Source organism: Eptesicus fuscus, chromosome 2 (assembly GCF_027574615.1).
Source record: "Eptesicus fuscus isolate TK198812 chromosome 2, DD_ASM_mEF_20220401, whole genome shotgun sequence".
In the NCBI taxonomy this organism is placed as follows: Eukaryota; Metazoa; Chordata; class Mammalia; order Chiroptera; family Vespertilionidae; genus Eptesicus; species Eptesicus fuscus.
Genome location: NC_072474.1, coordinates 43,260,611 through 43,548,968, shown reverse-complemented (window position 1 = coordinate 43,548,968; position 288,358 = coordinate 43,260,611). Strand labels below are relative to the sequence as shown.

The following is a 288,358-nucleotide window of genomic DNA, read 5'->3' as shown; positions in this document are numbered from 1 at the left end:
TTCTATTTTTGTCAAAATTTCATGGACATTTTGATAGATATTGTTTGAATCTGTAGCTCACTTTGGGTAGTGTGGACATTTAAAAAATATTAAGTATTCCAATCCATTGATAAGGAATGTCTTTTTGTGTCTTCTTTAATTTTAGCAATATATTTTTAAAACATTTTTTGATATCAGATAGGAAGAGAGAATGATTTTTTTTTATCCATTCAGCCACTCGATGTCTTTTGATTGAGTTAGAAACATCAAAGAGGAGAGAGAATCATTGATCAGCTGCCTCCTGCACACCCCCTACTGAGGATCCAGCCTGCAACCCAGGCATGTGCACTGACCAGGAATTGAACTGTGACCTCCTGGTTCATAGGTTGACACTCAACCACCGAGCCACATGGGCCGGGCATGGCAATATTTTTTAATTTTCAATGTACAGAAACTTCACTTGCTTAGTTAAGTTTATTGATAAGTAGTTTATTCTTTTTTTAAAATTTATTTATTGATTAAGGTGTTACATATGTGTTCATATTCCCCCATTACCCCCCAAAACCCCCCACACTCATGCCCTCACCCCCCTGTTGTCTGTGTCCATTGGTTAGGCTTATATGCATGTATAAAAGTCCTTTGGTTGATCTCTCCCTCTTACCCCAACCCTCCCCTACCTTCCCTCTGAGGTTTGATGGTCTGATCAGTCTTTCTCTGTCTCTGGATCTATTTTTATTCATCAGTTTATGTTGTTCATTATATTCCATAAATAAGTGAGATCATGTGATATTTATCTTTCTCTGACTGGCTTATTTCACTTAGCTTAATGCTCTCCAGTTCCATCTATGCTGTCGCAAATGGTAAGAATTCTTTCTTTTTTACAGCAGTGTAGTATTCCATTGTGTAGATGTACCACAGTTTTTTAATCCACTCATCTGCTGATGGGCACTTAGGCTGTTTCCAAATCTTAGCTATTGTAAATTGTGCTGCTATGAACATAGGGGTGCATATATACTTTCTAATAGGTATTTCTAGTTTCTTGGGATATATTCTTTTTTAATGCTATTGTAAAGTGGATTGTTTTCCTCAATTTATTTTTCAGATAGTTTGTGCAACTGATTGTACACTTTCACTGATTTTGTTTAGTAGTTCAATTGTGTACCGTAGGCTTTAGGGTTTTCTATATATCAGACCATGTCTTTTGCAAACAGGAACAATTGTACTTTTTCCTTTCAAACTTGTATGCCTTTTATTTATTTTTTTTGTTTAGTTGTTCTGGCAAGTGACAGTCATACAATAAAATGATAGAGCTTCCATCTTATAAAATTGTAGCAAGTAAGATAGTTAAGTATGTCTTTACCATCCCACCTAATAAAATGGTAATATGTAAATTACCATCACTCCGCTACTCCCATGATTGGGCCAGCAGGAGGTGCAGGGGGCAGGACTCGGGGTGGCCGGGGTAGCCGATTGGGCCAGCAGGACGCTGAGCTCGCGCCTCCAGTGGTGGCGCGAGCTCAGCGTCTGCGCCATGGCTGTGCTGCAGCACAGAAGGGGCCTCTGAGGCAGCGAGCCCACATCCCACCGCGGACCATCAAAAGCAGGGGAGCTGGGTGCCTGTCTGTTCGGCACCAGGCCTTTCAGAAGCCTCCGCCGAGCTGGAGGCTTCTGAAAGGCCTGGTGCACCAGCGGACAGGCACCCAGCTCCCCCGTGATCGAAAGCAAAAGCGTGTAGGGGACCCTACACGTGCATGATTCAATCATGCACTGGGCCTCTAGTATCATTATAAAGAATAAAATTAACAATGTATTTGCTCATTTATTTACAATGAACTTACTTTCCAGAGTAGTAAAAGCTCTGTTGAGTAGTCTACTGGTAAATATAGTTTGCGCCTGTTGATTTATAATTGATTGTAATGTCCCAGCTAGTTAACCTCTACAAATAACTACAATGAAAATAGTTTTTATATAAGGTTTTTGAAATTTACTTTGGATAAAAAAATAACACGTTTGTTCTTTAACTTTTTAAAAAGGAATATTAAAATTAAGCATATCAGTTACAACCAGTCAAATATTCATTTATAAATACCTTTAGGAATGTATTTCTAAATGAATATTTAGAAGATTTCTTCTCACAGATGTTATGTCCATTTTCCTCATAATCTCTTATTAATACTCTATCTCCAGTATTGGTTTTACACCTTTACAAATATAAGTAATGGGGTTTTTAAGCAGCATAAAAGAGACATGTTAATCCCTCAAAGTGAGACATCAAAATTCTGATATACCTGTTTATTAATCCTGGAACATACAAAATATCCTATATAATAAAAGGTTAATATGCAAATAGGCCGAACAGTGGAACAACGGAACAACCAAACAACTGGTCACTATGACATGCACTGACCACCAGGGGGCATGCGCAGAACATGGGGGTGTCGATAGCAGGAACTGGAGCACAGAACATGGCAGGTATTGGCCATGGCAGGATGGTGGAGCAGGTGAGTGAGGGGCACCATATCAAGGTGGCACGCTGGTCACTGTCATTGGGAAGAGCCTCTGGTGATTACTGAAAATTCTTTGCTACTGCGCACTGTGGTCCCTCCCAGTGCTCACACCTGCTGCTGGTGCCGGCCCCACTTGCAACTGATGCCAGTACCAGAGCTGCCACTCACACCCGCTGCTGGTGCCAGGCATCAGCCCCATCAGTGGGTGAAAGTGGCGGCTGCCGGCCCTGATTGCCCCTCAGGGATTCTCCACCTCCCCCTGCTCCTGGGGGGCAATTGGGGCAGCAACTGCCACTTGCACCAGAGCTGGCACCGGCTGCAATTGCTCCACACTGTCAATAGGTGCAAGCGGGGCTGGCACCATCAGCATGTGGGAGCAGCAGCGGCGGGCTGGGGCAAGGAGGATGGGCTGAGACCTGCCCCTGTGCCCACTGCAGCCTCGCAGACCACGGTTCCTTTCAAGGTGCACGAATTCGTGCACTGGGCCCCTAGTTTCATTATAATATGACTAGAGGTCCAGTGCACAAAATTTGTGCATGCGGGGGTCCCCTCAGCCCAGCCTGCACCCTCTTCAATCTGGGACCCCTCAGGAGATGTCTGACTGCCAGTTGAGACCCGATCCCCAGGATCGGGCCTAAACAGGCAGTCAGACATCCCTCTCACAATCCTGGGCCGTTGGCTCCTAATTGCTCACCTGCCTGCCTGCCTGATCGCCCCTAACTGCCCCCCCTGACAGTCTGGTCGCCCCACGCAGCCTGCTGTTCAGTCATTTCGTCGTCCCTCCTTAACCCCCTGGCAGGCCTGGTCCTAGGCAACCATCTTGAGAGGGTGTGATGGTCAATTTGCATATCACCTCTTTATTATATAGGATACTCCTAAAAATGGTGGTTGCATTTTTTCAGATATATTCTGAATAAAATATGTCATAGTTTGTGAATTCCAATTTCTTTGAATGTCTATGTTAAAGAGATAAAGAGTATTTCTGGAAAAGCAAATCTCTCATTGGGCTAATTAAATATTTGTTTCCTAAATTTGTTTTCTTCCTCTTAGAATCAAATCTCCTATGTCAGTGTCTCAAAAATTAGTAAAATATGACCTCTTTTCCAATGCCTTTTGTTATTAACTGAGTTGTGTCCCCCAAATTTATAGGTTGAAGCTAATTCTCAATATGATTCTGAGGTCTTTAAGGAGATCATTTAAATTAAATGAGGTCAAAAGGGGAGGACCCCAGTCCAATAAGGCTGATATACTTATAAGGAGAGGAAGAGACATCACAGAGTGCTTTCTCTCTCTGCACCCAATAGAGAAGAGGCTGTATGAGAACCCAGTGAGAAGGCAGCTGTTTAAAAACCAGGAAGAAATATCTTACCAAAAACCAACCTTGTGGGCATCTTGATTTTAGATTTTCAGCCTCAAGAAATGTGTTTAAGCCACCTAGTTTGTGATATTTTGTTATGAACGCTCTTGCACATTAAGACATATTATGAAATCAGTATTACTCAGGGTGTCCTAGAGAAATAGAACCAATAGAAGAGAAAGAGAAGAAGAAGAACAACAACAAGATAATTTATTGTAAGGAACTGGTTCACATGACAGATCCTGGGGAATCCACAATCTTCTGTGTGTACCAGGAGGCTGGATACCTAAGAGCAAATAGTGTTAGATAAGGTTTGAAAGCAGTCTGATGGAGAATTCCCTCTTGCTTGGGGATGTCAGTCTTTTTGTTCTATTTAGGCCTTCAACTGATGGATCAGGCCCACCTACATCATGGAGGGCAATCTGCTTACTCAAAGTTTCTGATTTAAATGTTAATCTCATCCAAGGATACCATTCATACTAACACATAAAATTAATCATTACACCTTTCAAATTATACTGAAATTTAGCAATACATTATATAAAATATATCATTGCTTTCTTTTAATTTTATATCTCTTTTGAGTTTGAAGTATAATTTCTATAAAAACCCTGAGACATACAATATAGATTTTGTCGTTGGATAAATTATGTGTATCATCATCATATATAGTTGCCTGTGGGAAATGATACCTTTTCCATGATTGGTTAAGAGTATTCTTTCCATATCTGTTTGAATAGTTTATTATTTTTTCTTTTTCTCTTTTATAAAAAGAAACAATATCTATAAAATAATAGGCATTCATGTAATAGACATACAGTATATGTTATGTGCACTGAGAGTCTCAATATTTAACCTCAATACTGTTTGGAATTGTTACTCTTCAAATAATTTCATTCATTGTGACATGACAGAGTTAAAACACAGTTCAGTGATAATATTACTGTCTAAACAATCAACTCTGATATGTAACTTGATACAATTTTTAAAAAAAGGTAATTTACATTCACCAGAAGCCTTCTGACAAGGAAGAATTTAAGGCAAAACATATGTTTTTATTTTACCTATTTGGTTAGCCATAAAATATCATGTGTGCTTTTTATCTAAACTTAAGTTATGAATAATCAAGCTATTTTATATCTATAATCAATTTTGGCATCATGGATTCTGTTGTCCAGAACTTAGGTAATTTGTAGCCTTAGTTACTTTTTACCTATTTTATTGCTGGTATGTACCAGGTGTACCGGTTAATAATGTAGATTTTGTAGTCAAAGAAAACACAATAATTTCAAGAGAAACATCAAAAGTGCTTTATTCAAAGTAATGTCCATCACTAACTACACATTTCCCCATCTTTCAGGTAATTTGTGGATACCATCCCAATAGAACTTTTCTTGTTTTGAGGCAAACCATTCACAGACCCAATTTTCTACTTCTTTATATGTTTTGAAGTGCTGGTCAGAAAGTGCATGTACCATTGATCAGAACAAGTGGTAATCTGAAGGAGCAAGGTCTGGAGAATACAGCGGGTGGGTTAATACTTGCTAAGCAATATCTTTTAAGGTGTCTTTAACTGGTTTTGAAGTGTGTGATGGTGCATCATCATGAAGCAAAATTACTTTGCTGTGTCTTCTGGAACATTCTGGTTGTTTCATGATCAAAGAGTGATTCAAATTGATTTTTTGTTGTGGTAGCAATCAGAATTAATGGTTTCACCTGGTTTTAGAAGCTATTATACACCACACCTTCCTGATCCCACCAAACGTAGAGCATTGCCTTCTTCCCAAAGTGATTTGGCCTTGCAGTCGATGTTGATGGTTGACCTGGATCAACCCATGATTTTGTGTGTTTGGGATTCTCAAAATAAATTTACTTTTCATTGCCAGTCACAATTCGATGCAAAAAAGACTTTCTTTTGTGCCACTGAAGCAACAATTTATTGATGACTTTTCGGTTTTCCATTTGTCTTTCATTCAGTTGATGTGGCACCCATTTTCTTTCCTTTAAAATCTTTCCCATTGCTTGTAAATGATCAGAAATTGTTTGCTGAGCAACATTTACTCTTTCCACAAGTTGTTTTTGAGTTTGACACTCACCTTCATCCAATAATGCTTGTAATTGTTGGTCTTCAAACTTTTATGGTTGACCTGGATGTTCTTTGTCTTTCACATCAAAATCATCACTTTGCAAGCATTTAAACCAGCATTCACAAGTATCTTGAAATGGAGCATGTTCACCAATAAGCTTCCCGAAGTATTCAGCAGCACTTTTCTTCAAAATAATGAATTATAACTTCCTGCAAATGCTCTTTTTTTGGCATGAAATTCGACATTTTTAAGTGTAAAAATATCTATGATGTTAGCACCTTCAGCAAATTTGACATATGAAGTTTTGAAGCTTGTTGTCAATACAACAAAATAGTGTACATATCAAATCACATATATATCAACAAATGTGTGACTTCATCTATTGAAAAAAAATCCGCCTTATTAACCAGTACACCTAGTATAGGCATGCCCACATTATTTTCTGAGAGATAATATTCTCTCTCTTTATTTAATTAATTTAAGACTTTATTGGGGAGATCTATACCCTTATTTTCTTTACCTTGTGCTCCTTTATCCAACTGAAAGCACTCACTCAGTGCCACTTAATGATTCAAAGATTTTAGTAGAACGTGTTGTCTTAGCTGGGCTGCTGTAACAAATTATAACATGGTCTATCAACAAAAGAAGTTTATTTCTACATTTATGAAAACTACAAGTCTGAGATAATGGTGCCAGTATGATCAGGTCCTTGTGAGAGCCCTTTTCCAGGTTGCAGATGGCTGACTTCTCACTGTATCTTTCTATGGTGTAAAAAATGTGATATAGTGCTCTGTCCCCTTATTATAAGGTCACTAATTCTACTCATGAGGGCTCTATCCTCATGACCAGTTACATCCTACAGGCTCCACCTCCACATACCATCATTGGGGATTATATTTCAACATATGAATCTTGGGGGGAAGTGGGGCAGTCAGGTACAAACATTCAGTCTATTACAAATGTGAATACTAGACTCTTGATGTGATTTTTGCCCCCCAATAGAGTTTTAATTGGCCTTTATTGCTTACAGCATTCTCAGTTTTTATTTTACTTGCCAAAGATGAGAAACACATCTTCTATCCCAGAAAATGTTGGAATATTTGCAATATCTATGTGGTTTTTTAATTCCTGAAAACTGGCCAATTTACTTCTTAGATTATATCATTCTTGTACTACCTTATTTGTGTGTAACCAAGACACACAAATAATATTGCTTCCTAATCTCTTCATCTAAAACCACAGACTAAATCAATACATTGTCTTCCTCTCAAATTATCATAGGTGACACTTTTACTTAATGTTTTACACAGCATAATATGGGTTGAAATCTTTACAGACACCTATGGAAATGCTTTTGGTACCTATTGCCCAGGACTGAAATTAATGACATGACATTTAGAATTTTTGTCATTAGCACCCCATTATTTGGCACAAGTTTTTGTATCAGTATAGATAAGCTATGGTGAGATAACAAATGATCCACATTTTATAATGATAACACCTAACACTTGCTGAGCATTTACTGTGTGCTAATCATTGTTCTGAGTACTTTTTCTGTACTAAGTCAAATAATAGTTATAATACCTTTATGTAGAAAATAGTAATATCCCCATTTTAGAGATGAAGGGATTAAGTCAAGAAGAGTTGAAGGGTTGTTTATGGGAAAAGGCACATGAACTTCCACACTCACACTGAAATGAGGGTATCTAGTGCCAGAGTCTGGACTCAATTATTACAGGATATTGGTGCTCGTTAAGCTGTTCCTATAAGTCATACCTAGGTATATTTTAATACAACTTTATAATAAAAATATATTAGAACTTTCCAAATTCTCTGCCAAGTCTATATTTCTTTATACTATGAATGCTTATGTTTTCACTTGTAGGCCAAAGATGGCTTAACTGACCACAGAACTTGTTTAGAAAAATTCACAAAATTATCATACCATTCATAAATAAGTATGCCCCTTTGACCTGCCAGTAGAGAATTCCAGAATTGTGTTGTAAATCTGTAATAGGTAGTTTTGTTTTATATTTTTGTCATAATAGATAAAAAACTTGATATGAATTGGAAGGAAGAAAGAAAGATTTCAAATATTTTATTAATTCCCAAACCAATTTCTTCATGGCCAGTTTCTATTATATAATTTCCTCAGGAGACATTATGCTATGCTCTTATGACAGTTTCACTGCATGATGTGAAAGGGAAATGGTTAAGCTGCACCTAAATGGAAGCATTTGTGGGATATTTAGAAAAATGTATAGTAGGGAATACAGATGTAACTTATTTTAACATCATCTTTTAAATAGAGTAGGAACATTTTGTTTATTTATTTATTTTTTTACTGAGTGACTTCTGGAAGTCCAAGTCCCTTGACAACTAATTCCTTCTTTGAGATCCAACTACTCAAACCCTTAGTTGTACATGCTGACATGAGTTTCTAGACAGCTGAATACATTTAAATTAAATGGTGTGTGTATGTGTGTGTGTGTGTGTGTGTGTGTGTGTGTGTGTATGTGTGTGTGTGTGTAGGGGAAAGACTGCTGATTTATTCAGAAAATTTCAAGTATTCTTATTCAAAACAGAAATATAGATTGAGTAGTTGCTAAAAAGACATTGCACTAATTTCTAATTCATGAATTACAATTGGTTTACAGAAATCATAGGAATTAAATAAACCAAATATCTTATTGGATGATAATTAAATATTTTATGAAGATATTCACATGTTCTAACATGTATATAGCTCTTTAGGGGTGAAAAACCTCAAGATATATATGGATTATGCCCAAGGTTTAAAGTGGCTGTTTTAAGAGGAACTGATTGATCTAAAAATAAACTATGGCCACCAAGAAAACACATTCTCCTAGGAATTTTTGAGATGAGTATGTTTAATCTGAAATTACACTAAAATTCATCTCTATGTGGCTACATTTTATAAAATGTTGGGAACAAAAATATTACATACTGCCTTAGGAGGTTTTTATCACAAAATTCTAGCTTTATCATGATTTACACATGGATTTTTGCTCATGGCTTTAGCTATTTTAGTTTATAGGAAAATGTTCTTATATTTTTTTTTTAGTGCTATATGTATATTTTTCCTTCTTTTCCTCTCTCCATAGCAAATTATTTTACTATTTTGACTTCTGATATATTTCATCTCACTTTAGACATTTTGTTTATAATTTATCTATTTTTGTTTTCAAGTTATATTTTATTTACTAATAGAACATAGAAAGCATCACAAGATTGATGCTTGAAAGACAAGAAATGTGACAAATAGACCATACATCAAACCACTTTGTAGAGGCTCTTTTAACACTCATACTAGTAAACATCAGAAAATCCAAGTGTTTAGGAGTTATATTCAAGAACCAAATTCACCTATGAGGCATAAAATTTCTGATAAGATACTTAACTTGTAGACTTCTACCTAATTTGGCAGAAAGAGTAAGTGGGAAAATATATATAAGTATGCATAACATGATGTTTAGAGCATATTAGGTTTACAATATGTATTTTATCACAGGAATTACATTTGAAAAGTGATCACAGAAGGATAGAGGGAGTGAGAAGTTTGAGTCAGGGCAGGAAGAAGAGTCAACAGGAGTGTGTTTTCAAGGTCACTGTGGGGACAGTGGGGCTTAATTCTACCAGCATCTCCTGAGAAGCTATTAGAATGCCCTCAGAAATTTTCCATCTGAAGGATGGGATGTTGAAGCCTTTATATACTGTCTCCTGTCTCCCATTATCAAGGGTAGTCCCAGAGGTTTAACTCCTTTACCCTTTCTGCATTTACAAGCAAGGTTAGTGGGCTACTATAGATTTAGAGAAGACTCTAGAGCAGAAACAGAAAAAAGGGTCACTTGTATGGCATCATGGGCCAACATCTGTAGCTGAATCAGAGGCTGGCCAAGGGGCTATGATATGCGATAGTGGAACATTTTCTACCATTCCACTTTGGACATCCTGTATTAAATCTATCCTGCCATTGAGTTTTCAATGTGGTGGCAGCCATAATCTCTATGCACCACTAGCACTGAAGGTAGAGGATAATTGAATGACATCCAGCAAATGAGTCATCCTGCCCACCTGGTTTTTAGTGCTAATGCTGTGGTAGATATTCTCTGATAGGCACTGACATAGACACAACTATCTGCATGATATGTACCCAAATAAATCATAGTAAGTATAAAATCTGGTTTATTTATAAATCATTCAAAGAAGGCTTCATAGAGAAAGTGATAATTAGAATGGTCCAATTAGGGAGGTTTAGAAGAAAGATAATAGATTTGTAGAACATGTATTGAGTTTGAAAAAGGATGAATGGTATGAAAATAGAAGAATAATTTTGAGGCAGAGTAAATAAATTGATCTTGAATAAAGAAGAAGGACAACAACTCTGACAATATCCCAGTTATAGAAATACATGCAAATACCAAATATTAGTTTTATCTTTTTTTTTCATATTCTGAAGAATAATATAATCAAATCTATACTAATAAAAGGGTAATATGCAAATTGGTCATGATGCCCTCACAGTAACAACCAAACAGCAGGCTGCATGAGGTGACCAGACTGGCAGGGGGGGCATTGAGGGATGACCAGGCCAGCAGGGGGGAAAGTTGGGGGCAACCAGGCTGGCATGGGGGGCACTGAGGGGTGATCAGGCCAGAGGGGGCCGGGCAGTTTTGGGCAACCAGGCCAGTGGAGGGGGAAGTTAGTAGCAATCAGGCTGTCAGGCCAAGGTGGTTAGGGGTGATTAGGCTGGTAGGCAGGTGAGCAGTCCCGGATTGTGAGAGGGATGTCCAACTGCTGGTGACATCCGGCAGTCAGACATCCCCCGAGGAGTCCCAAATTGGAGAGGGTCCAGGCTAGGCTAAGGGAACCCGCCCCCCTCATGCATGAATTTTGTGCACCAGGCCTCTAGTATAATTGTTCTTTCACATATGTCCCCAATCTCCCTGGTACTTCTGCCTTTATTAGTAACCAAATCTTTTAGTTTCTGGTATATTCCTCAAGAGTTTTTTGTGTTTTTTTTTCATGTAAATAAAACAAGCACAATATTCTAATTTCCTCTTGCCGTTACTCAAAAGATGAATACTAGACATAATTTTGCACTGACCTATTTTTTACTGGACAGTATCTTGGAGAAACTTTATATTTCTTCCTAAGTCAAGAGTGCTTTATTTCTTAGTATTTACCTTTGTAATATGAAATGTGCTTATACTTCTTTGACATGATTTGACAACTTTAAATGATATCCTTTGATTTAAAGAACTTCAGCAATTTTATTCTACTTACCACCTTTTTATCTCCTCTCTCCCAATTTTTGTTGTTTTTATGTTTTGGGCAGTGTGCTGACATACAATATTTATGATCTATTCTGTCATACTAATCTCTTGGGTCTTAATTCTAATATTAAATTATAATGTAAAGTTAAATATATTAAATGTCCATTCCAGCCCTTTGCTTAATTTTTACAATGATTACTTGGTTAGCTAAAATTCACCCTCATTACATTAACAATATAGAAAAAGAGACCAGGAAAAAATACTTTCTGCATTCTTGTATTTTTAAAACTGTTTATAATCTTTTTCATTAAAAGTCAGGTTGGCAGGGTATGAAATCTTTGGGTCCTAATTTATTTACTTCCTTATTTTGTAGGTGTGTTACGCTAACATATTCTCCATTTTTCTCCACAGTCTGATTTTTTCCCCCCTCTTAGATGATCTTTTTCCTTAAGTGCCTCATGATTTTTACTATTATGCTCTTGGTCTATTTTCTCTGGTACACATTCTACCTTTACAATTTATACATTTAAATTCTTCTTTTATTTAATTAATGTTTTCAAATTTGAACCTCCAAATATGTGTTTTGTTCATGGAATTAGGTAATATACATTCTTAATTTTCTGTGTTTATTTTCTATGTCTATTATTTCCCCTCTTGTCTTCTGTAGCCATTTATTTTCACATTTTAAAATTCACTTTTTTGCATTTCCATTCTCTGTGAACCTCATAATAATAATTTAAACTGTGTCTATTACTCATCACTCTTCTTTGAATAACATCATTATTTCATTATGATTGCATTATCTTCTACTTCTTTCTTAAGTTCTACTGATCATCTCCCATATTTTGACTGATTCTATTAAGTTCACATCTCTTTCTTGGGATCTTTCAATTTTAACTTTCTTTTTAAAGGAAATTGTGTCCTTTTAATTTTACATCTTGAAATGTAATATTTTTATCTCCACCAATGCAATAATTTTATGGTAAGAGTCCCTCATCTATTGGTAAGTTTTGGAGTATAGTAAACTTCTCTGAGTTTCTGCTCTGTACTTCCTCTTGCATATATTTGCCTGACTTCAGCTGCATTGGCAGCAACCCTATGTATTTTGGAGAGTGTAAGAAAATATATATATATGTGTTTGTGTGCATATACACATATACATATCTATGTATGCACATTAGATATACACTTAGTGTTGTTGAAAATGTACTTTGCAGATTTTCCTTAATTTTTTTGTTGTTGATTTTTATAGAATCCAGGAGAAGAAGAAACTGCCTTATTAAGCCATGTTCATGCTTCATGTCCCAAGTTTTGACTTCTCTCTTATTATGTCTAAATTCTGATAAGAAAATGTGGCTGTGTCATTAAGTTCATTAGAATGGTAATTAAATCATAAGTATAAATTCAGTGTCATGTAAAATGACTACTGTCATGAAAAACTATCATTAGTAATTTATTGATTGTGAAGAAAATCTTAGAAAGAAGATTGCCTATGTATAAGAGATATTAAATGCTATTTTTCATATTATAAGTATAGCAGTTCATTATGTTGGGGACAAATGGAACAATGTGCATACTTAGAAGTTCAAATTTTTTGTACATTTTTCTTAATGAGAATGGTAGAAATGATTAATTGCTTACTCTGATTCACAAAGCAGCTCAAAGGCCCAAAATAGCCAATTTCATTATTTTGATGATTGTTTACACTGAGGAAGCCTCTGTATGAATTACAGTTGTTGACCATATGTGCAGTGATTTTTATAAACAAAATACTTTTCTTCACAACTACTTAAAAATATGTACAACATATGCAACCAAGACCTTTTTTGTCAGTGTGAGGGGTTATCAACACCAGTTATCTTCAGTGTTTTTCTTTTAAAAAATCAGATTATGACATTAAGTACAGGACAGGCAAAAGCCATGCAATTTGCTACACCATGGAACTCCTGACTTGTTTGTGCACAATAGTCATCTGCTACATGATTAGAATACCAGTCAACCACAGCGACATTATTTTTTAATTAGTAAGCGATCCAACTACTGGAGTTGGAAAAATATTCAGTGAATCCAAGTGTAAGATTGCTCAAAGTTCAACAAGAAAGAGAAAGGACTCAATAGTTCCATAAATGCTCACTTTCTCCCTTGATTCTGCACTGTCTTGCACCTGCCTTAATGTTAAGGTTCTTCTTACACAAAGTTTTAGTTTAAATTTAAATGAATTAACCAAAGTTGGCAAGAAATTGTATTCTCTTGTTTCCTTAGCCTCTCTCTATTTAGTGAGAAAATAGATGCTAAAAAGAGATAGTAAAAGAGAATTTTTGACAAATAGGATTGCAGATGTCATACATTTTTAAAAGCTGCATCATTTGTTTAGTATATGTGCTGCCGAAGCGAGCACTAAAAGCTGCATCATTTGTTTAAATTGATTTTAATTAATTAACTTTCCCAAGAGAAAGTCTGCTAAATATCCTGAAATTAAGTGAAAACCACATATGGGAAAGAGATAAATTGTGCTAGATGACACTGGAATTGGTTAGAGTGAAAAATTCCCATTTAAAGAGGCTGGGAGATAATAAAAAGAACATGAATAAATTATTGGGAAAAGGGCATGTTTAGGAAGGAGGCTTTCCTGGGGAAAGCATATTAAGTAGTCTTAATCACAGAAGACATGACTATGCTACTTCATGGTTGTCTTTTAATGTACTTCATATTTATGAAGTTGCATGTAGCATATCTGTATTCGTCATGCAGAATTATTTTATTACCATTAAGTTTTGAGGAATAAACATAAAAGACACTTCTACTTCTCAGTCTAACAAATACATCACAGACAAACATCTATCTATTGACATGTTTTAAAGAAATGGTGGTAGGCAGGCAATGGAGGGAGAGAGATATTTTTATATGAGAGGCATGAAGCCAGAAACCTTGCATGTAGTATCTTATTACATTAATAAGATGTAAAGTTTAAAATTATAAAGTTTAGCCCCAGATGTATCATCCCTGCTAAATGCTTATAAAATCATACAAAAAAAGATACAAGTGAAATAAGCCAGACACAGAAAGAAAAATACTCCATGATCTCACTTACATGTGGAATCTAAAAAGTCAAATTAATGGAAGAAGAGTATAGAATGTTGTTTGGTTACCAAGGGTGTGAAGGAAGGGAAAATAGGGAAATGTTAGTCAAATGGTACAAAGTTGCAGTTATGTGTGATGAATAAATTCTAGAGATCTAATGTACAGCATGGTGACTATAGTTAAAGATATTATGTTATATAATGGAAATTTGCTAACGTTAGATCTCAGGTGCTCTTACAACACACACACACACACACACACACACACACACACACACACACACACACACCAAAAACAAACTAATAAACACCACAATGATGAATGCCGGGGCCTGATTAGAAATGCTGCCCACTAGCTATCAGGTAAATAGAATAAGAATAAGAACAATGCATCCTGTTCTCATGGCACGTCTGGATATTTCTGTTTTCAGTAGATACCCACAGAAGATGGGAAGAATCTATATCTCTAACACGACCTGCCACCAACTGAATAAAATACCTAGGAGACCCTTCCTATTACCAGGTAGGTGCTACTTGTTGAGGATACCAGAATCTTTGGTTTCTTCTGTCTGTAATTCCTATCTCTACGCTCTTCTATTTTGTTTCACATACAGAAATAGCAATTCCAGGAAACAAGTGGTCAGAAAAGAGAAGAAATATTAATAGCATTGTATGAACTTGATAGTTTTAAGTGATGAAAGAAGAAAAATATTGGTTGTCATATTGCTAAGAATATTATTTTTGCACTATTACAAAAATTCAGAGTATCAGAAAATCAGGTGTGGGAGAAGAGAAAATATGAGATCTCTATATGGCAGACTTCTCTGATGAAAAATAGAAATTAGATTGAGAACTATGAACATTAACCTCCTCTTTTGCTAATTTGAGAAGAAAGTCACCCTTCAATTATGTCAAAATTGCTACCACTTCTATAGTGGTTAGTATACCTCAGATATTGTTCTTAACCATTTTTATAAATTAAGTTATTTAATTTCCCTAGAAACCTTATGAGAGAGATATTGTCATTATATTACTCGTACTTTACAGATGAGTAACTAAAGCATAGAAAAGTAAAGTTCACAAACTAGTAAGTGATGTAATTTGGCTAAGAACGTAGGCAATGTGAATCCAGTGCTGGACTTCTGGTCATGAGTCCGTACAGAAAGACAGCAAGACCCAAGAGGGTCCTGCATCAGACATACCTCAGAGATCAACTTCAAAATTTGTAAAGAAACAAAACATCACTGGAATCAATGAAAAAACATGACAGACATAAGGAAAGAAATGTTATTCTAAAGAACCAGAGGAAGAGCTACTTCTGAAAAGTATCTCCTATGAAATGCAGAAGAAAATATAAAGTAATCATGTGGTATCTTTAATATTGTGTTAAAGAGAAAAGAAACCCTAAAATCACTAAGTGGAGACAAAAAGAGAAAAGACAAAACAGATAAAGTGAAGAGTGGTGGGAGATTAGAAGGAATTTTAAGAAAATCAAACTCAATGATCGATTTAAAATCCACAATACACTATATACAATTTAACCAGTAATCCTATATAATAAAAAGTTAATATGCAAATTGACCAAATGGCAAAATGACTGGTGGCTATGATGTGCACTGACCACCAGGGGGCAGATGCTCAATGCAGGAGCTGCCCCCTGGTAGTCAGTGTGCTCCCACAGGGGGAGTTCCGCTCCGACAGAAGCCCAGAAGCCAGGCTCATGGCTGGGGAGCGCAGTGGCAGTGTCTGGAGCCTCTCCTGCTTCCATGGCAGTCGGGCATCCTCCGAGGGCTCCCTGACTGTGAAAGGGCTCAGGCCGGGCTGAGGGACCCCCCACCCCCAGTTCACGAATCTCGCGCACTGGGCCTCTAGTGATTAGATAAAAACTTGAGTGAGTTTGCAAAAGACATGAGTTGAAAATTGATACTCCTGGAGAAAATATTAGACCAAATGAAAAGAAGGAATAATCACATATACATAATAAAAATTGTTTTATGAGATGGAAAAAAAATACCTGGTGAATATGAAAAGAGCCCTCCATGTCCCATGCTAAATAAATTAAAAAAAAATCATGCTAGATTTTAAAGTAAAGGTAAAATATGCCTGCCTTTTTTATGAGCTCAAATAGTTTAGTAATAAGGGGAATTATCAACTTCTTATCCGTCTCATAAAACTCATCCCTAAAATCGCATGGGCTTAGCATATACAAGGCTGAGACCATGGCAGTTCCTCAGCAGAATTTTCCATTGCTTTCATGGTTTGGGCATCCTGTTCCTTTCTTATTCAGTGTTGGTCATCTGTATATTGTAGAGAAACATAGAGGCAATCTAAATTTTCAAAGTTTACAGTTTAGTTACATATTTTAAGATATTTAAAAAATATCTCCTCCATATTTGTGGTCATTTTCCCTTTTCATTCCTAATGCTATGCTTGCAGTTCTGTTATTTCATCTGATAGCTTTTCCAGAAACTTGTTTATGTCATAGATCTTTTTCAAAGAACCAGCTTTTAAATACAATTAGCAATTCAACTGTATTTCTGTTTTCTTTTCTTTTAGCATCTGCTCTTATTTTTATTATTTCCTCATGGGTTTCTTAGCTTGTGTGGGCGGGGTGTTTTCACTAATTTCTTGAGTTGAATATTGAATTTGTTTTCATTCTTTCTTGATTAATACTAAGAGCATTTAAGGCTAAAACTTTTTTGTAGTGAAGTTACAATATCTAACCAGTCTGCAACTGAAACTTTTATTTTCTCAATGATACAGGACTTATTTAAGAGACTGCTATTAAATTTCCAAATAGATAAATGTTCTGGATGCTTATTTTTCTTTTAACTTTCCCTATTGTTTCTTAATTTTATTTTACTGTGGATGGAAAATGTTGTTTGTACAATTTCAATTTCTGGGAATTTTGAGAGATATTCTTTCTGTACTAACATGTAATCAATTTTAATGTTTCCATGGGAATTGAGGTAACTGTGCTCTCTGTTAGAAGTCAAAGTGAAAAATTAAATCAATTTTATTTATTGCATTATTAATGTCTCATGCATTCTGTATAATAGATATTGCTGTTTGTAGCTGAGCAAAATTAGTTTCTAATTTTCCATTTTCTGATGTCTAGTATCTTTCCCATTCTGATTCAGACTTATCAAAATAAGTACTCTGAACAGATGCACTCAAAAATCAAACATCAATTTATTGGGATAATATATCTATAACAATAAAAGCTAATTAGACCGGATGTCCTTCCTGATGAAGCTGTGGCAGTGGGGGCCGAGGCAGAGGCCCCAGAGGCGGCAGGCAGGGGCCAAGGCAAAGGCAGCTGCTGCGGCTGTGGAGGCCGAGCCCCTTGCACGAATTTCGTGCATCGGGCCTCTAGTATTATGTACATATGTATGTTTATGTGTGTGTGTGTGTGTGTGTGTGTGTGTGTGTGTGTCTATGTATGTGTATACTTTTAACTGTTTAGGTTACTTCTTTTTAAATGTATCTATTTAAGAGCACATTTAGAAAATTTTTCTTACATATATTTTATTTTTTGCTTAATAAGGGATTTTGTCCCATTTACATTTATTTAGAGAAAATTTCATGTTTCTAAACAGTGTGTTTTATATATCATAACATTAATAGTGATGCCAAATTAAGATATTTTCCATGGATAAATAACCAATTAAATATTGAGCACTATAATAACTTCCTAAAAATTCAAATTTCACATTAGAATATTAAAGGCTCTAATAGTAATTGAATAAAGAAATCAATTTAAATCTTATCAACTCTGCTGTCAATCTAAGTCCCTAGAATGCCCGAGGGAGATATTTTTGCATAGAAAAAGCTATTTATAATTAATTATGCTTTAAATAAACTGTATTTTTAAAAATTCAATACATTTAAAATAATTTTAAAGCAGTCTAGATAGTTGACAAAAAATAACCTTACAATTCTAACATGCTCATAATTTTAAAATAACCATTACAAATTAAATATGTATCAAATTAATTTTTCTTAATTATTCTAATATAACTTGCAGGCAAAATTTTGTATATTTTTAGTTTAGAATTGTAAGTCAACTTGTCAGTTTTTTAAATATTAAAAAAGTGAAGGAACTAAGCAAAAAATAATAATAAAAAAAGAAAACAATTAATAGACACAGACAACAGTATGGTGATTCCCAGAAAGAAAGGGAGGTGAAGAGAGGTAGAAGAGGGTAAAGGGGAGTTAAATGGTGATGAAAGAAGACTTGACTTTGGGTGATGAACACATAATACAATATACAGATGATATATTATAGAATTGTACACCTGAAATCTATATAATTTTATTAACCCACTAGAGGCCCATTGCACGAAATTCGTGCACGGAGAGGGGGGGTGTCCCTCAGCCCAGCCTGTACCCTCTCCAATCTGGGACCCCTCGAGGGATGTCCGACTGCCCTTTTAGGCCCGATCCCACCGGGATTGGGCCTAAACAGGCAGTCGGACATCCCTCTCACAATCCAGTACTGCTGGCTCCCAACTGCTCACCTGCCTGCCTTCCTGATTGCCCCTAACCGCTTCTGCCTGCCAGCCTTATCACTCCCTAACCACTCTGCTGCCAGCCTGATTGATACCTAATTGCTCCCCTGCCAGCCTGTTTGCCCCCAACTTCCCTCCTCTGCTGGTCTAGTCACCCCTAACTGCCCTCCCCTGCAGGGTTGATCACCTCCAACTTCCCTCCCTTGCAGGCCTGGTTCCCTCTCAACTGCCCTCCCTTGCAGGCCTGGTGCCTCAAAACTGCCCTCCCCTGCTGGCCATCTTGTGTCCACATGGGGGCAGGATCTTTGACCACATGGGGGCATCCATATTGTGTGTTGGAGTGATGGTCAATTTGCATATTACTCTTTTATTAGATAGGATAGAGGCCTGGTGCAGGGGTGGGGGCCAGCCGGTTTGCCCTGAAGGGTGTCCTGGGTCAGGATGGGGGTTCCCTTGGGGCATGGGGCGGCCTGAGCAAGGGGCCTGTGGTGGTTTGCAGGCCAGCCATGCCCCCTGGTGACCCAAGAGGAGGCCCTGGTATCTGGGATTTATTTATCTTCTACAATTGAAACTTTGTAGCCTGGAGTGGAGCCAAGCCTCCTGCTTGCTCTGTGGCCCGCAGCCATTTCTGTTGGGGTTAATTCACCTTCTATAATTGAAACTTTGTAGCCTTAAGCAGAGGCCTGGGCCTGGCCAGGGTGTGCGGAAAGCTTTGCTTTCTCCGTTGCCGGAGGCAACCCTGGCCTGCTCTCTCCAGCTCTGTGGCTGCCACCATTTCTGTTAAGATTTGTTTACCTTCTATAATTGAAAGTTTGTAGCTTGAGTGGAGGCTTAGGCCTAGCAAGGGCAGGCGGAAAGCTTGGCTTCCTTCGTTGCCTGGGAAACCTTGCTCTCTGTGGCTGTAGCCATCTTGGTTGGGTTTATTTGCATACTATCCCTGATTGGCTGGTGGGCGTGGCTGGTGGGCGTGGCTTAGGTGTAGCGAAGGTGTGATCAATTTGCATATTACCCTTTTATTAGGTAGGATACCACCCCTATAAATTCAATACTTTTTTAAAAAAGAAAAAAATATAGCTTAGCAAATACACAAAATATTTTTAAAACATATAGCAAAAATAAGACAATTACATAACTTCATCATCTCTATAATTGATACTTTAAAAGTAATTAATAACTGTATATTTTATAGCAGCTTCATGTTTATAGAAAAATTTAGCAGAAAGTAAAGAGAGCTCCCTATAACCCTTCTCCTCCTATTACCCAACCCACATATAGTTTTCCCTATTATTAATATTTTGCATTGGTGTGGTATATGTGCTGTAATTAATTAGTATACATTGGTACATTATTATTTACTAAAGACCATAGTTTACACCAGATTTACTCATTGTTTTGTATAATTATGTATATTGACCATTATTGTATCATATAGAACTATTTCACTGTATTAAAGATCCTTTCTGTTTTACCTATTGATTCCCTCACCCACAGCAATCTCTGACAATTTCTAATCTTCTTACTATCTCAATAATTTTGCCCTATCCAAAATGTTATACAAATTCTCCTTAAATCATAAGTTGAACCATCGTTAAGTCAGAAATTATGATCAGTTGGAATCATAACCAATTGCAAGTTTAAAATAAGTAAAAGATGCATTTAAGCCCTAGCCGGTTTGGCTCTGTGGATAGAGTGTCAGCCTGCAGACTGAAGGGTCTGGGGTCTGATTCTGGCCAAGGGCACATGCCTGGGTTTGTAGGCTCAATCCCCAATGTGGAGCCTGCAAGAAGCAGCCAATGAATGATTCTCTCTCATCATTGATCTCTCTCTCTCTCTCTCTCTCTCTCTCTCTCTCTCTCTCTCTCTCTTTCTCTCCCTTCCACTCTGAAGTCAATAAAAATATATTTTAAAAATGCATTTAATACACCTAACATACCCAACATCATAGGTTAACCTGGCTTACTTTAAATATGCTTATCACACAATATTAAAAAAATGCCTGCTGTACAGTATACTATAGAGTATTGGTTGTTTATCTTTGTGATCACCCACCCACATACCTTTGTGTATGGCTGACTCAAAGCTGCGACTCAGTGCCACTGCCCAGCAGCATCAGAGAGAATCAAACAGCTCAGGAAAAGAGTTTGGGTTTCTCATCATCATAAAGTCAAAAGTGATTAGTTTGAATCATAAAATATACAGCCTTTCCAGGCTGGCTTCATTAACAATATGCATTTTAGGTGCCTTCAGAACTTTTGGTACCTTAACAGCTCATTTCTTTTTAGCACTGTATATTATTCCATTGTATGGATGTACCACAGTTTATCCATTTACCTATTGATAATTTGTTTACACATTCACCTATTCCAAATTTTGACAATTATGAATAAAGCTTCTATAAACATGTATGTGCAAGTTTTTGTGTGGACATAAGTTTCTAACTCCTCTGGGTAAATACCAACAAGTATGATTGCTGGAACATATGGAAAGAGTACGTTTAGCTTTGTAAGAAACTGTCAAACTATCTTCAAAGTGGTGGTATCATTTTGCATTCTCATCAGCAGTGAATGAGAGTTCCTGGTGTTTCACATCCTTGTCTGCGTTTGGTGTTATTGTTCCAGATTTTGGCCATTCTAATAGGTAGTGTAATCTCATTGTTTTAATTTGCCACCTCCCAATGACATAGGATGATGAGCATCTTTTCATAGGCTTATTTGCCATCTGTATAGTATAGCTTCTTTGGTGAGGTATCTATTCAGGTCTTTTTCCAATTTTCAAATGAGTTGTTCATTTTCTTATTGTTGAGTTCTAAGGGTTCTTTGTATGTTTTGGATACAAGTTTTTTATTACCATGTATTTTGCAAATTTTTCTTCCAGTCTGTGGCTTATTTTTTCATTATTTCACATTTAAAAAACAAAATAACAAGATAGCCCACTGCATGGGAGAACATATTTGCCAATGTTACATCCGATAAGGGTTTAATCTCCAAAATCTGTAGGCAACTCATACAACTTAACCAAAGGAAGATAAACAAATGGGCAAAGGACTTTAAAAAAATGGGCAAAGGACTTTAATAGACACTTCTCAAAAGTGGGCATATAGAAGGCAAAGAGACATATGAAAACATGCTCAAAGTCACTAATCATCTGAGAGATGCAAATCAAAATGACAATGAGGTACCATCTCAGACCTGTCAGAATGGCTATCATCAACAAATCAACAAATGACAAGTGCTGGTGAAAAGGTGAAGAAAAGGGAACCCTTATACACTTCTGTTGTACATTGCTGGGAATGCAGACTGATGCAGCCACTGTGGAAAGCAGTATGAAATTTCATCAAAAAATGAGAAATGGAACTCCCATTTGACCCAGTAATCCCACTTCTAGAAATACATCCCAAGAAATCAGAAAGAATATATGCACCCATATGATCATAGCAGTGTAATTTACAATAGCTAAGATTTGGAAACAGCTTAAATGCCCATCAGCAGATGAATGGATTAAATCTGGTGATACATCTACACAATGGAATACTACCCTGCTTAAAAAGAAACAACTCTTACCATTTGCAACAGCATGGATGGAACTGGAGAGCATTATGCTAAGTGAAATAAGCCAGTCAGAGAAGAATAAGTATCACATGATCTCACTCGTTTGTGGAATATAATGAACAACATAAACTGATGAACAAAAATAGAGCCAGAGACATAGAAGCATCAAACAGACAATCAAACTTAAGAGGAAAGTCACGGGAAGGTGGGCGGGGGAAGGAGATCAACTGAAGAACTTGTATGCATGTAAGTGTAACTAATGGATACAGATAAGGGGGTGGGGGGTGGTGAAAGCTTGGCCTGGGAGGTGGGACAGGCTGGGAGGAAGTCAATGGGACATACGTAATACTTTAACAATGAAGAATTTTTTTTAAAAAAGTACAAATGAAAGGAAGGAAGGAAGGAAGGAAGGAAGGAAGGAAGGAAGGAAGGAAGGAAGGAAGGAAGGAGGAAGGAAGGATAATCTTGCCGAACCTGGCATACACTTATCTGCCAAGAGATGCTGATTTATCTTCTCATGTTAGCTGATACTAATGTGTTGAAAAATCAAGACACTCTGTTTTTATCTGTAATGCTAATGGCTGTGGTATTCTATTAATATTAATAACAGAAATAATAATAGTAATGATAATTACTTAAGCAGTTGACTTATTTTGTTGTTGTTCCAGGCACTGAGCTAAATGCTTCATGTGTGTCCTTTCATTTACTCCTCCTAACAACAGTAGTTACTATTGTTATTCTTATTTTAATACTAGAGGCCCGGTGCGCGGATATGTGCACTGGTGGGGTCCCTCAGCCTGGCCTGCGCCCTCTCGCAATCTGGGACCCCTTGGGGAATGTAGAATAGTGGGTTTCGGCCTCATCCCCACAGGCCCGATCCAGACAGGAGGGAGCCCAATCCCCGCGGGCCTGATCCCGATCCGTGCAAACACAATCCAGACACAAGGGAGCCTGATCCTGTGCGTTGAGCATCTGTCCCTTGGTGGTCAGTGCACGTCATAGCGACTGGTCGGCTGGTCATTCGGTTGACCAGTGGACCGGCTTAGACATATAGATAGATATATAGATAGATAGATAGATAGATAGATAGATAGATAGATAGATAGATGTGCCAACATTCCAGCATGCAAAGATTCCATAACTTTCTATTGCACAATGCTTTTCAACTCCATAATATTATGTGGGGAAGAGTTAAGTTACCTAATATCTAATATTGGAACCAATCAAAAGGCTCCAGATAGAGTAGATGAAATTTCCCCCCTTTGTCTGAATTTTGAAAAATCAAGGTGTTTACTTCCTGACAGGTGGGTGCTTAAGTGAGGGTAAAATGGTTTCTAATTGTCCTTTAAAATGTTTTTACAAAGTTTATATACTCATTTAGCTTTGAAATAAAAAGCTTCTCAGTAAATCAAAGATGCTTGGTTTAAGATAAAGTGATGGAATTAAAGGAAAAAAAAATTCCTGCAAGGACTAAAGTATTATCAGAGGTCAGTTCCAAATTACTGAATTTTCAGAAACTCCACATCCAGCTAAAACACTCTTGGCTGATTTCAAAGAGAAGCTATTTAGCTTTGTTTGCTAATTAATTTAATTCAGAAAAAATACATAATTCAGATTGACTTAAAATTATAAAATTAATAGCAAAATGGAAAATCATACCCACAATTGCAACCATAATTAGTTTTAATCATGTGCATAACTGTCAGTGGCCAAAGTGATTCAAAAGAGTGTAAGCTTCTGAATTTGAAGAAGGCTTACCCTCCAAAATTGGTTGTGTAGAAGAAAGTACTTTGTGATTTTATGGATAAACATGTTATTATCATTTAAGAAAAATAACTTGTGTTACTATTTGTTCAGTGGTTAATCGCATGCAGTCTGGGGGAGGACAAGCTTTGGCTTTAATTTTAAGCACTTGTTTTTCCTTTTAGAATCCATGTTGTCGTAGACAAGTCACATACTAGTAGTCATCCTAACCTCTTTCCTGATCACTAAAACGGGAATAAAACTAATATATATTAGCATAATTATAAACACCAACTGGTATAAAATGTAGGAAATATACTTAAAATATGTAGTTCTAAACACAGGACAATTACCTCAAAATAGCAGCTATCATTTGCTACCTGCATCATGGCTTAAGCTTGTGGATCCTATCTTGCTAAGGAAAGTGGTGCATCCTTACAAACTACCAACTAACTAAAATAGGAGGAATACATTGTAATTCTAAAGTTCACACATGCATACTTGACCTTTGGCAGTTTTAAAAACCTACCCTTTTCAACTTCTACTTGGTTTAATAATTGATTCATTTAAAAAATGCATTGGTTGCTTACACTTGAACATTCACCATTCTCTGTAGTGAGGTAACAGATATAAATAAGAGTTTGCCTTTCCACATATCCAAATGTTCTCTGTGACACATATTGCTTGGAGACTTCTACCATTCCTCTTGAGATGATTAGAAAATTTTTGGCAGAGGCAGATAGGTAGCATTGACAGGGACAAGGGTTACAAAATTAAGGAAGATATTTAACTATTTTAGAAATATTATGGTTGCTAATTTCATTTTATTTCCAAAAGTTTTTTCAGGATTTTTTTAGATACAAAATTTGCCCCCAACCTTTTTTTTTTTTTCTAGGCTCTTTGGCTAGTTTAATAATTAAAACAACATAAAACAGATTAATGGGAGAAAAATTAATTTTGTATTATTATTGGAGAAATTGGGGTATCCCCTTCTCCACTAGGTGATGGGGTAGTATCCTTACGATATCTCGAGAAAAAGAATTTTCTGAGACTCCCACATGAGGATGAGTGATTTTTATTTTTTTAAATTTTTATTGATTTCAGAAAGGAGGGAGAGGAAGAGAGAGATAGAAACATCAATGATGAGAGAGAATCATTGATTGGCTGCCTCCTACATGCCCCACACTGGGGACTGAGCCTTCAACCTAGGCATGTGCCCCAAGCGGGATTTGAACCGGGACCTCCTGGTTCATAGGTTGACGATCAACCACTGAGTCATGCCATCCTGGCAGGCTAAGTGATTTTTATTTGCATGGAATTACATCCCTGGGTTTCTAAAGTTCAGTTATAGAAGAAGTGTTGTGGGGGCTTCAGTAGAGCTAGAAACAGCCAGTATCCAGAGTTTTCTTTCCATGTTGGAACCAAGTTCAGTTCAGCATCAGCCTAGCAGTAGTCCATAGTCCGTTGTGGTGGTCCACATGGCTGTGGGCCATGTGGATGAACACAGGAGAGTGTACCATAAACAACAGAGTCCCACAGGCATAAGAGGAACCAAAACCATAACAAGAGGGTGAGTTTCTCTATTTAGGGAACTAAGTATCCCAGGTTTCTGTGTGCTTGCAGTAAGCCACGCCCATTCTGGCCAATGACCTGTTCCCAGGTGTGACTGATAAGTACCTTCCCTATGTCACCTCAGTTTTACTGAGCATGCATCTGTTCTCCTTCCTGTCCAATCCCTTCCCCCAGTGAGCTGAGAGGAATAGATCAGTGGCTCCCTGGGGAGTGCAAAGCTGTAGCTTCCTGGCGGAGCTGCCCAAATGACAGTTCTATAATATTTGGCCTTCCCTTTGTTACTTTCCTGTTATTAACAACTAGTTAATTACAATAGTATCAGTATGTACAGAAACCCCAAAGACAGTCAGGCAATTGAGGCTTATATACCTTTCTGAGCTAAAGGGAAGGGCATAGCGCCTAGGACTTCAAAGTGGAGGAAAACAATTCACAGGAAAATGGGAAAGCAAAGGTTTGGTCAAGAAATGTCTGCAGTCTATGCAGATAAGCCTTTTGAGAGTAAAAAGTTATCTCTAATAATAGTTCTCTTTTAAGTTTAGGCCCCCTACCTAAATAGCTCTGTTGGGCCTTAATTGTTTTCAACTCAAAATAATGTACATGCCAAGGTCACCCATTCTGGGGCAGCCTGCCCCAAACCCCATCGTTACTGATTAGGAAGTAATAACCTAAGATATTAATATTGTGGATGATATTTTTGTAAATGAAAGAATTTCATTCACGCTCTTTACACTTCTGTGCCTTGGTATTCCAGGATGGAGCACTAACTTTCAAAGTATAATTTTTGAGAAATCATTAGGAAGTTCCCTGGCAATCAGATTCTTAAGACTTCTCCCTCTCCTTTTCTCTATTGCCTTTGTCCAAGAATGCAGCAGTTGAGTGAAATGCCAAAGGGGTATGGTCCTTCCTGAGAGAAATACGGCGTCATATTCCTTAATTTTCAGAATAGTACATACGAGGTTTTCATTCCTGTCTGCCCAAATCTGAACTTCTACTTCACTACGGTATTGTGATCTGTTACCAGGAGCCAGAGGCCAGCTTTGAAAACTTAAAAAAAAAAATTATTTTAACTCTGGAACTTGATATTTTAAAAGCTGAAAATGCCATAGAGTTGAAGGTTAATTGTCTCAGTACTTCTGAGTCTTGGTATAAAACTTCACTTACAGAGAATGCTGACTTGCCAAATGACTTTCAAGCTACCTTGGTAATCATTCAATCATCAGGCCTTAAACTCCAGCCATCAAGCATATGTGAAATTGATCCCTCCAACTACTCCATGTTAAAAAGAAAAATAACTTATTTAAAAAAAAAGTATGCCCAAAGTAATTTACTTCTCTGAAGAAATTTGGTCAACACATTTGAGGAGAAAGACATGACTAGAGTGATGATCTGGGAAAGTGACACTAAACATGCCTCCCATTGAATGAATCATGATGGGAAAGGATAACTGGGGAAATAAGACTCAAGAAGCAGCTAGGGAACAGAGTGATGTGGATCCCCAAACATGGCCTGCCTGAGGTTTTTAGCAACCTAAAAGCAACCTGAGGATGGTGAGGATGTTGGAGAGTGAGAGCAGCCTTTAGGTAGATGCAGAATTGGCTTGTTCAACTTTTTCACTCCTATAGGGTTTCCAGAAAGTCTTACCATTCCCTGGTGGTAGTGGGGTGATCAATAAAATTAAGTATTTGAGTATGACTTACAAGAGCTTAAAATCCTATACAAATGTCAATTGCTATTATAAATTCTTCAACAAAAACTAACACATAAATTCATATCATTATTCTTTTTTTCATGTGAATTTGCTGCGATTTCATATATAAGAGTGTTCTTATGAAAAGTGGTAAAATATTTTCAAGTAAATCCCAGTCATCTGGAACTTGATATTTGAAAAAATGATGGGGGTCAATACCCCTGATTTCTGTGACAGTGTTGATCATTTGGGGGCAACAAGGTATCTTTTCTCCTGGCTTTTTATATAACTAAACTAGAGGCCCGGTGCATAACAGTCATGCACTGGGAGGGGGTGCGGGGGAGAACAGTCCCTCAGCCCAGCCTGCACCTTCTTGCAGTCAGACATCCCTCTCGCAGTCTGGGGCTCTCGCAGTGTGGGACCCCTTGCTCCTTACCACCCACCTAAAGTGGAGGTGAGAGAGGCTCCCACCACCGCTGCTGTGCTCACCAGCTGTGAGCCAGCTTCTGGCTGAGTGGTGCTCCCCCTGTGGGAGTGCACTGACCACCAGGAGGCAGCTCCTGCGTTGAGCGTCTGCCCCCTGGTGGTCAGTGCGTGTCATAGTGACCCAACATTCTGCTGTTCGGTCAATTTGCATATTAGGGTTTTATTATATAGGATGTGCTAGAGTGACTATCTGTTTATATAAAAAGAATACGACATTAAACTGGCTCCAAATACTGAGTGAACATCACGCACCACATCTTGCAAAGCTAGACATCTTCTCTGTTATTGACAGATTCTTTGCTCTCAAAGATACATCACAGTGGCAGCTACCTAAAGAGATTACCTGATGGTCACAACATATTTTTTAAAAAGGAGCCTTTTACTAGAGTCCTTGCTTCTTTAATATAAAACCAAGGTTAAGAAATCTTGGGAGTCTTTAGTTATCTTGTTTGCTTTTTTTCAATATCATTTAGGAATCCTATATAGCCAAAATCTTTTCAGCATGAAATTATTATTTAATATACTGCTGTAAAAATTTGAAACATTTTAATATGTTTTTCTCCAGTCTCATATTTTTCATACAGTATGATTTATTTATTTTTATTCATTCAACAATGTGGGTATCATTGGGTGGCCAAAATCTTTCTTTTCAACTTTTTACATTTTAACATGATATCATATCCTATGTTTTGGCTTTATTTTGTAAGACTTCTGATGCCCATTTCTGTTTACAAAAATCTCTTCATATTATTTGATTTTACTTGCATCTGATAAAACTGCTCACTTACCTTTCACATTAAAAATATATTTCAGGCCCTGGCCTATGTGGCTCAATTGTTTGGACCTCATCCTGTCACCAAAAGTCCACCAGTTTGATTCCCCATCACAGCACATGCCCAGGTTATTGGTTCAGTTCCCAGTAGGGGTGCATGTGGGAGGCAATTGATAGATGTTTCTCTCTCACATCTATGTTTCCTTTTCTCTCTCGCACGCTCTTCTCTCTCTCTTCCTCTTTCTCTAAAATTAAAAAACAACAACACATGTTTTAATATATATTTCAGGAAGATTCTTATAGAACTTGTAAGATAGATCAAAAAGCATACAAAGAAAGAATAGCTATATATCTTTTTCATTTCTAAAATTTACTTCTACTCTAATAAAATAAATTCAACAAAATATCTTAGCTAACATAAAGTAACTCAAACATGGAATCAAAAAAGTTAATACATTTCTGACATGTATATTCATGTGATTATATGATATCTTCTTTTTTGTGTACAATGAATTCTATAACAGTCGGGTCCTAGATGGTTTGGCTCAGTGAAAAGAGCATCTGCCTGTGGACTGAGGGGTCTTGGGTTCGATTCCAGTCAAAGACACATGGCCAGGTCACTGACTTGATCCCCAGTAGGGAGCGTGCAGGAGGCAGCCAATCAATGATTCCCTCTCAGTATTGATATTTTTATCTCTCTCTCCCTCTCCCTTCCTCTCTGAAATTAAAATATATATATATATATATATATATATATATATATATATATATATGAAGAATTCTATAAGAGTATGGAATTAAAAAAATACAATCAGTATAGTGCTTTATTATCTAAAAATACATAAAGAAATTTTAATTTATTCTACTTTAATTAATTCCTAATTGTCAGTATTTGTTCATTCTGTTCATTCAATAGCACATGAACACTAAAATCTCTTATTTGGGGGCAAAATATGTAGAACATAATATTTATCATCTGTTTATCCACAAATTTTATACTAGCATATTTTGTGGTTAAATTTCTATGGTCAAATATATCAGTGATTTTCGATCAGTGTGCAAGAAGAGTATTTAGAATATGCACTGACCTCTTTTTCCTTATATTGTCAGATTTTAAAAAATGACAACAGCCAACACAATAGTCCTGAGGTGTGAATGAATCAAAATACTGCCTATTTTGTTTTGTCACATTAGGAAAAATATATTTCTTTGGTGTGCCACAGAATTTTAGTAATTAGTTTATGTATGCCATGAGATGAAATAGATTGAAAATCACTGAAATATGTCATACATATGGTACATAATTAACAATTTTAACTGAACAGAAAATTGCATTTTATTTGCCAGCCCAATTTTTTTTTCCACTAACAGCAGGAAACAATGTTTCTTATTTACTAATGTAAAGTTGATAATTTCATATTCAATTTTAATTTTTTACTTGAATTGTAATTATTTACATGTAGTTTATAAAAGGCTTTATTTTTCTCATGACAACTTTTGGGAAGAAAGATTTTATTTCACTTCAACCAAGATTATACTCAGATTAGACATCTTCTACATCTCATGCAAATATTTTCCTAGTATAAATATAATATTTTAAAACAATTCTGCATACTTATAGGCAATGCCTGCCTTTGTTTTAATTTTTATTCCTTGAGAAATATAGGAAGTAAGTAGAAATCTGTCTAATGGGTTTGAGACTTATACATAAGATATACACTAATGATGTGACAAACTATTCTATAATGTAAAACAATTTTTTTTGGTTAAGATAAACATTTAGATTTAAAAAAGATGAATTTGTTTTATATACATATATATTTTTAATTTTAGGGGATACAATTGAACTATAAGTCAAAAGGAGAAATGAAACTTTGATAGAATAGAGCTACATGTTTATACAAAATAGAAGGGGAAATATTCTGAAGAAAGAAAAGAAATAAATGGATGTCCATAAGAAAAACAGCAAGAGTAGAATTAGGTGATCATAGAAAAGTTAAGACAAGATGAGAGAAAGAGCGCAAACAAGTAATCAAAGGGATGACCAAGAAGTAAGAGTAGCCCAGCCAGTGTGGCTCAGGATCTATGAACCAGGAGGTCACGGTTCAATTCCTGGTCAGGGCGTATACCAAGGTTGTGGGTTGATCCCAGTGTGGGGCGTGCAAGAAGCAGCCAATCAATGGTTTTCTCTCATAACTGATGTTTCTATCTCTCTGTCCCTCTCCCTTCCTCTCTGAAATCAATAAAAATATATTTTTAAAAAAAGAAGTAAGAGACAAATACCATGGAGTGGTGAAGAATTAGGGGCAGGATAAGAGGTCAAGAGCTGAAGAGCTATTGCTGCTACTCTCATTCCATTTACAGATTCAGCTTCTGTTCTGATATCCCTAGAAACTAGGAGTCAGTGAGATCAAAGTTATATTTTCCTAGAGAGAAAGAACTTGAGACCAGAGAAAAAAAGAGCTGCCTAGGGACTGGGCTTCCATGAGACACTGCATACCTGCAGATGAGATTACCCATTGGGATCCCCAGAAACCAAGACCTTGTATTTATAGTGATGCACCTGGAGGCACAAATGCCTTGGGACTGAGCAGGTTTCATGAATGGAAGCTCTTGCTGACAAGTTGGCGTGGAACTGCACTTATCTTACCGCTAATCCAGACTGACACAGACCTATCCTGTTGGAATGGAAATGGCAAAATGCATTGATGTGAGGGAAGACTTGGGGTGTGCTTTAAGCTTTAATTGCTTCATGGCAAAAGTCTTCAACTCCACTAGTGTCTCCATGTGTCCAAAAGCTCCTTTGTGTAGCTCAGAAAGCCAGAAGTTATCAGTTCCACTCGAGCTTTCCTAAATTGAACAGCCAGCAGTGAGCTATTAACTTAGGATCTTAACTAAAATTAATATGGGGTACGGATAAGCAAGACTCTGGGGGAGTCATTATCTGTCTTCCAGATGCAGGGGGCGAAGAAAGTATGGGAGTAACTGTGCATCTGAAAATATTCATATTCTTTTGGCCCCAGTCCAGATCCTGACTAATAATTTTGAAATGCTGAGGACAGAAGTTAAACAGGCATCTAGATCCATGTCCACTAGGGAGTCCTTGATCAGCTCGCAGCAGGCCAGCAGTGAGAAAAGCTCTGAATCTTGAAGCCAGGCCAAGAAAATAAAACCTAGTGAGTTTGGGCCTATTGGAGGTACTAATGGGAGGACAGAGTCCAGATGAGGGTAAAGCCCAAAGTCTAAGAAGCAAAGATTGATTGAAAAGTGAGGCAATTGTGTGAGTGTAAGTTGTGTAAACTTATGGAAGATTCTTCTTTTTAATGGTTCGGAAACTATAAAGAATAGGGACATAAGTAGAGCCTGAAATATGTTTCTGATTCTCCTGCCTAAATGCTGATGAGAGTATAATAGTGAGAAGTAGGAGGACATAAAAGCAATGGACGCAATGTGTCAGGGTAGTAGCTTATTTGGAGTCAACTTTTAAATGCTCAGACATTTGAAAAAGGTATTACATTATCATTTAATGAGCATTCTATTTGCAATGTAAACTAAGGTAAGACTCTTGAGTTTTTTTAAACATTTCCACAATGGTATCTGTAATTATTATTTGTAGTTTATTTTCCCAAAGGATATTTTGTTTTTTAACTTTAATATTCACAAAGGTCATCAGGGAAAATATCAGAATGTGTTGCTTTATCTTAATGCTTCATCAGTTTTTCTATTGCAAGGCCACAAAAAAAGAGCTAACTCTCACATCTAAACTTAGTATTAAGCAAAACTCAATGTGTGTTAATACAGATATATAATATAAATAATAGATAAAAATAATAACTAGCATTCATTGGCAGGTTTACAGCTTGCCCCACATGTCTTAACTGATTCATATATATTAATTCACTTAAATCTCACAACTTTTGAAGTAGATATTACCATCATCCATAGTTTACAAAGAAGAATCTGAAACATGAAGAGATTAAGTAACTTGTCCAGGGTCAGACTGTAACTTTCAAGCCAGAATTCAATTCCAAGCAGTGTGTTCATGGGCCTATCCAATGTTACCCTAATACTATTGAAGGGACACACACACACACACACACACACACACACACACACACACACACATTTGAAAACAATGCTTCATTTGAGGATCACAATGAAATGGAATCAATGAAATAAAATGGTGCAAGGAGGCCTGTTTGAAATGATATCCCTCATTAAAAAAGTTTTAATAGCAACAGACCCTGAAAGCCATTAAATGCCCATCCACCAGCATCTAGGCCACCAAAATAAGGAAATAGATCTGAGTCATAGGATCAAGTAAAAACCTATTAAGTTAACCAGCTGTCATTTACAAACTAGGTCTGTTGTTAATGACATATCTACAAAGATTCCTGCTATAATCTCCGGAATACATGATGTTCCAACATTTTCTCTCTCATTTTGTCCTAAATATCAGACCTTGAAAATATCCCCTTGAATTTATTGTTTATTCGAGGAAGACTTGAAGAAAGGACATTTGCATCTTTAACTATGATGTTCATTGATCCATTTTGTTTTGTCCTCTTCTGGATTCTCAGCTGAACTAACTAGGTCTACTAATATATCTCTTACTATCTGAGATAAGTTGAACCTTAAGAGATAGCTTCAATAAAGCTGGTTTAAGAGTCCTTGTCTCTTAACTCTGAGCCTAACTATGATATATTGCGTATTAGTAATTAAAAAATAATTTGGGCAAACATTTTGCCCATTTACCTGCATTATTATTTTCATCCTCAGCTTCCTGATACCTAAAAAATTGCATCTGAAGTGAAATTTAAATCATGCATCAGAGTCAGCTGAGGATAATAGGCATCCCTGTTGCCAACTCTCTAACAACAAGGAAAATGAAGGTGGCAAAGGAACACTAAGCAGAATGGCTAGGCAGGAAGAGAATAGAGGCTTAAAATGCAGAAATGAAAAGGGGAAATAAGTCTTGGGTGTATGGGAAAGAAAATAAAGGAGGAAGTTGAGAATAATTTAGAAGTTTTAAAATATAGAAGATCGAAGGGAGAGAGGTTGTTTACTTCATAAAGAAATGTCAGGGTTTGGATTTCCAGCCTCTTTAAGATAATTTAAATACATTGAAAAAAATTGAAAGATGTATAATTTGGTGAGAGAAAAAAGGAAAGGGGCAATTCAATGTGTGAATCAGAGAAAATGAAAATTTGAGGCCAATCCATATGAAAAATGGTATGGATATATTTCATGAATGTTTTTACCTATGCTGTCTCAAACTGGATAAATGTTTGAGCAATGTTCCATATTCCTGACCATTTACTGGTATAATAAGATAAAGTGCATTGTAGTTGATTAGAGATTTCATTCCCATCAATTTATTGACATTAATTTTTTGCTGTTTAAATGTTATAACTTTCACTAACTCTAATTTGTTATTCTTTAAAGAATTTATTATTTTTCATTGTCATAGAGGTTGGATTAATGAATCAATTTTAACTAGAGCATTCTTAGAATTTTAAATACTCAAAATTAAACTATATATGTATATAAACATAAGAAAATACATGTAAGGAAAAATAATAAAAATAGAACAAAAGTAAGTGATTTTAATTCCCTAGAATATATATTTTACAATTTGCTATCTATGTATATGGATGTGATATAGATTTTATAAAAATCAAATTCTATTATAAGTATATAGCAACTTTATACACAATATTCTACACACTTGGCTATGCAAATATAAATGCCTCCGTTATATTATTTCCAATGGCTAGATATTACTTCCAACCAATGTAAAAGTTTAGATTTTCCAACTTTTGCCCTTAAATAAAACAGAGAACATTCATCACAGCTACATTTTTGCACATATCTCTAATTGTTGCTTTAATGTGTTTCCCTGAAGAGAAATTAATGCAAAATGGGCCTACAGCCAAATTTCCCTCCAGAAAGATTATAATGATTTATAATTCCACTAATAATGCATGAAAATACCTTTGCATATGGAAGGGAGTGAATCCTTGAGAGTTAGAAGGCAAATGGAGGTGGTAGATTAAACCCTAAACGGACCCCAATATGATATCTTGAATTCACACCACATATGATATCCTTACCTTGAGCATAGGTGGCCCTATGACCTGCTTCCTTCTCATCAAAATGACTGACTCCCGCCTGACTCCCCTCCAGTTATCCCCACCACCCTCTTGCCAGCATGGACATTCTCTTTGCTTAAAATTTGCATCTTCAAGCTAGGCTACTCACTCTCTGCGCTATTTTGAAGCCCTCCTCACCCCAATTGGATTCTTCCTGTCAGCTTCTCCTCTGCCTGTTTTCTTCCATGCTATGCCAGGCAGCTGCTATGCATGGAGCTCCAACAAAGCATGGCAGACCCTCCTGTCTCAATTTTCTCTTCTCTGTCTTCAGTCTCTGATGCCCTGTATTGAAATTTTCCCTGGATTGGTGATTCCCTCACACAGTTTGTGCTCTGACACCAGCTCTGGACAATCCTCTTATCCACATTTAGGTTCTGATACTTCTCATTAGGCAACGCTTTGCAGGGATGCCCTACTCACCCTGCTGGCACTGATAACCCTGCAATGGGATGCTCTAATCCACGGATTTCCCCCTTACCCTTCATGGGCTTCCACATCTAGGCCGGTAGCTCTTCCAAGCAGAAACCTTCTTTACTCTGTTTGGGCACTTACTCCTCAATCTAAACCACCGCGACTCATTCCATCACCCCAGCGAGACACCTACCTCGCTCAGCCTCACCTACTGGCTTTGAACTTATTCGGAGGGAGGAGGGAAAAAATAAAATAAGGAAAGAGAAATAGAATGGAAATAAGAAATGGAAGAGAAATAGCTACAATTAACTTCTTTTTAAAAAAGTTTGGGTCCTCTCTCTTTTTTCTTTTTTTGGAAAAATTGAATTTATTGGAGTGACCCTGCTTAGAAAAATTATACAGGTTTCAGGTACACAGTTCTATAATACATCATCTGTACACTGTATTGTGCATTCACTATCCCGAGTCAAGTTCTCGTCTATCAGTTCATCACAATTCCCTTTCTACCCTCCTGCATCTCCCTCCACTCTACTCCCTACCCCCCGAGTGGTAATCACCACACTGTTATCCATATAACTGATTCTATTTAAATAAAATGTCAGAATAAACATCATATGTCAGTGTGTTTAGTGATGCTACATATTTCCAAGTCTTACAAGCTTGCTGAATTAAACTACATTGATAAAAAAAAATTGTAGTTTAGTTTATTATGGAATTTAATCTTAATAAGTCTTTTTTATTTAAGATGTTTCCTGTCAAATCAGCTATGCCTGGTACATATAAGATACCAAAAAAGTTTCCGTTTTATTGAAAGAAATTTTCATGAATTTGGTATTGAATTTTCCTCAAAAAATATTAACCAATATTTGTTTATTTTCTGTGATATATTTTTGAGCCATGTATATCTTAACCTATTAAAGTATACCAAAATTGAATGTTAATATGGAATATAATTTTTAAAATGTCTTTATTCATTGTTACAAATTTCCATATATAATATAAAATTTAGCCAAAATGATACATTTTATCACTCCCACATGAGAAAATGTTTGTTTTTAATTTTCCCACTTCATCTTTTATTAGTATAGATAGTTGTGTATAAGAACATTTTGTAGTACCTATGTTACACATCTACCATGTGAATTGTTATGATGTATATTAAAATGCAAACTTCATTTAGTCCTCCTAATAAAGGTTGCAAATTTCCTAGAACAGGTTGTTTAATTTACTTCAATATCAATGAAAATATACCATTTTTAGTGCACAAAGTATGATGTGTCTGTTGAAATGTGAAATATGAACTCTCTACCTCTTCAATAAATGGTTTCAAATTAATTCCAATTTGTATTCTCAGTGCAAATTGTATTCAATAAAGTCTATTTAGTAGATGTAAAAGTATAGTATGAACAAACTAATGAATAAACAATAGGGAAATAAACAAATTGTGCAATGGCTGGAGTATAATGAAGTTTTTACTGGAATAAGTGGTGCTGACTGGAAATTACATCTGGGTGGTCAAGCCACAAGGGATGATGCAATCAATGATAAAACTTTATATATTATAACATAATTACTTTTTTTTTTTACCATTCTTTTATCTTCTTTTCTTCTAAGATCTCTGCAACACATATTATACAGTGTAATTTATAGTAATCTTTATAATTATGAAACTTGCAGAAAGATAGCTTGTGGGACTAACTTTTCAGTAAGGATAAATGCTTCCTAACAATATTTCATTTTAAAAATCAGCTTTTATTTCCAGACTGTTTATTACATCTCTAAATTTGTATTAAAGTATAAAATTTGAATGGTAAGATTTGGGTTGATTTTAATTTATTTTAATGTATGTCATGTTTAACTTTCAGAAAAAGTAAGGCTATTACTTGGGGATAATACAATTATTTTATTATTCTCTCTCCTTGGTTATTTTATAAATAGTAAAATTTATCATTCATTCAGCAAATGCTAGGCACTTAAATTACTTTCTTTGTTCATTTAACACTTTTTGAGTTAGATGCCATTGCTATCCTCCACATTTTGCCAAAGAGGAAGATGAGTTTCAGAGAAGAAACAAAATCATGGTGACAGAATTTGAAAGTTCAAAGTCACAATTAAAATCTGATTCCAAGGCCCATGATCAGCTATTACACTATATTTTCATAGAAGAAACTAATTTTTTAAAAATGTACTTGAGATTTCAGCAATGCCAGCGAGGCCTGATCACTGCCTGGTGAGAATGTAGATGTAGCTGCATTAGACGATGGTTCCATAGGGTGAGAATCACAGGGTGCAGCAAAGGTAGAGAACATCCAGAAGTGACGCCTTTCAGTTGACTCACTTCCATTTCTCTTCATGTTGGTTCCATAAATGCATGACTTCATTTGAAGCTACATGCATTCTTTAAATGAGGAGACATGACTGACTTCTAACTTGTTCTTTACCTTTATAATTATTAAGTTTCTTTCCCCAGTGTTAGTAGAATGATACGAAGTAACACTAAATTACTAATTTTCTGGCACATATTTTGACACAAATACCATTCTCAAAGTTGGAAATTATAGTTATATTATGGGTCCAGTTCTCTCACTTTCTCTCTCTCTCTTTCTCTCTTTCTCCCCAAACAATACCCAACCCTATTTCTACAAAAGCTTCTAAGTATATCGCAGAATGGAAATAAGGACTTTGTAAAGTACACATGTAGAAATTTATCTTATATAATCACCTGTATAAACAGCATCAATAAAATGTAGTACAAATTACATCTATAATTTAAAATGGTCTAGTAGCTACATAATAATTTTAAAAGATGGAATTCATTTAATAGCACATTTTATTTAAACTAATATATAAAATATCATTTTAAGATGTAATCATTAAAAGATTAGTAATATATATATTTAGGTTCCATCTTTCATACTAAGTCTTCAAAAGCCAGTGTGCTTTTCACAGTTACAAGACATTTCAATTTTGACTAAGCAAAGTTTAAGTGCTCAATGGCCACATCTAGCCAGTGGCTACTATATTGAAAAGTGTAAGTCTAGATAGTTTTAGCTAGGATTCTGGCTTGTAAGTGACATAGGTTAGCCCAAATAGGAATTTATTGGCTCAGTAATCCCAGGGTAAAGCCCAAGAAACAAAGATGTAGCTGGGAACTCAAGAACCAATAAAGCAAGGCACTTGATTTTTCCAGGAGTTTTTTGCTTTATTTTTTCAAGTTGTCCAGTGGCTCTGTCTACAAGTCTTGTCACATGGCACCCAGCAGCTCCCCAGGTTCATATTCCACAGAAGTTATTTCCATATCTCACATTGGCAGGACCAAATCTCTACAATTTCATCTCAGTGGTCCCAAGGAAGAGCTCTATAGAACACATCTATTGTTCTACCGACCTAGCAAAATGTGGTAATCAGACACACTTGTTTCCCTGGAGAACTGCTGTTTTCCAACTCTAGAATTCTGGTGGTGATGAGAATTTGTGGCTACACTTTATCATTCCAGGGATAGGTATGCAATCCAAACTCACTACATCAGTGTACTACACTCCTCTAAAAACAGTGATTAGTCCTAGTAAATATATAACCCAACCAGTACACATTAGAATCAATTGGGGAAGGATTGATATGGATGGTGGGTGAGAGAAGTTTATGCTATCTCCAACTGGGAATATGAGTTAAACAATATTTTAAACTTGTGGATGCTGTAACTCATCATCACTGCCATTAGCAAAATGACTGCTTGAAAATAATGTCAACATAGAGGAAAAGGTGATCAAGAGATGAAGAGAAGCAGTATCATATGACATTAAGAAAACCCCTGGAGTCAGTCATATCAGACTCCATTTTCACCCTTTGGTAAATGCTCTAAGAAAGGTGGCTCAGAATGTGAGGGGGAGTGGCATGAGACTAAAATTGTTCAGACTTGGATCAGAGTTCCAGGTTCTAATATGGCTATGTATAATCTATAATAATAAAAGTATAATATGCTAATTAGACCGGGCAGCCGAATGACCTTCCGGACGTCATTCTGGACGTTCTTCTGGACAAAGCCGCAGCAGCAGGGGCTGGAGCAGAGGTGCCTAGGGGTGATCAGGCAGGCCCGTGAGTGGTTAGGGGCAATGAGGCAGGCAGGCAGAGGTGGTTAGGGGTGATCAGGCAGGCAGGCAGGTGAGTAGTTATGGGTGATGAGGCAGGGAGGCAGAGGAGTTAGAGGCAATCAGGCAGGCAAACGAGTGGTTAGGGGCAATCAGGCAGGCAGGCGAGTGGTTAGGGGCGATAAGGTAGGTAGGCAGAATGGTTAGGGGTGATCAGGCAGGCAGGCAGGCCAGTGGTTAGGAGCCAGTGGTCCCAGATTGCAAGGGGGATGTTTGTGTGAGACTGGGCCTAAACTGGCAGTCAGACATCTCCCAAGGGATTCTGGATTGCAAGAGGGTGCAGGCCAGGCTGAGGGACCACCCCTCCTGTTCATGAATTTCGTGCACCGGGCCTCTAGTATAAAATAAAATAAAACATGCAGACCAGTTCTAGGAATTATGCAATGACTTATTTTGTGTTTAACTAAACCTTATGCAAATGATCATAATTAATACTAGACAAAATACACAAAGCAACTGTTTGAAGACATTGGAAAGCAACCAACATAGGAGGACTTGAGGGATGGCAACTTTTGAGTAAGGAGAAGCACACAGGTAAGCTCCACATTATCCTCACTTATTCTCTGAATTCACTTCCCGCATTGTGCAGCAGAGGAAAAGAACCCAAGTAGAGGAAGGTCATCTCACTAGTTGAAGAGATAGAAGCTAAAATTTGGTGCAGCCAAAGTGGCTACAACGTGAGAAACAATATTGAGGAGAAGAGGAAACAGCAGAGATGGAGAATAAAAATATTCATAGACATTCTCTTTTGTTGCTTTCTAAGCTTCACACGTCCAAGGCAAAACTTCAAAACATTAAGTAGAAAATAACAATGCGAGTGGGGAGTTAATAAGAGAGTTCACTGGTGTGATACTAGTAAAAATACTGTATTTAAAACACCATTCCCATTTATGAGTGTTATAGACCGTCATATAAATTGCATTTTAATTGAGACATCAGAAATGCTGCACCCTAGAAGTAGGGCCAAAACCTAGGAGTTATACTCATGCTATGTGTCTAAGTGCTATGTTCTAGTGGTACAACAACTAGATACACACCACTAAAATTTAAGGAAAGGAGGCCATTTTAAAAACATTCAAAAAATAAAAGCAGATTACTCAAAAGAAAATAAAAATCAAGGTACTTTGTCCACAGTAATTAGGGACATACTTAAAAAATTAAGTGGAAAATCTAAATAAAATGTTCAAAGCACTAAAGAAAAGGAATACCAAATCTAGACTTTTATAATTAGTTCTTATCTTTTAAATAAGAATTCAATGTAAAAATAATGTAAAAATATTTCCAGGAACGTTAACATGCTAAGACCCACCTGAAAACACACACATACCACACCTTTGTTTAGGTCATTCTCCAGTAAGAAGAAAAATAAATCCAGGAGGTCACTATAACATGTATGAGAAGTAATGGTGAGCATGAGAGAGAGAGAGAGAGAGAGAGAGAGAGAGGCTTCTGAAAGGCCTGGTGCCGGAGCAGACAGGCACCCAGCTCCACCGGGAAAAGCGAAAGCGTGTAGGGGACCCTACATGTGCATGATTCAATCATGCACTGGGCCTCAAGTATTAAAATAACTCACTTTGTGCAGGCAAACTTGGTGTAACTTTGTGGAAATATATCATAATTTTGTCTTACATCTTTGCTTTTTATTTCTCTAAAAATGTTTCAGTAAGGTCCCCATACTCCCTTGCACTGTTTGCTCTAGCTTCAGTGCCGTGGAAGAGTCCATGTTGTATAAAAACTATTAAAGTAAAAAAAAACCAAGAAGTCAAAAACAGTCTTTAAAAAAATTATCTTTATTGTCATATGTATTATAGATGTATTATAGATGTACCCTTCCCGCCCCCTCCCCCATTGATTCCCTACACCCAGTACCCATCCCAGGCCTTCACCACCCTATTGTCTGTGTCCATGGGTTATGCAGATATGCACACAAGTTCTTTGGTTAATCTCTTCCCACCCATCCACCCACCCCAGCCTTCCTTCCGAGTTTTGACAGTCTGTTCCATGCTTCTATGTCTCTGGATCTATTTTCTTCATCGGTTTATTTTGTTTATTAAGTTACACATAAGAGTGAGATCATGTGATACTTGTCTTTCTCTGACTGGCTTATTTCTTCACAAAAGCAGTCTGGAATATTTGGAACACTTCTGCCAGATTATCTGATGTCAACTTGTTTCCTGGCACTGCTTCATCTACATCTTCTTCCTCATCTTCCGGCACTCATGTCCATCAAGTCTTCTGTTAATGCCTCTGGTGCGGTGTCTATTAGCACTTGAATTTCTCCAGGACCCATATCTTGAAACCCTTTACCCATCACCACCACCCTTGTTGCCATATCCACAAGCTTTTTCATGATTTCCTTGATTAACTCTGCTCTGAATACTATGAAGGCGTGTGTGACATTTAGACAACAGAAAAAAAAAACAATAGTTTTCTCCAGGAGGAAGTTATTGCTTGGGGCTTGATGGCTTTCATGCTTTTTCTATAACAACAGCATCTTCAATGATGTAATCCTCTCAGACTTTCATGATGTCTGTCAATCATAGTGTTCACAATTCTTTCCTAGAGTACAGTGTGTAATGAGCCTTCAAGGTTCATATTTAGAGGTTGAATTACAGATATTGTGTCGAGGGGTCAGAAGTCCACATATTGATACCTTTGGTGTTGAACTCATGGGGCTCTGGGTGGCCAAGGACATTGTCCGATGTCAAAATAACTTTAAAAGGCAGTCTCTTCCTGGCAAGATACTTCCTGACTTCAGGAACAAAGTATTAATGAAATTAATCCAGAAAAAAAGCTCTCATTGTCCAGGCCTTCTTGTTGTGCAACCAAAAGTCCAGCAGCTGGTGTTTATCCTTTCCCATTGAGGTTGGAGGGGTGGGGGGACGGTAGAAGCTTTATAGATAAGGTCAGCCTTGATCATAAACCTGAATGCATTTGCAGAGAACAGTAGAGTTAGTCAATCCCTTCCTGTGATACTTGTTTTTCTCTTACTGGCTTATTTTGCAAAAATCCTGGTGCTCTTTTCCTTAATGATAAGTGTCTTTCGTGGCTTTTTTTTTTTTTCCTTCCAGAATAGGGCACTTTCATCTGCACTAAATGCCTATTCAGTCAGGTATCCTTTCTTCAATGATTTTTCAAATGGTGTCTGGGAGTTTGTCTGCTGCTTCTCTTATCATCTTGACATTTTAAAAGCCAAACCTCTTTCTTTAATGCCATTGTTTGCTGGCATTAAATATTCTATCTTTAGACCCTTCACCTTTATTTTGTTGTCATATAATGGCTTCCTTTATTTTTGAATCATATTAAAGTCTATAAATATTCTTGTAACAATCCTGCACCCACATAAAAGCTGAATTTCCAATGCAAGATCAAAAAGGTATTTAGAAAAAAATCAAGATTTTTATGCCTGCTGGCATAGCTGCAGCCATGGCTTCATGAATGTCCTTTTCCTTTTTTATGATGGTCCTTAGATTGACTTCATTTATCTTGAAGTTGTGGGCACCCACAGCTGCAGACCTCAATCTAAAGTATACATCAAGCAACTCAGCTTTTTCTTGCAGCATCATGACTTTTTCCTGCTTCTTGGGAGCACCTCCAGTATCACCAGTGGCACTTCATATGGGTCCCATGGTGTTCCTCTAGGTTTACAGTATTGCACTAAACACAATGAAAAATATGTGAGAACTGTGAGAGTTCACTTTTTACTGCGATGCACAATTTACTGAAGAGATGAACTGCTCACAAGAGGATGACTAGCATGACACAGCAATTTAAATGAACATTCACAACACTTGAGCTCACAGTAATAACAACAGGAGGTGGCTACAAAATTGTTACAGTAGTATGTAATGTACGTTAATCTTATGCAGTTGTAATTTAATAGTGCATCTTTACATTTGTTTACATTTCTCTCTACTGAGAATGTCACCATGTATGGTCTGTGTTTGTGTAAGCTCTGATAATTCTTAACTTTTTAGAATAGATATGTGCATATTTTATGGTAGCAAATGATAAGAAGGACTAGCATCTACATATATTTTATGAATTTGCAAATACCTAATTTTCTCATAATGTTTCCATATTTTTAGGATATGTCATTTCTCTGTGAGGTTTTTCAAACTGTCCCTAATTTAAAAAACTACTTTATGTATTATTTGAAAAAAAAATCTGTGTATGAGTGGAATAATGCAGTTCAAAGTTATATTGTTCAAGGGTCAACTGTTTATGATCTTAAAAATCTCAGAAAACAAGAACTATATCAAAATTTCTTATCAATAAAAATCTGTACAATTTAAACTTCAGGAAAGCATCCTTCTTAATGGAGGAAATTTAGATGAATGGAGATGCATGTGATCAAGAATATGATATCAATGTTCCTCATCACATTTACTTTTTAGAATAATATTTAAGATCCTTACCAACTGCTATGATCTAAAAGTTTTCATCCCCACAAAATTCCTCATTGAAATGCAAATGTCCAAGGTGATGGTATCACCAGTGGGGCCTTTGAGAGTAGGTCATGATGACAGCTCTCCATAAATGCCACTAATTCCTTTATAAAAGAGACCTCAGGGCTTCCAGTCAAGGTGGCAGAGAAGATAAATGCTGCACTCACCTCCTCCCATGACTATATTAAAATTACAATTAAACTACAGAACAGCCATCATTGAGAATCACCTGAATTCTATCTTAAAAGAGAAGTCTTATAACTAAGGATATACAAAAGAAGCCATGTTGAGGCTGGTAGGAGGGGCATAGACATGGAAGTGGCTGGTCCTACATCCACATCTGGTGTTTAAAAATTGAGAGGGATATCTCAGCTGTGGAGGTCTCCCTTTAAAAGTGAGGGTTCCCACCCCCACACCAAGACCCCCAGACCAGGGTTCCAGTACCAGCAAGAGAAGTCCCCATAATTTCTGGCTTGAAAACCATTGGAGATTGTGGCTGAGTTAGAGGGCTGCTGAAGTCCCACGGGTTCCTCTGAAAGAGCCTGCTGACAGACTCACTTGCTCTAAGCTCCAGCACTAAGGCAATAGCTCAGAAACATAGAGGGAGGAAGTGAATTGTCTGGCTTCAGTGTGAAGCCTGGAGGGGGAGCTTTCTCCCAGTCAGAAGTGCTAGCAGAGACATTGTTCCTTTACTGAGCCCTTTCCCTGCAGGTGCAGGTGGGCACCATAGCTAAGTCTTCATCAAGGGCCTAACACTTCACCCTGATGATTCCCTGAGACCACACCTCAAACAACTTTCAGGACTACCCAAGTACTTACAGTGGCTTTACCATAAAAAATGGCCTGTCTCAGCTCATGCTGTGAACTTTCCTAAAATCTTTCAAAGGTTCACGAACCCAAACAAACAGCATCTGGCTTCAGCATGCCTGATACCTCTTGCTAAGTAGCCATGAGCCCAGCTTTAGGTGCAACCAGCTTCCATACACAGCTTACCCTCTCCCAGGCATCTCTAAGACCAGCACAAGTGGCCACCATCTGCAGATCACTTTGTAGCTCATACCAACTGGCCCCAGGCAGGGCACAAGCAGCAGCTGACCATGGCCCACATCAGTGTTCTTCCCACATCAGATGTCCCAGCAACAATATATCCACTGGCCAGCTTCAGACCACATCAGTGAACCACTCAACCACCTCCACAAACAACACATCCAAAGGGCAGACTGAACAGGCACCAGAGCTATGCTAGAGTGAATCTTGCTCTGTAGGGTCCACCCTTGTACAACAGCTCAACCACTGTAGTCCTGGCCAGGCCACAAAACAAATAGCCCTAAGGTCAACTATAATAGGAGGACACAATCCACACAAGAAGAACATCTGGATAACCCAGCTGAAATAACTAAGGGGATTTTGCCACTTGACCCCACAGGACATCTGCTATATACGACCACTCTACCAAGACTGGGAGATGTAGCAGCTCTATCTACGTACCTAATACATAGTAAAGAATATAAGGAGGCAATCAAAAGTAGAAGACACACACACACACACACACACACACACACACACACACACCAAAAAACAAACAAACAAACAAAAATCCCAAATGAAAGAAGAGAACAAAACTTCAGAAAATGAACAAAACAAAATGGAGACATGCAACCTACCAGGTATAGAGTTTAAAACACTGGTTATAAGGAAGCTCAATCATCTCAGTGGTAACTTCGACAAAGAGATAGTAAACATAAAAAAGAAGATTAAAAAACTTAAATAAAAAAACTTAAATAAGAACCAGTCAGAAATGAAGAATACAAAAACTTAAGTAAAGAATATATTAGATGGAATCAATAGTAAATTATATGAAACAGAGGGCTGAATCAATGATTGGGAAGATAAGGTGGCAGAAAACACCCAATCAGAATAGCAAAAAGAAAAAAATAATTCCTCAATAATGAGGACAGTTTTAGGGGCACTTGAGACAACATCAAACACAGCAATATTTTAATTATAGGGGTGCCAGAAGGAGAAGAGAAAGAGAAATAAATTGAAAACCAATTTGAAGAGATTATGATGGCAAACTTTCCTAACCTGGCAAAAAATAAAAAATAAAAAATAAAAAAATAGACATACAAGCCCAGGAAGTACAGAGTCCCAAACTAGATAAACCCAAAGAGGTCCACAACAAAACACATCATAATTAAAATGCCAAAGGTTAAAGACAAAGAGAAAATCTTAAAAATAGCAAGAGGAAAGCAGTCAGTTACTTACAGGGAGCTCCCATAAGGCTATCAGTTGATTTCTCAAAATAAGCTTTTCAGGCCAGAAGGGATTGACATGAAATATTCAAAGTGATGAAAAGCAAGGGCCTACAACCAAGAATACTCTACCCAGCAAGGCTATCATTTAGAATCCAAGGATAGATAGTGTGTGGTCAAGGCTGGGCAGTGTGTGTGTGTGTGTGTGTGTGTGTGTGTGTGTGTGTGTGTGTGGTGATGGGGGTATGGAGAGGGAAGGGGGTCAATGGGGGGAAGAGATTCCCAGACAAGTAAAAGGTAAAGGAGTTCATCACCACCAAATCAGTATTACAAAAAATGTTAAAAGGGCCCTAGCTGGTTTGGCTCAGTGGATAGAGCTTCAGTCTGTGGACTGAAGGGTCCTGAGTTTGATTCTGGTCAAGGGCACATGCTGGGTTGTGGACTTGATCCCCAGTAGGGGGCATGCAGGAGGCATCTGATCAATTATTCTCTATCATCATTGATGTTTCTATGTCTCTTCCTCTCCTTTCCTCTCTGAAATCAATAAAAAAATATTTAAAATACATACACACACACACACACACACACATGTGTGTGTGTATATATATATATATATATATATATATATATATATATAAATGTTAAAGGGAATTTTTTAAGGAGAAGAAAAATTTGAATATGATTAATAAAATGCCAATAACCACATACCTATCAACAATTACACTAAATGCAAATGGGTTAAATATTTCAATCAAAAGACATATGGTGAATGAATGAATAAGAAAACATGAAAGATCATTACATATACTGTCTATAGAGGCTTACTTCATATAGAAAGACACACACAAATCCAAAGTAAAAGAATGAAAACAATATTTTATGAAAATGAAATTTAAAAAATTGATGTAGCAAAACTGAAACCAGACAAAATAGGCATCACAACAAGAGACAAAGAAGGACCCAGCAACTCCACTTCTGGATATTTATCTGAAGAAACCAAAACATTAATTCCAAAAGATACATGCGTTGATATGTTCATTGCAGTATTATTTACAATACCAAAGATATGAAAGCAACCTAAGTGTCCATCAATAAATGAATAGATAAGGAAGTGGTGCATATTTACAATGGGATATGATTCAGCCATAAAAAATAAATGAAATCTTGCCTTCTGCAACAACATGAATGGACCTAGAGAGTATCATGCTGAGTAAAATGAGTCAGAGACAATAAATGCCATATAATTTCACTTACAAGTGAAATTAAAAAAGAAATTGAAGGACAAACAAAACAGAAGAAAATTCATAGATACAGAGATTTTGATGGTTGCCAGGTAGGGGGGGTATTGAGGGGCTGGGTGAAAAGGGAAAGGGGTTAAGATGTACAAGTTGGTAGTTACAAAATAGTTATGGGATGTAAAGTACAGTCAATGATATTGTAATAACTATGGTGTCAGGTAGGTACTAGATTTATTGGTTATCACTTGTAATTTACATGAATGTCTAATCACTATAAAACTAATATAATATTGTATGTTAATTGTAATTGAAAAATTTTAAAAAATTAAAAATTAAATAAAATAGACCACAGAATTCCATTGCTCCTTCTATCATGTGAAGATACAAAAACAAGTCTGCAACCCAGAAGAGGGCCCTATACCTCACTCTAATCTAGGAATCCCAGCCTCCAGAACTGTAAATTATACATTTCTGCTGTTTATATTCACCCTGTCTGTGTTACTTTATTAGAACAGTTCAAACAGGCTAAGATACCAACCATTTAATAAACAGACAGAAGGGTATAAGGTTTATAAAAGAAGAGAAAAAAATCTATACAGACAACTCAACAATAAGCAATTTTAATCTAGATAAAAGTTAAACTTAAGAAAATCAACAACATTATGGGAATAAACAGTTATAAGTTAAAATGTTATTCTATTTATAAGATAAATAAATTATAAAATATACTAGAGGCCCAGTGCACAAAATTCCTGCATGGGAGGGGGGTCCCTCAGTCCGGCCTGCAACCTCTCGCAATCTGGGACCCCTTGGGGGATGTCCTACTGCTGGTTTAGGCCTGATCCCGCACATCCCTCTTGCAATCCAGGACCACTGGCTCCTAACTGCCTGCCTGCCTGATTGCCCCTAACCCCTCTGCCTTCCTGCCTGATCACCCCTAACTACTTGCCTGCCTGCCTGATCACCCCTAACCACTCTGTATGCCTGCCTGATCTCTCCTAACCACTTGCCTGCCTGTCTGATCACCCCTAACTGCCTCTGCCTACCTGCATGATCACCCCTAACCACTCACCTGCCTGCTTGATCCCCTCTAACCCCTCTGCCTGCCTGCCTGATTGCCCCTAACCACTCTGCATGCCTGCCTGATCGCCTCTAACCACTAGCCTGCCTGCCTGATTGCCCTTAACCACTCTGCATGCCTGCCTGATCGCCCCTAATCACTCTGCTTGCCTGCCTGATTGTCCCTAACTGCTCATCTGCCTGCCTGAGCACCCCTAACTGCCTGATTACTCCTAACCACTCTGTCTCGGCCCCTGCTGCTGTGGCTTCATTTGGAAGGTCGTCTGGAAGGAAGTTTGGAATAATGCCCAGAAGGTCATTCAGCTGTCCGGTCTAATTAGCATATTATGCTTTTATTATTATAGACATCTTTTTTTATAAAATTGTAAAGAATCTTAGAAAAAAATCCCATATCACAGAAAAACATTAAAAATTTATTAAAAGGCCTGGCCAATATGGCTCAGTGATTGAGAATCAGGGCAGATGCATGGGTTGCAGGCTCAATCCCCAGTAGGCAGCTGATCAATGATTCTCTCTCAACATTGATGGCACTGGAAGAATTACGTATCCGTATACACAAAAGCAAGACTTGACCTCACAACAGATACAATTAAGTCAGAATAGACCATGGACGTCATTGTAAAACCAAAAACTATAAAATTTTGAGTAGAAAATATATGACAAAAACTTTGTGACTTTAAAATAGGCAAATATTTCTCTTTAAAAATTAATTTCAGAGAGGAAGGGGGAGGGAGAGATAGAAACATCAATGATGAGAGACAATCATTGATTTCTCCTGAGAGACAAATATTTTCCCAGGGCTGAGCAAATATTTCTTACATATCTCTGAAAAAGCACTATCTATAAAACACAAAATTGATTTACTGGACTTCTTCAAAATTAAAATTTTCTGTTCTTCTAAAGACATTGTTAAAATAAATGTCGATACAAACTGACATTTGCAAACACATCTAAAAAACACTGTATGCAGACTATATAAGGAATACTCAAGACTTGTAATTAAAAAAACAATCCAATAAAAAAAAAAACAGAGGCAAACAGTTTTAAGACACTTCACACAAAAAAGATATAAGGAGAGCAAGACATGTGAGAAAATGCACAAGATATCATTAGTCATAATGGAAAAGTAAATTAAAATCACAATCAGGACCAGTACACACCTACTGAAATGACCAAAAAAAAAAAAAAAAAAAGCCTGGCTGGTGTTGCTCAGTTGGTTGAGCAACATCCTATGCAGCAAGAGGTCACCAGTTCAATTCCCAGTCAAGGCACATGTCCAGGTTGCAGACTTGATCCCTAGTTTGATCCCTAGTTGGAGGCATGCAGGAGGCAACCAATGAATGATTCTCTCTCATCGTCGATGTTTCTATCTCTCTCTCCCTCTCCCTTCCTCTCTCTAAAATCAATAAAAACATATTAAAAAAAAAGAATAAAAAGGAAATATGAAAGGAGGGAGGGTAGGGAGAAAGGGAGAGGAAGAGAAGGAAAGAATAGTCTCAGTTGTTGGAGATGGTACAGAGCACCTGGAAATTTCTTATATTGCTAAGAGACTGCACAATGTTATTGCCACTGTGGAAAACAGTTTGGCTCTCTCTCTCTCTCTCTCTCTCTCTCTCTCTCTCTCTCTATATATATATATATATATATATATATATATATATATATATATGTATATATATATATATACAGTGTATATATATGTATATATATATATATGTATATAGTGTATATATATGTATATATAGATAGATAGATTTCAGAGAGGAAGGAAGAGGTAGAGAGAGATAGAAACATCAATGATGAGAGAGAATCATTGATTGGATGCCTCCTGCACGCTCCCTAATGGGGATCGAGCCCACAACCTGGGCAAGTGCCTTTGACCAGGATGGAATCCAGGACCCTTCAGTAAGCAGGCCGAGGTTCTATCCACTGAGCCAAACCAACTAGGGCAGTTTGGCACTTTCTTAAAAGTTTAGGCATATAACCCAGCAATCTTTTTCATGTCAGTATTTATAATAGCTTTATTCATAATCATCAAAAGTGGAAGATAGCCCAATGTTCTTTAACCAGTGGACATATAAACAAGTCATGGTATATGCAAAGGATGGCTTACTACTCAGCTATAAAAAGGAATAAACTACTGATACATAAAACATGGATTGTCTCAAGTAAATTATGCTAAGTGAAAGAAGCCATTCTCAGAAGGCTAAAGGCTGTATGCTTACATTTGTATGACATTCTGGGAAAGAAAAATCTGGAGGAACAAGAAAACAGATCAGTGGTTGCCAGAAGCTGGGTTTGAGGTATGTGTTGACTACAAAGGAGTATAGGGGTATTTTGCAGGGGAGGCATGGAATTCTTTTTTTGTATCTTGGTTATGATGGTAGTTACATTAACTTGTATGTCAAAAACCATAAAACTTTACCTAAAAAACAAATTTCAATGTTTGTAAATGCTACCCTAATACACCTGACAAAATTCCAATAAAGCCATAGTAATAAAGATATTATGAAACTATCATCTATAATAATAAAAGGCCAGGCATCACGACCAGAATGACCAATTGACCAGTTGCTATGAGGTGCATTGACCACCTCTTGGTCCCTCCCTGCAACCCACAGGCTCCCATCACTGGGTGGCCAACGGGGAACCATGGGAACTGGGCTGGTGGCAGTGGAGCGGGACTAGGGACTGGACTCGTGGGGCAGCGTCAGCGTCATGGAGGGTGGCGGGGTGGTAGCAGCATCGTGGAGCATCCCAGGGTGGCGAACATGGCTTTGATTGCAGGCTAGGCCTAGGGACCCTACACACGCACGATTTTGTGTGCTGGGCCTCTAGTAAAAATATAAAATTATACCAGTATAATTTAGAAAGATATGTATGTGAAAGAACTTATTTGATAAATTGTCACTACAAAACAATTGGAAAAATTGTCCATCTTATGGAGAAAAATAAACCTCAATTCTTATTATACTACACCAAAGTGGATTTCATGTAGTTTAACACCTAAATGTGAAAGGTAAAATACCATTGGCTAATAGAAGATAATATTAAATTATATCTTTGTGATCCAAGGTTAGATTCCAAAAAGAAAACTTAAAGCAAAAACTGAATTTAATGACATAAAATTATTTTGGAGTGATACATGGAACATCCAAATAGTCAACAATTTTATTTAGAAAAATGACATATTTAAAGGGTACATATTAGCATATTAATTAATGAGAATGTGGGAAGCCCATAATTCTCTCTGTAACCAGTTGCAGTTACTAGTGAAATTAAGTATTGCTATACTTTAGAACAAATAGTTAGGCATTTTCATAGTCTGGACAGGAGGGATGTTTGAGTGGGTTACTGCAGTAGAATTTGCCATAGTGAGTAGTTGGAGACAATCTATGCCTCTGCAGTACAATAAAATATAAGTAGACTGTGATGTAGGAAACACTCTAAAATACATTTCACTAGTGGGGAGTAATAAGCTAACTGCAAAAATCTTTACTAAAGATTTCTCACATTTAAAAAGAAAATAATAACAATACATATACAGTCTGGTTGGTGTGGCTCAGTTGGTTAGAGTGTCATCCTGAGCTCTGAAGGGTCTTGGGTTTGATTCCTGATCAGGGCACATACCAGGTTATGGATTCCATCCCCAGTCTGGGCACATAGGGGAGGCAACAGATTGATGTTTTTCTCTCACATCGATGTTTCTCTTTCTCTCCTTCCCCTTCCTCTCTCTTTAAAAATCAATAAACACATATTCTCAGGTGAGGATTAAAAAAATAAGAATCTATATATATAAAAGCCTAAGTGACCGTTGCAACCGGAACAACCGAACAGATGACCAAACAGGCTGCGTGGGGCAACCAGGCTGGCAGGGGGTTAGTGAGGGCCGACCAAACGACTGAACAGAGGGCTGCATGGGGTGACCAGGCCAGCAGGGGGGGGGGTAGTGAGGGGCAACCAAACAACTGAACAAGCAGGCTGCATGGGGTGACCAGGCAGCGGGGGGGGGGGGGGCAGTGAGGGGTGACCAGGCCATCAGTGGGGGCAATTAGGAGTGATCAGGCAGGCAGGCAGGTGAGCAGTTAGAAGCCAGTGGTCCCGGATTGTGAGAAGTATGTCCAACTGCTGGTTTAGGCCGAATACCACAGGGATCAGGCTTAAACTGGCAGTCGGACATCCCCCAAGGGGTCCTGGATTGGAGAGGGGGCAGGCTGGGCTGAGGAGACACCCCCCCATGCACGAATTTTGTGCACCGGACCTTTAGTCCTATAAATAAAAGGCTAATATGCAAATTGATCAAACAGTGGAACAACTGGTGGCTATGACGTGCACTGACCACAAGGAGGCAGACGCTCAACATAGGAGCTGACTCCTGGTGGTCAGTGTGCTCCCACAGGGGAAGCTCTACTCAGCCAGAAGCCCTGAGCCTGGCTCATGCCTTGCAAGCACAACGGTGGTGGCTGGAGTCTCTCCTGCCTCGGTGGCAGTGTTAAGGATGTCCGACTGATGGTTTAAGCCTGCTCCCAAGCAGGCCTAAGCCATCAGTCAGACATCCCCCAAGGGCTCCTGTACTGCGAGAGGGCACAGACCGGCTGAGGGACCCTCCTGAGTGCATAAATTTTGTGTACCTGGCCTCTAGTATATATACAATAGAATTACTGAGAAGTTAAATGAATTAATATAGCATCTTAGTCCTTTCAGGCTACTGTAACAAAATACCACATACTAGGTTGCTTATAAATGACATTTATTTCTCACAGTTTTGGAGGGTCCAAGTCCAAGATCAGGTTGCTACTAGCATGGTCAGGTTCTATTGAGGGCCTTCTTTTGGGTTTCAGACTGCCACTTCTCGTATCCTCATGTGAGATGACTGAAAAAGGAAGCACACTCCTTCATGACTCTTGTGAGAGCCCTAATTCCACTGATGGCATCTCTCCCCTCATAATCTCATCTACTCCTAATCTCCTCCCAAAGGCCCACCTCCTATACCATCACTTTGGGGATAGATAGGACTTTAACCTATGAATTTTGGAAGAACATAAACAGTCAGTCATAACATACAGTATGTGTATAGACTTTAAGACAGTACCTGACAAAATGATAAATACACAATAAATATTAGTTACCACTATTTTTTATTGTTGTAAACAATAACATGACAAGGTAATTAAAAAAAAAAAATGAAGTGAGAGGGAGGTGCATAATTCCCACCCCTAAATTGGCTGATTTGAAATAGAGCACTTCAGAAGCTGATTTTCCTCTTTTCTTGGCTTTTTCTACCAAGCTTTCAATAAACCTTAAAGATCAGAAATGCCTTATCTCCCTTTAGTGACCAGCCCTGAAGCTGTTTGTAATAAGTTCTCGCTATCCTGTGCTTTGCCTGTGTGCTGCCCCAGGGGTTCCTCAGCAGCGCTTCTTCCCTTTCCCATTCAGAGATGAACTGTAAACATGCACCACCGCCCTCTGCTGGAGGAACGTTCAGTGTCCTTCAAAGTGGAGCCTCCTTTTCCTCAGCTTTCAATTTTACTTCGTGTGTTATATATAGGTCATAAAATACTGCTGGGGTTACTTTATAAAGAATTTGGGCACTAGGTTATATATTGGCATCCTTTTCTTTCTTTTATTTTAATTCAAAAAATGTTTAAGTATTTCTATGGACTACGTTCAGTTTCTGTCTGTTTCAATTGTCCACGCATATACTTAGGGAATCTCACTTTGTTCCATGACCCCTTGGTATGCTGGTTTTTTCCTTTGATTTAGTAGAAAGGTTGGAGATTGCCCTTTCAAAATAATAAGGCTGCATTGATTCCAACTTTGAAACCTGAATCTTATGCTTCTCATCTTATATGGGTTAATTTGTTAGAGTATTATGCTCTGAATTTATCCTCTTCTTAAGTCAGTTTCTGACATTGAAACTTGTCCAAGGAGGGTAATTGGTCTCCTGAAAACAAGTGAATTCCAGGGAATGATGTCTTCATTACTCTCTGTAACTATTTCAATCTTAAATTTTTTTTGGTTTGTGTCAGCTACTCAGTTACGACAGTCAAATTCTCTCTTAATATAATCACATTGATATCAAACAACAGTTCATAAGCCATTAAAAGATAAAGAACTGCGAGTTTTAAAAGATGAAGATATTTCTCATAAATTTTAAATGTTCTTTTTTATGACAGTGAACATTCTTAATCTTTTTCCTTGAGTAATTTCTGAATTTAACTCCCTAGAAATAGTTAAGTATATAATTTTTCTTGAAGTTATTTGTTAGCTTGTGAACTTATTTTTATTGTAGCTTTAAGAACATGAGCTTTTCTGGTGTCTGCATTGTATTAAAGGCAAGCACTCCTCCCCCATACAACTGAAATTCGTGTGCCAATGACATTTCCCAACATACTTGTTTTAGTTCTATTAAAAATTAATTGTAATTAAAATAAACAGTTCTAAATTTCCAGCCTTGTTGATGAGTCAGAAGATGAGTCATGATCTGCTGTTGGGAAGGTTCCTTCTCCACAGAATCTTCCGCTCTGACTCTTACAATATTAAGTGTCCAGGAAGAAAAATCTTAACAACTAAGGCAGACGCAGAAATGTCAAGAAGGGCCCTGAAAGGGAATGAAATAATAGTAGTTGAGGACATTTATTTACAAGAATAAAGTATGTGCAAAATAAGCACCTCTCTTGGGGGTGAGATGTGAAGGAAATGCTCATGGTAATGAACTGGATAAAACATGAAACGTGAGGCACTGGCTTTGAAAACAAGTAACAAAGGCGGACTTCAAGTCTTTTTGACAGATATATCTCTACGGTAGTTTATATGAAATTTTATCTAGCAAAAGAGGGAAAATCCATATTGAATTCCACTATGGGAATAACATTTGAAGTTTACCATTTACCTGTCTGAGTGTACTGAGACTTCACCTCAATATATCTGAATTTCGTTGACAGATTGCCAGGACACACTGACTGTGCTAGAATGGCCAGAAATTGACTTTGTATAGCTTTAAAGAGGGACAGGAGAAGTTATATTTTATATGATCTTTTTGCTATTGATTTGGTGAGCCTCTTTGCCAACTTGCTTGACATTGCTTGTGTTTTGGGAACAGCATGCAAATGCAAATGCTTCAGGCTGGCATGTTCCATAGTCTATTTGGTAACTGAAAAGGCTGTATCACTGATGAAAGTAACCACCTTTGCAGAGAAAGTATTCTGACATCAATTTTTTTCACAGTACCCTTTGGCAAGAAGCTATAAGGCTAGGGAATGGACTTTTTGGTAGGAGAAACTAAGATCTTATTAGAAATTGGGCAAACAGCTTAAGGAGAAAGGTGGCCACAGAGAATTCCAGAGTCTATCCTCAAATATACAGAGTATATGAGCAATAGAGACACCTAGTACTAAAATTTACAACTCATGTGACACCTTCTATTGGGCATTTAATTTGTTTTGCTTCCCAAGTCCACAAGATAAATACAATGTATTTACATTTTCTAAATGTAATTGAAACCCAGTCAAAACAATTTTGTACTTTATTTCTTGGCAGCATGTTTTCAAAACCATTATAATAAAGACTAGATCTCCTTCTTTCTCTCATATGCCATTAATTTATTTGAGCTTCAAGATTATTTTCCATACATCCTTAGGCTTCTTGACATTTCCACCCATTTTTTACAGTACAGCTGCTCAGTGCAAAGTTGGAGTCTAGGTCAACCTGCTCTACAGGACAACTCAACATCTAAATCTTGACTTTTTCCAGAAACAGATTAGGTGAGAATGTAAAGCCACAAGTGTTTCTAACATTTAAAGAAAGCCTCTAGCATTCAGTGGTGTATGCTGGTTAAATTTGTTAAGCTGGAAAAAATGTTCTCCAGAATCTCCTTCCCTGTTTGGGTTCAGTTTAGAAATTTGAATAAAATCTAGGAAGCAGATATGAAACAGTATTCTTCGCAGTCACGTGTCTTCAAAGACAGATTTAGAGATGCCCATCAGGTCTGGTTTATCCTCTTTGTCCTCTGTTCTAGATATAGGTCTTCCTTACTTCAGGTCTTGCTAACCAACAGTGCCTCAGGACCACCACCAGACACTTGACCGTGACCCCAGAGAGGTGGTAGCTACCCTGAGAGAAGCGCTTCCCAGAGACCTCACTACAAGATCCCACTGCATAGACTTGCTTTAGCAGCTGGACATACTTGGCTTCTATAGTAACTGGCTGGCAACTCCCTCTTTATCCTCTAAATCTAGTTCTAGACCTTCATTTCCCAACTTCTCCCACAATTGAAAAGCATATAATTACTATAATAAATTTTCCATAACACTTATTATGTGTCTGCTACCACCACTGAGCCCTAACCAATAAAATAGGAACTTCCCTATCTTAATTTTTTGAAAAATTGCCTCATGCTGTCATAACTCTTTCCTATTCTCTCTTCTCTTTCTTTAGTGTTTCATATTAGTCTTTGTTACAGTTCTTACATAATAAACTTTTCCAATAGTTAACTCTGTAATACTAAAACAACAACAAAATCTTTTTTAGAAATATATGCCTATAAATTTGTGTGGTGATTAAAATTTTCTTTACAAAAATGTTTAAAGTCACAGTTCTTCCATTCATTGATTCTTATGATACTTTGGCTGACTAGTATGAACCAATTATTGAGAGAGAAAATAGTGGCCAAGACAGACATGGTCATCACTTTCATGACATTTAAAATCAAGTGATTAATTTCTGGCAAATAGTCAATAAAATGCAATGTAAAAAGTGTCATGATAGGGAAGATATAGAGGAAGAGTAGCATCCCAGACCAGTGAAAGGAAGGGTTAAAAATATTTCTTATCTCTGGCTGGCGTGGCTCAGTTGGTTGAGCATCATATCTTGTGCACCAAAAGAAGGTCACCTGTTTCATTCCCAATCAGGGCGTATGCACAGGTTTCTGGTTGGGTCCCAGTCAGGGTGTGTGCGGGAGGCAACCAATGGAAGTTTCCCTCTCTTTCTTCCTCTCTCTCTAAAATAAATAAAAACATATTTTAAAACATATACATTTCCTAAAAGAAATTATATATATATAATATATTAAAAATATATATATATATATTCCCCCCCCCGAGGGAAATGAACAGAATAATCAGTAGCCCAAGATGAGAGGAAAATGGTGAGTTCCTTAGAGGAAATAATGTGCTTAGTGTGCTGAGAATACAGTCTGAGTGGCAGAAAGTAACAAAACAGAAAACTTGAGAGGTAAAAGGGACCTTTAAGCTGTATTATTTAAGAGTAATTTGGACTTAAATAATTTGGACTTATTATTAGTCAAGGACATGCACTTTGTTGTAGCAATATCACTATCTGCAAAATAAAAAAAAATGAATTAGTAGACAGGATGGATTAACTAGGGATGAGAACACAGACAAAGCGATCAATCAGGGAGCTGCCTGAATAATCCTGTGGATGGTGGCCCCGGCTGCTAGATATTTAGAATAAGGAATTTACAGGGCTTCATGATTCACTGAATGCAGGGGAAAGTAGAAATGAATGATGGCTTCCAGGTTCCTTGCTTGGGCAAATAGAGGATGGTGGTAGACTACGTTTAATTCTTTAGTAAATCCTCTTGGCTTTACTTTTGAAATATAGAGAATTCAATTGCCTATTTAAAAAAATATTCTGTGGTGGATCATTGGCCTCCCAGCATACCTTTTGCAACATGATTGTTCTGCTTTTCTCATAACCTGATAGAATTACTTCCCTACCCGTTGGATCTTGACTGACCTTGTGACTTGCTTTGGCCAACAAAATGTGGCAAGGTAACCATGCCAGTTCTGTGGTCAGGTTACAAAGGCTTTGCGTGCTCCTGCTCTGTCTCTTGAAACCCTGCCACCACCACATGAACAAACCCAGGCCAGCCTGCTGGAGGATGAGACAACATGAAGAGGAGATGCCAGACATCCCAGCTGAGAATATCTGAGGCCAGCCTACATTCAGCCAGTCTTTCAAAATGTGGGAGGGCAGAGAGCAACAGAGCTACTCTGCAGCCAACCACAGATGCATGGACACAATGGAGGCCAAAGATAACATCCACACTACCTAAAGATGCATGAGTGAGAAGTAATGCTTACCGTTTTTAACCCCTGAATTTCAGGTGATATATCAACGGTTTTTCCTGACTCCAACTTAACTTGCCTTATTCTCACCACTAGAATAATCTCATCAAAACATAAATTAGATCATAACATTCTCCTCAATATACAGCAGTGGTTCAGATTCCAATCACAGTATAGAGCTAGGGTCCTTAAAAAGGGCTTGTCATGGCCTGCCTCTCTGCTTCCCTCTATGACTATCTCCTCACTCACTTTTCTGGATTTTCCCTGCACTCCTCAGAGTTTGCACAGACCCTCAGCTATGTGCACTTGCTGTTTCTTCTGCCCAGCATGCTCTTTCTCTAGCTATCCACCTGGCTTACTCCTCCAGCTCCTTCAGATCTTGACTCAAATGTTACCTTCTCACTGAGGTTTTCCCTGACTAACTGAAATAGCAGCTCCACTCTACCCCAGGCTCCCTATTGCATGCCTTATCTTTCCTCCCTATCTCTTACCAGCATCGAACGTACAATGCATTTAATGTGTGTGCTTTTAAAATTATTTCTTTCTTTCTTATTTAAACTTCATGGCTTTAGAGATTGTTGTCTATTTAATTCACCCTTCTATCCCTAATCCTTAAATTAAGCTTGGTTTATAGTAAATTTCAATTAAAAATGTTAAATGAATGAATACATTGAGCACCTTTATAATAACTGTGCCTCGATTTTTCAGATTTGTAAGTTAATAAAAACCCTATTTTGAAATTCATTTGATTCCATTTTAATTTCTCTTACCGGCTTCTGAATGAGCCCTGACCAAATGAGGAGTGCGAGAGGACGAAATCTAACGCTACAAAATAAGACAGGATATTGCTGGAGAGTCTATTGAATATGAAGGAAAGAGGATCTAGGTCCCTAAAAAAACGTCCAATTTTCCAGGCAGAAATATACAACAGTAGAAGCCTGAATAGACTTGTATTATGAGAGTCCAGAGAACAGAATGTTTCAAGACAAAGGGCATAAAAAACAGTGTTATATTTTATAAAGAAGCCAAATAAAAGTTGAAAGACATGACTAAATTTTTATCTTGCATCATCTTGCTTAAATTGTTATTTTTTTGTGTGTGTGAATATTGTTTAGGAGTTCTCTGTATTACATAATTAATTTTGTAATTTGTTTTCTGATTGGCTGCATTTTTTTACACTAGGATTGAACTCCAAGGAACTTCTAAACTTTGCATCATTTTCTTGTAGATAACCCAATGTATAGAATAGTACAATTATAGAAACTAGAAATACTTCACCATAAGCTAGTCTGCATATTTTTTTCATATACCTTTGGAGCTTTTTCCATAAACAAGAATCATTTACCTCAGCCACTTAACTTTGGGAAGAGTTTCTTCCCTTAGTAATTTTAGAAGCCATAGGGACCATGTAAGGACTCTATTAGGTGAATACCATGAATTAAAAGTAGATGGACACCATGAATTAAAAGAAAGAGAAAACCAGCACAAAATAAACACTTTATAATGGGGAGTGTTAGTGTTTAAAGATTAGCAGCTGGGATTTCTATATCAGGCAATCAGAGTTAACCCCTGTGTATTAATGCACTAATGGATTCTAAAGATTTTTTAAAAGTGTTTTCAGTGGGGTTGTGCATGTTCTTTCACTCTGTCTGGAAGCCCTCGGGTGCAAAACTTCTAATAAAGACGACCTCTGCTCACTCTTCCTCATCCCCCAGGGAATGGTTTTGTTGAATAACATTTCCCAGATTATTCATCACGTCTCCTTGGGGACTCCGATAGGAAGGCTACACATGAAATCATTATATCTTTTCAAGTGATAAATTTTATGGTCCCTTTTGTTCCCCAAAGATAGCATTAGGCTCTGAGAAGGACTCCTTCAAACCCTGAGTCCACTGCAGTCACAGGTCAGACTAAAAAGAGGGTGTTGACCACTACTTTACCAGAGGTGACCACCAGAGTTCCTTCCACTCATTCAGAGATGAAGCCTGTCAGTAAAGAGGAGAAAATGTGTCCCCATGGTCCATTTCCACCCCGAGTCTTTTTTGACAGAACAAAGACTGCCAGTTGGACCAAAGTTGAGGTCCTTTAGTTATTTGCTGGGAACTTGAGTTCTCTGGGAACAGAGCCAAGACCACCAGACTCATTGAACTCACAACTTTTACCATCACATCATCAGAATGAATTCCAGTCCCTCTGGTCAATATTGGATTCCAACCGATGTGAGGCAGGTGAAAGGTTACTAACTTAAAAATTACTTTGATTTTCCCCCCCCTCTCCCTCTGACCACTTCCCATTGTCCTGATAATTAACCTGTGTTTATCACTTCTTTAGACAAGTTTTTATGTCACCATACTCTGGATTCCAGGCTACTGGCTAACTAATGTCCCCTTATCTCTATATAGTTATAATTATTTAATTGAAAAATTTTAAACCTTATTTAAGTGGAGTTAGTTTATATAAAAAGTTTACAAATAAGAATAAGAAGTCACTTAAAATCTGACTCTTAGGTTGCATGAATATAAAGAAATATTTCTGACTCTTTGGGTATTGCCTTTCTAAAAAAAATAAATAAAACTTAAATGGACATAGTAGCCTCCTTGCCTTGTCTAATTAGAATAATGACAATGAAAAATAATTATGCAGGACCAGAAAGTAAGATCAAGTTTAATTCAACGTATGGCATCTTTGTCTGCATGAGGTTTTGCAGCAGATGTTGTCAAATAAGATTTTAGTATTCATAACCACCCCCCTTCTCTTTCTAAATGAATTTTCCCCCATAAAATGGGTATGGGAAATGGCCATTATCCACAGGCATGGGTTTTGATAAGAATTTTCATTATTATAGTGAACAAATACTTATTGAGAACCTGTTTTGAGCTTCAAATACAGATAAAAACAAATTATGTTGTGCTTTTAACAGGATATTTCCTCCCCAGTGATGGTGGATTGAAGACGTAGGGGCAGTATGTGTATGGGGCGGGGAAGGGAGAGGTAAGGGGAATTGTTGCTCTGAAGCTTTCAGATGCTAAATTCTGAATTTGTTCAAAATTTTCAATTTTTAACAGTACCAAAGTAATTTGCCTAAAATAACTAATTCAATTCAGAGCAACAAGAATTTGTTAATTTCCAAAAAGAAGTGAATATATATTTTAACTTGGTGCTTATAGAGGTTCAGAATGATGTTTTTTTTTGTTGTTGTTGTTCACTTGCTTACTTTGAGTTATTTTGTAAGTCAAGGAATTTGTTGGAGTCTTTCCAGACAAGAGTGGCACTTCTCCTTTAGCCTTTGATACTCTTTTTCTGAAATGAGAAAACTGCCTCCATAATGCTATCAAACATGGAGCTGAATCATCTTTGTGATATTAGAAATAGTTACTCAGCAAAGTCACACCCACGTAAGAACCACTGTGAAAATATCTAGAAGGGTTCAGGCTCAGGGCTGAGGCAGCCCTGACCCATCCTCCTCTTAGCCAGGCCTTCATCCTGCTCAGAGTGTACTTCATTCCCCAAAGAGACAGGATGAGTGCTTTCTAGTTGCAACACTTCACAGGGAGCCAGGACTTCTGGCTTCTATTCCCAGCGGCACCATCAGTTCATGGAGTGACCTTCTCCAATCATATGGAGATGGTTACCCATGTGCAGGGAAGAGGTAGGATGCATGTTTAATGTTAGCTCTGAGCATCTTGCCTGAAAGGTGTTGCATGCTCTCTGAGAGGAAGGTTAGCGCATGATGTCATTGCTTCCAACATATGCTCATATGTTGAGAGAGAGAGACAGAGAAAGAGAAAGGGAGAGAGAGAGAGAGGATAACTAAAGCAATATTTTCTTGGAGGATATTGTCAGAGATTGAAGGAGGGGTGCACAGTTAAGTAGGTGGCAGGTTGTTTTCCTACCATAAAACACAACTTTTGTATCATGTCACTCTGACAAGTGGAATTTAAAAGATATTTCCAGCAAGGTGTAATGTACACTGGAAACGTTTGATGAAAGAACACAGGGAAGTGATTGGGGACCTGGAAATATGGACTTGATTTGAACCCTTGGATGAAAATCCCCGTTTCTGGGTTGTTTCCATGACTTATAATGTTACAGTGATGACATTTGCATTTTCCAGCCCAGGATTAGCTATAGAGGAAGTAAGGGCTCTCAGTTCAGTTTCTTCAGTGAGCACATAAACCATGACATCTTCTGGAAGATAATTCTAATTAAAGGATAGTAAACTCTCTCAACATGGGTAACAGAATTATCCACTCTTGTGACATTTGCCTGAATCAAAAGATGAAAATTTTCTGTATCGTTATCTGCATCCTGGTTTGGGTTGACAAAAGTCATAATTTTCATATGGTGATGTCAGATCCATTTCCACAACAGAGATTAGACAATACCACAAACACAGATTTATGGTTTCATGGGAGACATCTTCTGTTTTCAAACATTTATCTTTAACAATGGGCTACTGGCAGGCAGGGAGAGTCACCGGTTGCATATAGAAGATGTGGTATTTTGCTGTCAATGATGAACACTACACAGACCCAGACACTGGCTGCTTCTGTTGCACCGGCTCCCACTCAGGACCTTCCCTTTTCAGCCACGTTTAACATTAGCTATACACACTGAGTGCACATAAACAGCTCATTTGTGTAAGAAAAGTATGAAATGTTCATCACAGGTAATAAAAGTATGATAAAATACCTTGTATTTCTATCAAGGTAATTTCTATATTCAAGTTTTTTTGTTTTTTAAATCTATATGTAATAAGTTGAGAAAACCGAAGCAAAAAACATGACTTCACTTTTCTTCTCTGAAGAAGAATGAAATTTGAGGACAACACCAACACTTCTTCTAACTTTAAAACTACTCTATTAAACAGTGTCAACTTGCTGAAAGTTACAGATTTTCTTACAGTATCATGACATTGCACTTAGTAATTTCAGAAACAATTACTTTAAAAAACCATTGTCCTCATGTCGTCATTTTATGATTTAGTGTTTTTGTGGGTATGTTTGTTTCTTTAAATAAATATTGCCCGAAAAAGACATATTTGTGAATATGTACACAGTGTAGTAAGGTGAAATAAATTAGGATAAAAGTAAGGCAGAGAGAAAATAAGGGGATCAGAGTGGGGGTAGCATTAACACTTACTCGTACATGACGTTCACTCTGTTTCTGAGAGATGAGTCCCACATTGGGATCTCGTGTTTACAAAAGCCAAAATGAAACGGGAAAACAGAGCCAATGACAAGGTTTTAGTTTCTCTAAAGCAGTAGTTCTCAAAATGCCGTCTTGAATATTCCTGAGGGTCCCTTAGAGCTTTCAAGGGATTGCAAAGTGGAAATTAATTTCATAATGAAACAAACATATTGTTTGCCTTTTCAATCTCTCATGATCTCACGGTGGGATTTCCCAGAGGCTGCGAGGCCGTCACTGAGGCGGTGCTGTCCCTCTGAAGGCTGCCGAATGCGTACCTGCATACAGGGTGGACAAAATAGGCTTACAGGGGTTGATTGTAAAATAATGCCATAATTAATAAATAATAACTCAAGAATGAACTGTGTTTCCTGTACTAACCACTCTAAACCTGCTTTTGTCCCACCCTGTATGCTAGAATTTTAAAACTTTTTATTTCAATGCCTAATACTATAACTATCAATAGATATAGCCCCCATAAACAACAGTACTTTGAGGGGTCCTCAATCATTTTTAAGGCTGTTAAAGTGCCCTGGTAACAGTTGTTCTAAAATAGGAACAACTTTGTTCGCTTTCTCTTTCCTTGTATTAAAACCTGAAAATTTTCTTTCATGGAAGTTTCATATTTATCATTGTATTTGACTGTGGGCAAATGAACAACTTTTAGGTTATTTATGATGTATTATAATCATCAGGAAAGCAGTTGATATTTTCATTATTTTTTTATTTAAATTCTTTATTGTTTAAAATATTACATAAGTCTTCCTTTTCCCCTATTGACCTCTCCCCAGCCACTCCCACCCCCCTACCCCCCCCCAGGAGAGCAGTAGATAGTATTGTTGTTTTATTTTGAGGTTTTTGGTCAAAGCTCCTTTGAGGACTTGATAAAAACTGTGCACCCTCTTAACTAAACATAACAGCAGATGCATAGAATTTTTCAAAGAATTTCGTAATGCTCTTGAACATCCTGAAGTTTGTTTGTTGATACCATGGGGCTCTAAGAACTCCTGCACAAGGACACAAAAAGTGACCCAGATGTCCTAGTCCCTTATAATTGATGAAGTTGCTTTAAAATGCAGTTTTAAGGTAAATTTAGGTAATAAAATAAAGAGAAGTTTAATAAATAGTAGTTCTTTTTTCTTCTCTCTTTCTTGTCATCTGTTTCTTCCCACAGCATAAATTAAGGGGAAGTATAGTTATACTGTAATTCATTCTACATCAGGAAGAAATATTATTTCTGGTCAGGTTGGTGTAGGGGAGGTTTTGCAGTCTCGGCTCTTCTCCCTTAGATCATAAAAATAATAACCTCAGTTACATAGCATAAACCCACTTTCTTAGAATCTTCTGATGATCTCAAAAATAGAAAGTCTAAAGTCTCATTGATTATAAAAACTTGACTACATGCAGCTGGGTGAGCTGATGTAGAACTGTAGAGACTGTTCAGTTCAAACTAAAGTTTCTGAATTCACTACAATGTGTGAATTCCTCCCATAATACAGACCTCGGCATGATAGGGACTGTTACATTCAGTACAGTATGACATTCGGCTGAGACTCAACTAACTTATGGTATAGGACATAATTCATAAATAAATAGACATTACGTATGTGGGAGAGAGTCTAACATGACCAAGCAGAATGATTAAAAAGAATGTTTCATTAGTTACTGGCTGTATGGCTTGGGCCAACATTTTAATGTAGTCTATTGAATTGGCCTAAGGATAGTACCTGATGCATAGGGTTATTGTGAGAATTAGATTTAATAATGCATATAAAATACAGAGAGGAGTGTGTGTTATATAACAAGTGCTTGCTAAATATTATTATAGCCAAGAGCTGTGGGATGTGATGCAATGAAAAATACAATATAAATTTGGAGAGAGAAAAAAAAAAGGATCTCCAGGGCTCAGAAGGGTCTAGGGGAGAGTTCATGAAGGAGGTAAGACTTCAGCTGTGGGCTAGTAAGTGGAGTGGGGAGTTATAAAGTTCTTGGTGCACTGTAAATTTAAAATTTAATGGAGGAGAGAGGATCAGCCCCCATCCATATAAGCACAAGTGTCAGAAACATGGAAAGAATGCTCAGGTCTCTAGAGATCCACAGAGAAGTGCTAAAACACAAGCAAGTGAAAAGGATAAAGAGTGGGTGTGAGTTATTAAAATGACTGGAATGGAGCTAAGTATATTGCACTACTTATGGGACCAGACTTTTCCATTCATCCCTCCCAAATTAAATTTCACTTTTCTCATAGAAATCTTCTGGGTTAATGGTCCCAAAGGGAGGATTTGTCTTTCATTTTATTTATTTCTGAGGAAAACACACCTTATGAATGCAAAAGGTACACACACATACGTACTCACATCTCTAAACTGAAGCACTAAAACTCTGTGTTTACATGCCTTTTATGACACTTATGCTTTTGCCTCTTCATTGTAAGGATTAAAAAAAAAAGGATTATGGAAGAAATTTGGGGAAAGGCTTACAAGTACATGTTAATGGAAACATAGTTCTACAGAAAAATTTCAAGGATATTCTAAAGTAATGGCTTTACAATTCTTCGCTGATTTTTTTTCATGGTCATGATGCTATACCCTGGCATTGTTAGTGCACTTTCTCTGATTAAGAACCCCCATTACTCTAATTAAACTAACACCATCTGGTTTTAATACTGCACAATGACTCTTCCACCCCCTAATCCCAGGGCTGAAGCCGCATTCACAGTCTGGATCGTGCAGAGATCATGTGGTATTAGTTCACTTGCTGCTACAGTTTATGGATTTACAATTTATGGTAGAGGAGGCTGAGAGGTAATGGTGCTGGAGATAAAAAGAAAAATAGGTAGAGGCTCCAGAAGAAAAAAACAAGACACTAGAGTTGCCTGCATACATGCTAGATCTTAAAATGGAGTCCTGCTGATTCTGGAGAGATTTGTTTGAAGTGACAGTCTTGGTGGACCTCTATGAATTAAGGAAACAAGCCCTGTGAAGCTCAGGCAAGGATATGCATATGGAAACTGGACTAGGCAGACAGACTGAAGAAAAGCTGACTTTGATGGGAACAACCTTGGTAAGTTTGAAGAACAGAGAGAAAATAAATTTGGCTGAATTGGAGTGACAGGGGGGAAGGGAAATAGGAGATGAGGTCAAGAAGGTAAGCAGAGGTCAAGGCCAGGTTGTTGCATTTATAGGTTATTCTGAAGATAATGGGAGACTGGGTTATTTGTGTGACATTTCATTTCTTCATAAATGTACAATAAGAAAAAACAACAACAACACCCGATCTTAATTTAAGTGGGGGGGCGGGGGAGGGAGGGCAACTGATACTCAGAGACCTCAGGGCATGGTGGGAACCTAAAAGAGTAGAAAACCCCAACTCTCTTGGCTCTAGCCAATGGATAGTCAGAAAGGAAGATCCAGCAACTTCCAATAGTTCAGGATGTTTTGTTTGTTGTTGTTGTTGCTATTGTTATTTTCTTCAGGAGAATCTAGAAACCCAGATTTTTATGTAAGAATTTTCGATTTTCTAAATGTTAGCAAATAATACAAATTTTCCTAAAATCAGTATACAAGCTAGCACTCTGTCAACACCACTAAACATGCTTGGAAGCCAGAGGAAGCCCTGGTTGTGATAATTTACCATCTTCATTAAGTCACATTTGATTGTGAGGAAGAAGAGTGACAAGGAAAAGCACATTAACATTTATACCTAGGTCAGGTATCAGTCAGGGTCCTGGCAGGAAACAGATGGTAGACAGAGACAGGACATTGAGGAAAGGTTGAGGAAGATTGACATTTATAAGGGTGTAGGCAATGTTAGGAAAAATCAGCATGGGATATTGATGAACTCTGGGATGGGCCTTTGTTGAATAATATAGCCCTTACTAGACTATGCCACGTCAGAACAAGAGCCAAGAGGACATACTCTCTAAGCACTTTAGTCTCCTTGTCTGATCTTCCTCAGGTATCTTTCTTTGGCCAAACCCAGCAAGGAGCTCAAGACTTTGAAAGCCTACTAAAGCAATTGATATCAATCTCCTGGGTACAGGAGGGCAAAGGAAGACCATTCAGGCAAGTCAAATACATTTTTTAAAATTATTTCAAATATATTACAAATTAATAGTTACTATATTAATTCAATAAATAAAGATCTTTCCAAGTTAGGGCATTTTAGTGAAAACCAATTATACACTAAATATTGTGGCTTTTTTTTAAAATCAATAATTTATGTACATTATACAAAATATTTCCCTCCATGATAGTCTTTTGTATTTATTAAAATTTTTAATTAAATTTATTGGGGTGACATTGGTTAATAACATTACATAAGTTTTATGTGTACAATTTTGTAATACATTATCTGTATATTCCATGGTGTGCTCAGAACCCAAAGTCTAGTCTCCTTCCATCACTGTATATTTGACTCCATTTACCATCTTTATCCTTCTCCCTATGTTCATTGCAGCATTATTCACAGGATCCAAGACATGGAAACAACCTAAGTCCTTTAATGATGATTAGATAAAGATGTGGCACGTATATACAATGGAATACTCCTCAGCCGTAAAAAGGTGAAATATTGTCATCTGCAACAACATGGATGGATCTTGAGAGCATCATGCTAAATGAAATAAGACTGAAAACAACAAGAACCATATGATTTCACAAAGCCTTTTCTTACCTGGCTCCGATTCTTTAAGTTGTGGTTTTTCTTCAAGGATAGAAATGCTTTTCAAGAGTGCCTTTCGTAATCTGATGGAAATTACTCACCAAACCCAGGGTTTGTAAGAAAACAAAGTTTGAACTCACAATCAGCCTTTTCTTCTATAAGGAGCCACATAATAGATGGATAGATGGATGGATGGATGAGTGGATGGATTGATGGGTGGACAGATGCCATCAGAGGAGCACTGTTTATAATATAATAAGTTACTATTCTTTTAGAAACTGATAAACTCTTTAGACCACAGAGGACAAATAAACAAGAAATATAGTAATACTTTGATTAACTTACACACGTAAAGCGCTAGTATATTCCTCATAGTTTTGGCAAATTACCTCTACTTCTTCTGGCCCCCAATCCAGTGACATTGGCAAATCATTTTGTTCAGTCTGCATTTCCATTTTCCTGACAGAATGATTGGACATGTTTTTAAATGTATGTAGTCAAAGAAAGATTTACACATTTCCATCATGTTTAATAACTCTGTGTATCATCTAAATGGACACTGATATTTTGGTAAGGGACATTGAACAGAGTACAAGTTCAATGGAATCTTAAACTGACTCTAAAAAATAACAATAATTTTCAAAGAAATGATGATTAATTTTCTGCTCTGAGCTATGTCATCACAGCAGAATGTGAGATGGGGTGGGATGGAAATTCAATTGCTATTTTAGTATGTTAGTCATAGCAAAACTAATTCCAGCCATATACTCCCTAAATCCTGCTTTTTGCCTGCTTTTCATTCTTGTAAAATTTTGAACTTTTACATTACATTTCAATTGTCCCCATAACAGATGATATAGTGCTTATTTGTAAGCTTTATAAACTGTAAAATGTTAAATACCCCAAAGCTGTTCTTGTTAATATTGTCTACTCAGTGGGCAAGATTGTCCCCTGAAAAGAAATCAGCAGGGCGGGAATGATATATTGTTAGCCCTAATTCCAGCACTAACTATTGTAATTTCAGGGGAAATTAGGAAACTGCTTTAGGAAATACTCAGCAAATCTTGGAGTAAAGATATGGTTATGAAAGATAGCCTTTAGCCTCAGCTCTGATACTAATGAGCTCTGCTATTGCAGACTCTCCCATAATCCTAAAGGGGTGGTTCTTTCCAATGGCAGCCACATACCTTAAAGGAGAAGAGGGCAAACTCTGGCCTCAGAGAGTCAGAGTCTCCAATCCTGGCTCCACCCCTTTTGGCTGTAGAGGGGTTGTGTGACCAATGACTTGAGAGACATAGAGACACCACTTAGCCAGCCCCTGGTCCATTCAAAGAGACAAGAGTTTCGAGCATATTGTAAGGAATAAAGTGCAGTAACACACTTGATGGCATTCTGAAGCCAAGTAAATGTGCTGTAGAAATAGTAATGACTATTTTTTTCTTTATTGATTAAGGTATTACATATGTATCCTTATGCCCCATTGCCTCCTCCCCCCATCCCACTCCCATTCATGCCCTCACCCCCCTTTGTGTCTGTGTCCATTGGTTACACTTATATGCATGCATACAAGTCCTTTGGTTGATTACTCTCATGTCTACATCCTGTGAGAGAGTCCTTATGAACAATCTTTGCCAGTTAATCATGAGATAAGATCTGGATTCTCAGTAAGATAACTTGAAGATTCAGAAAATGTTGGACTAGCACAATATTCTGTTTGGTCAGTCCCTAAATCATTGGTTTTTCTGTGAAGCCCCACTTCTAACAGCTAGTTTACACCCAATCAATCCTTTCTTTTAAGTACTCCCTTTGAGTTATTTCAAGATTACCAAAAAAAAAAAAAAACAAAAAAAAACACATTTTTTCCAAGGAAAGTTCACATATTACCTTCTCCCTGAGCATTTTCTTGAATTGCCTCTGCCTGTCCCTTTCTTCCAGATGTCAATCTCTTCAGCCTACCCCACTCTTGACACTGAGTAGATTTTCCTAAAGTGTTTTTCCCTGTTCAATAACAGATAGTTATTCTCTTCAGTAACCTTAACACTTTGTTTTGAGCAAAATTATACTCATTAAAGAAAAGCAAAATCCTAACTGTTTTAAAGTTGTTTTTACCTTTTTTATTGTAAGGAAAGTTTTGCATAGCATCCCACATTTCTCCACAGCTGACATTGATTTTTAACAGCCCCAAACCGAAGCCCAAAGTGTACAGGGGAGAGTACTCCCCATAGAGAATTCAAGATCCCTTGAAACATGTGAAATAGTTTTGCTGTATATTCCTCTCAGGCATTGTAAAAGGTAGCATCACTATATTTGGATCTTGGAAATTTATAAGACATGGACATGTGTTAAATAGCTTAAATGTTACATTAACATTTCTATAGGCAACACTCAGTCTTAATGTTATCTAAATAAGCTTTAAGTCATACAACTGGGCACAGAATAAATGGTTATTGGAACAGACAAGAACACAGCTGTAAAGAGCGATAGGCCAGGTAGGAAAAAAAATGGAAAATTAAATGATCTCAATTTCAAAGTCTCCTTGAAAAGCTTAAGTTGGACTTAGAATATTTTACATGCACTAGCTGATCTGATGTTCTCCATCTGTTAGTAGGCCCTGGAGGCTGACTGGCCATTAAAAACAGAATGATGACTGGGGTAGCAGGTGCAGTGAAGGGGGAAGGTGTGGAGCAAATAAAACAAGTCCATGGCATCTATAAGAAATGTGGACCCCTAGGAAATTTTAAAAGGTTGCGCACCGTGATATTCATGACGTATGTGTTAGAGGTATGGTGGCAAGTGTATTTCTCATGAAATGACTTCAATTACTTGCATATTGTTATTTCTTTAGAATTCCAAATACTGTACTATGCAATTACTTCAGACTGAAAGACTTGCCTTGACAAACTGCCCTTTAATGCAATTCATTGGCCTATTGTCAATGGGAGTGTTGCCTGAGCTACACCCTTTGGTAAAATTATTTTCTAAACCTACCGCTGTGAGTCAACTATTCTCCTCCCATGAGTTTTTCTTGACATCTGTATTAAATTGAAGCATCTTATTAACACCTTTTAGAATTTCCAGCATTCCACTTGATGCATCTCTTTCTTACACCCTCACTTGAATCTCTGCTCTATCTCTGTGTCCTAGACCCTATTTATTTCCTTTTCTATATATTCCTGCCACTGCCATATTCATCCACTTGTCTGCAACTGCTTTTCTTAGTACATTGAACAAGTTCTCTCTTTTGGTTGATGCAAACCCTTTTCATAGATGTTTTTTCTTGAGTCCTCAAGCTGGATGATGAGAAATTTACAAAGGGCAAATTTCTAAAGAATTGTCGAGGTTCTGCTGAAGCCAATTCTTTCTTTAGATATTAAATACAAAGCCACTGTACAGTAAATATTTTTTTAACTTTTTTTAAAATCAACCATTTCTCTTTCTTTGTTCCTGATCCTCATGTTAGGCTAGAGAGATTCTACTTATTCTCCAAACCTCATCCAGTCCAGCAGCAAATCCAGTTGTCTCTATCTCCAATAGATCTCAAATTCAATAATTTCTCATGACTTGCATTTTACCTCGCTAATCTAAGCCACCAGTAGTTCTTGCCTTGGATACACTAGAGTCTCTTCTCCACACAACAGCCTGCGTGATCCTTTGAAAACATATTAGCTCATGTTCCTCCCATGCTCACAAGCTCTTGCCAGTTTAAAATCCTTTTCATAATAGAAGTACTCATGATGGTCAATAACGGTCTACACAATCTGACCCAATGTCTTCTATGATCTCATCTCATACCTCTCCCTCTTTCCCATCCCACTTCACTCCCCACTTCTACTTCTTCAGATTGTCAAATACTTGCCTTGCTCTTCTTCTTCCTATGCCACTGTTTCTCTAGACCTTGTATTGCCAAACCCTCATTCACTCAAGTTCCTGCTTATGTTTTTCTCCTCTAAGAGATATTCCCTGACCAATGTATTAAAAATAGCACTACTCATCTCTCTCTGTTTCTAAAGTGCTCCTCTATGTCTCTTATAGTATTTATCAATTATCTAGTTATTTTATGCCTCCTAGCTATTGCTCTGAAAAGTAACTAGAATGTAAAAACAGTGAGAAAGTAAACTTTATTGGTATGGTCCTCTGCTTTTACTCACTGTGCCTACAAAGCTGCCTAGCACATAGAAGGTGCTCTCAGTGAGTGTGTGTTGAGTGAAGAAAAGTTGGAAGTGTCTTCTGTGCCCCTTTCTTAAAAATAGTTTTTGTAAGTATCAGTAGTAATTTTATTTCAGAAATCCGCCTATGTGCTTCTAGAACAAAAGCAGGGATGAGGGAGTAAGTAATTCTACAGCATGAAGCAGTAGAAGCAGCCACTGTGGCACACCCCTAAAAAAATTAGCTTGCAAGATATTGTGGAGGTCATATCACCAACCATACCTGTTCTCAGTTAAGCACGGGTGTTGCTTTGACTATATTAGGTACATAAGAAAGAAGCCCCAATAAGTCTAATACCATGGTGAATTGCTAAACTTGACCAGTTTTACATGAAGGCATCAATGCCTCAAACACTACATATTCTCTAAAAGTAGATAGAACACACAGGTGGATTCTCCTCCCACCCCACTATTTGGTAAAATTTAGTGCCATAGCTTAAGTCTTGGTGTAACATTTTTCTCAAGTAAATTTAAGTGCATAGGTCATGGTTTTCAGCCGGCTTATTGGGATTGTTTGAAATTTTTAGCATTGCCAAAACAAAGATTTTTTTTCTCCATCTATCTTCTTTCACTCAGATGTCAGGCATCTCTGCTATGGTTTTTGACAACACCATGTCCTAGCACATTTTCTAAGATACCTACTCTAAGAGCTAGAGATTGGCATGTTTTCTAAATGTGGTAAAATCTTTGGCTTATTATTGTGTATGCTAAAAATTCATTGGACATTTTAAAAAAACAAAGTCTGTCATTCCAGTGAGACACTGTCCAGGCCATAGTTGCTGAAGGAGTTTGACTTCTCCCAGATATCAAGAATTCCTCTGGTGAAAACAGAGCAGAATACGGAATAAAAGCAGAAAACTCTAGCCATTAACTTGAGAATTTTGAATTTCATTTTTTGGACACATTCTAAAGAGAAAGATAACAATATAGACTTTAATTTTTTTTATTTCAACTTATTTATCTTTAATATGCAAGTTAAAATTTAAATTTTGTACTTTAATTTCTTCTAGAAATTTTAAAGAGAATTGATATTCAAAATTGGGGCATCTCTGTATTGTTGCAGTTTTATGATTGAAGTGTGTTTATACATTTTATTATCAGATACCCAATGTGTCATTTAATCTCACTGTAGAACCTCTGATAGCCTGTTAGAGAATATGGTAATCACAATTTGGGATGGTAAAAAGAAAGAGGAGTTATTTTCCAGTTCTGCATTTAGTGTGATCTTTGAGTCAATTGAATTAATGAAGTATTTGCATCCAGCTTGCAATTTTGGAGAGATAAAATAATTCTCTACCATTGATCCTGAGAGGATCCATATAGAAAAAGTGATTGGCATTGAGGGAATGACCTTCTTAGGTACTGCCTTAGGAGATAATTGATCAGATTGGGTTAAAACCCATATTTTCACCATAGATAAGTGGTTATGTATAATGGGTTAAAATATATAGATCTGGGAATGATATTGGGGGGTCATTTTTAATTCTTAATGTTAGCTTAATGTAGAGTATATCTTTGTCTTTCTCCATCTCTCACTCCTTATTCTCATGTGGTATAAATTATCCATTTTGTAGAATTTCAAATGAAATTCTTGAATGAGAAATACAGAGTTCCATGCCTTCCCCACCCTTCTTCTTTGGCACTAACTGCCAGAAGAAAGTGTGTCATTCTGCTCTGCATAACCATGTTGTAAATTTTATAGGGACACCTCCCACAGGTAGAACTTATGCTGTCTGGTCTTGCTTGAGGATTGGCACAGAACCTGTCTCCTTTTGGTGTCCTTCTGCCCACAGTTACACCCCACATTCTCCAATATTAATTGTATCAAGGTAATCTGTCATCATCTGCCTTTCTGTCTTAACCTTTTTCTCAAATGGCCTTAATTTGGGGACAGAGAAAGGTGTGATTATTCCCTCAAATCTGAAAGCTATAATAGACATTTCATTTCTTGGTTAAAAAAGAAATTAGAACAATTTGTCACTTCTCAGATCATCTCACTGAGCTCAGTGGAAAAGAAAAAAAAATACACATATATGATTGTTATAGTATAAAATACACTGCATCTGGGAAATATAAGTATTCTGAATTTGAGGAAACAGATTAACTATTTATAAATACACTTAAGTGACTAATTAGTAATGTGGGAATTACTTCAGCAGTGCTTGAGGTATCTTCAACTCTGACCTGTAGCTCTGGGACTGTTTCAGCTTCCTCAAGCTGCCATGGCTATACTTAATCTGTTCCACTATGTCACAGAATGTTTATTTTCCCACATTTTCAGCCCATTACCATCTCCAATATAACGTGGGCTCTTACAACTACTCCTGGTCTCATTTTTGGTGAGTACTGTTTGTCAAACACTCCTGACATCTCTGTGTTCAGGAAGCAGAGGAAAGACCTTCCCAGGAAGTAGGTTGGAGTTCACTCAGGGCCAGGTAACTCAGTGTAGCCATACAGGGACAAATATATTTTGTATCTTCTTTGTACCACAGGAGAATGAGCCAATATCCTAAGCATGTCAACATTTCTACTTGGAAAAAATTTAACCTGGAGAGATGATTATAAGAAATACTAGTGGCCCAATGCACAAATGAAGATTCGTGCAAGAATGGGCCTTCATTCTCCTGGCTGCCATCGCTGCCTTCGCTCTGGCCAGAGCAGCCTTTCCACTCCAGCCCAGAGCCGCCTTTCTGCCTTCCCACACTGCCCAGAGGCCCGGAGCAGCTGGGGTGGTGCGGAATGCCTGCGTCCCGCCCCGTGCTTGGCGCCTGCATGTGCAAATTAACCCACCATCTTTGTTGGATTAATTTGCATACTCACTCCTGATTGGCTGGTGGGCATTGTGAAGGTACGGTCAATTAGCATGTTACTCTTTTATTAGGTAGATACTAGGTGGCTTCAAGAGTTTTGAAGAAGTTTGTAGGGAGTCCTTGTTCTAAGATGTTCCAAAAAGCAAAATAAGAATAAATGGGTGGAAAACATAAGCTGGAATACTTTATGAAAAAAAATAACTCTCTAACAATTACAGCTGTAATGCCATGAAATAAGCTACCTTCAATAACAGCGAACTGTCTCAACCATCTTATGGTGATGCTGCCCAAAGGATTTCTACTCAGACTGAAAAATCAGACCCAGTCCAGTTGAACTTTGAAAATCTATGATTCTATGAAAACTTTTCCCATAAGAAAAACACAAAGAAATTTAAATTCAATTTTTGAAGGAGAAAAATTTAATATATTTTATCTTATTTATACATTCCCCCTAAATTACAAAGTCAATTGCTGCAAATATATTCTGCTACAAAGCTTTCTGTAAGAAAAATCTCTATAAGAACATACATCTCATTAACATTTCCTGTAAATAAATTACTTCAAATAATAATTTTTGAAGGGATGTACAGAAGGGAAATAATGCAGAAACCAGATTGTAAATGTAATTGTTACATAGGAAACATTTGACTGAAATGCTCAATTTTTATGTTGCCAAGCATGTAGAATCCTGTTTGTACAGACTTTGGTTATTGAATAGGTTAGTTGAAAATTTTTGTTTTCGCAGACATATGGAGGAAACGTAAATCTTAATTATTCTAGTAAACATGTGTGAGAAGCTGAAATTTTTAATAGACATGGAGGCTCATGTTCAATTTCTACTGGGAGAACTTGAATTTGAGACTAAAGAGGGTTAAGTGAAAAAAAATAATTAAGGAGTGACTTTAAGTTTATAAAAGAAAAGGTCAAAAGTAACAACTATACATTTTTACCTTATGCTTTAGACATAATGTTTGGAAGTGAGTAAAGTAAAAAAAAAAAATGGTTTCAAAGAATGAAGAACCTGTGGTTTTTATAGGTTAGCAATATGTAGATTCTACAAGTTATTCCATTTATATATTTTTTTTTATCTCAATGGATGCAGAAAACAGAAACTGTATCTTTGGGAGAAAAGAAGTTGTAGGGGAAGGTTGATGCAAAAAAGTCAGATGTTGCTACCAGCCAGTTAGGAGCTTATTGAGGGCAATGGAACCTTACTATGTACTCCCTGTCTTGAGAGTTTATTTTGTGAGAACTCCTCATATTATTTTAGGACCTCAAATATATAAAATATATACTTTGAGGTCAAGTTGTGAACTCACACTGTTCTCATCTGTATGGTGAGTATTTTGAGATCGCAGATCCCATAGAAAACTCCATTTAAGTTGTGCAGCCTTGGATTCAAAGATGAAAAGTCATGTTGTGCTTCAGGCATGTCTATGCATTGCCCAAACCTGGATACTGGGCAGTTTCCCCCATTTCCTTACTGGCTCCAGTGCAGGAGAGACACAGCTCCAGTCTGCACTCTCAGCTGTACCCCGCCGTACTGCAGAGTATGTAAGGAATAAGTGTGCTTACCAGTCTAATGCTATCAACACATGGGGAATGCCAACGCCTTAAAAAGTACTGATCTCTCTATTAGCCTGGTTTCCCATATAGTCTGGCTATCTTATAAAGATTTGTAATCTTTGAAAATTCTTCTCTGTGCTTTACACGACTACTGGGGTTAGGTTGGAAAATAACATGTATTCATGGTAGGAATCACATAAAATCTAGAAAGATGAAACAATATCCCTTGAGAATCTGAATGGACTACTTTTGTCTTGTTATGCTGGTTCTTATTAAGTATAGGTGAAAGTAAATATTGGAAAACACAAATAAGCAGTTTGAGGAAAAACAAGTTGTGTGGTGTTTTTTTTTTCCTTTTATAAAGGCCTTGATGGAAGACCTGCAATTATTTTGAAATTATTTGGAAAATATCAACTGCTTTTTTTTGTGTGTGTCTACCAAGGCCTTTGATGGAACAGTAAAAGCAGTGTTCCAAATTAAAAGGTGATCTGTGTTACAAATTAACTCTGTTCATTTCCTATTTAACAATGTTTTTCATGTTTTACATTCTATGTATACAAAGATACACTGGGAGTGTTTTATTAAACTATAACTTGGAGTAGAAATATGGCTTTTAGGTTATTTTATAGACAATCTCCTATCTGGAGGAAACCGATCCTCCAGCACCGCCTAAACTCCTGAAAAGTCACATGGTCAGTAATTTTCACTGTACTTTCTTTTTCCAGTAATTGCATTTTCACAAGTGTGTACATTATTTACATAAACAAGCTGCATAATGGAAACACACTAGTTGTACTACATTTGTCACCCTTTCCAATAGACTTAGTTCTCTTTTTCTTTCTCTCGGTCTGTGATTCATATTCTTATCACATGCCTTACATTAGCCATTCTTCTGAGATCCAAATCCTCTGTGCTATGATGCACTTAAATGCACAGATTCAGTCTGCTCATGATGCATGTTCTCTGAAGTGATCATATTTTCTGACAGACGTGGAGTCTGGCTTTGGAGGAGTAGGTAGCATCTTTCCATACTTTACAAGACAGGCCCTTTGCGCAGTCACACCGCTGGAAAATTTCCAGCCCGTGAGAGCCCTTCTTGCGCTGTTTGGTACAGACTTCCCCCTGATGGAGCACTGGCTTGCAGATTTTGGTCCAGAAGTGACGAGCACAGCAAAAACCTTCCATGCAGTCTGATGATCGCAGGCAGGGGTCTCCTTCGTGCCCTGCAGGATGATGACCAAAATATATCACCTCAGCACTTCAGAAAAATTCTGCTTTGCAATCAGAGCACATAAAGTATTTTACTTATGCTATCTTCCATGATGTCCTGGATTAACAGCAATGGGCTCTTCCTCTAATCTGACCAATCCGTTATTGTTTATTTTCATGTTTGCTGTCTGAATATCAAATTTAACAAAAAGCTAGACTGTACTTTATCCTCTCTTTATTTTGTCATACTCCACTTCTAGATAGTTCCCTGATCATTATTCTTTCTCTTTTTACTAGTTGAGTAAAAACAAGAAAATAAAAAGAATTGCTTTCAAATGAATTAATTTTATACCTTTCTTGAGAGATGTAAACAAACTCTGATTGAAGGAGGGGGCTGAAATTCTCAGGAACGCCTAAGATCATGTATCAGAGTCTAGCCAGGAAAATGGAAACTGATTCTTCAAACTACAAGGAATTTAATGCAGAGAACTGGTCACATGGGTAGTGGCAGGGCTAAGAAGTACCAGAGGATGCTAAAGCAGCACAGCAGAAAACCACTACCACATTCAGGCTGGAGAATCCAGAGGAGCAAAGGATGGCAGAACAGAGGGCTGGGATCACTAGGTGGGATGAGAACTCACCAGGCCCAGCTGGTGGGACTGAAACCCCAAGGAGATACAGCTCTGCCAGAAGCACTACTGGAGGCAGACAGAACATGTTGGCTTTTTCTTTCCTCTTCCACTCAGTGTCCCACCATAGCAAAACCCATATGGCCAGAGCCACTGACAGGGAGCCTAGGAAATACAGTCTAGAAAGAGTTGTGATACAGAGAAAGGGCAGAAAGCCCCAGGGTCAACCAAGAAGTCATCATCAAAATCATGTGGAGCTCTGGCTGTTATAGCTCAGTTGGCTGGGCATCGCGCTATGCACCAAAAGGTTGCCGGTTTTATTCCTAGTCAAGGCAGATGCCTGGGTTGCAGGCTCAATCCCTGGTAGGGGGTGTGGAGGAAGCAGCTGATCTATGTTTGACTCTCACACATCGATGTTTCTCTCTCTCTCCCTCCTCCTCTCTCTCTAAACACACACACACACACAATATGTGGAAGCACAAATCTGTTTATTTAATACAGAAAAAAATGATTAAGTCAGCAAAGAGCCTCCAAACATCACAGTTGGGTTGATGTGTAACCTGTATAAATAAGGGATCAGCAAACTTTTCTGTTACATACAGATTGGAAATAATGTTGGTTTTTTAGATCATATGTATCACAACTCCTCAATTCTGCTGCTGTCTTACAAAAACAGCCATTGATAATGCCTAAATGAATGAGTAAGTCTGTGATACAATAAAAGGTTATTTACAAAAACAGGCAGCAGGACAGATTTGATTCCTAGGCCATAGTGTGAGAATCCTGGTCAAAAGGGTTTTCTGTCATCCCAAATGTAACAAATCCCACTGTGTAATAGGGACACAACTCACTAGCCATCAGCATAAGATTTCTTCCTTCTACCCATGATAAAATTACATATATAAATACTTAGCAAATTTGAAAGTACACAATTACATAGACATCTTTGAATAAAGAGAAATACTCATGTATTAACAACTGCATGTGAATTTGGTGGAGTAGTAATAGAGGATATGGGTAAAGGATTTAGGCTTTTAGGAGTGTAGACAAAGGATAATTGAAGAATTGTCAATCTCTAGTCCTATCCACATGACCATTGTATTCCAGGTCAGACTAATAGGTCAGTATCCTATATAATACTCTCTCTGCAGAACATGAGAATGTGGGGAAACAGTTTTTGTGTTCAAGCAAGTTGGGGAAATACAGTATTTTAAGAAGTTAATCAGTTTTCCTCATTGCTGGACTTCTCAGAGCCTTCAATAGAGCAATGTTTATTATAAAGTTCCAAAAATGGTGAGATATATTATTAAAAAACTCTTGAACACAGGACACTTTTATTCACAGAATATCTTGAAAGAGTAGTGCTCCACAGAATAGACTTGCAAAAAGTTTCCTTAAAAATTGATGTGTTTCACACTTTCAAAATTTTACTACTGGTAATAAGGTTCATATATTCAAACTTAATTATCAGGGATTAGACTTCTGAAATATTTTTATACAATTAAGAGGATTTATGGCTATACATAATTGCACTAGAAACCAATTAGTCTTGGTAAATTATTTTATAAATAGTACTACAGGCCTGGTGTACAAAATTCATGCATGGAGGGGGGTTCCTCAGCCCAGCCTGCACCCTCTCCAATCTGGGACCCCTCGGGGGATGTCCAACTGCCGATTTAGGCCCAATCCCTGTGGGGTGGGGCCTAAACCGGCAGTCAAACATCCCTCTTGCAATCCAGGATGACTGGCTCCTAACCACTCACCTGCCTGCCTGCCTGATTGCCCCTAACCCTTCTGCCTGCCGGCATGATCACCCCTACCTTGCCCCCCTGCCGGCCTGATTGCCCCTACCTTGCCCCCTGCCTGTCTGATTGCCCCTAACCTCTCTGCCTGCCTGCCTAATGGCCCCAACTGCCCTCCCCTGCCAGCCTGATCTTGCCCCCAACTGCCCTCCCCTGCTGGCCTGATCGCCCCTAACTGCCTCTGCTTTGGCCCCCATCACCATGGCTTTGTCCAGAAGAAAGTCGACATCTAGAAGATGGCCAGTCGACCCAGTCTAATTAGCATATTACCCTTTTATTAGTATAGATAGGTTATACAGAATAGGATTGCTTAAATGGAGGGGAGACTTTTTCAGCAGGAGGAGATGCTCTTGGCAGACAAAAACACATAATCCCTATATCTGGACTGATAGCCAGCCATATGCACTATACTACCAAACCGGTCATTAAAAAATTGAATTACTTTCTTGCACCTTACACCAAACAACTGTTTCCCTTAAAACCCCTCCTCAGCCCCCACCATAGGTTCTGCCTTTGCACTTCACCCAGATTTGGTTCTGATTGGTCGGTTTTTATGCCAGTTAGCATCTCCAGCCCTATCTCCGGGCCTGATCATAGAGGCGTGGCTGATCAGCAGCTACCTCAGGCTGCTGGCCAGCAGGCTGAACTGCTGACCTCTGGGAGAGAGAGAGAGGCTTGGCTGCTGGTGAGGCCGGGAGAGAGAAGCAGGGTCTGATCACCCTGCTTCTCTCTCCCGGCCTCACCAGCAGCCACTGCTGCTGCTGATCAGCCCCACCTCTCTCTCTCCGAGAGGTCAGAAGTTCATCCTGCTCGCCTGCTGCCACTCAGCCTGGTGTTCGGTCCAGGCTGCAGGTGAGCAGGCTCAAATGCTGACCTCTGGGAGGTAGAGAGAGGCTTGGCTGCAGGTGAAGCCCAGAGAGAGAAGCAACATCTGATCACCCTGCTTTTCTCTGGGCCTTGCCAGCAGCTGCTGCCACTGCTGATCAACCCTGCCGCTCTCTCTCTCTCTCCAAGAGGTCAGCAGTTCAACCTGCTCACCTGCTGCACACGCAGCCTGGTGTTTGGTCGATCCTCCAGTCATTGTGGATGTTACAACCCTGGCTCTTTATATATATATAGATGGTAGCTGGTTGTCTAGTGAAATAAAATTTCTGAATCTGCAAAGGTGAGAAAGACTCAAAAATATAGGGATTTAATCATATAGAAGCGAACATTTTCCTATTTATTTTTCAGAATGCTTTATCCTTTGATATGTGACAAATGCTTGCATAGGAAATATCTTCTAAATCCCATGTAAAAAGGCAGGGTTGTTAAGAAAATAACATAGTTGGCCAGGCTTCTGCAATTCTTGTAACACTCATTTTCTAATAATTTAAGATCTCCAAGAAAGCTCTAAGCATCCTCAAAATTAAGAATTAATAAATCCAGTTAAAATCCTGCCTTTAAACTATCTTCCTTGCATATTTCTAAAACCAATGGAATTAATTAACTGTATTTTCTGTACTTTTTATAAAACAATAAATAAAAGTAAACATAGAACTACAGTTATCCCTACCTTTTATGTGTGACATCTTAGTGTGTGGTCTTCCTAGATTCTGCCACCCCAAATCGTGGTTTGAGTAATGGCCATGGTTTCGATCTCTGTGCCGAGTGCCATCCAGAGCTGGGATATGAGGGGTTAAGATGCTCTCAGTGACTGGGATGCAGATACCTGGAGATGGTCAGGTAAGCAGTTAGACTTACTCAATTCTATACAATGTGGTTCTTATCCATGTATTCTCCTGATGTAAGGCATGAAGCCATCTATCTATCTATCTATCTATCTATCTATCTATCTATCTATCTATCTACCTATCTATCCATCCATCCATCCACCTACCTATCATCTATCAATTTATCCATTTGTTCATTTACCAACTTATTGGAACTGAGTATTCAATAGTTTGGCTCTGAGTCCAAACTTGATTGGCATCTTGTTTCTTTCAAGACTTAGTGACCTTGAGCAAAAATAGGAATAAAAACAGAAATTCATTTTACTAAGTTATTGTGAATACATGTGCAGGCTCAGAATAGTGATATAGTGAAGTATTAAATTAATATTACCTATTCATACTTTAAAAATGTCTGTCCAGACATGCATCTTTGGGACTCATGTCCCTTTGTTCAATCACCAGTACAATCCTAATCTATACTATAAACCCCTCTAGGGTATGAGGTCCTCTTCCCTTTACTTCCTGTCCAAGGTATTTCCAGTAGGACCATGCCCAGAGGTGAGGAGCAAGTACAGGAACATGAGCCTGCTTATGTTGTTTGTGTGACTAAGTGTATGTTTCTGATCACCTTCTGCAATTATTTAGTGTTTTCACCACATGTTTGTCTATGGTTTTTCATTTTATTATTGCTGAAGTTGTGCCTATACATTAATTGAGATTGAGTGAAGACATGCTTATGGAATGGCTGGGTAATAGACTCCTGTATCTCCTTTCATAGGAACCAATCACTTCATCACCATCTGAGTGTGCCACCAGGTAAGGCCTTCAAAAGAGGACAATGAGTATAAGAATCAAGATATGAAATGTATGAAATTGGGAGACAGACTCACAGTTGCATTGCTAAATCACAGCATGTTATTTTCTTTAGTTCTGTTGGATATCTTTGCTCATGTGCTTAGTGGAATAGAGCATCTAGCTATTAACAAACAACTCTTCAACAGAGTAAATCCAACTCAGCATAGATTATTAAATACAGAAGGTGATCAAAGCCTAGGAACGCTAAGATTTTATTCTTGCCTATTTGGAAAGATTCTTTACATGTCAGGAATCTAAAGAGAATGTAGCCCATCAACACTGAGCGCTATCTTTACCATTATTGCAGCGGTTACCAGGACAACACATGCCATCTCTATGGCAACGCTTCTTTTTCCTTCGGCACACCATGCAGGCTGAAGATCCTTGGTGGGGACTATGGCAGTATCTCCCAACTTCACATTCCTTATCACTGCTGCAAGGGTAGGCCTGTCGGTAAGTGAAAAAAAACAACAAAAGCAAAGTAGATTATATCTTTTAACACTTATGAAAAGTTATTGTCGCAAATTATGATGAAAAGTAAGTCACAATATTACCATTGTATTTTGTTCTGAGCATAGATTCTACATAGAGACACTTACTTAATTGAGAACCTTAGACATATTGATTATTGATGGTGAAAAACATAAAGTTGACCATTTATTTTCATTGACACAATTTTGGATTAAAATTTAGACTTTGCACCCTGGCCAATGTGGTTCATTTGGTTGGGTATAATCTGGTACACCCAAGAGTTGACAGGTTCAATTCCCATCAGGGCATGTGCCTGGTTTGCAGGCTTGATAACCAGTCTAGGGCATGCAAGGGGCAGCCAGTCAATGTTTCCCTCTCACATTGATGTTTCTCTCTCTCCCTCTCTCCTCTTCTCTCTCTAAAAAAAAAAAAAAATAAATCTTAAAACCACAACTTTGCTTGGAAACAGTTATAATTCTTATATTGCCACTGATTTTAAGTGTGAAAGAAACAGTCAGCTTAGCCACTCCACTTTCATCTGCTAGACTAGGATGAGTGGAGGATTAAATAAAATAACAAAGGGCTATGCTATTACCTAAAACACATCTGCCTAATTATGGAGCACATATTTTAAGAGTGACAGCTCATGCCCTAGCTGGTTTGGCTCAGTGGATAGAGCGTTGGCCTGTGGACTGAAGAGTCCTAGGTTTGATTCTGGTCAAGGGCACATGCCCTGGTTGCAGGCTCAGTCCCCAGTAGGGGACGTGCAAGAGACAGCCAATCAATGATTCTCTTTCATCATTGCTGTTTCTATCTCTTTCTCCCTCTCCCTTCCTCTCTAAAATCAATCCTACCTAATAAAAGAGTAATATGCAAATTAACCATCACTCTGCTACAACCACAAGCCATGCCCACAAGCCAATCAGGAGCAAGTATGCAAATTAACCCAACCAAGATGGCTGCGTACACAGAGAGAGCAGGAGGCTTGGGTTTCCCCAGCAATGGAGGAAGCCAAGCTTTCCGCCTGCCCTAGCCTGCCTTGGCCTCCGCTTAAGACTACAAAGTTTCAATTATAGAAGATAAATAAATCCCAACAAAAATGGCTGTGGCCACGGAGCGAGCAGGAGGCTTGGCTCCGCTCCAGGCTACAAAGTTTCAATTATAGAAGATAAATAAATCCCAGATACCAGGGCCTTCGCTTGGGTTGCCAGGGTGCGTGGCCAGCCTGCAAACCAACACAGGCCCTTTATCTAGGCCACCCCATGCCCCAAGTGAACCCCCACCCTGATCCAGGACACCCTTCAGGGCAAACCATCCAGCCCCCACCCGTGCACCAGGCCTCTATCCTACCTAATCCTCCTATCTAATAAAAGAATAATATGCAAATTGACCATCACTCCAACACAAGATGGCTGCCCCCTTGTGGTCAAAGATGACTGACCCCATGTGGACACAAGATGGCCACCACAAGATGGCCTGCAGGGGAGGGCAGTTAGGGGTGACCAGGCCTACAGGAGAAGGCAGTTAGGGGTGACCAGGCCTGTAGGGGAGGGCAGTTAGGGGCAAATAGGCTGGCAGGGGAGCAGTTAGGCATCAATCAGGCTGGCAGGGGAGTGGTTAGGGAGTGATCAGGCTGGCAGGCAGAAGTGGTTAGGGGCAATCAGGAAGGCAGGCAGGCGAGCAGTTGGGAGTCAGCAGTCCTGGATTATGAGAGGAATGTCCGACTGCCCGTTTAGGCTCAATCCTACCTGGATCAGGCCTAAACAAGCAGTCGGACATCCCTTGAGTGGTCCCAGATTGGAGAGGGTGCAGGCTGGGCTGAGGGACATACCCCGCCCCGTGCACAAATTTCATCCACTGGGCCTCTAGTAAAAATATAAAAAAAGAAAAGAAAAGAGTGACAGCTCACACTCTCTGCCTGTGAGGAGCAAGGAGCTGAAGCACTTCCAGAGAGGAGATGAGCAGCAGCAGCAGTGTCCTGAGTGGTCAGAGAGATGCTAAGCTGCAATCACATCATCATGTTCTCAGGAAACAAACAAGCAGGCTCCTTACACACAATAGCCCTATGGCTACTGCACCTTTAATTTATACAGAAAGGACTTCTATTCCTACTTCCCTAATAGGTTATGTGTTTAGAAGACTACTTAAGCAGTGTAATATTATCTAGAAAAAAAACAACACAAAAAAACAAAAAACATATTATACAGTTATATACTCCTTGCTTCTTGGAAGTTATTGGAAGACTTAAAATGCCTGTTTTCAGAGACTGGGAGTTGATATGTCACACCACACATCAAACTTACTCATATTTTGAGACATGTTGACAGTTGACAGTTGACAGAAAGACTTATTTATTTATTTATTTATTTATTTTTGGTAGTTCATCCCCCCTCCCTTGTATTTCAGATTAATATATATATTTTTAAGCAAGCATAAATGATCTATATATATAAAAGTCTAAGTGACCATCTGACTGTTTGACTGCCTGACCAGTAGCTATGATGCGAACTGACTACCAGGGGGCAGATGCTCAAAAGAGCTGCCAAGCTGCGGTGACTTGGCAGCTGTAGTTCTCAGGTGATGCACCCAGAACCAGAGAGAAGGGTGCTCTATTCTGGGGTGTGTCACCCAAGAACCATCCTCTTATAATTTGGGACCCTTCAGGGGATGTCAGAGAGCCGGTTTCAGCCCGATCCCCACAGGCCAGGCTGAGGGACCCCACCAGTGCACGAATCCATGCATCGTGCCTCTAGTGTGAATATAAAACAGATACCATTATAATAATCTGATTATTATTTAACAGGAAAGGGAAAACTTGATAATATAGGCATGCCATTTATACAGCTTTGCCAGGAAGTTGTAGTTAACATTCTCCAAGTCTGTCCCACAGATTGTTGGAGAGAAGAATGAAAAATCGGTGCATGCCCAGTAAGGTCTGGGCAATGTAGGAAGATGCTTATTTGCCAGTCACACCTGGGAACAAGTCAGTGGCCAGAATCGGCCTGGCCATTGCAAAATCTCAATACTTAACTCATGAACAAAGGAGTCCTATCTCTCTCTCTCTTGCTGCTCCCTCCTGACCCCTGCCTTGCAGGGCTCTCATGAACTAATGGACTTTAGCCTGATGCTACATTGGACCCAGGTCCAACATGGAATGGAAACCTTGGACACTGGCCCTATTTTTGGCTTTGCTGGAGCCCTAGCTACATATTTTCCAGGACTGGTTTAAGGACAATGGATCTTTGCAACTCAAGAAATATAATTCCTCCCTAGCCGGTTTGGCTCAGTGAATAGAGTGTCGGCCTGAAAACTGAAAGGTCGCAGGTTTGATTCTGGTCAAGGGCATATGCTCAGGTTGTGAACTCCATCCCCAGTGTGGAGCATGCAGAAGACAGTCAATTAATGATTCTCTCTCATCATTGATGTTTCTGTCTCTCTCTGCCTCTTCCTCTCTGAAATCAATAAAAATATATTTAAAAAAACACACACAAATGTGTTAAAAAAATAAATATAATTCCATGCCAATGAAAACCATTTAGTCTCCCATGAGAGTCTTAGAAAATTCATTTTCTAAAAATATGGTAAGAGCCACCCCACTCCCACTAGTAGTAGAGGAATTCCACCCACCGATTCCTCTGACAACAAAACTATGGGATACATTTTTTTGTGATTCAAATAATGAGTGTGATCTGAGTGCTTTATGAAATGAGGTTTGATGGCCTAACTCTGAATACATTGTTTATTCCTTTCCCCCTTCTCTGTCCTTCTCATTCTCTCTGTTTCTACCATCATCTTTTCTGCTCTGTACTACTCCTACTCATATGTGTATACACTGTGAGTATACATGAAACCCCCAAGTGTTTTTCATTTAGATTGGATCATCTTCACTTAGAGGAAATAAATATGAAGTTGCTGTGTGAGTCTGAAAACGTTACATGTGGTTCTATGAAAAAACAACGTACTTTTAGCTTCGTTACAATGTACGGTTTATTCTCAAAAGAAAATAAAACATAGAAAAGCCACTAACTTTAAATTGAGAATGCTTTTGAAGAACTGCATAGTGGCAATACCTGATGCCTGTATTATTATAATTGAGCCAGATCAAGCTATAGAATGAATTTGCATATTATTATCCCACTCTGGAACTGCATTAGGCTTAAGGGAGATTCTGAATGAAGTTGAATTTGGAGTACTAGGCCATTTTTCAAGACTCCAAAACTGATGAAAACAAAACAAATGTCACTTCCTAACTTGCTACACTCTTTCCCCCAAGCATTTTACTCCCTTCATATTTAGACCCATTCATTTTAATTGAAATACAAGTCACATGGATCTGATTCATTTACATCTATTTCATCAAATTGTTTTGCAAGAAACATTTAATGTCTTACAAGTTTTTTCCCTTCCTCAAAAATAGGACATGTTCTTTCAACAGAAATAAACACGTGCTACCTAAAACATCATGCGCAATTTACAACTCAAACAACAAATCTTGAAGAGAATCAGGATATAAAATAATACTTGGTTCCAGTCCTAAAAAAATAATCTACATGGTAACAAAAACAAGTTGTTTGCTGAAAGCAGTTACTTATTCAAAAATTGTGTAAAGCACATTATCATCTTCTCATGCTTAGTTGATAAGAAATGAAAATATTGAAATGAAAAACATTTGCTATAGATGATACTACACAAAGTAATATGCAAAGTATTCTTCATTTGAATTAGAGCACAGTATAATTCTCACAATTTTTCAGAAAAAAAGCTCATTTTGTCTGAGACAGTCTTTTAGAGGGTAGGTAGTTTTATTATGCTCCAATATATCTTTTAATCGACTTGAACCAGAAATGATACAGGCAGAAAAAGTATGCAGGGTTTTTTAATGGAAGGTTATTGTTAATGTGAACTTATAATTATAATGAAATCCAGAATGTAATATTGAGAGGAATTCTTTGACAATTAAAAAATAAAATTGAATAATTGAAATGCAAGTCTATGTTACACAACTTCTAGTATATTTATGAAAATCTTGGTTCCAATAAATAGCTTTATTTATGAATAAAATCAAGAAAGGATGAGACAAATTAATTGAAGCAGATTTTTGGAAAAGCAGGTGATATTTGGGGGCCTGCTTGGCCTTCTGAAATCAGTGTTCCCCAGCCCAGATCCACTCAGCTATAGTTTTCCTTTCCCTTGCCATAGTCATTAGCAAGACAATGCAGAACATGAGAAAATACTATGGATCTGACACATTAATAGCAAAGCTTGTGTTTTCAGCCCAATGAATTACCTGTTAGTAAAGAGTCTTAAACAAATAATTTTCAACTCAAGTATGAGGACTATGCAGCCTGCTATTGAATCCCTCCCACCACATTAACCCCTTTAGAATGTCTGAAGATGGTATCATAGTAGGCAAGAGAGGTGGGAGGGAAGGAAAGAGGGAGGGATGGTGAAAGAAGCACTTGGTAAAAGATTTGTGAAGGATCCTGAAGAAGTGATGACTGTGGTGATTAACAGACCACTGAAGGGAATTATATACATTAATAAAAGTGGCATTCAGAAATTTTCTCATGAAAAATAATCTTTATTTTCCATTTACTTTGGCTCCAAAAATCTGTTCCTGGTCTGATTTGATGATGGGTTTATGACTAACGAAAAGTAAATTTGAGTACCTTACTTTAAGTTTCCATTTAACAAACATAATAATATGCTTCCCTGGTATGTGTGTTATAAATGAATAGAAAGACTGATTTATTTTACCTGCTGTGAAGTGTTCATAGTGAAGTTTTATGACTCTTTGAGATAGGCTAGTAAGCTAGGACAAGCAGAAAAGGGAAGCAGACGGATAGTTAAACAGCTGTTTGCAGCTATCTATTAAATCCTACCTTCCCTAAACGAAGGATAATTAAGAGTAAATGATTCGCACTTCTCCTCAACCAAAGGGTAAATAACTTAAGTCACCCTACTCAGAGGGGTAGATAGCAGATATCTAATTAGTGCCATTTGTCAACCGCCCAAGAACAGATGAAGTTAAGAAAATAAATCTCATTTTGATACATCAGCATAAAGCGGATGAATATTTTATTGATCCTCCCCTAAGACCTCCCCTAGATGCCGAGCCTTTAAAACCCCTCAAAACCAAACCTAAGGTCCCAGGACACAGCCTCCCTCCCAGGGACACAGGAACACACCAGCTCCTCTCCCCTCCTCCCTACTTCTTCACCCCACAGGTATGTGTCTTCTAAACATACGGGACCCCAAGAGGCTTGCATCCAGGGCAGCAAGGGGCAGCAGCAGTACATCCCAGACAACCTGTCTCCAAGGCCCCCTTTTTTATGGCTTCTTAGTGAGCCAAAGAAGACCAGCCCAGACTCATGTCCCCAGCACTTCCTTGATTCACTGTCCCCAGCTTTAATAACCGTCCTCTAAAATTCACCTGCACAAAATCAAGAACCCACACACTACCGGCCGGCCCTGGGCAGACTCACCGAGGGGCAGGGCCCCTTCTTGATAACATTTTCATTTACTTGACTTTAGGTGAACAGTCTGAGAAACAGTGACAGTCTGTGTCACTGAAAATCAAGTGATAGAATAAGGGAGAGACTTTAGTACGCTTGTCTTATACTAAAATACCCCAAAACTGAATCAGAAATTGGGCTGTGTGAGCATCCAAGAATCATCACCTTCATGCAGAATCATTCTTGATTTAGGCTTGGTCACAATTAGGAGATGAATTCATTTTAGACACCTAATAATAGCAGATGATGACGGATCATAAATTAAGAATGTCTGAGAGCTGTCCATGATCAGGCCAAAAACAAAGAAAATTTGCCCAATCCACTTTCTAGGGAAAAAAAAAAAAGTGTTTCTCATAAATAGCAGTGCTAGTTATCATTAAACCATGACATGGACTAAAAAAAGAGAGAACACATTGGACACAACTGGAATAAAATCCATCAGAAACGAGCATTTCTTTTTAGTACAAAGGCTTGTTTTCAGCCATTTACTCTGTGCTAATTTGGAATCATTATTTAACATTTTAGCAATGAAGTGAAGAGACTTCTGCAAGGAAGTCATCTGTGTGTGCTCAGCAGCAGGAACCTGGGGATTGCAGGCCTCACTGAGAGGTGTCATGACTAAGCCTTCAGTAGTGATGGTTTAATGCACATGTAGAGAAGGTGTTGGAGTGGTGACCTGTGAGCCGAATGTAGAGATTAGAAAAGTAAACTTGGCCACTTCTCTTTCTAGAAGCTTCCAAATACCAACAGTATGTCCTGCTGCAGCTGTTGGAAAGACAGAATACTGGCAGGAAACACTGATGAGACTGTAAACAACATTTTCTAACTTCCTTTCTTTTTATTTTTTTTTTAAATCCTCACCTTAGGATACGTTTTTATTGATTTTTTAGATAGAAAGACAGTGAGAGACATAAATGTGATAGAGAAAGAGCTATCATTACCTCCCTATGTAGTCTGACTAGGGATTGAACCTGCAACCTAGGTATGTATCCTGATGGAGAATTGAACCTGCAACAATTTTGGTGTATGGGATGATGCTCCAACCACCAGGGCTCATTCTATTTCTTGACTTGACAACAGTTTTTGTCCAGATAAACTCAATGTAATCAGAGTTATAAGCAAAAGCCCTTCATGCAAATAATAACCCTATATAATAAAGAGATGATATGAAAATTGACCATCAGATCCTCACAAGATGGTTGCCTATGACCAGGCTGGCAGGGTGGTTAGTGAGAGACAACCAAATGACTGAACAAGCAGGCTACATGGGCAACCAGGCCGGCAGGGGGGTTAGTGAGGGATGACCAAATGACTAAACAAGCACGCTGCGAGGGGGGCCGTGAGGGGTGACCAGGCCAGCGGGGGGACAGTTGGGAGCAACCAGGCCAGCAAAGGGGGCAGTTGAGGTGACCAGGCTGGCAGGGGGGAGCAGTTGGGGGTGACCAGGCCGGCAGAGGGGGGCAGTTGCTGGTGACCAGGCTGGCAGAGGGAGACAGTTGGGGGCGACCAGGCCAGCAGGGAAGGGGCAGTTGGGGGCAACCTGGCCAGCAGCAGGGGGCAGTTGGGGGCTATGAGGCCGGCAGGGGGGGCAGTTAAGGGCAACTAGGCAGGCAGGCAGGTGAGTGATTAGGAGCCAGCAGTGCAGGATTATGAGAGGGATGTCAGACATCCCCCAAGGTGTCCTGGATTGAAGAGGGTGCAGGCTGGGCTGAGGGGACTCCCTCCAATGCATGAATTTTGTGCACCAGGCCTCTAGTAATTACATAATATTCTAATGAACAAAATAAAATGAAATGTTACTACATCTTATTTGAACTAATTGAGCCTTTTATTTTCAATTAATCTCAAAACTGCAGAGAGAAAAGTCCTATTAATTCCAGACAGATTTAGGGTTGAATTTATTCTTATTTTTCTATTGCTGCCATTCCTTGGAATATTCAAATGCAACAATGAAGTAATCAGTTTGCTAAAAACAATAAAATAAGAAAAAGTGTTTCAGCTATCTCAGCATCACTGGCTGTTGAATAAACATTTGGCCATAACTAAACCTTAGTTTAACTCCCAAGTTTTCAAAATAATGACATTGTTCCTGTTTAATTGTGGGGGCTAGGGTGGGGAAAGGAAGGGAGAAACATCACAAGTTGTTCATGTGGGATGACCACCCATCCGGATTTTTGCAAGACTGTCCTAGTTTTGTTGTTGCTTTAATCGGGACAATCCTTTGTCCCCGCAAGCACTCTTTGTAACTACCTCGGAAGTTCTCTGAAGCCAGAAAAACATCATCAGCTGGGCAGGCAGAAAAAAGCCTGCAAGGGGTGGGGGTGGGGGTGGGGGAGTGGGACTGTGGGGGTGGGGGAGTGGGAGTGTGGGGTGTAGGGACCCAGCTGTGGGAATGAGAAACATTTAGGGTGAGTGTGAAGGTAGCAGCAAAGGGCTGGGGTCCCAAAGAAACAACAGAAGGTTGACAATTAACGATTGGGAAACTAGATCGGACTGGCTTCCCCTAGGTCCTTAGAGAAAAGATGAATTTCCCTTCTCAGACATTTATTAGGAGAGATCTATATTTCAATGAACAAGCAAGGCATGCCTCTCCTTTGGTCATTTCCAAATCAAAGCCAGCAATCCTTATTGCAACTGAGGGAGGTCCAGTGGCATAGAGCTCACCTGGCTCCTGTGCAGTTGAATCCTGCAAGCCACAGGCTGCACAATTGGATCTTTTCCATCATCCACAATTAGTCTAGAGGATAAGGGTGCACTCGATGCATCTTTGTGGATTTCTGAACAGAGAGCCAGAAGGATTGAGCTATATTAAATTCCAGGGGAAAAGCTCAGATATTTCATGATGTTCTGGAGCTGTGCCATAGGTTCATTAAGGCAGCTGCTTGGTATTCATTCAATATTCAATAATTACTTATTCAGTATTTATTTATTGAGCACCAACTATGATCCAGACACAACTGGCTCAGGGATGTACAAATATTTTGCCTGTGTTACCCCTAAAATAACTTTGAAAAACAAATATCTCACATAATTTTATGTTTATTATTAAACATTTTATAAAATTAAGTTTGCAGTAATTTGACATGATTCAATTGATCAATGCATATTGATCCTAAAATATGTCACAAGATATTTATCGATAGATTTGAAAAATTAAATTGTTTTAAAAACATTCAGTTAAGCTTTAAGATATACAAGTCATCACAACTAATTTGAATGTTCTGTATCCAGAATTTTCCAACTGGTGGGGCCAGGTTTTACTTTTTTAAAAAGAATGTTTATTGATTTTGAGAGAGAGAGGAAGGGAGAGGGAGAGAGAGAAACATCGATGTGAGAGCATAACATCCATTGGCTGCCACCTGCACACCCCAGACCGGGGATCGAGCCCACCACCCACGCATCTGATGGAACTAGCAACCTTTCAGTGTGTGGGACAATGCCCAACCAACTGAGCCACCCCAGCCAGGGCCAAGCTTCACTTTTAAAAAATTAATGGTAAAACACAGAAAGAGAGTGCCTTTGTGCAATTAGGATGCCCTGGTCAACCATTAAAAGTATGTTTGTTAAACTGATATTCCAAATTCTACTTTAGTCTGTCATCCAAAAGAGGTTTTTATACCTCTGGCTAATGCAGTATATTAAGATTTGGAATGTGTGATTGTTTGGGGTTTTTTCCCTCCCCTAAAATGGCAAAACTTATTTTAAACACAGGTGTACTCCCAGACAATTTTAAGAAAAGAACAATGGAAGTTGAAAATCTGGAAATTAATTCCCTTAAGATTTGTTAGACCTTTGTTTTTGATATAAAAGTTCAGAACTGATATAATTTCTAATAATACTGCATGGATTATAAATTAGGAATGATGGATTTCTGCCAGTGGTCCATTAACTTCCCCAATATATTCAGAAAACCTCACTTAAACAATAATTCCATGGAATAAAGGCAAGGTCTTTTCTAACTTCAGTTGTTCCACCCTGTTCTCTGCGTGTCATTAAGCAGAAAGGATATTCCAGGGAATTCTCTACTTTGAACACAGACCACCTTCTCAACTGTAACATGCACATTATGTCTATGGATAGCGAGGTAAATGGGAGGGTTAATCCATCGCATATGGTCTCAGTGCCTAGAGCAGCCGTCCTCAAACTACGGCCCACGGGCCACATGCAGGTGTTTTTGCCGTTTTGTATTTTTACTTCAAAATAAGATATGTGCAGTGTGCATAGGAATTTGTTCATAGTTTTTTTTTTAAACTATAGTCCGGCCCTCCAATGGTCTGAGGGACAGTGAACTGGCCCCCTGTTTAAAAAGTTTGAGGACCCCTGGCCTAGAGAAATCTAAACCAGGCAGTTTTCATGGCTAACATTTTTGCCTGTTTTTGACCCATTGCCCCGTCATTTGGCATGGATAGGGCAACCAACAATTATATCCCATACTCAAAAAGCAGCATCTCAAGAGTGCTTTTGCACCCATGGTTGCAGCCCTTTATACACCATATCCTATATAATCAGAGAGGAATATGCTAATTATCCATTATGTCATAATGTCATGACCAATCTACAAGTGGTGGAGAGCTATAGGAGGGCGGGGCAGTGAGCTACTAGCAGCGGAGAGCTACCAGCGGCAGTGGGTGGGTGGCCAGCTGAGGCAAGCGGCAGTGAGCTACTCGTGCACAGATTCGTGTGCCGGGCCACTAGTACAATTATAAAGCCCTTTAGAATCCTGTGATTGGTTGAATGTAATTATTCTAACCAAAACAGAGGAAGAAACTGCACAATTTCAAGTTTCCTTCCAAATCCAAAATTGCATATCTGTAATATAATCTTTCCATTGTAGCCTTGCAAATTTCCCTGACCTCATGGCCTTCAGAAAGGTAATATGGAGGGAAGAATTTTGGAGTTTTACTGCAATTTGAATTATGCCTCCACAATGAATTCATTGTTACAAGTTACTGAACTGAGTCTCAGTTTCCTCCTTGATAAGATGGATATAATTCATACCCTCAGCAATGTTTCCCTACTTATGTAATCATAAAAATCTCATGGGTTTTCTTTAAAAACTATTTGTTCACAGACCCCATAGAGACTCTAGTTTTGTAGGAGTGGATATGGTCTGGGTATCTGTATTTTTAAAAAAATACTGTTCTTGTGACCATATGATCAGATAATATAAGAAAATACTGCTTTATAGAATTGTTGCAAAGATTAAAGATGTCTCTTGTATATATATCAGATAATGTCTAGTCTACATGGACTCAGTTCTATCTCCCAGACAGACATAGGTCTAAGGGAGGGATTGGTTCCGACATCAATGTGAGTCTAAGAGACTCACTGACAACAACTATTTCCAGGCATGTTCATCTTCACTGTTATTATTTACCCATGGTCCTTAGGGGTGGGCTTGAAACTTTCTAAAACTACATGAAAAAAATAAAAGAACACATGACAAACATGTCAGTGCACTTTGGTAGAAACACAGTGTAGACCCAGAGCAGTCAACACACCCAATTTGGCTGGATTGTTTCATATCCTCATGTGGTGTACACGTGTGTATTATGAGCAATGCATAGCTTTGCAAATTTGGGGTGACTTTTTGTTTGTTTTGTGGGTTTTTTTGTGTTTTTTTTGTATCCTGTGGCTGTTTATAAAACAAGTATTCTTCTTCATCATATCAAGTATGATAAGTAGATGATTATGTGTTTTCTTTAATTTTTATTCTTTGTATACCATCAAATTCCCCTTTCCAATGAAAATCACACTTAAAATTCAAATACTGATGTCCAAGGAGATATGAAAACTTGATATACTTAAAACTGCTGTTTAGAAAAGTCCTTTCCATGATTATACTAGAGGCCCAGCACACACAAATCGTGCGCAGTTAGGGTCCCTAGGCCATCTTCTGCCCACTCAGCAGTCCCCACCGCCACCACTTGGTTCTCCGTGGTTCCCCGATGGCAGCATGGCTCTAGTTCCCCAGAGCCTGTGGGCCAGGGGGAGGGACCAAGAGGTTGCTGTTCTGCCCTCTCCCTGCCCTGCTGCCACTCACCTGGGTTCACTGTGGTTCCCCATTCGCCAAGCTGCAATTGGAGCCTGAGGGCTGAGGGAGGGACCAAGAGGTCGACTGTTCTGCCCAGCTCACCAGTCCCACCCCGCTGCACTCACCTCAGTTCCCCATGGTTCCCTAATCACAGCATGGCTCTGGTTTCCTTGAGCCTGTGGTCGGGGGGGAGGGACCAAGAGGTTGCCATTCAGCCCACTCTCCAGTCCCTCCTTGCTGTTCCGTTTGCTGTGGTTCCCCCTTCGCCATGCTGCTATTGGAGACTGTGGGCCGGGGTGGATGGGACAGAGAGGTGCTCAATGCTCCTCATGGTGACTGGTCAAATGGTCATTTTGGTCAGCATGGTCACTGCTTTTTTATATGTAGGATAATAAGTCATTTTCAGTAAATATTTACTTTGAGTCATTTTTCATTTATAAAATTATGGATTTAGAAATGAGGATATAAAAGGATGTATGGTGTGTTTGTGTGGTGTGTGTGTTTAAGTTATCTGAGGAACTATCCTATCTAATAAAAGAGTAATATGCAAATTGACCATCACTCCAACACACAAGATAGCTGCCCCTATGTGGTCAAAGATCCTGCTCCCATGTGGACACAAGATGCCCGCCACAAGATGGCCAGCAGGGGAGGGCAGTTGGGAGGGACCATGCCTGCAAGGGAGGGCAGTTGGTGGCAATCAAGCCTGCAGGGGAAGGCAGTTAGGGGTGACCAGGCCTGCAGGGAAGGGCAGTTGGGGGGAACCAGGCCTGCAGGGCAGGGCAGTTAGGGGTGACCAGGCCTGCAGGGGAGGGCAGTTAGGGGCAATCAGGCTGGCAGGGGAGCAGTTAAGCATCAATCAGGCTGGCAGGGGAGTGGTTAGGGGGTGATCAGGCTGGGCGGCAGAAGTGGTTAGGGGCAATCAGGCTGGCAGGGGAGCAGTTAAGCATCAATCAGGCTGGCAGGGGAGTGGTTAGGGGGTGATCAGGCTGGGCGGCAGAAGTGGTTAGGGGCAATCAGGAAGGCAGGCAGGTGAGCAGTTGGGAGCCAGCAGTCCTGGATTGTGAGAGGGATGTCCGACTGCCCGTTTAGGCCCGATCGGACATAAATGGGCAGTCGGACATCCCTTGAGGGGTCTCAGATTAGAGAGGGTGCAGGCTGAGCTGAGGGACACACACCCCCATGCAAGAATTTTGTGCACTGGGCCTCTAGTACTGAATAAATGTATAATGAAATTTACTCATGACAAGGTGGCAGGGTTATTTACAACTGTGTAAAGAGGAAAATTGAGTTTTTGCGTAAACCCTACCCTTTCAAACATGTTATAATTTCCACTAGCTGCATGTATTATCAAGTAAACTTAATACCATTTTAAAAATAACTAATATTATGAGATTCAAAGTGAAATTTCTTATTCTTTTCTAACTTATGCCTCTTGGTTTTCATATTAGGAAGGCCTATTTACCCATGGTGCTTAGGAGTGGGCTTGAAACTTTCTAAAACTATATGAAAAAAATAAAAGAACTTGATTTTTCTAGAGACAGGGCTTCTTGCAAGAGTATTAAGAATTCAGACAGAAGTTTCTTGAGTAAAAATGTTCTCTCTTATTTCACAAATGTCACATTTTTAGCAGAATCAGATTATCAGTGAAACACTCAAATTATATAGTATATACATAAACAATCCATTTGTCCAACAATTACTTATTTGAGCTAGTGTTTATTGTCTTGGCTAAATTCATTTAGTATAGAAAATGCAAGCTTTACACTTCTCTAATCTTGCTTAATTCTCTTTCATTTCCTCTAGGAATTAGGCTAGACATATTAAAGGCCACTCACTATATTCTATTCTGCTATTCTGATTTTGAGGAAACAGTTGATGGAAGCTGATAAAATTGAAAGATTGCTTTCTTTTATGGTTGGGAAGATGAAAAATAGCACAGCAAAATATAATCCTCAATATTCCTTTGCAATGAAAATATTCTTAATTTCTGTTTAAGAGCTACTCTAAGCCCTGAACTACTTTTAAACCTGTGCTTGAAAATATAAAATTGTTACTGCTCAAATTTAAAGTCATAAGCAAGAAGGCAGGCAGCACTTTATTTCCTCCAAGAGTGCTGGGAAGATTGGCAATTATTTGAGAAGTACCATGGAACATGATTATCTAGATGGTCAGAGCAAGAGGATTACCTAATAGGGATAGCACAAAGATCAAATCAGCTAAGAAACCCTTTGATTAAAAAAGTAGGATGAAGCCCTAGCCTTTGTGGCTCAGTGGTTGAGAGTAGTCCCATGCACCAAGAGATCCGGGTTCAATTCCCAGTCAGTGCACATGCCTGGGTTTCAGGCTAGATCCCTAGTGGATGTGTGGGAGCAGTTGATAGATGTTTATCTCTCATTGATGTTTCTATCTTTCTCTCCCTCTCCCTCTTCTTTCTCTAAAATCAATAAAAACATATTTTAAGAAAATAAAATAGGATGAAGAGGTGGTTCATAGTTCTAACACAGAACTCTGCCTAAGCAAATCATCTATTTTTGCCTCTGCCATTTAGAGGAGAATACTAGTAAACAGTATGTCTGAGAAGAATCTTGGACTGGGATCATTATCCTATATAATAAAAGCCTAATATGCAGGTTGTTCCCTGGGATGGTCGCTCAACTGGGAGTTCGACCAGGAGACTGGGAGTTTGACCGCTCACTATGACATGCACTGACCACCAGGGAGGCAGCACGGAACATGGCGAGCATCAGCGAATTGCTGCGACCTCTCGCCAGCTACCTGGAGCCGGGGGTGACAGGGACAGAAGTGCAGTGAGAATGCGGAGTGTCCACCAAGCTCGCTCTCACTCCCCCTGCTACCCTCCCCTAGGACACCAGGGCTTGCACACTGGGGAAGTCCCCACAGTCAGGTTCTGCGCACGGCAAGGAGCCTGTGCAAAGAGTATGCTCCTCTGTATGCCTCTCACCTCTTCCAGGTGAGCCAGGCTGCAGCCACCTGGACTGCAGGGGCTGGTTGGGCTCCCCATGGTTTTCACAGGAGCTGGTCTGTGAGGCTGGCTGGGAAAGCGCTCTGCCTCCCGGCTTCCCAGAGGCCCATGCTGTGCCCTGGCCCACAGCATCCGGCTGCACTCACTGCATCTCCACGTGGGAACTCAGGTGCTGTGACTCAGGCAGAGGTGGGGCGCGGGGGCCTGGAGGCCCGGTACTGCTCAGAGCCCAGAGGTCAGCTGGGACTTGCCCTTCCACACCAGACGCTCATGCTTCGATCTCAGGCCAGGCCTAAGTACTGCACCTGTGTGCAAATTTTGTGCACCAGGCCTCTAGTGATATTAAATACTTCTAGGAAATGGAGGTACAAAGATGCAAGTTGTAAGTGCATCTCAGGACTTTATCTCCTGAGCTTTGAATAAGCCAGTTTGTCTGTTATCAAGAGAAAGGAGTGGACATTATTTCATGTAAACAGTTATTTTGCCATCCTTTTTTGCCCCATTTCCCAACTTGATTTCTTCTCTGGGTATTTCAAGCCAATATTGTTATAGCCTGTAACAGTTAAGGATCTGTACTTTGTGCCCATGTTTCATTTTTATGTATTTGGAATGTTCAGTTGATAAGGCAGATAGGTCCCACATAAAAATGCATGCAAGGAGCACTCTAAGTACATTTACATCATCATGTATGGGCTGCAAAGATCAGGACCAGCTATGTTTGAGAGAGTTTGAACCAGGCTCAGAGTTTCTAACATAATGACAGGGCTAAAGCATCCAGGTGGAACAGTTGTATTACTTCCTGACAGAGGAAATTACAATAGCCAAGGCCACTCGTTTGTTTCAGAAAGTCACAACATGATTGTGTTGAAAAGCCCCAGCTTGGAGAGTACTTTTATTTTTAGTGTCTAATAATAGCAATTATATGACCACATGTTATTTATTAAAATAAAATACTTTTTCTAAAAATAATCAATATCTCAATGCACACATGGTCTTACTTCTCAGCCTCCTACTCCCAGGAACCAACTTAAATTTTATTGGTGGAAGAAGGGATGGAAGGAAGGGCAGCAAACACAAGGACAAAGAAAATATATGTCTAGTGAAAACATTGCATAGAGAAGGATGTCATTCATTGACTTGTTATCTACTTCTATAAAAAAATCTATTTAAATATTTTGCTAGAGGATTGGAAAGGGAGGAAATTCTGAGCCAAACGACAGACCCTTTGGTTTATGTGACCCTAGAGTTCAAATCTCAGCCTCAGAACACATACTCAATGTGTTAGTAATCACAAAGAAAACACATTGAAGATGTTGATACCCACAGCACCCACATCCCAGTACATCTGCTTGAATGGTGACCAGCACATTCTTAATAGTGCAAGAGTGGCTAGGTGACCTGTTCTTAGATGGGGGAAAAATTAAATCATGTCTCTGGACTTAAGTCACTTCCCCTCCATCCCAATGGCCCTTCCAGCCTGTGCAAAGAGTATGCTCTTTTGTATGCCTACTGCTTCTTTTGTTGGCTCTTGTTCATTAATAAAGATCTCCAGATGTACTGGCATTGGAGTCTTCTTAACACCTCTGTGTCTGCCCTGACATTCCAGCAGACTTTGAAGCAAATATGGGGCTTTAGAATGTGAGATGGGGGAGGGAGAGTAGGAAAGAGAAACAGAGTGCAGCTTAGGTAGCAAGGATCCCCCAGGGACTGGGGTAGATATGTCCTGACTCACACAACTATTTTGGTTAACAGGAAGTCTATGCAAACAAATTGAACAAAATTCCTTAGCCAAAGAGTTAATAGACTTTTTATACAACTTTGCTAGGGCCCATCTGTAATTCTATACATTTTTCAATTTCCTCCCCTCACATCTAGTAGTAAAGTGTTTCTAGTACTCTGTTTGCAATCCTATCTGAAGTCTGTCCTGTTTGTTTTGTTTCTTTCGATCAAAGAAGGCAACTATGTTACAATAAAGATGACCAGAAAACTTTTTTTGTTCTCAGCACTGCATATGATTCCTATGTACCCTTAGCACTTGAATTATACACTCCACATGAGTGTATAATTTCACATGATGGAGTCAGCCACACTCTCTCATGACTATGCATTTGCAAACATTTCCCTCTGCCTAGAACACCTTTTCTCCACATAATTCATCATCGGAATAATTCCAATTCTTCATTCAGAGATTATATCAAGTAACTTCACTTTTGGGAAGCCTTCCAGGCTGGCTCCTCACTTCCAGCCTGATGTGAAGGTCCCTTCTAACCTGTACCCTGCTTATACTGCATGCTCATCTGTACCATGATATAGATCACATTCTGCTGAGTTATTCTTCTGCCTTCTTATACTCTTTGTTTACAGAAATCATCTTTCATCTCTGTATACCTAGTGGTCAGATAAGTTAGAATAAGTTAGGGTAAGATGAAGCTGGAATAAGTTAGCATTCCATGTTTTGTCTAGTAATGCATTAGCAAATGAGATTTTGTTGAAAGAGTGGTTGGGAATTTATACCATTGAATTGACAAAAATGTTCACATAAGTACCCATTGGGGGATGCTAAAAAGAAAGAATTTGATGATTGTATAGATATTTTGAAATAGATTTTTAAAAATCAGCTAAAGGACTACATAAACCATTCATATAGCTAAGGGAGTCATATCTGTTTTTAGAAAGGAGATTGGATGATGAGTACTTTTCTAGCCAGCAACTCGATTACAACTGTTTCATGTTGACCTCAAACGCAGTTTCAAGTGCTATCATCAGTTACTTTACATTACATTCTTATAGCTTGTGGTATTTGTCGCATACAAATTGTCTAAAGTAAAAAAGCAAACTCTTTGGCCCTGACTGGTATGGCTCAGTTGGTTGGATGTCATCTCCTGCACCAAAAGGTTGCTGGTTCAATTCAATTTCCGATCAGGGCACGTGCCCAGATTGTGAGCTCGATCCCCAGTAAGGGCCTACCAGGAGGCCGTCAATTGATGTCTCACATTGCTCTCTCTCCCCCTCTCCCTTCCTCTCTAAAAATCAAGTAAGCTCTTTGATTTCTAAGTTATATATCTATCCGTGGTCTCTACCACAGCAATAATACTATGCTACTCACCATTTACAGCAGTGACTCTGTTTTGCACCTCTTTCCTAATTGTCCCCATAAAATTGTTTAAAATCTTGGTGGGTGGCTATAACACTGTGTACTTCTGAGAGTCAGATGAAGCTGATGACACTCCATCCAAAATGCTTCTTTATAACTTTTCTTCACCTTTTTCTATACTAGTATATATTTTTCTCATTCATGGATCATATCTGCTAGTGTTCATAGTTAACCTCCACCACCATGAGGTACTTTTGCAAAGAAGCAAGAAGGTGAGCAACTCATGGTGGCTTCCTTCAACATATTGGAGATATGTAGATGGAATGCTAAAGGGATTCAATTTCTTGGTGCACTTTAGCCACAACAAAATAAAACCAGAACATAAAAACTACTTTTTTCAAATGCTTGCTCATGGAATGCCATCACTAACACATTCATTTGATGTCTAACTTGTTTATGATCCTAAACAAATTGAGTTAAACAAGGTTCTCCCCAACCAGGTTAAATTGGTTAAATATCATTGGCATGTCAATATTTACCATAAAATATGGTCAATGCTTCTAGGTTTTGAGCCACATTTTTTTAAATCATGTCTATTGACATGATTTAAAAAAATGTGGCTCAAAACCTAGAAGCATTGACCATATTTGGTTATTGTATATGCCTAACCAATTGACCATATATGGTTATTGACCATATATGGTTATTGTATATGCCTAAACAATTCTTTTCATTATGCCCCCATGTTGAAAAATTTAGAAACACCCATACATTTTTCAGAGCTTACTCCTAAGTTGAAGAATTTGCAAAAGACTTTATTAAGCCCAATTTAAGTTTGTATTTGATATTTATGAAAGGATGATCTAAGCCTATTGCTTGGGCAAAGAAGCCAGAAATAGGAACTCTACCTTTAGGCCAAGTTTTCTAACTTACATGTTTAGTACTTTCGAGTCTAGGCAGGGATGTCACTTTGTGTTTGAAAGGTTAAGTCTCTATGAGACTCCTGTACAGTCTAGCTGCACAGTCTATAGACTGGAGCGATTGCATTTCCTGATAGGAAGAGGAAAGACAAAGACAGCCCCACCTGAGCACAGCAGGTACAGACAGGATGGATTATGTTCAGAGTATAAAATTTCCTGGGTTTGAATGCGATCACCAGAGCTTTATGCACATAAGCAAGTTACGTTGTTTCCATGTTAATGTTAGATGAAGTGATTTTTATTACAAAACCCAGCCCTCGCCAGGCTCTTTTCTGAAGGCAGATCAAAAGCACAAGGATCTGGTCATGTGCTGCTTTTCATCTCCCGTGCTTGAGCACACTCCTAATACACGCTGATCAAATTCTGCCTGGGATTTTAAGCCGAGGGGGGGGGGGGGGTTGGAAAAGCTAAGAATGAGCTCTTGAAATAAGACTGCTCATTCCATAGAAACAAGAATTGGAGCCGAACTTTTATAAATGGTGTATCACAAGCTGTTTACAACTTACAAATGATGATTCCAAGGCACATTGCAATGCCTTTCTTGTATATAAAATATTGATAAATAATAGCAAATTTGCTAAAGAGTACAATCGTGTTTTCTGAGAGCCTTCCAAAAACAAATCACAGATCTTTAAAATTCAGTTTCACAGAATGAATCAGTTAAAACAGTAATCAGCCAGTTACTATTATATAATAATAAGTAATATTACATAGAGCTATTTGTCTTCAAAGTAGTGAATGTCTCAAGTATTAACAAATTAACTCTCTGTTACAACTGCCAACATGTGTTTGGAGATCTCTGGGGAGAACTTTAACATCCAGTGTTCTGGTCATGGTTGCAGGGAAATCTTTCTATTGTTTATTCAATGTTTGGATGTACAGAGATGGGCTTATAATACACACCCATGTTCCACTGTCTGACTGGTTCACTGCTGAGTCTTCAACTAATACTCAACCAAAGGGAAAAATGTGTTTCCAGTGATAGAGCAGTATGGTTTTCATTGAGGACAGACTGCCGGAAATAATACAAAAATTGTCTGGGAATTTGGGTGCATAACCTGGGTGTGGCGAGGATGAGCTTTTCACATTTCTCACTAGAGTTCAGCAACTCTTCACATAACCTCAGCCCTGCTGCGGATCCTTAGATTCACCACCTCACCAGCCAACAAAATTCTTCCTGCTAATAGATGCCACAGTTACTAGCGCTCCTCTACAAACTGTACATATTTTCATGAGACCCTGAAAATAGCAAGTTTCTGGAAACTACAGATATTTTGCAGATGTGCTTCTTACAAAATGATTTCACAATTTTCCTAGGCATTTAATCAATGTGTCACCTTACAGATCAATAGAGACCAACCACTGGTGTTTATTACTAATCCCAAATTTGAATTTTAATCACTTTTCCTCAATAATTTCCAAAATTGTAAGCATTCAAGAATTTTACTTAATGGAAATTTAATGATATTAAGGTATGATTGTTAACTCTAACTTTTGCGATTCTATTTTTAAAGTTCATGTCTCTTAAAGACACAACTGAAATATTTGTGAATGAAATAATGATGTGTAGGATTTATTTTTAAATACTCTGGAGAAAGTGAGGATGATTGGGTAAAACCAGGTTAGCAATGAATTAAAAATTGTTGAACTTACAAGATGGGCACATGGGGGTTAATCCATACTCTTCTTTCTCCCTGTGTGCATGTTTGAAATTTTAGAAAAAGATGAAAGAATCCCTGCAGCATAGGTAGAACTCTAAAACTCTAATCTTCAAGGAGCAGCCCACTCCAGACATAATCTGACATCACTTGGTTTCACACGTAGAGTACAGGCAGCATCCTGACAATGTGGAATCACAATTCCCTGCTGATTCCATCCTCACCTTGGAGAGGCTGAAAGGCGATCTTTGATAAGGTTGCATCACATTGACAAGACCTCTGATAGGGTGAGGAACCTTCTGAGCTTCTACAAACTGGAGTATTCAACATCTACTACATGGAGGTAGCCATGAGTTCAATGGTTTATAAATTAGTGCTCCAGCCTCTTATCCTCAAATCTCTAAAGTGAAAATGATGCCAGGAGCCCACAAGAAAGAACCCATTCAGAACCATTGCCATCCGTTGACTATTTATGCAAGGGCTAGTAATGTAGGCTTATTAGGGATGGTAAAGGTGAATATGACGAGATCTTGCCCTCAAGAGACTTATATTATATAGGGCAGAAACAAGCCCTTGTTTTTGTGAGCAGTCACAACCCAGGTGGTGATGACACTGTCAACTGTCCTTTCAGGGAACACACAGGAACTCCTCTATCTTGGATTGAGCCAACAAGGGGAAAGAGAATTGAAATCAGAATTGAGTGAAACATTTCTAAGTACATGAAGTCTCTTCGTTATTTTCTGGGGTGGGGGCGAAATAACTGGGGTGTAAGATTGTACCTCTTGATACTAACCACATTAGCTGCAGCTGGTGTTCCTCTCATCCTACCCCAAATTCACCCATGAAGCTGCTGGAAAGATACTGCAAAAATTAAATGTTTTCTTTAGGATGCCACTTTTTTTTTCACAACACTTGCTAAATGTCTGTCTAATGGAAATGACAGAGCTCTTTGTTTTTCAGGAAAAATAGAAGTAGCTAAGGATACTTACTCTCTGAAGAGCCTTCTAATAAACTCACCTATCTATATAGCACCTCTGGCTAGCAAAGAAACACACACATTCTCTCATCCTTCAACAAATTGGGCTGGCATTTTTTAAAGTGAATATTTGAGAGAGAGAGAGAAGAGAGAGAGAGAGAGAGAGAGAGAGAGAGAGAGAGAGAGGAAAGCAGAGAGGAAGGGAGAAAGAAAGAGAAGGAGGGAGGGAGGGAGAGAGAGAGAGAGAGAGAGAGAGATGACTTGTTGTTTCACTTACTTATGCATTCATTGATTGATTTTTGTATGTGCCCTGACTGAGGAAGCAACCTGCAACTTTAGTGTATGAGATGACACTAACCAACTGAGCTATTCAGCCAAGGCTGGGCAGGCATTTAAAAAAATTATTGATGTGAAATTCAAGTAACATAAAACAAACCGTTTTAAAGTGAATAATTCAGTGACATTTAGTACCTTCACAATGTTGTCCAACTACAACCTCTATTTTTCCAAAATACTTCCAATATTTCAAAATGGGTAGGCATTGCTGGCTTCAGCTTTACAGGTGAGGATGCCTACTCAGTGACTCTTAGGTGACCCATGGTCAGTAAGTGCTGGAGCCAGAAACAGAACCCAGGTTTTCTATCCCTGGATTCTTTACCAGATCAGTGTTGTCAAACATTAGCCTGTATCAGAATCCCCAGGAGGACGTGTTAAAGCACAGATTGCAGGGCTCTAGCCATAAAGTTTTGGATCCAGTGAAGTCTCCAGTGGGGCCGGAGGGTCTGCATGTCTATTAAGTTCCAAGGTGATGCTGATGTTGCTGGTCTGGAGACCAGGCTTTGAGAACCATCTTGCAATAGTGAGTTTATTACTCCCCCATTTATAATTACAGGTTTTGCTGATTCAACCAGAATGTTATATATTTGCACAAAGTAGGCTATAGGAGGTGTCTGCCTCACAGGTTTATTGGTTCATCAACATCAAAATAAAAATATGGAGATGAAAGCCCTTTGTCAGCTTAATTATCACCATGTACATTAGAATCTTATTCATCGCTGAAGGTCAGTCCTTTCACTTCACTATCTAAATATATTATGTCTTCCAGCATGCCTGAGGAAATTGCCAAACTATAAATTTGTGCCTCCAAAACACCAGAAATCTCATGGGTCTGACACAGTGCCTGGTATAGTCATTAAATGTTGAATTAACAGGTTTACTTAACAATCAATGGTAAGAGGGTTTCTTTTAGAATTACTTAAGGCACTTCTAAATATATGGCTATGAAGCAACTTATATGATGCACATTATGGATGGAGTTTTATTACATAGGTTATTCCTTAACCAAGTTAGATGTCATGCCAGTATCCTAGTCCAACTGCACTAAAAGATCTTAAAAGCACTGATTAGCACATCCCCTCCTCCCCTGGATCCCTGCATGAGTTGATACCAGTGTTTTAGCATCAACCCCAAACCACTTTCTTTGCCCCTGCCCATGTGTGTACATGTGTATAGATGCAACTTGTAATACAGCCAACATATAGTCCAACATCTGCCTGCCAGATCCGTGTGCACTCCCCTGGTCACTTAACTTGAGGTTGGGTAAGGAGGAGCATTGCAAGAGAGAACCCGGTGGGGCTGACAATGTCATGTTTCTAAAGTGCTGGGATCCTTTAATCTTTCTTCCTTTGATGTCTGAGATTTCCTTCTTTATGCAGTGACACTGGGACTAAATGAAACACCAGGAAACCATTTACCACTAAAGGGAGTGTGTTATCAACACCTGCAGAGCCCATGGTACCAGGTGACTTGAATTACTCACACATTTCTAGATCTCTGCTCTGTGGGTGGGAGGCTATTTTGACTCATTTTATTTTATTTTTTACTTTGGTTAAAAGATGATGGCTCTACTCACACTGATACGACTTCTATTTCCAGGCATCAAATGAAGGCACAATTGGGGGATTTAAAAAAAACACACAATTTTATAGCTCTGATAAATATAAAATCAGTTTCTTAAAAACACATAGAATCTCCATACAAATGGCTTGTGCATTAAAACAAAAGAGAAATATTGTGGTTCAAGTAACTGAGCACTGGGAGACTGAATTCTGGGTACCAGTTCTGACTCTTCCATCAATTAGCATGTATTATATTAATCTGTGGGTTTCTGGCTTTTCATCTATAGAATGAAGGAAATTACCTGTAAGGTTTTATTTTGGTTTTTACGAGCTATTTGTGGCAATTAGAAAAAATAATTAATTACCAATTTCCCAGTGATTATTTGTCATTAATCTGCTTCCTTTTGCATTACAGAAATAATATATTACCTCCTTTAATTGTTTCCATCGAGTAGAACAAACTAGATATCTAGGCAAAATATTAATAAATATTTGATAAATAGCATCAACATTGTTAACACAGCCTGGCATTGCAAAAAAAGTTCTAATCATAGCTAATATTTACTGACTGTTTACTATTACCCTGCTCTGTGATAAGCATTTTGTAAGCAATAACTTATGTGTAAGTCTCCTGTACAGTATAAAACATGTCTTGAACTGCAAAACTTTAACAATTCAATTCCAAACTGGAATTTCGAAAAGGTCCCAGATACAGTTCTCGATGTGGAAGATACAGTCAAAAACAAAATAAAATTTAAAAATCCATATCGGTTGAAATGATCCTTCAACAAATATTACAAATGCTATTATATTTCTTTTTCACAGCAGTCTTCCCCATCTCAGTAAATTGTAAGTCTATAATGGCAATTGTCAGGCCAAAAACCTTGCAGCCATCCCGAGTTCCTCTCTTTCCTTCCTAACTTCAAACCCATCACCAACTCCAGTCAGCTCTATCTTCAAAGTGTTTTCAGAATCCAACCTCCTCTCGCCATCTGCTTGCTCTGCTCTGCTGCACGCCTTCCATCCTTGTCCCTGCATCCCAGCAATCTCCTAACCCGTTTTATTATCAACACAGCAGCCCTTGTGATCCTGTCAGTTGCTAAAAAACTGTCCACTTGCTTTGCATCTCACTCAGCATGAAAGTCTGAGCCCCCTCTGTTTGATCTGAGCTGACCCTATGCTTCTTTCCTACTCCTGTCCATTTGCCTCCCTCCACTCAGCTCCAGCTATGCTGATCTTGCTGTTATTCCTACACACCAGGCATCTTGGAATTGAGAGCCCAGCACCAGTGCTTCTGTGCCTGGAAGGCTCTTTCCCAAGAGGCACATGCTCCCCTTCCCTCTTCTTCTTCTTCAGTTCTTTGCTGAAATGCCACCTTACCCCTGATGCCTCCCTGACACTGCCTCTACTGCCCCATTGTTTCCACAACTTATTGCTCTCTATTTATAACATTTCTCACCATTGGACATGCTATTTATTAAAACTGTTTATGTGTTAATTGTCTATCCCCTCACTGAAGTATAAGCACCAAGAGGACAGGTATTTTTATTTTATTTTATTTTGTTTCTGACTGTATCTTCAACATCGAGAACTGTATCTGGCTGAATGAATGAATGGCTAAATTTTATAAACATAGTTTTGCATATCTAGCCTTACAGAGATCCTTTTCCTCCTTCTCTCCACAGACTCTTCCTCCTTCAATTGTTGTTCCTTTTTTTTTAGTAAATGCTTGTCCCACTACCTAAAGAAATTGTTTTTGTGAATTTGACTAGTGAGGGTTTAGTTAGAAAGAAATAGTGCATTTATTTTCCCCATCTAATAGCAATTTGTGAAAATATTTTGTATTGATTTCAGAGAGGAAAGGTGAAGGAGAGAGAAATAGAAACATCAATGATGAGAGGAATCATTGATTGGCTGCTGCCTTCTGCATGCCCCACACTGGGAATAGAGCCTGCAACCTGGACAAGTGCTGACCGGGAATTGAACAGTGATCTCCTGGCTGGGCAGCAATTTTCCCTTATAAAAATATAAAAATATGATATCTAACTGCTCATTCTCTCTTTCATTGGTAACTTTCTTGAAAGAGTAGTTTATGCCAGTAGTCTCCTCTTTCTGGCCACTCATTTATTCCTTAATTCAACATTTAACCTCAGATCTGATGATACCAATGTGCAGAAATTCATCATCACTCCTGGCCATCCTTAATCTTCTAGGAGCTCAGTTCAAAGCGTTATCCTTGCTCATAACATTCTCTACTTTTTCTGTAGATGTTGATTCTCCAGAAAGGACAGTCATTTTCTCCTTTGCTTCTAGCACACATCACCATTGTTCTTCACCTTGTCTTAAATGAGTTCTCTTCATCCCCTCACCTTTCTATCCAAACAGCTTTGGCCGAAATTTATTTTTATTTTTGTAGAATCTTGCACTTCAGATTTCTATCCACGTCTATGGTTTTGATTATCTTGTGAAGATAGTCATTCTAAACAGTAATGACTAAAACTTGTCCCTGGAAACTCCAGACATTTCCCACTCACTGCCTTAGACCCCTGGATTTCTCTGGCTTCTTAAGTGTTGCATATTTATATCTGTACTCACTAAGAGTCAATCAAAACCATCTCTTTCTCATGACTTTGTTATTTATCTTTAAACATCATCCCAAAAAGTGAAAATTTGAGGGATTCAAAAGATTTAAAAGGAGACCAACAAAACCTTGTGACTAAGGAGTAGGGGAAGAAATTGTTGAGGGAGGAAAGAGAAGGAGTAATCAGAGCATTCTTAATAATAAAGTTAAACATGTTAAACTCTAACATTTATTTTTTAATCAAGTATGAAAAACACTAAAAAATTTTGATTCTGGTTGGTGGAAGTCAGGAACTTTATTCTTTTACATTTTTTGTTTAGTGTTTGAACATTTTCTCTAAAATATGTCTCTTAAGAAAAAAATAATAATATGTCTTACCATTTGGGAAAACATTTGCATTTAGTGGAAAATAATGCACTCAATTATTTGCGTATTTTTTTCTAAATGCTATCAAACAAAAATGCTGTTTGAAAGTAACTGCATGTTTGGTGTGGCATTGACTAAATCAGAAAACTAAATCTTAAATTTGGATATGAGCTTATCAGTTATTTAACTCAACATGATTTTTTTATTTAGAGTCTTTGACAATCCAGCCTTGACTGCAATGAGGAAATTATGACCTCTAGGGGCTGTTCATTCCACTTAGAAACAAATTTTTAAGCTGCTCTTCCCTATGTTAAGTAAAAGTCTAATTTCCTTTTCATTTCTATCCAGTTTTTCTGGTTCTGCATGTTAAATCTACTCAAAATAAGTCTTATACTCTTTTTTTAAAAAAATATATTTTATTGATTTTTTTACAGAGAGGATGCTCAACCAACTGAATAAGCCACACTGGCCAGGGCTCCAAAACTTAATTTTGGTCTTACTTCTTCCCAACATTTTGGTCAATTTGCTTATAAAAGTATTGAAAAACTTAAACTCACAGTCTTCAGTTTAGTTTTTAGGGACAGCATTATCTTTTACCATTTTTTAAATCCCTGATATATTTCTTTCTGTCTTTAGTGAACTACATCTAATTTCCTACTTTTGCTTGGTTATTTCTTGTTATTCCTCCTAAGTAACCATTTTTATTTTGTGGTATTCCCATTTGTATCTCAACTCCTTGTTCATTTTTCTTTGTAGATGACCATCTGTTAAGCTTAAAATATATTAGTGTAATATTTGAGATGATGTTACCATGGCAACCAGCACTGAATGCCCCATCACTGTGTTCACTACTCCAAAGGGCATTGAGCTTCACCTATCTCTATGAAATAAGACAGACAAAACCCATTTGTAGCACAAACGTAAAGAGGTGGCTAATAGTGGCTAATACAACCTTTTGGGTGTAAACTGTTCATACCTTCCCAGTGGTTCTGGTCTTGATTAAAAACAAGTAACAAATGTTTACTAAAGAAAAATGTACAACAAAGAAGGCTTTCACCATCACCACTTGGAGGATCAATTACACTTGGATGATTTTCAAGGTTATAGATGAGTTGCCTCATTCAGTAGATAAAAAGAGAAAACTTCAAGACTCTCCATCCTTCTTTCCCTTCCTTCAGAAGCTCAGGGGCTACTTAGATCTACCCCCCACCCCAACCCAAATCCATATGAGGCAATTTCTCACACAAAAAGATAAATCCTTCATTTAAATGATAACATAGCCCAGTGAGGAAGTAAGCGAGAGATTGCTGATGTTTTTTGAAGAAAGGGAAATACTTTAGCCTCCTTCTGACATTCCAGAATCACAGCATCATAGGAAATAGAATTTGTAATAATGTAGCAAAACCCTATCACTTTCAGATAAAAAAATCAAATATTTTAGACATGAAATCTGTACTCATTTACTTTATGATTCTGGTCAATTTATCTTAAGCTTCTGACATCTAGTTTTCTTACAAAGCCAAAATCCCGCTGTTGTAGTATGGTGAGTAAACTACAAGTCAGCCTTGCAGATTGTCAGCCAAGCCTCAGCTTTCACAAGTACAGTGAGTAGAATAATGACTACTATTCTATTTATCACACCATTCATTGCGTGGTCAAATGATATAACATGTTATTTTACATTGCAAGTGTAGTAAAAGTGTTATTGTCATTGATTTACATAAAAATCTTTAAATAGGAAATAACTTGTGTGATGGAAAGTTGTCCTCTCTCGCACATGTAGCTAAAGTCACCACTGTGCCAGCTAAAATCTCACAGACAAAAGGTTTAGAAGGTACACTCTTAATCTAAAAGTCCTAGGATGTGCATATACATTTTGAAGTTTTGAGTTATTGTTTTGTTTGCTGATTCATTTTGCCTGATGGAATGTTATCATCTATTTCTTATACTAGTACTTTCCACTTGGACTACCTAAAAGTTTTGTTGTTGTTTTTTATCAAAACATAATAAGAAAGGAAGAAGAAATGACTGTTGTAATTGCATTTAAATTAAGATGCATAACATTCTTTAATATACCATTCCACTATTTCAGACTGCAGCCTAAATCAGACTTGGAAATGCTAATTTCCCCAGTTTTATCCAGAAATAATTGGCATATGTCACTGTATAAGTTCAAGGTATATGGCATGATGATTTGATCTACATACATTGTAAAATGATTATCACAACAGATTCAGCTAACACCAATTTCTCATAAAGATACAATAAAAAGAAATGAAAACAGTAAAAAATTCTTCTTGTTATTAGAACTACTTCTACTTTTTTATCTTATAACTGGAAGAGTGCAACTTTTGATCACCTCCCTTCAATTTTCCTTCCCTCTACCCTCCACCTCTGGTCTGATCTCTTTCTCTCGATGAGTTTGGACTTTTTGTGTTAGTTTTTGTTTTGTTATTGTTTTAGATACCAATTTAAATGAGATCACATAACATTTTTCTGTATGATTTATAACACTTACTAGTAGCATAAGCTTTCAAGGTCAATCCATGTTGTCACAAATGGTAGATTTGTATGTCTTTGCTATTGTAAATAGTGCTGCTATGAAAATGGGGGTGCAGAGATCTTTTGAGTTAGTATTTTTATTTCCTTTGGACATATACCCAGAAGTGAAATTACTGGGTCATATGGAAGTTCTATTTTTAATTTTTTGAGGAACTTCCCTACTGTTTTCCATAGTGGCAGCTCCAATTCACATTCCCACCAACAGTGCCCAAGGATTCCTTTATTCCATGTCCACATCAGCATTTGTTCTCTCTTGTCTTTCTGATGATGGCCTTTCTAACAGGTGTGAGGTAATATCTCAATGTGGTTTTGATTTTAATTCATATAATGAGTAGTGATGTTGAGCATCTTTTTGTGTACCTGTTGGCCTTTCATATATCTTCTTTGGAGAAAGGTCTACTTAGGTCCTTTATCCTCTTTTCATTGCATTTGTTTGACTTTTGTTGTGTTTGCTATTGAGTTTTATGGTGAACCACACCAGCACGGCCAGGGGTGAACCTGAGAAGAGGTGGTGAAGGATTAAAGAAGACAGACAAGAGAATACAGTTGGGGCTCGGTAGGTTCACTTATACCTGGATGAGGACACAGTGACATAGCCTGTAAGCTGAAGCTTTATTTTATAGTCAGAGCACACAAAGCAGAACAAGGGGAGTGGTCAACATGTTTACAATGTTCTTGTGAGTTTCAAATCTATTTCTTTACTCAAGCCTTGTTTTGGCAGCACTTGCTGCACCTCCCACAGCCCATTAGCTACCTAGGAAGGAACAAGGGAGGACTATAAGGTCAAGCTTAATTATGCTAGGCGGGCTCTGCCCTCCAAGCTGGGATTTCTTTGTGGCCCTGCCACAGGTCAGTCCAAGGCTTAACTCCATAGCTGCTCCCTACATTATAGTTTCTATATTTTTTTGTCATTAACCCTTTGTACATATTTTCCCCATTTCATCACTTTTCACTTTGTTGATGGTTTCTTTTGCTGTACAGAAGCTTTTTAGTTTGATGTAATTTATTTTCTATTTTGTTGCTTGTACTTTAGATGTCACATCCAAAAAATTAGTGCCAATATCCATGTCAAAGAGCTTTGTTCCTATGCTTTCTTCTAAGACATATTTATATGTCTTGCATTTAAATATTTAATTTGTTTTGTGCTGAGTTTTGAGTGGTGTAAGATATGGATTCAGTTTCATTTCATTCTTTTTTATGTGAATGTCCTATTATCCCAGCACCATTTATTAAAGAGACTATCTTTTCTCCATTGGATATTTTTGACTCCTCTGTGAAATATTAGTTCACCATATATGTGTGAATTGATTTGGGAGCTCTTGATTCTGTCCCATTTATCTATTTGTCTGTTTTGATGCTAGTATCACACCATTTTGATGACTATAGCTTTATAGTACAGCTTGAAGTAAGGAAGTGTTAAGCCTCCTGCTTTGTTCTTCTTTCTCAGTATTTCTTTGGCTATTTGGAGTCTTTGTTATTCCATCTAATTTTAGGATTGTTTGTTTCTAATTCTGTAAAAAAAAACACTATTGGAATTTAAATAAGGTTTGCATTAAATCTATAGATGGCTTCTGGTAGTATTTACACTTTAACAATATGAAGTATTCCAATCCATGAACATGGGATGTCTTTCCATTTATTTGAGTCTGAGAAATGCCCACTGTCATGTGACAGAGAAAAGCAGATCTTTGGTAGTTAGTTCATGGTACACAGAAACCACCATCTGTATTAAACAGAAGGCCATGCCTTAGAGACTGGAGTGGAAATATTTCTGAATGTTGTGGAGGAGTATTCCTATTGTGGAATATGACCTCATATGTTTATAATTAATAACACTGCTGTGTTTCAGTTGTAAACCTTGAGAAATTGCACAGTGAGGCAACTTTACATGTTTTTTCAATGGAAATTTATAATTCATAAATCAAATAATAATCAACAAGACAGTGTGCTAGATTTTAATGTTAATTATTTTTAAAGCAGCAACTTACTGGAGATGTAATAGGTCCTCTTATTTTCTCTTTTAATGTAATATTTACACCCTTCCAAATACAAAAGGCTGAGTGACTTTTTTACCCCTCTTCCTTACTCATAGGGGTGGGCAAAAGTAGGTTTCAGTTGTAATACAAATAAATAATACAATAATTGATAAATAATAATATAAGAACAAAGTCTGTGTTTCATGTACTCACAACTGTACTTTCCTACCTATCCTTCTAAAGTCAGAAAGGTAAAGTATCTCTAGAGCTAAAACTCTCTGAAAGTAAATGTTAGATGAACACATTTGAAAAATAAACTTGTTGTGTGTTTCCACTTTTTATAATAGAGCATGACATTTGGGAAGTGTTAAGCCTTCTGCTGGGCTGGGAAAGGAAGCACTACATAACAGTGTGTCCGTTTGACAATTGTTTTTTCTCTTATGAAATCACATCCAACACAAATCAACACATCACCCATGAATTTGCAACAGATCATCTTGTCTCACTTGACAATATAAAGGGAGAAGCAAACTATTACTTTTTTTCCAATAAGGTCAACAAATATCTGACGTACTATGGAAATCTTTAGTGAAATTGCAGCTAAACCAAGGCATGTCAAATGGTTTTATTTTCCATAATCAGATTAATGAAGAGAACAAATGAAAAACACTTCTTGGTAGTAAGCAATTGCTATTAACTCCAAAATACTGATAGAGAAATCCTACATTTAAGTTAGGACATAGCTCAGCAAAGAGTTAGGTAAACATTACTCCTCTGTGGAGTTCTCTTTTCCATGCCTTCCTCCTGCACCCCAGCCCCAGAAATAGAACTCCAACCCCTGCTCCCAATTGAACTCATTTATCTCTGTTGCAGCATTGATCAAAATGTACTACAGTTTTTTTAAATTTCCCTAAGGGCAAGTAAGGTGTTTAGTGCCTCTCTGTATGCAAGTTAATGATGCAGTTTCTGGCTTATAAAAGAGAATCAGTGAAATATCATCAAATACAGGAATGCTGAACTCTGGAGATAATTTTATTAACAAGTAAGAGAATATAGTCCATATTTGTTAAGATGATTTTCCACTATCATTTTTAAAGATAGCAAGAACTCTTCAAAATTTTAGCTGACCACTACTATTGAAGTAAAAATATTAAAAATTTATTCAGAACCATGTACATTGTAAAACTTCTCTTTTTGCATTTTTTATGGCCTAGGATTGAAATGTATGATAACACGTCTATGTATATCAAAAGCTATATTGGAACCCTGGCTGATTGCTCAGTGGTTAGGGTGTTGGCCAGTGAACTGAGGATCATGGGTTAGATCTCTGGTCAAGGGCACATACCTCAGTTGCAAGTTTGATCCCTAGCCCTAGTTGGGGCACCTGCAGGGGGGCAACCAAGCGATATGTCTCTCTCACGTTAATGTTTCTCTCTCTCACTCTCTCTCTCTCTAGCTCTCGCACTTTTGCTCATGCTCGCTCTCTCTTGCTCCTCTCCCTCTCTCCCACTGTCTCTAAAAAATCAATGGAAAAAATATCCTCGGGTGAGGATTAACAACAACAAAAAGTTATATTAGATATATACATTATATGTAGATTATACAGGGTCTTTGCAATGGACGTATTATCTCTTATCTTTGCTGGAGAATCTCATTTAAAAAAAAAAGATTAGTGAAAAACAGATGTGAACCTGACATTTAAGAAAATACATCTGAATTAAAAATTACCTATAATTTACAAGATTTGCACCTGTATTCAAGAAACGAGGGTGATGTTGTCACTCTTAATCTCCCTTTTATGTTATACCTTCCCCAAAATCATGCATATAAACTGAAAAAAAAATGTCCTACTATATTGAATATATGTCAGGCACTGTGAAGGAAGTCTAAATTCATGTATGCATACCCAACATCATTTACTTTGGTAAAATTTTTAATTAACCATGGAGGGCAAAAAATTATGCACTTGAACACAACTGCTTCTAATTTTTAATATTCAGTTCAACCAATTGCCTTTCTGCCTCATAGATTCCATTTTCCTCATGTTCTCCCCACTTCTTAAATTAAAAAAAAAATGACCAGAAAGGTTGTTACTAAGAATTTAAGAGATGAAAAAAATGACATTAAATGAAGACATCTGTTTACATTTTCTTTCTTAATAGTTGATATCAAGCAGACAATATTTTGGGAGGCCAAAAATATATGTACCATTACTATATTTGACTTTCTAAATTTACAAGATGTCTAAAATAAGATTTTATTTGCCTGTGTGGGAAAATATTCCAAACATATAAAAGGGTTTTCCTGGTGGATTAGAAATGAAATATTCTAAGTCTCCACATCACAAAAAAATCATTACATTAAGCTGTTTTTATGAGTGCCTGACATAAGTTTATGTTCTTGATTGATCTCATTCTTCTTTTTTAGGGACTCTAGAAAATTGGTCTTCCATGCCATTAAGAAATGGTTGGCTTTAAGTACTCAATGCAAGGAAATCAGCCCTTTCCCTTTCATGTAAATCTCTTCATTTATCTGGGAAGCCTACTTGATTCTTTATGCCTACTTTTTTCAACTGTTCATTAAGAGGAGACAAAATTTATAAAATTCCCATTAGAACAGAATCATCAGGTTTAATGGGAATTTTTTAAAAATTTAATATGACTATGATTATAAAAAATAAACTATAAATCCAAAATATGAGCAAATCCTTGACAATAGTAGCTTATAAAACTGAAAGATTTTGAAACAGTTATGGTTGGCAGAAGTTCACTCCTCTTTCTCTTACTGATTTATTCATTCACTCATTCAACAAAAATTTGCCACTTGTGAAACCAATTTGCCCTTCCTACCATAGAGTGTATAAATATTCATTAAGCTCAGACAATTTTTAAAAAGTGATTTCTGAGATTGCTCAACATATCATCAATTTATGAAACAACTTGCTCATTGGCATGAAAACTGAGCTGAGGGGGTGAAAATTTAGACAAAAATGAAAAAAAAAACACACAACACTAGTTATATGTAGAAAAAAGAACTTGGGTATTTAGATATCCATTATAAATTTATTTTATAAGCAGAGATTTATGTTTCATTAAATAAATAGTCAACTACCCCTAAGAAACACTGCCTAATGTAGCAGGATACAAAATTAACACCCAGAAATGTATGTCCTTTTTAATAATGAACTCACAGAAAGAGAAATAAAAAAAAATCCCATTTACCATTGCACCAAAAAAACTATGATACCTAAGAATAAACTTAACTAAGGACATAAAAGACCTGTACTCAGAAAATAAAGGACGTTGAAAAAAGAGATAGAGAAAGACATAGACAAATGAAAGAACACACCATGTTCATGGATTGGTAGAATCAACAGCATTAAAATGTCCATACTACACAAAGCAATCTACAGATCAAATGCAATCCCCATTAAAATACCAACGGCATATTTCAAAGATCTATAACAAACTCTCCAAAAATTCATCTAGAATAAAAAAACGACCCCAAATAGCCACAACAATCCTGAGAAAGAAGAACAAAGTTGGAGGGATCACAATATCAGATATCAAGCTATATTACCAAGCCACGGTTCTCAAAACTGCCTGGTACTGGCATAAGAACAGACATCTAGACCAATGGAACAGAACAGAGAACCCAGAAATTGACCCAAGCCATTATGCTCAATTAATATTTGACAAAGGAGAAAAGAGCATACAATCAAGTCAAAACAGTCTCTTTAATAAATGGTGTTGGGAAATTTGGACAGATACATGCAAAAAAAATGAAACTAGATCAGCAACTTACACCATATAAAAAAACAAACTCAAAATGGCTAAAGGACTTGAATGTAAGGTGGGAAACCATAAAAATCCTACAAGACTCCATAGGCAGCAAAATAGCAGACATATGTTGTAGCAATATCTTTACAGAGACAGCTCCTAGGGCAAAGGAGACTAAGGAGAAAATAAACAAATGGGACTACATCAAAATAAAAAGCTTTTGCACAGCAAAAGACACCATCAACAAAACAACAAGAAACCCAACTGCATGGGAGAACATGGAAAATCAAGGGTTGGGTAGATTTGAATATATTCTAAAATAGTAATCCTAAAACTCATTAAATCTTTCAGGGGGGAAATGGTGTGTTGACTCTCTTGAAAAGTTAATACATGTTGTGGATTGTCTGTTTTGCATTTTTAGAGTTGAAAAATATTTAATATTCAAATATAGTAGCAATATTTTAACAAGATGTTAATTTTTCTAAATTTCAATCTTTACAAATTCTAAGACCTTGACATTTTTACAAGTGTTCTAGAATTCCAACAGAGTCAAATAGCCATATAACAATAACTTTTAAAATTTTTTAATCTTATAAAGGAATTTCAAACTTTTATATTTGCAACCATCAACAGCTTGTACTAAATGAAAAATTTTAAAGTCTGGTAATAGTTAACAGTCACAGACTTTCTTTGTAAGCATGGCTTTTCTCTTTTTTATGCTTCTGACATTAAAAATTTAGTTACAATTTGTAAATTACATAGACAATAATAAATGCTTTATGCAAATTTATGGATATTCAAGCTCCATTTCATAATGTTCTACTGAAAAAGATTTCTCACATAATCTTGCCCCTTCCATCATTTACTACAAAACTCAGGTGAATAGAAAGAAACCAGCTGTTAATTATATAGCACAGTAGTTTAAAAGACCATAATGAACCTGGTTTCATCACTTATAAAACAGTATTACTCTAAAAAGTTACTCCACCTCTCTGTACATCTGTCAAATCTTACCTCATGGAGGTTTTCTATGACTTATGTGATGTGACATGTATAAAACACTTAGAATAATGTCTGATGTCTACCACTTAATAACTGCTCTGTTAGCTATTTCTATCATTATTCTTGTCATCGAGCAATGTTTGAGAAATTAAATCCACAGATAATCTCCAAGTCTCAAACCATCATTCTTTCTTTTTTTTATCCTCTCCCAATGATATTTTTTTTCCATTGATTTTTTTTAGATAGAGTGACGGAAGTAGAGGAGGGAGAGAAAGAGCGAAACATCTATGTGAGAGAGACACATAGATTGGTTGCCTCTTGCACTTGGCCCCGCAGGGGCCTGGGATGAATCTGCAACCTAGGCATATGCCTTTGGCCAGAATCAAACTGGAAACCCTTTGGTCTGTGGGCCAATGTTATAACTGCTGAGCAAAACTAGCCAGGGCCAAACCATCATTCTATTTTCTCATCAGTGAACTGGTTCTTAACCAGAGGTCTCTGAAGTTGGTTGGGAAAATATATCTTTTTCTCACTGACCTCTAACTACATATCCTTCTATAGACAAATCACAGTGGTATTGGCAGTACAGAAATGCAGAAATAGAGTTAGTTCTGAATCTCAAGATACTGTTTCCACTCATCACCATTTTAAAATTATGGTAGTTATTAAATCTAGAGCTACATCTTGTTATTTAATATATAAATAAACATATATGTTGCCATATCACACACTTGTTTAGTCACATTTCAATATAAATAATGTTTCTTTCAGTATATCATTTCATTTAAATATTACTTTGAAAAGGGGTTCTAAGTTTTACTGTACTTGACCTGCTGATCAAGGACATGGATGGAGTGAGCTTTATTTACTCTTTTTTATGATTCTCAGATGAATGTACTAATATACAACAAAAGACTAAGAGTGAGCAACTAAAGGAAGAAAAGGTAATTATTACAAGTACCAGAGTTTTCAAAACTGCTTTATTTTGAAATTTAAATTAAGAATATGAATTGAATTGCCAGCAAGAGAAAGATAAGAAAGTTGGAGACTAATAAGTAATTTGGTGCTTGTGCTGGTTTTTTTTGTGTCAACTTTGGTAGATTAATATACCCAACCATTTAATCAAACACTGATCTAGCTAGGTGATGCTACCCAGATATTTTGTAGAAGTGGTTAACATGTACAATCAGTTGATTTTAAGTAAAGAGATTAACCTTGACTAGAGGCCCTGTGCATGAAAATTGTGCACTGGGGGGTTCCTCAGCCCAGCCTGCGCCCTCTTGCAGTCTGGGAGCCCTCGGGGGATGTCCAACAGATAGCTTAGGTCTGCTCCCCATGGGGAGAGAGCCTAAGCTGTCAGTTGGACATCCTTAGTGCTGCAGGAACACACTGACCACCAGGAAGCAGTGCCTGCATTGAGCATCTGCCCCTGGTGGTCAGTGAGCATCACAGCAACTGGTTGTTCCACAGTTTGGTCGATTTGCATATTAAGTTATTATACTAGAGGACCAGTGCACAAAATTCGTGCATGGGGGTGTGTGTTCCTCAGCCCAGCCTGCACCCTCTCTAATCTGGGACCCCTCAAGGGATGTCCGACTGCCCGTTTGGATCGGGCCTAAACGGGCAGTCAGACATCCCTCTCACAATTCAGGACTGCTGGTTCCCAACTGCTCGGCCAGCCTGATCACCCCCTAACCACTCTCCTGCTAGCCTGATTGATGCCTAACAGTTCCCCTGCCAGCCTGTTTGCCCCTAACTGCCCTCCCCTGCAGGCCTGCTCACCCCTAACTGCCCTCCCCTGAAGGCCTGGACCCCCCAACTGCTCTCCCCTGCAGGCCTGGGTCCCCCCAAGTGCCCTTCCCTGCAGGCCCGGTCGCCCCCAACTGCCCTCCCTTGTAGGCCTGGTCCCTCCCATCTGCCCTCCCCTGCTGGCCTGATCATCCACAACTGCCCTCTCTTGCAGACCTGGTCCCTCCCAACTGCCCTCCCCTGCTGACCATCTTGTGGTGGCCATCTTGTGTCCACATGGGGTCAGTCATCTTTGACCACATGGGGGCAGCCATCTTGTGTGCTGGAGTGATGGTCAATTTGCATATTATTCTTTTATTCTTTTATTAGATAGGATTAAAAGGATAGAGGCCTGGTGCACGGGTGGGGTCCAGCTGGTTTGCCCTGAAGGGTGTCCCAGATCAGGGTGGCGGTTCCCTTGGGGCATGGGGTGGCCTGGGCGAGGGGCCTGTGGTGGTTTGTAGGCCAGCCACACCACCCAGTGACCCAAGCGGAGGCCCTGGTATCTGGGATTTATTTATCTTCTATAATTGAAACTTTGTAGCCTTGAGTGGAGGCCAGGGCTGCGGAAGCTTGGCTTCCTCCATTGCCAGGGGCAACTCAAGCCTCCTGCTTTCTCCAGCTCCATGGCTGCAGCCATTTTTATTGGGATTTATTTATCTTCTATAATTAAAACTTTGTAGCCTTGAGTGCAGGCCTGGGCTGGCCAGGGTATGCGGGAAGCTTGGCTTCCTCCATTGCCAGGGAAACCCAAACCTCCTGCTCTCTCCTTGGCTGCAGCCATCTTGGTTGGGTTAATTTACATACTTGATCCTGATTGGCTGGTGGGCATGTCTTGTGGTTGTAGCAGAGGTACAGTCAAGTTGCATATTACTCTTTTATTAGATAGGATAGGATAATGATAGAGGGCCTCATCCAATCAGTTGAAAGGCCTTAAAAGCAAAATCTGAGATTCCCAGAAGAAATTCTACCTCAGAGGACAGTGTCAACTATTTTTGAGATTCCAGCCTATTGATTTCAGACTTGCCAGTCCCACAATCATGTGAGCTAATTTATTTTAAAATATAGACAGGTAGAGAGATAGATGAAGATATAGACTATAGACATATGTATCTATACAGTGTTCTGCCCTCCCACAAACACACCTCTCTCTCTCACATTGATTTTGTTTCTTTGGAAAAGCTGGACTGATACAGTGTTCATTACCACTCAACCTACTTGATTTCACATAGAGTAAAGGTAAAAGAAAGACATTTCATTTTCCACATTTTTTATACAACCACATCATTTTTACATTATATACATCTTATAAATTTTTGTTTCTTGTCATTTAAATACCACCTAAGAATCAGTTTTGAAGACAAAAATTAGAAATATACCTTTATCTTATTTTGTTAATGTCCAGATAATTAATATTTCTTATTTCTTGGAATAGCTAATATCAACTAGTATGTTAAAACTATGGCAACACATATTTTTGTGAAACTAATGAGTTATTTCCAGAACTTTGAAATGAATATGTTTCCCAAGAGTGTCAAAGCCAAGAGGTCTACAGGTCTTCCCAATAAAAAAGCAATAAAAACTATTTGGACCATCCTACCAAAAATAATATTTAATAGGTGTAACCCACTTCACTTGCTTTTAATATTTTACATAACTCTTTCCATTTTTTTTCCAAACTATATGAACACTACTGAGAAGTTCTCAGTTGTACTAGAATTCCAGTGGAAAATCCAATAATAGATATAGTAATTTAAGATTTAAAAATAATTTGGGAAAATTTAAAGGCTTATAAGCACATAGTTTCAAATGAATTTAGGTTTGGATGCTTGCAGTAAGTCATGGATAACCAAATTTTACTCATAAAATGACTGAAATTCTGAGATGATGACCAAGTGGTAATTTCAAAATAATTTGCCCCCGAACAGTAGCTGATATATTAGCTCCAGTAAAACGCTGGCTATCATGCCCTGGTCAGTGTGCCTTAGTTGGTTGAACATCATCCTGTACACTGAAAGGTTGCTGGTTCTATTCCCATTGGCAGCCGATTGATGTTGTACTCCCACATTTATGTTTCTCTCCCTTCCTTTCTCTCTACAAATCAATAAAAAAGTTGGCTTTTGTAACATACTATTCCTTCACTGAAGAAGAATAAAAATTTCCAAAATTTGGAATCAGACTCTGAGTTTAAAGAAAAGCATGCAATTCATTCACTATTCTCATACATCTTCTACACAGTGGAATTTTTGTAGCAATCTTCATTATAGGCCAAAAATTATGTAGCATTATTCTCAACTGGACTCACAAAAGCTGCAACTGAATACCAACCTAATCAATTTCCTGGGGGTTTTCTCATTAGTGGCCAACTCTCCAGCCCTTCTAAATTTTCAACCACTCTAATTTTCCCAAGAATGCATGCATGTTTTTTATTTAAATCTCATGTTAGGAAGTAAACTAAATATCTTGTCTATTGTTCTCAAATAGTCATGTTTGAAAGAGCATATTGTAAGCCTCTGTTTTTTTTTTTTCTTTCTTTAAACAGTATGCATCTTAATGAAGAGCCTGGTACTCATAATTCTCTGGAGGCTGTCTCAGAACTACCAGGCTTTTCAGTCATAGATTTCTTGTTAATAATAGACTACAAGTATAAGAAAGCTCCCAATAAGGAACTGTCTTCAAAGGATTATCTTCATTATTATAGTTCATTTTTGTATTACAGAAGGGCACAAGTTTTTATTTCTTAGTTTTAAAGGAGAGAAAGCATTTTAAAAGCTTTATAATTACAGATATGGACAAGAATGGATGACAAGTTCACCAAGTTCATTGGTGAATCTACTCATTCATTCATTCATTCCTTTACTCATTCATTCAACTAATAAGTAGAGATCACTTTTCAAAGGCCAGGCACCATGGGAGGCACTGGCTTCACAATGGTGGAAGAAGAGAAACACAATTTGTGCTCATATGGAGTTTGTTGTTTGGTGGAATAGAGATTAATAAACAAATATAATAAGCTTAGATAATACTCTGAATAAATGTGCACTGTGCTGTGGAAGCACATAGCAAAAGAATAGGGTCAGAGAAAGTTTTCCAATGAAGTGATATTTGAGCTGAGATCTGAAGGATGCCTAGGAGTTAACTAGTTGAAGGGAAAGCTGTGCTGAAGAAGTTTCGGAAAGTGGAAATGGTTTGTGTTAAGTTCCTGCAGCAGAAAACAACATAGTGAAAAAGAAACACAGGAGGATGAGAGCAAGGTGGCAATGGAGTGAACGGAGGCTGGCTCAGCCATGACATAGATATTGGCTATTGTAAAAGAAATAGCAAGACATAAAAGGATTTAAGGAAGGTGATGATGTTATCCTAGGCAACAGAGCTTTCTTTCCCACTGGGGATTTTGTTAAACACCTAAAATACAATGCCTGTCCTTTAATAGAGTTGATAAGTACTTGTTAAAATAGAAAAAGAAAAAAGGGAATAAAGGAGGGAAGAAAATATCAGAGAGTGAGACATAGTAGAGATGCAAAATTTGCAGACATTGAAGATGGTGGAGTAGGTAAAAATGACAACTAAATTATAGAACAACTGCCACTGAGAACCACCTGAAGACCATTGAAAACTAAGGATATAAAGAAGAAACCACCACAAGACTGGTAGGAGGGGAGGCTATGCAGACCAGGTAGGTCCCACACAAAAGTGTGGTGGTTAAGAAATGGTGGTGGTTAAGAAAAGTGAAAGTAGCCCCTAAGAAGCATTGAGTCCCAGCTCCACACCAGGATCCCCAGCCCAGGGCACCACTGCCTGGAAGAGAAGTCCCCATAACACCTGGCTATAAAAACTGGCAGGTATTACGTTTTAAATATTTCTAAATTGATTTCAGAGAGAGGAAGGGAGAGGAGAGAGGGATAGGAACATCAATGATGAGAATCATTGATTGGCTGCCTCCTGCACCACCCCCACTAGGGATCTAAACTGCAACCCAGGCATGTGCCCTGATTGGAATCGAACTGTGACCTCCTGGTTCATTGATCAACACTCCATCACTGAGCCACACCCAGCTGGGCAGAGATTACATTTTAATGGTAAAAAGAAAGGTCTTCTAGAGACCAAGATGCCGCTGCTCTTAAAGGGCCTAAACACACTCACTTGCTCACAAAAATCACTTGCTTTGGGCTCTAGTGCCAGGGACCAAAGTGCAAAATGTGCCAGAGACAAAACGACAAATGTCAGGATGAGGGCAGGATAAGAGCAACTCTCTCCAGGAACAGAAGCACTGAAAGGTGCTCTTGTTCCTTTGGAGAGATTTCCTCCCACCCAGCTGGCCATGTGCAGGCAAGCACCAAATCTGTGCTTTCCATTAGCCTGCCTGATACTGTCCCACCCTAATGATTCCCTGAGATGCCACTCTACCTAACTCCTGATCCTTTTACAGTGTTTCCTGCACAGGAGTGCCCTGCCTCAGCTCATGCTTCAGACTCACTCAAAGGACCACCAATCCCATGGGAGTGGTAGCTATCCTAGGCTTTCACTACTGACTTTCTCAAAGTCCACAAATCTCATGCAAGTGGTAGCTACCCTCAGGTTATGCTGAAGACCCTCTCAGAGGGTCACAAACTCTACAAAAGCAGCAGCCAGTCTTGGTTTACATCATAGCTCCTGCCAAGTGGACCTAAGCCCAGCAGAAGCAATAGTTGATCTCAAATTGCATTGCAACACCCATCAGGTGGCCCCAAGCCCAGCATAAATTTCAGCCAGTTTTGGCCTCTGACATAGCTCCCACAAGCATCCAACAAGCCCTGAACATGCAGTGCTGGCCTCAGCTCATATAATAGTGCCCACCAAAGGAACCCAAGCCCATCACATGTGGAAGCTGGTCTCAGTTTGTAGCATAGCCTCTCCCACGTGCTTTCAAGCCCAGAACAAGTGGCAAGCAAATGTAGATTAATTTGTAGCACCTAAAAAGCAGCCCCAAGCCCTGTGCAAGTAGCAGTTGGCATTTGCCTATACTGGAGGCCCTCCCAAGAGGCTCCAGACCTAACGTACCTGGTGGCTAACCTTGGCCAGCACCAGATCCCCACCCTACTGGCTCTGCAGACAACACACCTCAACAGTGACCTTGGCTGGCACCAGAGTACCAATAATTTGATACACAATCCAGTTGTTCACCCCTATAAAACAGCTTGTCTGATATTGTTAAGGCCAGCCCTCATAGTCTGTCAGACTGAGGATAAGTATCACTCACTGATGTGCCAACAGCAATCAAAACTAAAATATAGGCATTGGCTGGATAGTGCAGTTGTTTGGAGTGTTGGCACAACATGCCAAGGTTGTGGGTTCCATACCCAGTTGGTGTGCATGTGGGAATCAACTATCATTTAGAATTGAATGAGAAATAAGTAGTTTCTAAACAAGAATAAAATCCATATGAATAAATTTAACCAAGGACATAAAAGATTTGTACTTAAAAAATTGTAAGACATTAAAGAAAGAAACTAATGAAAACATAGTAAGTGGAAGGATATACTGTGCTCATGGAAAGAGAGAATTAACATTAAAATGTCTATGGCAATCTACAGATTCAATGCAATCCCTGTCAATGGGAAAAAAGGAGATATATGTACTAATATTTGTAATACTTTAAACAATAAAATAAAAACAAAAAATAAATAAATACTTATGGCATTTTTCACAGAACTAGAATAATCTTAAAATTTATATGACACCACAAAGGAGCCCAAATAACCAAAGCAATATGAGAAAAAAGAACAAAGTTGGAGGTATCATATTACCTAATATCAAACTATAATACAAGGCTATAATAATCAGAACAGCATGGTACTGGCATAAAACAAACACAGGGGCTAATGGAACAGAATAGAGAGCCCAGAAATAAACCCATGCCTACATGGTCAGTTAATATATGACAAAGAAGGCAAGAATATACAATAGGGTAAAGACAGTCTCTTCAATATATGGCATTGGGAAAACTAGACAGATACATGCAAAAAGTGAAAGTAATTCACCTTTTTAAACCATATACAATAATATAGTAAAAATGGATTAAGACTTAAATGTAAGACCTGAAACCATAAAATTCCTAGAGGAAACTTAGGCAATAAACTCGTTGACATTGAACTTAGTAATATTTTTTGGATATGTCTCCTAGAGCAAATACAACAAAAACAAAAATAAGCAAATGCAACTACACCAAACAAAAAAGCTTTTGCACTACAAAGGAAACCATTAACAAAACAAAAGGCAACCTAATGAATGGGAGAAGATATTTGCAAATAATATATCTGATAAGGGATTGATATGAAAATATATAAAGGCTGGCCAGTGTGGCTTAGTGGTTGAACACAGACCCATGAACCAAGAGGTCACTGGTTTGATTCCCAGATAGACAGGGCACATGCCCGAGTTGTGGACTTGATCCCCTGTAGGGGGCATGCAGGAGGCAGCTGATCAATGTTTCTCATTGATATTTCTATTTCTCTATCTGTCTCCCTTCCTTTCACTCTAAAAACTCAATAATAAAAACATATTTAAAATATAGAGAACTCATACAGCTCAACATAAAAAATATATCCACTTAAAGGCCCTGGCCAGTGTTGCTCAGTGGTTAGAATGTTGACCCAAGCACCAAAAGGTCGCAGGTTTGATTCCCAACCCTGGTTGGGGAACATGCAGGAGGCAATCAATCTGTATGTGTGCCTCTCTCTCTCTTTCCTCCCCATTCCACTTTCCCTTCCACTCTCTCTAAAAATAATAATAACAATAATAGAAAAAATATACAGGGGTAAGGGTTAACAAGAAAAATGTGCAGAATCAACATTTCTACAGAGAGGACATGCAGATGGCCAACAGGCATATGAAATGATGCTCAATATCTCTGGTCATCAGGGAAATGCAAATAAAAACCACAGTGAGCTATCATTTCACACCTATCAGAATGGCTTTTGTCAATAAATCAACAATAACTTTTAGTATGCATGTGGAGAAAGGGAAACCCTCATGGCCTGTTGGTGAAATTGAAAATTGGTGCAGCCACTCTGGAAAACAGTATCAAGATTTCTCAAAAAGTTAAAAATGGAATTACCATTTCTTTATCCAAAAAAATGTAAATCACTAATTCAAAAAGATATATGCATTCCTATGTTTACTGCAGCATTATTTACAATTGCCAAGATATGGGAGCAATCTAATGCCCATCAATAGATGAATGAATAAAGAAGATGTGCATATATACAATGGAATATGACTCAGCCATAAAAAAGAATGCAATTTTGCCATCTGGAACAACATGGATAGAGCTAGAGGGTATTGTGCTGAGTAAAATTAATCAGAGAAAGACAAATGCCATAATATTTTACTTATATGTGGAATCTAAAAACCAAAATAAATGAACATACAAAACAGAAACAAACTCATAGACACGGCAAACATTGTGATGGTTGCCAGATTGGGGGAGACTGTGGGGCTGGGTGAAAGGGGGAAAGGGGAAAGAAGTACAAATTGGTACTTACAAAATAGTTCCAGGATGTAAAGTACAGTGTAGCAGATATATTCAATAATATTATAATAACTACATATGGTGACAGGTGGTTATTAAATTTATAGTGATCAGTTAGTAAGTTATATAAATGTCTAATCACTGTGTTGTACAACTAAAACTAATGTAATGTTGCATGTCAACCATAATAATTTTTTTAAAAAAATTGCAGAAACTCAAGTCAGAGCCCCTTTGTACTGCTGTGTCTTCTCGACTTTTTTCCAAAGTTGCTTCATTTTGGTTGTTGTTGTCATTTTTATAGATGAGAATAATAAAGCTAGAATATTCAATTAACTTGCTTAAAGTGATAAAACAAATTATTTAATCATTCCTTTCTCCAGCATTTTAGTATTGTATTTGTGTACACACACGCATACACACACATCTTTTTTCTCTCTCTCTCCTGAGGAGGTCTCGATTGTGATTAATATTTAAAGTAAAAGTCTAAATAATGGGGGCATGGTTCATATTCTTAAAATTAACCAAATAATACATTTACTTTTAGTTAAAGTTGCTATAAAGCACAGCGTGCCCAACAGATAGCAGAAATACATAATGCATACGTTGGATTGCATAATGAGGTCATTGAATCTTCATTTTCCATATGGCTTTCTGGGCACTTGGCTTTGAATGTGTTGGAAAGATTCCTGACCTGTTGTCACACATGGAGTTTACAGAGAATTCAAGAGCTGGCTCTGATTCTAGTTTCCCATGTTAAGAGGAGAAGAGTTACTAGTATTGACTCCCTTACTGTAGAGAAGATAGAAAGACACTCCCTCAAGATTTACATTCATATTCTTCTTTCCTTTCCCATGTGTCCAGTTTGGATTTCACAGAAGCATAACTGGTCAACTTAGAGATACTCCCAGAGTGAAACAAAAGTACTCAAGCATAAATTTCAGCATTTGACCCAAAGCAAATCCCGGTTGAGTGGTAGGTTCCTGGAGGATAAGGCTGATTTATGCTTTTTTAAAATTATTTAATGCAGGAGTCAATTACCCCAAGAAACAGTTTCATGATCTTTGCTTAGAATTGAAACCTGGCTTTCCTTACTCTGCCTTTGCTCAAGCTATTAGGTTCCATGTTGGGACCTCTCTTTCCCCTTTCTTCTCTCACATAGCCCAAGGTCATCCCAGGTGCTCCACTTCTCCTTCTCCAGGACTTTTTTCCTGGGCTCCCTCACTCTCAGGACCTACCTTCTCCATAGTGCTAACGCCCTTTTCCTCAGTTATTACTTCCCACACTTCCCAGCCCTCCCCTCAGAACTTCAGGCCCATGCTGACTCCAAAATGACACAATATATTACACTGAAAATCAGTTACATAACTTAGACCCTTGCACTGTGTGTAGAGTTTAAATGTGGGTGGGGGTAGGTGGCAGTGGGGGGAGAAGGGTAAGTTTTTGTGTGTGTTTTAAAAAAAAACAAAAAAAAAAAAAAAAAAAACAGGAATATGTTTTCCCTTCTGATATACTTTCACCCTCTCTTTCTTTCTGGTCCCTGGCAGCTTTTGACATTTACTTTGAGTGCTTGCTTCAGTGTGAAAAATATGAAGGCAGTCAAATATATGATGATGAAAGAAGATCTGACTTTGGGTCACGGCACACAATGCAATATACAGATGACGTATCACAGAATTGTATACATGAAACCTATATAATTTTATTAACCAATGTCACCTCAATAAACTTAATTTTAAAAAAAGAATGCAGGTAGAAAAAACAACTTGGAATTGACTGGTGGTAGCAAAGAAAAAGAGGTAACAAAAGGGAAACATGAAATTTCCCAGAGCTCAGAAATATCCCCAGGAGTTTAAATTGGTTAGGAATCTCCCCAACCTACATAATTCCAATTCCTCTATGTAGGACCCTGAGCCCAAGGGCATATGACTAAGAGAAAGTGCTGTTTCTATTGCAGAATTGGATGTGGAATTTAGGAGGGAGGCGCTTAACATACAGTTTCAGGGATATTATGAGTTGGATAGAACTTTATGAAAACATAACCACTTATCATTATTGTCCTAAAAACACATTTTTGAGTTTGAGTCAAACTTTAGGGTTCTTGAGTTATGTGGCTTGAGTTTGAATCCCAATTCTACTGCTTTAGCTATGCATGACCTACCTTCACATTGATTTATTTAACCTCCATTTCACATTTATAAAATAGGGACAATATTGCTATCTATTGCACAGGATGATGATTTGATTAATTAATTAATTATGTAAAGAAATACATTTTCTAGCACTATATGGAATTGTTAAATTAAGACAAAAATATGATGAACAAAAATAGATCCAGAGAGATAGAAACATCAATCAGAATGTCAAACCTCGGGGAAGGTAGGGGAGGATGGGGGCAAGGAGGAGAGATCAACCAAAGGACTTATATGCATGCATATAAGTCTAATCAATGGACACAGACAACAGGGGGGTGGGGGCATGAATGGGAGGTATGGGGTAATAGGGGAATAAGGACACATATGTAATACCTTAATCAATAAAGAAATTTAAAAAAAGAATAAAAATAAACATTCTGGAAACTCTCTGCAAACATGTATAAATGCAATCATGCAATTGTAGTTCATTTTAAAAAGAGTAAAGGTTATCTGTTTTTGCCATTATCACTCTCAAGATTCAGTCAGATTATGTATGTGAAATTCTCAGCAAAGTGCTTGGCACATAGCAGTCGCTATTATTATTACCCAACAGTAGCTATTATTATTGTCATCCTCCTCCTCATCATCATTATGTAATACTACATGACCATTTTCTTTTTCCCATGGCACCCCCAAGGATATCTCAATTGGCAATCCCTATTGCTACTAATAGGATCTCTCAAATAATTGAACCAACAAGTACTCACTGCATTTGGTCAAAATTCAATTTTATTTTCACTGCTGTGGTCTAGCTTGTGAACTGTTATATCTGCATAGAGCCTACAGAATGTTAGGACTATGACAAAATTGTCATAGCTGATCATTGGAGAAACCTTTAAGCTAGAGAATGTGGTTCCAAAATTATAGGTCAATTTCTAATATCCATATGGTTACCTTGTACCTAAAGAGGGGGAAACTGGTGGCCACAATTTACAATGTTTCTTAGGAAATTTTGCTATTAAATGCAATTGATTAACTCTTGCCATTTGCAATAGCATGGATGGACCTGGAGAGCATTATGCTAAGCAAAATAAGCCACTCAGAGAAAGATAAATATCACATGACCTCACTCATTTGTGGAATGTAATGAGCAACATAAACTGATGAGCAAAAATAGAGCCAGAGTCATAAAAGCATCGAACAGACCATCCAACCTAAGAGGGAAGGTAGGGTGGAGAGGAGGGGGGTAAGAGATCAACCAAAGGACTTGCAGGACTTGTATGCATGCACAAGAGCATAACCAATGGACACAGACAGTAGGAGGGTGAGGGCAAGTGCTGGGGGGTGGGAGAGGCTGGGGAGAGGTCAATGGGGGGGAAAGGAGACTTATGTAATACTTTAAACAATAATAATTTAAATAAATAAAAAATAAATACAATTGACCATTTCTTTGTGAAAGACCAGAAAGGTAAAGCTTCCAAATTGTTAACACAACTATTTGGAAACAGAAAAAAGGAATGAAACAACTGTTGTTGCTACGTTTCAAACTTTCAAAATATCAAATTGGGTTTTGTTTTGCTTTGCTTTACTTAAAAAAGTAAACATTTGTTTGGGTGGCCATCTTAGAATCTGTTCTAGCACTGACTTTTGTCACAAACATTTTCTTGCACAAACATTTTGTGCAAACATTATCTTGCCTTGTGTTTTCTCTGAGTAAACATATAGAGAATGTGATTTTCCATATGTGTCCTTTCATTTGCATTGCTTTGGAGGATTTGATTAGTCTGAGATACAAAGAGCCCTGAGTCAGGATAAACCCAGCCACTAACTCCCTAAATGATATTGAGCTAATTATTAAACAACTTGTGTCTATGCTTTGCTTAGTTCTGCAGGAAGAAAGAACTAGAAGATTCATGGCACACTGATAAGACAGAACAGAGAAATTCCTGCCTTCACAGTCATCAAAAGCAAAGACACATACACAACTACCTATAATATAGGCCAGACCACATATATGCTAAGCAATGCTTTAAAATCTTCTGGAAAATATGCCGTAACAAAATCACCCTAAATCCAGAGTACAGATGATGCTGTTATTACTTATTTCTACTGTCTTCTATCTATTGCTTAGTGTCCTTTGATCCATTCTTTGCATTCTTCTTGTCTGAAAGTAATATTCTTGATATGTTTAATAAGGAGACCCCTTCTTTGTTCCTGGATGCTTTGGCTGCTGATCAACAAAAGCCATTGAAAGACTTAATCCTCTAAGCTTGGCACCACATCAGTCTGGAAGTAGTTTACATGCAGAGTCTTTTGGAGTAAATACTCATTAGAGGTTCTGTTGGCTCATTTGGTCACCCACATTTTGCAGTGGGTGGCCCAGTTGGTATCCTCATTATTTTCTTTTCCATCCCTGAAAATATTCCAGATGTAGCAACCTGACACTACTTCCTTTGCCACCCTAAATCCATTATAATGGAGCATCATTTATTTGTGATGCTAGTTAATAGGTCCAGAGGAGTAAGGGCCTCAAGCTGGTAATGCTGTAATATATATTTTCCCCCTAACACAGCATGCCTTTTTTGTTGCAACCTATCGAAATGCAATCTGAACACTTCAAGGATAATTCACTAGCAATTTCTCACACCTGAGAATTTAGAGAAATGTGGCATCTCCCTTCCTCCCTTCCTCCTTCTACCTCTCTTTTTCATTCCCCCTCTCCCTCCACCCCATCTTTATCTAAATGAACAAACCAGTTCACAGAAGCAAAATGTATCAAGGTTTTTTACAAATTCAGAAAACTCTTGATTTTTCACTTACAACCTAGATAGATCTTCACTACTAGAGCTTCTTGATTACAACTTGGATCAGAGAATCAGAATCTCTATAATGTCATCTTTCTAGGTTTAGCAATAAAATGTTTCAAGAAAAAAAAATCAACTAATACTCCTTGACTATTAAGTGCAAAGCAAAGTACTGTTAAAATATAGGGAAGGTAAACATTTCTTCTTGTGGAGCTTGTTATTCTTGTTCTAAAGCTAATATAAGTAGGTTGGCACTTTTTTCTCATGATTATTGTGATAAGCATTTGCAAAATTCTTATAATAATATCTAACAGATGGGATATGTATTGATGTGTAGATTCAAATTATAATATATATAAAGTTCTTAGGACAGTTGCTAATGTTTTCCTATAAATACCAATATATGAAAAGCTATTAAATTCTTATATGAATTAGCATGAAATTTCTTTAGGAAAACATTAAAAGTTTTATAAAACTTTAAGATTATTTTCCATATGGATGATAGAAAATGGAGAACAGATGCAGTGTTAGAGGATAAGACAGTATGACCATCTAATAGATGTTGGCCATTATATTGTATATTTGATTCCATTATCCCACCTACTACTCAAAATAACCATGCCAGGTAACATTGTTTTTTTCTATTGTGCAAAAAAAAGTAAAATGTGGGCCAACAATATTTAAACAAAGAGCCAAGATTTGAAGGCAAGTTCATATGGCTCAAACATTCACATTTTCCCCATTCCTTGAGTTCAGATCAGATTACCTAATTTCATTTTTTTTAAAGATAAGAAGCATGTAGGAAGCATCCTGTCATCTTATGCAAAGTCATATAATATCTTGGATTTTAACTGCTGCTAAGATTTAATAGCTGTGGGAGAAACAACCAGCAAGGTATCCTCCTGTGTACCATAAATAGGCCACTCGTTGGTAAATTATATACTCCTGACTTATCTAGGAGGAAGCCACATCACTGTTGGACAGTGTTGCTGACCAAAACCATGAGGGTTTGCAAGTGTTCAAGATCTGCTCTGTTGAGTATGCAGCACACTCAACAGATGCTAAGCTATTCCCAGCCTTACTACCAACTTACTCATTAAACTCATGCACAGATGGAGTTTCTATCTTTCCTCACACATCACAGTATCCAGGTATTTGTTTGTTTGTCACACTTTGATTTTTGACCACATAAGACTTTTATAAATGGTTAACTAGATTCATAGGGGACAATTCATAAAACTAGTCACTTCAATTTACTATTGTAAGTCTTAAAGTATTCATCCAAAAACCTAGACATTAAAATTTTATTTGGTGTATGTATTATGGTTTCTGTTACACCGATCTATATTACAGAAAGCTTCTCCCATATAAGAGCTCTGAAATAAAAATTTAATTTTAACAAGACAACGTAATATAGCTATTGCTGTATAGCTATACATGTTTATTTTGTTTCACTATCAATGTGATTTGAAACTCAGAACATTCTGAGGCACTAGTATTATTAATTTCAACTTAGACTAAGTCTATAATATATATATATATATATATATATATATTTACATACATAGATATCTATACCTATAGGTATGTTTGTGTGTGTGTATATATATACACACACCTATATGCATATTTCTATCCATATGTTATCAAAAATTAAGTTTAAATGTTTAGGCTCAAACCTTTTACATTTAAACTTCTTAACTTTTCTACATGTTATATAATGACTACTAGAGGCCTGGTGCATGACATTCATGCACTGGGGGGCAGGGGGTCCCTCAGCCCAGCCTGCGGCCTCTCGTAGTCCAGGACCCCTTGGGGGATGTCCGCCTGCTGGCTTAGGCCTGCTCCTTGCGACATCCTCCAGGGGTTCCTAGTGCTTCCGCAGAGGCAGGAGAGGCTCCCACCATCACCACTGCACTCGCCAGCCATGAGTCCAGCTTCTGGCTGAGCCACGCTCCCCCTGTGGGAGCACACTGACTATGAGGGGGCAGCTCCTGCATTGAGTGTCTGCCCCTCTGGTGGTCAGTGTGTTTCATAGTGACAGGTCATTCCACAGTTGGGTCGATTTGCATATTAGGTGTTTTTTTTTATATAGGATTATATCATGTACTTTGTCTGCTTAAACATGAAGGGAAGCTAATAAAAGACATATAATTTTACTTTTATTCAGCATTACACTAGATATATTAACCCAGAGATATAAAAAGTAAAAATTCTGTGAGTTTTGGTTTTAAGGTTTTTTTCTTGGACACAAGTAATATGACTTTTCTATTCTGGCTGATTTACTATGATTCCATGCTAAATTTTTTGTAAATAAGTTCCTAAAACATCCATTTACTCATCAATAAATGTATTAAATAGTTTCCATGTGTAAAGTCAAACAAATTACTGTGGTGATGTTGCGATTTTCAACAGTGCTACCAATAATAACTAGGTGCTATGTTACAGGTACTGCAGGAGGCCCTTGGAGAATGCAGGTATCTGAGGGTAATTCAAGTCAAAACTAAGTTTATTAACCAAAAATGTTAGATTAGCACTCTACTAATTTTTTAATAATTCATGCACATGGTCTCATGTTATTCTTGAGACAATAATATGAAATAAACATTATTATCTCCCCACTCAAAGAGGGCAAGTGACATGAACAAGGATTCAATACAAGTCAGGACTCAAACTCTTAAAACAATACCCAATTGAAAAAACAGGTAGGTGAAAGGGATCTGCTCATAATTTTGTTTGTTTGTTTTGTTAATTCTCACCCTAGGCTATTTTTCTACTGCATTTTAGAGAGAAGGGAAGACAGGGAGGGGAGAGAGAGAGAGAGAGACATCTATGTGCCATTGATTGGGTTGCCTCCAGCACTCAGACTGACCAGGGCCAGGGATTGAACCTGCAACCCAGGTACATGCCCTTGATCAGGAATCAAACCCATGACCTTCAGTGGGTGGGCTGACACTCTCTCCACTGAACTATACCAGCCAGGGTAGATCTGATCAATATTTTGTCTATGTACCATATAATAATTTTAAAAATGTTTAAAGTGTTCACTAACTGCTATTATCAAAAGGGTAAAAAATGGATTGAATCAGAGTATAACAAAATTGTACCCTGTGGATACAAGGAGTTGTCTGAATTTTTCAAAACAGTAAAATGAATTCACAATAACTATTGTGATATTATGTTGACACATTATGCAAAAAAATATCTCTAAACTTTAATTGGGAACCATGCTTTCTCTCCATGCTAAGCCTTTCTTGGGGCTATTGTCTTCACTGTCCTTTGCCTCCTTCATGGTTTTTGACAGTTTGAAATCTTATTTCCTTTTTAAGATTTGTTACAAAGCCCATCATTATGATATTGCTCAGTAAAGCTTTCCCACGATCATCCCCAAGGGGAGGGACTTGTCCTCTTTATTGATTTTCTTTTAAATCTTTATCATTCCTTCTCTTTGAATGACACATTTAATATATTTGAGTGTTTATGTATATTCTTATCTCTTCAGGTAAATTATAAATCTTAGAGATCAAAACTTATACAATATTTTATCTTTGGGGTTATAGAAGCAACTAAGAAAATGTTGGAATACTCAATAAATATTACACAAATCAATAAAATATTATAAATAAATTCAACCCCTATATCACTCTAATGACACATTTTATAATCCCAATAGTACAATCAAAATAACTAATATGCAAAGATTTGGAGTATTTCAAAGTATAATGATGATAAAACCTTATGAAATGACATTTATTCCAATCTGTGATTATTCCATTGTTTATTTACTCATTTCTTTCCTTCTTCACTAAAATAAAACCTCCTTGAAAGCAAAGTTCTGTCTACCTTGTTCAACATTTTATTCTCAAATATTTATTAAATATTTATAAAAGGAAGAAGTGAAGTAGGGAGAGAAGAAAGAATGTACAGGATCTGTTTGCATAAGTTACTGCTCTCATCACCATTTTTGCTCACTAGAAAGTCGCCTGTGCCTCATTCCCTAGTCTGTAGTGCTCTAATACACCAGGACTGAAACACACACAGATGGATTGGGGCTGCTGAAACTGGGTATCCTATCTAATAAAAGAGTAATATGCAAATTGACCATACATCTGCTACACCCACAATCCACGCCCACCAGCCAATCAGGAGCAAGTAGGCAAATTAACCCAACCAAGATGGCTGCGGCCACGGAGCAGCAGGAGGCTTGGGTTTCCCAGGTAATGGAAGAAGCCAAGCTTTCCGCACACCTTGGCCAGCTGTGAACTCCACTCAAGGCTACAAAGTTTCAATTATAGAAGATAAATAAAACCCAGCAAAAATGGCAGCAGCCATGGAGCTGGAGAGAGCAGGAGGCTTGAGTTGCTCCTGGTGATGGAGGAAGCCAGGCTTCTGCAGCCCTGGCCTGCCTTGGCCTCCACTCAAGGCTATAAAGTTTCAATTATAGAAGACAAATAAATCCCAACAAAAATGGCTGCGGCCACAGAGCAAGAGGCTTGGCTCTGCTCAAGGCTACAAAATTTCAATTATAGAAGATAAATAAATCCCAGATACCAGGGCCTCTGCTTGGGTCACCAGGGGGCATGGCTGGCCTGCAAACCACCACAGGCCCCTCTCCCAGGCCACCCCATGCCCCAAGGGAACCCCCACCCTGATCCGTGACACCCTCAGGGCAAACCAGCTGGCCCCCACCGGTGCACCAGGCCTCTATCCTTTCTAATCCTATCTAATAAAAGAGTAATATGCAAATTGACCATCACTCCAACACACAAGATGGCTGCCCCCATGAGGTCAAAGATGGTTGCCCCAATGTGGACACAAGATGGCCGCCACAAGATGGCCAGCAGGGGAGGGAAGTTAGGAGGGACCAGGCCTGCAAGGGAGGGCAGTTGTGGGTGATCAGGCCAGCAGAAGAGGGCAGTTGGGAGGGACCAGGCCTGCAAGGGAGGGCAGTTGGGGGCAATCAAGCCTGCAGCGGAGGGCAGTTAGGGGTGACCAGGCCGGCAGAGGATGGAAGTTGGGGCCGACCGGGCCTGCAGGGAAGGGCAGTTGGGGGGTGACCCAGGCCTGCAGGGGAGAGCAGTTGGGGGGGACCAGGTCTGCAGGGGAGGGCAGTGTGGGTGACCAGGCCTGCAGGGGAGGGCAGTTAGGGGCAAACAGGCTGGCAGGGGAGTGGTTTGGGGTTGATCAGGCTGGCAGGCAGAAGTGGTTAGGGGCAATCAGGAAGGCAGGCGTGTGAGCAGTTGGGAGGCAGCAGTCCTGGATTGTGAGAGGGATGGCCACCTGCCCATTAAGGCCCAATCCTACTGGGATCGTGCCTAAACGGTCAGTTGGACATCCCTCGAGGTGTCCCAGATTGGAGAGGGTGCAGGCTGGGCTGAGGGACACCTCCCCCCCACCCCTATGCATGGATTTCGTGCACCAGGCCTCTAGTATTGTATAAAAGAGGAATGAAAATGTACCTCTTCCCATCTCTCTTTTGCTCATTAATAACAATAATGAAAGACAATTACAAAAGAACATACTAAACCTGTATAATTCCAATTTGGGTGTTTTGTAAATATATAAGCAGTATTAATCCATGCCTTCCATATGCATGTTAAACAGCAAACCTCATAGCATGAATGTGCTGAATCCTAAGTTGGCAGAAAGAAAGACCTGCCAGAATAAATATACTGTAGATTTTGTAAAATAGTAGCCAAAACAAAAGACAAAGAAGAAAGGCAGGAGGGAGAAAGAAATAATAAAGGGAAGGGCATCTTTTTGGGGTAGTTAAAAAAAGGAAATTCAATGGAGAAAGATAGTCTCTTCAATAAATGGTGCAAGAGCAATTGGATATCCACAAGAAAAAAATAATAACCTTGACTTAAATCTCACACCTTTTACAAAAAGTATCTAAAACTGAATCATGAATTTAAATGTCCCATAAAACTATAAAACCTTTAGAAGGAAAATGTCTGAAAAAAACTTTAGAAACTAGAACTAGGGAAAGAGTTCTTAGACTTGACAGCAAAAACATAATCCACAAAGAGAAAAAGATATATTGGACATCATTAAAATTTTAAATTTTTGCTCTATGTAAGACCCTGTTAAAAAGCATAAAATACAGTAATAGAATAGCAGAAAATGTTTGCAAACTACATCTCTGACAAAGGTCTAGTACTGTGATTTTCAGTCAGTGTGCCAAAATAATTTTTAAAACATGAAATACCTGACTAATCAGCAGTGCTGACCTCTTTTTACCTTAGATTGTCAAATAAGAAAATGACAACAGCCAACACAACAATAGCTGTCTGTTGTGAATGAACCAAAATTATACCTAATTTTTTGTCAGATAGACAACAAATATATTTTTTGGTGTGCTGAAAATTTTAATAATTAGTTTATGACAAAGGTTGAAAATTGCTGGTCTAGTATGTAGAATATGTAAAGAACTCTCAAAACTCAACAGTAAAAGGCAAACAACCCCATTAGAAAGTAGGCAAAAGCCATAAAAAGACATTTCACCTAAGAAGGTATACAGATGGCAAAATGCATCTGAAGGGATATTCTAATTGAAACCACAATGCGATATCAGTACACTTCTATCAGAATGGCTTAAATGTATTGATTCTTCTTTTTTAGAGAGAGAAAGAGAGGAAAAGAGAGATTGATTTGTTGTTGTACTTACTTATGTTTTCATTTGTTTACTCTTGTATGTGCTCTGACCAGGGATCGAACTTGTAGCCTTGGTGTATCAGGACGATGCTCTACCAGCTGAGCTGCCCTGCTAGGGCCAGAAGGGCTTTTAAAAATCGTGACAATATCAAATGCTGGTAAAGATACAGAAAAACTGGATCATCATACATTACTGATAAAAATGAAATGGCTCATTACTCTGCCAAACAGTTTGGCATTTTTTTTAATAAAACTAAAAGCACAGGTATCGAAGGATCCAGCAATTACATTCCTGGGCTTTTATCCCAGACAAATAAAGACTTCTATTCACACAAAAAATTATATACTAATGTTTATATGTATTTATTGTGGTAAAATATACATAATAAATTTTACCATTTTAAGTGGACAATTAATTGGCATTATGTACATTCACAATATTGTACAACCACCAACACTATCCATTTCCAGAACTTTCTCATAATCCCAAACGGAAACTCCATACCCATTAATTAACTCCCCACTTCCCTTTCCTTTCAGCTCCTGCTAACTTCTATTCTACTTTCTACCTTTATGAATTTTCCTGTTTTTGGTACTTCATATAAGTGAAATCATACAATATGTGTCTTTTGGTATATGGCTTATTTCTGTTAGCATAGTAGTTTCAAGTGCATCCATGTTGTAGCATGTGTTAGAATTTCATTCCTTTTGGGGCTGAAAAATATCCCATGGTATGTATATACCACATTTTGTTTTTCCATTCATCTGTTGATATATATTTTGGTTGTTTCTACCTTCTGCCTATTGTGAATAATGCTGCCATGAACATTGGTATGCAAGTATCTTTAGCGGATAAAACTCAGATGTCTTTCAATAGGGGAATGAAACAAACTGGTATATTCATACTATGAACTACTATTCAGCAATAAAAAAGAATAAACTATTGATATATGCAACAGACTATATAAAGTTCCAGAGAATTATGCTGAATGAGAAAAGTCAATCCCAAAAGTTATATACTGTATAATTCCATGTATGAACATTCCTGAAATGACAGAATTAGGGTGGGAGACAAGGGAATCTTACCTTATAATAGACAAATATGCAAATTGACCGCACCTTTGCTATGCCCAAGCCACGCCCACCAACCAAGCCACGCCCATCAACCACGCCCACCAGGAAACCTTTGCAGGGAAGCTGGGGTGCGGCGGAGCCCAAGGCCTGGAAAGCCCCGCCGGGCCTTGGGCGCCATCGGGGTGCCTGCTCCGATGGCAGGAGCGAGCCAACCTGGGGGGTCGGCTTGCTCCTGAGATCGGGTAACAGGGACGCTGGGTGCTGCTGAGCCCAAGGCCACCGCCCAGGGCCAAGCCGGGACCCTGAAAGAAGGTAGAAGGCGGTGGCCACAGCCAAGGCCTGGGTCCCCGGTGCTGGCAGAAAACTGGTGCAGGCAGCCAGGTGAATGAAGGTCTATTGCACGAATCTTCGTGCAAACGGGCTACTGGCGTGAATATAAAAGGCAACATAATAGATCTCTGTCAAACAGAAATGTTCTATATTTTGACATATCAATATTGATATCCTGGCTGTGATCTTGAACTATAATTTTGCAAAATGCTTCAACTGAGGGAAACTGGGCAAAGGGTACATCAGATCTCCCTATGGTATTACAATTGCATGCAGATCTACAATGATCTCAAAACAAAAGAAAGAAGAGAGGGAGGGAGGGAGGGAAGCAAGAAGGGAAGGGAAGGTCTCTCATGAGGGTGTTTAGATCCCAGCCAGCCAATCTTCCTCCACATTGCCCCCTAATGGTGGCCCAAAGGTACTGTGGGGATATTAAGATATTTCCAGAATAGAAAAGGAGGTGACTAAGACTCAGTTGAATACCGAAAGTGTATTTACACACAGTACAATTATAAAATGGCACAGTTTAAAATTTATTTCAACTCTAATTTATTAAAAGTATTCTCTGAAAAATTTTGGCAAGCACTATATCTTGATACTCAATAACCACAATCAGTGCAGTAGGAGCTGCTCTTACTGGAGACGTGTTATGGAAGCACAGGGCATACTCTGATTTCTCTTCATATTGTAAAAATATCTTGTCTTTTCCTAAAGATTTCCAGAGTGGAAAATGACTTTGAATCTTATGTTAATTGTATGAGACCTTGCTTTGATCATACTAATTGTTTAATTTTAATTGGAGACATTGTGAAGTGAAAGCAGTAGTTAAAAAAAAAAAAAAAAGTTAGTTCCTTTTAGGTTCCTGGTGTTGTCATGTAGTCCATAAGCAATTTCAGTACAAACAGTCTCTTTCAATGTTTCTAAAAAGTTATAAATTTTGATGTTGATTGGCAATTTTAGTGTGGAATAGCAGTTTAGCACAGAATATATTCCTTTAAAAACTAGGAACTGTTCTAGATTTTCTATTTGCACAAAACTGAAAAGATATTCACACACTCAAACCATCAATGAACCCATGTCAGAAGAGTCTGTAGTCTCTCTAATTTGAAACAGCTGGTGCATTCTAAATATGAAGAGCCCAGGCTCCTAGTATCATCAGTGCCATCATTAAGAATCAGAATCCTTGATTTAAATGTTCCTCATTATTCTCTCTGTAGGGGGATTTATGTCACATAACTGTTAGGTCTTCCCCTATTGTTCCCAGACTGTCATGCATAAATGTCAACAAGAACATATTTCATTCATACTCTAAAATTAAATCCTTTATCCCACAATTAGCCATAATCATGACCACATACAACTATGATTTACCATAACTAAAATAGATGACATGGGATTTATTGATGGCTTATGTTTGAAATAGCAAAGGCAGATTTTTGAATTAAATAATTGCATGCTAACTATTCAGGGCATAATTACTAGTTATTTTGTTTTCCATGTATCTCCATCTAGTTAGATAGCAAATTGTTACAATGCCCCATTAGTACAAGCTAAGGAACTGCTGTGTGTGTGTGTGTGTGTGTGTGTGTGTGTGTGTGTGTAAAACATATTATTTGAGAATATAACCATTCTTAGTGTAGAAGAATAAATTGTATTATGAACTCTTTCCTAATGATACATTTTTTAAAAGCTGTCTTCATTCACAATTTTTATGCACTGTCAATGATCTAATTTGAAGGGCATAGGACTCTATAAGTCAAGAGAGTCTGTAAAACACTTCTTTTTTTCAAGACCTAAGTCTCTTTCTTGGTAACCAACTATCTACTTACACTCTTCCTGGGAATTTGCATCTTGAGTAGAGAGGCCAAAAGATGAAATTTTATTTAGAATTCTTTTGTTCTGGTCAGGGTGTACTAATAACACCAGTAAGGTCTTCTTTTTTATAACCCTGAAGCTCAGTGGGTTCATACTTTTCTGAGGCCCAGTTCATTCTTTCATTTGATTCTTTTTAGCTACCTCATATTTTTATAATAAATTTCTTTAAAAATATATATTTTGTATAAGTCACTTAAGAGTTGATTTCCATTGCTTAAACAATGGAAGTTGTTTAAACATTGCTTAAACATTCCTTAGCTTGTATAAGTCACTTAAGAGTTGATTTCCATTGCTTAAACCTGAAAGAAACTCTGATATGATGTTACTCTCTTCCTGGAGATGAGGAAATTGAGGCACAGAGAGGTGAAGGAACTAGTCTACAATCAGACAGCATTTAGGTAACACAGCTGAACTTGGATCTGCCTGATTCCAAGCTCTGCTTTTAATCCCTCCTAACATTGCCTCTGTTCTCAGTTTCAGACAAGTTTGCATGAGAGGATATCTCCATGGTCATACAGCCATATTAGATCAGGCCAAAAGTATAAAATTCACATAGGAGGAAGCATCACTTGCTTTCTTACAGTTAATCAGATAGTATTTATTATGTACCCAAAGGACTCCTTACACTAAAAAAGGAATACAAAACCATGACCAATTTTGCAGTGATCCTGGAGTTTCCTGTCACTCTCTTTTTAGTGTTTAATGATACACAGCTGTGCACAATTCCAGAGTTAACATGGGTTCGAGTACAGTCCCTACCTGCATTTTAAAAGTATTTTTATTTCACACCCATTTGGGAGGATGCATGAAGTCCAATGCAACAAGTGCTAACATGTGTGTAAACATCACTTGAAAACTCCTATGAAGAATTACATTGTAAATTGGAGTGAAATGCAGAAGTATCAAATTATACATAGATTGAAAATAAGAATGCAAAGCAGCACCATGATGTTTTCAACTCTAAGGTCAAGGGTGTCATCCATATTGTGACTTGGGTACAGATCACATCTCTGAGTCTCTCTTTTCCTCCTTCCCTAATGTTATTAAAAGAAAGCAAGACTATTTAATGATCTATGTAGAACTCTAATTAAGGGTCAAGTGCAGGATAGTTTGGGACCATGAATGGGGTAGAGGCTGAACTCGGCAGAATACAGTCTGCCCAAACTGGCCTGATTTATTACACCCAACCTCTGGCTCCCCCTTTCCTGAATAAGACCTTATAAGCCACCCCCAGAAACAGATTTTTATAGAAATATTGTGAGCTATAGTCTTTTCTAGATCAGTTAGAAAGTGGTTACCCTTGGCACCTAGGAAGAAATGTAAGGTGGTCTAAGAGATTGGGCGAGAGGGAAAAGGAATGCTGAAGGCCACCAACATTGCAAGGAAAGTTTTGAAATTAATATCTAGTAAAGTCAACAACTTTCTCCCCTTAGTTTTCTTTAAAATGCCTTAGGGTAAGAAATATTTAGTATTCAGTGTGCTACAATGATCCTAGGTTATAAAGACAAGCACATCTGGGCTTGACATTTGGACTTCATGCTTACTTGCTGTGTGATCTTGAGCAAGCAGTTTCTCTGTGCCTCAGTTTCCCAGTCTGTAAAATGAGGCTACCTCAAAACATTCCTGTCTTTCAGAATCATTGGGAGAGTTGTAATGGATAATCTATCAAAACTTATCTGTCAGATGATAGATCCTTAACAATACTAATACTTTCATTCTGGAAACAGTTTTGAGCGTTATTCCTCTAGAGCACTGTAAAAATTGTTTAGGAAACATCATTAGAAGCCAAGTGCCACCTACCTAATAGTGCCCATTGAATATATACCACAAAAGAAGCTTGTTTCTTTTCTCTTTAAGAACAGGGTGGTAGCCCTAGCCGGGTATCTCAATGGTTAGAACACTGGCTCACGAACTGAAGGGTCTCGGGTTTGATTCCCATCCAGGACACATATCTTGGTTGCAGGCTCAATCTCTGGTCCTGGTAGGGGTGTGTGCAGGAGGCAACCAATCATGTATCTCTCTCACATCGATATTTCTCTCTCTGTCTCTATATCTCCTTTCCACTCTCTCTAAAAATCAATGGGAAAAAAATCCTCAGATGAGGCATAATAAATAATAAGTAGGGTGGTAATTTAGTTCATAAGGAAAAAAGAGAATTAGTCACTGATTTTATTATTATTGGTGGTGGTATCAGTTAGGGTCCCACCAGTCAGAATCCCATGCCATACTTAGCTGTGTTTTTCAAAAGAGTTTAAAGGGGCTATTTATAGTAGTATGGGCAAGCTTTAGAGTAGGAATGACTAATAGTGGCAGTCATACAGTGATTTAGAATTTTTTAATAACCACATTTAAAAAGTAAAAAAAGGTAGAAATTAATCTTCATAATATATTCAGTTTAACTTAACATAGACAAAATATTATTTCAACATGTAATAAGTTTAAAGATGTTATTAGTAAGATTTTTCTTGTTTTGATATCAAGTCTCTGAAATGTCGTGTGTATTTTACATTTATAGACCTTCTCAGTCCAAATAATAAATTCTCAAGTAAAATATGTCCTACAATAAAGTTCTATTTAATGGAAATATGTTTTATACTATTTCTGTTTTAAAATTTTAATTAACTTGAACCAAATAAAATTAAACATTTAACTCATCTGTTACACTATTATGATAGTCACACCATCACGTGGTCGATAGCCACATGTGGCTAGTGGCTACCATATTGGATGGTGTGGGTTTAGAAAACTAGAAGAAATGGTGAAGTAGTCTGAGGTGAGCAGGGCAGGAAACTATTTTCTCTTTTAAGCCTGAAGCAGAAACAGTGATTAAAGAGACCTGAATACTGCTGCTGTATGGAGAGAGTCCCCTTTTTGCACCTTTGGTTGAGGTACATAGCCAACCTTGATGGCCAAGTACAGAGGACAAGTACACATACCTGGAACCATACTCCTCTAGTGGCATGCTGGCAACTGGATTTTCCAAAAATGAAAACCCTGATTTGCAATAGTTATTCATTTTCATGGGGTAAGTTTACTCGTCATGGTACATGCAAGCTAAAAACATGATGTCACTGAAAGCTGAGGTGGGGGGAAATGTGCAGAATTGGCTCTCTCCAACACACCACTGCATCTCTTCCTACCATTCAATCTCCTGTATTTTCTGATGGCCAAACTCAACTGGCAACTAGAGGCAAGGTTTCCCCTGGTGCATTTACTGCACGTTAGCCTCCTAGGGCACTGAACAGGTTGGAGAAGAATCAAAATGGGCAAGTGGAAAACACAATTCATACTCAAAATAAAAAAGGCCGGTCTACCTTTTTCTCTTTTTTCTTCTGCACATATAGAAGAAACAGATGACCAGAAGGAGGCTGAAATCTGTAACATAGACTTTGAATGTGGGGTGCTAAATAGAACAGATATCAGATTATTTTAGATTAAAAATTTTCTTCTATGTGAGTATAAAATTTATGCAAAGGAAAAATGCCTTTCCAATATAAATCAGTGGTGGACACCACTTGGGAAAAAGAGTTCACATAGCCTCACAAGTTATGAGAGAGCATATTTGTTTTTTGTTTTCTGTTTGCAACAGATTAGAAAAATTTCTCTGCAAAAAAAAATTGCAAACAATTATTGAAATGATACTTTTTTTGGTATTAAATAATGACTTTATAGTAACAAAATTATTCAGTTTATTGGCAAAATTTTCTTTCTTACCACTTCATGAATCCTCCTAACACCTGTCAACCCCAGTGCTCAAGAACCTTCAGGTTTCTCTTTTACTACCAACACAGATCCAAATTCTTTGCCTGGCCCTTCAAAGAACTCCCTAATTTAAATTTAACCTATATTTCTAAAATCTCATATGAGGACATCCATGCAGCCAGACCAAGTTATTGTAATTTCCATAACACAGGCTGTCTTTGTCACCGTGCTTTTGCTTCATATAGTACTTCTCCTTCTTTTTACCTGGCCTCCAACACACACACACACACACACACACACACACACACACACACACACACACATACACAATACTACTTTTCCTAATCTGTATATTTACAAATCCCACCCATTATTGAGGTTCATCACTGAGGCTCAAACTTCTTGAAGCCTTAATAATCATTTGACGTACACCCTCAGCTCCAAACACTGAACTCCAGTGACAGTTAATTCCCCCACTCATTTTGCCACTTGGATGCTCTCTCCAGTTGTTTTGATGGCCAATCTCACGTCACTCCTTTTTATTTCTATTTTAACACTAAACTCTAAAGTGATCCCATGGCCCAGCTGTTGTGGCTCATTGGTTGAGCAATGATCTATGGATCATGGGGTCATGGTTCAATTCCTGATCAGGGCACATGCCTCAGTTGGAAGCTCAGTCCCCAGTGGGGTCGTGCAGGAGGCAGCCAATCAACGATTCTCACTCATCATTGATGTTTCTCTCTCTCACTCTCTCTTTCTCTCTTAAAACAATAAAAATATATTAATGTGATCTCAGGGATCCAGAAAGGTGACCAGACTTTGAATCTAAGTCACTTGCTCAGTATTTCCTCAATGCTGAGGTAAGTAGCAGGCTATGAAAGACCAATAGTTCCCCAAGTACATGTAACAAGATTATCTATGCTTGAACAGAATTATCCTATCAGCAGCAATTACATATATGGTGGTAGTCTTTCTTAAGTCATGAAATAACTTTATTATTAGTTGAAAGATTTGCATTAGGAAATAGCAGAAATGCTAAAGGTTTGGGTTGGTTAACTGCCAACCTGTGGTTAAGTGCCAAACATTTTGTATATTTATTTCTGTGCTGGCAGACATCTCTCCAACACGTGGAATGCAGCTTTGCTTTCCTGAGCCCAGTGTGTATACTGTGGTCCCCAGAATTACTGGAGTAACATCCCTTCCCAAATCCTGCCCCTCCACACCCTCTCTTCACTTCCTGGCCATTAAAGTTTTGTCCATGGGTTGGCTTCTGGACTCAGTCTATTATTGATGATCTGGAAGAGCAATCACTAGTCTGCACTCTGTGAGATGGTAATGGGTGCTAGATATGGGAGTATATATTAAAACTAGAGGCCCAGTGCATGAATTCGTGCACTGGTAGGGTCCCTAGTGGCTGCCAGCTGCCAGCCAGGGCCTCCCTCCCTTCCCTTGGCCGCCCCACCCCCTGGTCGAACTCCAGGTTGAGGGGACAATTTGCATACTACACTTTTATTATATAGGATAAATCTGAAATATGCTGACTAAAACAAAGATGTTTCTTACTGCAGAAATTTTCAGAGCCTTTACCAGGCTAATGTGAAATGTGAATTATTAAAAATGAAATAGAGTAGGTAACATTTTACACATATATTTGAATTTTAAACCCCCCTACTATAATATACCCTGCCCCAGAACATGAGAAAGTACCTCACAGGGTTGTTGTGAAGATTAAATGGAAAGTACCTGGGACAGTGCCTCACAGAAGATGAAAACCTTTTGAGCTTTTTTGTCATTGTTGTCACATAGATGTCTGAGAAAGAAACAGAGCTACATATGGATTTGAATAGGGATCTTTTTTAGAGCCTAGAAGATCAATGGATACTTCAGAGAACCACTATGGACCTCTCTTTGGGTTCCTTTGAATGAGAAACCAGTTTAAGTGCAGAGGAGTTTATCCTTTTCCATTCTTCCGAAAGCCTGGCTAACCAAGACTCAGTTAAATAGCATGGAGTAATTCATGGCTCAGAGCACAGCTTTGGAGTCCTGCTTAAGTCTTGGTTCTTCAGTTGGTGACCATATGTCCTTGGGCAAATTGTTTAAAGAATTTATAACTATAAATCTAAAAAATATTGAAAAATAATATTTATCTTTCTGCATGTTGTCAGTAATTCAAGAGATTATATATATGAAGTACTTAACCCATGCCTGATACATGGTAAAATGCTCAATAAGTGGAGGTTCTGAATTATCCCAGGATTAGACTCATTTCTCTAGACTCATTTAATGTTACCCAGGCAGTCATTGCTACAGTATCCACAAAGACTAGTTTGCTTTACAATTTGCTTTAGTAAATATGTTGGACACTTAGATTGCTGACTTATTGGATTGCTGGGTTAGGCCTACCAGGCCTAATGGATAATTCCTTGCTGTTAGGAAGTGTAAAGGGAAGTTATACAAGTTCTCACTGACCACTGCTCTTAGCAGCCCAACTGGCAAACTAGATTACAAAGTCAGAAAGTAATTCTGAAGCAACTCTGGTATTCCTTTATTTTTTTAAAAACATATAGACAATTTCTAATCTAATGCATGATTATTTAGCTCCTACTTAAGATGATAAGCATTCCCAAGTTCACTGCTCTATTTAGGAAGGTTGTGAATAATACCGCAGTTATTCACAATCCAGTGGTCGGAAGCTGTGGGAAAAATAATTTTAATTTTAGATGTTTCACGCACCACTGCTAATGTTATCTATCCTGTTTGGGCAGGGAGAAAACTGGCAAGAGTTGTGAGATGGGGAATTTATGTGAGTTAATGGAAATGTTGTGGCTGACCAACAAAGGAAATTACCCAGCCAAAATCAAAACAAAAATATTAACTTGGAAGGGGGAAAATGCCTACAGCTTAATAATATCGTGCATTGAAACCTTATCTAGTGGTTGAAGTAATTTGGTTTGAAGAACTTAAAGAGCATTTTGTGGTTTATGGAAACTACCAGCAGACACTGCATTTAGCAGCCTCTCCACTACTTAGTTCACATAACATCCTCTCCTCTCACCAAAGGGGTCATTTAGCTTTCCTTATCGCTGGGCTGTTACCAACTTGTCTAAGACCTCTTAAGGACAAAATCCGTGCATGGCTGCTTATTTCCAAAAACCCAAGTGACCACAACACATGTGAAGGTTTACTCACATTCACTTAAGATGATTTTTCAGAGTCTGCTTATGTAGGATTTAGACATATATGCCCCTTCTTCTTCCAGAAAGAAGTCTTCTAAAACAATCACACACACACACACACACACACACACACACACACACACACACACACACGACCTTCATTACAAGTTCACAATTAAAGTTTAGAATAATTCTGAATTCAACAATTCAAAGGGTGGGTTATACTGAGCTATTACAGAAAAAAAAAAATCCAGGGTTAGAGACCAATTCTCTTTTTCTTTTTTTTATAATTCAGCACCATGACATTCTTTGTGTAAATAATCCTATATAATAAAAGGCTAATATGCAAATCGACTGAACAGCAGGACTACCGGTCACTATGATGTGCACTGACCACCAGGGGGCAGACGCTCAATGCAGGAGCTGCCCCCTGGTGGTCAGTGTGCTCCCACAGGGGGAACACCGCTCAGCCAGAAACCAGGCTTACAAGCCAGGCTTACCATGGCAGCGCTAAGGACCCCTAGAAGGAGGTCCGCCGAGGGGTCCCAAACTGCGAGAGGGTGCAGGTTGGGCTGAGGGACCCCCCTTCAGTGCACGAATGTCATGCACCAGGCCTCTAGTAGGAGAATAAGCAGGGAAGAAGAAGACCTTGATAAGGAACTCACCAAATTAACTCTTTCAGAGTGACAACTGGCCCCATCTGGCCCCCAGCTGCTCTTCTTTGAAGCCCTGGTGCTCTTCTGAGGACTGTCCTGCTCACCTGACAGTAGAACAAGGACTACAAGGGCTCTTGTTTGACCAACACATGGGCACAGGAGTTAACTGCTCAAACAGCCTTAGGGAGGCAGGTGGACTTATTTCCTCATTCATTTGTCTAGTAAAATATGCTGTTATTCTACCACTGAAAATTTCTCAGGATGGGCACATTATTTTATAATAATTAGTGTTCATTGGTTTTAGATAATATTAGTAATACTGTTAACAGTATTAATTATATTTAACATTAGAACTATTACCTAAAATATTAACCTATTATAATTCAACTTTTTCCTTTTCTCATATCTCTAAAATTTAATAGCATTTAATGTTTTATAAGATTAATGATAGTCCTCATGTCATTTTCTAAGATGAATTAAAATGTATAGTACTGTTGTTAATAATTTCACTTCATTTTTAGTGATAGACATTGTTGGGAATATGTTGATTGGAATTCTGAAAAACTTTTTCCTACTTAAAGTACTTTATATAAGAACTTATAAGTTAAAATTAATCTTTATCTCAGAAATTTTACCAATGTCCCATTTATTGTCATTATTTTTTTTCCATATTAAAGTTTCAGTTGCTGGTCTCTTGATTTTTATGAAGGAAAATACACAGAAAGGCTTCATTGTGCTATTGCTTAGTCACTGTTTGCTGAAGCAATATTTAAGAAATAAAATCCCCAATATAAAGTTTTATAATCCTACATAATGTAGAAGGAAAATCAAATCATTCTCACGTGCAGAAGGAATTCACTGAAGAAGGGGACTCTATTTACTTTTGAATACCCTTTCTTCAGAATAAATCCAAAAGAAATTTTACTTCCTTATTTTTACTTAATCAGCCATATGAAAATCTGTCCCAAACTCTTAATTTTGAGACATTGAGAAAGACCTTAAAGGGGGGAAAATAGTTCTGAAGAATTAAAAACCAAAAATGTCTACTTTGGAAATCTTTCATTTGTAACAAAAATCAAATAGAATATATAGAAAGAAACTAAGTATGTCATTGTGGAAATTCAGAATCACAGAATCTCTTAATGAGGTGTTCAGCTACTAAGCTGGTTTCACTTACAATGATTTGTAGCTCAGATTTTTAAAATAATATATGATTCGATTTATGGAACACATAAGACCATGCCTCAGGAATAAAGTATAAACAGAGATTTCTTGTTTCAAGTGTTCTGATCAGGATTCCATTCTATTTCTAGGAAAGGTAACTGAACACCTCTCATGGACAACAGATTGTAAGTTTAGTATGCTACCAAAAAAGGTTTCTGAATGAAGTCTTTGAAAGAACTCTTTTGAGCCCAGAGTTCTAAGGTAAACTATGAAATCACATGGATATTGAAGTTGGCAGTTCTTAGAGCCACAACTACCCTCACACTCTGAGACATCAAAGGAAAGGCAATGTCTGGTGATTAACCTCACACACAAAATTATTGTGTCATAGGATGGTGACAGATTTTCATAGTTCCCTTGGTGACCTGTTTGCTAGTCTAATAACTAGCAGGACAAGGAAAAACAGCTGCACAAGATTAGTTCTCTCCTTTCTAGGGCAATTGTGACAGGAATACAACCAGTAGTTTTTTTGTGCTTTTTTTTTTTCCTACTTCTCTGAAAAGGGTCTGTCTGACACCTATTTTAGCCTTTTTCTATAGGCTGATTAACTCTGCAAACTTACTTTTAATTTGACTAATAATATATGATACATAATTTTAAAAACAAATTTAGTTGAGAACTATCTATTAGTCCCAATTCTTTCTCCTATTTACAAATAACTATCCTCATCCTACTAGCTATATAATGTAAGAGCTTTAGCATTTAGCAAGGTCCTGACACATACTAGGCTTTTAATAAATGTTTTTTAAATAAATGGTTGAATGAATGAGTGAACAATTACTTCATATCAACACAAAATACTGCTAGACATTCTTTCCAAGTTAAAAAGTTTCAGTATTTTATTTGTTCTTCCTGTGAAATAGTTTTCTGTTTTCATTTACCAACTAAGTACTGCATGTGCTGGTGAGAATACATGCACCGCACTTATGCATGTAATATCAGCATGTAAATAGATTCAAGTCCTCCCAAAATTTTAGAACTCACCAAGAGTACCAACAAATTATTTGAGGTCAGTCAGCTATCTAGGCACCCAAGTTTCTTAAATTCCTTAGAGTTCAATTCTTCATTTACTATGCCAACTAAAAAACTTCCTTTTAATTTAATTCAAAAAAGTTATTGGAGTACAGAAAAATATTAAGTCTACAAATCAAAACATCCAAGTTAAAGGTCCTGGTAGCTTAAATACTGAATTTTCTTCTCCAAGACCTCTAAGAGTCAGGTGTATTGAAATAAATATTCAGGTCTGCAATTATGCATGTATGCATAATCAGACACCTTTTTAATAGGCATTGTACACTTTCCATTCTCATTGTAATAAGTTGTGTGTGTTCTCTTTTATGGTCTACCAAATTACATCTGACTAAATGTAACTATTTAGTGAAAATGAATTCCATTAGAGTATAATATTACCCAATTATTGCTTTCTTCTGAGGAAATAATGGAGAACATGTGTAGATGCTTAATATCAGGCTCCTGTTTCTAGAGTTACAGTCTTAAAGCTGTCGGGCCTACTCAAGAACAAGGATGATCCAGAGCTTGCCCGGCATATAAATAGCGTTTTTAAACATTTTAGTAGGTGAGACAGGAGAACGCTAAACAACTGGCATAGAGGGCTTGAAATATCCAAGCAAAGGGACATTTTCTTTTCTTCTCAGTTGTCAAACATCCTGTTTTTCCAAAAATAGGTAAATCATATTTTCTAATCTATTTTGAATGTCCTGGGTTTTTTTTTTAGTCCATTCTATTTAAAACTCACAATGTGGTAGCCCTTCATCTGCCCAAAAAACAAGTTATTTTGTTTAAATTTCTTCTGGAAGAAGAGTACATAAAGTATATCCCCATTTTTTTTTTTCTGTCAAATTGTTGTGATCACTTCAGCTATGCAAGAGTATAGAGGCCTATTTGCATTTCTTCTTTTACTCCAGGAAGGACAATCATCAATGTTCCTTTCAAAAGCCATCTCAGAAATGGATGCCAAAAAACAGTTTACAATAAATCTCATTTAACTCAGTAGTTCCAGAAAAAAAAAAGTCATTTTAAAATGATAGTAATAAATTAAATGAAAATATGTAATAATTCTCATATACGGGAAATAGTTCTATAAAGTATCTATAATAAAAAAAGCATAATATGCTAATTAGACTGGACAGCCGAACGACCTTCCAGCCTTCCAGACATCATTCCAGACGACCTTCTGGACATCATTCTGGACATTCTTCCAGACGAAGCTGCGGTAGCAGAGGCAGAGGTGGCTAGTGGCGATCAGGCAGTAAGGCGAGTGGTTAGGGGTGATCAGGCAGGCAGGTGAGTGGTTAAGGGTGATCAGGCAGGCAGGCAGAGGGGTTAGGAGTGATCAGGCAAGCAGTTAAGTGGTTAGGGGCAATGAGGCAGGCAGTCAGGCTAGCAGATTGCAAGAGGGTGCAGTCCAGGCTGAGGGATACCCCTCCCCCCCTGTGCACAAATTCATGCACCAGGCCTTTAGTCAAAAATACTTCCCAAAATTGTATGTCTAATAAATTTGTTGTCAAATTTCTTAAGCCATATCTGAATAGCTAATCAGAAAAATTCCCCTATGCCTTGTATAGAATGAGAAATCAGTTTATTTGTGCTAATTACTGGAAGCACTAAAGAATACTTCACATTGAGGACTATATTACAAAGCTCACATTTGAAACAAGCAATTTTCTCACATAAATGGATCATATTATAAGTGTGTAATTTTGCAACTAATAGAAATAGCTTCCTGAATACTATGTGAAAAACTTTGAGAGGAACAACTGAAGCATTAAAAACTAGGGTCATTTACATAATCAATATGCATGTAAAGTAACTCCTTAGAGTTATCCACATTTCTTTAGGGAAAATAAGGCAGGGATTGACTTTAGAGAAAGCATACAAACTTTGGGATCAGGAAGATTAATATCCTGACCTCAGAACTTAGTTTATGTTGTTAGGCAAATGACTTATTTTCCCAATGATTATCCTATGCCTACCTTCTAGAGTTACTATGAGAATCACAACTGAAGTGTAAATCACTTAGCAGAGGCCTGGTGATTGTAGATGATAGGGTTTTAAGAATGAACTATATGTGACCCTACTTTATAAAGAAAAAACTTTAGATATGTGTGTGTGTGTGTGTGTGTGTGTGTGTGTGTAAATGTACTAATATGTGTGCATGTATGTGAATGTACATGTATATATCTTTTTTAAGGAAGATTTTTCCTAATTCAATATTTATCTCTTTAGTTATAAAGCATATGGCTACGTGAAATAGCTAATTAAAAATGTAAATCAAATTTTTGTATTTTTAATCTTTTTAACTTTTTAACTATAAACATATACTTAATGTAAAATTTTAAGTATAAACTGGAGTATTCTAAATTGGTAAGATTTAAACTCTTCAAATAATTCTGGTAAAAAAAAAAAAAACAAACACACACACAAAAAAACTATGCCTGTGAAAGGAAGGGGAATGTTTCCAAACCTTATCACTACAAAAATGACTAATGTGATAAAATATGTAATGTGAAAAGAAATACTGAAAGAGGTGATAAGAGCATATATAATTAAAGAAAAGGACATTGTGTAAAGGCATGATGAAATAGAAATATAAACATTAACAGACCAAAATTTTAAAATAATGCATAGCTTTATAAATAACAAGAGATTAAAACCAATTAAATGTATTTATTAGAGTTAAGATTTACTACATATCTAATATGTTACTTTTAAGATTAGTTTTGCTTCAGGGCAAACTTGTTTTTAGTATGCATTTTTCTTTGTTAGTGCTGTAGACTGAAAAGCCACAGTTCATAGTTTTGAAATAATGTTAATGATAGAGGAAATGATAGTGTTTCTGTTTAATTCATCAATAATACAGCACTTATTACAATTGAAATAAAGAATGCTGTTTACAACATTTGGACAAAATGTTTATGGGTTTTTTAATCCAAGCAAAACTTCCATCATCAGTTTTGTAACACGGGACACTAAACTACTTTCAGCACCTGAAATATTACTCAGAGTGGAGCCTTCTACTCAAGGAGCAAAAGAGTGATTCAAACCTACAAGACTCAATTTGTTATTTGGTAACTATTCAGTATGTTTGTGTTTTGGTATATGCTAATTTATTCATTTTCCTATTCTTAGTGCTAATAATACAGGGGGCCTATACCAGATATTCTAAACTGTGACTGACCTCTTTGAGATAATAGTTTATACCCATGTAAGCCACAGGACAAAGGAAGAGAATAGACATCTATGTTCATTATGTGCCCCACATGAAGCCAGGCTGTAAATGCCTTGTCTCATAGAGTCCTCATGAAATGTGTATTATGTCCATTTTACAGAGGAAGGGGGGCACTGAAATTTGGATTAAGTCAAAATTTAATGACCTGTATGGTCATTAAGTCTCTTATCCATGGCCATACAGCTAGGAAGTTTAGATCTTACTACCGTCAAAATCCATGAAGTTGTGAGAAGTAGCTATTCTCAGTTCTACTACCTGAACTACACTCACTTCAACTGGCTCTAAGGTCATAGGTATGAAGCTACCTGGGAGGGAAAAACCAGGTATGACTGGTCTGAGGATTGACTTCTTTTGACTGTTCTCCATATCCTATGGACAGGGCTCTTCTCTCTGCTAAAACAAAACAAAAGTTACTGTAATCCTAGAATTAAAGCCCCAATGAGATCAGGTGGTATAACGGTCTAGCATCACAAACCTGTACAACACTCCAAGCTCAGGAATGCCAAGGATTGCCAACAACCATCAGATGCTAGGAAATGGCAAGAAAGAACCCTTCCTTATATCCATCAGAGGGACCATGGTTCTGCCAGACCATGATTCAGACTTGTCCCCTCCAGACCTGTGAGAGAATAAATGTCTGTTGTTTTAAGCCACCCAGTTTGGGGTACTTTGTTCATCTAGGACAGTGGTCGGCAAACTCATTAGTCAACAGAGCCAAATATCAACAGCAGAACGATTGAAATTTCTTTTGAGAGCCAAATTTTTTAAACTTAAACTCTTCTAACGCCACTTCTTCAAAATAGACTCGCCCAGGCCGTGGCATTTTGTGGAAGAGCCACACTCAAGGGGCCAAAGAGCCGCATGTGGCTCGCGAGCCGCAGTTTGCCGACCACAGATCTAGGAAATGAATAGAGATCTTGGTAATCCTAAAGACTTCCCTCTTCTAAGGATTTTCTAAATAAACAAGTTAACTTTTATCTGTATGATGATGTTCAGACTTTCTGGACTAATTTTAAAAAATAGCTTATCAAGGCTGCAGGATTGGTGTTTAAATCAACTAATACTAGTTATTGTAAGGATTAAATAATATATTTAAATCTCTTAGCTCAAAACTTGGGAGGTATCTCATGCTCAGTAAAGAACAGTACATTCTTTCTTTTTCTTTCCTCTTGTCCTAGATGGTTTGCAAGTTTTAAGGACCCAGAGGTAGAGAACATGGTTTCCTACCCCTAGGTGCATCGTCTTGCTCCTAGTAGATAATATCTTATGTGCACAAAAGTACAAATTATCAGTTTTTTAACCTAAAGAAATTAAAGGCTAGTTGTTCTCCATAGCAAAGACCTATAATAATGCATTGAAAACAATTTCTGGAATAAAGAAAAATAAACAGTTTAAATTCACCACACACACACACACACACACACACACACACACACACACACACATCATTGTCCTTTGCAATGTGAAAGCTTTATCATTACATCATTACCTTCACAAGACTACTGCAGACCTCAACCCTCTGGTCTTTTCTGACTAGAAATACTCGCTCCCAATCAAAGGTGAGCAGAAAGTGCAATGTTACCTTCCCTGAAGATCTTAACCCACACTTAATTTTTTGCATTTGGTACATAATGACTTTTTCATCTTCCTTCGAAGAACAGAAATCTTCAATTTCAAAACCATGTGTTGAAGAATGAAAAGAAAATCTGTTCTGAATTATATCATTGAACTAGCTACAACACTCTGTTTCTTCACAATGCCCGATTTCACAGTGCATAGACATGCAAACAAATTGTTCAAATCTTTTAAGTCTATATTTTTGTATTCTGGAACTCTAAGTATCACTGTGTGACTATATAGTTAGCAGACCTACTGGTTCTCCCTGACTTTTACTTGCTTTTTCCATAGCAGAAGCTGGATCTAATTTCCAAATGAAAGACCTCTTCACCAAAAATACATTTTTATGAAAGAATGACTTTACAGTGTTTGCCATTTGGGTTCTTTTACTTGGCTGTTTTATCCTGTTCAAAATGTGAATGGAAAATGTCTATCTGCTTCAGGGCTTCACATGCTTCTGCTTTGCTGGCTCAATGATTTCTATTGCCAAGAAGAAGAAGAAAAAAAAACTAAGAAAGAAAGAGAAAACCACTAGTCATTGAACAAATGTTGAGTCAAAAGCAACTTTGGTATGCCCTAAAAATGGCATAAAATTGAAAATTAACCTCATTGTAATATTCTAAATTCTGGACCTGGTGTACTCAGTCTAGCCCCTGTTTAAATAATTACTGAAGCACAGTGGTCTAAATTCCAGGCCCTGAATAACCTAGATGTATTTGACTTTAGCTGTGCTACTTACAAATTGTGTGACCTTGGACAAATCGTTTGACTTTGCTTGCTTTTGCTTCCTTTTTGGTAAAACAGGATAATACCCATTCTTTGGCACTGTTGTCTGGATTAAAACAGATGACATACATAAAATGCTTACTAGAATGTCAGATAAGCTATCACATTCCATAAATGATTAGTAGTATATAATTTATACCACCTACTATATCATTATGGATAGATTAAAAATTAGATTCTTCATAGTTCAAGTTCACTAAAACTTTATTACTAAAAAGGCAGGATTGTTTCCATAGCATCTGATGGCTTGCAGATCTCTGCCTTTCTCTTCACATGGTGTTCTCCATATGTGCCTGTTATCCTGAGGGAAATGTTGAACAGAACTAGCTATTAGATGGCTTAGTCTTTCGTCCCTGTACTCAGGTCAGACAAAGTGTGCACAGGACTGCTACAAACCTTCACCAGTTTCTTCTGGCTTTGCTATATGCCCAGGCATAGTTTATAATCGTTCTAATCCTAACAGAATTGCTCATGCTCTACACACACACACACACACACACACACACACAGCTCCCGAGTGTGCCCTTGACTGACTGGAGAGGCCTTGGATTCCACCTCAGAGAATGATCCCACCAGCTTTTACCACCTGTGAGCCAACGGCTCAGTGACGCTGCCCTAAAGCTCTGCCTTGGTGGGAATCTGCCTTAGATGTGTGTAGTAATTTCACAGATGGTAGCTTCACCCCTTTGGTTCCTCAGCCAAGCACATAAACCGAATACCTGAACCTGCAGCTTCCTTTCCTACCACAGGTTTACCATAGCAGCAGCACATCACCAGTAGGCTGCAACTCACCTGTCTCAGAGTAGGTCCAGCATCATCACATCACCAGGGACCATGGTAAAATGCAAAATATTAGGCTTACCCAAGATCTGCCTATTCAGATCCACATTATAATAAAATCCTCAAGTAACTGGTATGCACTTTATAATTTGAGAAGCATTGCTCTAAAATGTATAATACTTGCATTCCAAAATGAATTATGAGAAGAGAAAAACTCATAGGATAGAATTCATATTCTTCATTTGTTTTACTTATTTCTATTTTTATGAGGGAGAGTCAACTTAGAACTTATGAAGCAACATGATTCAACACAACTTATATTCACAATACTATGTGGATTGGGAGAGAGAGTGCCACAATCTATAAAATACACTGCAAGAAAAAAAAAACCACAATTAAATTCAGCCTCCCATTCCAAACTGTATAATCAGAGTAAGCGAGGGGTTGGGGTGTGAATATGCTATTTAATTACTCAGTTCCAAAGTGTTTCTTATATCATGATATTGTGGTGTCTAACTTCACTGTAACTAAAGTACTTAGAGATACACATTTTGGTCTACCAACTACAGCATCTAGTGCTTGGGCAGATTGAAATTCTAGCAATGAAGAAAAAATGGATTGTATTGATAGACCTATGCTAGAATTCATAACGATGTCTTCCTAAGAAATTTCAAAGGTGATTTAGACTAAAGCCCCAAATAAGAATCTATTAACATCTATTCTATCATTAACCACAAGTCATCTGCAACTGACAAAAAACATTTCTAGTAGAGTTATTTTAATTAATTTTATAATTCTATAATTCAGCAAAATGATAGATGTCATATATAAAATAATTGCCTAAAGGTCACACATGATGCAGTAAGCATAATAATTGTCTCTCCCAATGACGTCCATACTCTAAACTCTAGAATTTGTGACAAAAGGGACTTTGCAGATATTAAAAACCTCAGTATGGTAAGATTATTTGGGAATATCTGGGAAGCCCAATCCGATCACATAGGTCTTTAAAACTGGAAAAACTTTCCAGGCTAAAGTCGAGGACTATGAGATCTAGAAATGTTACTAAGGAAGAAGGGTCAGAGATATGTAGTGTGAAAGACTGGACTTCCCATTGCTGGCTTGAAGATGAAGGAATGTGGGTGGTCTCTAGAAGCCGAATAAGTCCAGGAAATGGATTCTTCCCTCCACCTCCAGAAAGAAAATAAAAACTAAAGAACTAAGAGAGTAATCAAAGAGCTAGAATATAGTTAATGAGCTAGAAGGTAAATGTCGGAAATAAAAATTAAAGGGCTGAAAGGTAATGGTTTAAAGGCTCACGTTAAAGAGACTTAAAAAAAAAGACAAGCAGCTTTTGTTCTGTTATTAATGATAATCGTTTGACCATGTAGTAATTTTGGTAATGTGGTACTACAGCAGGATTCAGATGGAGGGATTTCAACATCTCAACGATGATTTCAAAACAGTGCATTTTTCTACATTCCCTAACTAAACCCCAGGGACAGAGTCCTCCCTGGTCTCAGATCCTTTTTCCATACTTAGCAGCACCTGGTTGTGGGAAAAAGAACACCTTCAGCAATCTTTTAGTAACCAAGAAAGTTTGTTTGTCTGGGTCGAATTTCTACGATCTGGTTGAAATCTTCAGTGACTTCAAGATCAAGTTAAGTGCACAGTATTTGCCAAGTGTTAAATTCTATGATTCATTTGATGGCTGAATTGAGTGCAGGTGGTTTCCCCATTTTTTTTTTTTTTACTCCCTGCTCACCACCTTCAGCACACCCATACTACATACCTCCCAATTTCTCTTAAGTAAAAGAAGTGAAAGTGCAGGTGACAATCTCTGGCTTGTATCCTGTGTTTGTATAAAACAAATTAAATGAGAATTAAGGAAAAGTATAACTGTTAAATAAGAACCTTTTGGCAAACACCATTTTCAGAGCAAATTGAAATGAAATCTTAACCTTCTTTGGTTGTAAAATGTATCTATTTTGGAGGCAGACATTCTGTTTTTCTCTGCCTAATTATCTAATGTATCTCATCTAATTTGTATGGATTTATGGATTCCTATTTTATTCATTGGATTACATTAATATAGTAAGGATTTAGTTTTCTTTATTTATTGTTGACACTATTACAGGGAAGACATTCTTTAAAATAAAACTTCATATTTTCAGAGCTAATGGATAAAATATATCTTGAAAGACCAACTATCATAGTAACTTTGCATTTTTAGATTAATAATTTTTCCCAATAGAATAGCACTGAATTTATTTTTTAAGGTTGAGAGACTGAGCAAAAGAGAGAAAGGGAGAAGGAAGAGGGAGAGAAAGAGAAAAGAGAGAGAGAGAGAGGGAGAGAGAGAGAGAGAGAGAGAGAGAGAGAGAGAGAGAGAGAGAGAGAGAGAACTCATGGACAGAGACAACAGTGTGGTGGTTGCAGGGAAGGGTTGGTTGGAAGTGAAGGAGGTTTTAGGGGGAATAAATGGTGATGAGGGAAAACCTATTAAAAATAATAAAATTGCCCTAGCTGGTTTGGCTCAATTGATAGAGCTTTGGCTTGCAGACTGCAGGGTCCCAAGTTTTATTTCTATCTAGGGCACATGCCAGTGGGGAGTGTGCAGGAGGCAGCTGATCAATGATTCTTTCTCATCATTAATGTTTCTATCTCTCTCTTCCTCTCCCTTCCTCTCTGAAATCAATAAAAATATATTTAAAATAATAACAATAGCCCTAACCAGTTTGGCTCAGTGGATAGAGCGTCAGCCTGCGGACTGAAGGGTCCCAGGTTCGATTCCAGTCAAAGGCATGTACCTTGGTTACGGGCACATCCCCAGTAGAGAGTATGCAGGAGGTAGCTGATCAATGTTTCTCTCTCATCTATGTTTCTAACTCTCTATCCCTCTCCCTTCCTCTCTGCAAAAAAACAATAAAATATATTTTAAAAATAAAAAAGAATAATAACAATAATAATAATAATGAAATGTTTTTAAGTTTGTGCTTAAATTGAAGTGCCTGCATAAAACTTTAATATCCCTTCTGTGTCAATGGACTCAAGCATAACAAAGGTTCTGCTTCTTCTTTATATGGTCATGAAAAGTGTAAGTTCTTTTCAGCATAGACTTTGGGAAGGTGGCAGTTAGAAAACAGATCATCTTTTCCAAATGTACTGTCTCCTCCTGCCAATGTAGCCATTTATCCCAGCACTCCTGAAAACAGAGTGACTCCATTTGAGATTTCATTACTATTTTTATATAAATGTAATTTTAAATGATACCACTACAAAATAAAAAGTGTTTGAGAAAAAAATCAAATACCTTATGTATAGTGGTGCTGGAGCTCACAACTGAAGGTGATTTTCTGACCCAAAGTTGTCTTTTCTTGAACCTACTCATGGAGCTTCATGCGATCCCAAATCAACAGTCCTATTGTCACCTTCAAGTGCAGTGGATCTCAAGTTGGCTGTGCACTGAAATCACCTGGAGACCTTTAAATATTAATGATGCCTTGATTTTCTACCAGGAGATTTGATTTAATCGATCTGTGGTACAGCCTGAGCCTCTGGTGATTCTAATGTGTAACTAAGCTTATGAGCTGGTATCCTAAAAGGTGGAGCCATGCTAAATGACAAAAATAGACATGTAATGACATACTTCATATTGTTAGGACTTGAAGTGATGAGCAGGAGGCAAGTGCATGTCATCATACAGGTTTGTTGACTCTTAGGGACACATCAATTCTCACAATGAGAAATTTCCCAGCCTACACCTCCATATCATCTCCTGACCCTTACCCCTTTCCTGGCTGCATGTTGTTAGATTAAACTTCATTGCTCCCTAGTTATGTTTTAGCTTCTGATAAAACAGGGTCAAAAGAAAGTAGTTATTCTCTAATCATTACCACTAAAGCCTAAGTAGGCTACATGAAAAGCAACACAGAAACATACTTCAAGGTTCAGAGGAACTTTAAAGGGTTTGTAATTCAACATGAATTCATGCATTCAAGTTCTATTTATTATACATCTACTCTGTGCCTGTTACTAGACACTGCATATACAATAGTGAAAAAGATATGATCTTTCGTTTTGGGTGGGATTGAGGAGTGAGGGGTAATACTGATAAAAAATATTCAGAATAGCACCAGTTATAAAAGTAAAAACAGGTACTATTGAAACACCTAGGACACTTAGGAATCTTGTTTTGTCTTGAGAAGTTCAATAAGGCCTACAGGATGAGTAAGAGTATCCAAGTAAAATGGTAAAATGTGTAATTGGAAAAGGAAGCACCATGTACTAGGCAAAGATAAGTGCCCTTGTAATTCAGGGACTTCTAAGTCTCTCTGAAAGAAGAGAGACACCATCAGATTTGCAATTTTGAAAGCTTACTCCAGCCACAATGCAAAAGAACAAAGGAAAAGGGCAAAGTTTCTGTAGTGCTTCACTCACAAAACAACACCTTACACACACACACACACACACACACACACACACACACACACACACTCACTCACACAGACACACACATGCAAACTGAACCTTCTCTAGACCTTAAAATATTTATTTAGTGTCTAATTAGTCTAATATTTGTTTCCAAGTAAACAAATACCCAAGTAAAATAAAACTACTTTAATAGTACTAATAAACAGAAGGGTTTCCTAGTCTTGATATTTTACTATGCAGAAATTTTCAAAAGCATGTAGAAATATGAAAACTAAGTATAATCAAAAGTGGATTGTATAAAAGAAATATCAAGTCATTACTCTATGATCAGAGAATTTTATCATTTGTAATGCCTTTTCATCAACTGCCAAATAAGAGTTTTTTCTACTTGAAAATCTGAGAAATGAATGAAAACAAATGTGGACATCAAAGGTTATCAAAGTAGAACTAGGTGTCTCTTCTCAACAACTGAAATGCTTTCATATGCTTACATTTTTAATATGAAGGAATTATAGACAATCTGCTAATGAATCAGTTGAAGAATTTGGATGTCTCTTGTCCTCAAGCATTAAAAAATTTCCCCTTAATTTCAGAACTAAGAAATTATGGCATGCCTTTCCTTGGCTAATGTCAATTTAGTAATGCTTTGAGAACAGAAGAATTCAAAAATAAAATAAAAAATAGTGGAATTTAAAAGTAATATTGCAACTGAGGAAGGACCTGGGCTAACCTTCATTGGCAACAATCAGAATGACTGAGAGTCAGGAGACAGTGTGGGCTTGGAAAGAAATACAAGAGAATCTAAGCTTTTTCTGTATTTATGAAATATTACCACAAACAAAAAGTTGAAAAGCCATGGAAGGGCTAGAAGTCTGCAAGTGGAACAGAAAAAGAGATAGAGGCATCCGTGTTTTAAACATATTGCACAAAGCTGGTAGGAGTTTGCTGCTGGAAGGGGTAGAAAAAAATTATTTCAGAATAAAATTATGAAATCATGCTTCAACAAGGGAACTTGCAGCTGGGGGAGGGCAAAGGGACAGCAATATTTTTCAAGTAAGTCACTTTAATAAAATATGCAAGCCTTCACTTTGACACAGCTATAGCAGGGATGTTCTTGAATCAGTATCAAAGTTGAGTAAGGCATTTTGTTATGCAAAAAGCAATTTTTGGCTCCTTGGCTAAGAGAGACTTTTCTTAAACTTGCTGACCAGTTTCTAAATCTCTGTAATTCTGTGGGAATTCTTCGGGAATTATAGGGAACTAGAGGCCCAGTGCACGAAATTCATGCACGGGGGGCGGGGGATGTCCCTCAGCCCAGCCTGCAACCTCTCCAATCTGGGACATCCCTCTCACACTCCAGGACTGCTGGCTCCCAACTGCTCGCCTGCCTGCCTTCCTGATTGCCCCTAACCACTTCTGCCTGCCAGCAAGATCACCCCCTAACCACTTCCCTGCCAGCCTGATTGATGCCTAACTGCTCCCCTGCCAACCTGTTTGCCCCTAACTGCCCTCCCCTGCAGGCCTGGTTTCCCCTAACTGCCCTCCCCTGCAGGCCTGATCACCCCTAACTTTCCTCCCCTACATGCCTGGTCCTTCCCAACTGCTCTCCCCTGCAGGCCTGGGTCCCCCCGCAACTGCCCTTCCCTGAAGGCCCGGTTGCCCCTAACTTCCCTCTTCTGCCGGCCTGGTCACCCCTAATTGCTCTCCCCTGCAGGCTTGATCGCCCCCAACTGGCCTCCCTTGCAGGCCTGGTTCCTCCCAATTGCCCTCCCCTGCTGGCCATCTTATGGTGGCCATCTTGTGTCCACATGGGGGCAGGATCTTTGACCACATGGGGGCAGCCATCTTGTGTGTTAGAGTGATGGTCAATTAGCATATTACTCTTTTATTAGAAAGGATAGAGGCCTGGTGCATGGGTAGGGGCCAGCTGGTTTGCCCTGAAGGGTGTCCCAGATCAGGGTGGGGGTTCCCTTGGGGCATGGGGCGGCCTGGGCAAGGGGCCTGTGGTGGTTTGCAGGCTGGCCACACCCCCTGGTGACCCAAGTGGAGGCCCTGGTATCTGGGATTTATCTTCTACAATTGAAACTTTGTAGCCTGGAGCAAAGCCAAGCCTCCTGATTGCTCTGTGGCGGAAGCCATTTCTGTTACTATTTATTTATCTTCTATAATTGAAACTTTGTAGCCTTAAGCGGAGACCTGGGCCGGCCAGGGTGTGCGGAAAGCTTGGCTTCCTCCATCACCGGGGGCAACCCTAGCATCCTGCTCTCTCTAGTTCTGTGGCTGCCACCATTTCTGTTGGGATTTATCTTCTATATTTGAAACTTTGTAGCCTTGAGTGGAGGCCTCAGCCGGCCAGGGTGTGCAGAAATCTTGTCTTCCTCCATCGCCAGGGAAACCCAAACCTCCCTCCTGCTGGCTCAGTGGCCGAAGCCATCTTGGTTGGGGTTAATTTGCATACTCCTCTTGATTGGCTGGTGGGCATCGCTGGTGGGTGTAGCAGAGTGATGCTTAATTTGCATATTACTCTTTTATTAGATAGGATAAGAATTTGGCCCCAGGTGATGGTTCCTCAATTCTTCAAATTTGTATTTCAAAAGGTTTTATTTTCCTCTAAGATTTCTAATGCATTTTGCCATCTGTGAAGTTTACCATCACTTTATAGATTGAGCTGCTTTCTACACTAAAAACAGAAAAATGACCCCCCCAAAAAAAAAATACACAAACAAACCTGTTTTCCTTTGTTTAAATGATTGTATTTACCTACAATTAGGCTGCCTTTCCACAAAGTTAGGAAAAGTGTAACAATTTGCTGTCCATACTCACAGTGTGTGCTTTGAGTTAGACTATAGCCATGATTCTTGGTTAAAGACCCATCGACTTGTCCAGCCTTCATGGCTCAGTAGTTGAGCATTGACCTGTGAACCAGGAGGTCATGGTTCAATTCCAGTCAGGGCACATGCCCAGGTTGTGGGCTTGATCCCCAATGTGGGGCGTGCAGGAAGCAGCCAATCAATGATTCTCTGGCATCATTGATGTTTCTCTCTCTCTCTCCCTCTCCCTTCTTCTCTCTGAAATCAATAAAAATATATTTTAAAAAAAGACCCATCAACTTAAACTTATAAAACATCCAATGTTTCCTTTGAAATGATAAGTTAACCCTTTATTAAAACAGCTAAAGAGGGGAGTGGTAGGCAATAAAGAAAGATAATACTTTTATTTCTAATTTCCACATTGAAATAATCTACTAAGTATACTTTAGTGCTTTCACACAATCTTTCACTGTTATAAATAAATTTAAATCCAATATTTAATTTATATATCTTTTCTAAGAGAGAATAGGGGCATTTGTCTTATTTTTGTATTCCCAGTTCTAGGAAGATACTTATCGCATAGAAGGTTCTCAGTATATACTGGTTAAGAGAAAAATATGGGATTCAACCATAGTAAGAGGCTTTATGTCTGAGAAACTAGACCATTAAACTAAAATGAATGGATCAAGTTGACTCCCTCTTCTCCCAGTAAGTTCTGAAATTCGTGAAACTTTTTCTATTTATTTTGCTCCTAAGCACTGGAAGAAAAAGACCATTAATGGCATAAGAAAGTTGTTCTCAGCCCTGGCCAGTGTCGCTCAGTTGGTTAAGTATCTCCCATTAGCACCAAGAGGTTGCTGGTTTATTTTTTTTAAATATATTTTATTGATTTTTTTACAGAGAGGAAGGGAGAGGGAGAGAGAGTTAGAAACATCAATGAGAGAGAAACATCAATCAGCTGCCTCCTGCACACCCCCTACTGGTGATGTGCCGGCAACCAAGATACATGCCCTTGACCAGAATCGAACCTGAGACCCTTGAGTCCGCAGGCTGACACTCTATCCACTGAGCCAAACCAGTCAGGGCGAGGTTGCAGGTTTAATTCCTGGTCAGAGCATGTGCCCAGGTTGTAGATTGGGTGCCCAGGTTATAAGATCTATTCCCAGTGGGGGGCGTGCAGGAGGCAGTGATGTTATGCTCTCACATGGATGTTACTTGTTTCTCCCTCCCTAAAAATCAATAAACTATTCTTTAAAAAAATAAAGTTGTTCTCAGAGTTGAGTCTAAGGAGCCTGTTAGAATCTTAAAAATTATTGAGTGCACCAAAATGCTTTTATTTATGTTTGTTGTACCTATCCTTAGTGACCTTATTAGAATTTAAAACAAAAATAGTAATATTTATGAGTTTATTTAAAAATAGCAATAACTCCATTATATATTTATGAAAAATAACTAAAAAGAAGAAAAAAATGTAGTGAGAAGTATGGCATTATTTTATATTTTAAAAAATCTCTTTAATGTCTGACTTAGTAGAAGACAACTGGATTCTCTTAACTGTTTCTGCATTTGATTTCTTGCAGTATGTTATTTTGGTTGAAATAGATAAAATCTGGTTTCACACAGACATGCAGTTTCAAAGGGGAGGAGTATTTTAATAGCTTTTTCATATAAATTGTGACTCTTCTTCTTTGATTACTATACCAAAACTTGACAAATGGTAGTTTTTTAAAGATTAGTTGCCATATGAAATTTGAAACCATATCAATGAATCTTTCATACTCTATTACATTAAAATCCTTTGGTCTACTTTGCATTATAAATTTGCAACATTATCCATTGACTATTTAAAAAATATTGTTCATAGAATTATACAGACCTTGAAAGCTCAAATCTTATCATGGCAACAAATATGAAATGTTTTCCTTCAAGTAACAGGTTCACTTTGTTCATTTGTGAGAAAATATTTGCTAAATACTAAGTGTGAATAACCACAACTTGTTTTTCAGCCATTCCTTCAGGTAAATAAAATAAATAAATAAAATAAAAGATGTTTTGGAAAAAAGTTTTAACTACTTTCCCTAAAGTCCGATTCTCACTTCTACACAACTCTCCCTGTTACTGTTGTCAACATATGACCACTAAAAATTACTTTTAAGGTAATAACACTTTTCTGAAGATGTGTTCACATATTTAAGTCTCTCTTGACTCTCATCTCCAATTATCCCACATGAATGGAAGATCCCTAACTTATACAAAGATTCTCAAATATTTCCTTTAATTTTTTTTATTTCTAAAAATCTTAAAATATATTTGATACATGTAAAGTATATTTAAATATTTGTAAGTTATCGAGCACAACTGTGAACCCACCATCCAATCCAAAAACTACAACAATATTAATAACTTGCCTCTATGTCGTATACCTCCCATAGGGCAACTCTCTAACTCCCTCCAAAATTATATCCTCAATATAATTTATATATTTTTTCTTTTCTTTCACTAACCACTACATTTCAAAGCTCATTCACACTCACGTCTAGCTATAATTCATATATTTATTTCCATTGCTCCATAACTCTCCATTGTGTTAGTCTACTATAATTTATATATGCAGCCTCTTGTCAACAATGTTTTTTTATATTACCAACAGTGCTGTTATAGTACTTTTTATACATAACTTCTGGCACACATAAACAAATATTTCTCTGAGTTATATTCATAGGAGCAGAATTGCTAGGTCATAGAATATGTGAATGTTCAGAATTGCAAGGTATTTTTCCAGTGGTATTAGGAATTATACTCCGATGAAAAATATATTAAAGTTTTACATGTCCTCCTCTACACTTGGTGTTACCAATTTCTTAAATTTTTAATCATCCATTGTGTATACTACAATGAAAGATCAGTATCTTAATTTGCATTTTTTTTACTATGAATAAGGCTCTACTCAAATATTCATTGGCCATTTTGTTACTCTTCTGTCAAATGCATGTTTATGTGTTTTTCCATTTTTACTAGATTACCTCCCTTTTAATTCCCAGGATTTGTTAAATATTTTGGACAATATTCTGTAGTCACCCAGATTTGGGATGGCTATATGTACTCGTGCATCTCCCAGTTAGTGAACTGTTTTCTACTTTCTTTATGGTGTCATTGGATAGACCAATATTTTTATCTTTATCAAATTTATCATTTTTTTCTTTTGGTTGGTGCCTTGCTTAAAAATTCCTTCTTGCTCTAGCTGGTCAGGCTCAGTGGATAGAGCATCCCACTGACTGAAGGGTCCCGGGTTTGACTCAGATCATAGGCATGTGCCTCAGTTGCAGACTCCATCACAGGCCCTTGTTGGGTCCATGCAGGAGGCAACCAATCAGTGTGTCTCTCTCACATTGATGTTTCTCTCTCTTGTCTCTCCCCTTCCCTTCCATTCTTTTTAAAAATTAATGGAAAAATATCCTCAAGGGAGGATTAACACAACAAAAACAATGCTTCTTATCCAGAGCTTTAAAGATATTTACTATACATTTTATATTTTTCTTTTTATTTATAAGCACTGATCCATTTGGAATTGATTTATATATTTTTACTAGAAGCCCAGTGCATGAAATTCGTGCACAGAGGGGGGGTTGTCCCTCAGCCCAGCCTGTACGCTCTCCAATATGAGACCCCTCAAGAGATGTCCGACTGACCTCTCACAATCCAGGACTGCTGGATCCCAACTTCTTGCCTGCCTGCCTTCCTGATTGCCCCTAACCGCTTCTGCCTGCCAGCCTGATCACACCCTAACCACTCTGCTGCCAGCCTGTTTGCCCCCAACTTCCCTCCTCTGCCGGCCTGGTCACCCCTCACTGCCCTCTCCTGCAGGGTTGATCACCTCCAACTGCCCTCCCTTGCAGGCCTGGTCCTTCTCAACTGCCCTCCCTTGCAGGCTGGGTGCCTCCCAACTGCCCTCTCCTGCTGGCCATCTTGTGGTGGCCATCTTGTGTCCCCTTGGGGGCAGGATCTTTGACCACATGGGGGCAGCTATATTGTGTGTTGCAGTGATGATCAATCTGCACATTACTCTTTTATTAGATAGGATAGAGGCCTGGTACAGGCGTGGGGGCCAGCTGGTTTGCCCTGAAGGGTGTCCCGGATCAGGTGGGGGTTCCCTTGGGGCGTGGGCGGCCTGAGAGAAGGGCCTGTGGTGGTTTGCAGGCCAGTCACGCCCCTGGAGCAACCCAAGTGGAGGCCCTGGTATCTGGAATTTATTTTCCTTCTACAATTGAAACTTTGTAGCCTGGAGCAGAGCCAAGCCTGGGGCTCCCTCCGAGGCCAGCAGCCATTTCTGTTGGGGTTATAATTGAAACTTTGTTGCCTTAAGCGGGTGGGCCCGGCCAGGGTGTGCGGAAAGCTTTGCTTCCCCTGTTGCTGGCGGCAACCCTGGCCTGCTCTCTCAAGCTCCATTCTGCCGCCATTTGTTTGAATTTGTTTACCTTCTATAATTGAAACTTTGTAGCTTGAGTTTCGGCCTGGCAATGGCAGGCGGAAAGCTTGGCTTCCTCTGTTACCTAGGAAACCTTGCTCTCTGTGGCTGTAGCCATCTTGGTTTGTGTTAATTTGCATACTCTCTATGATTGGATGGTGGGTGTGGCTTGTGGGCATGGCTTGTGGGTGTGTCGGGGGTATTGTCAATTTGCATATTTGTCTATTATTAGGTAGGATTGATTTCAAGAGGGAGGGAGATAGAAACATCAATGATAAGAGAGAATCATTGATCGGCTGCCTCCTGCACACCCCACACTGTGGGTTGAGCCCACAAACTGGACATTCTGACCAGGAATTAGCTTATTAGTTGTATTTTCTTGATACTTTCCAACTGTTGTGTTTGTTTTTTTTAGTTTAGTTTTTTTTTTTCTTAGTTTTTCTCTGTTATGGCACACATATAGCTAGCAGTGGATGTTAAGCAGATAGGAGAATGATTTTTAGACGGACTATGATTTTTATTCTGACCGGGAATAGAAACAGTGACCTCCAAGTTCATAGGTAAACAATTAATCACTGAGCCTGGCTGCTTTTTGTATATATATACATATATATATATATATATATATATATATATATATATATATATATATTAAGGTAGTATTACAATATCAATTTTTTTCTATGCAAATACTCAATTTTTCTAGCATAAGTTTTTAAATAGTTCTCTTTTCTTTTTGTGACCTATCTCTCAATCTATATCTAAGTTTTCTAGTCTGCTTCATTGGTTAACTTGTCAGTACCACAGTATCAACTAATAATATTATATTTTTTGTATCTCTTGAGACACAAATACTAAGTCCTGTAAATGGGATTAGGGGATAACCTGAAATTTTGACCAATGGAGATACTTTAAATTGCTAAAATGAAATAGAATTTTCCTCAAATGTTTCTGTACCAGTGTGACAGATAGAACATATTGGTTTTATGAGTAACAATAAAACATAAAAAGTTAATACTCATGGTAAAAATTAGGACTTTAATTAATGGTGTGATAGCAATATCACGATACCTATTATGTAATAGCATTTCTACTAACCTTAAACATTATATAAAGCTTGCCCTGCCAAAGAGTCAAATTAGAGGAAAGTTTTTTGAAAGTCTGCATTTGAGGAGCTGTCACATCTCAGTATTATGATGTTAAGTATCTATTAATTAGGGAATGTCATAGTCCGTCTAAAAATCATTCTCCTATCTGCTTAACATCCACTGCTAGCTATATGTGTGCCATAACAGAGAAAAACTAATAAAAAAAAAAAACTAAACTAAAAAAAACAAACACAACAGTTGGAAAGTATCAAGAAAATACAACTAATAAGCTAATATATGGGTTTTGATGTTGTTTAGTCACTAAAGAAAATGACTGAGGAATCCAGCTTAGTAACAAAGAACAGGACTTACAAAGTGTTTTTGTTTTTATAGTGTATGACACTTGAGTAATTTTTCCTGTCCTGGCAATAGCAGACTTGATGATTGAATTGGTTCCCAGAATACTAATTTTTAATGTTCTAAATGTATAGAGATAAACACCTCTTAGACTATAAAATACGTATGTTTCTCATATTTGTTTGAAGTTATTTTCTTAGGAAGGATTTCTCTGCCCTGTTCATATCTTGTTCAGTCTTATTTAAATTCCTAAGTCATTTTTCTGTGAGCTACTATTACCTCATACCTTTGTAGAGATGCCTGTTTTGGTCTGTATGTTTGAAAGATGTGGCTAAAGGGCTTTACTAAAGGGCTGAATGTGAATGTGAGGGAAGAAAAAACATTATAAATGAATCCAAGTCTGTTGGTTGAGCAATTGGAAAACTTGATTAATCATCAAATGAGATAAAGAAATCCTTGTGGCCGCATGTTTGGAAAAGGGGAAAGATGGGATTTTGGTATGGTCAGTAAGGGATTTTGATATGGTCAGTAAGAAATATCTATTAGTGGAAATGTTAGGTTGGCACTTGAATATATCATTTTGAAGTTCAAGGAAGAGGTTTTGCTTTAAGGTGTAAATAAATAGGGGAGCCATTCGCATATAGTGGCATTTAAAGCTACAAGACCATTAAATCACAAAGGGAGTAGCTACACATGTCAAGGATTAGCTTCATATTGATACCAGACCAGTTTCTTTGCTCAAGAAATAATACTATTAGTATGTCATGATTTATTCTAAGAAAACCTGTGTTGTTTCCTGGTTATATGTACTTCCTTCAGTACTTAATTTTATAATCTGCTTTGTAATGTAGTCCAGAATCAATATCAAACTCATCATTCTAGGGAATAAATTCTTAACACAGTGGGATAAAAAGTTTTTATCTCTTCTGGGTAAAAACTTTCAGTTTCCCCTTGAGCTGAGTAATCTATGTCTCTTTGTCTAAAGGCAAAGCCAATCAATTTTGTAGGGAACAATTAAGTGAAGACGACTAGCTTGTAATAAATAAGACACAATTTTCAAAATCATGATGTGGAAGAGAGAATATCAGAGATGGGTCAAGAACACAATCTAAAACTCTAAATTGTAAAACCATCTACTTCTCTCATTCTTTCCACTAATGTTTTCCCTACCTAGCCATATTTCATTATAAGCAGTTGTTAGAGGCAGCTATTACTAAGATGGGAAAGAATGGGAAAATTTTAAATATTGTTTTGTTAAAAAAATAAAACTTCAAAACATCTGGGCTCTGCACTGAGAAATATTTTTGGTGAGACTGAAATGATTATGTAAAAGATTATGCAGAAGCAGCAGCAACTGAATTTCCTCTTTGCTGCCTACATGTGAAATCTCCTTCTACTTTTACAGCAGTTTTTGTCAAATGCTACGAACATTGAATGGATTGGTCTAGTTTTCCCAGTTTTTAAATCCTTGAAGGTTAAGGCTTTAACTGTGGGTGTCCTATATATTTGCCAATGATTGGAAAGGCTGCCCACTTTATGTTTAGTTTCGATCTTTGTTGTCTGTGGCAGAAGCATGTTCTCCACCGGAGGGCCTTTCTCACTCTTCTGAAAAGCACCCAAAATTCAGCCAGGTGAAGGGAGGAGACATGAATGACAAAAGATTATATCAAAGAGGAAATCAAAACCAAAAAGGTGGCCCAGACTCTCAGGACAAACCCTATGCTCTGGGTCTGAGGTAAATGTGAGTTAGAGGGTTATGTTACCACCTTAGCCGGAGCTGTTGTTAGGCCAGTATATGTGTTGTCACTGGAAAAAAGAGCACAGCCAAGTCACACTTCCCAGTGGAGGGAAGAGTGGTGTCAGAATTTCAAGAAGGTCCAAATCAGGACACCTGTGTGCCAGATAGGCCCAGCTGCACATGTGGGCTGGCCAGTTCTGCAGGACACCATCTGCTCAGCACATGAAGTGCCAGTTTCTTTGCTGAAGATGGGTTTGAAGAATGGGATTCTTTAAAGAGAAAGTTCACAGCTCAGCTGTGACATCCTTCGCCTTTCTCATATTTTAAAATAAACAATTTTCGGAAGAGGGGATTAAAAGCTTACATTGGAGAGATGACAAGTAGGGTATATTGTTAGCTCCAGGAGAGTTGCTCAGAAGTCCTCCTTCAGATCGGCATTTGGCTTTTCATTCTGGTGACTGATGAAGTATGACTGTAACTCTCAGAAAATTCCAGGTGTTAAGCATGTGCACATTCCAAAAATGCTCTATGTTCCTGCCGCTGGGTTTGCAATTATCAGACCAACAAGGGAATATTTCTCTTCTTTAGTCTTCCTAAAACACAATGAGACATTTGGCCCACACCATGACTCCCTAATAATTTATGGAATTCTGATCAGAGTAAACAGGGTGAACAATCCAGAAGCTATTGAACAATTAGTATTAGCTGCCCTTTTCTCCCTGCACTAAAACTGACATCTAGAAGAGAATAAACTAGTAATCAATCACTCCTTTGATTTTGGGGGCTAAATTTCCCACAAACTACCTTTAAGTGCTTGTTTAGCAATGCTACCTTTTAGTAATGATCAGATACTTATAAGGTTTATTTTTTCCTTTAATGGGTAATTGTAGTTAATCCCCTTGAATATTATGGCAATTTTGGTTTCTTCATCAGACCTGAGAAGACAAGGACTTCAATAATGTTTCTAGTATACAGGCACAGTTCTATGAAGTCCTCAAACTCCTATAAAAAATAATAAAACCCCAATATGGGGAAAATAATTTTATTCACTTTTTTTTTAGATTGATAAGAAAATGGAAAGACAACTTAGATTTTTATACTATACATATTGTTGCATTATCATCCTGAAAATGCACTAACTAAATATAACATGACTTGACAAATTACATGCAATAGATCCCAACTGACCAAGATCAGAATATTCATCTTAATTCACCTGAACCAAGACTCATAATCTTAACTAATTCAAGTATGTTAACAGACTTGAGAAATTATTCACAATTCAGATTAAATGCCATTGATCATTTTTTTCTCAATTCATACAAAGTCTGCTCCAGTAAAACATGCTTGTCTGTCTCTGTGTAATTAAAACTATCTTGTACAAGGAATGAAGTACACAAAAGGATATTCAGACATGTTTGCTAAACTAGTCACTCTTCAGTTTTGGTGATATCTCTCCATTTTTATTCTTTTAATTTAAAACAAATTCTTTTTATTCTTCCCCTCCACCCTCTGTCTTTGGCAACCACCAATTTTTTATCTGTATCTATAAGCTTTCAGTTTGTCTGTTTATTTGTATTTTTCTTAAGATTCTACATATAAGAGAGATCATATGAATGAGATTCATATGGCCAAAAAAATCAAGTGGTCTCTCATTTAACTCAGAAAGGCAAAACTATGGTATTTGTTTTTCTATCTGACTTTTTTTCACTTAGTATAATGCCATCAAGGTATACCTATGTTGTTGCAAATGGCAACATATCATTCTTGTTTATGACTGAATAATATATATCTCACAACTTGTTTATCCATTCATTCATTGATGAACTCTCAGGTTATTTTCATATCTTGGCTATTGTAAATAATGCTGCAATGAGGGTGCAATATATCTTTTCAAGTAGTGTTTTTATCTTCTTTGAATACATATCCAGAAGTGGAATTGTTGGATCATATGGTAGTTATATTCTCCAATTTTTGAGGAATCTTGATACTGTTTTCTATAGTGGCTGTGCCAATTTACATTCCCACCAATAATACACAAAGGTTCCATTTTGTCCACAGCCTCATTAACACTTGTTATTTCTTGTCTTTTTGATATAGGTGTGAGGTGATGTCTCACTGTGGGTTTGATTTGCACATTCCTAATGATTAATGGTGTACAGCATATTTTCATGTACCTATTGGTCATTTGTATGATGTCCCAATGACCAGATGGCCATATGAATCTCATTCACTTTCATGAATTAAAAAAAAAAATCAAGTGGTCTCTCATTTAACTCAGAAAGGCAAAACTATTCAATATTAAAACCGTAGTCAAACAACTCTGAGTTTGAAGCTGAGCCATCGTGGGAGCACAGATACCAAATGCTGAGCTAGTTCATAATGGATATGGTCACTTTTCTAGCATCTTCCTTCTTGCCTGACTACTTCCCTCAAACATTCACTGTGCTCTGCACATGATGGAAGCTTATAGGGTATTGAGAAGATTAAGTGAGATAACGCAAAGTTCTTGACATAAAGTAGGCTCTGAAAGACTGTCAGTTGCCCTATCTTTTAGAAACAAGATACTATGACCGTTTAATATCCTATCACACTAGTGCTGGCTGTAAGTTATTGCTTGGGATGTACTGAAAATGTATAGTGATACCACTTCCAAGATCAGACGGCAGTCTCCATGATGGGCAATGGCTATGATTTGGAGGTTGGCCTATTTATCCTGCTTGGTTTTATGTTTAAGTCACAAGTAGCTATCAAATGCGCTCTTCCTTTCCTTTCCGTACATATTAGCTACAGAATATCACTCCTTCAATTCCTTATATTAAATATCACTATGATTGCTATGAGATCTTCATTGAGTTTATGATTCTTAAATCTGATAGCATGGATTCCAAATTATTAATTTGTCGGTTGCTTTGCCCGCTCTGCCTTGATGCCCTAAGGTATTTTAAATCTTGACATTTCAGAACATTCTGGTCTCAACCATCAGAGCATTCTTTCCAGTGAGTCTCTGACTCTCCCAGAAGTGGACTTCTTAAAAAGACAGAAACACTGGTGAGAATGGGCTATCCTCTTCTTTATTGATGTTTACTAAGAACAGAATTATATTTTTAGCACTTACTTTTTAAGTACCAGGCCATCAAATATCAATTGTTCTTTTGTAAAAAAAAAAAAAAAAAAAAAAAAAGCTTGTATTTTCTAACAAGATGTCACAGTGCACACTCCAATCCAATTTGTAATCAATCACAGGGAGGGCTATAGCATAAGACCTGCGTGTTGGTCACTTGCACAGAACAATGAGAACCAATAGAGACTAAAATTCAGTTACAATGTGTTGCAGCTGGTGTGGCCAAGACCCCTTGGAAATGTAATTTCAAGATTTTTCTTGTTAAAAAGCTATTTCCTTCTGAAGAGTATTGGAAGATAGCAGCAGGGCAAATACTAGTAGGCAAGCAGGGAAATTTACAAGAATTTCCAGAGAGCATTTTGGAAGCTTTGTGTTAATTTCAACAACTGCAAAAACATTCTTACTGAGCTAAGCAGTTTGGCTTTTCCTCTGAACTTTTAATTGGATGTGTTTGCATTAAAAAAAAAATAATAACCTTTGACAGACTTTTTTTTTGCCTCAACTCTTGTATTTATCTAATAAGTGGCACTTGAAAAAAATGTGTCACCAAACTGGTATCTATGGAGTTATACTGGGTCTAATTTGTTCCTGCCTCTTCTTTCAGGAAAAGAGTGGGTTTGGGGTGGGGAACTTACTGCTTGCTTGTACTCATTAATTGCCTCATGAACACCATGATTCTCTGAGAAATAGTAACCATATTACATAAATTTTGACCAGGTTCCTCTAATGGAGAAGCCCTCATTACAAAACAACATTACATACATTTTTAAAAAAATTAAGACTATAAACACAACTGAGGGGTTTCCATCTTAAAGTGCTCATCCCCATTAAAGGGTTTTACAATTGTAGCCTCAGTACAGATTTCATAACTGAGAGTCTTTGGAACTTTTTGGAATTGTTTCCAAAAATACACCACTTTTTTTTTTTTTTTTTTTTTTTTACAAGCTCACCTTCTGTGGGATATTTGGTTTATGGGGACAACACAAAATCACTCAGAGCTAATTTCTGAATGTGGTATGTTAATCAATATGTATAATATTGTTTATGGTAATAAGGTTATGGCCCAAGATAAATGAACATATATATGACTTATAAAATTAGTTTTTTTAAAAAAGGTCTAAATGACAATATCAAAGGAATGAGTTGTCTATAATGACTAATTTTGAAAAATAATGTTAGAGTGTGTTTATTTAAAAAAAAATCTGTGGCATCATTTTGATCTTGCATTTTTATCAAATTTCTTTTATATATATATATATATGCCAGCATACATTCTATCCGTACACTCTATCTGTAGTAAGAACTTTATCACATCCCCTCCACCAATCCATCCTGAGGTCACCAGACTTCTATATTCCTCCTAGTGCAATTTTGTAATTTCTTACCTCACTTCTAATTCCTTGTAAGCCTGTCTCTTCCCACTAACTTAGTGTGTTGCAAATTATGAAATTAAGAGCAGGCTTCCTCAGGGATCACTGGGGCTTTTACAAAGGAAAACATTAATTTCTTCTTAAGTATTTGGAAAAGAAAAGGCAGGCAGTGCCTCCTTACACTGTCAGCATAATGTCTGGCATGAATAGACCTTTTTGTTGACTGTTTATGGAGATGGTCTTACTCTTTCAGGTCACCTGACTTTCCACAAAGGGAACCAGAGTCTCATCCACAAAGAATGAAAAACAATAACTAGATCACATATTCTGTTAATAATGACATTTTCAATACAGAGATTGATATCCTGCTTTGTTATATTCATGCTTCACTTACAGCAGAAAGCAGAATGTTCCCATTCTTATCATAATTAAAGTTAAGATGACTAGCTAAGAGATGCAATACCAGCGTCCGTCCTTAGAAATTATTATAAAAAGGAAAACTAATCAAATTGTTAGCTCTAATGTGGTATTAGAAATAGAGGCATGAACTGGACAATTTCTAGGTGTGTCTTTCAACTTTAAAATTCTAACTGAATTCCCCAAGAAGATTACGGTTGCTTTTATAGCTACACAGACTGAGGACCCAGCGTATGACTAATAAATGTTGTTTGTTTGTTTGTTTGTTTTTACTGTGATCACAGCATCTAATACACATAAGAAGTAAGTAAGCAATGAGCAGGTTGACTGACTTCCCTGAACCATTTAATCATATATGAATCAGAAACACGCCAATAACTAGTCTCCAGCTGGTTTCTCTGGCATGCTGTTTCTCTGCGGGCAGCACAGTGTGGTGATGGAGGACACAGACTCAAGTAGGACTGCTTGGCTTTACCTCTCAACTTGGCACTCCCCGGTGGTGTAGCCCCAGGGGCAGAGTAGAAAGAAACAAGATAACTGTGGGGCTTGTGGAGAAATTTTTATTTCATGCTCCAGGAACATATATAAATGAAGATTTTTACTTTAGAAAGCTCACATTTGATTTTGTGTGAAATATAGTTTGAAAAAGTACTGAACTGTTACAATAGTGTAATCGTCTATCATAAATGATAACGATTTGAGTCAAAGCAATGGCATTTGAGATAACAATAAATCAGCAAAAGAGATCAAAATTAATGAAGGAATCCTGTAAATTAGAGAAATGCTAAAGACTTGGTTGCCTGATTACCGACAGTTTGAAGTTAGAGATAAAAGGTTTAATTTATGAGATAAAAATTTTTTTGTATGATCGATTCTGGAAAAACTTCCAAAAGAGTTGAGCAGGCAAAAAGGCAGCAGGAGTTTTAATCAAGCTAACGGTAGATATCTGCATATGTGAAATGACTTCAAAAGAAGGAAATACTATTAACGAAGAAAGAAAATGGAACAGAAAGCAAAGAGGACTGAGGAGAGAATGTGGAAAATGCCCACGTTCATGAGTAGAAGGTTGTGGAGCAATCAGTGAAAAGAAATAAAGAGGAATGAGCCAGAAAGGAAAAGAGAAATATTTAATATTACAAAAGCAAAGGGATATGTAAGGAATAAAGGATAGACAACAGTTTACAAAGTACAGAGGGTGCTTACTGGAAAAAAAAAAAAAAGACTTCGGATTTCCAGGGAAAATTAGCAAAATGCCTTTTGAGCCAAATTTCAAAGGGTTAAGATGAAGTAAAGCTAAAATGAGCAAATGAAGACTATTATCTGAATGTTGGCTGTCATTTTGGTCGTTTTGAATGACAGCTTTCCCCCCTTCCCCACATTTGGATGACTCTTTTTAGTTTATTATTCGATACTTATTGGTAAAAGGTTTGTTTCCAATAGGCTAAATCTATCGTACACTTCAAGGAGATGACTTTCACTCTCAATGTAACATTGTTAAAATTTTTCCAAGTTACCTGAATCATAAAAAATTGAAATAAAATAAACCAAAAGAAAAGTAAGTGAAGGGTATGATATGGGAATAATGAGTCTGAATTTCTGAGTCCTGTTAGCAGGAGAGCTACATTCAAAGAGGGTCGTAAACCTTCCTTCTCCCTTCTCAGCAAGCTCGCTGGGCTCCCGGCTTTGTGCACAGAGCGTGGAGAAGCTCGCCTTTGCAGAGGTTATCTTACTTTGGAGAGTATCGAATTAATGTTGTTGGCAGTGGATTCTAGCATGTTCTTCAATTGTTATGGTTCCCGTGCTTAAATGACTAACATTGCGCCTGGCCGGCGTGGCTCAGTTGTTGAGCATCGACCTATGAACCAGGAGGTCACTGTTGTATTCCCGGTCAGGGTACATGCCTGGGTTGCAGGCTCATCCCCAGTGTGGGCTGTGCAGGAGGCAGCCGATCAATGATTTTCTCTCATCACTGATGTTTCTCTCTCTCTTCTTCTTCTCCCTTCTTCTTTGAAATCAATCAAAATATATTTTTTAATAGAAATGGCTAATATTGCAGTGGTTGTTAGGACCTCCACTTATCGTGATTATATTTTCAATATCTGGTGTACCCTTACTTCTGTGTAGTTTCACCAATTAATTACATTTTTACAACGTGTCTTAATATCCCTCTTAGTGTTAACATGCAATACAAGAAATGTTATAGCGTGCGCACGTGTGTGTGTGTGTGTGTGTGTGTGTGTGTGTGTGTGTGTGGTCTTGTTTTACAATTCCTGGTGTTTGTGTGTAATTGAGTTCATTCCTTTCCTTCATGTACGTGACATGCATTAATTTGGTCACTCCTCCCAGCTTGCTAGTGAAGCTTAAACAGCCACTTTCTATTTTGTGCAGGAGCACTTGACCTTACTTATTTCTGTGCTGGTGGCAGTAATAAAGACACTCAGCACAATAACTGTGTGTGCACTGTCCTCTTTCTCCCTTTAGCCAGGAAAATGTGTTATTATTACTATGGCTGCTGATGTTATTGTTGTCCTATTTTGAAGATTTAAAAAGAAAAAGAACCAGAACTAAGTGACTTTTCAAAGACATTAGCAAGTGAGTGGTGAGCAGGAATGTAGAGCCTGTTAGGAAACTGAAGTGCTATAGGACTACTACAGACGGTCAGAAAGGCAGCTAGGAGGGATCGAAGTAGGGAGAAAGCAGGAGCAGACTCTCAACCCGGACAGCTTCCCCTGCCTGGTTAGCGGGATGTCAGCTGAACCAACTTCAAGCCTCTGCAGGGAGGCCATAGAGAAGTCTTCAGCTTGCCGCCGTCAGTGGGCACGTGGTGGCACTCGGATGCAGGGAGATAGGTACAGGGAGTGTGTGGTGGTTGCCATGAGAAAAGAAAAGAAATATAATGTATCCAATAAAATTATCTTCTACTTGAGCAACACTCTAATTTATCGGACAGAGTAAAGAAAGAAACGGGGAGGGGGGTGTACTTGCCTTGATGACAGTGAAGAATTCTTGGCAGGGAGGCAAGGAAAGGCAGAGATGAAAATGATGAAGGGGTCTGGTGCCTGCCTTTGTAACCATGAAGTGCTAACATACTTTGGCTGCTCAGTAGCAGCAGTTGGCAGCAACAGAGGGCTTGGGTTTTGCTGTGGTTTTTAATGAACCTACAGTTTATACCCATGTCATTAGAAGATATAGAGGGAAGAATAAAATAAAGGCCCATGTTCCTCTCAAGTCCAGAATAGCCTTAGCAAATTGTAGCAGCATAACCTGGTAGTTGAGTAGGCAGGCTCTGACATTATTTTGGCTTTCTCCACTTAATGCTGTGTGATTTGCACAAATTACATAGCCTCTCTGTGCCTCAGTAGAATTACAGATAGTTTTAGTACTTATAAAATATTCCATCACTTATAAAATAAGGATGATACTAGGACTTGCTTCAAAACTGCTGAGAGAAACAGGAGTTAATTTAAATAAAGTATTTAGCACAGTGGCTGGTACAGAGTAAATAATCAATAAATGGAACCACTTACTATAATCTAAGGTGTGCTATGACTACTTGCAAGCCAATTTAAGGAAAAAATATTCTGAAAATTACTCTTTTCTAACAGTCTCCAGAAGAAAAGAATACATAATTCCACATGATAAATCATAAAATAGAGAACAAACATATTTTAGGAAATATTTGGTTAGGTCTACCACTTGAAGAAGTCACTCCCCTTAATTGTGATGCTTTGATTTATTTTACCACTTAGTGTACTTATTCATTAATTGAATTTATTTGTTTGTTTTAGACAGGGTGGGGAAGTTAAAATTTTGTATTATTATGAAAATATATAAATTTAAGCTATTATGTATACCAAATATAATGCATAAATAGAATTAACCAATTAAATTATACACTAACATATTTTAACATACATCTGATGCACATTTCTTTATTTTATTTGACTATGGAAGAGAGATAAATAACTTTTTAAAAAAGTGACTACTTTTGTGTTTCGCTGGTGTTATTTTTACATTTATTATTTGGAGCACATAGGTAATTCTGAACTAGTATTAAGATCCCCTCAGAAATTAAAAAAAAAAAGATCCCCTCAGATATAATCTGTTTATAGGTCCCGTGGTTGTGGAAAAAGTGTAAGAATAATTATCCTGTTTTTAGAGGCACATGAATGAATTATTTGAGTTAAAATACAAAGAAATTTAAATCAGATATTGAAGTATGTCTGCTTAATAGGTTTCTCTGATTCGATTTACCATTACAAAATCCAGGACTGATGGGATGAACTCTTCTTAAGGCCTTCTGAGTAGATGTTGGTGATATTCCTGCCCTTCATGCCTTAATTTGAACCCAAAGAACTGGGGAGTGACCCAAAGTTGTTGCCATGCAAAACCCATTGGAAAGTCACTATTTCAAATATTTGGATGGTGACTTTTCTTCCTGTGGACAAATGTTTCTCTAAAAAAAATCCCATATTTTACATCAGTAGACCTCTTTGAGAGACTGGTTTTTACATCAGTTGACCTCTTTGAGAGACTGGTTTATACGTGCCTTAAAAAATTCCAACAATTAGACAAAAATATGTCGTTTTTCTTTAGTTCCTGGCAAGAGTGGACGGAAGAGGAAGAGAAAATTAACTTCTGTTTGCCTTACATAGTAATACTAAATTTTTGTTTTTCATTCCATATTTAATTTTTCTATGCAACCTTAAAGCAATTCTATGCAATGCAGAAGTCCACCTATTAATTATTATGAATTTTGTTTTCTTTTGGGTTTGTTTCAAAAGAATTTTTAAATGACTCATTAAGAGACACAGGCAGACACAAAATCGCCTAAATCTATTCAGTCATCAGATAAAATCTAGGAGTAGCTTTACCTGCCCTTTTTTTTGTGTGTGTGTAGATGAGTACAAGTGACTGGAGGTATAATAAAGTAAAATGACTTTAAAGCACCATCAGGGAGTTACAGAAATAAAATTGTAATTTATTTCAATGTTACATCAATACCAAGAAATTAACTCAGAAGCGACTGAGTTGAAAACGGTAAATAAATTGAGTATTATAAAAGGCCTCTATAATTTAACAGATTATTTTAATGCACATTTTAAATGATTGTGCAGGGAAAATAAAAGGAAGTGGTAATATTCTCCTAGAACACATATCAGTTACCTTTCTATTATATTGCTTTCTCTACTTTTAAAAAATACAAGATTCAAAACATCCTGGGAAGGAGTTTGTATCAGAGGGAAGCACTAAGGAAGATTATGGTAGGGTCCAAGTCACAGCTGGAGTGAGTTTAAGTAACCGTGTCCCTTGCTCTCTGGTCTAGCACAAAAATAAAATGATGGATGCTCATACTTAGATTATCATTAAAATACCTTTCTTGCTATTCATAAGGTGACCTTCCACTTGTATCCACTATCATCAATTCTCAATCATTCGCAGTGAAAGGGAAGAAACCTTAGTGTGCATTGGTTCAAAATCTTCTAATTTTGGAAAATTTCAAAATGATTTGCTTTCCTGATTTTGTTTAGTGTCAATTGATGTCCACAGGAGATAGCAGATATTTACTCTCCAGCAAGGGAAAGTTGGGCTGGGGTTAAAATAAAATCATGGATAATTTCAGAAAGTGAGGAGATGACCTATAGAAAATAGAGCATGTAGTTTATTTCAGCAAGCAATTTCATGCGTGTTTGTGCGTGCAAATAAATACAGCATTTTTATTAAAGAAAATGCAGTATACAAAGATTAATGCTTTCTAACCAACTTCCTCTAGCTTCTGTTTCAATGTATTTCAAGCATTCTTTTTTCACAACATAACTTCATCCAAACCACTGTCCTCCAAAGGTCCAAGTTATATTAGAAAATCATGTAATCTGAATTTATAGTAAACCAGTTTCAGCTTCTTTTTAGAGACCCAGTTAGGAAGCTGATCTACCTTTAAAATATAATTATTTTCCATAGTTTTATTCATAACTTTTTAAAATTCTGGCATTCAAATCAATTAATCTTTTGTCTAAAAAACAAACAAAACAAAACAAAACATAAAACAAAGCGAGGAGTAAAGACTAAAAGAAGCAATTACAAACACAAACCCAAAAGGGTTTTCATTTCCCCCAAAAAATCATTGTGTATCACAAAGGTAAAATGTTTTTATGAATTGCCGGGGTTTTTTAATTTGTTTTTAAGATATCCTGTAAATTTGAAATCTCAAATTCCAGAGGATGTCAAGCAACAGTGTACTTAATCAGAATATATTTATCCATATGATATTAAATATTTTGTTTAAAACGACCTTTGGTTTAGAAAATTTGCAATAGTCTCTTTAGAAATTGAAGTATATAAATATTGACACACATATATATTAGTAATAGTCCTAACAAAACAATCCTGCTTAAAACTCATTAACAATAGATGCAGACATAAAGTCAAATTAAAACATGAATGTGAATAATTCAGTAAAAACATTTTTACTACTTCTGTACCAATCTCCTGAATATTTCTACATTCAATTTTCTATGTCAATTTCCATCATAACTCATAGCTGTTTCTTTGAAAGCAAACCTAAGAATGAGAATTATAACATCTCTGGAGAATTATGTTTTCTCTGAGAGCCCTCTAACTCATTTCTGAAATTCAAAGGCACATTTTTAAGGAGTGATTTACAAATAATCCACCTTGCCTATAACAAGTAGAATTCCTATAAATGAGAATGTTTCTTTCATTTGAAAACAAGCTACAGCGAATCAAGAAAACCTTGGAGCCCATTTAGTCTCATTTTCACTTTTGTAGATTAATAAATTATTAAATGCGTTTGATAATTTCCTCTGCAATGGCAATACATTTTTTTATATTGAGTCTCTATCCTGAAAGTATATCTGAAAAAAAAAAAAAAACCTAAGTAGACAATTTTCACTACAGAATAGAAGACCAAAGAGTAAGTGTCTAGTAAGCCTACTTGAAATTGCATCCTACAGCTCCTTGTTCCTGTATCTCTGAAATGCATACATTTTAGCATCCATCAGTCAAGAATGGGGGGGAAGGGAGAGAATTGAACTTACCAGGCCTCAGGATGACCCTACATAATTTAAGCCAGTTGACACTTTACTTCCAGACTTCTTAATCATTCATATTTTTCTATTATGGTGAATAAAAATTCAGCTTAGCTACATTTCAATTCTAGAGTTTTTCTTTGTAAAAGCAAGTGACAACTTGCCTTTTGAATAGTCTTTTCTAACTGTCATTCCATTATTGAAAATAAGAGTATTAAGAATTTTGGTCACCACATAACTAATGGAATTTAGAAAATAAAGAAACTCATAAATATTCAAAGGATCCTCTTGATACTTCAAAGAAGAGAGATTTTTCTATTTATTTCTTTACAACAGTACGCATTTGAGATCACCCGCTAAACAAGTGAGAATCCAGAATATACAAAAGACAACCCTCCCATTTCCCAGCTATCTTCCAGCAATTCAGTTCAGGGTTTTATTTTATGTTACCATCATCTCAGATATGTCTTAATCTCTTACAAACCTAGTGACAAATTTTAAGGATCTAATATTGCAATTAAATAAATATAATAAAATATATTCTGTAGTACCACTAAGTTATGGCGATCATATGACTAATTCAACTGAAACAATTCAACTCATTTTTAAAATAAATAGATCTTCAGTTTAATGAAGACATTCAAATAGAGTTGCAGTCTGTTTAAGGAACAGATACTTGGAGAGATAGCAAAATAAACAGACATTTTATGCATATTTATATATAAACGTACTCTCAAAACATGAAGGAAAAGCTGGGTTCTGAGGTGCATCCCTCAGTCTAGTCCATGTAACCCCATGTCTAGTGATGACATAACTGATAATTTAACTGAGGAACATCGGGAGTTGGGGTTCAATGGTGATGCAAACAGAAAGTCCTCTACAGAAACCTACTGAATGAGCAGGGGTTGGAATCAAAAGGAATCTAGAAAATATTGGGTCCATTCCTCTGTCCTCGGCTGAACTAAACATGAATCTCTTTTCAACAGCTGATAAGGTAGAATTTGAAGTCAGTTGCCTTAGAGATGTCTGATGATTTGAACTGAGAGCATCTTTTCTTTACAACCTTTGCCCCATCTCATGCTGGACTTCTAAGAATATGTTAAGTTCATTCTGGTTGAAAATGTCAGGGTGTTTCTGAGGAAAGAGAAAAAGGATAGCAGTCATGTATGTGTGGACATATGTGACGTGTGATACTGTGCAAAGGGGATGTATGCGTGTAGTGTATATGCATATGTATCGTTTATTTCCCTTGAGACCTTAGGAAACATCCTGTGGTTGCAGACCTTGTATTCCTTTGAGAGGATAGCTGAAATGTTTGACATTTCAAAGCCCAGGGAGCCTTCTGGAACTGCAAAACTAGCAAAGCTGTCCCGTGAGAGGGCAGGAGGGGCCAGGCCTGGGCCAAGTCTTCCCTGGCTGTCATCCAGGACTGACCCCAGTGGTTATCCTTCACCCTGCCCTTTGCGCTGGGGTGAAGGTGCAGGGGAGGACACCCAGAGCTCACAGAGAGGCTGCAGTTAGTTCCTTTGATGAAACGAGGAAACCAGGATATGTGGGGCTATGAGCTGCCTTCATGGGTTGACAGCTGTGCTGTGCGAAGTGCGTGTGCTGTTTGGCAAACTGGCTTTTGGTTTTGGCTTCCTACAAAAGGAGCAGAAGGAGGGGCTGCCCTGGCTCCCAGTGCCCACAGGGCCCCCTCTCCTGGCCGCTAAGCGCCAACCACTGCTGGCGTTGAGTGCGTGCGCTCCTGTCTTTGTGCGCGTCTGTTTGTGTAGCTGTTTACATGTGACTGTCAATCTATCTGTCTGTGTGACAGAGACAGAGAGACGCCCACGGAAAGTTCCCTCTAGCAAAAAAAAAAAAAGATGCCCCCGGGGTTTTCCTTGCTACATCGCTGGCACCCGGTCGGCTGTGCCTAGGATGCTGTCACTGTCACTCCTTATTTTGCTTCCTCCGCGTGATTTATTTACAATTCTACGGGAGTAAGAAATGTGCGCCTACTGAAAAGCCTTTTCTGTCTGTGACCTTACTTCTCTGAAGAGACAACGTGTTCGAGAGGAAAGAACCTGAAAGGGTGTAAGCACTGCGCCCCTCCAGATTGTAAAAGGTCATGGCTAAGAGTCCAGGACCCAGGCACAGACTCCAGGGATTGGAATCCCGCCGGCTCGGCCACTTAAACTAGCCGTGTGCCCTGGGCAAAGAGCTGCTCCCCCGTGCCTCCATTTCTCCGTTTGCTGAATGGGGACAGTAACGGCGCCCTGCTCCTAGAGTTGTGAAGATTAAATACATGCAAAACGCTGAGAACACTGGCAGTTGCTATGCGTTAGATACCAACACCATCCTCAGCATCGCTGCGTGCAATTTGGAGAAGGGCTATTCTGGCCACTCTTCCCCACCCGTTAGCACTAGACCTCTGTACATGCCCATGTCCCAATGCAAAGGCCGGACAGAACCCTACCCCTCCCGCTCCACGCCCTCCAGCAGCAGCCGCCGCCCGCCTCCTCCTCCCGGGAAGACCAGCTGTCAGGCGCACCACACCTGGGAGCGCGCTGCGGAGACCGAGGCGCACAAAGGTAAATGACTTTCTCCGGAGCGCGGGCCCCTCCCTCTCCTGGTAGAAGAGTGTAGCGGGGGTGTTTTCCTACCTGCCCCAGGTTTTTGCCCTTCTTACTGCCGCCGAAAGCCAGTCCTTGGTAGGTGCCCGCAGATCGATTGGAGGCCTGCAGTGGCGTCTCCCCGCCCAGAGAGGACTTGATGGAGTTGAGTTTGGCCCGCGAACTGCCGAGCTGTGAGCTCTCCACCATCAGCACCGCGGCCAGGAGGAGCAGACAGCGGGAGGAGTCCTTGCCCCGCATCCACGCGGCCATATCCGGGCGAGGGGTCCCGGGGAGGGAGGCGCCAAGGCCGGGGGGTTCTGATGCAGGGGTGGGGGGGGGGAGGACCCAACACGGGGCCGCTCAGTGGGGGCGCGGAGGCTCGCAGACTCCGTTCCCCAACCCCTCTTGGCGGCGGGGGCCCCGCACCGTGTGAACTCAAAGTCTCACGCCTCACACCGGGAGCTAGTGCGACCCAGGCAAGACCCACTGCACCGCCAGGGCAGGAAGTTCTGCAGTAACTGGAAGCAATCAAAGGTGACCCGCCTTCTCGCCAAGGAGGCGTGACCCGAGGTGCAAGAAGACTCAGCCCCGCGGACCGCACCGCTTCCGCTGCTCCTTGCCCCGCGCGCCTCCGTGGTCTCCGCGGTCCGGTGCTCCGAGTCGCTCACCAGGTCCACACGAGTTCCTTCTCCGTTGGCCTCCCTGGCCTCTCTCTCTCCTCTTTCCCTCCCCTCCTGGAGTCCTCCTGGTCAGTGTCAGCCGGCGCTATATCGGGAGGCCAGGCACCTCTCCCAGACCGAGCCCTCGAGGCCTGAGGCCAGCCGGGGTCTGGCCACGCGCGCGGACAGTTTCCCGGAGGAGCGCCTGCCCCTGGTTCACACCCGGCCGCCCAGCGCCGCCGGGGGCGTCCGCGATGCTCCGGAGCGGTCCCGCGCTCCGCTCCCGCCGTCTGTCTCGGGCTCCGCGCGCCTGCTCTCCCACCGCCGCCGCCCCCTTTTGCTTTTTATAGCTTCACTTAGTGGTGTGTTTTTTTCTCCCTCCGCCCCCAATTCAAGAGTGACAAAGAGTGAAAACGCTTTTCTCACCCCCCCCCATGTGCCCGCCCCCCTCTCCTCCTCCCCTCGGCGGCTTCCCTCCGGTTTCTCCCTCTCTCCCCCCCTCCCGTCTTCGTCCTCCCCACAATTGAGAAAATGGGTTTCACCCCCAGAGGAACGTGAGGGCTCCGAACAACAACCGCTCCAGGGGGTGGGAGGGCCTGTGGGGGCGGGAGGCGTGCACGCGTGGACGTGGACAGCGGCTAGCCGCCACCGCGCGTGGGGACCGCCGGCGCCCTGCCTTCCCTCCCGGTGCATCTTCCGCGCGCGACTCCCGAGAGGAGCGCTGGGAAGCCCCGCGGGGGACGGAGGGAAGCGGGCGTGTGGGCGCTCACACTGCGGTCTGTGTGCGCTCAGGCTGGGCTCCAGCCGGTGCCTCCCAGCGGACGCGAGAGGCTGGCTCTGTGTTGGCGCGGCTGACCCGACGGGGTGCCCGGCGATCCGGAGGGGAGCTCTGTCACCCGGGAAAGGCAACCGGAGAACGGCTGGGCTGGAAAGACGGGGTCCCCTTTCCCTCTCCCAGGAGGCGTTTAGGACGTTCTAGCCTCGGTGTTCTCCGCCCTCCACCCAAACACACACGCAGCCTATATCCATGTCTGTGAGGGGCTGGAAGGAGTGGGGTGCCCTCGAGCGTGATCCCCTAGGTTTGAACCTCACAGCTGCACCCGGCATCCCTACCGCGCCAGGCAACTGCCGCCTGGGCAGAGAGGAAACCCCAGAGAGGAAGGAATGGAGGCAGGGCGCCCTCTGAGTGCCGCCTTCCGCGGCGTCCTGACTCCCAGCCCCTGGGAATTCCATGGGAAACGTCCCTGCCAGACCCCGCGGCTCCCCAAGTCCAGCTCGCTGCTGCGGAGATCCAAGGAGGCTCCAAGAAGAGTTGGGGCGAGCGGCGCTGGGGGGCGCCAGTGGCAGCGGCCAGGCGAGGCGCGGAAGCGCTGCGAGATAAGTTGTCCCGGGCAAGCTCCGGGCCGAGGGAGGTTTAGCCCTCAGAGGGCAACCGAAGCTTCCAAAGCCAGGCGAGGACTGGCTCCGAAGCAGTTTGCATTTCTCCTTCTCGGTCTGGAATGCCTGCGCGCAGGGAAACCAAGGCAGCGCAGCCCAGCTTGGGGGCTGACTGCTAGGGGCCCAGGCGTCTCTCCCCAGCCGCACCGCTAAAATGTTCCTACCTGGGTTCCTTCGCGTTCACACCTGATCCTGGCACACACCAGCCGGCCCCTACAGGAGTGAGAATTCAAACATGTCCCTCCGTAAGAAAGGCAGTGACTCTTTCTTTTCCCCCAAAGAAGGCCGAGACCAAAGTGTGAATTTATAGCTGGGTTCTTTCAGATAGCACCAGCTTTGTGAGTCTGTGGAATTCTTCATTTTCAGAAAGTTGTGTGTGTGTGTGTGTGTGTGTATGTATGTGTGTGTGTGTGTGTGTGTGTGTGTGTGTGTGTTTATACACGAGCAAAGGGGGAGTTAAAACTTGAGGAGCCCTCTGACATATTTCCTTATTATCTTTGGATTGCCTTGTGCTCCCTTAGGGTAAGATTTTCACATTTTAAAAAAAAAATGTATTTTTACTTTTTAAAAATATGTGCCCAGGAATGGATTTTTAAGGACAAGTGGAGCGTTCCAGGCACCAGTGGAGGGCAAGGAAAGTGACCCTGCTCTATAAATAAGAACTTGGAGTCAGAGCTTAGACTTCACAGGAGGGCATATCTTTTGCTTTTATTCTGACTTGTCAATCAGAAAACATTAGAGAAATGGTGAGATTAAGTTAGGACTCTACTGGTTTAGATAGTTTTCAGGAGTATTTTAAGCAAAAGGAAAAACAAGAGTACCAGCTCACTATGTAGCAAGAAGTCACTCTGCATCTATTTTGAAGGGTGTAGGTATCCACCACCTGCTAAAGAACGGACTCAGATGAACCAAAAGAAAATTCGAAGACACTTCCTCTGTTTATGTCAGTTCCCTCTTTCTTTTTTTGATAATTCTTTAGTGTTGAAAGTATTACATATGTCCCTTTTTGCCTTATTGACCCCTTCCAACCTCCCCCCACCCCAGGCCTTCAGCACCCCATTGTCTGTGTCCACGGATTATGCATATATGCATACAATGTCCTTGATTACCTCCCAGCCACCCACCCTCCCTTACCTTGCCTCTGAGATTCCACACTCTTCCATGTTTCCATGTCCCTGGATCCACTCTGTTCATCAGTTAATTTTGTTACTTAGATTTCACATATGAGTGTGATCATGTGATACTTGTCTTTCTCTGACTGACTTATTTCACTTAGCATGATACTCTCCAGGTCCCTCCATGCTGTCTCAAAGGGCTCAAAGGGTAAGAGATTCTCTTTTTTAAATTTTTTTTTTTTTTTACCACTGCATAGTGTTCCATGGTATAAATGTACCACAGCTTTTTTATCCACTCATCTACTAATGGGCACTGGGCTGTTTCGATGTCTTAGCTATGGTAGATTGTGCTGCTATGAACATAGGAGTGCATACATTCTTTCTGAATGGTGCTTCAGGTTTCTTAGGATATGTTCCTAGAAGTGGGATCACTGGCTCAAATGGCAGTTCCATATTTAATTTTTTGAGGAAACTCCATACTGTTTTTCATAGTGGCTGCGCCAGCCTGCATTCCTACCAGCAGTGTACTAGGCTTCCCTTTTCTCCACATCCTCGCCAGTCAGTTCCCTCTTTCTTTACCTCCAACCAAAATAAGATCCCACATAACTGTTGTGATATGTACTGCTAAAAAAGGAAAGTGATATCACACTCAGCATATTTACTCTCAAGAAACCCCTCAGCTTGGGGTATCATGATAAAGAGATTACCTCAAAGGCTTACCCAATACCCTATGAGCTTCAAAAGTCAATTTTTATAGTTAAAAATTAAAATTCACATGAAATTCACTTGCACAAATATTCTCATATACATATATAAAACAAAATCACACTATGGATTCAATGCTAAAACATACACAACTATATCTTAGGACTAAAAGGAGGTAAAAACTAATTTAATTTATGATCCAAATGCTCTCTGTGAAATTGTGTAACAGACAGAAACAGACACACATAAACCGTATGTTGACAAGTAGATATGCATGCACAAAATCAACTAACTGCAAATAAACATAGTCTTTGGATTACTGTCATAACCCCACATGTGTTTTCTCCTGTGTTTAATAAGTATGAAGATAAGAGCTTCATATTTAATTAGAAAAAGAGGTTTTTATGCCTCTTGCAATAACATCATTAGGAAGAAAATATATAAAAGCAACACTGTGTAGGAAAGTAAGAATAGGGTTCTCTTGTCCAGAAGAAAGTACCTCTGTGGACAGTTTTTCCTTTGGCCATTCTTCCCTCATACTTAGCTCCTCCAGTTGTGGGATCCTTTTAGTTCCTAGAAAACCACAACTGTCTCAGCAGTTGTTTCTGGATCCTGGCTTCCCTCTGAATACTTAACCCCAAGTTTAGCTAAATGTATACCTCATCACCTTATTCTTGTTTTCCATCCCATTGTCTCTCTCTCTCTCTCTCTCTCTCTCTCTCTCTCTCTCTCTCTCTCTCTCTCTCTCTGCATTAGTAACCACTTCTTACAACAGTCTTCTTAGCAGTTGTTCATGTACTCGCTGCATATTTGTTAAGTTCAGGACCATGATGATGCCAAGGTGAATCAGCCAGGGCCTTGGCCATGGAGAGGCTGCAGTCCACTGTCAAGGCCACACCTCACTGAAACCTGCCCTTAGCCTCTCTCGGGAGTTGTTGCTCTGCGCCTTCCTCTGTTCTCACCCACTATTGAAGTCTGCCCATCTCAGCCTTGGGGTAGCTGAAACTTCTGGTTTGGATTGCATTCGTGTGAGCTTGGAAATAAAAAAATTAGAGGCAGTCCCCAGAGTCTTTCCTTTTTCTCATAAGTTACATGTATATTTTAATAATGTATAGGGAAACATCACTCTTACTTTTGTGGTTGAACCCAAAGAAATGACACTAGTTGTGGTCATTTTAGGTTAGTAAAAACGAAAGTATGGTACTATGGCAAACTTGGGAAGGGAGATTACTTTTTAGTAGTCCCTACAGGACCCCAAATCATCTTGTCCACACAAGATGGACATGAAAGACCTTCATCTTGTTGGATGTTAAAGGGTTTGCAGAATATGGTTATGTGGCTTTCCTCCATAGGAAACCAGGCTACCTGATTCTATATTCTAGCAGTACTCACACTTGTATTTTCTCACATACGAGTTTTATGTTTCTCACTCTGCCTGAAAAACAACAGTACCATGTATCAATGTCAATTGCATTTCCTATTTGATCCCTGCTATAAATTCAGCTGTTAACTGTCTTCTGCCTTGGTCTGAGGGACAGCAGGACCAGTTAATGAGAGAAGGCCTCCTTACTCACATTTGAGGCACTAGCTGTGCCTAACACAAGCATGCACAAGTGAGGTGGCTCAAGGGAACGTAATTGCTTAGCCAATGCTTATTTTTACCCTTGACATATCAATCACCTCCTCAGTGCTTTATCTGCCACCCAAATGAAGACAATTATTGAACAGATACATTTCTTAGAGCCTGAACCTAACTAATAAAATATGTGCAAATGATATATTCAGAAACTCCGGTAGACACATTTCTATTTGCACATGAATTACCTTAGATGGAACTGAAATTAGAAACAATCTCCAAATGTAATATCCTTTGTGATACATCATTTCTGCCACTTCTATACACTGCATAGCCTTCTTAGTGGTCCACTTACTCCTTCTGCTGAGTCCTGGCAGTCTATGTCAAGATTCATTTTGAGGAACAGTACTATACTTGGCACTGAAAGAGAAATACATTTAATTCTTGAGAGAGGTTCATTGCAAGAAATATCATCTTGGTGAGCAACAAAATAAACAACATTTGGATAACCAGGATGAGTGGCTTCCAAACTTTGTTTCTTAGCCCTCCAGGATTCTGAAGAAATCACACAGGAAGTTAGAGCTGTGGTGTTTTTGACAGGACCTGATGGGAGAGGGCTCCAGTAACAGACTTTTTAAATGTCTGTTTTGTTATTGTTTTTATTGGGGGGAGGGCTGTGTTGGTTGGTTGGTTGGTTGGTTGGTTGGTTTTAATCAACTGTTACCTGCTTAGATTTGGAAGCCACAGTGAGTTGGGCAAAATATACTATGACCCTCAATTTGCCAATCAACAAGATTGATTGATTTTACCCTGTTATTACTACAGATTATTTCCACAGCCAACCTTACTCAAAAGAGAAAAGTATTAAAAATCTTTCAATTTATTCAGTCTGAAATTATTCAATCATTGGAAGTAGAGAATATTAAAAAATGGGAGGGCAGAGTAGTTGATCCAGGCATGGTACAATGTGTATATTCCTGGTAAGTTAACTGATCAATGAAGATGGAAAAACTTTCACCATAAAATAAATTGTGGAATAGATTTTAAATCAATGGTAAAACAGTTTGCAGAAAAATAAGGGAACAGATTTCAATGTAACAATTTAAAAATCTGTCTTTGAAGCATAACTTGGATTGGTAACAAGGAATGTAAATTGTGTTTAGTTTATCTTTGGATGACGATTTTGTAATACAATCTACCTTTGGATACCCTAGAAATAAGTTACAATACTCAAGAACAGTTTGAGGTATGAAAAAAAAAATCAAGATATTAAACTTCAGTTACCTTAAGGAGTTTTATAAGTAACTGGCTTGGAATATATAGCAATAATAATAACCAAAATACATTGAATGCTTATTATATACCAGGCTGGTTAAGTACTTTATATCTACTATATGTATTCCCTCTTATTTGTATCTCATAATTTATGCCTTCAACGCAACATTCAATATTACATAACACTAAGCAAAGAGTAGCTTGTCACACAGCAGGCCCTCATTTGTACTATAGATGCCCAGTTATGGCAACAATGTGGAGTACACCTAAGGAAGAACTCACTAGAGAAACCCGAAGGTGCCTTGGCATCCCTGCAGCAGGGCCTAACACTGATTCTTCTGAAAGACCAACATAGACCACGTGGTAAAGGGCTACAAATAACACCAAGAATGGAAGTGGATGAGAGCACATTCTGCAGGTTTGCTCAGTAAAGCCTCTTGGAAACTGAATGATCATTTTGCAGAGAACCCAAAATGGCTCTCTACAATATTTCTACTCTGGCTGATGTAACAAAATACCACAGACAAGGTGGCTTAAACAACATAAATTAATGTTTCATGGTTCTGGAGGCAAGCAGTCCAAGATCGAGGTATCAGCAGATTTAGTTTCTTCCAGGCCTCTCTCCATGGCTTGCAGAAGGCCTCCTTCTCACTGAGTAGTCCCTCTGTCTTTGTCCAAATGTCCTCTTCTTATAAAGACACTAGTCAAATTGGATTAAGGCCTATTTTAAGGACCTCATTTTAATTTAATTACATTTTTAAAAACCTTATTTCCAAATGTGTTATATTCTGAAATGCTGATGGTTAGGGTTTCAACATATGAACATTTTTTTGAGGGGTGCACATTTCCTTTATAACATGGATTTATAGGCATCATATATATTGAAACATTTGGGGAAAGAGTAACATTTCTGAAACTCTCCCAGAGTTCCTAAACTTAATGTGAGAGATTGTTATACACTTAAAAACATTATTTAAATTTGTCTATTACCATTTTACTTTTGGCCTGTGCTAATGATATTAACTTCCTGACCTTTCTTCTTTGTGTGAATTATGGCTAAACATGAACCCAGCTGACTGAGTCTGAATGTGATTGTCAAGATTCCACCGAGCCCTGGAAAAGAAAACAAAGACTACAAGCTAAGTGCCAGGAAGATAAGGTCATTTCTACATTGAAAAACAGCACGCTGTTAATGAAAGATGGAAACAATAAATACAGGAGTAGATGATACAAAAGTGAAATAATGGTAGAACAAAGAAAAAGGAAGTGGCAATCAAAAATAGAATTGGTCTAGCAATCAGCAAGCTGTTCTGTTACTAACTTAATTTGTCCATTTGTTTAATTTGATTTGTTCAATTTATTCAGTAAATTAATAGTCACTTGGAATCACAGTACCTTTAATTAACTCAAGGCAGTACTAAATATGGGGAAGCAGAGGGACTATCTAATTTCATTGAAAGTGCTCATGAAATCATTTTTTAATGTATGTGTACTTTGACCACTAGGTTTTTAAATTATCAAGAAACATGAGTTAGAATAAGCTTAAATTTAGTTTAATTTTTACTGTTTTTGTTTTACTTCTTTCTGAAATCCATTAAATGCTATTTTTGGTTGTTAATATCAAGTATATATGTGCAAATTTGTATATACCTAAGATCAAATACTATCTCCTAGAACATAGCAACTATTTCCATGTTCTAAAATTGGGTTGGCTTTATTCTCTATTACCAATGGTGTGCTTTCATTAATAAGAAAATAAAATTCTTAAATATTTGATCAATTTGCCTTTTAGGTATTAAACTGTATTATACAAATATGAGCTTTGTATGTAATAGAATTATTCAAATTTGGAAAACTGTTATTTTGTTTACTTAACCCTGGAGCTGACATTGAGCCAAGGATTATGCAAACTGGCACCCTTTCTAACATGAAAAGCAAACCACATTTACAACCTTCTAAGTACTGGTTTTCAAATTCATGGAATTACCTGATTTTCCTTCTATATGTTTTCATAATTGTATTAGGTCATCCATTGAAAAACTCATAATTACAAGTTCTGGTCAAAAGTTATACTTATTACAACACTGTTTACAGCCAAAGACTGTTAAATATAAGTTAGTTTGTATACTTTCTGAATATGGCACACATGATCCTCTGATTTTCTTTTCCAGGGACCATTTAATGTTAAAATACCTGTAAGGAAATCACTCTAAGTAATCCCTCTAAGTAAATCTACGTATGTGGTGCATGGAAATTGCAACTTATCATGATATTACTGATGACAAGAGGAGACCTCCAGTTAACTGTTAGAGATTTGCTTTAAAAAAAAAAATCAATGATCTTACACAGTTATTATTAGTCTGCAGGACTAGGAGAGGTTTAAGTTCATGCAGCAGAGGGCAGTAATGCACATTTATCAATGATAAGAAGGATGAAGAGCTAGATTCTTACAAAGTACACTTTCTGGGAAAAAAAAATGGTTACAGGCCTTTCTTATATCAATGCTAGTGAATGGAAGAGACTTGAGAAAAAACACACACAAAACAAACAAACAAAAACCTTTCTACTCCTCCCATGAAGCGCTTGCAATACTTCTCAAATCTTAAGATTTAAAACAAGCAAACAAACAAAAACAGGTAACTTTTTCTTGCCCAACTACACATGAGAGCTACTTTCCTTTGTCAAGGTCTATGCAGAGGTTGCTCATAGGGCACTGAAGTCTATTGTGAAAATTCAAAACACAGGCAAATAAGCAATGTTGTAAATGGTCCAATGAATGTGCAGAATGCATTAGAAATTAATACCTATGTAATCTCACTTACTACCACTACATTCTCAAACTTTCCTGGCTACTTGTACAAAGGTACCAGACAAAATAGTTTCAGAATCCAAGAAGTCAGAGAATATTATTTACAAAACCTTCCCTAGAAATTACCAGAAAACAAGATTTAGAAAACCACAATGATTGGGGAGACATTGAAATAAGGACTAGCAAAATATGCAATTACCTGAAGAACTAAATATACATAATAGTCTTCAGAGAGAGAGAAAGTTTTATATAATGACCATATGCAGTAACAAGTTGAAAGAGAGAGAGAAAGAGAGCAACAAACCAACCTCTTTGTGAATATTGATGTGATGAAATAAATAAATAACAAAATAGCAATAAACTAAATGCAACAATCCTTTTAAATAATACACCATAACTAAATGGGGTTTATTCAGAAATTTAAGGTTAAGAAATCCATTAATATGCTCCTGCAGTATAATAGAGCTAAGAAGAAGAGTATGACCACCTCCATAGATGCAGAAAAAGCATTTGGTAACACTCAACCAACACCATTCATGCTAAAAATTAACAAATAGAATGGAAATGTATGACCATATGTATATACCTCATCACAAAAGTTAGCATCTTTATCTAGTAGGGAATCACTTGATGCTTAAATTAAAAAGCAAGAAACAAAGGTGAGGATGACTACAATCTCCATTACCGTTGAGCACTGTGCTCAGTCATTCAATCAAACAACAAAAATCAACTATAGCCATAAAAGTTACATAAGTAAATGTAAAACCATTTCTATTTGGATATAATATAAGTATACATCTGGGGGAAAAAAAGCAGAATTTACTGAAAAAAATATTTTTAAACTTAATATCCAGTAATCACTAGTCTTCATATACAAGAAAAAATAATTTAGAGCTTATAATGGGAGAGAAGACCCCATGTCAATTGCAAAAAAAAACCACTAATAATACAATTCTTAGGTATATATATATATATATATATATATATATATATATATATGGCCCAGTGCACAAAATTCATGCACTTGTCAAGGGGGTGTCCCTCAGCCCAGCCTGCGCCCTCTCACAGTCCAGGAGCCCACGTGGGATGTCTGACTGACAGCTTAGTGCAGCTGCAGAGGCGAGAGAGGCTTCTGCCACCACCGCTGCACTCGCCAGCCGTGAGCCCAGCTTCTGGCTGAGCGCACTCCCCCTGTGGGAGCGCACTGACCACCAGGGGCAGCTCCTGTGTTGAGCGGGATTGGGCCAAAACCAGCTCTCCAAAATCCCCCAAGTGGTCCCAGATTGCAAGAGGGCACAGGCCAAACCAAGGGACCCCACTGGTGCACGAATGGGGCCAAGGAAGGATGTGGGAGGTTGGCCAGCTGGAGAGGGATTGCGGGAGGGTTCCAGGGCATGTGTGACCCATCTTGCTCAGTCCCGATTGGCCAGACCCCAGCAGCAAGCTAACCTACAGGTCAGAGTGTCTGCCCCTGGTGATCAGTGCACGTCATAGCGAGCGGTTGAGTGGCCTTAGCATATCATTAGCATATTATGCTTTGATTGGTTGAATGGATGACCGGACACTTAGCATATTAGGCTTATATTATATAGGATAGATAGATAGATAGATAGATAGATAGATAGATAGATGATAGATAGATAGATAGATAGATATAGATAGATATGTATATAAATATATATATATGCTAAAATGTATAAATCTATATGAAAACAACAAGTATACCCAAAAGACTAAAAAAGTAGACTGAACCAAGTGAAAAGTTATACAATATTGTTGGAGCAGAAGCCTCAATATTATAAAGATGTGAGATATATCCAAATTACTTAATAAATTCAATGTAATCACAATAAAAATATATCATGTTTCTTTTCCCCTGAAACTGGAAAAGTTGATTTCAAAATGCACTAAATTTAATAAAAATCATTTTGGAGACTAACCAACAATGTTCAAGAAAACTCTGAAAAAGAAGAGTAATGGTTGAAGAGATGGAGATAAGCCATTAATTTTTTATTGGCACATGATAAGACAATGTGACACAATAGAAAACTCAGAAGTATACTCAATTGCATATGAGCGTTTAGTATATGACAGGAGCAGCATCCCAAGTCTGTGGGCTAAAAGATGGACATTTAAAGCATTGGTTTAACTAGATAGTCATATAAAAAATTTAAACTTGATCTATTTCTCATACCCTAACAAATAAATTCCATGTGGATCAAAAATTTAAATGCAAAAAAAAATAAATAAATAAATAAAACAATGCAAGGGGTAAAACAGAACATGGATACATTGTTCATAAACTGAATTCTTCCATAACCAGAGAAATTCTCTTCTGATTTAAAATCCAGGAGTGATATAGGAAAACTGGATTTCATAAAGGTGATTTTTTTCATGGCAAAAATCACTATAAACAAAGCTAAAATATTATGACAAACAGAAAAAAATATTCACATATTATAGCAGAGATAACTGGTAAAAATCCCTCTTATTCAAAGAGATTTTTTTAAATGAAAAAGAGAAGTCTAACAACTCTAGAAATAAAATAGCCTGGAGCTCTGGCCAGTGTGGCTCAGTTGGTTGGAGCATCCTCCTGTAAACCAAAAGGTGTTGGGTTTGACTCCTGGTCAGGGTACATAGCTAAGTTCCAGGTTCTATCTCTGGTCCAGGTGTGTGTGGGAGGCAACCAAAACCTCTCTCTCTCTCTCTCTCTCTCTCTCTCTCTCTCTTCTATCCTCTCCCTCTTCCTTTCTCTAAAATATAAAAGAAAGTTTCTAGAAATAAATAAATAAGTCTGGAGATATGAACAGAGAGCTTAGAGAAAAATATGAAATAATTTAAAATATGAAAAAGTTTGTACAATAATAAAACTATACCAATATATCATTTCATATCTATAATACTACAAAAATTAAAATGTTTAACAATATCTCTACAGCAAGCATATTCGTACATTATTGATGAGAATACAAAATGGCATTATCCTTTATAGGGGGGGAATTTGGCAAACTAGCAAAATTACACATTAATTTTCCCTTTGACTTAATGGGTAATCCATTATTAGGTATCTATTCCAAAGATACACTATTAAAATAGGAAAAGACATAAACACAAGGGCATTTATAGTAGCACTATTTGTAATGTTTAAAATAATCTAAATGTCCATAAATAGGGCATTGGCTTAATAAACTCAAGACATATCCACAATGGAGTTCTACGTATCTGTAAAAAGCAATGAGTGCTATACTTACACTAGAGGCCCGGTGCATGAAATTCCCTCAGCTCAGCCTGCACCCTCTCACAATCTGGGACTGCTAGCTCCTAACTGCTGGCCTTCTGGCCTGCCTGCCTGCCTGCCTGATTGCCCCTAATCACTCGCCTGCCTGCCTCATCACCCCTAACCACTCTGCATGCCTGCCTGAATGCCCCTAACCACCTCTGCCTGCCTGATCACCCCTAACTGATTGCCTGCCTGCCTGATTGTCCCTAACCATTCACCTGCCTGCCTGATCACCCCTAACCACTCTGCCTGCCTGGCTGATCACCCCTAACCACTTGCCTGCTTGCCTGATTGCCTCTAGCCGCCTTTGCCTCAGCTCCTGCTGGGGCAGCTTCGTCTGGAAGGACGTCCAGAATGATGACCGGAAGGTCATTCGACTGTCCAGTCTAATTAGCATATTATGCTTTTATTATTATAGCTAGATACTACTATGGAGTGATCTCTTAGATGTATCATTAAGTGGGGGGAAAAAAAGCAAGATGGAAAACTGTGTACTTGTCCTTAACCAAGAAAGAGTGGGTTTTAAATATATTTCTGTTACTGTATCTCTACCTATGTGTCTTTGCTTATGATTTTTTTAAATAAAAACAAACCACCACAAAAATAAAATGAAGAACAGGAATATGGTGGAAGTGACCAGGGATATAAACTACTCTTAGTTCATAGAGTTGGCTATGTAACCATATAAATATTTTGCATAGTTATAAAATAAAGATTCATTATGGAACTCTTTTTAACAATCAGATTGTTAGTGGTGGGGTTTGTATCATTATCCTGAGACTGTTCTGTGTCTTCTATGGGATTATATTTACTTTTGTGTGGTGGGAGTCCAGGATTTTTGATATTGGACAAACGAGAAACAGATTTAAGAGCCATGAGGCTAAATAGAAATAAGCTGTGCATAGTGGAATTTGAATTTTTAGTATCCCTCTTAACTTTCAGCTAAAAGGATCTTGGGCTCTTTTGCAGAAAATGGTAACTTCAAGTCTGAAGTAGGAAATATACAAAATCAGCCTTATTGTCTTCACAAATCAGATAGCAAGGAAATTATAAAAGACTGCTTGGGATCATGTTCAAAGGATTTAGGAGCCAACTTAAAGAGTCTATGCTGGGCAAATGTGAATCAATAAGAAAAATAATTGCTATATATTGAAACTCATAAAATAGATTTAGACCCACCAGTTCATACCAATATTAAAAAAAATAATTGATAACCTCTGGATGATGCAAATAATCAGCTTCTTGTTTTGAAAAATCATAAAGAAGGGAAAAAAAAAACATTGATTTTGCTTTTCTTAGTCTCAACACACCTCAGGATAACAAAATAAATTGTCAAGAAGTTACCTTCATATAGGGCTTAATATTTGAAAAATAAATGATAGAATTAAGATATCAACATTTTGTAATGCCTAAGGCATTATGGAATCTAGCCAATCATCATCAACTTCTGATGACATTACAGAAATTGAGACAGCCAAACATCATGTGCTACATGATGGAAGTTCACATTACCATCTATCAAGTTGTCTTGCCAAAAAATTTAATCTGCATCTCATCAAGCATCTAGATCAAAGTATGAATTTCAGATATACTGGGAAGTTGGAGGAATGTGTTAAATAGTACCAAGGGGATGAAATCAGCAAAATCCTGGTCATGTGTAAAACTCTATGCAACAATGACTCAGTTTTTATCAACAGCAACAACAAAATGCAAGGAAAGGAGGGTGATGGGGAAAGAAACCAATGAAATAACTAAAAGATACATTAAACAGTTGTAATGCATGGATCACACATGGATCTGATTCAAGCAAACAAATTGAAAAATTTTTATGATGGATAGTTGGTAAACTTAGAAGCTATTGTTAATTTTACGGTGCAATCACAGATATTGTGGATGAGTTTTTCTTAGGGAGTTTTTACCTTCTAAAGATACATACTGGGATACTTCCAAGATAAGATGCCTTTATGTCTGGGATTTGCTTCAATATAATTTTGGAAAGTGGTGAGTGCATTGAGAAGTAATTGAAATTTGCTTGGTCATGAGCTGGTAACTGTTAAGTTGGATGACATGAATATATGGATCAATTATACTCTTCTACATCTATAGCTTTGAAAATTTCCAAATATAAAAGTTACAACAGCAGTAATAATAACAATAAATTTTAAGGCAAAACCCCCCAATTATACAAACAGGTGGCTCTTGGGGCAAAGCATTATCATAAATAGTGATTATAGAATTTTATTTTCTTCTAATCTTTTCAAAAGAATTGAAAAACATTAAAACATTGGGTCTGTAAGTACCCTAAAGACAGCATGAGGACTTCACCTCTTCTAAACTCCTCTTCTATGACAAGTTTGCTTCAGCACCACTATCCATACACAAAGGCTCCTCTACTTACGATGGGGTTATGCCCGGATAAGCCCATCATAAGTTGAAAATGAATCTAATTCAGCTAACTTACTGAACATCAAAGCTTAGCTTAACCTACCTTAAATATGCTCCAAAAAACGCTGGCAGCACAGTACACTATAGAGGATCTGTTCATTATCCTCATGATCCTGTGACTGCCTGGGAGCTGTGCTGCCACTGCCCAGCATCATGAGAGAGTATCTTACTACATATCACTAGCCCAGGAAAAGATCAATGTGTATCACTTTCCAACCAGTATATAAATTAAAAAAATCCTAAATCGAAGGATTGTAAATCAGGGACCATCTTACTAGGAGATATACCTAAAACAAGGCATCTGATTTCAATAATACTATCCTTTTGGTTCAATAATATATTTAATATAATGCAAAATGAATAAAATAATGATTCATTTCCTTAGAAAATCGGACCTGATTTAGCTTGGAGAAAAAAAAAAATACTGTACTTTCATTGGCTCCGATCCAAGGCAATGCATTTTATAGTGTGGAAGAGATAATGGTAATGCAGGTCAAGAAGCCAGAGAAGAATATCAGAGAATGTCCCAGAAATATTTGTATAAGAAGATACTTCCTATGCAAATGTTCAAAATAATGCTATTGGTGTTAGAGTTCACCTCTGAGAGGCAGGTTTTACAATTAAATTGAATTTTTAAAGGGGAAGTTTGCCTGTAAGTAGATTATCTACTGAATTGGATGCCCAAATCCCACCTTCTTACCTGAGAACCATTTTCTCTGTGAACCGCCTCTAGTTTGCACTTCCTATAGCTGCAGGGCAAGGTTTCTGGTGGTCATATGGCTGCAATACCATCTGCCTCCCTGGACACTGTAGATGAATTTGGTGTCATATCTGAACCAATAAGGCCATTTAGCTCTTTTCTTCCTTGTGAAACGTGGAATTAGCACTAAAAATAAGCCTAGATCTCTGTGTGTTCCTGAGTAAAAAGATGCAAACTCAGAATCAGTGATAACATTTTGTGTTGTGATCAGGAAGAATAGAAGTCAGTCTTTAGTAAGAGAGATTGGTGCAGATGAGCAGGAAGAGGTAGCGATGAGTGAAGGAGAGAGGGGACTTACTAGGAGACAGAAAAATGATAGATTAGATAGATAAAGGGAGAAGTGGGTGAATAGATGGATAGATGGATGGATGGATAGGTAGGTAAACATATATAGAAATAGATAGAGCAATAGAGAAAAATAAATAATTATCACATGCAAATATCTCCAATTTATATAGTTATGTGAGAAAAACATAATGCAGAAGTCTATAGTCTGTGTGTGTGCACATACACTGAACATTTCAATAAAGCTGAAACCCATAATGTTGAATTAATCCATGGAAGAGAAGTAGGATTGAGGGAAATGCATTGATGGAAAATACTTTTTATTAGATACATTCCAAAATTATTTAAACTTTTTGTAGCACATTTGTCTTTTTTTTTTTTTATTCATGTAAATGTTAACATATATAGTACTTATATCCAAGTATTACTTGAGCAGGTAGAAAAACAAAATTTAAAAATGTTAAAGTCTAGGAAACACTGAACAATAGCACAAGGCATAGAGGCAAAAAACATCTGACTTCAAAATAATTAGTAAAAAATTTAAAATAATATTAATTAAAAATTCTATCAATTCTCAACTTTACCACTAATAAAGACAAATAAGAGCATTATGGCCTATTTTTGGAATGTAATATTTTATTTCCTTTTATAGACATGCTTTCTTTTATTTACTTTGGCTGACACTAAATAAATAAAGTGAATTCTCTAAGCATTCACATTCCCTGGAAAAAAGAAGCCATAAATTGTGTCACAGTGGCAGAAGCAGGGCTGGGAATAAATACTCAGAAAATTCAAAATATATTATCATTGTCAAAAGTAGGGAGTCTCGTTTTCTTTTGCTTTTGTAATTTTTCCCAAAATATCTTAGCTCTATCCACAGGTTTTGATATTGACAAATGTTTATACAATATATTTGTATATATAAAACTACAATTAACAAACACAATTAAAACTGATCTCAATAAATTTTATCAGCTACCAAGTTACTTTACAATGATGCAGCCTACCCTTTCCATTTATTGAAGACTAGAGGCCCGATGCACGAAAATTCAATCAAGAGTAGGCCTTCCTTCCCCTAGTTGCTGGCACCGGCTTCTCTCTGGCACCCAAGACCGGGGCTTCCAACCTCCAGCCGCCGGCAGGCACCCAGGACCTGGGCTGACTTCCCCCAGGCCACCCACAGGTACCCGGGACCCAGGCTGGCTTCCCTCCATTCTGGCTTCGTCAGGAAGGACATCTGGAGTCTGGATTATGTCCGGAAGACGTCGGTCTAATTAGCATATTATCCTTTTATTATTATAGATTCTAGTCAATAACCGGTTCACAGTTACCCAGCGTCACTGGCAAGGCCCAAACTGAACTTCATCTGGACTTTATTCCAGCAGTTTCCAACAAATTCCACTCAAGTAAGGTCTGCACATTATCCTTCTTGGACGCTAGAGGGAGATTATTTGCAGTTTTCCACTTTTAGGCATATTTTGCAGCAAGCCTATCTTTTTGATCATCATCCAGTCTATGACTGCATACGGTCACCCGTGGCAACGTTGCATCCTTAAGCCCTACCAAGAAATTACATTTTTAAGAACATTCTTTTAACATACGTGTGATAGACAGCAATTTAAAAAATAGTTCACATTTATTTATAAAATGAGATTCTAAGTTGAGGAAATGTAAAATAGGTTAAAAAAAATAACATCTAGCCAAAGTAGACTGCCACTCAGATCTTGTGAATTAAATATATTTACAAATCAAAACATGTTTAAGATGTAATAGCTAAACTTTTAGAACCTCAGTGGATACAACTAACTTGTAATAAAGTATTTGGGTAGAAAATAATGTAATTATATCCTCTGTGTTCTCATCTCCCTCTACTCTCCTTCTTGTTCATTCAGTCCCAACACACCAGCCTCATTAGTGTTGCTCAACCCTCCAGGCACATGCTCACCTGGGAACTTCCCTGCCCATAACTTCATCCTGCCAAGGTCTGTGTGGCTCATTCCTTGAGCAGTTCCCAGTTTTTGCTCTATTGTTACCTTCCCAACCAAATCTATCCTACTTAAAATTGCTCTGTTACCACTACAAAGCCTTCCTAATCTCTTTTAACTTATTTTTTCAATGGCTTTTATAAGTTTCTACTATTCCACGTGTTTTGCTTATTTATTATGATGATTATGGCATAAGTTCTCCACTAATATGTAAGTTCAATGGAGGTGAAGATTTTAGTATATTTTATATATCAATGTATCTCTAACACCAAGATTAATGCCTGACACGTAGAAGGTACTAAATGTTAAAATACTTAAATTCTCTCCAATTCCAGTCAATAAAACATTATTGCTTTGTACTTGAATTTAATAATATTTTTCATGACCTCGACATCTGTTATTAAAGTAAGTTTTTCCTACCAGGAAATCTTGCAAATGTAATAGCATTATCTTTCTTTGATATAGTCTTACCCCACAAATACTTATGGATAGCTATCGTATCTTGTCTTTCTTGTGGTTTGGCACTTGAAATCCCTTCATTTTTTCCAACACTTATGAATAAGAAATCCTTGTGTCATTTTTTTTCCTCTTTTCTTATGGTCATTATAACTTATCTGTTTTTTTCCACTGGGGTTGAAGCAGTATAAAAGATGGCTTAGAGCAGGAATAACCATAAGCAAAATTATGAAGTTAGACTAAGTAAATCTTTGATGTTGTGCCAACAAAAATAATCTAATATTCCATCTCCCTTAGACACTGCCCCTCAGAAAACTGTTTTATCACTAGCCATCAACTAATCCCTGCTAGAGCACCATCCCTGAGTGGCTTAAAATACTACTGCCTCTTTATGGGGATATTTGTGTTTTAAAAAACTGGACAACTCCAAGACCCCTAGAATCCAAAAAAGTACATCTCTGTATCAGGTAGTGGGAGGGAATATTTGAAAAAGGGAGGAACTCTCTAGGCATTCTTTGAATCATGTTACATAAAAGGTCTTGGCTTCTAAGACTATCACTAGATGAATTATTTTTTATTTGGTGGATCTCATTTGAAAAATAATGTGGTATTAGTGCATAAGGATGTATAGGTCAATAATTGACAACAACAAAATAGTCTATAATTGACAACAACAAAACTATAACAACTGAAGTGGACAAGAGAAGTCAGAATGCATACAGAAATGGGTGAAGTGTTGAGTAGATACAAGGACTGCCTTTGCTTAGGCCTTTCAGCACCATCTGGCCTTCTTATAGTAAAGGATCCTTTGGGAAACTATCCCCCTGCCCCACTGCCCCATTCTTACTTCATGTGCCTTCAGTAGTGGACCTGGGACCCAGACCTAGTAATTCAGAGCATCCTGGCCTAGTCACAAAAGTTGATTCTTAGCAGCAGGGTCAGACATTTGCTGGAAACATGGAGAATGAGTGTGCCTTTGACAAGATTTCTAAATATGTTAGCTGGCAAGGTGTGAAATGGGAAAGCATCTGTGTAAGAAATGAGGTGTCACAGGGGAAAGCAGGGTCAAGAGACAAAGATAAAAATATTACTAGTTATGGTTTGAGCCATACCTGAAGTCTAATGCTAAAAAATTCTATTATGGCAGGCAATTAATGTCTCTTTATCTAAGCTATTTCAAAGTTGGGATTTTTGTCATTTATAATCAAAAGAGTCCTAATGCATAAAAAAAATACTGAATTGGAATAAATAAGAGCACAATGTGGGGAAAAATACTAGTCTAGAAATTAATGGAGGAAATTTGTTAATTGAGCAAATAAGTTTTCTTTCCATTAAGTTCAAACTGAACAATGCTGGGTTCAGGTTTGACTGGGGGCAAGAAGATGTTGAAGAACTAGAGAACATCTTACATGATTGTCTTGTGTTATCAAAATCATGGGAATAAAATTACTTAAGGTTTTCTGTTATGGAAATACACCTAATATTAAAAAGTTCTTTTTCAGATTGAAATGTAAGTATTTCATTATTCACATACTTTGGATCTGTTGGTTTTATATGAAATGAACTTTAAGGAGAATCTCTTTCATTCTTTTGATTTTAATACCTCTCAAGTCTCATTACATTTATAAATATCTATTGATTTTTAAGTACCTCCAGGATTTTAAATGCCTCTCAGGTGGCAATTAGCAAAAATTTGCTCAAGCTTGCATAGAAAATTTGAAGTAGCTGTTGTGAGAAATGTGAGAATAAGAGCCCAAGAGGCAGTCTCCGAAGCATCTGAGAGTCAGAAATGAAAGCACAGTTCCTCTTGGTCACACTAGCCCAGGCAGGAGCTGGTAGCCAGACCACTCCCTCTACTCTGCAAGGGCCTGCTGTCTCCCGTGCTTGCCCAGGTTTGTGCTTCTGCTTCATTCTGCTGCTTCTTTCTGAAAACCACCGTTCTTTGATGACTCGTGGCTATCTCCTCTCCATATCTGGATTTTGCTTTAAAAAAAAATTAGAGAGAACTTTCAGTCACCCTTCTGTATAATCTTGGGACTCAGTTTTTCTTAGCTGGATAATTCATTCAGTTTGATCTTTGCAAATTCCAAATTCCTGGCTTAGAGAGCCTGTTAGTTAGTTCCTTTTAGGGGTAGGGTCACCTCATACAAAGAAGCTGCCTAAGTTCACCATCACCCATAGAGGAAGCTTTAAGTAGGAACAAGTACTTTTCAGAAAGGATGTGAGCAGAGAGGCAATGATTAATTTTTCTACTGGAGAAAGTAATATAAAAACCATTCACATAACCATAGGCATACTTGCATATTCTTTTTCACTGGAGAAATAGGACAACATAATAAGAGATAGCACTGAGAAATAAATCATGTGATTCAAATAATTAATTCATAGTCTAAGAGTATTATTGAATGACTTGGTTCCATGTGTTCCACACAGAGGACTTTGGTTTGCATTAAGAGTAAATTAAAATATAAGAATCTTAGAAGATACATTATAATGGGCAGACTAATGTTTGAAATTACTCTGCCCATTATATCTTACAAAGTTAAAATCAACAGTATCACCTCAGCATTCATAGGGATGCGGTATAAATACATGTCAGAACTCTAGGTTTTAGAAACAAACAAGACATTACATTCACTCTGATAATTGTGTAGAGATGTTGGTTTCACTGGAAAGTTCAAGGGGAAAAAAAGAAATGGAAAAACATCAATGACTAACCTATAAGATCAATTGAAAAGTTCAAAATTGTTTCTGATGTTACAAAGAACATAACTTCTCAAGACATCATAAAATAATTTGAAGCACATTCATGTTGCTTTAGATAATATTTATCTAAAACAAATAAATTATAACCATACAAAATTGAATGTGTCTGACTTAGTTTTAAGAAATCCTTATGACCTAATATACAAAGCAATTTTGAAGAAAACTAACGCAAAAAAATTCAAGCTCTCCAAGATCTGATATTTTGTCTGAAGTGCGACATATTGAAACAATCTCTACTAAAAGGAGTACTGATGAGGTAATAGAGTAAATGATATCAGTTCAAAAGATAAAAGAAGCTAATGACCTACTAAATAATCAAGGACATAAACAATGTAAAATAGTGCACAATATTTGTTATAACTATTTATGGTTCTTATTCTACTTGATATTTCAAATTTACAAAGGTTATGATTATGACAACATTTTATTAATAAAGCAATTGGAAACATAGTTTAAACATAAAATTATTCTTATGTTTAAAGATAGAAAACACTTTTTAAATTTTTTTATTGATTTTAGAGAGGAAGGGAGAGGGAGAGAGAGATAGAAACATCAATGATGAGAGAGAATCTTTGATAGGCTGCCTCTTGCACTCCCCACACTGGAGATCGAGCCTGCAACCCGAGCATGTGCTCTGACCAGGAATCGAACAATGACCTCTTGGTTCACAGATCAACACTCAACCTCTGAGCCATGCTGGCCTGGCTAAAGATAGAAAACATTTTGAGAAATTATTGCTTTAAAGGAGCTTCAATATTTTTATTCCTTGAGACATACACTGTGTTCTCTACCTGAAGTATTTGGTTTGCTTAAACTCCTCATTGGTGAAAGTTCAAGGTTTACAGAGCCTACATTAAGAGAGAGGAATTGACTCACCCCTATAATGACAAGTCAGAAAATTAAGAAACCTCTGAAATAAATTATTATCAATCCATCTTTCCATACATTGAGATGAATGTTTAAATGCTTGCTATACAAAACAACACAGATCTGTTTGAATTATAACAATCCAATTTCTGAGGAAGGGCATCTTTTTCCTAATGAGAGCACATACCATTTGTAGAATTAGAAAAATGTTAGGAGTCATTCTTATTTAAATTAATTAATAAAGTACAAAATCACAATGAAACTAAGCAGATATATCAGAAATTTATAATTGTGGTCACTTCAACAGGATATAGCATTTCAAATGACTGAGTAATAAATTCAGCTTTTTGAGGGTGAAGAAATCCTTCCAAGCAGAGATGATATTTGAATTGAGATTTAAGGAATAAATACATAATAGTGAACTGGAGAAGGGTGACAAAGGTTATAGGAAAGATAGTGAGCTGCAAAAATGAAGAAAAAAAACTCATTTACTATTGCAACAACAACAACAACAACAACAAAAATAATGTACCTAGGAGTAAAATTTAATCACAGAGGTAAAGCACCTGTACTTGAAAAATTATAGGACATTGAAGAAAGAAATTGAAGAAGATACAAATAAGTGGGAGCTTATGCCACGTTCATGGATTAGAAAAATTAATATCATTAAAATGTCCATACTACCCAAAGCAATCTATAGATTCAATGAAATTCCTATTAAAATACCAATGACATATTTCACAGATCTGGAGCAAATATTCCAAAAATGAATATGAAACCAAAAAAGACTCCAAATAGCCTCAGCAATCTTGAGAAAGAAGAACGAAGTTGGAGGTATCACAATACCTGATATCAAACTATATTCCAAGGCCACCGTAATCAAAACAGCCTGGTACTGGCATAAGAACAGGCATATAGCCCAATGAAACAGAACAGAGAGCCCAGATATAAACCCACGTCTTTATCATCAATTTATATTTGACAAAGGAGGCAAGAACATAAAATGGGGAAAAGACTCTTCAATAAATGATGTTGGGAAAATTTCAAAAAAAAAAAAAAAAAAGAAATTAAACCAGCAACTTACACCATAAACAAGAATAAACTCAAAATGGGTAAAATACTTAAGTGTTAGTCACAAAACATTACAAATCCTAGGAGAAAGGATAGGCATTAAAATCTCAGACATCTCTTGTAGCAATATTTGTGCCACTATCTCCTAGGGGTGAGGGGAAAAAAAGGAAAAAATAAATAAATTGGACTACTACATCAAACTAAAAAGCTTCTTCACAGCAAAAGAAACCATCAACAAAATGAAAAGGGAACCAACTGTATGGGAGAACGTATTTGCCACTGATACATCTGACAAGGGGTTAATTTCAAAAAATATATAAAGAACATATTATTCAACACCAGGAAGACAAACAATCCAATTAAGAAAATGGGCAAAGGACCTGAAGAGATATTTCTCCAAAGAGGATATACAGATGGCCAACAGACATATGAAAAGATGCTCAACATCACTAATAAGCAGAGAGATGCAAATTAAAACCACAATGAGATATCACCTTACACCTGTCAGAATGGTTATCATCAATAAATCAATGAACAGCAAGTGCTGGCAAGGATGTGAAGAAATGAGAACCCTAGTGTACAGTTGGTTGGAGTTCAGACTGGTACAACTACTGTGGAAAACAGTATGGAGATTCCTCAGAAAATTAAAAATGAAACTGCCTTTTAACACAGTGATCCCACTTCTGGGAATATATCTGAAAAATCCAGAAACACTAATTTGAAAGAATATACGCACCCCTATGTACATTGCAGCATCTAAATATATAAAACCCTAATATGCAAATAGAGTGAATGGTAGAACAACCGAACAAATGAACAACTGAACAACCGGTCGCTATGATGTGTTCTGACCACCAGGGGGCATGCGCAGAACATGGTGGGTGTCAGCCATGGTGGAATGGTGGAGCAGGTGAGTGGGGGCTCCAGACCAAGGTGAGGCCCCAGTCACTGTCATCAGGGCAAGCCTCTGGTGGTCACTGAAAATTATTTACTCTGGCATGCCACGCTCCCACCCGGCACTCACACCTGCTGATGGTGCTGGCCCCGCTTGCACCCACTGCTGGCACCGGCCCCAATTGCTCTGTGCCGTCAGCGGGTACAAGGGAGGTCAGCACCATCAGTGCATGGGAGCAGTGGTGGCGGGAGCAGGGCTGCCTGCAGGTAGGGGACCTGGGGCCATGGCGGGAGGGGTGGGCAGGGTCTGGAGGATGGGCCGAGACCTGGCCCTGTGCCCACCACAGCCTCGTGGCCCACAGTTCTTTTCAAGGTGCACAGATTCATGCACTGGGCCCCTAGTTATTTATAATAGCCAAGATCTAGAAACGTGCCTATCAGTAAATGAATAGATCAAAAAGCTGTGGCACATTTACACAGTGGAACACTATGCAGCCATAAAAAGAACGTCTTACCTTTTGCAACAGCATGGATGGACCTGGAGCTTATTATACTAAGTGAAAAAAGCCAGTCAGAGAAAGACAAATACCATATGATTTCACTTACATGTGGAATCTAATGAACAAAATAAACTGATGAACCAAATAGAAACCAACACATGGATACATGGAACAGACTGACAGCTGTCATAGGGCATAGGGTGGGGTAACTAGATGGAAGAAGGTGAAGAAATTAGCTCCCCCCTACACACACACACACACACATAACTATATCACATAGACACGGACAACAGTGTGATGATAACCAGAGGGAAAGGGCAGTGGGAGTTAGGATGTCTTACTGAGTTATACACTTGAAACCTGTATGGTTTTGTAAACCAATGTCATCCCAATAAATTCAACTTAAAAAAAATGGATGACAGCAACTTAACAAATAGCAGCTATTCCTGAGTGGGTGGAACACAGAATGTACAAGGGATAAATGAGAATGGGGCTGTAAATGCTGCAATTTTAGGTAAAGAGTCTCTCAGGTGTGAAAAAGAAAGGCCCGTTGACTTACTTCACATTTTCAGGTATGTCCAGTTATGCTCCTCTAAAAGTTGTATCTCTTTAAACATGGGCAACTCCAAGAATATTATCTGTCCTTTCTCTACTGTAATCTTCATCAAATATTAAAAAGAAAGTTTTAATGTTCAGACGATATGCTCACGTGTCCGACTCAGCTACTGACTGTGCCTTCCCAGGGTCTGGGTATGCCTCGCTGCTGTGGATGCTCAGTGTCTACCACCAGGCAGCACACTGAAGGTTTAATTAATAAAAAAGGAAACGAACACTAAGGAGTAACAGTCTGCATGTTTATACCAGGCCGCACATTGAAAAGTAATAAAAATGTGTCACCAAAACATAGCCCATTGCATAATTTTTATGGTTAATAAGGAGAGAGCTGAAATGCATTGACGAGTCATGATTTAATGTGTCTTCCTGATTTATTTGCCTAAACATTACAGGACGTTGGTCTGCAAGTCGGGAGACTTCTGCTGCTGACTAGTTGTGTGAGCCTGGACAAATAACTGAACCCATCTTTAAAATGATAACTAACATTAACGTTCTTTTAAACTCTGTAATATTACAGGGTGTAGAGATAATTTTACTTTAGATGTAATTTTTAATATTTTAAAAACACTTGTTTATCTCACTTGTTCTTTATTATTATGGAAATAATTTAGTTCTATGTAGTGAAATTAATCTCTGCCCTTTTGCCCTAATTGCATGTAAAAATTATTTTACTATTATTATTAATACATGTCCATATCATTAAACATTTTGATATATTACATAAAAATAATAATAATTCTTTCTCTCTTTTATGAGTATAGGAAAATCAGTATTGCCATTCTAATTTAGTTACATTTGAAAGATTACAAAGTAGAAAATTAAAGTGTAAAAGTTAAAAATAAGGAAAAGAGATAAACAGAATTCAGTAATTAATTTATGTATTCTTTCCCTTTTCAAAAGGCAGCTAAGGTAGTTAAGCATAGAAAAGGTGCTCAACAACTTATGATGGAACAATGTCCCCATAAACTCACCATAAGTTGAAAAGACTAAGTTGAAAATGCATTTGCTACACCCAACCTACCGAACATCACAGCTTAGCCTGGCCTACCTTAAGCATGCTCAGAACACTTACGTTAGCCTACAGTATCTTGAGCTTCTTCTCAAGAGTAATCATCTTCCTTTTCTTCTCACCAGACCAGGAGACTCAGATGGGATATTTGTAGACATGATGCGATGCAAAAACACAAAATATAATATTCAAAAATTACTGGCAACACAGGACTCTGTAGAGTATTGGTTTTTTACTCTCTTGATCCTGTGGCTGATTGGGATCTGAGGCTCACTGCTGCTGCCCAACTTCGCAAGAAGTTTCCAGTATAGGAAGGCATAGCGCTAGCCTTGGAAAAGATCAAAATTCAAAAAAGTACATTTTCTACTGAATACATACTGCTTTACACCATCATAAAGTCGAAAAATCTGAAGTCGCACCATTGAGAGTCAGGGATTGTCTGTACATAGTATTCAAAAGAGCAGCCTTTTGTATTTACTGAATTTATTTATCAGAGGAACAATAGAGAGAAGATAAATCTTTTTAATATCAGGCTAGTTCCTTAGGGGAAATTCAATCTAGAATATTTATATAACAACTTAAGTAGAGAGGCACTACTACTAGTATATAGTTATAAAGAATGTGTCATTCCAGGAAAAGTAAATAAATTAAACACATTCAACAGGAAAACATTCATCAGAAAAGGCAGAACAGGCCGGAAACTTTTCACCAAGAGCTTAAAGCTGTATATGTAGCAGAAATAATTCATTGGCAAGATTTTAGAGATTAAAAAACAAAATGACAACTTTAAAAAGTAGAAAATATAAATGCATTACAAAGAAAACTTCTTCAAAATCCTGGCTTAGCCAAATACTTGTCACTGATTACGTGTTTTGAAAATGAACATATAAACATGTTTTTAAATGTGCTAACTAAATGTAATAGTAATAACTTAAGAACTCAACAATCCAGTTCAGCAAATAATTGCCACATTCATATTCCAACAGCTCTCAGGATACAAAGATGATTAGAGCACAGACTTTACTCTCAAGCAGTCCACAGTCTCAGGAGGGAGGCAGGTTATTGCAAAGAAATCAGTAACAGCAGGTATGATAAAGTGGAAGATTAACAATATGTGCAGAGATAGCACAGAAAATAAATAATTAGGAGTAATTACTCCTATAAAAAATTGGGGGAGGGAAGGTGTAGAAAAAGTTTTCCCAGAGGAGGGGGGTTTTGAGCTGAGCAGTTCAACCAGAAGTTCACTTTCCCCTACTTCCCTCTCTGTATTCCTGAAAAGACAATGCTTGTTTTGAAAAATGAAAAAGGATCGTCACAGCGGGGGTTGATTTTATTCCTTGGCAAGTAGTAAAGGAGGCATATATGGGGCCAGAAGTCATGGTAATCAGAGGAGAAGGATCAGAACTGAAACAATCATAATAACCAAAGAGAAAGACTTTTAAATCAATTTTAAATTGAATTTACAATCATTATGAAGCATTATTTTCCTCCATATCTTCCAAGAGGATCTAAATCTGCCAAATACCATCCACAAATTGATCCTGCACATTTATTTCCAGTGGAATGGAAATTGTTTATAAGCTGTCTGACTTTTGATATGACGGCAGGGCATGACCTGGATGGCTTTACTTTTTTTTAAATTCATTGCAGAATCAAAGACTTATCACATGCCCTCCTAACTGTGTGCCTAAGATAGCCTCTGAGGATAAAATATAGGAAGCTGATTAAATAGTCCTCAACCTGATTAAGCTTATAACTACACTAGAAAGCTATATAAGCCCTGGTCGGCGTGGCTCAGTTGGTTGAACATCATCCTGTGCACTGAAAGGATACCAGTTTGACTCCTGGTCAGGACACATGCCCACATTGTGGGTTCGATACCCAGTTGAGGTCTGTTCAGGGGGCAAATGATTGATGTTTCTCTCACATCGATGTCTCTCTCCCTCTTAAAAAAAAATCAATAAAAACACATTTTTAAAAAAAGGCATATTAAAATGTAGAACAAATTCAAGGTAAAATTCTTTTACTGGTCATATGTATGATCATATAAGAAAAGGATATATAGTACTCACTAGAGCAAACATGTCAAACTCAAAGGCTAACACAGGACAAATAAACAAGGTTTAAGTTTATATGGGCTGCAAAAAAACAAAAGCTTCAATTTTCATAGAAACAGGTTCATTTCAATAGAGGCATGCTGAATACAAAGGGCTGAAATAATGAGTAATTGTTAACATAAAATAATAGAACATTTTAATAAAAATTAATATTTTTTCTTGAACATTAACTTACCATACACTGATTAATTGCACATATTAATAAGCATAACACAAATAAACCTACTTGTCTTGTTCCCCGAAAGTGAAATATTTCCTGTTGCGCACACCCAACAAGTCAGTACAGGACTAATGGTGTGGCAACCAGCTGCTAAAATATTTGCTGCTAGTATTAGTGGGGAGAAATGGTGCGTCTATGAGGTGCATAAGGGAAATGAATGCATCACAATTATAGTAATCAGTCATTAGTGAATGTTGTAGTTCGTTATTAATAATTATGTGTAACAGGATATTGTAATTAAGCTATAAAATTTTTATTAAAATGTTTGTTACATACCGTTATATTGACTGGGCCGCAAAAATATTTGTTGTGGGCCGCACGCAGTCAGTGGGCTGCGAGTTTGACATGCTTGCACTAAAGCAGTGGTTCTCAACCTTTCTAATGCCAAGACCCTTTAATACAGTTCCTCGTGTTATGGTGACCCCCAACCATAAAATTATTTTCGTTGCTACTTCATAACTGTAATTTTGCTACTGTTAATGAATCATAATGTAAATATCCGTGTTTTCCGATGGTCTTAGGCGACCCTGCTAGCAGTTCTCACCCTGTGGGTCGCAACCCACAGGGTGAAAACCGCTGCTGTAGAGCCTAGGACCATCGGAAAACACAGATATTTACATTACAATTCATTAACAGTAGCAAAATTACAGTTATGAAGTAGCAACGAAAATAATTTTATGGTTGGGGGTCACCACAATACGAGGAACTGTATTAAAGGGTCTCGGCATTAGAAAGGTTGAGAACCACTGCACTAAAGTAACTGAAAATAAGGGATAATATCATTATGACAATAGTTCAAATAATATAGATACAGATCTTAGTATCTTTTATTTCAAACTTTCATCTATGGAGTATCTGTTACGTGCCAGGCCTTTCATTAAGGGCTACATGCACAGTTTTTCATTTAGTCTTATTATCATAGCCCTGCATGTAAATGACACTATATCCAATTTACAGATAAGGATAAGTTTTGAGCCCCAGACTTACCTGTCTTTAGAAGTTTCACAAAAGTATAGAATTAAATTCAGTGAGGACCGGAGAAAGGAAATATGGGGGACTTTTCACATAGATTAAACAGTCTGAAGCAAGATGACCAAGGAATCTGAAGTGTAAATTTTGCCTTTTTTATACCCAGAAACTCAGCAAACACTCACACGCAACTATAGACGGGTTACCCTGTGCCTTGCTCTCCTCCCCACTGTGTCAAACCTACCTGCTTTGCAGAATCCACGTGTGACTAAGGTCAGGTACCAGTCCTTGCCCTGAGGAGGCCCCAGGGTCTTGAATATGGGAGATTAAAATGTGAGTGTGGGTCACACCTAAAGAGCTTAATGTCCAGGCTGGCATGGAACTTTCCAGCCTCACCTATGCAAGTACCAATGTTTGGCCTGCTCAACCTGCAGGGAAAAAGCAGGCCATGAATAATGGAAACAATTCTCTTCCTGCTTTTTTAAGGATTCCAAGGAAATCCATAAGACAGCTAGCTTCCTCTCAAGAAAAGAATAAAGGTACATTTATTTTGACAGACTATCTGTTTTCCAAATACCTCTCATAATCAGTCACTATTTCCCTAACACAACTCCAAATTCCCCAAACCAGAGAAGACAGTTTTACTGGCTATCCCTCATGTACTGTCACTGTCAGCATCAAGCCCCCAAAGTGCTGGTGTTAAAGCATGCCTTCCATGGCCACATTGTACTTCAGAGAACCTCTTTAAATGACTGCTCACACTCCAGAACTTCATGGACTAGAGTTGAGATTTGTTGGTCTGAGTTATCACATTCTTAATTTTATAGGGAGATGAATATTTTTGCACAAGTGAAAGAATCTCACAATAGACAGTAGATTCATTTAGTTTGGGCTGCTATTAAAAATTATCGTAGACTGGTGGCTCAAACAACAAACATTTATTTTTCACAATAAATTCTGGAGGCTGGACGTTGGAGACCAGGGTGCCAATGAGGTCAGGTTCTTGGTGAGGGCCTCCTTCTTGGTTATGTCCTCAGATGGCCTTCTTGATGTATGTGCGCACTTGTGTGTGTGTGTGTGTGTGTGCGCGCGCGCACACACACACACACACACACACACACACAGAGCTATTGCTTGTCTTTTTCTCTTTCTATACGGGCACTAACTTTACATGAAACCTCCATCCTCATGACCTAATCGCCTCACAAAAGTCCCACCTGCAAATATCACCATGTGAGACATTAGGGTTTCAACATATGAATTTTGGGGAGACATAAACATTCAGCTAACAGTGCTTAGAAAACGGGCTTTTAAAATTTTTATTTTCTGTAAGTGGCACCAGTAATGCCCTTTCCCAGTTTTCCCTTTCTGTCTCAGCTTCTATCCCAGGAAACAGCTCTGGGTACACTGCCTAAGAATAATTGTGACTTGAAATTTATGTGATGATAATGCCTTTTCTTTGCCTAGGTACATAAAACCTCTGACTCCTGCACAAAGATAAATGGAAGAGTATCATTGCCTCTGGGGTTAGCACCCTAACTGTGTAGATCTAAAATGTCAGTTGTGGCTGCCCTCGATCATGACCAGGACTCAGCTGCTACACAGAGCTTCCTCCCAAAGTAACCATCCATGAATTCCAACAGATTCATCAGAAGGAAGTGTCCTCTTGGTAGTTCCACCCCTGCCTTGGTTACAGCAGAAGCAGGGGCTTATCCTTTATCTGTTTATTACTTGTAATAGCAATTCAGAGAAGCAGAGGCTGTAGTATTATGGGTTCAGTGACTTCATTAAGATAATATTTATCAATACTGAGCTGAGTCTTTCCTGAGAGAAGTGGGACATAGAGTTGCTCTCAAGTTGCCACCTAGAATGTCAGCTACCCGATGTAAACCTTATATAATCATTTTACCATTTATTATTACTCCTGGGACATTTGCCATGGGTAGATACCTATACTCTTTTCTCAACCCCTAAGATAAGAAAATTACGAAGACATTTATATAGTATCCTATACAGGCTCCATTGTCAGAAATGACAGCTTAAGACTTAAAACATTTTGAGAAGAATTCCACCACAACTAGGAAGTATTAACACGTGTGTGTGTGTTTAATTGATTCAATTTGAAAAGAATTCAAATTGGTTTTTACCAAGACCTCTTTACAAGTTTTAATTTAAATGTTTAATTACATTGAAATCCAAAGTAATATATAAAAAAGTAAATCAACCATCTATATAAAAAGCCAGTGTCCCTAACGACCACAACGACCAAATGACCGGTCACCACGAGGTGCATTGAGCACCTCTCGGTCTGTCCCCCTCCCAACCCCCTGTGAGCAGCGGCTCCCGGTGGTAGGTCAGGGTGGCTTGCCGCTTCCAGCAGCGGAGCAGCTCACGGCTCCAAGCAGCGGGGCAGGACGGGGCAGCTTGCAGCTCCCAGCGCAAAAAATTCAAACCAAGTGGGTAGGACTGAGGCAGTGGATCAGATTTTAAAATAATTACTTTGTGACACAAATGTTGAGCTGGAAAAGCTGTCCTGGCTAGGCAGCATCTCTGACTAGAACGATCACCATGTGTTCCTCCTGCAGCTTGCCCAATGTCCTCAGTGTTGACGGGAGGTACTACTACAAAAAGTCAGACGAATCACAGCTCCCGGTGGCAGGGCGGGGCAGCTCCCGGCTCCCAGTGGGCAGCTTGTGGCTCCCGGTGGGCAGCTCGTGGCTCCCAGTGGCAGGGCAGGGTGGTTCTTGGCGGTAGCTCGTGGCTAACGCACAGTTTCGTGCACTGGGCTTCTAGTTCTATATAATAAAAGCCTAAGCGACGGTCACTGTGGAATGACCAGAACAACCAATCACTGGGGTCAGTGTGCTCACACAGCAGGAGTGCTGCTCAACCAGAAGCTGGGCTCACAGCTGGCAAGCACAGTGGTGGTGGTGGGAGCCTCTCCCGCCTCCAATGCAGCGCTAAGGAGCGGCCAGCTGAATGGTAAGGAGCGAGCAGGTGGGCGGTAAGGAGCAAGGGATCCCGAATTGTGAGAGGTATGTCTGCCTGCCGGCTTAGGCCCAATCCACCTGGGGATCGGGCCTAAGCCAGCAGGCGGAAATACCTCTAAGGGTCCTGGACTGCAAGAGGGTGCAGGCCGGGCTGAGGGGCGAATTTCATGCACTGGGCCTCTAGTATGGAATATAAAATTTAAAATATCCTAGTTTTGCTTCGTGAACGCTTTAGTTTTGAACCCTTCCATTTTGCCTATATTTCTAAGAAATGTAAGATAGTTCATATTAAAATTACTCTATTATTAATTCTTTCTTACAATAAACACATACTTCATACCTACTACACACCAAATTCTGTTCTTGGCTCCTTCCTAAAAAAATAGTTTGCTCTTTGGTTAGTTACAATGACTATCCTAGCAAAGTATAGCTGCTATATCTGGATTTAATATTAATAATAATGATCATAAAGAACTTACATAATTTATTGAGTACCTATTGTATTTCAAATATGCCTTAAAAACTTTAGATAGAGTAAGCATATCCTTAAATGACAAAATAGAGCCAAAAGAGATTAACTAACTCATCCAAGATTCATTTATTGAGCACATAATTGTAAGGTGACCACAATTATGCACTCAAAGTTATTAATGGTACATTTCAGTCATAAAATCACATAATTGCATTCTTTTATCCACAAAAACACTTTTTGGAGGAATAAGAATATTGATTCATCATGTTTTTATTTAAATAGCTGAAGTTCCTAGTCCGTTTCTCTGCTGGGGACAGGGAGTTTAACACTAAGGTTAATGTCAAAACTCACACAGCAAATTGTGAAGGTTGATAATCTAAAGAGGAAGGTGAGAAAAATTTTCAACATCAAAACTCCCAGTGATGGTGACAATATTTATTTATTTAAAAATAATTAACCAGTCACTTTGTGCCAGAAATACAACTGTGAATAAGAAGACACAGTCTTAGATTTTGCTGAAGTTTGGGTTGAATTATTAAAGAATTGAACAAGTAAATGTTAAATCTGCAGTTTAGATGACTATCATGGGAAACTTCAGAGTAGCTTAGGGAGGGAAGAAAAAATTTAGGACACATTAACAGAAAATAATGAACACTTTTGGAATGTCAGAGAAGTTCTCTTTGATAAAACCATTTTAAAGTTGAAATAACATGGATTGCATTAAATCAAGTGAAAAAAAGTGCTTGAGTGGTGAAAAGATACTCCAAGCAAAGAGGAACGCAGAGCAGAGCCCTGCAGTGAGAAGGAGTGTGTTCTCAGAGAAGAGCAGGGTGGCTGGAGATACCAAGTCGGAGAGGTAGAGTTGGTGGGAGGTGTGGACGAAGGGGTAGGCAGAAGCCAGACCATGCAGGCCACTTTTGGAATTAGCATTTTATTCTAAGAACAAAGGGATAGCATTAAAATGATTTACATAGCAGAGCAACTTGAACAAAAATAACTTGAAAAGTCCAGTCTACCTACATTGTGCAAAATGATTTGGAAGAGGACAAGGAAACTAGTTTGAAAGTTGAGATAATTCAAGGGAAGCCTAAGGGATTATAGTAGGACAAATGAAAAGGAGAAGAAAAAGATAGGATGCAGTTAAGAACAGGTGTGAGCTAATAGTGTGGACACCATATTTCTATGCCTAGAAGGCTAGAAGTAATAACGTTTGTTTTTATAAATAAGTTAATTCATAAGAGGTGGGAAGTAGAGAGAGGTGACACTCAAGAAACTCAAATTCTGATAAACTGGACATTGAAATTGTCAGTTGAAGATAAAATGGGTCATGGTTAATAAATAATCTCAGGAGATTGGCGATACTTGAAATAGATACTAATGAAAATAAAAATGATGATAGCCAGAGATTGTTTCAAGTGCTTTTTTTTTTTTTTTTTTTTTTTTTTTAACTCAGAGCAGCTCTGTGAATCAGAATTTCACAGCTTTCCTTTGGGAATGAGGAAATTTAGAGAGTAAAAAAGGAAATGAACTTTTCCAATGTTCCATGCAATCTGGATCCCCAAAGTTTGCATGCTGAGCTACTGTACTGTGGGCAGCACAACAGGTCAGCCATAGAGACACACCAAAGGCCCTCATGTGTAGTGGGCCTGTCTGCCATGACAGCGCCAGCACAATTCGGTGATTCTCATGGCTTCTTCCTGAAAGTTCTCCTCACAAGCAATCTGCTGCATTGAAACAGGTAACACTTTTGAAGCTGTAAAGTTTTCTCACTTTACTCACTATTTTGCTATCAAGAATATCTTATTTTTTATCTCTTTATCGTATTTTTCTTATGCAAAATTCTCAAATGTTATAGAGTGTATTTTATTTTGTTTGCCATTAACATTTGTGATTTTAAGTTATATTCATGATATTATCTCTCTCTCTCTCTCTCTCTCTCTCTCTCTCACACACACACACACACACACACACACACACCCTCACACACAGAATCTTCATACATTGGAAAGTTCGTGAACATAATGACACCGTAATTTCTTGGGTGTTAAAAGGGACTTTGAGCAAGACCTGAATTTCAAAGATTTTTCTTTTCTATAAGAAAAATGAGATACTATTTCAGTGAAGAAGAATTAGAGATAATTTTGTTTTTTCCACCAACTCCTTTGCAACTTCCATTGACATTCCTTTGCAGTGCATATGTAATGGCTATATGGTTTACTATCACAAATTCATATATGCAAAAATTGAGCTCTTTAAAATTGGTCTTTGTGAGTTTAACTCCTGTGTCTCCATATCCAGTGAAGGTGGAAAACTCAAGTCCTATTCAAATCAAAGTAAACTCAGTCATTGCTGGATATTTCTCACTGAAGATTGGAGAGGTTTTAATATAGACAATATAAGAAAGTCAAAAAAGTGTCTAAAACTTGAAAAATGGAATCCTGTGATTGTTCAATGTTGCTCTCTCGTCAGTCTCTCATTTCTAGTCTCTTCAAACAACCTGAAATGCTCCCATCAAATCATGAATCCCAAGAAATGACGGTTAACAAGCTTATCAAAATACTTTAATTAATGAAGCACCATTCCCTGTGCCTAAAGAGTACCTAGAAGATAAAGGACATTCACTACAAATGGTAACTAGCTATAGGCAAAAATATACTAGTAGAAATGTAAAACAACAATGAAAACATGCAAAGGATTCAATGGTTTTCAACAAAACGTTTCTTGATTGCAACCTAGTTACCCTTGATTTTTGCAACATACATATAACATTCTCTCCTATCAAGTGACTTTAAAAATATTTTAAAAATGTGTTCTGTATCTTTATTTGCATATTTTTAATCAATACAATCACTTGAAAAGAGGTATGCTTTCGTTTTTGAAAATATACAGAGCTATAAAAGCTTTCCACATTAAATATTATGTTTCTACTTATTTTTGCTATTATAAAAAAAGAGATGTGGTCCTATGAAAGTCTCTTGTTAAAGGTAATAAAGTTTAAAATCATAAAATATTTTAAATACCCCATTGTCTACTTGGAAGTATTTATACCAGGGGTGGGAACATCCGGCCCTCAGGCCATGTAAGGCCCTCAAAATCATTTGGTCTGGCCCTGCCAAGGCATTGGGGTGAGTTTATTGTTTGACCAAATATAGCAGGCTAATGTTTAAGTTGATAATTTTGTATGGCCTGTGAATGATGTTATAAATATCCAAATGGCCACTGGCAGAAAAAAAGGTCCCCCATCCCTGGATTATATGGACAGGTGGTTCCTTTCAACAAAATTGGAGTGGACAGATGTTGTAGTACATTATCTAAAGTGCTCTGGCCGCTTATAGTCTGTGGCCTCCATCAAGATGCAAAACCACCTTCATCCTGCAGTGGGCCCTTTATTGAACTGCAGTTTCTCTGTCCCTGAAGCTACAAGACATTAATATAGCTATAGTTTGCAGATTGTATTTCTAATTTTCTCTGATAATAAGAAAAGGTCCTTTCTCACTCCATATTTTTCTCTGTGTCCTTGTTAAAGAAAAATGATGTTGCTCTTTTCTTGTTCTTTTGGAAACAATTCCAAGAAAACTGCCAAGGATTGCTTTATTTTAGTGTTGCATCCAAAAGAATTTTCTGCTTACCTTTAATATAGACATAAAAAGGTTCAACTGATTTCTTATCCTATATATACATTTTATGCAAAAGAGAGATGTATAATCTTTCAGATTGGTGTGAATATGAAAGCATGTGTCATTGATTTAAAGTTTCACATTCCATTTTTTTTCCCTTTTGCAACAGCTAATCAATTAGTAGAAAGTCACCAATTAACTATCAGACTTAACATTTTGGGAGCAAATAAAACACGAAATGATACACAAGAGAAAATGTAAATGTAGGATGTGGTTTACATGAGATATTTGGAACAAAGTGTTTGTAGGGATAGCACAAGCATTAGTCAAGTGCAACCAATTAAACATGAATTTCATTACCTCTGGATACTGCACAATTCTTTCTTTGGATCCAGTGATGTGTTTAAATCTTTAACTGATGTGCAATCGAGAAGTATGTTGATAGAATATAAGTTGCATTGCAGTTATGTGGTTCACCCAGTTAGACACGCCTTCTGAATGACTCCCCAGTAACAGTTTTAAATACGTATTGGGGAAAGGATGAGAGAAATCATTGTATGTTCTTTTCTCCAAGCTCCAAAGCTGTTCAGTAAAAACCCTCTCTCTCTAATGCACCTCAAACTTCCCGGACAATTGAATATACCCTGTAACAGAGTATCTGTGAAGCAAAAATATACATAACATGCTTTCTTCAAGCCCACATGTAACAAATAAAGATATCAAATGAACTGACATTTCTGCGTTACAGTTTAAAATAACATCCTGTGTGACTTCTATACGCTGTGCTGTTAGCTCAATTTCAGATTTTCTAAACACTGGCTTTGCTTTCAAAGAATAATGTTCCAGTTCCTGTACTGAGTGTGGGGAGACTGGTTCGAAAGCTGGGGGGAAAGTTAAGAATGTGTGGGGTTTGGCTTCAGAATTAGCCATGCCTTAGTGATCTCCTGCATTAAACTGTTTCTTATTAATATATCATGCAACTAACCACCATTCACCCTCCCTTCTTCCCCACACACATATCTGACACAGTCTCATAATCAATAGCAAATGTTCATTCCGAAAGTTTCACTTTTTTTTTAAGCCCACCCTGACTTTCATTGTGATACAATGAAACCATCAACTATCAGAATTTAGTGTTTGGAGAGAGGCATATAAAGTAAGTGAGTGCATCCATCTTAAAACTATAGTTGGTACTTTTCAAATAATATATGTAACATTTTCTGGGTTTATTCTTCTCTCCAAAGATAATGAAGATTTATCTTGAATAAACAGAAAAGAGATACATAAAATTATATAGGTAAATGAAGAAAATAGGATAAAAGATATGAATGCTTTATTCTTAAAAACCTTTTCACTCGCATAAAGATTTTGAAAGTGCTTTAAAAATATTTTAAAAGGTTTTTCAAAGGGTATTTTTTTTTCCTTTCAAATCATTCTAAATTACATCAGTTCTTCCCAAATATTTAACCCGCAGTTAGATCTTATGACATCCACTATGGTCTAGTACAAAAATGTAGCTCTTTTTTTAACATAATAGCCAAGCATTTACTTTTTTCTTCGTTTTGTCTTCTTAACTGCTCTGCTTCTCATATAACCTTGGTTCTTCTCTCAGGGACACCCACTCCTTCCCTTGGCTTCTTTGTCACAGTATCCTGGCTCTTGTCTCTAAATAGATTCTTATTTAAATCTTTCAAGAATTGACCTTATTCCTCACACTTTGTAACTATAAATGCTCCACATCTTTCTGTCTAATTCTCTCCTATCTGCCTTTTCTGAACTTCCATTGACATTATCTGCATTTAAAACTAATATTAAATTGATAAATATAAGGATCTACCTTTCTCTCCTCCCTTTTTCCCTTCCTCTCTCCCTATATTTTCTGAAATCCTTCTGTGATAATGCCCTAGAGAAAGATATTAGTGGTGTAGCAATATAGAATGACAATTATATATCATTAGATTAGGAAAAGATTTTTAGAGATCATCCATTTTACTTCATGTATAAAGAAAGAATGTAGAGAGGTTTTTATGATTTCCTTTTGCAGAAGTTTAATAGCTATTCACTGAGCACATACTATATGTCAGGCACTATGCTGATGCTTATTAAGATCACATAAAGACAATATAATCTTACTAGAGGCCCAGTGCATGAAATTCATGCATGGGGGGAGGTCCCCTCAAGCCCAGCCTGCACCCTCTTCAATCCGGGACCCCTCAGGATCTGGCCTAAACTGGCAGTCCGATATCCCTCTCACAATCCGAGACCACTGGCTCCTAATTGCTCACCTGCCTGCTTGCCTGATCGCTCTAACTGTGCCCCTCTGCTGACCTGGTCACCCCTGACTGCCTCCCTCTGCCAGCCTGTTCACCTCTCACTGTCCCCCTGCCAGTCTGATCACTCCCAACTGCCCCCTGTGGGCCTGGTAGCCCCAATGCAGCCTGATGCTCAGTTGTTTGGTCACCCCTCACTAACCCCCCTGCCTGCCTGGTTGCCCCACACAGCCTATTCGGTCATCTTTTCGGTTGTTTCGGATGCGATGCTCACTTAACTTTTTATACTGTATATATAGATATGTAAAATATAAGACACATGTACAACACAGACATTTTATAGAAGAAGGAGCATAATGAGTAAACAATGAAGTCAAAGACCACAATCAGAGGGAGGGATACTTTGATAGAAGGTGAAAAAAAAAAAAAGATGAAAAATTTCCAGTAGAATAAAGGGAGAAGGGCATTCATAAACAGAGGAAGCAGTGTGTTTAGAAAACCTAAAGTGGTTCCAATAGAGCAGTGGTCGGCAAACTCATTAGTCAACAGAGCCAAAAATCAACAGTACAACGATTGAAATTTCTTTTGAGAGCCAAATTTTTTAAACTTAAACTTCTTCTAACACCACTTCTTCAAAATAGACTCGCCGAGGCCATGGTATTTTGTAGAAGAGCCACACTCAAGGGGCCAAAGAGCCGCATGTGGCTCGCAAGCCGCAGTTTGCCGACCACTGCAATAGAGCATAAAATAAAGACAAATACTGATGTAAAGTTTAGAAAGTAACATGATCATCATATATGGGTGTTTGTTTTTTTGTATTAAACAGGTTTATTCATAAGAAGTGATTTTTTTTATTATTATACAGGTGTATTGAAAGTTCATTTTAAAACTACATACAAAAAAAGGTATTACTATCTAGATCAGTGGTTGGCAAACTCATTAGTCAACAGAGCCAAATATCAACAGTACAACGATTGAAATTTCTTTTGAGAGCCAAATTTTTTAAACTATATAGGTAGGTACATTGTTATTAACTTAATTAGGGTACGTGGTATTTTGTGGAAGAGCCACACTCAAGGGGCCAAAGAGTCGCATGTGGTTCACGAGCTGCAGTTTGCTGACCATGATCTAGATGAACATGGAAGGAGCTCTCAGCACTAGGTTATGTCTTATACAACATTTTCAGCCATAATTTAAATGGGGTCACAGATGTGATGACAATAAAATTTTCCATTTATTTTATTAGCCTTTGACACTAAAAACTTTCTCAAAAATAATTTAATTTCCACTCATAAATTTTGACAGATAAAATGTTATTATAATTGTCATAAATGCTTTCTGATTTTTGTTAAATTTTTGATCCATAAATCATTTAGAAAATATTTTAGAATATCTAAATATATGACGAAGTAGTTAAATATGTTTTGTTATTTATATGTAAAGTATATCAATTGTGGTCAGAAAATGTACTGATTGTGGTCAGAATACATTGTCTTTATGATATTGATTGTTAAATATTGGAGTTTAATTCTGAAAAATATTACATCTACATAAAATGTGTATCCATTCCAAGGTATTTACCAAAACATAAAATATTGAAATCTGCAACATGAATGGCTCAAAAAATAAGTCTCTAGTATAAAAACACACACACTCAAAACACTACTAGTAGGTATGATTGGTATAATTACATTTATATATATTTTTTAAATATGGCAAAACTTATCTAGAGTAATAGAAATCATCTCAGTGGTTGCATGGGGTTGGGGAAGGGATTGACTACAAAAGAATTCAAGGGAACTGTGAAGATGATGAAAATGTTTTATATCTTGATTGTGGTGGTGGTTACATGGGTGCAAACAATTGATAAAACTCAAAAGATTGTACATTGTAAATAAATGCACCTTGTTGTTTTCAAATCATGCCTTCTTAAAGTTCACTTAAAATGGAAAACATACAAAGATCTAACCTAATGATTTGACATATTCATAGTAAAACATGTATAATATAATCCACATTATATAAAAAAGGAAAAAAAATATGAATGTATCCATGTCTCCCCACACAAAACAACTTAGCAGAGAATAGAAAGGAAATGAAAATTTCTTCTCCAGATAATTTTTATCAAATACTAGAGGCCTGGTGCACGAAGATTCGTGCAAGAATAGGCCTTCCTTCCCCTGGCTGCTGGCACCTGGGACCCGAGCCTTCGCTCTGGCCACTGCCTTCCGCCTTCGCTCTGGCCCTGAGCCACCTTCCACCTTTGTGCACTGCCCAGAGGCCTGGAGCAGCCTGGGCAGGGCGGAATGCCTGCACCATCACCATGGCGATGACACAAGCATCCCGGCCTGGCCACCACCATCTTTGTTGCATCAATTTTCATATTCCCTCCTTATTGACTGTGGGCACCGCCATCTTTGTTGTGAAGCGATGGTCAATTTGCATATTCTGTCTTTATTAGGATAAATTCATGCATGATTTGTATGACTTAAAAAGTTAAAGTAGCATTTTAAAACTCTATTAAGAATGAAGGATTAGGGAAGTATGAGAATTTAAAAATCTGATCACCAAGAGCCGTATCTAGTTCCTCCACCCCAACACAAAGAAATGTCCATGACTCTTGTTCCAAAAATTCTAATCATGGAAAATTTGTATAGATAGGTATATTTGAAAAAAGTTTGCACAGACCTATTTAATATGATGTTAATTTTGTAGCAAAAAATAGGGTAAATTTAAATAATCACTGTTGGGGAATAAGTTAAATAAAATATAACTAACTCTATACACAGAGTTTTAAAGAAAGGAAGGGAGGGAGGAAAGGAATGAAGGAAGGAAGGAATGAAGGAAGGAAGAAAGGAAGGAAGGAAGGAAGGAAGGAAGGAAGGAAGGAAGGAAGGAAAGGAAGGAAGGGAGAGAGGAAGGGAGGGAGGGAGGAACTGCTGACAGGAAAGATATAAAAGGTAAAATTATCAAATGTGTATCATAATACTGAGATTCAGAGAAAAACACTGAAAATCATAGCATCAACATTGAACTTATTGAAAACTCTTAACTTCCTTCAGAGAAACACAAATGATTACAAAATGTGATGGGCCCACAACACAAAAGTAAAATTAACATTATTTGTGAGAGTTCATAAGTCAGATAATGAAAATAAAAATTCTTCTGTTCTGCAAGCTATGAAGAAAAACAACAACATTAAGAAAGATGGATAAAATGATCTAAGTAATGGCTCTAGCTGTTTTGGTTCAGTGGATAGAGTTTTGGCCTGCAACTGAAGGGTCCTGGGTTCAATTCCAATCAAGGGCACATGCCCGGGTTGCAGACTCTATCCCCAATAAGGGGCATGCAGGAGGCAGCCTATGATCAATGATTCTCTCCCATAATTGATGTTTCTCTCTCTCTCTCCCTCTCCCTTCCTCTCTGAAATCAATAAAAATGTATTTTTTTAAATCATCTAAGTAATGAACTACAGTCAAGCAATTTTTTTATTATAATAAATGAAATCATCCTGTTTGATAATGAAGTTTTATTGCTCACAATGTAAAACTCATATGGAATGCAATAGTTATTAGGGGATATGTTATGTTATAAAATTACATATAATGTATACAAAAGGGTCACATGTTTGAAAGCCTTAGAAATTAATTCTTGGAAAAAGTCCATTTTCAATGGCATACATTGTGCAATAGATGGAGCCCAGGCTACAGTTGAAAGGCATTTTATGCATATAGCCAACTTTTAAAAAAGAAGCAGCTGACATTTTAGCAATTTATTGATTTATGCATAACAACAATTGGTTTTTCTAGAGTTATTGTGAAAGAGTCCAAAAAATAATGAATGTCACTATTAGTGATATTAAGAAATTAAAAATGATTCCATGAATAACATCTGTAATAATAAAAGTGTAATATGTTAATTAGACCGGACAGCTGAACGACATTCCAGAAGTCCTTCCAGATGAAGCCACCACGGCGGGGGCTGAGGCAAAGGTGGTTAGGAGCAATCAGGCAGGCAGGGTGCAGTTAGGGGCTATCAGGCAGGCAGGCAGAGTGGTTAGGGGTGATCAGGCAGGCAGGCAAGTGGTTAGGGGTGATCAGGCAGGCAGGCAAGTGGTTAGGGGCAATCAGGCAGGCAGGAAGAGGGGTTAGGGGAAATCAGGCAGGCAGGCAGACAGGCATGCAGTTAGGAGCCAGCAGTCCTGGATTGCAAGAGGGATATCCAACTGCCTGGGATCAGGTGTAAACTGACAGTCGGATATCCCCCAAGGGGTCCTGGATTGCGAGAGGGTGCAGGCCAGGCTGAGGTACCCCTCCCCCACCCCTGTGCACGAATTTTGTGCACCGGCCCTCTAGTCTATAATAATAAAAGTATAATATGCTAATTAGACAGGACATCCTTCTGGATGACATGCCAGATGAAGTCAGGGCTGCATGAGAAGCCCAGGTCCTGGGTGACTGCTGGCGGCCAGAGGGAAGCCAGTGTCAACAGCTAGGGGAAGGAAGGCCTACTCTTGCACAAATTTCGTGCATTGGGCCTCTAGTTATTTTATAAAAGATGTAGATCCTGAAGAACAATTTAAAATTATATTCTGCATATAGAATTAAGGGACTCTCCACAATACTTTGTAAAAGAATTTTTGTAACAAATTTACTATTACTATAGTTTTTTACTCAATTGATTAAAATCTGTAAATCAAATTTGTGACAAGAAATAATGTGATGTACCTTTATGATACATGGAATAGTTAAATGATGTACTTCTTAATCTACAGGGAAGATACAATTTATTACACGATTATGAAGATAATTATCATTGACATTCTCAGAAAATGTATGTTTTATATATAGTACCACTCTGAGAATTGACAGTTTCTATGAATCCAACATTATGCAAAAAAAGAAGTACACTAATCACTCAATGTGAATTTACACTACAGTCCCAAATTACACAGTTAGTGTTTTTTAAATAGATGTGCCACATATTAGCACTATTTGTGGGAGAATTCACTGAGCTAAAAAGTGATTGCAGCCAAGCATAAATTAATTCATTTATAGAAGTTTTAAAATATAGTTAATTCTTTTATGCTTACTTCTTTGGAAAGAAGCAAAATGAATCATGACAGCATTTACTTGCCCAGTTGCATAATTTTTGGCAAACTATTCATCCTCTCTAAGCTCAGTCTTATCTAAAAAGATGGAAATTATAATAATATATAATTTATAAGTTTGTTTTGAAGATTAAATGATTTAATACATGTTAGTTCTTGGAACTGTTTCAAGCACATAGTGAATGCTCAACAAATATAATCTATTTTTTACAGATATGTTATAAAATATTTTAATTGATAGAGTTATAAGGGGGCATTAAGAATAACTGTCATTGACTTATGTCATCACTTTTTGGGAGGTTTAAACTGGAATGCTTATACGATCAGCACTATCTCTGCCACACCAATCCATCAGCTCATCTAAGAATGACAATCAGCCCAAGAATTCTGTGAATTCCTCTGAGGAGTATATTCTGCCTTGCTTTCTAAAACTTTGTGTTTTTTCATCACATGACTAAAAACACATGTTCTGGTGATTCCTTTTTCATAGGAGTGCTTTATCATGTGTATACCCTGAATCCACTCTCTTCTAACTTCAAGTTTCTCAATCCCCACATGGCATAAATCCTTCATATCACTCCTTTTCCCCATGAGACAATAAATAGAAGCACAAAATGTATAATCACCATGGTTAATGACTTTGTGAGTGTGGACTACTTTAGAGGAAATTTCCATTAAACACATAGCCTCTCATTCCTAATGCTTTTTGGACATCATTAAATACAGATTCATAGAGCACCTGAGTTCTGTTGTCCACAAGGAGCAGTAACATTTCAGAAGACAAACTGGGGAGTGCTCGCTTTCAGCTCTTCCATGTGAGTTCTGTCTGCTCTGTTGATATTTGGTTTGATTCCCGGACATTTTGAATTCTTTGTTATGAGGTAAGTTTAGACTCAGTTTGTATCAATGCAAACATTACAGGCAGCTGTTTTTTGTTTTTTTTTGCTTGTTTGTTTTTAGGTATTCTTTAAAAGATAACATTCAATGGGAAATATAGAATAAGCACCTGAAAGGAAGAAAAATTAACATAGAATTCTATTTGGATTGTGTTCATTACTTAGTAGGCAACTTGTAAAAAGATTTTAAATGCCTCCAGTTTCCTGTTTGATTGTTTTAATGTCTACTGGTACAGTCAATATGTAGTACCTTTGTAATTTCACATAAACTCTACTTGTTATTGTTATTGTTTTAGTTAATATTGGTTATCTTAGATTTATGCTCACTCAGGCACCAATCTAGTTTCAAGACTTCAATTGCCATCACTATAGTTGAGGATTCTCAAGGCAATGTTAATCTAACCCACTCTCTTGACCCCAAGACCTATATATCCAACAATCTCTGGGACATCTCTACTTTTACGTCCTGCAGACAACTAAAACTCAATATGCACAAAACCGAATTCCTTGATAGGACACAGCTTAATAAAGAATCCCATGTTAAAATGTGATGATTTCAACCTAAATATCAACTACAGCAGAATTCATAGTTAATGGTGAAGCAAATACTCAACTGGCCAAATATGGGACAATTGGAGCGTCAAAAATAGTGAAGATAATAATGAGTTATAAACCATTTAAAAATAGAAATCCACAAGTGCTTCTTTATAATAAGGCAAATGCTTGGGGGAGAAGGGAGCCCTCTTAAAGTACAACGCCAACTGATGAATGTGGAAGTGCTGACATTGGAAATTCATTTTGTAACCAAAATAGTAAAGATGGGTTCATGTAAGAATCATCAATGCATGATAAATTATTGCGGGGTTGGGAGGGATAAGAGAGATTTTAATGAACAACATATGTTTATTTGTATGTCTGGGGTGTCTCTTCATAAAGTGCTCATTCAGGAGAGGTAAGTGGATACCACAGGCCTCTGCATGTATTACCCTGAGAAGGACACACATCACTTATGAAATTTTATAATCTGGGATGCATAATCTGAATCCAATCAGGACAAAATATCAGATAATTTCAAATGGAAAATATTGTATTATAAAAATGAGGAGGCTATTTTTTAAAGAAAGATTGTCTAAGGAACTATTTCAGATTAAAGGAAATAAGGAGATATATAATGAAATGCACTACATGATCCTGGACTGGATCCAGTTCTGCAGGGAAAATATGCTTTAAAGAACATTACTGGATCAATCAACAAAGTTGGAACATGGATGTTACATTAAAGTGTTTTATCAATGTAAAATTCCTGAAGTGGAAAATGGCAGTGTAGTTATGTAAAGGAATATCCTTGTTCTTTAAAATATATACACTAAAGTATTTAGAAATAAAAATGTATAAGGTGAGCAGCTTGCTCTAAAATGGTTCAGGAAAAGCACTATCTACCAATCTATTCACCTATAGACCTCTCTGTCTGCTTGTCTATGTACATCTGTATAAGAGAGTGAATAAAACATCTAAGACTTTCTTTGTATCACTTTTTAATTTTGCTATTTTTCATTAAATGTGAAATATTTTCAAATAAAAAGGTTTTTTATAAAAAAATTAATTCATCTTCTTTCCTCCATACTTAAATGAATTACATCACCAGACACTGGTTGCTCACACAGAATCAGTGATGTTATCTTTAAATCCTCCCTCTCTTTCATGTCCCTGTTTTAATCAACCACAAGTCATGGTGGTTGCCTTCATTTTTTTATAATGTTTTCTTGAATTTGTGCATTTCTTTCTTTCTCACTGCCTTCACAGAGATGAAAGCAAACATATTTCATCACAAGCAAGATAATTCTTGAGGATGATCATTTCACTTGGATGACTGCAGAATAATAACAATAGTAATCCCTTGACCCCCATAACGCCTTCTCCACCATGCAAGCCACAGTCTACAGTGAAGTTCTAAAGTGCAATTCTGATTTTCGTCCATTTTCCCATTGCCCTTAGGCTGAGTCCATCTTTCTCAGTGTGGTTTATGTGACTTGACACTTACTTCTCCTACAGGTCCACTACAATGAATATGAGTTTCTGGAAACAGATAGCTTTCTCTCCTCTGGGCCTTTGCCTCTGAAGTTTCCTCTGGAACACTCTTCTCCCCTCTTTTCCTTGCCATGTTCTACTCATCTCAACTTTTAGGTCTCAGTTTAAACATAATTCCCTTCAGGATATCTTTCTATCTCACCCTAAAATTCTGAAATACCTCTGCTTTGTCTTCCCTTTCCCCAGTTACTTCCCCTCTGTTTGCACTTAACACATATTATCACAACTGCTTGCTCAGTTGTTTGTTGTCCCATTGCATCCCCAAATCAAACTTAGAGCCTGTCGCTGAAAAGACTATGTTCTGTACTAAATGAATCACAATAAGAATGTGTTAGGTTTATATTTTTTCAATAAAGCAACTAACAAATCAAGATCTCAGTCCTTATGAAATCCATATACTAGGGAATTAATTGGAATATATATATATATATATATATATATACAAGATCTCAGTCCTTATGAAATCCATATACTAGGGAATTAATTGGAATATATAAATATATATATATGTGTATATATATATACATATATATATATATATATATATATATATATATATATATACTAGAGGCCCAGTGCGTGATTGAATCATGCATGTGTAGGGTCCCCTACACGCTTTCGCTTTTCGCGGTGGAGCTGGGTGCCTGTCCGCTGGTGCACCAGGCCTTTCAGAAGCCTCTGGCTCGGCGGAGGCTTCTGAAAGGCCTGATGGCCGGAGCAGACAGGCACCCAGCTCCCACACTTTTGATGGTCCCGCCCCCTGCGCCTATCAACGGCCACTGAGGGGGGCTGCCGCGGACACCTAGCTACCCTGCCGTTGAGAGGCACAGCTGGGTGTCCATGGCAGGCCCCCTCAGCGGCCGCAGATCTGGCCGTTGAGAGGCACAGGGGGCGGGAGTCCCGCCCCTTGCGCCTCTCAACAGCAGGGTAGCCCCCCTCAGTGACAGCAGATCCGTGCCTCTCAATGGCCGGATAGGCCACCCCGAGTCCCGCCCCCCCAGCCTCCCGCTGCCCAATCGTGGGCGTAGCGGAGTGATGGTAATTTACATGTTACTCTATTATTAGATAGGATTATATATATATATATATATATATATATATATATATATATAATCCTGAAATATAAGGAGAAAAACTCATTAATAGCTTACATAAAATATGGAGTGGGATTTTTTGTTATATTAATTATATTGGCCATTCTGTGTCTAATGTTATTCTTCGAATGGAATAAAACAACTATTTAAGTCTTGTATTTCCTTCAAGAATAATTATTCTGATATTGTTATTGGAAGCAGTAGGGCTGGTGGCAGTACTTTAGACGGTGGTGGTCAGGGCAGTTGTGCTGAGAGTGTTTCCTATGTAATGAAGGCGGGGATGGAAGTAATGGTGGCTGTGGGATGGGGCTGTTGGTGAAAATGGGCAGTTAATGATGATGATAAGGAAAGACTTAAGCTGGTTTAAAAGTTAGATTATGATGCCATCTTGATTTAGTCACTTATCTCGAAGAAGTTATTTAAATTTCTGATTATCTATAAAAGGGAGGTAATACTGCTTACTATACAGTTGAAGTGAAAATTAAATGAGATCAATACTTAATTCTTTAGGTACATTGTGGTTATTTAAGAAATGGCTTGTTTGTTGTTATTTTATTCTTATTAATTCCTGAACTCTTCATTCTTATCTTCAGACTTCAGCAACCTCAACCATCTGACAGTTTAAATTTTTTGCTATGTTCAAATATTTCTGGAACACAGCTGTTTTCAAAATGCAATGATCATTGTTTTCAGGAAACTCCACTTTTATACATAGCTTATGTCATACAAGAAGCGGCGGACAGCCTGTTCTCTCTATTCATTCTCAGTGACTAAGACAACAGCTTGACTTAAATTTATTTACTAAAGCACACATACAAATAAAGAAATGTATTTGTTTACTTATCTATAAAGTCAGGAAATAGCACAACTCTATTCAAAATTTAAATACATGCAAATAATACCAACTCTTACCAATTATAGGAAGACTTTATCTAGAACAGGCAGCTTCCAGGAAACCTTGATGCTTATACCTAGCAAAAATAGACATGGTTCCTAAAATTTCCATTCTCTTATTATTCTATAACAAAAGAATTATTAACTAGTTATATGGTTATCCATGCAATGACTACTAACCCCAGCTTTCCTTGAAGAGAGGTGTGGCTATGTAAGTTACAGTCATTAAGATCTGAGCAGTGGCAGCATATATATCCTCTTGTTATGCCTTTGCTCTCTTTTTCTCTCTCTCTTTTCATTGCTGTAATGCAGACATAAAGCAGAAGCTAGAGCAGTCATCTTGGACCACAAGACAGAAGCTATATGTTTCTTATTGCAGGATAACAACATAAAATGAGCTGGGGCCCCTAATCACTTGGTTGAAGAGAGCTACCATGCAAATCAAACTTGTGGTAGGTTAATAAACTTCTGTCTTTTGTAAGCTAATGCTAGCTTGAGGTCTTTTCAACATCAGCTGAATTATGGGCTACTGAATACAATAATCTTCAAGCATTATTATGCAAAGGGCAAGAACCTCTCCTAGCTGCAAAATGAGGGCTCCTGGAGAAATATGTTGGTTGACCTACTTTAGGTCATATGCCCACATTTGAATTAATCAACATTAGCAAGAGAGTATAAAAATATTGTCTAGGTCACACACCTATGTGTTGACCAAGAATGTGTTATTTTGTATGTGATCTCAAGGGGTGTGATATAAGGAATGGCAATCCCAACAGAATCATATTGGATGACAGCTCAGCCATTTTTAAATAGTGCTGAACAGTAAAAATCATAGATGTGTCCTAGAGACCCAAAACATAAGCAAGAAACTTGAACATTAAAGTCTATTTTTCGGTATTTGAAAACACATGAGGAGAAACAACAGCAAACAAAGCTCTTCGGACTGGGAAAAATACCCACCTTTCAACTGAGTTTAACAAAATCAAGAATAGTTCATACTTCAAGATAACATTAAAGGAGGCCTTCTCTGGAACTGTCCTTGTTATTTTGGAGGCTTGGTAAGAATCAGGCAAAGCTTCTAATCAGTTTATCAGTCTGTTCTTTGATTTTAATTCCTTTCCAAACAGCTGGCTCTGTTTTAGTAGGAGAATTTAAAGATCATGGACTTTGAATTGGAGTTGAAGATACTAAATCCTCTCTATTCTAAGTTTTATCTTCTTGATGATTACAAGTGTAAGTACTTTGTGCACAGATGAAGGGCTTCATGGACAGCACACATAAAAGTACCTAAGTCTCCCCATGACTTTCATCTGCTCTTTCAAAAACCACCCCAGTTGGTATAATGTCATTACCCCAATATCACATGCTGGACTTGGCATTAAAGGAATATTTTTCATACTCTATTTATGGACTTAGCTCAAGTTCTGCATTGTCTTGTTTCTTCTCAACAACTGACCTCTAGTTGACTTATCATTGCCCGTCTACTTCTCCTTGCTATCAGGACTCATAAATCCATCTTTTCTGGATACTCTTAAAATTGACTTATATTTACTTAGTAGCATGTTCATGGCCTACATAGAATAAAATATTTTGGGCTTCCCATTAGCTCTCAGAACTCTCTACAAATAAAGTGCTCCTGTAAGAACCTCTGACATGAAGTCACCCATTGCCATGTCTTGGTCTTTCATCCATGGCCCATTTTAGCACCAGAATATTAAAGAATAAAAGGAAAGATAAATGTTTAATTAAATTTGTCACTTGAAACATTTTTGGTCTCAAATTAATTCATCTAATTGTGCCCCTCCGAAAAATTACCTGTTATTTTTCAGGCCAATTTAATGACTAAGAAGCTTTTTAATCCTTTAGTTAAACTTCTCAACAATTCTGAAGAACAGGAAATTACTGCTTTGCCAAGAGTAAACAAAATTGAATAAGAAAAATACCTTGAAATTGGTTTCAAACTTTGAACCCACAGTTTCTGATTGGGTTCTATACTTGGTAAAATATTCTCAAAATTTTATGTACTACATATTGTTTGGCTAGACAATAGCAGATAACTGATATAAGACAACATGCTCATTTTCATATTTTTTTCACCTTAAGAGTATTTATTCACAAAAAGGCTAAGTTTCTTCCTGTAAGTAAGCATAGGCAATATCATCCTCCAGAGATTCCCAGCATTTCCTTTCACTCAGGAGCTGAAGTCACTTGATTTTGATATGCTTTCCTTTAGCAACTAACACACACAAAAAGTTATATTTGCAAGAAGAGTCCATGATGATTCCTTTTGGATTATAGCAAAATAACCATGACTATGTGTATGCTTTTTTTTATTAAAAAATATGATACAGTACCAATTTCAAATCTGGCAATAAAAAAATCTATTAATTCCTAAAATGTGACTGACTGCCTTTTATAATGAAGACAGAGAAACTTTGTCAGACAATGAAAACAGCCCAAGCCCATTGTTAAAAGAAAAAAAAAAAAATCAAGCAAAGATTAAAGAACAGATTTCCAACCTCAGATTGATATTTACTTTTTTTTCTAAATATAGGGCTAACTAAAATTAGAATGAACATGGTTAATTTTATCTTTAATTTTAATCTTTTCATGTCTTATCATTTGAAAACCTATAGGTGTGCCTTGGCTAAAAAAATTCATGTAATTGTGAAGTTGAAGGTCAGACAAACACTACTTGGTTCTCCCAGTCCTTTGATTTGTTCATTTGTTCACTTGACAGAAATAAACATTTTAGATGTCTATATATCTAAATGTAAGCTCAATATTGAGCAACATATAGACATTTAAGACTACCTGGAGAACCAATCTAGTCATAGAACTAGAAAATCAGAAATAATCATCTCCCATAAAATAATTTTAATCATGTAATGCTCACTACAATGATTCAAATATGCAAAATTAGAATGGGGACATTTATTGTGCATATTAAGATAAAGTAGAATTTTAGCTTAATTTTTAAATTTAACCGTACAAGGTATCAGTAACCAGAAAATTAAGACTCCAAAATTTTATTCCTTTAAAAGCTATCTCTCTCTCACCTCCTTGCCTTACTGTCTCACCCCTCAAAAGTTACAAAAAAATCAAATAAACATAAAATAATAAATAAATAGTGAATTTTATAGCACCAAAGAGGAGAGAAAGTTTGCATTACCATAAATAGAAATTATGAAGTTCTTCTTGAGGTAGGGTGGGGGGGAATGTTTTTAAAAGATCAGAAAGTGAAAGATTTACTTTTTTTTATTAGTGTGAGACAGGGGTTTGCAGAAAGAACTAGAAGGGCTGAAGTGCTGTTAAAATAAAATAAAAAAACTGAATGCAGGAAATGAGAGTTAGATGGAAGGTCAACATAGAAGTAATAGCCTCCTTTTAGGTAGAGCTTGCACAAACTGTGTCTTGAGCTCTGGATTTGCACATTTCTGATAGAAACAGAATGTAAAATCCATTGTAGTTATCTGTTCATGGAATAAAAGACTGCTCATTCACTGTGGCTTATCAAAATAAGATTAGGAAATGTTATACTTAACAACACCAATGATCCTAAACAGACCCCTTTAACAAAATTCAGTATCTATCATCAAGAGTTAGACTTCACTCCCTTACCAAAGCTTATGATTAACATTAGATTTTAAGGAAAGTTTTAAAATTCCATAGGTATAAGAATATTCATCAAACTGAAATGTGTCCCAATATACTCCATGCTTAATATTCATAGCTATCAGATATGTCATCACTATGACACTCTTGATAAAAAATTGTGCTGGCTGATACTGTAACATGCTTCAAAGGGCTGATAAACTTTCTAAACCTACTGATAAGGTTGACAAAAGAACCCTTGGACTTTCATATCATAAACATCTCTCTACATAAGTACATAGCACAAGAAATTTTAAAAGCTTGCTCTACTCTCCTGAGAGATAAATTATTTGGATTTTTTGGTAATTTTAGCTGGCACCAGCGGCTCAGATAAACTCATATAACTAACTGATAGTAAGTAAAAGTCATAATTTTGCTTTAAACCTTCAAGATTTAGTGAATTTCATAAAACCCAGTTGTATATAATTAGTATTTTGAGCTTGTGGGCATAGAACTTGCTTTAACGTTACAAAAAATAAGAACTATTTGGGAAGCTATACTTCACCACGCAGATGGGGCCTTTGGTAGATTATTAGCTCGTGAGGGAAAAAGTACTCATATAAAAGAGACCCAAGAGAGCTCTCTCGCCTCTCCCACCCTGTGAGTAAGGCAAGCAGAATACAGCTCTCTATGAACCAGGAAGGAGACTCTCATCAGACACTGGGTCTGCCAGTGCCTTGATCTTGGACCTCCCAGCCTCCAGAATGTTGAAAAATAAATTTATGTTGTTTATAAGCCACTCATTCTATGGTATTTTGTTATAACAGGCTGAAATGATTATGACAAATACTTAATTTAGAAAGGAAGCAAAAGCTAAAGTCATACTGAATGAGGAGAAACTAATTAATTAATATGTAGAAAATTGTAAAGACTCTAAGGAAGACAAAAGTAACAAAAATATTCAACACAAACACAATACTGAAGAACAAAATTAGAGAACTTAACAGTACTCAACTTCAAGATTTATTATAAAGCTACAGTCATCAAGATAATGTGCTATTGACAGGACAGTAGTCATAGATTAATATTGCAGAAGAGAGAGCACATAAATAGACAAATATAGTCAACTAATAAATATAGGTGACTTGGATTTGGTGAAGTCTTTTTACATACACTGTCAAAGGCATAATAATGAAAGAAAACAATGTTGGACTTTATTAAAATGAAAAACATCTATCTGTGAGGACTGTTAAGAAATGAAAAGACAAGCCACAGACTTAGAAAAAAAACACACACAGAAAAAACCCTTTGCAAAACACATGTCTGACAAAGGATTTTTATCCAAAATATGTAAAAAATTCTTCAAACTTAATAGATAGAAAATAAATAACCCAATTAAAAATTGAATAAAAGAGCAGGACACCTCAACAGAGAAGATAAATAGGCATATTAAGACAGTATCATTTGTCATTAGGTAATTGCAAATTAAAGCAACAAGACACAGCTATACACTTATCAGAATGGCTAAAATCCATAGAAATGATGATAGCAACTACTATGGTGAAGATGTAGAGCAATAGGAGTTCTCATTCATTGATGGTAGGAAAGCTAAATAGTACAGCCACTTGAAAGATAGTTTGGCTGTTTCTTACACAGCTAAACATAGTCTTCTCATATGATCTAGCAGTCACTCTCTTAGACATTTACCCAACTGATTTGAAAAGTAATGTGAACACAAAAATCTGCATGTGAATATTTATAGCAATTTAACTCATAATTGTCAAAACTTGGGAGCAGGCAGGATGTCTTTTATTGGTGAATGAGTAAACATTGTGGCACATTCATGCAATGGATTCCCATTTAGCAATAAGGAGAAATGAGCCACACACACACACACACACACACACACACACACACACACACACAAAATGAATATTAAATGCATGTTTCCAAGTGAAATAACTCCATTTGAAAAAACTATAGCCCTGCAGACCAAAGGGCCCCAGGTTCGATTCCAGCCAAGGGCATGTTCCTTGGTTGCAGGCTCCTCTCCTACAGCCCAGGCCCTGTACAGGAGGCAACCAATTGATGTGCTTCTCTCACATCGATGTTTCTCTCTGTCTTTCCCTCTCTCTTATACTCTCCCTAAAAATCATGGAAAAAATATCCTCGGGTGAGGATTAACCAAAAAACAACAACAACAACTATATACTATATGATCTTCATAAGATACATTCTGGTAAATTGGTATTTGAGAGGGGCTCAAGGGAAGGGAGGAAGGTTAAATTGGTGAAGCACAGGGTATGTACAACTAGGGCAGTGAAACTATTCTGTATAATTCTGTAATTTTGGATATATGACATTCTACCTTTTTCAAAACTCACAGAACTTTATAACATGAAGAGTGAACCTTAATATATACAAAGTAAAAATAAAAAATCATTTAGGAAGTCAGAGGGTCCCAGAAGGAAATGCAGAATATGTTAAAATAATCTAACTATATTTCAAATGTATGAAACAACCTCACAACAGGATGGCAGGAAAAAAAAAGGTACTGACCTAATAACTGGAAATGAGTGGAGTCTGTATGACTAAAGTCAAAAGAAACTGTGCATAATCTCTGGACTCTAGTTGATAGAATTGTTTCCCATGGGAGCATGGGTAAAGAATTCTGATCTGTTAATCATGTGTATGCTGGAAGTGAACAATTAGGTAAATGGATGGGAGATGGTGGGAGCCAGGTATCTCACTGTTATAAATGAATGATTAAATAAAGAAAAAAATGGGGGAGAAGAGAAATCTCCTATGCAGAAGAATTCCAAAGAAATTATGTAGGAGTCTTACTCCCTAAGTATGGGCCATTCGTATGACTTTTTTACAAAAAGAACAGTATGGAAAGTTGTGAGGAAGGTTGGTACAAGAGTAACTTTATGGTGGAGAAATCTGATAAAGACTACCTTAAACAAATGACAAGGTCAAGGTCAATAGTGGAAGTTAACTTGATTTTATGGATCCTTAACATGATAAGATAAAAACAGCAGTTTACCTCTGTGATCTTCCACCTCAAAATGCATGACCTCAGACTAATTATGAGAATAACATCAGATAAATTCCAATTAAGGGATGATCTACAAAATACTTGACCTGTACTCCTCAAACTTTCATAAAAAGCAAGGGCAGTCTCAGGCAAGAGGAGTCTAAGGAGATATGATTAAATGTAATGTCATATCCTGGTTGAGGTTCTGAAACATAAAAGGACATTAGGTAAAAACAAGGAAGTCTGGATAAAATATAGATTTTAGTTATAATAACATATCAATATGGGTTCATTAATGATAACAAGTGTGCCACTAGCATAAGATGTCAATAATAGGGAAACTGGCTATCAGAGTGTTTGGGAAATCTTTGTATTATCTTCACAATTTATTTGTAAATCTAAAACTGTTCTATAAAATAAACATTATTTTTTATTTTTTTTTATTTTAAGAAACTAGTTAGAGACTCTGAGATTGGCAAAAGGATAAAGGAACCAAGACCTTCCAATAAAGAAGTACTTCACAATTGTAGAAACTATCATTAGCCAGATATATAGATATATGTAATACCAGAAGCAAAAATACCAAGTCTAAATTTTTTTTAACATTTAGTCAAGTACCTACACTGACATTGTAAAATAATTGTTCTATGAAAATCACATTTGCTAATAAACTTAGAAATGGGTTTTAAAATATTAATATCAAATACACTTTTAAATATGAATAATTCTTAAACTCATAAGAACAGTAAGTTTGCCCTAACGGTTAGGGCCTAACCAGTTTGGCTCAGTGGATAAAGTGTTGGCCTGTGGACTGAAAGGTCCCAGGTTCGATTCTAGGATTCTAGTCAAGGGCATGTACCTTGGTTGCAGGCACATCCCCAGTAGGAGGTGTGCAGGAGGCAGCTGATCAATGTTTCTCTCTCATTGATGTTTCTAACTCTCTATCCCTCTCCCTTCCTCTCTGTAAGAAAATCAATACAATATATTTTTTAAAAAAAAAAGAACAGTGAGTTTGTCTTTCTACTATGGTCAGAACTGGTAAGTTAGTAAGTACTATAAATCTGAGATCATACTTGAATACTTGTTCAGAAGAGCCTAGGTTTGCAAAATAAGATTAAGCAAAAAAGTTGTAGGCCAAGAGATAGTTAGCTGATGAGCCTGAAAAGTGGTTTAATAATAATTTAAAATAATGTTAAATAGTTTCATGCAGCAGATAGTAATCCCCTATTTTCAATCTTCAACCTTTCAAAGATTAGATTTTTTAAGTAATTTTCAACGAAATATTGAGTAAAATGGACACATTTCATTTTAAGACTAAAAAAGATAGCTTCACACATCTGTGAGACAGTTTGCAATAATTGAATGCAAATACTAATTTATTCATTCAAAAACATTTATAGTCAACTGAAGATCAAATAAATGAATTTCCAAAAGCCTTAAGTTTCTAGCTGAATTCTTTTTTAAAAAAACTGACACAAAGTCAGTGATGATAATGCAGATTAGTATCACAATTTTGTTCAGTATCATCATCAAATTATGATGAAATCAGTTGATATCAGTTTCAAAAGACAAAGACAACTAATAAAGGGAAGCAGATAAAGGTAGAGGCAGGTGCCTTTGTAATTCATTAGCTATATTTGTGACAGCCTTTGAAGGCAGCTATGACAGGCATGACTATGATTTTCCTTTGAGGCCTTCTGTTCAATGGCAGATTAGTAACTTGATATGTTTTCTATATTTATCTCCATAACAGAGACTTATTTTTAAATCAGCCAACACAAAGCATGGTGTTTTTTATGTCATTGCAACACCCAGTGATAGGAAAGAGCCATCTAGACAGATTGGCTGGGGACTGCTGGTTACTCAGGAGATGTCTGTAATGAATCAGTTACCTCTGTGGAACTGTTAGGGCACAAAGAAAGTTTTTCCAAAATGGCCAGTATGCTGTTTAGAATGACATTTCTCAGATTAACTGGTTACTCTTTCAAGGGAGAATAGTGCATTATTTTGTTGACTGGCATGAATCAATGGGAAGTAAAGGAAAACAGAATGCTGAGCTCAGTTCCCACCTTGTTATATTTGGTCGGTTATATTTGGCTAGGGGTAGGTGAGATGTCTTATATTCTAAGTCTCACTCCAAGGAAGCACACTCCTCTCCCTTGGATCAGAGGACATTTAGCCTCTTTCAGCCTCAAAAGAGGAAATGGGCTGGTGGGTGCCAGTCGTAGAAAGACACAAGCCATGTTTACAGCACATGGCTTCTGCCTTTGTCCACCTTTTCTTCTTTTCAAAGAAAAATGATACTTTCATGTCTTCTGTTTTGGAGTTGTCAGTCACAAAATTTTCACTGGACACTTCCTAAAATAGGGCACTGTTTTAGGGCGCCAGAGCACAATTCTGCTCTGTGGAAAAAAGAGCAGAGTTGGAAGAGGAAACACGGGAAAGGGTTTCTCTGTCCTGCCCACTTGAAATCCCCTTCACATTTATAGGAATAAGACTTCCTGAGCCAAATAGGGAAACAAAAGCCCATACTCCTTGTTATTAACTTGGGATGGAAGCGGATCAAGAATAGATACTGGGCACCTAATGACACTTGACCAGTGCTTAACATATGGGCAGGGAAATGTACTAAAATATCTGTTTCTCATGCCTACATTTTCTCATGTCCCTTTTTAAATCTGAGGGTCCTTATAACTGATTAAATTTAGCTTTAAATCCTAGCTCTAGAAATCATCTCTTCTCTCTCTGCCTCTCTCTCTCTTTCTCTCTTTCTCACAGACACCCAGCAAAAGACAGTAGCCTGGACCTGACACCTGACTAGTGGTCACTAGGTCTGAATTGCTGTCAATTTAAAAGACAATATCTTTACCTAACTTTGCCTAAGTTGTGTTTACGCTCCTAAGCCCTAAGGTCGAATGACACCCTGGCTACTTTCCCATGAGACTGGACAGAGGGATGGAAAAGACCTCAGAGCTATTCTCAAGACCTGAAGAAATAATTTATTACCTTTACCTCACCTCCTACCAACCAGCTTCCAGCATGATCCCAAACTCCCTAACCATGGTGTCTTGTGATTTTCCCCATGCAATCTGTGGCCTACATGCCATTGAGGAGTTTGGGCTTTTGAGCATTAGCTTCCCATTGTCCTGGGGGATGCGATTCATATTGAAATAGTCAATATTTCTCCACTGAAATTCTCAGTGCCTAGTGTTTGGCTCAGCTAGTGCAGGGTGGATGAGCTTGTTCTGTTCTGTAATGTTTGCTGGAGTAGTCTCTTGCATTAGATATATTTGCAGGCCATACAGCAGATGCTGCTTGAAGTCTGTTTTCTATCATTTGGAAAATTTTAAATTTATTGAAAAGGACGTACTAGGTATTCCAAAGGCAAGGGGAGGGACTCTGTGGACAGGAGAGAGAGGTAAGATTCCCAGACACTTAGAAGAGGATAAAGATATCTGGGCTTTAACTAGGACCTGATCCAGGTGGTAAAGTCTCAGAAAGAAATGGCTGTGCTGTACACTCACCCAGGCCAAACTTTAGGGATCATGGCTCCCAGTGTTGCCAAAGATTCACTCCCATTCTCGATTCAGTTAAGGAGCTATGAAGTTGTTGGAGCTTGAGAGGTCACTCAGACCACAATGTCCATCAGGATACCCCCCAACTCCATTCTGTTCTGGAAGACCCTGGATTCAACCTCAGTGGGAGAGCAGGATGGAGAGAGGGGGGTAAAACCCACTGAAAACTCAAATTGAAGCCCCTTCAAATTGGAAGTCAAATTTCAATGGATTTAGAGGAAATAAGGGCAGTCGTAATTTTTCACAATTGAATTTGTAGTTGCTACTTCATACTTGTTACTTGTCTCGCTTAATTCTCAAAACAACTCATGTCATAAGTACTGCTATTCCTCTGGATGCTCTGAATAGTTACCTATGATTTTTGTTTTGGATCTCAGGTACATAATACATAGCTCATGACACATTTTTTACATTGGTCCACATTGGCCATCATTTAAATAATTGACTCATAATGTTTGGTTATTTTTAATTATATAATAAGCAGTCAGAATAAAAACAAGGACCTTTACCTGCACCTAATTACCTCCCCCAATCTATCCCTTAGCTTCTCCCCATACACAATAATCATCATCTGAAATCTTGTTTCATTAATCATTTTTACATGGTTTTATTGTCTATATTTATATTATTAAAATGTTTATTTTTATATGTTTATTTTATATTACAGAAAGGGGATCGTTCTTTATATAAATTTTGAAAACTGAGTTTTCATACTTACTATGTTGCTATGTTTCATCTATATTACTGGGTGGGACTGTAATCTATTCATTTGACAGTTATACAATATTCTATTGTGTGACTATACCATTCCCCCCATCCAAAAAGGGCACTTGGGTTGCCTCCAAGTTTTGCTATTATAAACAGTGCTGGTGAGACTTTTTGTGTATATGTCTCCTGTTGAACATTGGACTCTGTACCTCTATTTCCCACTGCTCCACACTCCAGCCCATGCTGTGCCCTACTTTCTGAAAAGCATTTCTAATGCCTCTACCTTGGCAGGAATTCAGGGGAGTTCCACAGAGCCCACAACAGGCTATATGGAAAAGTAATATGACTCCGTGACAGGAAAGGAAAAATGTATCAAAATGGAGGGAAAACAATGGAGACCATAAGCAAAAATAAGTTGGTCTCCACCCTGAAGAAGTGTATGGGTGTCCAATGACGTGACCATGGGTTTGAGAAAAAGAAAAGTTAACAAGTCCAGCAGGAGTCTGGCAGCCATATGACTCACAGAGCTCAAAGAATGGGAAGTGGAACAACCTCAGAGATAAGGAGTAAGTGTTAGGGTGAGATAAGGCTTGGAGATGCCTAGAGAAAGACTTTCACTGCCAGCCTCTGCAAACTTGGGTCCCAGTGCTCAAAACCATGCACTTGCTAGCATGTGGAATAAGGCAATGTGTTCCTTGTTGATACCAACCTCAGAATTATACTTGATGTATTTTTTAATAAATTTTTATTGACTTCAGAGTGAGGAAGGGAGAAGAGAGAGAGAGAAACATCAATGAGATAGAATAATCAATCAGCTTCTTCCTGCATGCCCCCTATTAGGGATTGTGCCCATAATCCGGGCATGTGCCCAGACCAAGAATTGAACTATGATCACTTGGTTCATGGGGTCAATGCTCAACCACTGATTTAAAACAGGCTGGGCTCCTTGGTGTATTTTATTTTTATTTTTTAATATTTTAAAATATATTTTTATTGGTTTCAGAGAGGAAGGAAGAGGGAGAGAGAGATAGAAACATCAATGATGAGAGAGACTATTGATCAGCTGCCTCCTGCACCCCCCTCTACTGGGGATCAAGCCCACAACCCGGATATGTGCCCTTGACTGGAATTGAACTTGGAACCCTTCAGTCCACAGGCCATTGCTCTATTCACTGAGCCAAAGCAACTAGGGCATGGTCTCCTTGATGTATTTTAATAAACTATATTAGTATTTCAAAATATCCATTCTACATTTTTGACATTCCAGGAGAGTGGATGTGGAAGACAAGTATAAACCAACTGGGCAACATTTCATGTATCAAATTATAGAGTGAAATGCATATTAATAATTACTGTCCCAAACATGGAAAACATAGTCCTTACACTATGTCACCCTGCAGTAGTTGTTGTTTTTTTTTGTTTTGTTTTGTTTTGTTTTTTAACCTTCCATTGCCCTTGTATTAAAGTCCACCTTTAAGCATAAACCAAAAGACCCTTCAACTGGTGGTTCTTGCTCATCTTTTCAGCCTCCTTTCCCACCATGCCCTTGTAAGGTCCAGTCATCTTAGTTATATAGACATAATGCTATTCCCCAGAGTTGCCATGATTTATCAAGCCTCCTTGGTAAAGCCCTTTGTCACCTCTTCTACTAACTTCTAAAGACCTCCAAGAGGCACCTCAAGGTCACTCCCTTCTGGTACCATTTAATTTTTCTGAGCTCTTTTTTAGCCCCTTAACCTCTCTTCATCTCCCTTCTTCTCCTCCTTCATCTTTCCATCCCCATGCCCAGACATACAAAACAGACCATCACACTAAAATATACTTCTAGTTTAACCCCATGCCACACTTATCCACCCCTCCATTAGATTCTTTTAAGGTGAGGGATAAAATAAATGGTGTCTTGAAGGCACTTAGCAGAACTTAATAGTAGATGTAAATGCCCTATTATACTCACCTCAACCTGTAAGGACACCCATCTCCTTGCTGCTGAGGATAATGTGAGCTGATGGTTAACACCTGCAAAATTACAGGACAATCGACCTTGGCAAACAGGAACCAACTTGCCAGAAGTCCTCTGGGAGAAGGTTGTGCCAACCTTTTTCTGGGGGGAGGGGGTAGGCCAATGACTAACTAACTAAGGTCCTGGACCTCCCCTTAATGGGGCAAACACTGCCACAACATGTATGTTTCAGTGTCTGGTGGCTTGGGCCTAGGCTAGACCTGCCCTGAGACCACATCCTTTCTCCATTCTTTTACTTCTGTGTCCTGTTTCTCTCACTCCCTGATTGCTCTTTCCTGAACAACACGTCCTTTATAAAACACATGCAGCCAAAGCCCTGCTTCAGGCTCTGCTTCTGGGAATATTCCTTGAGATAGTTGTTTGTTTGTTTTTAATTGAGTTATATTGGATTGAATAACTTGTACACAGAAAGTTGGCATTTGAGTTTAAGTCTCTATTACTGTAAAGTTCCTATTTTACCAGTTGATCAACTGTCTCTCTCCAATAGTTGGAAAGTTGTAATAGTTACATGAAACAGAAATTCATGTAACATAAATCATATAGCTTCATAAACATTATATATCTATATATATATATATATATATATATATATATATATATATATATCTTCAGTCTTTACCAATTACTAAGAGTAAAACATAGGATAATTAATGTACCCTATGAGTCTCAGTTTCCCCACTAGATAAGTAGGGATAACTACCCCATAAGATTGTAAAGTGATTTAAAAGTGACAATATGTGCCTGGCCCATGCTGCTCAGCGGTTGGTTGAGCATCAGTCTATGATCCTAGAGATCCTGGTTCAATTCCCAGTCAGGGCACAAGCCCAGGTTGCAGGCTTAATCCCCAGTGGGAGGTATACAAGAGGCAGCTAATCAATGTTTCTCTCTCATCCATGTTTCTGTCTCTGTCTCCCTCTCCCTTCCTCTCACTAAAAAATCAATAAAAATATATTTTAAAAATATAAAACAGAATTTTTTTCAAAGCAAAAATGAAAGCTCACCACTTGATTAAATTTACCTAAAATAAACTTTTTCTCCAGACTGGGGCCTTTTCCCCCACACCAACCTGAGAAGAGAATGTGCTGACAGCCTTGCTGGGCAGCTGGGAAAACAGGTGGCAAAGCAAGTGACACAAAGGAAAGGTTCCAAAAGAAAGTTATCCTCACCTCCCAGTGTCTGGGGTGTCCGAAATCAGCAGCAATAAAGCTCAAGTGTCAGAAGCGGGAACAATTTCTTCGCCTTGAGTGAAATGTAGGCTATTTCCAATGACTGGAAATTAATGTTTTTAAAGCTGTTACAGCCCATAAATGTTGTCATTTCAGAGTATGGAACAGCCACAGGAAGTGGGCCACACAGAATGCACCTACAAAAAGAAAAGGATAGAGATTCAGTCCTTGCCAAGATGTTGAAAAAAAAAAAATTGCCTAGAAAAGATCAACTTGATTTACAGGGGCTTTATTCTGATATTTTTTCCTTTTTTTTTTTTTTTTTAAGCTCTCTTTAACTTTGCATGGCTCAGTGCAGAACAAAGAAAAACAATGTATTTGGTTTTCTTTCCCAGGATGTGAAATGCTTCAGCAAACAAAACTTCCAATGAGTTTAATCAGGCGTTTGAAAAATCGCCCATATTGAAACCAAACATCTTAATGTAAATTGGTAAAAATATTTTCAAACACCCTTGATAGTTATCTTCTAAACTGAATTATGATATACCACCCCAGGCTCTTGGCAAAATCCTAAGAAAACTGCAAGGAAATAATGGCTTCAACTTCTGTATTTATGAAGTGTGTTTCCTTTTTTATTTTACTTGATTCATGTATTAGGCATTTTACTAATTTATATAAATCCCAGGTGAGGAAAGTGTGTACAGGTAAGATACTCACGTGAAATGGGTCAAGTTGATAATAAAACTGAGTGGATATGAAAAGTATTGAACTAGGCAGAGGACATTGTATGCAAACAGGTGGGGAAGGTGCATATAAAAATCATGTATGTATAGCAAGCTATAAAAGCAAAGGTTATCATTTAAAACTAATTTTTCTTTGCTTCAAAATAGTTCTTGGCCTTGCATGGTTTCTCAAGAAATATTAATTTTTAATCAACTATATCTTATCTAGTCTCATTTCTTTGACAAAATTAAGCCCCTAGAATTAACAATTATATAGGGATTTGGTCAGTTATGTTATTTTTCCCCAATTTGGATTTTTAATTTAACTTTATTATTATTTAAATTTTTATTGAATTTATTGGGGTGATATTGGTTAATAAAAGTATATAGGTTTCAGGTGTACAATTCTATATGTGTTCACCACCCCAAGTCAAGTTCCCTTCCATCACCATTTATCCCCCTCTTTACCCTGTTCTACTTCTCCCCACTCCCTTTTTCCTTTGGTAACCACCATACAGTTATCTGAGTCTATAAGTTTTGGGGTTTTTGCTCAATCCTGTCACCAGTCCCCATGCCCCCTTCTAACAGCTATCAGTCTGTTTTCTGTGTCTATGAGTCTGTTTCTATTTTGTTTGTTAGATTCTTTTGTTCATTAGATTCCACATATAAGTGAGATGATATGGTACTTGTCTTTCTCTGACTGGCTTATTTCACTTAGCATAATACTCCCTAGGTCCATCCATGCTGTCACAAAAGATAAGATTTCCATCTTTTTTTATGGCTGAGTAGTATTCCATTGTGTAATGTGCCACAGTTTTTTTATCCAGTCATCTACTGATGGGCACTTGGACTGTTTCCAAATCTTGGCTATTGCAGATAATGCTGAAATGAACATAGAGGTGCATTTTTTTTTTCAAATTAGTGTTTTGGGTTTCAGTGAATATATTCCCAGAGGTGGGATTGCTAGGTGATAATTTTTATTTTATTTTAAATACAATGATTTTTTAATGTATCAATCATAAAATGTTCAAATTGGAAGGAATTTTAGAGATTATATCTTTGTACTCTGTGGTGTTCTACCATTGACTGCAGTGAGTTCTCCCTAATTATTCCAGCAGATTCCACAGTTCCACAAAGTATATATGTTGTTGAAAAGATCCAGTTAGCTGTCAGGTACTTCCCTATATGACAAGCCTGACAAGGTAATTTAGAGCCTTCTTCCCAGTGCATGAATTGTTCTGCAGTGACTTTAGCCAGAGACTCTCAGCCCCAGCTTGTCCCTTTCCAATGACAAGAGGTCCACTACCGCAGGAGAGAGACTACTCCAATTCTAAATAACTCAAATTCCTTAACAAATAAAGTGTTTTTCCTGACTTGACTCCTAACCCCGCTTCCTGCCTACTTTGCTCTCTTTTTCTCAAAGCTCTCCAAAGGACAGTTTGTTCTCACCACCTCCCTTCCCATCTCCTTCTTCAGCCTGCAGCCAGCTCTGTTTCCTCCATGCTGAAATCGGTGATCATTTTAAGTATGCATGTGTGTGGTTTATAGATTAAAAGTAAAAATTCAATGAACATTTTAAAATTAAAAAATATATTTTTAAGTATGAAGGTTATACTTGGAAAATCCCAAAATGTGTTGTTGTTTTTTATAATACTCACAACTAGCTATGGTATGGCAGAACATGCTTATTTCCTACTTGTAAGGATATATATTGATATGACATTTTTGGAAGGCAGTAGGAAGCAAAGCAAACTAGAACTGCAACTACTCTTTGACTCAACAATCTCATTTCTGGGAATTTATTCTAGAGGTAAACTTACAAATATGTGAAGAAATATGCACTCAAGAATGTCCTTGAGGCATTGGTTGTAGTAACAACAATAACAAAAATCACAACAATAGCAATATACAATATAAAAAAAAACACAGGAAATAACCATAATAAATGTCCATCATCAGGGGATCTGAGTAAATTAGATACAGAAAATCCACATAACAGTATATATGCAGTAACTAAAAAGGATGCAATAGTATCTGCTAATAGAAGACATATCTTCAATATGTATTCTTAAGTAAACAATAAGTAATGTTTAGAATAGTGTATATGGAAATGTCCCCAGTTATGAGTAAATATGTTGCAGAAAGGCATGTGAATATAAGTGCATATATGCCCAAGTAGTGCTTGCAGAAGGACAGTCTAGGAACTGTATTAGGTGGCAATCTCTATGGAATAGAACCAAGGTGAGGGAGTTGAAGGATGGTCTGAATTGAGAGCTTCACTATATTCTTTATTCCTCTGTGCAATTTGTATTATTTATCATGTTATGTGATCTCTTTTATAATAACAAAAAATAAAAAGCCCTCCATTTTTAAGTGTTTGACCACACATGGTATGTCAATTACCTTGGCCTGTTGATTTGACATTTCACATTTCCTTACCTGAAAGAGTTAGATAATCCTCCAATGTGAACATTTCAGAGGCCTTTCCTCTTTACAGATCATTTGTTAAATTGTTGAACAAAAGTTATACCAGCCCCGATTCCTGGGAACCTCACTGTTTACCTTTTTCAAAAAGAAAATGTACATTTATCACTACCTTTTATTTTCTATTTCGGAAACAATTTCTTATGTGTGACAAAACATTTTCTCCAGTTCCAGAGTGACACAATTTTTTTTTTTTTTTTTGGCTATGGCTTTTGATGCAAAACATTGTTCACATGTTTTGAAAGTAAAAATAGATTACATTTTCGGCTTATCCTTCATCCACAGCCATGAATACATATCCTTTCAAGAGAATACATGATGCAGTCAACTATTCTTTTCCCCTGTGTAAATGACATTACTTTCCCCACCATAGCTGAAATGTCCAGTCCCCACTTTTATTTTTAATTTTCACTAATTTGACCACCTTCATAATTTGAGAGAAAGGAAAAAGAAATTCCTATGTCCCAAATGTTCCAAGGCAGATATTATATAATAAACTAGAGGCCCGGTGCACGAAATTCGTGCATGATGGGTGGGAGGGGGTGTCCCTCAGCCTGGCCTGCACCCTCTCCAATCTGGGATCCCTCTCACAATCCAGAACCACTGGCTCCTAAGTGCTCACCTGCCTGCCTGATGCCCCTAACTGCTCTCCTGCCTGCCTGATGCCCCTAACTGCTCTCCCCTCCTTGTCTGATCCCCCTAACTGCCTATCTGCTCTCCCCTCCTTGTCTGATCCCCCTAACTGCCTATCTGCTCTCCCCTCCTGGCCTGATCCCCCTAACTGCCTATCTGCTCTCCCCTCCTGCCCTGATCCCCCTAACTGCCTATGTGCTCTCCCTTTCTCTCCGTGCCTTCAGACCCCAGCACAGGAGTGCTGAGAGCTCTCCGCTGAGGCCCCGCCCCTGTCCTGATGCCCCCCTCCAGGCCAGGTGGTGCCACGGGACTCCGCGCCCCTCTGCCAGGGTGCCACCCCCTGCGGCAGCCTCATGTCCCAGTGGCACGAGTCCCCGCCCCTGTCCCCGCCCACCAGCTCCTGTGCGTGCGCAGCCTGGTCGTGACTCTGACACCGTTAGGACCAATTAGCATATTACCTCTTTATTATATAGATAGTATTTAGGCAAAAATCACCCTCTAAAAAGTTTTCCTTTTTCCTCCATTATATCCATCAGTTACCAACTTCCTCTGCTCTTTCTTGGCCTGTTATCTCTTGATTTTCTATTCTTTTGCATCCCTCAATCATCAGCCCGCTAAGGCCTTTGTTGCCTCATGCGTAGACTATTAGAAGAGCTTCCCTTTACTGCTCCCTTGCCTTTTTCCTATTCCCTGTCCACAATCATCTCACAATGCTCCTGGATTAATCTTTCAAACATGGTGCTCACCTGAGTGACTGATTATTGTCTCCAAGAGAAGTTACAAATGTCTTAGCTGGCTATGTGAGGCCCTCCACACTCTATATCTCACTTATCTTCCCTAGTTTATCTTTTACTGCCCTTCAAGATCTACTGTAAGTGCCCAGCTCTGTCTAACCCCTATAAGTGCTTAATAAATGTTTGTGAATGAATTAAAAATAAAGGCGTGGTTTTTTTCTTACATATCCTATTCATTCTAGCAGCAATGTCTTTACTTTTCTTCCATATATACAAAAATTTCTTGTAGGCCTGGTTTCATGAAATTTACTACAGTGATCTCTCTACATCACAGTGTTGTCAACTTCCTGTGAACAAATGGGCTTCACCCCTTCTTGGGAACCAAATATTCCAGTAGACAATAAACAAAAGCTAGGAGTGATCACTAAATTTCTTTAGCCTGACACAAGACAATGTGGGTTTGGGTGTTAAAAAAATAACCAAGTAAATTTTAAAACTGTTATAGGCTGTGCCTTATAGTAATATTACTGATGACCCAAATGTCTCTTTTTATGGGTCTGTGAGTCATTCCTTTTTGGGCAAAAATTTTGGCCAAAAATACAGAGGAAAAACTGTTTGAAATTGCTTACATAAAAAATGTAAATTATCTGCCTGGATTTGTGGGCACTGCAGCCTTCAAATAAAAGTGTGTAGGGATATAAGTAGAATGAGTTCAAAGGAATCTTTAGATCTGTGAAGAAATGTATACTTTATTCTCTCCCCCACTCCCAAGGAAATAGGACACAGCCAAACCTTTTTTTTTTTTCTTGTATAAACTGGGGGCATGTAGTTTAGGGTCATACATTTTAAGATTGTGTGGATTTTAAGTAAGCCATTCAACTCCCAGTGTGTCTCATTTTATAAAGATAACTAGAGGCCTGGTGCACAAAATTCGTGCATGGAGGGGGGTTGTCCCTCAGCCCAGCCTGTACCCTCTCCAATATGGGAATCCTCAAGGGATGTCCGACTGCCCGTTTAGGCCTGATCCCGGTGGGCAGTCGGATCCCTAAACGGGCAGTCGGACATCCCTCTCACAATCCAGGACTGCTGACTCCCAACTGCTTGCCTGCCTGCCTTCCTGATTGCCCCTAACCACTTCTGCCTGCCAGCCAGATCACCCCCTAACCACTCTGCTGCCAGCCTGTTTGCCCCCAACTTCCCTCCTCTGCCGGCCTGGTCACCCCTAACTGCCCTCTCCTGCAGGGTTGATCACCTCCAACTGCCCTCCCTTGCAGGCCTGGTCCTTCTCAACTGCCCTCCCTTGCAGGCCGGGTGCCTCCCAACTGCCCTCTCCTGCTGGCCATCTTGTGGTGGCCATCTTGTGTCCACATGGGGGCAGGATCTTTGACCACATGGGGGCGGCTATATTGTGTGTTGCAGTGATGATCAATCTGCATATTACTCTTTTATTAGATAGGGTAGAGGCCTGGTACAGGGGTGGGGGCCAGCTGGTTTGCCCTGAAGGGTGTCCCGGATCAGGTGGGGGTTCCCTTGGGGCGTGGGGTGGCCTGAGAGAGGGGCCTGTGGTGGTTTGCAGGCCGGCCACGCCCCCTGGCAACCCAAGCAGAAGCCCTGGTATCTGGAATTTATTTTCCTTCTACAATTGAAACTTTGTAGCCTGGAGCGGAGCCAAGCCTGGGGCTCCCTCCAAGGCCGGCAGCCATTTCAGTTGGGGTTATAATTGAAACTTTTTTGCCTTAAGCAACAGGGTGTGCGGAAAGCTTTGCTTCCCCTGTTGCCAGCAGCAACTCTGGCCTGCTCTCTCAAGCTCCAATCTGTCGCCATTTGTTTGAATTTATTTACCTTCTATAATTGAAACTTTGTAGCTTGAGTGGAGGCTTAGGCCTGGCAAGGGCTGGCGGAAAGCTTGGCTTCCTCTGTTACCTAGGAAACCTTGCTCTTTGTGGCTGTAGCCATCTTGGTTTGGGTTAATTTGCATACTCGCTCTGATTGGCTTGTGGGCGTGGCTTGTGGGTGTGTTGGAGGTATGGTCAATTTGCATATTTGTTTATTATTAGGTATGATTATATCCTGCTCTTCCCACCAGTCCTAGAAGGAGATGCTTCCACTTCACCCTCTGACCTTTTGCTCCCCCAGGTATTTTGATGTTTGAATGGGGATGAGAATGCTAAGGTACTCACCACAGCTTTCATGATATACCAGACCAAAGAACGTTCCTCTCTATCAAAATTTAGAAAAATCTACCTTTGCTTATGGTAACCCCCCTTACCAGATTTTGCACCATAGGAGTGGCCAGGGTGCCATAGAACCATATAGAAAATCATTTTTTTCCATCCACTGCCATCTAAAGGATCTTTCTACATTATAGCTATGTTAATGTCACCACCTGCATCAAAAGTCTTATGTGGCTCCCCATTTTGGACATTACATACAAACTTCCATAATTCCAACTATTCAACTTACCATTTAAGGCTTTTCAGAATGTGGTTCCCTCATACCTGATAAGCCTCATCTCTCACTACTTTCTCACTTCATCATACCAGACTATTTGCATTCCCCTAAAAACTAAATGTGTTTCATAAATCTGCTTTTAAGAATGCTATTCTCTCTATAAGAAAGTATTTTTGACTAAATGCATTTACCTGTTAAAGTCCTAGGCAACCTTGAAGTTTCAACCCAATTTTCACTTTCTTTGCAAAGCTTCCCTTGGTCCCATTACCAAAATGATTACTTCTCTGTCTCCTGATATTTCACAAACATTTATCATGGAATTATGAGACATATACTATTATTTTATTTAAGCCCCTACAATTTGGAATATATTTCTTACAACAACTAGGGACATACTCTGATATAATGAATCTAAAATTTAAGGGTTGAGTCATTGGAATTTTGAAGCAAATATATACCACTTGCCACTAAACGTATATATATATATATATATATATATATATATATATATATATTATGTGTGCATGTGTGTGTTTATTGATGTTTTTAGATAGAGAGAAGGGGTAGAGGGAGAGAGAAAAACATCAATGAGAGAGAAGCATCAATAGGTTGCCTTCTGCACACCCCTTGTTGAGGATTGAGCCCACCACCCAGTCATGTGCCCAGACTGGGAACTGAACAATGCTCATGGAACAATGCTCAACCAACTGAGTCATATCAGCCAGGTCTTCCTATTCTTTCTATACTACTGATAGATTCTCATTATATAAAATCCTTCCCCAAAATTATGAGATAAAGCTTGTCCTTCTGTTTTCCCTTCCAGGTTACAAATGTGGCCTGGTCTGATCATACACCTGTCTCTCTCTCTTGTGCTTCCAAATCCATGCAACTTGATTCCATCTCCTAAATTCAGTTACCCAACAAGCCTTAATTTATATTACCTCATGAGGAACCCTCTGAGATCACAAAGATAAAAATTATGTTCCCTGTTCATAGAGTTAACAATCAAGGAATGGAAATAGATCTAATCCAATGGCATGAGTGCAATCCTAGTGGCCTATTTAAGATTGATGAACTCAAGAGAAGGAAATGATCAATTCTCCTTGAACTTAAATGTCAGGGAGTGGTAAACCATAAATCATGGAGTGTTTCAGAGAAGGTAATGTTTGAACTGGGAAATTTCTCAGTGGACAATAGGATAAAAGGAGACACCAGGAGATGGAAAACCCAGGTACAAAGGTACAAAGATTAGTGGTAGCATGGAAACCTCAAGTTATTCTGCATGGATGGATGTTAGGAAGCAATGGTAGATATGGCAGGATATAGGACTAAATACACAGTCTGGGACCACATCATAAAGGGCCCAATGCACAATGCTAAGGCATTCAGACTTTAACTTTTAAGGGTGCATATGCACATTTAGTGGTTCTAAGCCAAGTAACATAATTAGTTTTGTATTTGGGAGATACTGAGACTAAAGGAAGAGACATTATGAAAAGGCCTGGGTGTAATTCAAGAAGAATCAAATTGTACCAAAACTTAGAGTCAAAGGAAAAAGAGAGAAAGGAACTGAACTGGGTCTAATTTAAAACTAATCAAACAAAGACCATGGAGGTGGGTTGTTTGGAGGGAGTAATAGAGAAGATGACTAGCATAGTTCTAGCTTTCTGTTTGAATGCCTGGTGGTAGCAGAAGAAGATTTTAAGTTCAGCATTGGACAAGTTGAGGTTGAGGAATCTGTGTTCACCTTTGATGTGCATATGCTGATCACCCAAAACAGCTTACTTTTAAAGCTATGATGGGGGTGGGAAGTCAGAAATAATAAGAAGGAATAGAGAAAAATGAGTCCATATAATCCCCTACTCTTTGTCCTGATTATAACATCTAAGCTTTTGGGATAATAGGCTTTGAAACTACAAAAAGAAATCTATACTAATAAAATGGTAACATGCTAATTAGACCAGATAGACCGGATGTCTTGCGGACGTCCTTTCTGACAAAGCCAGGGGCATGGCCAGCCTGCAAACTGCCCGCAGCCCCTCACCCAGAATGGCCCCGCCCCCAACAGGTACCCCCCCCACCCCAATCTGGGGCCTCCTTCAGGGCAGGCCAGCTGGCCCCCACCTCTGCACCAGGCCTCTATCTTATATAATAAAAGGGTGATATGCAAATTGACCCTAACGGCAGAACGACCAGAACAACCACTGGACCAGTCACTATGAAGCGCACTGACCACCTCTTGGTCCTTTTCCCTGGCTGGCAGGCTCCAATTGCCTGATGGCCACCCATGGAAGGGGTGGGGCCAGTAAGCAGGTGGGAACAGCTGACTTCTCAGCACCAATCACCTGATGGCAAATGGGGAACCGGGGGTGGCTAGCAGCGGGGGGGGGCAGGGCCAGCTGAGGGCAGCTGGGGAAGATGGCTCTGATCGCAGGCCAGGCCTAGGGACCGTACCTGTGCACGAATTTTGTGCACCAGGCCTCTAGTGTTAATATAAAAAGACAGAATAGTTTTCCTCCTTATAATCTTGAACATACTTCTTTCTGGCTCCCAAATGGAAGCCTTTCCTATTAATTTTTATTCCAATTCATTTTTATTCTAAAGATAGAATAGGAGAACAGGTACTTGTTAAATATTAAATCTTACATAAGTTATATTTTAATTTCTACAATGAAACTCCATAAATTGGTATTATTATCTCAGTTTTACAGATGAAAAACCCAAAGCCAGAGATATTAATAGATTTTCTCAAGGTCTTCTAGCTGGTACGTGGTAGAGGCTGCATATAAATCGACAACTGTCTGTTCTGAAGTCCATGCTTCTTCCATTGCAAGATCTCAGCTATTCAAGGAATAACTTGGCTCCAGAAATCAGGCTCAGGAAAAACAGTTATGAGAAAACTGAAGGGTCTCTCTATTCCTGAAACTATAACATGCTCCAAAAAGCACTCTTCTACGGATTTCTGTCCAGTGTTCAAACTCATTTTCAGAAACAATCACACCTATCATATTTCATCCAAGAAATATGTTTGATAATGTGCTGAAGCTAAATGAAAAAATTCCCAATAAGATAATAAATGATCAGACAGAAGAATATAATAGTTATGAAAAACTCCTTCCAAATCGATATGGAGTTTCCCATCTACTAGTTGGGAAATACTCCACACACCTTTAATTAGAGAGTCAGTCAAACAGCCAGTACTAACTTCCAAGTACCACCCACCCTAGGAGAGGTCCTCGGTCCTGATGGAGCTAGGTGACTGCAGAGGACAGAACATTTCTCTTGGAATCCCTGTATTAGAAAATCAAAATGCTATTTAAATCAAGAATAAAGACTATTGAATGCATAGATTAGATGGCATGCCTTAATCAGCAGTTTCTCTTGGTACTTATCCTACCCAGCAAAGCACAGCAGTACCTTGCCCATTTTCCTGGAAAACATCAAAGTGCCCTTCACGTGACCACGGAACGATGTGAGCCATGAAAGAGCTGCTTGGAAAGAAGTTTGCGTTCTCTTAATAGCTCTAACCACACTACACAGATATGTCAAAATGTAAAAGAGAACAGAAACTCTTAACGCTTTGTACAATGTATACAGTTCCTGAGCTTTGATGTTTCTGTTTCTGCTCCTTTAGTGCAAAATTGTCTGGATTTTGAGCAAATCTTTTATGTCTCATTTCTGACCTGTCAAACATTATTTTAACTTAAAGAGTAGCTGACGCCTTGCAGTAAACCTTGAAAATCCCCCTGTTTATAAAACAATCTGCCTTTATGCTCTACATATCTAGTGTGGTTATGTTCTTATTGCAGGGAGCATGTCACGGAGAGAAATCTTAGACACAGGTTTGGATGTCAAAACGAATGGAGCCACATAGGAGCACAGGAGCGGCCTCTTGTGCTGATGCTGAGTGCCTGGTGTCTCAGGGGGTTACAATGAAAATTCAGAGCCTTTGAGAAGCTTAGGGATGTCAAAGGCATCTCCACATCCTTTCAGGCCTCCCTTTTATACCTCCAAATTCCTCTCTCTTAACACCACTTTCCTATTTATGCACGTTCATAAATTTAAAGTAATTACCTAACTTCTAAATCAATGTTTCTCTTTAAAATGAATTAAACATTTCTCTCAGGTACCACTTCATTTGGCTGGATAAAGATCACTTCCCCTCTACCACCACCAACAACTCCCACTTTTTAGGTCATTGTTTTGGCAAGCACTGACTTGATTTCCCTTCCTTCCCCTCCCCGTCCCAGCTTTGTCCCCCTCCGGAACAGACTGTTTGAAGTGTTTCCCAACAGCCTCACTGAGGAGGAGGTAACAATGCACAGAAATGCTGTGTGACTTAGTGAGCTTGAAAGATCTGGACATCAGAGGGAAGGAAGTGGGGATCTGCATAAAAGAGGTTTTCTTCATGATTGAACTGAATGGAATTGTTTTGGAGGAAGTGATACATGTTCCCATTCATGGGTGGTAGGGTTGTCCTGAAAGACAGAAGGTAGCAGGAGATACTATAATTGGACTCCCTCTCAATTGTGTAAAAGCCACTGCATTATCATCAATGGCACTTTTTCCATTTATATCCTGCAATTGTTAGTCATGTTTATGAGAACAGCGAAGTATTAGCCTTGTATTTTTTTTTGCCATTATGAGAATATCTTTAATTAATGAATGAGCTGGAACCATAGTGTTCAAAATCAGTCTTGTGTAAGATACCAAATAGCATTCATGGAGATGATGATAAATGAGGGTACTTTTTAAATAATTCTCAATAAAGCATGTACTTTGAATAAAAGTGCATTGATTCTTATTAGAAACCATGGGTTAATTCATGTGCACTTAAAACTTTTCTTATTTAATTTTTAGAAATATGAATAGAGGATTCAAAAAACATTTTAATAACAGTTCCTGTATTTGAGTAATTTTTTTTTCTAGGACACTCACTGGCAAATGTCCCCTGTTTTCTAATTGCAAGAATTCATCAGATCTCAAGATAATTTTCTCCTTATACCATCTACCTTTCCAACTTTGACAACATACTCTTACCCATCTCCTATGTGAAATCAGAAGGCTGAACAAAATGCCTTTTGAGATCCCTTTAATTTAAATTTAAAATTCCAGCAATCAATTAATTAATCCATGCAGAAACAACCTTTGAGAGTGGAGTAAAATCATATTTATATGCATGTTTTTGAAAAATTTTGAGATTAGGCATTGAGATTTTCATTCATTCATTTGTTCATGCATCTCTTTAGGCTCTGAGTTATAAGTATTATAATATTCCACCCCCAAAAGGAAATGCAATCTAATAAATCAGCATTCTCATATTTTTTCTTATTATAGTCTCCCATTTCCCTTAATTCCAAAGCAATGCTTTATTACTTCTTAACTGCTAATGGAGGTTTTGATTTTTTTAATGACTGCTTAAATAACTTATGTATTTCTAACTATTTGAGAAACTAATTATATCCCTGGTATAATTGTGGATTGGAGAAAAAAATTGATATATTAGTAATTTTTCATTTTATTTATTTTTTTATTTTCTTGCTATCTCTCTCTGGAATGTACAACTTAAGTATTCAACTACACATGCACAGATAATGTTGTATAGAATACCAAAGGTCCTTTTTTCCAGAGTCCCTTTCCTCTCATCTTCTTCTTTAATGTCTATCTTCATATTTTAAATATACATAAATGTACCCAGGGAGTTATAAATTGATTTACTTTTGCTCTTTTTCCTATAAATATGTCTGATTAGTTAATTTTATGATTATTAAGTATCAATTGCTTCTGACACAGTCAACTTAACCTACATCATTCTTGCATTTTTCTTTTGAAGCTCTCCTTTCACAGAAAATCACTTAGAATGTTTGTTCTTCATATGCTATAAGTCAATAGCGTGCTAATAAATTTTGTTCTCTTTTACTTCAACTGCAACCTTATTAATTTTAACACCTTTCCATTTTTACTTTTCTTTCTCTAAATCTAGATAATTTTTAGGAAATATTAAAACACTAATTTTCTTTTATTTCCCAATAAAATATGAGACACCAGAGCATGCCATAAAATCCCCAGGCAGGAACTCACTGACAATGGGAAGAAGGCATTGAATGCTTTCTGTAGTCAGTCAGTGATGATGTTCTACTTTATATCTACCTTGGAGGTGCCTTTGTGCAACAAGAGAACATTGTCGAGAATGTAAAAGCAAAAGGTAAGTTTGATGAAAATTACCACAAGTTGATAGAATTTAAGATTTTAAGGAAGATTAGAAGGAAGTAGAAAATAGTTCAAGAAAATTAATGTCATTAGTGGTTTCACAGCCTTGGAAAATAACAAAAAAATGTACTAGGTGACATACTGGGGTGATCAAACTATCAGCACTTCTGTAGACTGAACATGAAAACCAGAAGGTCTAAGAGCCTGAAGACTAGGTGCCCACCTCTCCACAGAGCCTGGTTGCTCACATCGCTGTGCTGCTGGTGCTGCTTTGTATCCAGTGCAACCAACAGTCACAACTCCTGACATAATAAAAATACAAGTTTTTTCTCTGTGTCCAGTTGCCCGCTTAAAATGTATTCAGTGGTGGTGATCTTCTCCTGACCTTGATGAGACCTCAAGAAATTACATACCTTTAATGATAATGTCAGGTAATAATAGTCTTAAAGTCACTGGAAGTTGCAAACACAGGTTCAATTTGGTAAGTAAAATGCCAAATCCTATGAGTGTGATTGTAAACTTCATGTAGTGTGAAATTCTCCTTTCCAGCTGGCTAGACGCTGTGGAGTCTGTTATGGAACAGGCGGTCAGATTTTTCTCTGCTGCCCCTTTCCCCTCACACACTTGAACCCTCCTCTTTGGCTCCTTAGGTTGTCCACTCCTCCCAGACTGTTGCTGTTGGGGTTTCTCACCCTCCCCTCTCAAGATGATTCAAAACAAGTTTTCTGCTGAATGGGGGGCCCACCCTAGGTTCACTGTTTGCACCACACTCAGTAGAAGTGGACTATTATGCAAATGGAAGGTGTACCCCTCTCTCTGGCATGAATTATGCATCTTGTAATGATGCTGCTTAACCACAGGGAACATATTTTAAGCTTTTGGATGGCTGCATAGAAGCCACCATCATTAGGCTTGAGGTGAAGGAGGTAACACCCCAACCCCTCCTTTTGTGGAGTAAATGGGGACCCACAACCAGCAACAGCATTCCTTTTTATATTCCTCAAAGGTTTTAACACTATCTAACTTGTCTAAGTCACCTATCTGGAAAGTCGTTCTTCATATTCTAACACATTAGAAATTCACATATATTGTGCCTTGATACCTTGATCAAAATATAAATTTTTACCTCCAATTACGAAGCCACAAACAGAGCTTCAGTCTCTGGACAGGTAGGAATGCAGCATAGTAGGAGACGGTGCTTATTCAAAGGAACAGATGCCACTTGGCCATTGTGAGTGAGTGCAGATATCAGAATTTATAATTTTTGAGGAAAAGTTGCAATTCCAGACTTTTATGTTCATTGTGGGCTTAAAATGTTGTAAGAACTTGGTTCAGGCTTCATATTAAAAGCTTAGTGGGCCAGAGTCTGATAGAAGACCGGTGGTTTGTGATCTCTGTGATAGGCAGTGCCCTCAATTATGCCCAGCTGCCATTCACATCCAGGCTTTTGGTGACTAGATGCTCAGGTGAGAGTAAGACAGCTGAGAAACTCAGACTCCTACTCTATCCTGACAACAAAGCTCAGTGTAGAAAGGTGGTATTCCCTTTCTAAATGATACAGACAATTAAGACACTGCAAGACTGGAGGCGGGTGGGTATTTTTTACTTTCCTTGTGTATTTACAAACAGCCAGATGAATAAAACAAGCAGAACAGGTTTCCTTTCATCACACTAATCCTAGACTAAGCATACTCCTCTTCCTGGTTTGCTTTGTTCAAGTTTTGGTAGTGATATAAATGTTGAAGGTCATTATTTACCAGGGAGACTAATCCCCAATGGGTGGTTGCATTTGCAACCTAAATTTAAAACACTTTTTTTTTCAGATGCTTTGAACCAATGAGCTCAAGCTGCTGATTCTCAGATGCCATCCCAAGAACTTCAAATGGAATATTATATTATGTACAGAGATAGACCTCCACACTTGATACCTCCCTCACCTGCCCCCCATACACACACACTTGTGGGGGGAGGGGGAAACGATGTTTAAAGCAATGCTGCATAAGTTATGGTTACAGGGGATTTAGTTTACTATTCTGTCTACTTGTGTTTATGTTTAACAATAAAAATGTTGCAAATGCAGTAAAGACTTGATTATAACAAGAACTACCAATACAATCAGAATGTTAGATTTTTTTGACAAAAGTAATTTTTTATTTGTAGATGAATTCATCACATCATAATTATCTTGCTATGAAAATTGCATTGAATATCTAATGTTAAAACATTGCCCCAAAACAAATGCTGGCACAGTCCCTCACTTTCTTTTATTTATTTTTTAAAACATATTTTTATTGACTTCAGAGAGGAAGGGAGAGGGGAGAGAAAGATAGAAACATCAATGATGAAAGAGAATAATGGATTGGCTGCCTTCTGCACGCCCCCTACTGGGGATCGAGCTGGCAACCAAGGGCATGTGCCCTTGGCCGGAATGGAACCTGGGACCCTTCAGTCCACAGGCTGACGCTCTATCCACTGAGCCAAACCAGCTAGGGCTCTCACTTTCTATTGGTTTGCAATTCAATGGATGCCGAGAAACTTGAGTTTTGCTGTGTTTTGGTTTACTATTAATTGTGTAGACAAGAAGAACAGTTCGATAAAAATTTTAAGTGTATTCCTTACTGTCCATCTAACTTATTATTGCTTAAAATTCAGGATAGTACCTGGAAGAAAGTGGGAACTCTAAAGTGTTTATTAAATAAAATGAATAAATAGTAGCTGAAGTAGAGTACTAATATTATACAGATCCCTCATTTCAGGTTAGGTTGAGGTTAGAGTGTGGGGGGAAAGTATATCTTGGGGTTGTTGATTACATAAGCTACCGTACCTTAAGTACCACATACATATACATGCATATCTAATGGAGGCATGTGGACATATGTAAAAGGATTTATTTGCATACTTAGTTGTAGAGTTAAAATTTGTTGAGATATATTTAATTACAACATAAATTCAAATTGTTTAAACCCCAAAGTTTCAGTCTATACAATCTATATGTTCTAGTTTACGGCACTGAACTTGCAACACTGAGGAAACCACTGCACATCAGAATGACACATATCTAAATCATAAACTGAAGTTTATATCTCCATTTCTACAGGTTTTAACTCGCTTTCAATGAAGTAAACAAGCAAACAAACAAAAAACAGTTTGGGTGGCTGTTGCAGAGCAAAAATGTCTGGTTAAAACATTTTATTCTGCCAGGCTGGTGTTGCTCAGTGGTTGAGCATCCACTTATGAACTAGGTCCTTAAAAAACATTTTAATAATGTACTAATGTCTTTAACCTGAAGTCAAAACTTCTGGGTAAGGGTAATGCTTTGCAGTGGAAGGCAAACTCAGTCAACAGAGTGGCAAATCGCGGCTCGAGAGCTGCATATGGCTCGCGAGCCGCAGTTTGCCGACCACTGAACTAGGAGGTCATAGTTTGGGACCATGCCTGGGTTGTGGACTCAATCCCCAGTAGGAGGCATGCTGGAGGCAGCCAATCAATGATTCTCTCTCATTATTGATGTTTCTATCTCTCTCCCTCTCCCTTCCTCTCTGAAATCAATTTTAAAAAGGTAGAAAAAATATTTCATTCTTACAATTTCTTCAGATTCGAGATATTGAAGGGAAAGATAGTTTTACTAATGTCAGAAAATGAAAAGGAAGAAACTCTAGCCAAGGCATTGTCACATTAAAGACAGACCCAAGCCCTCTTGATTTCTTCCAGTTTTTCCTTCAAGCTAAGTAAAGATGCCTTACTTACTTTAAGATATCCCCATACTTTAAGACCTGTTTCGTGTAAGAGCCAGAATATTTGGAAAAGGACCAGAAACTCATCTTCATCAGCATCAGGTTGAAGAGATAAGGAAATGCCCATGATAGCATAGTATTTGAAAGTCATGAACAATAGAGATATTCAAGAAAGTCTCCTTAGCAAGCATTCTAGGAAGGAATATAAATATTTTCTGAAATAAAAACACATTTCCCAGAAAAACCTTTTCCACTTCAGGAGGAAAACATATGTTTATGGTAAAACATAGGAGCCAAGGATTTTACCAATAGACTTGTTGTTAAGGAAATTGGTGTTTTATTGACACCCAAAAAATATTGTGGATGGGCAATATTTTCTACTGGACTGGGTCCTGAGTTGTGGTCCTCTAATTCATTCATGAAGAAAAACTTCAGTATAAATTAGAGGTTGACAGCTGGTATCTTGTAGGTCCTCATTCAAATGTAGCATAAATAAGGCAAACATGGCAAGTCTCTGTTCAAAAGAAACAATAACACTCTATGATCTTTATGGCATTCTCCTTCAAAGACTTCAAAGCCTCTTATAAGTCGTGCACCATTCCATGGGCAGGAGACAGATAAGGCAAAAAATACCATTCCCCTTACTTCACGGGAATAGAATCTGAAAAGATGAAAAGAGAAGTAACTCCAAACCAGGCTTCTCATCAATAAAAAAGCACCATATAAATCTAACAGGATGCATCAGACCACAAATACGTGCTTAATTTAAGCAAAACTACTTGTTTTCTTATTTACTTTGATAATTTTGGCAAAATAAAATTGTTTCCTTGAATTTCAATTTTCCTTATAGCTTCCTTGTCCAATTCAGCCTCCAGACTGTCTACCAGGGTTTCTAAAAACCCTGGTACTTTCATTATATCAATTAAAATCTTTAGTGGATTCACATGGTCTGCACTGTATTAACTAAAGAATCCTCCGGATGGGATTCTCCAATGTATGACACTTTTCATTCATTCATTAATGCATTTATTCAACACGTCTCTCCCTACCACATCCCTACACTCTGACCATACTAAGATGTTCAATATCACTTGCACAATTTGATAGATTTTTATATTTTTTTATTTTGTTTATCCTACTGGAATTGCTTTTACCCTTGTTCATCTGACAAAAGAAAATTTTAATTCAGCCTTGGCTGGTTTGGTTCAGTGGCTAGAGCATCGGCCTGCAGACTGAAGGGTCCCAGGTTCGATTCCAGTCAAGGGCACATGCCTGGGCTGTGGGCTCGATCCCCAGTAGGGGGCATGCAGGAGGCAGCCAATCAATTATTCTCTCTCTCCCTCTCTCTTCCTCTCTGAAATCAATAAAAATATTTTTTAAAAAAAAGGAAAAAATTCTAATTCATATCAAGATGAAATTCACATATTTTTTCCTTTGTGATTCAGTTCTTGAATTGTCTAAGAGAACAAATCATTTCTTCCTCTGTGCTTTTACAACAATTTATTCATATCATCAGTACAGGACTTATTCCATTAGAATTAAAGATATTTGTTTCTTTTATTGGATGTAAGGGACCATCACTTATTCATGTCTGTTAATTTATGTGCCCAGAATGTTGCTTAGAAATTCAATGAATGTTTGTTAAATTGAAATAAATTAGGTATAGATACTTTAAAAACCCACTATTGTTTCAACATTAAGATTTTTGAAGTCATTAGTGTACTAGAAGGTGTGAGCATTCACAGCATGTAAATAAAAGAGGTCTCTACTTGAATTTGCTTATAATTACAAGAGAAGGGAAGACACATAGATATCACTAATGAAATTCTACAACCAATGTAGTAGTTATGTTGAAACCTGATTCAAATAAAGGCCCCTTTCTTACTATTATTCCCTGTTTCCCATTAAAAAATATTTTCATACATAGAAGGATGACAGTCAACAGGGGTGGGAATGGGGGCTGGGGCTCCAGAGGGTGGATAGATTGAACCAAAAAGGAAAAAAAAAATAGAGGAAAAAACACATGACCATGGACAACAGTATGGTGGTTGCTGGTGGAGAGGGCAAGAGAAGGAAGGTAGAGGAAGGTATAGGGGGGATAAATGGTGCTGGACTGAGACTTGATTTGGGGTGGTGAATACACAATACAGTGTACAGATGATGTGTTATAGAATTGTTCACCTGTATAATTTTGTTAACCAGTGTCACCCCAATAAATTCAATTTTAAAAAAGAAATAGTCTATATTCTTCTGAGGATATCATCATTCTTTCTAAATTAATTATCTCTTCATACCAAATGAATTATCTACCAAGTTTTAGCATTTTTATTGAGGCTTTTGCTCTAAATAATGCTGGCACACAATTATCAATATAGACATTATGACTTATCTATGTGCTTCTTAATGATGAATTTACAGTTAGGCAGGATTAAAAATCTTTACTATATAATTGATCTGAGACACTGAGATGTTTGTAAGAGTACAAAACTACAATTCAAACAATTTTGAATTTCTAAATGAATCTCAATGACTAAACCACTAAATATTATTCATCCAATTAGAGAGGAAAGGATGGTTATATGCTTTGAGAGTGGATTTGACTTTGAACCAGAGTTAACTCTTTGAAACAAGTTGTTAATAGTGAATAGAACAAATAAATTTGTAAAGCTAGTTGACTCCCACTGACTGTCCGGTGGAATTCCATCTACCATAATGCTGGTCCATATGAAATATTGCATGTAGTATGTAGTCCAAAATAAAGTAAATGGACTAATGTGACCTTCCCTTGAGATGCATATGGGACAATTGATAGAATTAATTGACCTTTTAAACTCTATGGAGTGACATAAGTTACGGATCATCTCTGACTTTAATGCTGAACTTTACCAACATGCCAATGATATAACCATATTTGAATCCGGAGCATGCCAGGTCATTTCTGTAAGAAAGCACATGATGCACTGTAGTAGGATACAAGGAGGACTGGCTCACTTATCTTTAGATATAAACAACAGAAGTTCCTTAGAAAAATAGGATGCAATGCGAGCGATGTGCTCTGTTATGTAATGAATGCTTAATCATGGAAACCATAAAAGTTTTACTCTGTTGGAACATGTTGAGTTTCAAAGTCAAGGAAGGAAGAATAAAGTGATATATAAGGATGTGCAGTTACATTTTAGAGACAGAATAGAAAAAGAAGTACATCTAAAAGAGAACTCAAAGAAAGGGGTGATTTCTGAGTCTTTCCATGTTTCCAGAAGAGCATTACACAATTTTTTTTCTACACATACCAGATTCACTGAGAAGATCAAGAGGGTGAAGTGAAGCAGCTCGGGGAAAGGGATGCTCAATCTGCTCAGTAAATCTGCTATTTTTTGCAAATCTACTGGGATCTCCAGAACATGTGTAGCCCATCCTAGATTTAGTAAACACAGAATGATAGAATCTGTCTTGTATATATTTATATCTGCACTACCTTTGAAGAAAACGCAATTTTTTTTCAGAGTGCCACTCATGCACTTACCTCTTTTGTCTCATTTAAGACAGGTTTGTATTAGCAGGAAAACAGTTCATTCTTACTAAGTACACATTACTATCCTTAAGATAAATTAACTACTCAAGTAATCTTATGGGCAAAAGAGGACACATAATTGCCTGAAAGAAAAAACGATTTGCATAACTTATTACACTAAGGAAGTGGAATATGTAAAAGGTATAAGCAAAAGGATGCATTTAGAGTCAGAGCATAATACATTTTTGTATCTTATAAATGTCCTCTTCAACAGAACAAACATGAACTTGTTTGTTAGTTCTTCCATGTTAGTGGTTGTTTTGAAAATGAGTCTGCCTACCTCAGTAGTGGTCACAATTATTTGCAAGGTTTTTCTTCTGTCATATCCCTCACAGTTACTAAAATGTATTTCCTTCTATGCAAAATTATTTTGGTACATTTTACATGTATTGACATTTGGTTATTCTTAAAATGACTACAGCGACTGGAAAATAAGAAAGGAAAAGCATTCCATTTCTTATACAGTCACTCAGAACACTTTAACTTGAATCCTTTGCTCCATCAACAGAACAATAGCATTCTTAGGCTTGAAAAATAAAGATATTTAGATCTGCAGCAAAAGAGTTTCAAAGTCACAGATTTTCTAAGACAAAATATTATTAATTATATAGTCTATCTCATGCTGATTTTCTCCATCCTGATTTTCTCCTTGACAAACTACAGATAAATACTTTTTGGATCAATAATTTATATAAGAAATTGTAGATTTGGAGCAAGATTATTCTACTGTGGACCAGTGTTACAAACTTGGTTAAATCTTGTCCTTGCCTAAGCCCATTTGTGACAATGTCTTTCCATAATGGCACATATTTGTTACTTTTATTTAGCCTTTTACTCTGAGCAAAAATTAATGGTCAATATTGGCTAAGTGATTTCACCTACTGGGAGAATTATATCTCTTCTGGGAAAATAAGGATTGAAAGAAATGGCCTATTAACTATTCATGTAATTTTAAATAACATAAAAATGTCTGTGTTCTAATTTCACCCATTTTATTTCTACGTATTTCATTGGTTGATTTGGTCAGCACAACTATGTCTAATATTCAGAATAAAATGTTCCTTCTCTATTACGTGCTTAGGACATGACTATGTCACTAACTATGAGGACTCTTAAGGGAAAATTGGTTCAGCTTGCTAACCATTATCAGAAAAGATTGCTTAAAATTATTTACTTCAAAAACAAAATTATTTGGATCAATTATCTTTCAAAATGTAATGGGTTATATCAACACCATATAACAAGATAATTTCGCACTTAAGAATAAATATATTCATAACTATTTCATCCTGGCAGATTCAAGAAAGAAATTGTTCTCTTAAAACTAGAAGTCCTGCTGGTGTGGCTCAGTTTGTTGAGTGTCATCCCATGCACCAAGAGGCTGCTGGTTCGATTTCCTAACAGGGCACATGCCCAATTTGGGGGATGTTTCTCTCTCTCTCCATCACCCTTCCTCTCTCTAAAGTCAATAAAAACGTATTTTAAAGAACTACAAGTGCATTTGTTGAGCCTCTTTTTTCTATAGCCATAGGGGGATTATGCTTTGAAAATGTTCCAGTCTAAATGATCTTAGTCATACTTTTGATGAAGAACTTTAGAGAGCTGATAATACATGTGTTCATATGCTGAAATAGACTCAGAAATTGTTTCTTAAGTAAACTCATGGACCTGACTACACTACTGTGGCCCAGCTTGATGTGGTAATTGGTTGGACTTCTATTCAAGAAGAAGTGTTGATTTTTTATCTAATTTTCACAAGAGGGTGTCAATCTTCCTATTCATTTAGTTGATATTTAAAATGCAGAATGTGTCCTTAATCAGTAATAAGAAATTGTTTATTGCCAGAGGATATACTTTCAAACTGCTTGCCAGCTAAGTTCTATCAAAGGTCTTTGGAACAGAATTTCATTTCTGGAGATTGTTTTGAAAAAAATGAAATGCATGTCCCTCTCTAAACATCCTCATTTTTTAAAAATTTTCACCCGAAGATATACTCATTGATTCAAGATAGAGGAGAGAGAGAGAGGGAAACATCACTGTGCGAAAGAACATTGATTGGTTGCCTTTTGTATGTGCCCCAACCGGAGATAGAACCCACATCCTAAGTATGTGCCTTGACCGAGAATCAAACCCGCAACCTTTTGTTATATGAGGCAATGCTCCAACCAACTGAGCCAAACTGGCCAGAGCTAAATACCCTTATTTTTAACCCTCAAATCATGCTGTACCATCAAAAAGCTGCATGTTTACACCATATTTTCTAAGCACCTGGCAAGATATTTTCTTTGTTGAACTTTAACATTATTCCCTTTGCTTGCATTATGGATGCCCTAAAAAATGTTTTATGAAATGGACTACTATAGTTACTTAATAATGTTATTAAAATGCCATTCACTACGTAATTCAGAATCCCCTATACAAAGGCTCACTCAATACCCGGCCTTTGTATTTTAACTTACAAACAATTAATGTGTTTTCTCCTTAAGTGATAATATGATTCCTGTACACTGATTACAGCTCCTTTTGCTTTAACTACCAAAAAGTTAGTAAGTTAAATTTATTTATTAAAAGTATGTGACTATTAAAATCTTTATAGTATGAATTTCTTAATTCTATTTTTTTTATTTTCTCTTCTATATTTTTATGGCCTTAACATTTTAATTTATGCATGTATTTCTGGGTTTTGTGTGCATCAATGACATTCCAAAGCCTTTTGGTGAACAAGATAGGTCCTATCTAAAGAGAAAGAAAAATAAACAGATATCTCACTATATTGTAAAAGATGCTGAAAAAATATGAAGGGAATAGGTGAGATAAAGTGGTGATGTAAAAATCATTAGAGCACTAAAGGTGACTAAAATATATGTAGTAATTAGTTAAGTTAGAAGTGGAGAATATTAAGAAAAACATATAGTAAGATTGAAGAAGACTCTGACAAAAAGATGAAAAAAAATACAGATCAGAATGTAGTAAATGAGAAGACGTATAAACCAAAAGTCAGAAGTCTGCAGGCAGGACAAGAATAAATTGAGTACAGTACTTTGGCAAACATGGCAGCAACAAAATCATTCAAGCAATGTGCCTGCTAAGCAATCACACTGCTACTGTGCATTATTGATGCAGTCATGTGGGAAAACCAAAACCAGGTCAGGTCACCATCCTTCATGTCGTCAGGTACATAGGTTGATTTTAATGGATGTTATATTCAAAACAGTTCTTAACACATCACCAAACAGTTAAAATACAACTGATACAAAGTTACTCTTACTTAATATTCTCAAATCCAGGAACTCACTTAGTTAAGCAATAAATTCAAATCTAATGAATATAGTTTCCTCTTGAAATGCTTTGAAAAGTGACCTCCAGCAGAATTTAAAAGAATGAGGCAGGGCTGCTGGAGGAGACCTTGGAGGGAAGGATAGTGATGAGCCTTTCCTGAGGCTGATTGAGGTAGCCAGTGCTTCTCTATCATGTGCTCTCCCCAAATAATGCATTGGCATTTCCCTTTCCCTCTCAACAGCTAACTTCTGCCAAGCCTTTTAGTCAGATACTGAACTGCTAGAGCAGTGGTTGTAGAATGTGGCCCCCAGGACAACAGTAATAGTGTCACCTGAGAACATGTCACACCTGGAAATTCTGGAGCTCTACCCCAGACCTACTGAATCCTAAATTCTGGGAGTGAGGCCCTTGCAATCTGTGTTACAGCAGTCCTTCCAGGTATTCATAGCACATGATGAAATCTGAGAACTACTGGACTAGAACATCTTATATAATAAAAGCCTAATATGATAAGTGTCCAGTCATCCATTCAACCAATCAAAGCATAATATGCTAATGATATGCTAAGGCCGCTCAACTACTTGCTATGATGTGCACTGACCACCAGGGGGCAGAAACTCTGACTGGTATGTTAGCTTGCTGTTGTGGTGTGGCCAATCGGGACTGAGACAGGCCGGACATGCCCTGGAGCCCTCTTGTGGTCCCTCCCTGGCTGACCAACCTCCCACTTCCCTCCCTGGCACCGGGCACCGATCGTGCACTGGTGGGGTCCCTCAGCCTGGCTTGCACCCTCTCACAATCCAGGACCCCTCAGGGGATGTCAGAGAGCTGGTTTCAGCCCCATCCCACAGGCCAGACCGAGGGTACCCCCATTGGTGCACAAATTCATGCACCGGGCCTCTAGTATGGATATAAGGAGCAGTGTCTGCTCATTCACAATGTATTAAAGGTGAGATGATAATAATAGCAGAGTTAGAAAAAGAGGAGGCAAAACTGCAGAAAAAGAAAATATGCAAGTGATATCTTTCCATTTCCTCATAACAGAGATTCAAATGGGTGTTTGAGTCTTCATATTTTAAATATACTTTTTAATTTACTATTTGTACATTTGTGTCTATGCTGTTTTTTCATTCTTGGTTTGTACTGGAAAGAAATAGTCTGACACTGAGTTTACTGAGCAAAACTGGCACAAAGATTTCACATTCTCTAAACTCTCTGAACTCATTATCCTGAGACAGAGAGCACAGCTCACCCTCAGTTCCTCGTTATTCTGCAAATGATCAAGTTTCCTCTTAGTTTTAGCTCCTTAGAAGGATCAGTATCACCGGTGCAATTCGGTCACAACCGAGGGGAGACTCCACAGCTGTTTAAACAGTACATAGCCCATAACAATACACAGGCGTAGGGCAGGAAGCAAAGAAGGATTCTATTTCTAATTGAACCTCTGATGGGAATAGAAATAGGTGGTATTTGATTTCTTGAACTAGAAATCATCAGCTTATCATAAACTTTTCAGTGGCATGATTTCTCTCTAGCTCCAAAAACACCCTCACCCCCACAATTACTCCTTAATTATGGTCTTTCAATAACTGGATCTGGTGCTTTTTTGAAAGCAGGTACCTTTATCATTGAATTTCTTCACATAGTTAAGGGGAGGAAATTGAAACCTGCTCTGTTATCACTAGAAATTATTTAGAGAAAAATAATGAAGATGATTCTAAAAAGAAAGGCTTAAATATTGATTTTGGCCTGAATTAGAAAATATTAATGGTAGATTGACAACATATTTCCCAGATTTTAAATCTGGGAAACTTTACAGAGAAGAGGGAAGTGGTGGCTCTTACAGATTTTGTCAAGAGAGCAGACCTATGCTGGGCCGGTTTCAAGCAAATGGAGTATGCTCACCCTATGATTTAGAAGTTTATCAGCTGACTTCAAACATATGAAAATTTTAATGTGAAAAATATTTAAAATGTACTTAACTTATTTATGGAGGATTGAATAAGAATAAAAGCAGAACAGATTTTTTTGTTCTTGTTTATTATATAGTTATCCCAGTGATAATAGGGTCCTCAGTTTGTTTATTGGGGACCCCACTATCACTGGGCTATCTAATTCTTAGATATATTTACATAATTTAAAATGTTCATTATTTATTATATGTGACCAGATAATCTTGACTTTCAGAATATTAATTGTAAAAGTAAATACTGTGGGATGTGTAGAGATGCCAACAATGGGGACTCACTGCTTCTGCCCATACTATCCTGAAATATAATAGGAGTTCAATTAGCTCTTGTGGGCTGTATTAAAATTATGCAGTTACAACATTTATCTTAAAACAGAAGATTAAGATGGTCTTTTCAGATTCCTTCCTAATCTACAGAGTTCAAGATATCTTTCCTATCATTTGGAGGCCTCCCCTATATAACTGTTCTTCAACTTGCCTGTATACTGTTGAGGGATGGATTATGGAAAGCCATTTAAGAAAGTACAGGCAGGGCAGTTCCACATTGTTTTCTTGATATTCTGTTTATAATATATCCTTAGACACTGTTCTCTGTAGATCTCCTTCCTTTTAAGCACTTGGGATCTCTACATGCTGCAAAAGCCATCCATTTATCAGATGGAGAAAATTTAATGAAGAGGTTTGATATTATCAGTATCTTGGCTTTCAGGAGCAAGAAATACTACAACATATTAGAAAGGAGGGAAGGAAAGGAGGGAGGAATGGAGGAAGGGAGAAAAACAGAGAAGAACTGATATATGGTAGGGAAATTTTTCCAAAACAAAATTTCTCCAAAACATTTTATAGGTTTTTTAAGAAGTACTGAAATTAATCAAATTATGTTATATTTTCATATTCCATCCTGATCTCTTGCTGTAAGAGAGTAATTTTAGAATTATGAAAGATGTAATAGATACCTCCATAAATGAGAAATATCCAGGTTTAGTAATAAATTCTACATCTATAAAACATTAAGACAATATAATTGATCAACTCAGTGACTTCAAATTTAAAAAAAATCTTTTTATTAGCATCAAGAAGTCAAACAAATTTTTAGTTAAGAGATTTTTTTTAGTCAATTGACTACCATTGGATAGATACATCCTAAGGATCTTCACCCTACAGAATGTTGCACTACTCTTAAATATACACTTTTCTCGTTATTATAGCATTGCATTCAATTTATGACTAATGCCAAATAGGCGCTACAGAGAAGTGATGCCCATACAGAGTACCTCATGGGGAGAGGTCAGTTCTGTCTAAAATGTTCTTGGACAGCTTCACAAAGTTGAGCTTTGCTAAATGGGGTATTTTCTATAGAGATAAGAACAGAAAAGTGGCAAGTCATGGAGTAAACCAATTTTCCTAAAATAGAGATTTAATAGGGGCTAGTGGTGAGAAAGAAGACCAAATATGTTATTGAGGTAAGATTTCCAGCAGAGGGGTTTGGACTTTATTTTGTGGGCTAAGGAAACCACTGAAGGTTTATGGAAAGGGATTTCAGAACCTATGAGAATTAGTCTGGTAGCAATAATCATGGAAACAGGTAAACTAGTATGGACTTTATTGAAGTCATCATAGAGTAAAGTTAATGAGGATTTCAATTAGGGTAATGATGGTAGTAATTGGGGGAGGATAACCGAAAAATAGAGTGTAGAAGAGTAATTTAAATTATATTATTGCTGAGTGAATATGAGAAAACAATTTTAAAATTCTAAAGTATGAGTGACTGGGACTATTGAGGCACTACTGAGAAAAACAAGCAAGCTTGATGACGGTGCACATGGTGAGCATAGAAATGGCACATGACAGAAAATAATTTGATCAGTGGCTTAGTATACTTAATATTAAGTGTATGTCACAAATCCATAGGAAATCTTAGCAAACATGCCAAGTAAACAGTTGATGATATAAACTGGTACAGATGTGATGTTTGGAGCTGAGGAAATGTATCAGGTCTTTGATACACAGATTTTTTACATATGTAGTCAGTGTGTATTAAGGACCAAATGGGCCACCAAGAGAAATTTGGAGAAGAAGAAAAAGGATCCAGTAAAGGAGGCAGAGCAAAAAGAGAGCTGTGAATCCACTCAGGAAAATAGAACATACTAGGTATTTCTGAAATAGAAGGGAACTTAATACAGGAAACTGGTTAATTTGTATTAGGCAGCTGTAAGAAAATGAAAGGGATGCTGAGGTAACACGTAGATTAATAATTACAAGAAGCAACTACTGTCCTTAAGGCTGGGGAAACAAAGGAGAAGAGGCAGTAAAGCTGGAAGAGAGCTCAATAGAGTTGGTGTTTGGTCCTTCGAAGAAAGCACCATGAAGCTGGTTCCCAGACCTCTAGTCTGGCAGGTGCCAGGAATTCAGTGCAGGGGACATAGCTCAACAGATGCCCAGAAGAGCATGTCCCAGTGTGTGAGGGAAAATGGGGGTGTCTCTTAACTCCAGCCTTTTAAGGAAGCACATCTGGTTACCAACAGGTATTGGAGATGGTAAAAGAAGCTGGAGGCCAACTGCCCTTGCCAAAACAATGCTGCCAGCAGCTGGAAAATCAGAAGGAAAAATCCTTTCTCCTTTCTTACTTTCCAACCAATCTCTCTCAAGGGCCCTCTACTGGCAAAGCCTAACAGGTGCCCGATCATAAGGGGATCTGGGGAAAGTTATTTAGAAAGTAGTACCATGCCAATTCTCAACAAAGAAGAGGAGAAAAAGGTATTTGGGATTGAGAAATAATAGGCAAATAATTAGCAAATATAGAGAGGAACGTGTTATCGAAACCAAAGGAAAAATGAAGTTTCAATAAGAAAAGGGAGGAAAACTCCAACAAATGCTGGAAGTAGGTCAAAGAGGATGAACTGGGCAAAGACCTTTGACTTTGGCGATTAGTTAAATGAAATGATCTTAAGTGGGTGAGTGTTGGAGCAAATTTTCATAAAAAAATGTTGACTGCTCTTAATGTTAACATAGCCTGTTACATCAAATTTCTAATTACTTTGATAACTTTAAAAATAGTAAATAAAACTTTTATTATATCTACTAGAGGCTGGGGGCAGCTCCTGCATTGAGTGTCTTCCCCCTGGTGGTCAGTGCACATCATAGTGACCAGTCATTCCACAGATCATTCCGCCCTTTGGTCGATTTGCATATTAGGCTTTTATTATAGGGTAGGGGATGATAAATAATATCTAAAAAGATCTGTAACAAAAGCAAAAGTGATGTATATTTTCAAATGAAAGCATTAACAATGAAGTATTAATTTTTAAATTATTTTACCAAAACATCTGCTTTGTCCAAGAAATACCTTTGTAAAATATATTAGTCTCTTTTTTTTATTGTCACAATACATTTTTAAAATTTTTGTTGAATTACTTCTGAATCATTGCAATGATATGAGTAGCCCGTGTGGGAACCAATGATTTAATATTGTGTTAGGACGGCACTGGCACTGCCTTAGAGTCTCTCAGCATGAGAGAGTGGCATAAAGAAAATTCTCTCCCTCCCTCCTACAGAGAATAGAATTCCATCACCCCATCATCTCTGCTCTTTCCCTCCTCCCCCCACAGAGCTGAAAAAAATCTGCCTATAGTGCACATTCCACCGTCCTCTGAAGTATTATAGTAATATTAATAAATTCCTTACATGGCACTTGGATAAATGCCAGTGGCAGATAATAAAAACCTAGGTGTCTCTCAGGTCTGAAATGGATTGAAAACTTTTTCCATGTTTAAGAGAAAGGAAAGCTAAATTTCAGTATAATGATATTCATAATTATATTAGGCAACCAGGTTTGCTAAACACTGTGGGTGCTGCTGTATTTATTTGCAACACAGAGCATAGACCTAGCACCATGTTTGTTAGTGGAGTAGAAGATCAGAGGTTAAAAAGTGCATAATAACCTTGGAAAATAAAAGAAAATGTTGAATGAAAGTCAAACATGATGATGATAAAGCCTCTTCTTTTGCTTGATTATCTCCCTTTTCCCTCCCAGGCAACAAGTTACATATTTAGGGACATCCTTTCAAGGCTCTAAGGTGTTCTTTCCTGAACCTGTGTTTCAGAATGCCCTGCACTTCTTCATTTCTCCTGCCAGTGTTCATTAAGAAAGCTATACAAAATTGTGTCTTAAAGGCACACACACCACTTTAAAGACATTACTAGACAAATCGCTATTTGACAGAAAAATGACAGACACTTCTGGCAAGCAGAGTTGTGTCCAAGTTAATTCATATTGATTCCAGAAGTCATTTTATAATATAAAAGGTGCACATTTATATAGAATACAGTATGTTACTATCTAATATTGCTACACTGTACCATCTCTGAATAAATATTAAACCAGGTTATATTATTCCCAAAATAGGACCTTGTCCAAGGTCATATAACTCTAGGAAGAACTTCGAGAAAGTTCTAATGTCCAACCTCTTTCCATCGAGAAAATGCCTGTCTACAGTGTAACCAAAACAGAACAACTGATATTTCTCGTCTGTTCTCAGCTCTGTGTGTGTGCTAAAGGGCATCACTCACTCACTTGATTTGAAAAATATGCCCTTGGATTCATTCTTTGGAACTATTCTACCACCAGCTATAAGAGATGCAGTCCAGCAAACTGCAATTGAAAGTCCTCAAGAAGATCTGTGCTGAGCTGTGATGGGAGAGATGACCACTGCTCAATGCCTAGGAGATAGGAACCTCTAATATTTTTAAAGGAGAAGTAAGTTTACCATTGAATCCAAGAATCTGGTGTCAAGGGCATGAAAACTCAATGCTGCATGGCTGTAGGTCATTTCTTTCATAGTCATCAGGGAATCCCCACCAGCTAACACAGTGCGTGGCCACAGAGGTCACCCAAATTGTTGAACTATTGAGCTGAAAGTATGCATACCTTGTATTTCTAAAAACTGCTTGCGAGGTTCAAAGGTAAGAAACCAAGACTTAAAAGAATAGGACATCTTCCTGAAAGTTGTTCCTCAGGAAACTATATTCCCAGTGTATAAAGTTGATTCTTGGGGAAGGATTTTGATCATGAGCTTTTTTTTCTGTGCCAGTCAATGACCAGGGAAATCACACTAGTATATTTAATCTCAAAACAAACAAAGGCCTGGTTGAAAGTACATCACATCAATGACTTCCACTCTCTCAAAATCCTAAAGATCTATATGGACAGATATATTTTTATGGATATATTTGGACCCCGTAATAAACAGCTGTTTCTCTTGTGATCAAGAGAAAATATTTTGTTTTGAAAATATATTTTATTTTTAAGTTTCCTCTGGGATTTATTATATGGAAAAAGTAAGGGGTGGGGAAAAGAAATCTGAGTGTTTTTAAGGAATAAAAATATTTTGGCAATATCCTCCCACATCTAACATACCTGAAATTAGAATTGCTCTCAGAGGGCCCAGATCTATCCAGTGAAGCCAAAACTCTGATCCTCAATTGTATGCACACTGCGCTGAGATCCAAAGTGCATCCTGCATTCCACAAGTACTACACCAGCTCTTACAGCAGCCTGACTCCATCAGAGCAAATCACAACAGCTGGGGTCCAGGCATATATGTCAGAATGTGCAAAGTCTGGAAAAGAATATATTTGAAGGTATGTTGGCCAATATGGCTGAAAAACAGCATAAAAGCATACACTTTTAGAACTATAAGAAACAAACTTCAAAATAGAGCCATTCCAGACCATCAAGTTGCATTTTTTTAAATGTTGTAGCAAATTGTCCATGATTATGTACATGCACTAATCTTTGACTATTGATTGACTATTCTATATAATAAAAGTCTAACATGCTAAATGCCTGGTCATCCGTTCCAACCAATCAAAGTGAAATATGCTAATGATATGCTAAGGCTGCTCAACTGCTCGCTATGACATGCACTGACCACCAGGGGGAAGATGCTCCAACTGGTAGGTTAGCTTGCTGCTGGTGTCTGGCCGATCCGGACTGAGCAAGAAGGGCGGGCACACCCTGGAGCCTTCCCTCAGTCCCTCCCCAGCTGGCCAACCTCCCATGTCCCTACCCAGCCCCATTCGTGCACCCTTGGGGTCCCTTGGCCTGTCCTGCACCCTCTCACAATCCGGGATCCCTTGGGGGATGTTGGACAGCCAATTTCAGCTGGATCCCACTGGCCAGGCCAAGGGACCTCACTGGTGCATGAATTTGTGCAATGGGCCTCTAGTAAAATATAATTTCATATACATTAAACATATTAGATGTTATACATTACACATATTACATACATATTATAAAAAAGTTACATCATCATCTTTTAAATGTATGTTGGTACACTTGTGTTTAATATAATACAAACTCAATTCTGAGTGTTACTGTGTATAGAGTTACTTTCATATTATTACACATCTCCCTAACCATTAGATATTAAAAGAGTAAAAAAAATTGTAAAAGATATGAAAAGTTTTCATCTTTTATTTGCATGATCTCATTTGTATGTAGAATCTTTTTTAAATTGAGATATAATTGACATATAACATTGTGTTAGTTTCAGGAATACAACATAAGGATTTGATATCTATATATATAAAAGCCTAATATGCAAATTGTCTCCATGGGAGTTTGACCAGGACACTGATTGCTCGCTATTGCATGTGCTGACCACCAGGGGCAGTGTTGAATGAAGAAAGGCCCCAGCCTGCAGCTGGAAGATGCTGATCAGCCCTGATTATCAGCCAGGCCTAGGGACCCTACCCATGCACGAATTTTGTACACTGGGCCTCTAGTAGCTATATGTTACAAAATGATCACCACAATAACTTTAGTTACATCCATCACCACACAGTTATAAGTATTTTTTTTTCTTATGATGCTATCTTTTAAAATTTACTCTCTTAGCAACTTCCAAATATGCAATACAGTGTTGTTAACTATAGTGGTACATTACCTCCCCAGGACTTACTTATTTTATAACCGAAAGTTTGTACCTTTTGACACCCTTCACTCATTTCACCATCATGCCTTCCATCCCCTCCTCTGGCAACCACTAATCTTTTCTTTGTATCTGTGAGTTTGGTTTTTGTTTGTTGTTTTTTTTAAAGTCCATAGATAAGTGAGATTATATAGCATTTGTTTTTACTTAGAATAGTATCCTTAATGTTCTTCCATATTATTGCAAATGGCAGGGTTTCTTTTTTTATGGCTGAATAGTATTTTTTATGCATTCATCAATTGATGGACACTAATTTGTTTACATGTCTTGGTTATTGTAAATAAGGCAGCAATGAACATGAGGGTGCATTTTTCAAGATAATGATTTTGTTTTATTTTAATACATGCCCAGAAGTGGAATTGCTGGATCATATGGTGATTCTATTTTTAATTTTTTTGAGGAACCTACATATTGTTTTTCATAGTGGCTGAATGAATATGCATTCCTACCAACAGTGAACAAAGATTGCCTTTTCTCCAGATCCTGGCCAACACTATTTCGTTTCTGTTTGATAATAACCATACTAGCAGGTGTGAAGGATATGTCACTCTGGTTTTGATTTGCATTTCCCTGATGATTATTGATGGATATTGAGCATCTTTTCATGTACCCCTTGGATATCTGTACATCTTCATTGAAAAAAAAAAATGTCTAGTTCCTCTGCCTCTTTTTGAAATGGATTTTTTGTTGTTTGTGTTATTGAGTTGTATGAGTTTTTATATATTTTGGATAATAGCCACTTATCAGACAATGATCTGCAAGTATTTTATCCCATTCTAAATGTTGCCAATTCATTTAATTGTTGTGTTGGAGAGGTATCTAAATCTGAATAAACAGGTATACCATCAGTTTTTGAATGATTTGGTATCTTGTTTTCTGAGATCTATTGATTTTCTAAGAAATCTTCTGTCACTGTGATTGTTATTTATAGTCATCTGTCTTGTCTCTCAGCAGCTTTTAAAACTTTCATCTTATTCTCTTTCCAAATGTTGTGTACTTTCTCTATGAAGTTTTTAAGGAATGAGTTTACATTTGTAATTTGTCTTTTTTTTTTCAAATCTTTAGGTTTTCTTTTTCTTTTTTCTTTTTTAATCCTCACCCAAGGATGTTTTTATTGATTTTAAAGAGAGAAACATTGATGTGAGAAACACCGATTGGTTGCCTCCCATGCATGGCCAGAATGTGACTCAAACCTTCAACCTTTTGGTGTATGGGAAGAAACTCCAACCAACCCAGCCACTGAGCCAGGGTCAAATTTATTTTTTAATTATCTGTTTACTTATATCCAATTAACGATTTAATAAATCTGGTGAATTTTTATTATTGCAAGCCTACTTTTGTTGATGGATTTTATTGAATTCCTTTTATCCTCTTGCTTTAAAGTTCCTTTCTAAATGGATTCTTGTCACTATAGTTCCTCAAATGCAAAACTCCCATTTATTGTATGTGTGCCTTTGTTTTATGGCAATGAATTTCCTCATGGATTTTGTAATTTTTATGTACCAGCTATTATTAGTGATGATTATTTTCCATTGAAATGTTCAGCAATTTTATTTATCAAAATGTGAATAATGACTTCGCCTTTCAGCTCTGACATGATTTCAGTTTCGAAGTAACCATTCCCGGCCTTACAACTAGAAAAAAGCTGAACAAACTGAAAGTTAATGACTTTTCCTGGACACATAGAGAATTGAAACCACAGGGTAAGCCTGTATCTCAAAATCTAGACACAGACCAATTTAGAAAAACACAGCTAATAGCAACTTAACTAGAGCAGAAGCCATTAGACTCATAAACTGGTAAGAAAACTTACATGGTAATTTGATTAATTGCTTGAAGTAGAGTGTAGACTAGCTTGAGTATGAGAAAATCCTAGAGATGACAGTCCTGGTGGGAGTAGACACATACTTTCTTAGTTTGGACTCCAGAAACTCTACCATGTTCTTATTTTTTACTGAATGAGGGTAAAAGTAGCCAGTGGGAAATAAACCCAGTGTGTTCTCCATAACAAAGGCTTACTCTCAAGTGAAAAGGACTTTATCAGAACCTGATCTCACATAAGCTTAAGGACGATTAGCCAACTCCAGTCCTCTCTAGCTTTCCTGACTCCCACAAAGGGGAAAAGACAAGAGACACTTGTGAAGGTTACAGCTCAAGACCACAGCCCTGCTAAATGACTGAGATTTAATAATAAGTTTATAGAACACCCCCCCCCAAGTCCCCAACTCCTTATCGCCACATCAATAGGGCTCTAATACAATAATAGTGGATTACCGTTTAAAGAGCTATAAGGCTCAAACTCTATTTAAGACAGAGTTCTTAGAGAAAACAATAGCAATAGGGGACACAAAAACAAGGACATTAAATTGAAGCTTCTGTAGCCATAAGAAACACCAGGGCATCTAATATTCAAACTACAGAAAATCAAAGAGAAAGGAAAACTCTTAAAAGGAGCTAATGTGAAAAAAA

General features: G+C 37.9%; 1 protein-coding gene across 1 annotated transcript; it reads right to left on the bottom strand.

Moving 5' to 3' along the window:
* Positions 1-75,703: 75,703 nt before the first annotated feature.
* On the bottom strand, positions 75,704-190,470 carry DKK2 (dickkopf WNT signaling pathway inhibitor 2). Its single transcript, XM_008150254.3, has 4 exons — positions 189,813-190,470; positions 83,377-83,527; positions 82,069-82,224; positions 75,704-78,096 (listed from the first exon to the last, which is right to left on the bottom strand). The coding sequence occupies exons 1-4, from the start codon at positions 190,032-190,034 to the stop codon at positions 77,846-77,848; spliced, it is 780 nt and encodes a 259-aa protein (XP_008148476.1). The 5' UTR covers positions 190,035-190,470; the 3' UTR covers positions 75,704-77,845.
* Between the last annotated feature and the right edge of the window lie 97,888 nt (positions 190,471-288,358).

Bases quoted from the DNA above. Each gene is read 5' to 3' on its own strand.
- DKK2 (XM_008150254.3), bottom strand. From the start codon at position 190,034: ATGGCCGCGTGGATGCGGGGCAAGGACTCCTCCCGCTGTCTGCTCCTC. The intron at 82,225-83,376 runs GTAAAGATAGCG...GACCATCTCCAG, and splicing joins TGGTAACCGCTGCAATAATG to GTATCTGCATCCCAGTCACT. The intron at 78,097-82,068 runs GTAGGGATAACT...ATCATCCTGCAG, and splicing joins TAAGATGTCACACATAAAAG to GGCACGAAGGAGACCCCTGC.